Source organism: Meriones unguiculatus, chromosome 4 (genome assembly GCF_030254825.1).
Source record: "Meriones unguiculatus strain TT.TT164.6M chromosome 4, Bangor_MerUng_6.1, whole genome shotgun sequence".
Classification (NCBI taxonomy): Eukaryota; Metazoa; Chordata; class Mammalia; order Rodentia; family Muridae; genus Meriones; species Meriones unguiculatus.
In genome coordinates this window covers 22,850,549-23,138,906 of record NC_083352.1, presented here as the reverse complement: position 1 = coordinate 23,138,906, position 288,358 = coordinate 22,850,549, and the positions used below count along the sequence as shown (strand labels likewise).

The 288,358-nt window shown below is 42.7% G+C and overlaps 5 protein-coding genes, 2 non-coding genes and 1 pseudogene across 16 annotated transcripts; 4 read left to right on the top strand and 4 right to left on the bottom strand.

Moving 5' to 3' along the window:
* The first annotated feature begins 30,325 nt into the window (after positions 1 to 30,325).
* LOC132653873 (small nucleolar RNA SNORA17) lies at positions 30,326 to 30,444 on the top strand (annotated as a pseudogene).
* Positions 30,445 to 83,498: 53,054 nt separating this feature from the next.
* Fut10 (fucosyltransferase 10) lies at positions 83,499 to 176,574 on the bottom strand. Of its 6 annotated transcripts, none has more exons than XM_060381577.1 (7): positions 161,519 to 161,653; positions 160,679 to 160,830; positions 153,623 to 153,685; positions 153,001 to 153,336; positions 146,555 to 146,846; positions 110,040 to 110,875; positions 83,499 to 94,426 (listed from the first exon to the last, which is right to left on the bottom strand). In XM_060381577.1, exons 4-7 carry the CDS (start codon positions 153,079 to 153,081, stop codon positions 94,193 to 94,195), a joined length of 1,443 nt encoding a protein of 480 aa, XP_060237560.1. In that variant the 5' UTR covers positions 153,082 to 153,336; positions 153,623 to 153,685; positions 160,679 to 160,830; positions 161,519 to 161,653; the 3' UTR covers positions 83,499 to 94,192. The 6 variants fall into 6 exon arrangements, with proteins under 6 accessions (XP_060237560.1, XP_060237561.1, XP_060237562.1 ...); XM_060381578.1 differs by having other exon boundaries at positions 153,627 to 153,685; XM_060381579.1 differs by lacking the exons at positions 160,679 to 160,830; positions 161,519 to 161,653 and adding an exon at positions 176,368 to 176,574.
* Positions 176,575 to 176,657: 83 nt separating this feature from the next.
* Positions 176,658 to 185,243, top strand: Mak16 (MAK16 homolog). Its single transcript, XM_021639219.2, has 10 exons — positions 176,658 to 176,804; positions 178,918 to 178,967; positions 179,049 to 179,158; positions 179,240 to 179,304; positions 179,486 to 179,637; positions 180,580 to 180,634; positions 182,110 to 182,184; positions 183,468 to 183,578; positions 183,889 to 183,951; positions 184,132 to 185,243. Exons 1-10 carry the CDS (start codon positions 176,790 to 176,792, stop codon positions 184,315 to 184,317), a joined length of 882 nt encoding a protein of 293 aa, XP_021494894.1. The 5' UTR covers positions 176,658 to 176,789; the 3' UTR covers positions 184,318 to 185,243.
* Positions 184,661 to 193,741, bottom strand: Tti2 (TELO2 interacting protein 2). The gene is made up of 7 exons (XM_021639218.2): positions 192,461 to 193,741; positions 190,475 to 190,661; positions 189,794 to 189,886; positions 188,168 to 188,355; positions 187,949 to 188,092; positions 186,005 to 186,167; positions 184,661 to 184,862 (listed from the first exon to the last, which is right to left on the bottom strand). Exons 1-7 carry the CDS (start codon positions 193,108 to 193,110, stop codon positions 184,758 to 184,760), a joined length of 1,530 nt encoding a protein of 509 aa, XP_021494893.1. The 5' UTR covers positions 193,111 to 193,741; the 3' UTR covers positions 184,661 to 184,757.
* A 60-nt stretch (positions 193,742 to 193,801) lies between these two features.
* Positions 193,802 to 193,906, top strand: LOC132653892 (small nucleolar RNA U13). The gene has a single exon (XR_009591717.1). It is a non-coding gene; the product is annotated as a small nucleolar RNA U13 (small nucleolar RNA).
* An 18,292-nt stretch (positions 193,907 to 212,198) lies between these two features.
* On the bottom strand, positions 212,199 to 229,787 carry Rnf122 (ring finger protein 122). Of its 2 annotated transcripts, none has more exons than XM_021639208.2 (6): positions 229,348 to 229,787; positions 223,161 to 223,317; positions 217,253 to 217,298; positions 216,961 to 217,002; positions 213,506 to 213,585; positions 212,199 to 213,252 (listed from the first exon to the last, which is right to left on the bottom strand). In XM_021639208.2, exons 1-6 carry the CDS (start codon positions 229,370 to 229,372, stop codon positions 213,138 to 213,140), a joined length of 465 nt encoding a protein of 154 aa, XP_021494883.1. In that variant the 5' UTR covers positions 229,373 to 229,787; the 3' UTR covers positions 212,199 to 213,137. The 2 variants fall into 2 exon arrangements, with proteins under 2 accessions (XP_021494883.1, XP_021494882.1); XM_021639207.2 differs by having other exon boundaries at positions 213,506 to 213,588; positions 229,348 to 229,783.
* Positions 229,788 to 245,411: 15,624 nt separating this feature from the next.
* On the bottom strand, positions 245,412 to 252,448 carry Dusp26 (dual specificity phosphatase 26). Of its 4 annotated transcripts, XM_060381575.1 has the most exons (6): positions 251,942 to 252,448; positions 251,543 to 251,669; positions 251,380 to 251,425; positions 249,757 to 250,052; positions 247,901 to 248,115; positions 245,412 to 246,268 (listed from the first exon to the last, which is right to left on the bottom strand). In XM_060381575.1, the coding sequence occupies exons 4-6, from the start codon at positions 249,975 to 249,977 to the stop codon at positions 246,069 to 246,071; spliced, it is 636 nt and encodes a 211-aa protein (XP_060237558.1). In that variant the 5' UTR covers positions 249,978 to 250,052; positions 251,380 to 251,425; positions 251,543 to 251,669; positions 251,942 to 252,448; the 3' UTR covers positions 245,412 to 246,068. The 4 variants fall into 4 exon arrangements, with proteins under 4 accessions (XP_060237558.1, XP_021494880.1, XP_060237559.1 ...); XM_021639205.2 differs by lacking the exon at positions 251,380 to 251,425 and having other exon boundaries at positions 251,942 to 252,447; XM_060381576.1 differs by lacking the exon at positions 251,380 to 251,425 and having other exon boundaries at positions 251,543 to 251,610; positions 251,942 to 252,447.
* A 22,614-nt stretch (positions 252,449 to 275,062) lies between these two features.
* LOC132653847 (small nucleolar RNA SNORA48) lies at positions 275,063 to 275,207 on the top strand. The gene has a single exon (XR_009591689.1). It is a non-coding gene; the product is annotated as a small nucleolar RNA SNORA48 (small nucleolar RNA).
* Positions 275,208 to 288,358: the final 13,151 nt, after the last annotated feature.

The window sequence follows — 288,358 nt, the reverse complement described above, 5'->3', positions numbered from 1 at the left end:
CCACGTTAGTGAGCAATCAAAGGACATTTTTGTCCCACTCAGTTGGGCTGCAAATGAATGGAGTGGCTCACGGAAGCCTAGAAGCACTTCACTTTGATCTTTAAGTAGCTCAAACTTAAAATACCCGCTGACTATATCGTGGACACTTTCTGTTTGACTGTCTGCTGAAGCAAGTTGGAGCAGGCGCTCTGGTCAGGCCCTGGCTACGAAAGCTGGCCTGACCAACTGACCTTCAGCATGTTCTCCTGTCTTTCCTCTCCTGCGGAAAATGCGATTTGCCTGAGGAAGACCGGCAAGCCTGTAACCCGCCTCCCAGACTCTAAACACTCGGAACAGGTCTGCTGCCAGTACAGCTATGCCTGAAATCTGGCCATTGGAGTGGGTGATCTCTCGTTAATTGTTGTCAAATAGCCCACTTATCACATTATAAGATGGCAATTATATGTCCTCCTTTGATGCATAGAATGACTTTTCAGAAATCCCAGCCACACTTCCTGTTTTGTTCAGCTCCTGCAACATTACTATAGGTAAACGTCTGCTTTCTTGTTCATTTGTATAAAAGCTGCTTTTATCTAGTGTTAGAAATCTAGACCGCTGGAAACTTCCAAGCAACATTTCTGGCTCATCATGATCAATGATCAGACCCGTCCCTGAAAGTGAGAGTCAGCAGAACTAGGGGCACAAAGGCTGCCAAAGTCCTAAAGGGATGAGAAGCGACTTCCTGCAAAGCAGGAAAGCAAAGTCCTTAGGGGACAAGAGAGGCTGAGACTGAGGCCCAACACAAGGGTTTGTTTGCTTTATCCAATTACACTCTCATTAAAGAATATTTTGCACACAGATCTGAGTTCATTCAAAAGAGTGACTTGTTAGTTTATATATTGACTGCTTGATCAACTAAAAATGTGTATAACAGAAAAGGAGAGGGAGGATTAAGGGAGGAAGAAACTGGAGAGAGGGAAAATGGAGAGAAAAGGGGAGGGAGGGATGGAGACAAATTAGTAGAGACCAGTATCTAAGCAGTATGGTTCAAGTTGACTCTCCAGTCACATGCCCAGCCCCACACAGCGAACAGGCCAAACAACCCAGCCAAATGATCGTTGTTTATCTTTTACATTAAAAAAATCTCTATAAATCACGGATGCACTAATAAAAGAGGATGCTGAAAAGCTATTAGAGAACAAAATATAATCTTATAATGCCAGATAATTAGCTTGAAATATGTCTGATACAGCAGTTTAGCTGAAGGATTAAATGTTATTGCAGAAAATTATGGCAAGCCACAGAGCTCACAGTTGCAAGATGAAATGACACAGCGGAGAGCAAGTTTCTTTCTCCCTCCATTACATTTGTCTCAGCATCTATTCTGAATGCCTAATGTGTTTGCTTATCCTAATGACCACACTGAGTTCCATTAGGAGGCATAGTTTGAAGATTTGCATTTTAAATCTAACTGACCCAGTCTCTTAATTGTTATCTGTGTTCAGAATGGAGATGTTCTCTCTGTGTACTGCGGGCTGAGGAGAACACAACATATACAGGCGTCTCACCCATGCAAAATCAAAGGCAGTGACTGCTTCTTGATTAGCATCTGGGTCAACACAGAAAACGAAAATGCCCAGAAAGCTGGAGCCAAGTGTTTCTAAACAAGGCTTGTAAAGTATTGCAAAAGATCTGTCATAGTGGTGCGAGTTTGTGGACTCAGAACCCCAGAGGCTGTGGAAGGACTATGTAAGTCCCCGGCTAGTCAGGCCAACACAGTAAGCTGCCACTGTCATTAAAAAAAAAAAAAAAAAAGACAAGCAAAAGTGATACCAGCAAAAGTGTCCATTGTTCTCTTTTAAATCCACTTAAACATGTAACTGTGGCTGAGGTAGGAAACAGTGTCAAGAATAAATATCAAATAACAGACTGAGGCCAATTATTAATTTTGTCATCCCAAGAGGTCTCTTTTATTTGCAGGGGCCATTCATCATTCATTCATTCATTCATTCATTCATTCAGACACATAGCTCACAGATTTTTATGGCCCACTACAATGAGGAGTCCCAAGACAGAGAATAACGACAATTCAGTGAGAAGTCTTTTATAATGCCTGGTGTGAGAAGTCAGTTCTAGCTGCTATCAGCAACAGGGTTGTGCATGTATGTGGGCAGGGGAGATGTTTTAACCATGTGACTAAACTCAAACCACATACTCACTCATGAATTTCCAGTCCGAGTCTGCAAGGCTTTCCTCCATGCCATTTGATTCCCCCAAGGATATTCCATTTAAGCTAACTCAAACTACATCTTAGACCAGAAGAATGAATGTGTTCAAGCCCTGCAAGACTTCTCCTTGACAGTTGCCACCCAATCACCTTCCGTAGCTGATAAGCATAAATTCCTGTTCAGTCTCCGTGACCACCCAACACAGGAAGAAACGCATGGAAGCTGCCTTCTAAGCAGAATGTTTTCAGCCATTTCCAGATTGCTAACCTGGCATGGCTGACAACGCTGGGAAGCCCGTGAGGTCTGGATCTCTAGGAGCTACTGGTAAATGAAACATTTGTTTGAGCTGTAAGCTCGGAGAGGAAAGTCTGTGATGTGGAGATGTTCGTTTAGGCTACAAGGAAGGAATCGAGGTTATTTTAACAAAACCTTAGTGAAAAGAGGAATTCATAAGCACTGCCCAGTTCTCAGTTGTCGCTGTGAGAGATGGTAGTAGATCTTTTCTTTTTAATTAATAAATTTATTTATTTATTTATTTATTTATTCGCTCTACATCCAGTCCTAGCCCCTCCCTCTTCCTCAGAAAGGGAACCCCCCATTTAACTAGGAACCCCAGCTCATCAAGTCCCATCAGGATTGAGCACATCCTCTCCAGGATGTGGCCTGGCACACTGTTGTCAGTGGAGAGTAATCAAAAAGCAGGCAACACAGAGTCCATGTCAAGACAGCCCCGGCTCCCTTACTAAGGAACCCAGTTGAAGCCTGAGCTGCCTATCTGCTCCATCTGTTTAGGGGCCTAGGTCCAGTCTATGCATAGTCCTTGGTTGGTTCTTCAGCGTCTGCAGCATTTTGAACTTGCCACTGGGGAGTATTTGAGTTCTTCATCCTCCACATTCTAGCAGATGAAAGCAAAGTTTCTCAGAGCAACAGGTGCTGCTCTCAATTGGCTGTCTATGAAATTCAGCTGCTCTGTTTTCATCTTAAAGATTTCTCTCTTGATAGTCTAAGCTGCCATTATGGCTTTTATTTGTTCTTTTTTTTTTTTTGGTATGTTTTCCATTTATTTATTTTCTTATTTACTTACCCTCCCTCCTCTCATCCCAGTCCCTCCCTCTCTTAGCTCTCCTCCCCACATTCCTTCCTCCCTTTCTCCTCAAAGAAGGAGAGGCATCCCACATATACATCACCTCCCTTTGGCATATCAAGATGCAGTAGGACTAGGCTCATCTTCTCCTCTTCTGGCTAGACACAGCAGCCCAGTTAAGGGAAAGGGATCCAAAGGCAGGTACCAGAGTCAGAGACAGCCCCAGCTCCAGTTGTTAGGAGACCCACAAGAAGTTTATCCTGAAAGTCAAACACTGTTTTCTCATATGTGCTCTCTCCCTAAACGATAAAGCTGTATCTGACCACTTGGAGTGACCCACCTACCTAATAATACCCGCAGTATTGTGGAGCACCAGACAGCTTTTCAGATCTATTGATGGTAAAGTAATGTGATAACAAAACTTCAGAAACAACCTCTTCCTGCTTACAGGGCCTGGCATGGCATTAACTTCCAGAGCTGTGACAGCTCTCAGCTTCTAGGAAACAACTTCCCAGGATTTACCAGAACATGATTGGTAAGGTGGAAATACAGTGAGCATTAAGACCAAAGCCATGTGTCTGAGTGTAAGTAGCTCTGTGGCACTTGCTCGTTCAGGAACATAACTATTATACAATTGTGGACTCGGTTCCCTACTATTAAGCCCAAGAACTGAAGGACTAAGAGGAAGAAGAGAACAGGTAAATGGAAGGAAGAGTGGGTTTCCACAGGCTTTCAGTACTGAAGGTGTCAGTTAACACTGTATGGTCAGCCCCTGACTGGACAACTATTTAATAGCACCTATTCCATGCCAGGTCCAGGGTGAGGTTCTTGAGATAAGACATGGCTGCCTATCTCCTGAAGTTCCTGGCAATCTAAGGAAGATAGAAATCAAATTGCTATAAATGGAAAGCTAAGTATTTGAAAGGAACCACATGGCCTTCGCCCTACCGAGAGGGGAAAACAAGTCATGTCCTCCTTGTGGAACTGTACTTGCAGCCTTTTAACACCATGGCGAAAGAGCTCACACTGGCCATTTATGAGGAAGAGTGTCTTAGTTAGAGTTACCATTGCTGTGATGAAACACCGTGACCAAAAGGGGGAAAGGGTTTATATAACTTACACTTTCACAGTGGTAGTCCATCACTGAAGGAAGTCAGGACAGGAACTCAAAACAGGGCAGGAACCTGGAGACAGGAGCTGATGCAGAGGCCATGGAGGGGTGCTGCTTACTGGCCAGCTTCCCATTTTAGCTTGCTCAGCCTGCTTTCTTACAGAACCCAGGACCACCAGCCCAGGGATGCACCACCCTCAGTGGGCTGGGCCTTCCCCCATCAATCACTAATTGAAATAATGTAACACAGGCTTACCTACAGGCTCACCTTAAGTAGGCATCTTTTAATTGAGTTCTCACCTCTCAGATGTCTTTAGCGTGTGTCAGGCTGACATAAACCTACCCAGCCCAAGAAGGCAGTTATTTTGTATACAGTTCTGAAGAATCTAGACCATGACATCTGTACCATCTCACTTTTGGTGAAATTTTCCTCATAAATTCGGGTGCAGGTGGCAAGAATTATTAAGCTCTTGAGTAAGAAAGAAGACACAGCTGACCAGGGTCAAACTCAGATTTTTAAAATAACCCTGATGTAAGAACCACCATGTCCCTCAAGAACCTTCTCAAGGCATCCCCAAATTGACCTAAAGACTTTTAACACACAGTGCTACCCTGGGTCCTATATTTTAGCCATGGTGGAGATTTGAAATATACAAATCATATTCAAACTACAGCATAGGATGTGGACAATAATAGTCTAAACAGACAAAGATCAAATTAAGTGACAGAAAAAGACAAAACACAGAAAGAGAGCAATTGCAGTTGACAAACTCAATCTGATCAGTGTCCAATTTTGCAAATAAATTTTTATGTAACTCCCATCCCGTAAATTCACTCACATATGGGGGTTTTTTTTTTTTTGACCATTTTCACAGAGCAGAAGTAGCTACTCAATAAAAGCTCTCCTCTTACAGCTGTTAGAGCAGTAGATTTGGGTAAACAATAGCGAGTTGTAAAAGCAAAGGCACACACCAGACCTGCTAATGCATCCCAGCTATTAAGAACACATAAGCTACCAATGCATCCCAAAATAAATTAGAGACAAACACTATCAAAATCATTTTGTGAATTCAGGATTACACCAAACTTGATAAACACACACAAAGAAAGAAAACTATATCTAACCTCCCTGATGAATATGGACAGAGAACTCTTAATAAAATGTGTGAATTCAGCAATACATTTCCTTAGATCATTCCCTTTATTGACTTGCTTTATTCCAGGGATATAAGAATAATATGATGTATGAAAAATCTATAAATGTAATGCATTACATTAATACATTTAAGCACAGAAATCACATGGCCACATCAATGGATGCAGAACATCGTCTTTTCATCATAAAAAAGAAAACCTCTAAAGAAACTAAGAATAACTGGAACGTAATTCACCATAATAATGGCTATATACCATAAAACTATAGCAAACATAATAAGTGGCAAAATAGTTCCATGAAAATCAGGAACAAGATAGTTGTGCCCTCTTCTCACCTCTTGTTCAATGGGGTGTCAATGTATATGCTATTGAAATAACACAAGAGAAGGAAATGAAAGAGGTACAAATAAGAATTCACGTTAAATTAACCCTATTTGTACACAATAAGCTTCTATGTATAAATGACCATATAAAATCTTCTGAAAAATTCTCAGACCAAATAAACAATTTCAGTAAAGTGTAAGCATACAAAGTTAGTCTACAAAAAACAGCAGCATCCCTATATAACCATTAAAACATGCTCAGAAAGAAATTGTGGAAAAATCAATTTATAAAAACTTTAAAAATATCAAAACCTCAATATGAACTTAAGAAAAATAGTGAAAAAACACTACAGTGAAATTTTTAAAATACTAAAGAAATTTGAGAAGATACTACAAGATAGACAAACTTCCCAATCACAGATTGACAAAATTAATATTGAGAAAATTGCTATTATTACTGAAAGCAATCTACAGATTCAGTGAAATTGCATAAAGATTTCTATACTATTCAATACAAATGCAAAAAAAATAGAATTTAGCTTGAGTTCAGGGTAACACTTTTAAAGCCAATGTAACAAAGAATACTGTGGATAAATATCTTTAAAAAACACACACACAAGAAGTGATGAGATACGCAGTTATTAAGAGCTGGTAGAGATTTAACATGGTACATGCCCAAACATAGATATTAGTGGAATAAAGCCTTTTTAATACTAATATCTGTGAGACTGAGCAGATAGCTCCATTGGTTTAAAAAAAAAAAAAGTGTTTGTTATGTAAACATGATGACCTGAGTTTGAGTTTCAAAACTGTAGAAGGATTTTAATCCAGCAACATAGCTACTCCAGCTGGAATAATAGACATGCCATTGGTACTCACTTTTAATCTCAAACAACATAAGTAAAGTTAGTTTGTAGAAAGAAGCACTGATTTTGAAGTGATGTCTGATTGAGAGGCAGAAAGAGTGACAAGTGAGAGAAAATTTTGACAGAATGAGTCAGAGATAGGAGACACCCAACTTGCACCAGAAGAGACAAGAAAAAGAGGACTTAGGGGAGCAGTGCATAGGGAGAGAGGGGGGAGGCAGTTTTACTGAGAAAGGTTTACAGAGAGAGGTTAACAAGAGAACAAGCTAGACCTAAGTGAAGACAGAATGAGCTGGAGATTGAGAAGGAGCTGGAAGATTAGAACAGATTTAGTTTGAGGCCAAGTAGAGCAATGCAGTGAGAAGCTGAGAGAAGCCAGTTTGAATCAGTCAACACGCAGAGGAATTTGAGCCAGAACAACTGAGTTGAACAAGCCAGCCAGAGTTCAGAAAGTGCTAGAAAGGGTGAGCTTATTCAGGAGTAAGTCCCAGAGGTTGAAAACAATCTCAGCCTAGATTAGATTGTATGGAGGATAGAAGCTTCCAGGACTAAGCCTAGGTCAGCAGACAGAGGCAGTAAGCTTCAGAGATGACAATTACAATAGAAGAATAGAAGTTACTTTTATACAGAATAAATAAAAGTAGCAGGGATTGTGGTGCATATGTATATTCCAGTGCTAATGGATTCACTCTCCAGGAGAGATCCTGCCTCAAAGGAGGTAGACAGCATTCCTGAGGATGACACCTGAGGCCTTCACATACACCCATATACACATGCAGTACATTCCGTACCCATATGCACCTGCACACACACAAACATGCACAACAAAATGTGTGGATACAACAAAACATAGGTACTTAAATAAAATTAGGACTTATAATATAATTCAATGAAAAGTATAAGACATTAAAATAAATTATAATAGCACAAAATATTAGCAATTTGAAGAAAAATACACCCTCGCCATACCATACATACACATTCATGTGTGCAGGGGAGAAATGAGAGTTGGGAGACCATCATGATTAAGGTTGTAGCATTTACAACTTAGCACAGTTAGCACACAACTCAATCCTACTCTATAACTTACTTAGCTGTATCATTTAATTTCGGGAAGTTATAGAATATCTTTGTGTCTATTTTTCTTTTTTCGTATTTTTCCTTTTATTTATTCATTTATTATAATTTATTCATTTTATAACCCGATTTTAGCCTCTGCCATCGTCTCCTCCTAGTTCCACCTTCCTTCCCTCTTCCCCCCATCCCACTCCCCTAGACCACAGAAAGGGGAGGCCTCCTCTCCTACCATCTGACCCCAGCCTATCAAGTCTCATCAGGGCTGCCTGGATCCTCTTCCTCTGTGGCCCGACAAGGCTAACCCACCATGGGGAAGTGATCAAAGAGTGGGCAACTGAGACCATGTCAGAGATAACCCCTGCTTCCCTTACTAGGGAATCCACATGGAGACTGAGCTGCCTCTGAGCAACCAACATCTGAGCAGGGGGTCTAAGTCCTCCCCATGCACATATTTGGTGGTAACTAATGTCTTTTCCTATTGCGTATGCTATGAGGCTTTGATGAACTAATGCTCATAAAACATTTCCCAGCATGTTAACTAACACCTAATACATGTTAATCTCTGTGATGGGGGAAAATCCTAATTAAAAAACATCACTTTCATTCAAACACCTTCCACACTGTGTTTATTTCATTGTGTCGCATGAATGGGATACTGAGAGATTTAAAAGCGAGAAAGGTGTGACCTGTCCTTAGAGAGCAGGGTTTGCACTTGCATACAAGTTAGCAACGTACCTACCCAATATTATGCTGCAAAAGTACATTCTGGAGCAGAATAGCAGTTGCTCAGCATGGCTTGAACATACTGCAGACCTAATTATTGTTTGTGTGGTTTCTGTAATAGATTCACTCTGCTCCATACATAAGCTGTCATTCATCATTGCAATACTATTCTGTCGGGAAAACTGATTATGAATAGTGTAGTAACTATGACCAATAATAAACAAGGTTATTTTCTGCTTGCTCTGGGGGAAATAAATCAGCCCAAAGGTAGTTGCATTTTCTAATGTACCACCCCCACCTCTCAAAAGAGCTATCTATCACTGAAAAGTATCTGCGATTTCAAATATTTGGCTGGCCAGCTCAAAATCAAGACAACTCACATCAGTACTGAAAAAAAAATTCCAAATATTTCAGGATCGTTGCAAAGAATTTAGGGTATGTTCCAATTCCTAACTTCATAATTCAAACCTATTCCTAGCACTTTACATTTTGAAATGAATTCTTTCTAGCTTGGGGTATCTGTTTGTTTAGTTTGGGTAGTTTCAGGCACACAGTAACTAGACCAGACCAGTCCTTCTACAAGCATTTAGCTCTTCCAACACTTGTGAATTTTGAAGAATGTGAAACCATTCCATCTGTCTTTTGGTCTTGTTCTCCCTTAGACATACTGCTCTTGCTAACAGCAAGTGTCCAGTTAGGTAGAAAGAGCACTAGGCTACGAGTCATTTACCCATATAGTAATTCTCTGGGTCTTGGTATCCACGTGGTAAAAGGAAAGAAGGCATGAGAACGGCCTTTAAAGTCATTTTCAAATATGACCCACTATGAATCTTCTGCAGTTTTATTACTGACCCTCTGCTTGGAACCAGTTGCTCACCTATTTATTTTGGAAGACTTCTCCTTGCCTAAGACTTCACAGTCTACTTTGATTAAAAAATCTGCCATGAAATTACCACTCCCAGCCTCAGTACGTTCCCATTCTGTGTGTGGCTAACTCTCCATCTACTATGGAGCAGCTGTCAACCAACCGCTTAACAACTCTTCTAGGACCCTGTTTTCCCACCTAGGAGATAAAAATAATACAAGTTATTCTTAGTTCACTGCAACATTGGGACTTGGGGGAAGTGGAGACAAATGTGGAATACGCTGCATAAACAGAATGAAATGCGGATCATTCCAGTCTTGCATTCCCCGAAAACTGAAAAGCGCCGCGGTCACAGGGGGATATCTCTAACATCGCCGTTACTGTTATCACCCAATGTGTAACATTTAAATCTTGTAGACCTCAGGTTTGAGGACTTGTTTTACATTTCGACTGAGCATTGTAAATCTGGCCTGACGTTGATGAAATGTGCCCAATTGCTTTCTATACACCAATCTTCTGAGTGGGTGGCCGCGCTCAGGAGAAAATTGCCTCTGCCTTTTAATGTAATTATGGTGCAATTACGAAGTGCATATCATCTTGCTAAGGCTGACTGTGTAAGTTAAACATATCAATTTTTCATCACAGCCAAGAAACTAAACAGAGCATACACCCCAAAAAAATTTACATGATTCTGATGTTGGTGAAATGTTGATGGAAATTCCATCTTTTATGATCCTAGGGGTCATACCACTCCAACACCTACATCTCTTTCATGATGCTTTCACCCTCTTCCTTTCCTTCAATATCTTATCATACTCTTCACAGGGAAGATGAGGTTTTCCTCCTCTCAATCTAAGAAGGAGCTGGCACTCACTTTATAATGAAATAGGCCAAACGGGTTCTGGATTGCAAGCTTTATGAAATGATTTAACATTTGAGTGGTAGCTTTTGTTTTAATTTTGTCGAGCTTTGTTTTCAGGCAGGTCTGCTCACACAGTCCAGGCTGGTTTTGAATTCATATGTGACAGCATATCCAGCTCACTACATAGCCCTGGAGGTCCTGGGACTCACTATGTACTAGACTAGCATCAAATTCAGCAGACTCCTGGGTGCTGAAATTAAAGGTGTGCACCACCATCTCCAGCCACAGCTCTGATGTGGCATTCAAGAATGCTCTGCAAAAGCCATCCAGGCACTTCTGTGAAAACTTTCACCAAAACTTACCACTGACCACATGAACTGATGATTGACAAAGTTAGTGACCCCTTTTTAACAGCCATGTCTCTCAAAAGTTTAAAACTGAACCCAGCACCCGAAAGGGGGCATTTCTTCATACTAAAGACATCATAAAGCAATGCTTTGGTTTTTAATGCTTTAGGTCTTATTGCATGATATGAAACAGAGCAAATGCTCAAAACTTAATTTTGAATGGAAGAAAAAAATCACAGGATTAATGGTTAACTATAGTGATATCTCTTTGGACTCAGTTTCCCAATCCGTAAAATGAGACAAGATGTCATGAATTTGTGTGTTCCTTTCTGATTTAAAACATTTCTTGCTCTTATAAAAATATTACTGGAACAATCTAATGATTCTTTCCTAATATAGAAACAGAAATTCCGTAGACTCCTCTTTGGTCAAAGAATATTAAATCAAAGATGGAAAGAAATTTTCTTTTCTTTAAAAATGTTCTCCTATTGCTGGATGAAAAGTGTTAGTTCTGGAGAGAAGCCAATACAAGGCTTAGAATATAGTTAAGAGCCAATAGAGACATTGCATTTAATTATATTAAAAGCATATTGTAAATTTCCCATCAGTTACATTATAATTTCTCTTCATTAATCATGAAGGACTAATGTTTCTAGCTTGGTCTCTTGTGTATAAAATTTGGATATATGTCTAACTCTCCTCAAGGCCTTGTCAACCTAAGGTATACACACTTACGTGAGTGCGCATGTGAGTACGTGGGTGTCCTTAGGTCCTCCCTCCACTCCCTACCTCTCCCTCCCCTGGAGAAGAGTTGAGTTCCAAGTTTTAAAATGTAGCTTGGTACACAAATGAATGTAGATGACAGATACCTGTAGAGTGTGTGGAGAAAGAGATCCAAGCTGGTGGTGGGTGGAGCTGAAAGAATTACTGGTGTTCTTCTGGCGCAGGGCTGAAAAATCAAGTCTCAGAGGCTGAGTCTTGCTCTGCCATTAGCACGTGCTGTAACCTTGGAACCGATGACTCTGTACAATCCCTTACATCAAGAGAGCCGCTTCAACCTCCCTCTTTATTGTATCAGGGCTCCTGCCAGGGTTAAGCTCCATTGACTTCACTTTTAATGCTATGCCCTTGTTTTTTATGGAAGGCCATCACAAGAAGCAACAACATGAACCATAGGGCTAATGGAAGCATAAATCTGTGTTGGTAGCTACACTGGAAAGAGCATTTATGAAAAGCTATGTGAAATAACCACAGATAAATTAATCCTAAGAAAACTGCCTGGACTTGGGGAGGGACATGAGTGGAGAAGGGGGAGGGATGAGTGGGATTGGGAGGGGAAGAGAGAGGAGCTACAGGGGAGATACAAAGTGAATAAACTGTAATTAATAAAAAGAAAAAAAAAAGAAAACTGCTTCTTCCAGGACCTTAGCACAATAAGTATATATTAATACAAGTAATACTTTCTGTGCAACCAAAATGCCCATAATTCACTTTTTCATTTTTATTTCTAAATTTTATTTAGCAGAGTAAAAGATATATATATATATATATATGGTATATAGTATATATTATATATATTTATATGATAAATAATATATATTATATATTTCTATGATATATATTATATATATATCATATATCATATATATCATATATCATATAAATATATCATATAAACTATATATTATATATTAATGTTATGTTAATATATTAATAATATATATTAATATGGCATATAGTATATATTTATATAATTGAGCATTATATATTGCTCAATCCAAAGTTAATCACATTAAAATGTTAATATACTCCACCCAAGTTTTCTTCAAGTTTGTTTCCCAAAGTTGAGATTATTATACTCATGCATTTGTGTGTTCCTTTTTTATACTATTACACTATAATATTGTCTGTGTAGTTAAAAACCTTAAATCACTTTTGTCATTCTAAATAGCCAGTCCAAATTAAGTCTGGAGCAGTAGCATCAGCCTCCATCATTAGTAGCATCATTTTCCTTTCCAGGGTTCTTTTGGAATAATAGACACTTTATGTTATAAAAGATTAAAAGCCTTCGCTATGGGAACCTGTGAAGACACTAACTGCCAGGTTAAGGTGTCACGATATAAAACAAAGGTTTCTATGCAAAAGGCTTGTCCCCCAAGTTGTGCAACCCTGAAGGGTTTGAGCCTCATGGGAGGTCATTAGAGCTCAGCTGGAGATAGTGTCCCTGGGAAGAACGAATGGTGACATTCTGGAGTGAGTTATTTTCAGAAGACTGAGTTGTTACAAAAGACAACTTCAGCCTTGGATCTCTCTTGCTTGCCCCTCACTCACCACATAGTAGTCTTTCTCCCTTCCCCACCTCTCTCTCTTACACACACACACACACACACACACACACACACACACACACACTTGAAAGATTGGAACATAGCCACCTCCCAATCTTAGACTTTTAGACTTCAGATCTGTGGATTGAATAAACCTCTTTTCCTTATAAAGTACTTGGCCTCTAATCTTTTTGATATGTTATTTTGCTTAAAAACATAAAACAGTCTGAGACATATACTTTTTATTTTAATAGATAATAAACAACCGGGCAAGTAAGGACTCTGACAACTCATAATAAAAGAAAGTTTTTAATTAATTAATTTATTTATTTATTATTCACTTTACCTCCTGGTTATAGCCTCATGCCTTTTCTCCCTCCCAATCCCACCCACCCTTCCTCCCTACTTCCTCCTGGCCTATTCCTCAGAGAAGCAGAACTCCTTTTAACATCCACCCCAGCTCATCAGAAAGTCTCTCTCTCTCTCTCTCTCTCTCTCTCTCTCTCTCTCTCTCTGTCTGTCTGTCTCCCTTAATCACTCAGCTTCTAAAGAACTCAGAGGCTTCTCAGTGACTAGCTTTTCCAAGTAAAGGAACTATGGTCTTACTGTCCCATCTTGGGTGTTTTTTATGTCTGACTTCTGGAAACTTTTTTTTCTCTATCTTTACTTTTATGACACATGTCCATTTAAACATCCCCCCAATGATCACAATCACTAAGAGTGATGATACAATCACAAATTCAAGTCCTTTCCCTTTTGGAGCAATGAGATATGCCAATAAAAAGACAAACAAGCTCACATAGCTCAACAAAACTTACTCTCACTCATTAGGCAGAAAATTAGTTACAGAATATTTACCAAGAGAAGTCATTAAAAGAAGATTTCAGAATCTTCATATGGGTCAGAAAAAAAATGGGCTTAAGGGCTGAGCAATTGGCCCCAGGATGATGACAGCTTGAGATAGTAAGAGAAAATATACTGTGTAGTTAACAGGTTCTCTGCTGACAGTTTCTAACACTGCAGGTCTTATTTCCCTCATTAGAAATTTGAATTCTATTCATATATCTAGGTTCCTTTCCCACCCTTCAAGGCTTTCCATTCAGACATACACAGATGCTTTATAGAGTTATATACACATGAGTTATGTACTCACAATCTAATATACATTTATTATTATACATGTGGCATTTATTATTTATTTGCATGGTCATTCTTTTAAAACAGTATGTTTTTAGGCAGCCCATGCTGGCCTTGATTACGGGATCTTCTTTTCTCTATCCCTTGAGTGCTGAGATTGCTGTAGTGTACCATCACATCTGGCAACATCTATTATTTATTTTCTGCTACAGCAGTGGTTCTCAACCTGTGGGTCAGGACCTTTTTGAGGGTCAAATGACCCTTTCACAGGAGTCATCATAGACCACTGGAAATATCAGATATTTACAGTGGGATCCACAATGGTAACAAAATTACAGTTATCGAGTAAAAACTAAAATGATTTTATGGTTGGGGTTATCACAACATGAAAAACTGTGTATGATAGGGTCATAGCATTAGGCATTGAGAACCACAGGGCTATAGTTACATGTTTTGCTAGTGCCACACATTTTACATGTACAGGTAATAAATGAAGCCATTTTGGCATTTAAGTCATTTCCCTACTGGTTTGTGGTCAAAGCCAGAATGTCAAGGCATTGTAAAATTAACTAGATTGTCAAGACACAAAGCAGGGACTCAGTACTGGTGAAGTTGACATGAACCAATCAGTTAAAAAAAAATAACAGGTATAAAAGGAGAGGCAAAAAAAAAAAGTTTAGGCAACAGAAGATGGCCTAGGACCCAAAGTTGACCACAGTCTCAGGCAGGTTCTAACAGAGTTGCCTTGCAGGCTTATGTAAGCTCCCAAAAGAAACCTACAAGGTCAAACTTCTCTTTGTGCCTAAATAATATCAAGAACTTTAACTGAAAGGTGGGCAGCATACACTTGAGATTAAGGCAAAAGGTAGGCAGCATGTCCTTTTGACGTTACAACAGAACATCAGGCATACCAAGGCTCCTAGGGGATATATTTATCTCCTCTGTTTTTGCTATACATTACTATTTACATGTCATATGAAATTTCTTGCTAACTGTAGCTTTTTGTCGACTTGCAGTGCAAATAATTTCAGCATAGTAGGAAAGACATTATACAGTTCTATTTCATTCAACAGTCTTACCCTAGTATTTTCTTCTGAAATTGCACATAAATATGCTCGTTTCTTAAATGCTCTTCAAGGCAATCACAATATTTGCATTATTATTAATCAGGTTCTTTAACAATGACTGAATTCCAAGTCCTTTCCATGTTTATGGCAGTCCATAAACTTTTATTTTCAATTTGGATCTGTCACCCCTGTCTTTGCGGCCTCTGATCATCTCTGAGCAACTTTCCCCAGGTAACATTTGATCTCCTGTCATATGTTGTCCTATAAGGCCAACCACTAAATCTAAAACAAGACGGAGACCAGATTATAGCAAGCACCATAAGCTTTCACTGAAAGCTCAGGTAATTAGTGGATGTGAACACGCTACTGGTTGGCATCTGAAAAACAGCAGAAGGTAAATCATCACCACAGCCTTCCCCTGCCCTTCTCTGAGGCAGGTTTAGAGACCTAGAAAGAATTTTCTAAGAGAGGTCCTAAGGGCTTCATTCAAGAAGAGACCTTCTAATATCCACAAGAAATGAAATGAAGACACTGAAATGTTACAAGAGTCTGAATATGCAGGGATGTGCAGATCTCTGCCCTGTCTCTCATCACACACACATGCATGGTCCAACCGTGCTTCGCCATGACTGCCCGTCTCCAAACTGCTGTCCTTCCGTCACGAAGGCCAACAAAGTTCTCCCTGAGCATTTGTGTGACGTGTATAAGTGACTCCATCTGATTTAGTCTGGTCTACTGAAGCCTAGTACAGGAACCTAGTTCAAAACAATGGCCTCTCATGAATTTTGTCTGGAATATTTTCCCTTTTCAATCTGCCTTTTATCATAAAGTCGCACAGGTACACACATACTCACACAAAGGTATACATATACATAGACATGTACACATGAATACACACGAACATGCACATCCATTCATGTTTGACAGATACTCAAAGGCACACGTGTGTGCACACACAGACACACACATGTGCTGACACTGGCAAACATACACTCAAGTACCTGTACGCAAACTCATGTGTGCATCGGTGTACACGTTAAAAGGCAGGTACACAAGTGTGCATAGGCACGCATGCATAATCATACATATAAATGCATATATGCATATGTATGGTATATACATTCACACACATACACACAGATACACAAAAGTATGTGTACATGCTTTGTGAATAAACATACATGCGCACATATATGTGTTCATGCTGTCATGCTCCTGACCATAGTCATAGACATACACAGGCATGTACAGGATCTCATAGATGCACACACTCATGCATGCTCATGAACAGTCACATGCACACACGTATATGTGTATACATGCATGCTCACACACACAGGCACACAGCAATGCACACACACACATGTTGCTTCATTTGGTTGCTGCCCCTGGGAAACCGTTTTTTAGTTACATAACTAGTAACTTAACATCCTAATTACTGAAATTCTATGCACCTGTGTAACTGGCATGGGTCTTTCCTGCCTGGACTGTGACTGATAGGACAGCAGCACTAGGGCTCAAGCCGGACAGGTGACCTTCATCACCTCTTCTATAGCCCAGGGCAGGACAAATGGAAGTCAAGCCCGAGTTTCCCCCTACTCTGCAACACAGCCAGCCTCTCTCACACCTAATCTCAGACACCATTTTACCCCGCGGGAGAGCAAGCCTGCACACAGCCATGCAGAGCGGCTTAGCTTCTCGTTGTCTCCTTTCCAGCTTGGGATCTGGGCTTTAACTTGGTAAGCACCATGCGGTGTTTTTTCTAAAATAAAAAAAGCTGTTGGTCCCCAAAGGTACAATCAGCTCCAGCAATGAGGGAAAACTGACATTTTTTAAAAAAAATAAAAACCAAAAAGTCATTGTTTGTCTTAGGTTTCACAAATCTCAGAGCCGATTCCCCACGAGAACTCCAGGTCAGAGGGTTCTCCTCTCAAAAGTCTATTCGAAGCTGTAGGTACCGCAGCCTGATATGAAACAGCAGAGAGCTGTCTCCGGGCCTGATTACTCCCACCCAAGTAATCACAGGGGACCCCAGTTGTGTTACTTGAAATGTTTATTTAATTCATTAAGGATAATTTAAAAGCAAATGCAAAAAGTACAATTAGCAATTCAGGCTAGTTGCAATAGAGAATATGATCTGGCTGCTTGTACTACTCAGTCATGTATTGGAAAACCTAAGGGTGGATTTTCATGGTGTCCCTATCTCTGCTCTACTTTTTGTCTCTAACTTTTTTGGGAGTGGGGTTAGTTTTTTGAGACAGAGTTTCTCTATGTAGCCTTGGCTGTCCTGGACTCACTTTGTAGACCAGGCTGGCCTCAAACTCACAGAAATCCACCTGCCTCTGCCTCCCCCAGTGCTGGGATTCCAAAAGTGTGCCACCACACCTGATGTCTCTGTAGCTTTTTAATTGCCTTTTCTTTTCAGTCTACCTCTGCTCCTAATTAACTAATATGAGCAAGACTTCTGACTCAACTGCCGTGTCTCTGAGTTCCCATTTCAGGGACTACTATTGTTAGCTATTGTTAACTACTGTTTCCGTCCTAAGGCCCTGTGTGCTGATTACCAGCTGATGGCCTGGCATTGGCTGGAGATTCTGGAATCTTTGGGATGGAGAGCCTAGTGAAGGGAGTTAAGTCATTGTGGGCATTCGCCCGAAGGGGATGCAGACACCTTAACCCTCTTCTCTTGGCTTCCCATTAGATAACCAGCCCTCATTCCATCATAAACTCCCTGCCATGGTTTTCTATTTCATGTTTCCACAAACAGTGGGCTATCAGATAGTTACTGGAAGTTCTGAAACCATGAATCAAGTCTTTTTCACCTTTTAAGTTGTTTATATCAGGCATCTTGTCACAGCGATGGAACACTAAGTTCTTCGCTATTAGGGGTAGTAAGAAGAGAAGGAGCCATCAGTCTTCAGTAGTGGAGCCAGGCCATGTCAGGTGTCAGGGCCACTTGTGGTTTCTCTCTCAGCTGTTATCTAGTACTCAAACCTATGGCAGATACTAATTGAAAGAATAAAATAAAATCATCAGCTATAATCTTCTATGTGCATTGGTATTTTTGCCTGCATGTATGCCTGTGTGAGGGTGTCAGATTAGTTGGAGCTGGATTACAGTTGTGAACTGCCATGTGGGTGCTGGGAATTGAACTCAGGACCTCTGGAAGAGCAGCCAGTGCTTTTAACCACTGAGCCATCTCTTGAGCACTGTAATCTTCTAAATGATAAAAGAAATGCAAATGTTTATCAAAGATTTGAGGTTGTTGTTTTGTTTTGAGATTGTATTTTAATAACAGCATAGCTCTTCCTCTTCTTTCCCCCCACCAAGCTCTCCTATATAGTCCTCCCTGGTCTCCTACAAATGCATGGCCTCTTTTTTTATTAACTGTTATCGTATGCACATGTTTGTATATATCGTAACTATAACCTGTTGAGTCCATATACTATTATTTCTAAGTATGTTTTTAGCGCCGACCACTCCGTACTACTTTTCCATGGGGAGAGCCACCTTGCTTGCTCTGTGCTTTGCTCAGTTGTCTGTAGTTCTTTGCGTAGGGTTGGGACCTTCTGAGCTTTTCCCTATCCGGTTTGGCTTGGTTGTTGTTCAGTTCACGTTTGGGTGATCATGTTGTTAAGACTTAACAGGTATAGCTTCTGATATCGCTAGGAGGCTCGATCTCACAGAAAACTCCCTGATCCTCTGGCTCTTACAGTCTGGCCACCTCCTCTTCCACAATGTTTCCTGAGCCGTAGGTGTGGGCTGGTATCCACTCGGGCTGGGCTCCATGCTCTGTATTTTAGTTGGTTGTGGTTTTCTGTAGTGGTCTCCATCTGTTGGAAAGAGACGTTTCTCTATTTGAGTGGTAAAGACTATGTACTTAGTGGTGGGTTTAGGACAAATGTTTATAGATTGTTGTTTGGGTTTATGCTGGCTTAGCAAATTAGTGATTGTAGATTCTCCTCCAATAACCATTTTTCACTCACACAAATTAGTTAGCTATGTCCCCAGTACCGGGTATGATTTCTCTGATGTTGAGCACGTCTTCAGTCCAACTAGAGAGCAATTGGTTACTGCTAAGATATGAGTATCACTACTGAACCCATAAAGTTATTGTGTCATTCTGGTCATTGATGTGGTTCATAAGCATTGTAACTGGCTGAGTAGGACTGTTGGATGCCTCCCTCCTTTGGAAACTTGCATGGTAATTTCTGGCACCGCGGCAGTTAGACCTCAAGAAGAGGGCATTCAGGTCAGTTCCAATGCTGGAGTTCTTGACACAGCCACCTTGTTTTGAAAATTAGGAAAGGGTAAATAGAAAGTATAGTAGAAGAGGAAAGATTTGCCAAGGTAATAAATCCTCTAGGGGCATAATAGGTAGTAGGACATATTTATTAACATTATCATTATTGCTATATACAATATATAACCCCCCAAGGAAAATACTTAATATGACTATAATGTTTCAAGCAAATGATATGATAAAAAACCTTTCAGTAGTGGGACAGGGAGAGAGATGTGGGGTCTGTGCTATGCTGATAAACTCATGAAGGGCTCACATGGCTAAGCACATAGTTTCAGCTCCTACAAGTTATTACCACGGCCAAAGGTACAGAGCATTTGCATGACTGACCATTTAATCCTGGGCATTGCTAGGGGTCTAGGTGGCAGACAGGGCACAACTTTGATCTCTGCTCCTAGGATGTTGTGTCATTTAAACCTTTCACTGTCTCTCTGTCTCTGTCTCCATGTCTCTCTCTGTCTCCCTCCGACTTTCTCTGTCTCTGTCTCTCACTCTGTCTCTATTTCTCTCTGTGTCTGTCTGTCTCTGTTTCTCTCTCTCTCTCTCTCTCTCTCTCTCTCTCTCTCTCTCTCTCCTCTACTTCTCATAATGGCACAGCCTTGAAGCTATGTTTATTCGCCACTGAGCATGACTTGGGATGCTCCAGTCAATATTTCTTAATTACCACAAATCAAGCCCATCTCAGTAAGGAACTGTGGCAGCTCCTTCTGTGTTCCCAGGACCACCTAAGACCACTAGCCCTAATATGTCCTATCCCAAGAAGCATCTGTTCAGAACCTAACTCAGCTTGCCTTACTACTCACTGTCTCATTTTGGGAGACCACAGGAACTGTCTTCCTTATCTCTGAAGTATGAAAAGGGGATATTGAGAATAATAATATGAACACAAGTAAGGCTGGCAGGGGTCCTCAAGTGCCTAAATCTGAACCTATCCCAGTAGCGGATGTTTGTTCCAGCTTGCCAAGTCTGCAATGAAGAAGAGCAGACCCAAAAATTACTACAAACAAGAAGTTGGGTGAGGAATAGATAGATGAGTATAGGCTGGTAAAAATGTAGAAACAGAATGGACATTAAATCTCCATATATACAAACATATACGCACATATTCATACAAGTATTCACATACGCATATACATAATATATATATGTATGTATGTGTATGTGTGTGTGTGTATGCGTGTACTTCTTAAAGAGGTCTGCAAACTTCTGAAACTGTGAACCCCATTATTTCCAATGAAAGATCTGTCTCTACTCACTTTAAAATAAACAGCACAGGATCATATTAATAAAAGCACAGGTCCTCACCCACAAGCAGCAAAGAGATAGAAAGTCCTAATTAAACAGTAAAAACTTCTGTTGTGAATTCTCACTGAAGAGCAGATTCCGTGCTAAAGCCCCACTGAGTTCTTTCACTTGGTCCTCACAACGACCTTGAGAGTTGGTTCTATCAGTGTATGCATTTTATAGAGGAGGGAATGAAAGTGTGACGTTCAAGTGACTTTCTGGACTAGAGAATGGCAGACTTGGGCTCTCGGGTTCATTTCACGCGTTGAAGAAGTCTGCTTTTCTTCCTCCCCAGCTTTCCTGAAAGCAACTTGCCTATCATAGCCAGGTAAGTATGGCGTCAGCACAATGCTTGTCCCACACACACCCCAGCCTTTGGAAAGGTAAATAGCCACTGTGCCTCCATTTTGAAATATGGAAACGCACCTGAGGAGAGGATTTGGGTAGAGCTCAGATAACTATCTGAGATAGGCATGTCAGAAAACTGCGACCTGGGGTCAGGGGACAGTGACTATTAAATTCTGGAATGCTCTGCTTTACATGGCTTCCATGTCCTCTTGATGTAGTTTCTAACAATTATAGTAGAGATTACCTTTGCTAAACATCAATTAACCTTGGTGAAAATGAATACGCCGTCAATGTGAATCCTTTAAACTCTTGAAATCCAAGTTCTTATCAATCCATTAAAAAAAAGAATCTTGCTAACTCTGACCATGACTTTGCGATAAAACACATTCACTTTCAGAAATATCACCTAATATTGCAGCTCAGCTAGAGTTGAGGTGAATCCACAGTGGAAATTTAGAGTATTTACCAGGACGCTGACCTCTTTATCTTCTTATAGTACTTTGGGCAGGGTCTGGGAATAAATTCATGGTTGATTATAATAAATCTTTGAAAGTTTCATTTAGAAAAATTCTTCGGTTTGACATTCATATCAATTTCAAATATATTTCATTACTTAATGGTGTTATCTATTTTAAAATTCTATGACACTAAGAAGTATCCTACATTTATTAAGATGATACAAAATAGAAATATGAAAGCTCTTCATCATTTTTATACATTTGACCACAAGAGACAGAATAATGTCTGCATCCTGGGTTGTGTGAGGAATTACCCCACTGTTGATCACCTTCTAAACTCAGTGATAGACCATGTTACTCACCCTGGAAAATCATGAATGATAAAGAGAAAAGTATGCCTAATAGAGCACTCTCTCAGCTCAGATTGTCCTATTCGATTCTTTTCTCAGAGAACTGCACAGACAGAGAAGCATTCTGCCATGACAGACTCATAAACAAAACAATTTCCCAATAATATTGAATCGCCAAAGGGTGAAAACCTGATTATACTCTGATCACAGAAAATAAGTAATGGTCTGTGAGTGAATGGAAACAAAATGATTAAAGTATAATCAACTATTTTTCTTTTATGGAGGGAGGAAGATCATAGGATGACTTGAATGGTACCAGAAAATGAGAATACGCTGTGAGCTTAAAGAAAGAGCAGATGCTGGGGGAGAATAATATATAATAATGGAAGACAAGCAAGCATGCACATGAATACACTCAGACAAACTAAGTTGTTCAAGTCATGAAACAGCGAACACTTATGCCTAGGAAACTAAAATCTAAACAAATACCATAACACATTAGACAAATGGAGAGAAGAGTTATTACGCACGGATTAAAGGAAAGGAGTTAACGAGGAAGAATGAGTTCACAACAGATGTTTACCACACTCTCTGTGTATTTTCCAAGAGGGGCTTCCTAGAATGCGGCTGTTTACCTGCCTTGTCCAAATGGAGTCCAGAAGCTTCCAACAGTATTTAAAGTATAGCATGGTTAATTAGAAAACAAAAACAAAATGCGAAAGTAAAGATAAAGATCATGTGAAACCAAAAATAAAAGCATGACTTATGACATGACATCAGTTGCCATGACTACTAGCAACAGTGATAATAAGTATTATTATCATTTTGCTGAACTACCCAAGACAGTACAAAATGTGGTTAAGGTCAACTACAAAAAAAAAAAAAAAAGTAGCAACTTGTAGACCTAAGTTTATGCAATTCATGTTCTTTCTTAATTTACAATTATGTATGGAAACTGCCTCTAAAATCCTGCATACTAAAAAAAAAAAAAATAGATTTTGAGGTGTTTGCAGATTTACATCTGAACACATTTTTCTGTAATCACTTCATGAGAGTCCCCCTAAGTCAGTGCAATATCTGATGGAGAGATTATCCTGTACAACTGGATGGGTCTGTGAGGAGACTCCTCTTTCTGAGCACTCCTCCCTGGACCGTCAATGATTTTTCTATCTTAGGACTGGAGATAACTCTATATAAGATGCTGTGGTGTCCAGGGAGAAGGTAACTAAATAATAATGCCTGATAAATGTTGCTACGGGACAGGAGCTAAAGTAGGAGGCAGCGATGGGGTTTGTGAGCCTCAAGGACAGTGTGTCAAGCAAGGAAACCCAAGGCGAGGAGGGCTCAGAATGAAAATGCCATAGGCAAAGCCCTATTCTGTCGCTCAGGGTGTGACTGCCAAAGTTGCTTTTAGTCTCTGCAAGTATCCTTCACTATGTGTCAAACCCCGAATTGGCAAACGCTGCCCATTCAGCAAATGTAACTGTTAAACGGAAGCTCATATGAAACCTTGTAGCCAAGAGCTCCATACCTAAGAAGCACTGCAAAGGAAGCCCTGGCATTATTCCACAAGTCTTAGAAGATTCTGTCTGACAAAGGGGCTTTAAATTGCTCATCTTGTCACCTCAACCTGCTGACACAAGGTAATCATAAGAGACCTCCGGGCAGATGGAGGCTCTCACATCAGAAACATCTGCCAGCAAAAAAAGGGAGGATATGTTTCTCAAAGAACACTGGCAGGAAGTACAGACTTCCAAACAAGTGAAATGATCAAAACATAATATGGAAAGACTCCATTTTGAACATATGTAAAAGCAAAATCCAGAGAGGGTTACAATTGAAAGACTGACCACATCTGTCAAGAAGAGCGAAGTCATCTTTTGAACAGACCACTCATTCTGCCCAACAACTGTCTGAGCAAAGGAGAAGCTCCAAAAAGCCCCCAGGGACTCCACACAATACCAGTCTTGCTGGCACGACCCCACAGCTAAAGCAGGGTCACAGCGCTCACCTCCCAGAACAGGGCCAGGGTTTGCACATCCAGGACATGAGGGAGGAGTGTGCCTTTCCCAATCCTGGTTTGCTCCCTGCCCTGCTGATTGCCCCTCACACCCATGTGCCCTCACAAAAAGTCCTTCCTATAAGAAAGCTAAAGAAAAACCACAGGATTAGTGTTTAATCAACTTTTTACTGCTTTTTATAAGTTTTATATATATATATATATATATATATATATATATCCTTCTATTTGGTCTTTCCTTCTTATTTATTTATATATTTAAGCATAAAAGCTTTAGAAATAAATTTGCCCAGGGTGAATTTTCAGTCCCTTAATCCTTTCCCCGTAAACTCTCCAACCTTGATTTATTCTCCAGTTAAGTGCAGTCACAATTGTGTGGTGATTGAGCTTTCTGCACTTTCAACCTATTACTTTCTTAGGCCGAGAAGAAAACCATGAAATACAATTTGAGCTGAAAATGGACTTCGCCTCACCTCCCAAGATAGAAAACAGTTTGTGACACTTCGGATCAGGGAAGCTATCCAGGTGGCGTAGCCAAGGTGGATCTGTGCTCCTGTGTTCTCATCTGAATAGGATATGTGTGTACGCTGCCTACAGAGCAAAAAAAACCCGAGACAGTCCTCTGAGATCACTTTGATTCTGTCTTCTCTGGGCCAGGGCAGAGCAGTCTTACGATGTAAATAACACCATAGGAAGCTTGTAAGGATTTCTGCTAATGACCACCACTACCTGACACTTTCAGCGTAGGGGCCAGCAAGATGGCTCAGCAACTAAGAGCGCTTGCTGCCAAGCATGACCGCCTGGTGTTCACGTGGTAAAAGGAGGGAACCAACTCCCAGATACAAATAAATAAATGTAAAAAAAAAAAATCTTAAGGAGCTTTATTTAGTAGATCACACCACAGCTCCTGAGGAGCCCCTGCATATATCACGGCTTTTGTCCTGAGACAATCCATGGCTAGATAGAAATCTCTTCTCGATTGATTAGTCAACTATGACGATTGCCACAAGCAGCGATTCTAATTCTAAATTCTAACCTGAGTTACAGGTTTGGGTTGCTTGTGCTATAACAAAATAACATGGTGAGGACGAACTTTACACTGGTATAAGCTGGGCTAACTGCTCAACACCTACACCCTAATATTATTTGTTTCCTTGCTAAAAACTGAAAGGTGACTTCAGTGTTAATGGTCTATAGATATTATGTAGGGTCTAAAGCAGGGGTAGTGATAAGACAGACATTGAAAGGGACATGAGAATACTCTGGGGAAAATAGCTGTGTTTATTCTCTTCACTGTGGTCATGGTGGGTAGACAGGCATACATATGTCAGTTACCAAATCATATTGATAAGTATTAAAACCATGATCACTAAGGTATTATTTTTACAATTTATTAAAATTTGAGAGACAAAAGATATGGTAGAGCAAGAGGCATCTCCTTCTCCAATGCCAAGGTCCCAGTGTACTGTCTTTTCATGGACTTGGAAAGAGAGGCTCCTAAAGGTTAAGTGCTTAGGCTAAGGATGATCATAAAACAGTGACGTCATACCCACTCTCAAGTTCTCAACCCCTGGTCCTTTCAGGAACCCCTGGTTCTTACGATCCAGAAAACCTCTTATAAAGAACTCAACTGACTTTGGTCAAGGAGTAGCCCTGGTTCAAATTAAAGTAATTAAGTAATTAACTTAATTACTCAAATTGAGTAATTAAAGGCCGATCCACAATGCATAGCAAATCTCTGCACCTGTGTGTTTTGTTCTTACTGTGCTCAGATTTCTCTTCCATTACCTAAACACCAGCAGCTAGATATCTGACTCCACCCTATCTTCTTTGGTAATGCTTTTTCTTAATTATTTCACTGTTTCCTTCAAGGAACTTTCATGTACATTGTCTACTTCCTGTTTGGTGCCTAAATCTCAGGTGAGAATGTGACCTACCAAAAATAGTTTAAAAAGCATAAAGTGGAGCCCACTCTTCTCTTGAAGATATTTATTCACACTATTAAATACACTCACAGAGAATTAGTATGCCAGCCCAGGCGAGTGAACTTTTCTTTTTCTTGCAGGTAGGGATTTAGACTACTAGATGAGTGATTTGGGATTTTGTGTGTTTGTTGTTGTTGTCGAGCAATGAGTTCCTGTTAATGGGTTTAAAAAAATGACCTTAATCACCATGGAAATGTAGATTATTCCCAGTTCTTGAAGCAGCCTGCCATTCCCCGGTAAACCTCCCTTTACCATGAAGGATGGTCCTCTCATGGACTCTACCAGACATCCACATCCCACAGAAGTAACGGTATTCGTGTTATTGGTCACAATCCTAGTGACTAATATGCATTCCACAAATACCAGGGAAGCTGAAAGGTGGCTTTTTTGGTGAAAACGTAATGTCAGAAAACATGGCTTCTTTTCATTTCCTTTGTTCTTATTTGAGCTCACAATAAATTTCGGCATTTTGTAAATAAGTGCTTAAAGACAAAGCGTCATGCTGGCGTATCGCTTGCATCACAGAGGCATTGAAAGACATTGTGTGATAGGAAGTTCAAATCGTAGGTATTTTATTCCCTTCTGAGTAGTAGACCACCCATGTCTACAACTGGTTGTTTCCATGCTTTTGACTTAGCATACATTAGTAGCATCAGTGAAGGTCCTTAACTATAGTGGAAGCCCTGATCTTTTGCTCTAGGTAAATAGGTACTTTCCTGGGCCATTCAGGACAAGGTGTTCAACTGGTCTCCTTACCGTGTGTGAAACAGGCTGTCCCATCTATGTGAAAGGGCTGAGACCCAGAACGCTCTCTACCACCAATCTTGATATTAGCACATGATTCAAACAACAAAGCTGAAAACACTAAAGAAATTGCCACCAGGTAATTCCTGATTATCTGTTTTAACAAATTTTTAAAATTTTGAAAGTTGGGTTTTTTTTTTAATTTTGTTGACTGTTGGTGCAATAGAGATTAGTCATGACTAGTCAACAAATGTATTTGCTGCAGTGACTCGCTTAGAAAATATGATTTTCATTTGTTTTAGGGGAAGTCTTTTGTAACCTAAAATGTTTCCATTTTTCTTCTGTTTAAGTCTATATAAAACCTAAATAAGTAAATAAATAAATAAATAAATAAATAAATAGAAATAGAAATTTTATGTTAAATTTAAGATTGGCTTAAAAGAGCGATGGAGAAAAAGAGTTAACCATTGTCCGATTTGGAAATGGATGAAAATGATGCTAATGAAGTTATTTATTCATACCTACAATATCAGTTCCTTGAAATCTAATTGTTTGTATAATTAAAAATCTAATTGTAATGTACAATTAAAAAAACTATATAAAACAATTCTATTGTAGTACTATCTTTGATATGTAAACTATATTGCTATATATACAACAACCCATTCTATTACAGTGCTATCTAATTTGTGAAATATATTGTCATATCTACAATAAAGTATACTTTTTAAATTAAGCAAAATGTTGGTAAAAATATTAGAAGAGCAATACATACAGTTTATAACTATGCCTTTATCCCCAGGTATATGCTGACATCTTTCTATTACAGCAATCTGCTAGCATAATTTCACTAACTCCCAAAAGCAAGTAGTACTTGAGAACCACCTGCTTTCTCTAGAATAGATTGGAGTGGGCTTTCCTCATGATACCAAATCTGCAGAGACTACTGTGTGTCTTACTCAAAATCAAGCATTTGGAGAATCATAATGGAGAGGTTCTGGCTTATTAGGTTAATATCACAAGAGGTAAATAGTGAGCAAACATCCTAGCCTCATATGCTGTTTTCACTACATTCCCCTGACTCTTTTTTTCTCCTAGAGGCCTTAGAGAGTCCAAAAATGGAAAATAAAACTAAATTTAAGAAACCTGCAGGTGGGAGAGCATTTTCATTTCACGCTGTAATGGCTGGAGTGCGGTTTACTTATCTCTAAAATCCACCAGGCAGGCCACAGCCAGGATGCTACCTATCACAGAATGACATCTTCCCAGGACTATAGATACCCCTGCCCCTGTTTCTGTCTCGGTTAGACAGTCTGTCAGTCTCTCTTCTCCCTCAGTCTCTCTTCTCCCTCAGTCTCTCTTCTCGCTCAGTCTCTCTTCTCCCTCAGTCTCTCTTTCTGCAGTCTCTGTCTCTCATCTCTCTCTGTGTGGTCTGTCTATGTAGTCTATTTCTCTGGTCTCTAGTATCTTTCTGATCTCTCTCTCCCTGCTCTCTTTCTCTCTGTTGTTCTCTCTCTGGACTCTCTCTTCCTCTGTCTGATCTCTCTCTTGTCTCTCTCTGCCTTTCTCTCTTTCTTTCTCTCTAGTATATCTCTCATCTCTCTTTCTCTGTCTGGTCTCTTTCTCTGTCTGCTATCTCCCCTGTCTCTCCCTCTAGTGTATCCCTATGGTCTCTTCCTCACTCTTTCACTTCAGTCTATCTGTCTCTTCCTCTCCCTCCTCAGGTCCTCCTGATTAATCACTTATTAGAAGTGTAATTAAGGGGATAAGTTACCTTCCCTTTTTAATAATTGATTTCTAGTTTTGGCTCGGCCCTTGAAAATCTGTCTCTTTTCTTCCTTGCCAACAGCCCCAACCTGGACAGAATTTGACAGATCAAACAAGAAAGTTAGCATAATTCATCCCATAAAGAAAAAAGGTAACTTTTCTCCTGTGTCGCTCTGGTTGATCTGTAGCACAGAATTGCAGCTGCTGATGTGGGTCTGTACTCTTTAGGATGAAATTTGTTGACATTGGTGAGTATAAAGCCTGTTTTAAGAGATATCAATTTAGTAGTTGAGAGAGTAAAAATGACTGCAATGCTTGGAAGGGCTTGGTGATCCAAGACATTAATAAGTATAACACAGCCTTTTCCACTCTAGGAGGGAATGTTTCAGCAGTGCCCTCCAGGAGTGCAATCCCAGTGATCTGCTTCTTAGTCGCACCTTTGCTGTTTCCACCACCACACAGCCTACGAAGCCATGCACCCTTCAATGCATCTACAGTGAGATTACATCCTTTCCTCCAATCCCCTTGAACACCAGTGCATGCAAAACAAAGCTTTCAGCGTCTTACTTTTTGGGAGATGATTAGGATACAGACCATCATTTGTAAGAAAAAAATAAGGTAAAGTCCAAGTGAGCTAAAAGGAGTCAAACCCAGTTTCATAACAAATCCACTTTATGATAAAGATGTTGATCCATCCATGAAGGCAGAGACCTCATGAGCAAAAACCACCTTTTAGGAGGTACACTTCCTGACACACTTACCATTGAGGTTATTTCTAATATATGATGTTTGGTGGAAAGATTCAAACATACCAAAACCTCTGCATCCACTTCTGCCAGCCACCATGACACTCTACCCAAACCACTCTTTATCAAAGTTGGGAATCAGCTGCACATGCTCAAATACAACCGTGAGTGCTCTGGCGTGTTCCTCCACTCTTTCCTGCCTAGCACTTTCCTGACTTGGATTTCAGGACACCACATTCACTGCTCTACGTGTCTATCACCCACCATGTCTCCAGGTCTGCCTCTGGGCTGTGCTCTCACACGTGAGACACTGATGTTTGAATTCTCCACCGTCCGGACTTGGGTGCTCTGTTCTTCCCTTCATGATCTTAATAATTTTAATGAGTCTTGTCACTTTAAATATTATCTATATTCACTATTCTCATATGAAGAAATCAACAGATTGTGGAGAGCCCAGGCCCAACAAATACATTTCTATCACAGTTCCTACACCTACAGCTCAGGAAACATCGTGAAAGAAGGGTCAGAAAGAGGATTAAGGGCCAGAATATCAGGAAGTCTCTCTTAGAAATGGTTGTTCAAACAAGACTGGAACAATGAACAGGCTAATGTGGAAGGAGGAAATTTTGAGAAGCCCTACCCCTAGAAAAAGAACTACAGGCAACTAATGACTGCTTAGAGAAGAAAAATTAGCTCCCCCCAGAGATAAGCCCCTATATGGGGTGTCTAATAAAGAATGGTCAGTCCAGAAACCATATACATACCAACCCTGAAAACAGACTCAAGAGTTTGTATTTATGTTAGTGTGTACACATACATAATTATACACATATGTATAACAATAAGAAAGAAAAAGGGGCTATCTATGTGAGTTGGAGGGGACATTGGAGGTTGGAAGGAAGGTACCTCAGAGGGGTTAAACATATGAAGGGGAAGAGAGATATAACTCTGTTCAGTTTAAAAGCACATTTTAAAAATAAAATATAAAATAAACATAAATTTTAAATCCAGAAGTCCATGGTAAACATTAACTCATATGATTATCGTGATAAATGCTTCCTCTGCATTTCTGCCTGCATGCCTACTTTTGTATCAATCCAATGTAAACCAAGTTTGTTCTTCTTTATATTCCAAGGAAATGGCCAATATCATGTGCCATCTCCATGGTAACTACAACCTGTGAAGAGTCAATCTTGAAATTCTCTTTGTCAGCAGGTGCAGAGGAGAGGGTATGTCTACACTCAGTGTTCTGACCTATGAACATCTAAATGATTAGTAACCTAGCATTCCCTGAAAAAAGTGGACCTGATCTGACCACCAATTCTGCGCCAACAGCTCTTCCATCCCCCATGAATGCCAGGATCAGGAGCAAGCTGGAGACTAGAAGAACTTCCACCTGGGATGGAAGGCCCCCGGTGGGAGTGAGATCAAGACAGATGACCCTCACATGAGGCCACTCAGGTCTGGCAAGGAGCAAGCCCGAGATGACCACCAGACAGGTGCCAGGCAGCCTGGAAAGGGAGAGCAAGGCCTGCACACTGCAGGAGTTGTGGGTGAGCTAACACTCAGGGTACATGCCAGGAAAACCTGGCTCTACCACTGAAATACCTTCAGTGGTATTTCTCTCCCATCATCTCTTACCATTGGTTGCAGCAGGCTGAAGACCTCGTCCTGGGGTCATGAGAGCAGGAGAGATGGTCATGCTTCTAACCAGCTGCAGCACCTGAGAGAGCAGGTCCTGCACCTTGCCTGGGCAGGCCAGCAGAGCTGGCCTTGGGGGTATGGGTAGAGGTAAGCTAGCCTCAAGGGTGTCAGGGAGAGGCAGCCCTGCCTCTTTTCTTCTCTGTGGTGACTTCAGGCAAGGGAGAGATTCCCTCCCTTTCCTAATCCAAAGTCCCAAAATGTATATTCCTCCAAACAAAAGCATGGTCAGGCCATTCACAGAAATGCCCCAGTCCCTATTCAACCACCACACTGCTCTTTTAGGGGCGCCAGGTTTGAGTTCCAGCACCCACGTGGCAGCCCTCAACAGTCTTTAACTCCAGTCCCAAAGCATCTGATGCTTTCTTCTGGCCTCCAAGATCATCAAATATACATATGGTACACATAAATACACATAAGCAAAACACTCATGCATATAAAATAATCTAAAATTTTTAATCCTCAGCAATATGTCCACCCGGTATAAACTTAAAAAAAAATATGATCTATAATTCTTACAAATACTGTTCTATTTGTATCAACCCCATTCTATTTCTTTCTCTCTCTCATCTCATTCTTCTCCAACCATCCTAGCTTTTTCCCCCTCACCTGTACCAGCCAAAAGAGGCTACTGTCTTTCTCTAGCAATACTGCTGGTTTCTTTATTCTACCCTAATTTTTTTCCATATACGTTATCACCTTCTAAGAACCTTTACACTGTATTTGTTATGTTCATTGCCCTCTCCCCCAGCTATGTAAGTCTCATGAGAGAATGGGTCTTTGCTCTTGTTTTCATTAACTGGTTTCTAAGTGTCATAAACAATGCCTAGCACATAGTAGACACTCAGGAAAAAAAAATGTTAGTGAATGGATGACTGACCAAATGGACTTAGTGACATAATAAGTCTTGCTGTTATATATGATGGGGATCATGGGAATTTGTAATGTTTTTGATAGCAGCCAAATAGTGATGGATTTTGTTCCAAACGTAGCTAGACTTAAGGTTGGCAGAAACATCTCCCTACTAGAACCAGTCTTCTTGGAATGTAGCAGACTCAACCAAACCAGCTGCCTATGGATCACAACCAGAATATAAATCATAGACAACACCATACACAGGAGCCAAGTCAGACATATGCTGAGAGAAGGCAGCTAGCTAGTCAAAGTCATAAGCAAACAAACATCACAAAAGTGTCAGTCTATAGTAGATTAAAAAAGAGACAAAGGAATGTAGGAGGTAAGAGTGGCTGCCTGAGAGGTCTGTCTTGCGCTGTCGTGGGTCACCCCGTGACAGAAATAGTTTCTGAGAAATGTGCTGCTTTGTTAACATTTGTGCAAATACCACAGAAAATACTTACACAGAGCTAGACTGAACAGCTGTACCTCAGCCTCTGAGTGTAGCAGATTGATCTCATTGACCCTGCTAGACCACACTAACCAGATCTGTTCTGGCAGGTAATTCCATCCACAAACAGCTTGGATGGGGCTTCCAGAAATTCAGCTGCATTCACCTCAGCAACTACAGAATCAGTACGCACTTTTCATAATGTATAAAAGTGATTCTCAAGTTGTTTTAAACACCCAGAAATAGCAGTAATGTCACATCCTGTTTAACCTGTCATTCATCTGTGCAGGCAAACTTTTCCCATTGGTGGCAATGGGGACAATACTGAGAGCATGTAGTCTTCCATGTGTGGTCTTCAGTCCAAGCATTAGAAATTTTACCCCATGTCTAACATACATTGCTTTAACAAACCAGATCCCTTAGCAGTTTCTGTGGCTCTCTCCTTGTCATTCAAGATCATGGCTGCGACAGAACAGAACATGCTGACTGGTAAGCAATAACCCCCACTGATCCTCCACCTCTGTAGGCCTTCCTTAACTCATATAATCCTACTTCCAGTCAGTCACTCAACATAGCCTCTTACTGGCAACAGTGAATATTTTGTACATGTATGTTTAGGGGTATGATTAAAACAACATGAAGAGTAAATCAAGGAGAGAAATCTTGCAATAAGATGCAACAAACAAACAGCAACTGTATAGGCTACTGCACACAGCAAAAGGCATACTGCTTCACAACCAAGAAAAAAAAAAAAAAACTTCTGAAGATAGTCTCATTCTGCAGCCTAGCCTGGTCTTGATTCCCTTTGTTCTTCTCCCTCTTTTTCCCCAGTGTATGGTTATAGGCATGTACCACCAAGCCTTCCTAGTAAACAATTTCTTATAGATAGAGGTACGGTTTAAAATATTAATAAAATGTAGCATAATAAATACGTAAGCTTTGTGTGTTTTTGTGTGTGTGTGCAAGTGTTAGGGTATGTGTGTGTGCATGTTCATGTGTGTGCGGGTACATGTGTGTATGCAGCTGCACTACAGGTATGTGTGTGGAGACTAGAAGACAACCTCAGATTCATTCAACTTCAGGTGCTAACCACCCTGTTCTTTTGAAACCGGGTCTTTCAATGGGATGGGGTCTCACTGATTAGGCTAAGCTGGATGGACAGCAAGCACCAAATATCTGGCTCACTGTCTCTCCCATGTCAGGGACTACATGCACATACAACCATACCTGACTTTTTATGTGAATGCTAGAGACAGAACTCTGGCCCTCGTGCTCGGTCCTAAATATTTTACTGAGATCTCTCTCCAGGCCCCCAGTTATATGATATATATCATTATCAAGCATTATGTGTGTAACTATGTATGTTGTAGTTTATATCACTGCAGCACAGTAGGTCTGATTACACTAGCAGCCCCACAAACACGGGTAATGTATTGTGCTGTGATTGTCTAGGAGCTGGGAACATCACTAGGAAATTAGAATTGTTCCTATGATCCACAGGACTGTGACAGAATGAAAACAATTCCTGTGATGCCTGTAAGTGGTGTGTGCCTGTAACCCCAGCACTCAGTGAAGCATAGGCTGGCGGATCTCTGTGAGTTTGAAGCCAGCCTGGTCTACAAAGTGAGTCCAGGACAGCCAAGGCAACACAGAGAAGTATGTCTGAAACAAACAAACAAAAAAACAAACAAAGACAGGCAGGCAGGCAAGCAGGCAGGAAGACAAACAGAGAAAGAGAAAGAAAGAGAGAAAGAAAAAGAAAGAAACAAAGAAAAACAGAAACAAAGAAACAAAGAAAGAAGAGAAAGAAAGAAAAAAGCTAGCAAGTGTTTACAAGAGAGGAATTCTATGGGGAGTTGCCTACACCCTCTTTTGTCTGGAATCAAAAATTCTGGAATCAAAAATCTAGACTATGATCGGCCCTTATAATACATTCCATTTTCATTAGAACTAAAGTAAAAGATCCAAGGTTCAAGCCACCACCAGTGTCAAAATCTAAAATCCAGTAAGGACACTGAATTTATAAAATCTTAAACCTACTCTCTTCAAGTGAATCATGCAATCATTCCTTTTCTCAAGACATTATCTATTTCTTCATCAGAAGGCAAACTCGTGCTGGCCTTCTGCCATCTACTATTCTTCATAAACATGTTCGCCTCTCCGATTCGTGTTCTAATTCTTAATGTTAATTTACACTTCCAATCTTTTCTCTTAATTTTCTCATCATCATCAATTTGGGAGATGAGACATGGGATCAGATGTCATCTAAGCACAAAGGAATCGGGCAGGAGAACTAAAGAAATGGTTTTGTAAGCAACGGGAGTAAAGGGAATTCAGTAGTTGTATTGTGAGCTAATGGTGTGGGGTCTAGAGCATGAAAAAAGGGTGTAAAATCCATCAGTGTCTCCCCATCTTTACTACCATTCCTTAATGGGGTCACCACCCTCCTCCATTAAATCCAGCAACATACCCTCTGACCAGAATAATAGGGACCATGCATTACCTGCTACTGTGATGAGCATCATTATCTAAAGCAAGTTGGGGAAGAAAGGGTTTATTTCACCTTACAGCATGATGAAGGAAGTTAGGACAGGAACCTGAGGCAGGAACAAGGGCAGAGACCACAAAGGAATTCTCCTTACTGATGTGCTTCATGGTTTGCTCCATGTTCTCTCTTATATAACCCAGGACCATCCACAGTGGCCTGGGCCCTCCCACATCAATCATTAATCAAGAAGATGCCCCCATAGACTTGCCTACAAGCCAATCTGATGGAGCGATTTTCTCAATTAAGGTTCCTTCTTCAGATGAGTCTACACTGTGTCAAACTGACCAAAAGTTAAGTAGCATAGACACCAAGGCTGAATTTTTGGCTCTCTTGTTTAGCTCAGTACAAAGTTACAATCGATTTAAGTGCTTGTGAGATACCTGGAGAAGGAGAAAAGATACAACAAGAGGAATGAAAGAGAAAGAGGGAGAAGACAGAGAGTTTTGCTCTCTCATAACCACTTCAACCCACTTTCCACTTCCTCCGTGGTCATTCTCAAACTCAATACCATAGGCAGAAAGCTTGTGCTTGATTTTGCCCCTTTCTCATCATCCCCTACTTATTTTGACTCACCCCCACCCCAGGCTCACACCCATCACAGCACCCTAACCTAACTTCCTCTTTTCAGTTGCTGGGATTAGCTGAAACTATCCCTGCCTTACACCTTTATTTTGCCCACTCTCTTTGTTAGGAATTCTTTCAGTAACTTCCCCCTTGTCCTTGAAGTTTCACCTTTAATTTTACATATTAAGACATGCATTCTTCGATCCTCCCCCATCATTCCTTATAATAGTAAGTGTTTTCCTTTGTAGGATATCATCATCCTGTAATTGAGTATTGATGGATTTGTTTACCTTCTTATTAGCCATTCTGACCCTACCTAACAATGAGTCTCTCAGAGGGCCAGCTCCTTGTCTATTTCATTCATTTCTGTACATCAGCACCCGGTACAGTGTCTGAGGTATATTAGAAGTTCAACCTATAAGGCATGGATCTACTAAAGGGTCCCTTGACATAAAATTGTTTCTCTGAGCTAACTTATCTTACCATTCCCTATAACTTTTAGCCTTTTAGCTCCACATGTAAAAATTTGGAGCATATGAAGAGGTCTGGATATCCCATTTGGCTGCAGTCGGTATCAGCTGCAATTCCACTATCAAGAGTGCTGGCTCAGCATGCTATAGTCTAACTCTGGTGTGTCGTTTCGCTAACTACAGAGAAAATTTCAATGGTGCAATTCAATCCTCCAAATGGGGCACCTTGAAGCACAAACAGACAGAGTTCTGGGAGAATCACCCCTTTAAAGACAACAAGGAACCTGGTGTTTGGGAAAACACTGACTCTGGATATTCTAGAAGAGAAATAATGAAGATACAGATTAGATAAGGCATATCACCACCTTCTTTTTAATTCACCAAATGGTTTGCTGCTTAATAATATAATGATTTTAAAGCTGACAACAGTGTCCCAGTCATTCTGATAACACCTTCACATACTCAGTTTCATTTAACCCTATAAAGCTCACAACAATCCTATAATCTCAGAATTATAATTGTATCCAATTTACAAATGTTAAAAAAAAAACATTCACAGACTGGCTTCATACTTTACATACAAACACTCAGATATTAAACTGCAGAGATAGTATTTGAGTACAGGTCTGATGGCTCCAGGGTTGATGGATTTGTTCCATCAATCCTGTATACTGGGGTTAGCAGCAATAGACAGAAGAATAGATTGAATCATGCTATGGTTTTGATGCAGTTTTGCCCCAGGTTATATATCAAAGCCTTTCTCCTCAGTGTGGCAGTATGACAAAAGATGATGCCTTGAGGAGTGGGGCCTGGTGAGAGGTCTTTGGGTCATTGGGGCATACTCCTGGAAATGACTGTGGGATTCTCAGAAACTCCATGGCTTCCTGTCAAGATCAGATGCTCTGCCAGGCAGTGGTGGCACATGCCTTTAATCCCAGAAGAGGCAGAGGTAGGTGGATCTCCTTGTTCCAGGCCAGCCTGGTCTCCAGATTAAGTTCCAGGACAGCCAGGGCTGCACCAAAAAAAAAACCATCTTAAAAACAAAAATCAGAAATCAGATTCCTCACTGCTGCTCTACGTGCTCCTACAGCTAAACATGGTCTTGTCATTTGTCATGATACCCATTAGAGCCTCACCAGAAACCAAATCGGGGGGGGGGGGGGCACTGATTGCTGGACTTGAAACCTCCAGAACTATTAATTAACTTCCTTTTCCTTTAAAAGTCAGTCTCCATCATGCATTTTAACTTAACAATGGAAAGAGGAGTAATACACAGGGTAATTCCTCCTCTGACCCCGAATGATGCAGACCTCGAGAGGAGTGAGGTAACCCCTTGGGTAGCACACTGTGGGTGTTGAGAAGGTGGAGCTGCTTTCTCCTGGGAGCATGAGGGCAAGGGGAGCACACTCGAGTGGCTGACGGGACCTGGGGTCGTGAAACATGTTACATCACACAGCTTTCAGTGCTGACTCACATGCCCCTTCCCACCCAGACTCTGTACCTCTCTCACAGATCCTCCTTCCATTTTTCTGTTTCTACTCTCCCACCTACCAACACTTGGGGGGGGGGGGGTACTTCCAAATAAAAAAAGGAAAGAAAGAAAGAAAAAGCAGAACAAAGTTTCACAGCAGCAAATCATCAGAAGGGTACTGAACTTCACATTGCTGTGAAAGCAATGTGAGATTGGTTTGTGGTCTGGATTATTATATTATTCATGGTTTTCTCTATCTTCGTGAATACGCTGATGATGACATTAATACTTTCCAATGTACATAATTCACCAAAAACAGAAGAATAAACTGAAAGCGACCTCCCATAAGTGCACACAAGCCTACTGCTCAGAATGGCGGGGAAGCTGTGATTGTATTGCTGTCTGCGGACCAGGGCCTTTGAGAAAGAATGCAGATCTGAAAAGGAAGCACAGCATACTCACATCCTGGATATGCCTGACAAGGCTGGACCAAACACAGCTGAAAACAAAACAAAACAAAACAAACAAACAAACACAAAAAAATCAGCAGACCGAAGAGATGGTTCAACCATTAACCTCTGGGCTTAACGAGCAAACATCAAAATCGCATGGACTATTATTTTCTATTCATCAACAAATAGGCAACATATTCAAAAGGCTCCAAAATCAATACTGTAGTTTTAAAAAACCAATTAATGTCAAGTTGTCTCACTTCAACTCAGCCTCCAGCACTCTGTCTCACTAGAGACAGCTACTCTGTTTTACTGTAGCCTTGAGGACCTATGTCATCGCAGACATGTGAGTATGCTTTCATGTTTTTCTGCCCCAAGTATATTTTGAATGAAAGCTCTGTTCACAGCTTCTCAGGTGTTCTCCACACCTTTTTGTCACCTTATCAGCGGGATCACTGCGCTCTGAGCTATATCATGGGAACTGAGTAACATAGCCTTGCTAGAGTTGATTAGGATAAAGCAGTGAATATACTCTCTACCTGGCTTTCTTGCTCAAATTGTGATTATTTTATCTTTGGACTGTCACCATACCCAAACTTCTCAACAACACAGAAAGTCACCAAGAGTATGGGGGGAAAATATATTTCCCTACTTTAAGAAACAGATTTCAAATGTTGTCTGGTGCCTGTTGTTGAGAGCTGAACTGATCACCTGAGGCTTTCCTTGAGGCTTTGATAAATGGAGAGGGAACAGCTCTTTCTCTAAAACCAGGAATATGCTTGGCAGAGCCAGTAACAGCCTGGGGCCAGTCTTCCTACCTCGCACCACACAGGGTATGGTTGTCAGGCCAAAGGCCACTGTATGCTCCATCTGTAATGCTCTTGAGATACTCTGTGCTCCCCTTGGGAAACATTGCTTTACTAGCTTTTTGCTAACTTAGTCCCATTGCATGACAGTTTGATGACTCTGTCCTATTCCACCTCCCTGAAAATAGTATTTATGATACTATCATTCTTAATAAGCTTGCTTGAAATAAGGCATAGCTTGTGTAAGGACTTCCTCCCCCAAACCCCACTCCAATCCCAAACTTTCTCCTCATCATCTGATCTCCTGGCTCTCTCTCTCTCTCTCTCAGAGCCAGTCTCTAAAGAATGACCTGCTGGTCCAGATCAGTTTATGCCTATAATCCCAGACCTTGAGAGGCTGAGGGAGATGTGAGGATTGTGAGTTCAAGGTCTCATTGAGCTATATAATGACCCTATGTTTAAAAAAAATAAAAATGAATGAACATTTTAACCTTATGTTAAATACTAGGATATAAAGATTGAAAAATATGATTATGTAAGTTAATATAAGTATGAGAGTTGAGGCTCATATTGTTTGTTATCGCTGTGGTATGATCTGACCTATTTTTCCTAATATTGCCTATTTATAAGGAGACAGGTGCTTTGTAATAGTGTTGCCTAAAAGCCCAATGTTGAAAGAACTTTTGAAAAACAACATGTTCAATATCTGCAAAATTAGGATAAAGGCTGTTGCCTCCGAGGTGATAAATATAAATATTTTAAATCATTTATTTCATTTTTCAAGCTCATAATAGTATAGATCTCACCCCTCATCAAGAAAACTTCTCTTGGCAACAGACAGAAACCATTACAGAGAACCACAACCAACCAAAATGCAGAGTGTGGAGCCCTTTCCAAAGGAACACATCTACAAAACACTCGCTCACTGAAGGCTCGGAAATCACTGTGGGAGTGGGGTGCAAAGATTGTAAGAGCCAGAGGACCAGGGAGTGTGCTGCAAGATTTTGTCTCCTGCTCATATCAGAAGCCTCACCCATAAAGTCTCACCAACATGACTGCCTGAACAAGGGCTGAACAAAGATGAAATGACACCAATAAACATGCTGAAGTGGGGGGGGGCATAAAGAATTTTAAAAGACCATACAGAACTTCCATAACATATAAGTAGATACAAAGAAACTAGAAGCACCCATCTATGAATGCTATTCTGTCCAGAGCCATATTTTTAATGGCTAGTAAAAATCAGATGCATTTGCGTCATCTGTTTTGAATCTACCCTTTTATCAAAAATATCAATAATTCAAAAATAAGTCCTTATAGAATTTTTTCTTAAGGGTAAATATGGCAAGACCGTTGGTAAGGAATTCCATATGAACCTGGTGGGTGCTAGAATAGGGCTTGTATAAATACAAATACTCCCTAATGTGATCCTCATAAGGAGTTGGAATCTGAGGCTGAGACAGGTTTATTAAGATGAAAACCCAGAGTTAAACTCAGAATGTCATAGCTCTAAATCTCACTTTCTTTTCTGCCACTCGGTGCCAAGTTCTCTCAGCGAGGAGTCTTGTCTTGTTAACTGCTGGCTGTTTTAAAAAGATCCTCTGTCTTTTTACAAGTGACAGAGGCAAACTCGCATCTAAGAGGACCATCGCCAGGGGGCTGATCACACTGGTACACTGAAAGAAGACAACACACAGCCTGAGACTGGTGCTTGTCACTATATCTGGCCTCAGAGTCTCTTCAAACGTGTGACAAGGGATGGCTAAGGGAATACTGAATTCTTCTCATACAAGAAGACAATGTCTTTGGGATCAAAGATGGTGCCAGTGACTTATTTTCAACAAGATGCATGTGCAACTGATTTTTACTATAATTATGTACAATATCATAATGATGTGTGATCTATAATATCTTGTTCAAAAAAAATCCAGAAAGACTTCAGAATAGACCAGGCAGGAAAACCTAAATCTTTGCACAGTGCCCAACAAATACACAGAGCTTTAAACTGGGGCATCTAAAAATCAGACATGCAGAAATCAAGGTGAGGTGACATAAGTTATGCTGGAAAAGGCTGCTTGTACGTGGAAGGGCTCATTCTTGGGAAAGGAGCAACAACTAATCTGATGCTGACAAAAGGCTATCACCAGAAGTAGGACACAGAAACTGTCTGTGTCACGGAAGCAAAGTGTAGCCCAGTTTATTAATCTGTAGCACAGGGTCACGAAACCCAGGAGGTACTTGGAAGTCCATCCGCAGTGTGGGTATGTAAGTGTAGGGTCTGCCTATTTTGTTCCAGAGACTAGGACAAAAACTAGTAGAGCCATTCAGTGTTCTTTGGCTGCAGTTGTGGGAAAGGAGAGTGAAGAAGGTGGAAGCCAAGCCATGTCAAATACCACTGAGTCCCATAATTGCATAATTAAGCATCTTAAGTATTACAACAAAATTTACTGGATAAAAATTATCTATAGAAACTAAGACTTGTGGATACATCAAGAAAATAGTAAGGTTACTTTGGGTGTGCATGGCAAAGAAAACTAAAGAGAAGTAATAACATCTTTATTCAGGATGTTGTTAAAGCATGTTGTGTAGAAAATACTAGTTAATGTGGCCAAAAAATTATATACCCTAAATGTGCCTTACATATTCTATTCACATATGAGAATACTAAAATAATAATAAAGAAGTAAATAAAATGATCTTCTGTTTAGCACACTCTCTCTTTTAAACAAAGTACTGCCTTTTAAAATACTATAAATGGATAATTGTAAGGCACACATAATAGCAGAAGGAAGAGTAATTTTTATTTCATTTCTAATTATTTATTCTTCTCTCATATATTATATCTGGGCAGCAGTTTCCCCTCCCTCCACTGCTCCTGGTACCCCCATCTCCTCTCCTCTCCCACACATCCACTCCTTCTCTGTTTCCCTTCAGAAACGGGCAGACCTCCCAGGGATACCAACCAAACACAGCATAACAAGTTACAAAAAGATGAGGCACAAACCCTCATATCAAGGCTGAATGAGGCAACACAGTAGGAGAAAAAGGGTCTGAAGAGCAGGCAAAAGAGTCAGAGACACCCCCATTCCCCTTGTTAGGAGGCCCACAAGAACAAGAAACTACACAACCATAACACATATGCAGAGTCCCTAGCTCAAACCCATGCAGGCTCTGTGATTGTTGCTTCAGTCTCTGTGAGCCCCTGTGAGTCCGGGTTAGTTGATTCTATGGGCTGTGTTTCCAGGGTGTCCTCAAATCCTCTGGCTCCTACAATCCTTCCTCCCCCTCTCCACAAACTCCACCTTATGTTTGGCTGTGGGTCTCTGCATCTGCTCCCATCAGTAGTTGGATGAAAACTCTCTGATGATAACTGGGTGATATCATTTCTTTTCATACTTTTTTTTTCTTTTTAATCATGGCATTTTCCTTTTTTTCACACTCCTTCTAAAAAGTGGTCAGCTTAAGGGTTGGGGAGATGAGCCAATGGATAAAATACATTTTTGTTAAAGAAGTGGAGAGAGCTTCAAAAACCACAAAAAATAAAATAAAAATGCTGGGTGAACATAGCAGCCTACCTATAACTCCAGCAGAAATACTCTTTGGGAAGGGAAATGGAATGAAGATCTTCCTATGTGCAAATATTTTAAAACAAGTAGATGCATCACCAAGAGAAAAACACATACCAGGTTAACTGCTAGTACCATGAGGGGCTTACGTGTCCCCACACTTGAACCCAGACTAACACAAGATCTGATTTGTCGGCTTCTGCTACACAGAATGGCAAATAAAAAGCATTCCTGTGCATGGGTGAGAACAAGTCTGTAAGTTGAGGAAATGTTATAAACTATCAACTCCTTGAGGACCCAAGACTGTCATATTTATCAGTACACTCCTAACACTTATTAGACTATTTGACAGCCATCAAAAGGGGGGTTAAAGGAAAAAAGAACACCAGGTATAAATATGAATCTATGCAAAACAACAAATATCTCAAGAGATGGTGGTTCACGTATAAATGTGTTATATTGATGCGCATTCATCTTTAAAATATAAACGCTCTGGATCAGAGAAGTTTCTACATGAAGCAGATTGTGGTTAGCAATCAAGAAGAGGGACAACTGAAAAAAGTGCAGAAAATAGGTGCCACAAATGTACTATTTCTATCACCCCACATCTGCACCTCAAGGCTCAGAAACCATCGCAGGACGGGTTGGTGGAAGGATAAGAGCCAGAGGATGAAGACCAGAATGAAACAGTATTTTACTGACATGATTGGATTATTGCATTCATAACCTTACAGTAGCTCTGGTTGCCTGCATAAGGTTAAGCCAGTCATTAGTCCAGAATAGAGTGGGGAGGGGCTCAGGAGCTGAGATACTATTGACAATTGATGGTTACTGGAAAAGGGGAGAAACCTTTGGCTTTAAGGGTATGTCCTCTGGTAGGTAGACCAGGCTCCACTGAAAGGTCCCATACGCATGAGTATAAGGATAACACTGTTAAGATTTGTGCAGCAGAATAAATCACACCACAGGTTCCACGTGGGAGGTTTTATTGGGGGGCGGGGTTTACAGAGACAGTCTCTGGGTGAGGGGGGAAAGAGAGAGAGAAGGAGAGAGTCCTCTTATGAGGTGACCCAGTGCATGCACAGAGGCGTTTGTGCCTCAGGTGATCCTATCTCTGCTGAATTTCTGGAGGTGGCCTCATAGATGACTGATGTCTGCTTGTCAGGTCCCCTGAGGGCTGGCTGTAGAGATGCCTGTTTACCAATTCCAACAAGCAGAAGCTGCAATCTAAGGGACATTTTAAAAAGTGAAGAGCGGTGGGAAAGCTGGAGGGTGCGGTACGGTGAGTGTGGGGAGGTAGGGGTTGGATCTGGGAGGACTCATGGCAAGGAGTGTGGCGTAAATATGATCAAATACATGGGCAAGAGATAGCTCAGCTGTTAAAGGCTAGGCTCGCAATCAAAAAGGTAAAACACACTGTATGCATGTGGGAGAGTCTCAAAAAGAGAGTAAGAATGAGGATAATTTATAAAGTTAAAATGACTTATAACTCTGACCACAGCGTTGAACATATATTAACTCATAAATGATTGAGGATGAAATCTCAGTCAAGCCCTTGGTGAATGAAATGATTGAAACCAATCAATGACTTGGCTTCCTTCTTCACGTCACCATAAGTAACCACAAAAACAAGGGATATCCTCTAGCCCAACATCTGTTTACTTGCCAGCCCCAGATGGCATAAGAGTTTTACTCTCATTATTAATTACTTCTGTATGACCAAGCAGAACAAAATTATGAAGGATAAAACTTTGGCCCCAAGAACATACTTCTTTGACCATTTGAGAATTTCTACTTCCTATGAGTATTGCTTTGACCAACAATCTCAAATTCCTCTTATCTCCTTGTGCTTCAAGAGTCTAAGGCACCCTCAAATATTTTGAAATAACACCAATTTATTGGACTAGATTGTTATAAAGGAAGAGAGGTTTCCAAAGTGTGTGTGGTACCCCCTGAAATAAACTATGCAGGTTTTAGCCTTGCTTTTTGGTCAAGATGTTCTCTTCTCACATAAAACGTCTCTTTAGAATATACTGAAGAAAGGCAATTCCACAGCAATCTACAAAGACAGACCATTCCAGGTCTATCTATGTAATGGCTATGGTTTTATGTCAACTTAGCACAAGCTGAAGACATTGGGGAGGAGGGACTATCAGCTGAGAATATGCCTGTGTAAGACTGGCCTAAAGATAAGAATACTGAACATTTTCTTGATTAATGATTGATGTGGAATGGCCAAGAGTACTGTGGGTGATGCCAACCCTAGGCTGGTAGTCAAGTGGTTTAAGAAAGTGGACTGAGCAAACAATAGGGACAAAGCTAGTAAACAATTTTCCTTTATGTCCAGTTTCAGTTCCTGCCTCCAGGTTCCTGCTTGGGTTTCTTCCTTGGCTTTCTTTAATGATGGAACTATGATGTGGAAGTACAAGCAAAATAAGCCTTTTTATTTCACAAGTTGCTTTGGTCATAGTGTTTTATGACAGCAATAGGGACAGTGGTATATATCTATATTCCTGGCATGTGAGAAAAGTAAAGCAAGAAAGGTGTGTATTTAAGAACAGTTGTTTGGGGGGGGGGGTTGTTCTGTTTTTAAGACAAAACACCATGACTCCACATCTTTTATTCACCTGTGGCTTTGGAATTCTTACACAACTGAAACATAAAAGTCTCCCCTTACGCCACAGTGGTAAACACAAATGTAGGACAAGCTGTTGCATGAATGTCTGTGACCCTGGGCAGTACCTAACTCTATAGAGATATTATGGTTGATCCCAGACAGACACATACACACAGATACCTACACTGAAGTTTAACTTAGGGCTTAGGCACGGTAGAGAGTAGTAAGCACAAAATATAACAATGACAGCAAAATATTACAATCAAAGCTGTTTATGCTCTATGAATTATTTCTGCAATTTCCATGTAGCATTTTGAAGTTAAAGGTAACCGAAGCCATTGATAACAAAACTAGGATGGAGAGGTATAATTCAAAACAAATACATCCAGTCCTTTAACATTCAAGAGACTGACACTCAGTTCAAACCCAATTCAGTATTTATTTTCAAAATTTATTTAAAACATTTGTAAGCTTTGTCTAGTTTAGATCATCAGCATTGTCATGGAGTCCAGCTGACTCCTCTTGGCTCCACTGAACACAGTTATAGTTTATCTAGGAGGTAGGTGTCCTTACAATCAACAGCAGGGATATTATGTCCTTGTTCAGATCTGTTGGATTTTCTTTGCAGAAACCTCCAGTAAATCTGATCTCCTCCTTGTTCAATGTGTTACTCTGTGTTCAGAGTCTTCAGAGTAGCCTTAAAGAGTAATATGCACGAGCTAGGAGTCCTTTGCATATTCAAAGTTCTAAAATTTATTTTTCTTTCATTTGCATATTCACACGTTCTGGACATAGTTCATTTTCTCCCATTCAATTTCTCTCTCTCTCTCTCTCTCTCTCTCTCTCTCTCTCTCTCTCTCTCAGCAAGTACTCTATCAATGAACTAAATCTTTTATTTTTGAGACAGGGTCTCATTTTACAAGTTCAGTCTGGCCTGGAACTTACAACTATGTGATTATGGGTAGCTGCTGCTACACCCATACTTTTTATGTCTTTTATTATTAATAAGCTTCAAAAAGTTAGCAACAGAGGTTGAATTGCAAAACCTGGCATAGAATAGAAAGAGAGTGCTACTTGAGAGAAGGAACAAATGAGTCATGTTGCCCTAGTCACCTTAAACCTGAACTGTTCCCTAGCAAGGGGAAGGGAACAGCTATCACCAGTTCCCATTCTCACCCCAAGGCAACAACCACATTGAGGACAGCCCTAGTACAAAGAACTCTGTCCCTAAAGAGCCTTACTTCGTGGAACAAAAACCCAAACAAAAGCTCTGCTACTGAGTTGTTTTACTTCTGCTTATGTTACTTTTCCATATTTAACATTTGAGAGAACGAACCCTCCTGAAACTCAGAATGTGGGTGCTAGTAGGATCCCTCTCCTGCTACACAGTTAATTCCCCAAAGCCAGGGTTGGAGGTAAGTTGACTGTCCTGAAAATGTGTTGCATTCAGGCCTCAGAGGCCCTATCTTGAGGGTTATTTTATGCATTTTAATCGTGGGTGGAAGTATGCCATCTGTAAAAATGATAAAAGATATGTTCATGAGTTAATTATGAATGTACAGTACTAGATGCACATAAAACATAACAAAACCCTCTGAATATCCATGAATGTGACCTGTCTGGAAACAGGGTTCTTACATGTATCAAATTAAAATATTGAGTTGGAGTCTACCTAATTCATTGACTAGAGTTCTAATTTAAAAAGTAAAATGTAAACATAGATAGACTCAAGAAAAGACTTAATTTATCTACAATCTAGGGGATTTTAAGGCTTGTCAGCATCAACAGTTTTAACAGAAGTCAAGGCTTCAGAGAGAATGGGCTTTCTTGCCTTCCATACTAACATCTTCCATCATGAGCCTTCAATTCTGATTGGTTAGCCCTAAGAGCAACTTCCATGGGATTTTTATGTTCCAATAATAATATCTGAAATATCTGGATATTTGGTGGCACCGAAGTCCACCAAAATTATGTTTGAAGTAATGTAGAATGTCTTTCCACAAACAGAAAAGCAGAAATCTTCCAATTTTCATTTTAGGGTTCTGTCTACCTAGTTCATGGCCAAAGCTCAGACCTACAATGTCTATCAAATCCTCAGAGCTAGAAAGCCATTTTGATCCTTTCTCTTCATCTCTTGGAGTTCATAAAGCTAAAACTGGTCATGCAACCCAGCCTCCACCTGACAGCCATTCAGTCTCCTGGATCAGATTTCTGAAACACAAATACCGCCCTCTCTCCTCAACCTTCCTACATCTGCTGCTGATGTTGCACCAATCCATTCATTCAGCCAGTGCTATCTATTATTAATTCCTATGAAGAATGTGCTTTGTGTAATAAACTATTTTAAGCACTGGGAAAATAAAAAAGTTGAAACTGGATAACAAGTACCCTTGAAAAGGATTGCTCATAGGTGAAGAGTCTAAATGAGACTATTCAAATATTGGTAAAGACTCTAAGGGAGAATCAAGTAGGGAGATTTGAGAGTTCAGGACAAGGTGCCATTTTGAAGTGGTATCCAGTATAAGCCAATTTCTGGTTACCAAAACAAAACTACCAACAGCACTTGGTCCCACAAATTCAGTTTATTACTTTGAATGGCTGTGTTTCCCCTTGGTTGTCTAAGACATATCATCCCTCAGTGCCATGAGCATCACCTCTGCTCTCATCTCTTGGGGGAGGCTTCTCTCCCAACCCTCACAACCCACCTAGCTGTAACACTCTCCTCCCTTTGGGGCCAGTGTCTGGAAGCTTGCTGTTGGCCCTGCTCCAGATGTGCCCTCTCTGAGCCTGGTGCACAGAACTGATATCCCTTAATCTACATTAACTGGAACACACAGTGAAAGGAATCCATCACCTTTGCTATTCCTTCTTCTGCATACTTTATGTCTGATGGTGCAAATGTCACCATGCACATTCTTCTTCGTTCTCTTTTTTGTATATATTGCTAAGAAATTTATTTTACTTCCCAGTTCCTCAACCCGGGGACCTTTCTACCCTGTGGAGTCTCCTCCCCCTCATGATTTCATTAGCTTTAGGAAAAATTAAGTGAGTTAGGACAGTGGCTGTGGCTGTTGAAGCACAGCACAAAATGACCTCTAGGTATCCTCTTTGTTCCCTATAATTCTGTCAAGTTCATTTAGAGTTTTGATTAATGCCATCCTAAATCTTCAAAACCCTGGATTTTCATCTGCCTATTGCCTTCTACTCTTTAAGAAGAAATCAATTGATAGCAGATCATGTTTCTGCCCTTTGTTTCCCTTGCCAGAGGTGAATCTTGCTGTCCCTGAGCAAGAGCAGGCTGTGTGTCTCCCTGAAGCCTCTCCAGTTACAGGTGAAGTCACAGAAAACAATCTAAATTCTCCTCCCTGCTTGGCCCTGCTTGGCCCTCCCCCTCCTAAAATTGTGACATCTAAACCACATGGTCCAGAGGCTAAATCTCTCGTGCTCAAGACCACAGTATTCTTTTGTAGTGTTTCATAAATAAAAAGGCACTCAGAGAGCCTACTGCAGCTGTCTTGCTGGTTTAAGCCCACTAGTGAGTAGCTGTGGATTATTGGGCAAGCTACAGAGTTTCTCCCTAACTGTTTACTCCCAATAAAATGAAGTTAATAACAATAGCTGCTTTCAGATCACAAGGTACTCTACAGTCCCAGAACCTGACTTATGTTTTCTAACAAGGGGCCATCCTCTTCTGCTGATCCAAGCCATACTATATCTCAGCAATTAAAAAAAAAGAAAGTGTCCTCAGTCCCAATCCTTATATGCTTTGCCTTCTGGACCCATGATTCCACAAGGCTATTCTCACCCAAATTGGCTCTCTTTGTCAATATCTCATTCATTATTCAAAACTGTCTTCTAAAAATGGCTCCAACTATCGAAACCATAAAAACTTTCCTAATGATTATGGACTTTGTAGGTTACTCTTTGTGGTTTGTTAATATTAAGGGCTTTCCTTGAACAAGACCAATAGAAAAATCAGCAAGAAAATAAGATGGGCACACTGGAAAATGAAGCAGTCCTGACAAGAGTGAGAAGCACAGCATTTCAGAGCTAATTCATCAAAGTAAGTGGCCAAGTAGCCTGAGTGTGCAGAATTTTTTGTCAGAGAAAACTCAGATAATGCCAACAGAGCATCCTTTCCGATTGTATCAAATTTTCCCTCCCTGAAACAATGATACCAACCACAGTTCTACTCAGAAAACAGTAAACCTCAAAGTACATTCAGGATTATTTCTTGCACATGTCACACTTTACATGAATAAACTTCTGAGTGGCTTATCCATGATCACAAAGGGAAGTAGTAATCACAAAGGGAAGCTATGCCTAGAGTCCTGGTCCTGACTTCTGTTTTGTCTGAGACAGGATTTTTACTAGAGCCTTGTAAATACAAGCCCAACCTCGCCATGAACTCACAGCCTTTCTGCCTTGGCTTTTCTAGTGTTGTTTGGATAGGCTCATATTTTGTTCTATCATTCTTTCCACCGCTTTATGCCTTATTCCTTCTGACCCTTGGGTTCTGGCCCACAATGAGGGTTCTAAGTAGTTCAGACTTTCCTCATTCAACTTCTCCAACCCAGATTGTTCACTTAAAGAAAAAAGAGACAGAGACCCCAACTGTATTTCACATCAAGGCCAAAATGCTCCAAATATTTATCCTTAAAGCAAACCATGCCTAGAGGGTGCCCACCATCCTTGTCCAACCACTTTGAAGGCATTTGGGCCTTGTCCATCTAATGTTCCCAGTAAATATCATCAGCCACCCTGAAGCAGATCATTTCCTGCTGATAAACAGACCTTAGCAAGGATAAGGGCCGTCAGTGTTTCCACCTGGTCAGTAACTGCTGGAAATGCCCTAGCTCCACATTACTAATTGCTTAAACAAATGGTTTTCATGGGTGATTACGCACCAGAGTGAGCCTAGTGCCTGCTGATAACTAAAATGTATCCCCACATGGAGTGCAGAACATGGAGCAAGAAGTTAAGAGAACAGTGATGGTCCTGAAGTGGGGTGTGAAGGTCAGATCATTCTGGAAGCAGGGGAAACTAAAGAGTGTGAGTAAGTGTGACAGGCAGGTCTGGCAAGAACACTTCAGTGTTAATGGGATTTTAAATCTCAGGTATAATTATTGTCCTGAAGCACTTGACAACGGGATCCCTAAATGGGAATTGGGGAGCCCTGAATTTTTGTGAAATGGTCACATAGTATCACAATATACCGACTTAAGCATCTTTCTCTTGCACATGCCTTAACACCCAAGCTCTTCAGCACTGTTTCCTGGCTTGAGTCCAGGAGACACAGAGAAAGGCTATCTTAAAGATAAAATGAGGGGCTAGAGACATGGGTCAGTGGTGAAGAGTGCTGGCTGCTCTTCCAAAGGACCTGAGTTTAATTCCCAGCACCCATATGGCAGCTCACAACTGAAGGTAACTCCAGTTCTAGAGGATCTGGCACTCCCACACAGACATGCAGACAGAGCACCAGTGCACATAAAAATGAATAAATCTTTTTTAAAACTTTTTTTAAAGATATATTGAGAACAAAACTGACTAATAAATAAGATGCATCAGAGATGGCTTCCTCCTCTCAAAGAGCCTTGGGTGTTTCCAGTCTGACTTCTCTGTTCTTGATACACCCCTGTCTTAAGGTTACAATTGCTATGATGAAACACTATGGCTAAAAGCAAGTTAGGGAGGAAAGAGTTTATTTGGCTTATGCTTTCACATTACAGTCCATCACTGAAGCAAGTCAGGACAGGAACTCAAACAGGGTAGGAACCTGGAGGCAGGAGCTGATGCAGAGGCCATGGAGTACTTTTGCTTACTGGCTTCCTCCCCATGGCTTTCTCAGTCTGCTTTCTTCTAGAACCCAGCACCACCAGCCCAGGGATGGCCCCACCCACAGTGGGCTAGGCCCTCCCACATCAATCACTAAGAAAATGCTCTACAGGCTTGCCTCCAGCCTGATCTTGTGGAGGCATTTTCTAAGCCATAACTTTTCCCTTTTGGGGGGGTGGGGGTGGAGAGGAGTGTTCATACCCAAAATCTCATATTAATAAACATCACAAATATAAAACATAGTACAAACTTAAATGCCCCACAGTCTTTACCAATTCAAATACTTTTCAAGTCCAGTCACTGTTTAAAAATAATATTTTCTTTTAAAATCCAAAACTTCTTAAAAGTTCAGTCTCCCAACTGTGGGTTTCTATAAAATCAATCATAACTTACTCTCTTACTTCAAGAGTGTGAATCAGGGCATAGTCACAATCTTAACACAGCAAGACCACACTCCAACAGTGTAAATAATTCAACATTCAATATCTGGGCTTTACTCACGAGATTCTGGGCTCTCCCAAGGGGCTTGGGTCATGTCTCCAGATCCACCCTGTACAGCACACACAGTTTGTCTTCCAAGCTTGGGTCATCTCCACTCCACTGCTGCTGCTGTTCGCAGTAGTCTCATGGTACCGGTATCTCCAAAATGCTGGGGTCTCCTATTGCAACTGGGCTGCACTTTTACCAGTGGAGCTTTTCCCGGGCTCTCTTCATGGTTCAAATCCTCGGCTGCTTTCCATGACCCCTTCATACAGTCAAAACCAGTATCACCTGGGAGACTTTTACACATGACAAAGCCTGGCTGCCAGTACAAGGTGCAACATTGGCCATCTGTGAGCACAGCTTTTATGTGATGACTCTGAGGAGACACTTCTCAGAAGATTTCACCTCAATGATGCTGGTCTCTTCTTAATCATGGCTGCCTCTTTAGACCAACATCCATTGCCCCAGCAAAACAAAGGTTTTACCCTAGTTGTTCTGATCTCCTGTTTATCACAGCTAATTCTTCAGCTCCAGCTGACAAGAAACCCCAGAGTATTCACATAAATGGTCCAGCGGAGTCTTTAATCTTCCCCCTGAAATGTCACAAACCAAACCATACACCGCTCTCAACATTCTTATCTTCCAAGCTACTACAGAACAGTCCACAGAGCTCTCAACACTCAATGGCTTTTCTAGCCCAAAGTTCCAACGTTCTTCCACAATCCCCCAAAAGCAGCATGGTCAGGTGTGTCACAGCAATACCCCACTGTATGTGTATCAATTTGCTTCAGTTTGAGTTACTATTACTATGATCAAACAGCGTATCCAAAAGCCAATGCAGAGGAAAAAGTTTATTTGGCTTATAGTTACACATACAGAGTCCATCACGGAAAGAATTTAGGACAGGAACTCAAACCTGGAGGTGGGAGCTGATTATTGGCTTGCTCTCTGTGGCTTGCTCAGATTCTCATAGAACCCAGGACCACCAGCCCAGGGATGGCCCCATGCTCAATGGGCTGGGCCCTCCAACATTAATCACTCATTAAGAAAAGCTCAAAAGGCTTGCCTCCAGCCTGATTTATGAAGGCATTTTCTCAGTTTTGGTTTCCTCCTCTCAGATGATTACAGCCTGTGTCAAATTGACATAAAATTAGCCAGCACATCTCTTGAGTTTCCTCCCATATCACCATGCTCTTGTTCTTGCAGTCTTGTTCTCTGCTTCTTTATTAGTAGCCAGTTAATCATCTCTTTAATATATTTGCAAGCAATGAGCCACGATCAATATACCAATCTCCAAGAAAGTGGAAAAATGGTGGAGCTGGAGGAAAGGTGTTGAACAAGCTGGGTGCTGGATCTTTTGAAGCTGTAGGCACAAACAACCTGTTACCTGTTCTCTCTCTCTCTCTCTCTCTCTCTCTCTCTCTCTCTCTCCCCACAACCTGCTTTTCCATGACACCTCAAATATTTTACATATCTCCATATGACATCTTCTGATAGCATCTTTAGTATCTGTGCTCTTACCTGATGTCTTGTTTTCCCAAAAGATGTTCTAGAACATCTCAGCATATCACTCTTACCACTACTAAACCAAGCTATGCTCAGACTTCAGGGAAAGAAAACAGACTCCTCTACGTGGAGACAAGAAATGCATGCAGGAAATGAATTGAAGGTAGCCATCCTAGAGTCAAGCTACTAGGAATATCGTCCACCCAAAGCCTGGAACTCTCCTGGGAACATGTTTCTGTCTTCCAAGACTCATCCTAATGCTACTGACCTTGATCATGCTAGAACAATTAGGTGCCTCTCCTGATTGTGCCTGTAATAAGCACACCTGTCACATCCTTTCCTATCCCACTTACTAAAGCACTTTAATGCTGTGTCTCCTTGACTACTTGCTGCTCTGAGAATCTGTCTGGCTCCCCTTTGCATCACAACACCTAGGATGATACACTGCCCGTGGTGGACCTTCAGTAAATGCTTCATGGATAGGAAGTTGAAGCTGTCTGTGTCCGCAACCAACTTGGAGCTATGCTTTGGCATTCAAGGCAGGACTGAATCCTTCATCTTTATGTCACCTTTCTATTTCCCCCTGAGCATAGAGAAGCAACTGTCTTACATTAAGAACACTATCAAGAATTTGTCCTGCCTTAACATCTGTGGACTAGAGAAATGATTGTCATTCACAAGACCAAAAGGGAGGAACCTTGGTTGCTTCTGGAAATTAATTAACCATAATGCACCAAGCAGCAGCTGACTTAATGAAGAGCATGCTCTTTGATTTGCTGAGCATAGCTCTGTAAGGAGCCCCAAGTGAGGCTTGTGACAGGCAACTTCCCAGAGGGTTCCAGAGGCAACTGCCGCTTAAAAGGGAGGGTTGATGACACAGAAAAGGATTTGAACACAGTCCTCCTATAAAACCCAGGGCTAAGCCTATCAGGCTAATTGGCAAGGCAGGCATGTTCCTTGCCATGAGTGTATGCATAATGAGGCATATAGATTACACATGCAGCCTAGTGAAAGGGTAGAATCTTTAAGCAAAAGCCAGAAGGACAAAGGCAACAGGCAATCTAATCCACTTAATGGGGCAAGAAGCTCAGAGAGGAGACACAAATGCATCATTTGATAATGGTAATGAAAAAGACAGCAATCTATACGTACAAATAGCATTAAGGTAGATTTGGTTTAGAGGCCAAACTAAGTTGATGCGAAATTTACGAGACTGGCTGTCTCTCAGATATGTTTGGTGAGGGGGTGGGGTGCATTCAATTCCTTTATTTTCCTTTGGAGAACACTGGAAATTAGATTTTCTTTCCAAGGTGGGCTTTCCTAATATATGGGACCTTGTTTTTGTTTTGTTTACAGCAACTAAACATTTGTTTCCCAAGCTTGTGTTAGTAATGAGAATGCCAATTTTACGAGTGAGGTCTATTTAAGAATGCTTTAGAGCATTTTATTTCCTTCCAGTTTCTGTGGCTCTTGTAGGGCAACACAACACACGAGAGAGAGAGAGAGAGAGAGAGAGAGAGAGAGACAGAGACAGAGACAGAGACAGAGAGACAGAGAGAGACAGAGAGACAGAGAGAAAGGGGAGAAAGTTATAATTAAAAGTTAAAGATCAGGGTGATGTCTTGGTGAAAATTATTGTCTTGGAAATTGTCTTGGAAAATTATTCTGCACAAGCATAAAGATCTGATTTCAGATCCCCAGTGCCCATGTAAAAGCCAGGCATGACAGTTGAACACCTATATCTCCAGGAGCAGATATAAATGGGTCCCAAGCTAACCAGCCAGCAGAACTGGTGAGCTCTAGGTTCAGGGAGAAGAGACCCCATCTCAAGAAATGAGGTGGAGAAGCAATTAAGAAAGACATCCCTATGTCAACCTTTGACCTCTGCATGCACCCATGGGAATTTATGCTTGCATGTGTGAGTGTATAGAGAGAGAGGAGAGTTACAGGTGACAGCAACTGTAGTTTAACTAGGACACATGTCTGAATACTGACTTAGAGGCTGATCCAAGAAAATATTTGAAGTGTTTCTTGGTGATTTGGAGTGTGTGCCTCACAACTGCAAATCCCATTATAATATTTCTGTGCAAGATGCTATTGGCTTCCCTTTCAAGCAAGGTTCTCAGACATTCTCCACGGGAATGACAGCCCACCACACTACACACATGCAGTGCACATTAAGCTTCTTTCTGCTTATGATGCCTTAGTTGATATCAGGTGGCAGTCACAAAGGGTAATGAGATCTGCTTTCAACACAACTGTGCACCCATTGACCTTCACCTCCCGCTGCACCTGGACTGAAAGGAGACCCTAACCTATCGTGCAGTGCCGAGCACGTGCAAGTCAGATGCCTTGGAGGGAGCTGTGAGCTTGTCCCAGCTGCATGAAATGAGAGGTTTTGTTTCATATCTGCTCCTAATTCAAGAAGAAGGAAGGCAGGTGCGTGACAAGGGAAGGGGATTGGGTGAACATAGGTAAAGTATGAGATGTATGTATGAAAATGTCATCATGAAACATACTGTTTTCTGTGCTTAAGAAATTAAAGATTAAAAAGTATATATGTCTACTAACTCAGTTTGGAAAGATGCCTGAGAAAAGCAGTCATTCCTAATGTCTCCCAAAGATCTAAATTGCTTTCTGAGCAATCTTGTAATGAGCAGTGACCTCATGACTTACTCCACAACACTGATCATTCCTCCTTCCTTTGCAATTTTCTCCTTTCCACCATTTTCACACATGTGTGCGCGCACACACATACACACACACACACACAAAGGAAATAATGTCCTTTAAATACTGATCTTTCTGGACTGTGTTTCTGTTACCTTCCTCTCAACAAGGTTGCCAGAGTAGACACCTCTACGAGGCATCTCGTACACGTCTATAAATTCCACGCTCCTTGAAGCTGAGAACGCAGGTCAATTCAGATTGGGGAAAGCCACTCCCTTTCTCTATTCCAACCACAGATGACTTCTTACACATCCTACTCTCTGTATCTTCCTGATTCTGGTCCTTGCACCTATAAACCCATCTCATTAAGTGTGCGAGTAGTAGTCCCAATCAGAATTCACTGAGCCGCCAGTTTTAACTCAAGCGTTTTATTCAACTCCTGATTCCTGTATTGGGTCACATAGACAAAGTGCATCTCTGGGGCTGCTGACCAGCCAGGCTAGTCAACATGGCTCCAGATTCTCCAGAGAGATCACAAGTCAATAAATAAGATGGAGAGCAGCTGAGGAAGACATCTGCCATCTGTCTCTGGCCTATCATTTGTCCTGTGGTCATTTGTCATGAGGAACCTGTCTCTATTTGACAATGACTCTCTGAATGCATCTGAGCAGTTAGTCATCCACACATGGTATCTACCACTTTTTTGTTTTGTTTTGTTCTTTTGGTTTTTTATGTTTCTCCGATCACTGAGGCATAAAGCAATGAGACTTTCATTTTTGCCCAGGAAACTGCCTTGAACAGGACTAAATCAATTCCTTCTTTCCAACTGATCAGAGGCTTCCTAACAACAACACAGCTGATTTGGGAATTTTTAGTAGCTATTAGATATCATATATTTTTTGTGATGTAAGATGTATATCACAAACTTTCTAGATGTAAGAGAGCTCAGATCCTTGCTTTTCTAACTGAGAAATCTTCTGCATTACGAGGGGGGAAATAGTGAGGAAGCAGAACCTGTTTGAGTAGTTTTCTATTGCTACAGCAAAATACCCAAGGCTGGGTCCTTTACAAAGAAATTTATTTCATTCAGAGTCTTGAAGGCTAAGTCTGAGACCAGATGGCCTCATCAATTTGGCCTTAGGTAAGGGCACTTTTGGCTACATCACAAACATGGCAGATGGCACCACGGCAATAGCATATGTGAGAATGAGATCATCTACTGAGGCAAATAGCCAAGGAGAGCAAGAAGGGATCGCTCTTGATCGTGTTGCTACAATCTGCTTTCTTAATAACTAAACAGGATCCTGAAAAAAAAAACTGGGTTAAATCAGTAAAAAGACAGTTTGCTCATAACCTAGTCATTTCCCTCCAGGCTCCACCCAAGCTTCAGTGCCAGCCTACCGACCTCAAGCTCAAAGCATATGAACCTTCGAGGGACAAACCAATTATAGCCATAGCAGGCTATTCCTGGACTCATTGTGGTTCCTTCCAGTTCCACCAAAGGCTGCTGGCTTCCAATTAATAGTGTGAAGAGTGTATTTTCAGAGAAGATCAGCTCCAAGCCATTAGCTTCTCCAAGTGAAAGCCTCTCCCAGAAGGGCTCCGCCACCTGTTCACACTGCAAACACACCTCTAGGACCTAGAGTATAGGTTAAGCAGTGTGCTGTTATGTACAGTATCTTACAAGCTAGGCCCACAGTAGCTGCCTCCCTGGCAGCCTGGTGATGTCCATGAACTTCGGAGAGTAATGGGTCCTTCCTTACCCCTTCTACATGTGGCTTCTTGGGAACTACAGTGAGATAAGCTGAATCTATTGCCCACTTTGTACTTTAAAGCTAGCCCAAACCCGATACTGTGCTTAAACAGTCTTTTTTCCTTCAAATATACCTCCAGACCCCAGAGAGCATGTGAGAACATGGGTCTTGAAGGACAGTGCACACTGCTCCAGGACTCCAGTGCATTCCTCCAGCACCCCTTAGGACACCTGTGTGATTGTAGAAGGTTGACAACTTACTAGTCACTCACTCAAGGCCTCGGACACCATTTTCCAAACCCTGAAGCAGCCCTGGGCTTTCAAAGTCATTCTCTCAGATCCCCTCCAGCTTTGGGGATGAGAAAAATAACACCTACCCTGGAGCACTACACTGCTCACTCAGCCAAGACTTCTCTTCTTTCTATGGCCCTTCTTCTGAAAGAAGACGTGAGGAGTGGTAACAGCCACAGCACATACCCTGCTCTACCTTCTCTAGGCATTCGCAGAAAAGGGCTCCTGGCCTTCTATAATGAAGAATATGTGTAATATGATGTGTTTTGGGCCTTCCTTCTTCAGCTTTGTATCTTGTATACTGTCATAGACAGTAGAAAGACTTTTGGCAACTATTTTAAATGTCTTACCATTGAGATGTAGACATAAGTGTACCATATATATATATATATATATATATATTCTAAGTATGTGGCTCCCTGCTTATACTGGATACTCTTTAAAGGAATACATTTACCTCCTTTTCTATCTCCACTTCTCGGCACGGTACGGATCATTTCGTGGGCGTGCAATCATTGTCTGCTAGACTCTTTCCCAATCCTCAACAAAGCTAAAGGAAAGCCCCGGCATCATGAGATGCCAAGCCCCTCGTTTTTCAGAAGAACTCCAGGCCCAGAAAGATGAGGTCATTTATCCAAGGGCACACAGCTAGCTGGGATTCCATTTCTCATACAAATTCATACACTTAATGGTGCTGCAGAAGCAGAAGCAAGCCAAGCATATTTGATGACTGGCCTTTGGAGAGTCGAGAGTGGGTAATGGAAAACACTCTACAAATTCCAAAAGTTAATTTTTGCAGATGAAGCACATTTCTCATTCCCTGATCTGGTAGAGTTTGCCAGTGTGTACCGTGACTAATGTTGGCTCAGCCCAGACTTCCTGTTTTCAGGGCAGCATGACAGATTTGTTGGTATAATTTGGCTTTAATTCATTTCAGGCCAATCCTGGAAATGAGAGGCTATGTCATGTCTCATTGCAACATTAACTCCATTTCTCTGCCTTCACTTCTTCTATTAATAAGCAGAGGCCACTCGATAGGGCAATCTTAACGGCCTGCTGCAGGTGACAGCCAGAAGTATAAATAACTTCTCAGTTAGTCTTTTATTCCTTTCCAGGAAAGCTGATGGGTTTGCTCTCGTATCTCTCCAGCTGATCCAAGGCTGATAGACTCATTCAAGGCAGTTCACATGTTTCTTGGTGAAATGGATTTCCAGGACAGACTGTTAGAGCAGGGGTTGCTCTTGTGGTGATAGCTGATGACCTTACAGTTACTCAGGGTTAAAAAAAATCTTTCCTCTGGGCCCCGGTGTGTCCCATTTAGCTCCATATACTTGGAGCATGGAGTAGGTGGAATCTTTTCTCCTGCATTTCCTAAAGATCATCTAGTCTGAATTCTAGATTGAGGAAGAAAATAAGAGAAGTGGGAAGCAGATGTCTGCACATGTGCAAGGAGTTCTCAAATGAAGGTGGCTTCAGATATAAGCGATGGAGAGTGGCCTTAAGACATAGACCCATGGAGGAAATATTGGGTGAGTTGATGTTATCTTTCATGGCATGAATACCTAGGTGTATTGTCACCTTCAGATATTGAAAAAATTCCTGATTTAAAAAAAAAGAAAAAAGAAAAATCATGTATGACCCCAAATTCTCCTTTGTAGAGAAATAGAAGCCACGATTCTTCATTCCCTGGTGAGCTTTGTACCCACCAGTCACCATAGCAGACCAGTGCATAGGCTGGCCAGACTGTTGTGGCCATGTCAGATCCCAGTAAGTGACAAATCAGCAGCTGCAGAGACTTGAGGGGAAGGAAGGGGGATCTCCTGAAGAATGAATGGCTACTGGGCAGACATCTGTTCATCAGCAAAGAGCTCCATGCACTTTTGAATTTATATTTAAAAATCCACTCACTCAGATTATGTCGAGGCAGTCCCTCTTCCCACTACTATGTAACCCACTTGGACACTGAACTGCCATGAGCCACATCTCTGCAGGGGTTCTAGGTTCTCTCCATGCATGGTACTTGGTTGGAGCATGAGTCTCTGGGAAGACCCCTGTGTTCAAACTTTCTGGTTCTGTTGCTCTCCCTGTGGAGTTCCCGTCCCGCTCTTTGATCACCTCCCCCTGATGGGGGAGCAGCCTTGCCAGGCCACAAAGGATGACAATGCAGCCACTCCTGATGAGATCTGATAAACTAGGATTGGAGGGAGGGAGAGGAGGACTGCTCCTGTCAGTGGACTTGGGGAGGGGCATGAGTGAAGAAGGGGGAGGGAGGTTGGAATTAGGAGGGGAGGAGGGAGGGGCTTATGGGGGGATACAAAGTGAATAAAGTGTGATTAATAAAAGTTTAAAAAAATCCACTCATTCGCACATTATTTATTCTGGTATTCCATGTGACTTCTGTGTATTTTATGGAATCCTTAATAAATCACTTGGACAAAACACCAAAATATATTCTCCATAGGCTATTAAACTGTGTATTTCATACCTAGGAATTATATACAGAACTGTCTTCTGTTTAAAAAAAAAAAAAATACCACACAGGGTTAGAGGCAGACTTTGAGCCAGGTTGGATGCAGTATAAAACTTTGAATATATATTCCAACTGATTAATTTATTTTCCTATTTTGACGAATCATGAGGGGGGGATGTAGAAGTAAGAATGAAAAGGATAGAGGAGCTGCTGTATCCCCCTTGACTCACCAAAACTTCCTACTAAAAATGTGGGGAGAAGAGAACCCTGAAGTGTTCCGACGCTTACAGAGTCCAAAGGGGACGGATGATTTTCCATCACATTTTTTGAGAAAGCAAAGTAACAACAAAATTTTCTACGGCCCCTTGTAAGAAACTCTGCTAGCTTTATTTAGGGCTGGAAAATTAAGATTCTTCCCTCCATCATGCTGCTCCTCTCATTATATAATACTGGACTCACAACTATTTCTTCTGAGATAAATTACCTAACGCTGCAAAGGGAAACCAGCCTTGTTTTCCCATCCATCACATAATGTGACTTGCTGTCCCCAGGGTTCCAAACAATGCCACAGAAAGGAGAGGCGGCTCCCTGGACTTGCATTTCACTCTTACGCAAACGTGGACAGCCATGAGTTATGAGAACTCACAATGAAGCGTTCTGGCAAGATTTACTGTTTCTAGGTGGCCATCGGTGCAATAATAGGTCGTGGATATTTTCATAAATGGATCGTTCCTCTTTAGAGTGGTTTTAGTTGCTTTCCATCCAAAGAATCACTTAGGCAAATGCCCAGCTGAGGGGGGAACGAAAGAATAATGATTCTTTTCCCCTTCTCATTCACCCCTGCCTGAAGATGCTTTACTCTGGGGAGGAGGGAGAGACGATGAGGGAAGGGTCTAGAGGAGGAAGATGCTTTGGGTAAGGCAAGATGAAAACGGGGAGAGGAAATTACAGTTCCTTAGATGTTCACTGTATTCCAAATGCTCTTGCAAATACCAGGATGGTGAAGATAAGTGTAGGGCTAAGAGATGGCTCTGTGCGGAAAGCGCTTCACATGACCCCCATGTCAAGGCAGATATGGTAGCACCCGACTACAACCCCAGCACACTCATGTCTGAAAATGGGGAACAGAGACAGGAGAATCCCCAGAGGGGAATAAGGAAGCCACACATTTATTATCTAAGCAACAAATTTGTTTTGTGGAAGGGAAAAAAAAAAAAAAACAGTTGACACGTTGGGCCTTATTTTAGCTTCTCCCTTGCATCAATAATATTGATGCATGAGCACTGATGAAGGAAGGGGTCTGAGCTGTTTCTTGGACTTTGACAGCTAAGCCAGCAAGTTACAAACACTCATTAAATCCCTCTTCTTTTGTCCAAGCACCCTTTGCCCCTGACCGTTATTTCCCACAGCCTGCAGGGACACCACTCCAGGAAACAACCATCTCTGACTCTGCTCATGGTGTGAATTCATGTAAACATCAATCCAGAAAGCTACACTTCAGAGAGAGGAGGCTTTTTACCAGAATTGCATCTTTGTACTATGTTGATAACAGATAGGCTGTTTTCTACTTAAGAGGGCAAGAAAACAGTCCACTGAAAAGTGGGGATAAATAGACGTAAACCGAGGCTAATCGCTCTACATATATGACAGGGGATTGGCCCTGAGAGTGAGGAAAGGGTCCACAGAGAACAGTTGGCTAAGCCCTGCACAGGATGTACTTACATAAAGTGTTGAGAGACAACAAGACATACAAAGTGAATGAAAAAAGGTGAGGACAGGAGCAGTCAGAAGAGATGGAAGCAGGGAGAGCCAAACAGAGAGCAGTTTGATTTTCTGAATGCAATTTGAAAAGCTTAAAGTACACGTCTGTTCTTTAAAGTTTGAGTAAAGTTCCAAAAGCATGGAACTGTAACCCTAGATACTAGTGAGGTAGAGGTCAGAGAATCAGAAGTTCAATACCATCCTGGGCAACTTTTTGAGATGGTTATCAACCCCCTTGCCCAGCATGTGTAAAGCCCAGTGTCCAAAACCCTAGCATCGCCAAACAAAACCAATTACTCCTTTGTCACTTTGCTGTCCATTTTCACAGGACATGAGTGTGACATGTTTTCCACCGAGTGAATTTAGGAGACTGTTAACTTATTTTGAAGCAATTCAAATGCTAGTCTTTTTTCCAGAAAGCACCAGCCTGTGGTTGTGACCCTACACCACAGTGACACCTGCTGGTCAACTGCTGAGTTACATGTAAAAGCTAAGATACAGGAAGAGCTTTGGAGCAAAACTGCATCAAGTCACACCTGAAGTGCATCTTTTGGGTGGAGGCTGGAGGAGTTATGCATACATTACAACTTTTATTGATATAACGTTTCAAAGCATGTAATCCACAAATAATAATATGTGCAACACATTCTATAACCTCTGTACAAAACTGGACACTCACAGAACGCCTTAGCTTTAATTTTATCAAATTCGTGTATTGGTTCCTAACCTACAATTCCAATTCAACCATTGTCTGACAGAGATAAAAACTACATGCCTGATTCACATGTAATTTAGCCAAGAAACCACCTAAGTCATTGACATCACAAACACAGCCCCTGATACAAAAGTGAACTGGTGTTTTTGTTTGCCTTTAAAACACAACAGGAAAAACATCACAGATAGACACAAGAATTTCACCCATCTGCCAGCACAATCCTGACGTTTTCACAGAGCTTGATGACAGTTTTGAATAATGGAAGACTCTCTTATATTTAGTAGCTATTTACAATGTAACAGCTTCAGATGTGACAAGACTTTAAATTTGAATCCCTGTTTAACATTTTCCCATCTTTTACTGAGTAGATAATCAGCAAAGCAATGGATCCAACCTAAGTGTCCAACTTCTTTAGCAGAAATAATTATGTGTAAACTGTTTAAAAAACAGTTTTGTTTTAAAAAAAACAGTTTTTCTTTTAAAAAAAATCATGAAATAATTCTTAATATGTCCCTTAGGACACTGCCAGCCAATCTATGAGGTACCATTTCACATCCATTATCATGGTTTCTATTAGGAGAAGTGTGTGTGTGTGTGTGTGTGTGTGTGAGAGAGAGAGAGAGAGAGAGAGAGAGAGAGAGAGAGGAGGAGGAATGGAGGGAGGAAGACAGAGGGGCAAGGGAGGCAGGGGAAAGAGGGAGGAAGGGAGAGGGAGAGACAGAGAGAGAGTTTGTAAGATTGGAGAGAAATTGCAATCTTTATTCTTTGCTGGGGACAATGTAAATTAGTTTCCACATTGTGAAAGCAGTACCTCAGTTCATGAGAAAATTAAAAATAGATCCAGCCATTCGAATTGTAGGTGTGTATATATGAAAGAAAGAAGCAAACAAACAAAGAAAGAAACAAAGAAAGAAGTTAAAAAGATTCTTTTCCACCAAGTTGCTAACAGTAGTATTATTCACATTAGTCAATAGATACAGGCAAATAGCCAGAGAAACATAATATACACATCTGGTGGTATATGTCAGCTTTAAAACAAATGAAAATTCTGACCCATGCCACTATCTGGATGGAACTCGTAAACACCCTGCTTAGTGAATAAGCCACACACACACACACACACACACACACATATATATATCCGTTTTTATAAAGTACCCCGATTTGTCACACTCAAAGGGCAGAGTACAAAATCACAGTTCCCTAGTGGTGGGAGGAGGAGAAAATGCAGTTCTCATTCAGGTTTACTGTTGAAAGATGAAATTTTCTGGAGGAAGATGGTGGTAAGTTGCATAGTCCTATGGATGTTTTTAATGTCACTGAACTCTACACTTAAGAGAGTAAATGTATATGTTACCCTATTCATTAACACAACAAAAATTTAAGGAGCTTAGATTTCCACTCTTACAAGACTACATGAGGCAGTGTCTGAACATCCATGCCTGAACGTTGTCACAGAAGGCAAAATAGGGAACTGGGTCCATCGTCCTCATTATTCAGAGAATCAGAGGCCATCAGACAGACAGCATAGACTTCTTCATTGCTAGGCAAAACCAGGATGTCCCACTTTTCCTTACCATGATGGCTACAGAGAAGGTCTATTGAATACTCACAGCGTCCACTATTGCCCAGCAATAAGGAAGCTGCCCCCACTTCAGTATTAGTGGATACAACATGGAAAGTTGGGCTTCCACACCTACCTGTCTGTAATGAATGCCATAAAAAGCCAAGTAAGATGCCAAGGTTTTCTCCCTAACAGTAGCAACGAAGTCGTATATGGCATCCCTTCCACTGCTGGAAAGGTGTTAGAAAGTCAGCTAAACCAACTTACCGCCTCAGGCCTGCAGCACCACAGGAGATTTGTGTTTATCTTTGCAGTTCTGAAAGGATAACAAGGAGTGAAGCTGGAAATGTACACACAAAAAAAAGTAAAAAAAATCTCTTAAGCTCAGGGAAAGACAAACCCACAGGTTCAAGAAAAGGAAAACACAAAAACACACATAGAATAGACACAAGAGTCCACATCAAAATTTATCATAGTTAAAAACCTTAAAATTAGGGCTGGAAAGTCAAAAACCTTAAAATCAGTGGCTATGAGCATCCCTCAGTGGATTCTCGTTCATTTCCCAGCACCTCTACCAGGTGGCTCAAAAATGCCAACAATTGCAATTATCACTGCTATGGGAACCTTCACACATGTGCTACATACCTATAACACATAAATAAAAAGCAAACAAATAAGTCTCTCTTTTTTAATCCTAGTATTAAATGTAAAAAAGGAATACTTCAAAGCACCATGGAATAATGATGGCTTCCTTACCTAACAGGGCAAAAGAGAACTAATTTTTTTTTTCATCAAAAAACTATGACAGCCAGAAGAAATTTCCAAGAACTGAAAAGAAACTCATACTCTCCCAGCAGAAACTCATACTCTCCCAGCAGAAACATCCTTGAGAAGTGAAGAGATGAAGATAGACTCAGATGAAGGAAACCTTGTGTTTTGACATGAACCCACCTCTAAAAAAAAAAAAAGCTTAACAACTACTCTGAAAAGAAAGCAAATAATCAAGGAACATCAGGAAGAAAGGGCACACTGAATAAATATTTTCAAATCTTTTTAAGTTATCTAACTTAGTGTTAGTTATGACAGTGTCTGATAAGTCTTTAAAAGCCTAGCAGATGTTTAAAGCAACTATAAGTTAAGATGTTTAAAGGAGACTCAGAAGCAGATTCTGTTTCTTTACCTCATGCAAACTGGCAAACTGACAACCATGGCACTCACTGTCAATCCTTCACTGTTTTGGGGGGGTTGGATTTTGTTAGTTGGTAGGTTGGTTGATTGTTTTCTGATACAGGGATTCTCACTGGCTTGAAACTTGCCAACTATAACATCTGTTGTGAGATCTTGTCTCCTAGAAATGACAGGGAAGCTAAACTCACGATACTTTAACAATACGGCTGCCTAGACAGGATCTGAAAATGACATTAGTAGACATGCTATCATGGAAGGAGGAAATTTCACAGGGCCCCACCCCAAAAAGAACAGATAAATAACAAGGGCTGACTCATTCACAGGAATGAGCCCCCAAATTGATTATCCAATTCCTTGTGGTACTGTTATGGGCTCAGAAATAGCCACACATTGACCACTCGAACACCCAAATAGATTGGATTAGAAAAGAAAATCACCTTGGCACATAATAATCAAAACACTAAATGTATGGGACATAAAATATTAAAAGCTACAATAGGAAAAGACCACATAACATAAAGGCAGACCTATTAGAATAAAACCAGACTTCTCAATGGAAGAACATCCCAGTAAGACTACAAGAGATTACAGATGTCAGCCCAGACTACTATACCCAGCAAAAGTGTCAGTCACAATAGATGGAGAAAATAAGACATTCCATGCTAAAATAAAATTTAAGTAGTATCTATCTGCAAACCCAGCCCTATGAAAGTGCTATAAGGGAAACTCTAATCTAATGAGATTAACCACACCTAAGTAAACACCAGGAATAAATAATCCCAGATATGTATATCAAAAAGGGGGGAAAACACACAGGGAAATAAAAGAAATCAACAAGCACTGCTCATTGACTTGTCTCAACAAAGGTCTCAACTCCCCCAATAAAAGGACACAGAGTAATAGCAGAATGGATGCAAAAACAGAATCAATCACTCGACTGCATCCAAGAAACACACCTTAACATCAAGGATAGATATTATTTCAGGGTAATAGGACGTAAAAAAAATATTCCAAGAAAAAGGACCTAAAAAGCAGTTCCCCTAAAAACAGGAAGAAGACAAGTTAGCGCACTCTCTACACACCTATTCAATATAGTACTTGAAGTCTCAGCTAGAGCAGTAAAACAGCTAAAGGAGATTAAGAGCATGCAAATTGGAAAAAAAATAAGTCAAATTATCTTTATTTGCAGATGCTACATAAGTGACCCTAAAAATTCCCCTGGGAAACTTCTTTAGCTGAAAACAGGGAGAAGTCTTGTGAAATACTGTCACCTGGGCCCAGGGTAGCCATTGCAATCATGAGATCACGGTGGTATGGTCACTAGCAGCAAGCCTACACAAGACTGGCCCTACTAGGGCCAGACAAGGATGGTAAAGGGGCTCATAGGGCCCATCCCATACTGCTCAGCTACTGACTTCTGAGGGACACTTGGGAGAAGGAGCCATTATCTTCAGTTATTTATCTACTTGGTGACCCCAGCAAGTTCCAGTGGATAATCCCCAAACCAGGGTCACACAGATGGCTCAGGTTAAACCCAACAGGTCACAAAACCACGCCTCTTGATTACAGAAGAGATTAGTTGACAAAAAAAGGAACTTAACAAGGTAGAAAAAGGATAGAAATGGAGTAGGGAGAATCATCATAATGCAATGTTCCTTTTGTTTCTATTTTGTGGAATAATTTAAGGAGTATTAGCATTAATACTCTTCTTTGAAACTCTGGCAGAACTTTTCAATAAAATCTCTGGCTCTGGGTGCTTTTTTTGGTTGAGAGACTTTTAATTATTGCTTCTCTTTCATTAAGGGTTATGAGTCTGTTTAAAGTTGCTTATCTGGTCTCTATTTAACTTTAGTAAGTTATATGTATCAAGAAAATTATCCATTTCTTTTAGATTTTTTTTTATTTGGTAGAGCACAGGTTTTTAAACTATATCTTTATGATATTTTTTTATTTCCTCAACTGTTATGTCCCTCTTTCCATTTCTAATTTTATGAATTTGAATATTCTTTCCGGATTTTAGTTGATTTGGATAAGGATTTGTCAATATTGCTTTTTCAAAGAACGAACTCTTTGTTATATTGCTTCTTCTTCTTCTTCTTCTTCTTCTTCTTCTTCTTCTTCTTCTTCTTCCTCTTCTCCTCCTTCTTCATGTATGTATATATGTATGTATGTTTTGTTGATTGATTTCAGACCCACATTTGATTATTTCTTGACATCTGCTTCTCTTGGATGTGATTTTTTGTTTTGTTCTAGAGTTTTCAGGTGTGCTGTTAAGTTACTAGTATGAGATCTCCCCAGTTTTTTGTTTGTTTGTTTGTTGTTTTTGTTTTTTATGTAGGCCCCTAGTGCTGTAAACTTGCCTTTTAAAACTGCCTACTAACATCAACGGACTCAATACTCCAATAAAAAGACACAGACTAACAGAATGGTTGCAGAAACAGGATCCAACATTCTTCTGCATCCAAGAAACACACCTGTGCAAAAAAGATAAACACAGATGAATTCAGATAAACTCAGAGTAAAAAGATAGAAAATTGTTTTTCAAGCAAACAGACCAAGAAAACAAGCTTGGGTAACTATCCTAATATCTAAGAAAATATAATTTTTTTGTTCACCTAGACACTTTATTTTTATTTTTATTTTTTTTAATTTTTTTATCAGTTACATTTTATTAACTCTGTATCCCAGCCATGTCCCGATCCCTCATTCCCTCCCAGTCCCTCCCTCCCTCCCTCATCTCAAAGAAAATATAATTTTAAACCAGAATTAATCAAAAAAGATGAGGAGGGCACTTCATTCTCATCAAAGGAAAAAATCCACCAGGAGGACATCACAATCTTGAACATCTATGCCCCAAATATAAGAGCACCTGCATTTGTAAATGAAACATTATTAAAGCTGAAATCACACATCGATCCCAACACCTTAACAATGGGAGACTTCAACACTCCACTCTCACCAAGGGATAGATCATCTAGACAGAAGCTAAATAGGGAAATAATGACACCTACAGAGGTCCTAAATCAAATGGACCTAATAGATATCTACAGAACTTTTTATCCAAACACAAAATAGTATAACTTCTTTTCAGCTCTTCAGGAACCTTCTCAAAAATTGACCATATACTCAGGAACAAAGCAAGCCTCAACAGATGCAAGAAGATCAAAATAATCCCTTGTATTCTATCAGACTAACATGGCCTAAAAGTAGAAATAACAAAAAGCCTACATACACATGGAAAATAAACAACTCTCTACTCAATGAGTGGTCAGGGAAGAAATGAAAATTAGAAACTTCCTAAAATTCAATGAAAATGAAGGCACAACTTACCCAAACTTATAAGACACTAAGAAAGCAGTGCTAAGAGGAAAGTTCATAGCACTAAGTGCCTCCAGAAAGAAGTTTGAGACATCTCCTACAAGCAACTTAACAACACCTAAAAGCCTTAGGGAAAAAAAAAGAAACAGTCATACCCAAGAGGGGTAGATGATGGGAAATAATCAAAATCGGAGCTGAAATCAATGAATTAGAAACAAAGAACACAATTCAAAGAATCAATGAGATTAAGAGCTGGTTCTTTGAGAAAATCAACAAGACAGACAAACCCTTAGCCAAACTAACTAAAAGGCAGAGAGAAACTATCCAAATCAGCACACTCAAAAACAAAAAGGGGGACATAATGACAGACACTGAGGAAATCCAAACACTCATTAGGTCTTACTGCCACAAAATTTGAAAACCTAAATAAAATGGACAATTTTTTTGATAGATTCCACTTACCAAAATTAAATCAAGATCAGGTAAATAGCTTAAATAGTCCTCTATCCCCCAAGGAAATAGAAGCAGTCATCAAAAGTCTCCCTTCCAAATAAAGCCCAGGGCCAGATGGTCTCAGTGCAGAATTCTATCATAACTTCAAAGAACAGCTAACTCCAATTCTCTTCAAACTATTCCACAAAACAGAAACAGAAGGAACATCACCAAACTTCTTCTATGAGACCACAGTCACCTTGATACCTAAACCATAGAAAGACCCAACAAAAGAAGAGAACTTAAGACCTATCTCTCTTATGAACATTGATGCAAAAATACTCAATAAAATATTCACACACTAAATCCAAGAACACATAAAAGATATCATCTACCATGACCAAGTGGGCTGCATCCCAGGCATGCAGGGGTGGTTCAATATACAGAAATCCATCAATGTAATCCACCATATAAACAAGCTGAAGAAGAAAATAAACATGAACATCTCCTTAGATGCTGAAGAAGCATTTGACAATTTCCAACGCCCATTCATGTTTAAAGTCTTGGAGAGATCAGGGATACAAGGCACATACCTAAACATAGTAAAGACAATATACAGCAAGCCTACAGCCAACATCAAACTAAACGGAGAGAAACTTAAATCAATCCAACTGAAATCAGACAAAGGCAAAGCTGCCCACTCTCTCCATATCTCTTCAACATCGTACTTAAAGTCCTTGCTTGCAATAAGACAACTAAAGGAGATCAAGAAGATACTAATCAGAAAAGAAGAAGTCAAAGTATCACTATTTGCAGATGATATGATAATATACATGAGTGTCCCCAAAAACTCAACCAGAGAACTCCTTCAGCTGATAAATACCTTCAGCAAAGCGGTTGGATACAAAATTAACTCAAAAAAAAAAATGAGTAGCCCTCCTGTATAAGAAAAAGGGCTGAGAAAGAAATTAGGGAAACCACATCCTTCACAATAGCCACTATTAACATAAAGTACCTTGATATGACTCTAACCAAGCAAGTGGAAGACCTGTTTGAAAAAAAAAACTTCAGGTCTCTGAAGAAAGAAATTGAAGAAGATATCAGAATATGGAAAAATCTCCCATGCTCATGGATCGGTAGGATTAACATAGTGAAAATGGCAATCCGCCAAAAGCAATCTATAGATTCAATGTAACTACTATCAAAATACCAACACAATTCTTTACAGAACTTCAAAGAACAATTCTCAATTTCATATGGAAAAATAAAAAATCCAGAATTGCTAAAACAATCCTGTACAACAACAGATTATCTGGAGGTATCGCTGTTCCTGATCTCAAGCTGTACTACAGAGCAATAGTAATAAAAACTGCATGGTACTGGTGGATCAATGGAATCAAATAGAAGACCCAGAAATAAACCCACACACCTACAGATACTTGATTTTTTACAAATATGCCAAAACCGTAAAATGGAAAAAAGGTAGCATATTCAACAAATGGTGCTGGTCTAACTGGATGTCTACATGTAGAAAATTGCAAATGGATTCATATTTATCACCCTGCACAAACTAAAGCCCAAGTGGATCAAAGACCTCAACATAAAACCAGACACACTAAATCTGTTAGAAGAAAAAGTGAGGAAGAGCCATGAACTCATTGGCACAGGAAACAACTTCCTGCACAGAACACCAACAGCACAGGCTCTAAAATCAACAATCAATAAAAGGGACCTCATGAAACTGAAAAGCTTCTGTAAAGCAAAGGATACCATCATCAAAATAAAACAAATGCCTGCAGATTGGGAAAGAATCTTCACCAGCCCTCTATCTGACAGGGGGCTAATATCCAGTATATATAAAGAACTAAAAAAGTTGAAAAGCAGCAAATCAAGTAATCCAATTAAGAAATGGGGAACAGAGCTAAACAGAGAATTCTCAATAGAGGAATATTGAATGGCCGAGAAACACTTAAAGAAATGCTCATCCTCATTAGCCATCAGGGAAATGCAAATCAAAACGACCCTGAGATTTCACCTTATACCCATCCGAATGGCCAAGATGAAAAACTCAAGTGACAACACATGCTGGAGAGGTTGTGGAGAAAGGGGAACCCTCCTCCATTGCTGGTGGGAATGTAAACTTGTACAACCACTTTGGAAATCAGTCTGGCACTTTCTCAGAATATTAGGAACAGTGCTACCTCAAGATCCATCTATACCACTCCTAGGCATATATCCAAATGATGTTCAAGTATACAACAAGGACATTTGCTCAACCATGTTCTTAGCAGCTTTATTTGTAATAGCCAGAAGCTGGAAATAACCTAGATGCCCCTCTACTGAGGAATGGATAAAGAAAATGTGGTACATTTACACAATGGAATACTACTCAGCAATTTAAAACAAGGAAATCGTGAAATTTGCAGGCAAATTGTGAGAACTAGAAAATATGATCCTAAGTGATGTATCCCAGAAGCAGAAAGACACACATGGTATATACTCACTTAGAAGTGGATGTTAGACATATAATATAGGATAAACCTACAAAAATCTGTACACCTAAAGAAGCTAAGCAAGAAGGTAGACCCTGGGTAAGATGCTCAATCCTCATTCAGAAAGGCAAATGTAATGGACATCAGAAGAGGGAGAAATCAGGGAACAGGACAAGAGCCTACCATAGAGGGCCTCTCAAAGACTCTACCCAGCAGGGTATCAAAGCAGAAGCTCAGACTCATAGCCAAACTTTGGGCAGAGTGCAGGGAATCTTATGAAAGAAAGGGGAGATAGAAAGACCTGGAGGGTACATGAGCTCCACAAGGATAGCAACAGAACCAAAAATCTGGGCACAGGGGTCTTTTCTGAGACTAATACTTCAACCAAGGGCTATGCATGGAGATAACCTAGAACACTTGCACAGATGTAGCCCATGACAGCTCAGTCTCCAAGAGGGTACCCTAGTAAGGGGAACAGGGATTGTCTCTGACATGAACTCAGTGGCTGGCTCTTTGATCACCAATCCCTGAGGAGTTTGGGGGAGCCTTACCAGGCCACAGAGGAAGATAATGCAGCTAGTCCTGATGAGACCTGATAGGCTAGGGTCAGAGGGAAGGTGAAGAGGACCTCCCCTATCAGTAGACTTGGAGAGTGGCATGGGAGGAGAAGGAGGGAGGGTGAGATTGGGAATGGATGTGGGAGGGGGCTGCAGCTGGGAAACAAAGTGAATAAATTGTAATTAATAAAAAATTAATATAAATAAATAAATAAATAGAGCTGCCTTTTATGTCATGTAAGTTTGGATATGTTGTGTATTATTTTCATTCAGTTCTAGAAAGTCTTTAATTTCATTGTTTCATTTTTCATTCAGTAGCGAGTTCATCAGTTTCCATGAGTTTGTAAGCTTTCTGTTATTGTTTACTCTGTAGTGGTCAAATTCTTTGTATGAGGGTACAGTTCCTCTGATACCCAAATGATTTAAAAGCCAAACAAAGAAAGAGAATTGCAGACCAATTTCCTTTCTGAACATAGATTCAAAAATTCTCAATAAAATGTTCACAAACCAAATCAAAGAACACATCAAAGATACCATCCACCATGATCAAGTAGGCTTCATGCCAGAGATGTAGGCATGGTCTAACATATGTAATTTGATAAGTGTAATACACCATATAAACAGAAAGACAAAATAACACATGATCATCTCATTAGGTGCAGAAAAGGACTTTAATAAAATCTAACATCCCTTCATGATTAAAGTCCTAGAGAGAATAGTGTTATAAGGGACATACCTCAACATAATAAAGTGTTAGACCACAGCCAACATCAATTTAAATGGCAAGAAACTCAAATGCTTCAGAGACATGGTTGCTCTGTGTAGCCTTGGCTGTCCTGGAATTCACTCTGTAGACCAGGCTGGCCTCAAACTCATAGAAATGTGTCTGACTCTGCACATCTCTATGTTGGGATTATAGATGTGTGCCATCTCCACCTGGCTTAAATAGGGTACTATTAAAGTCAGGTATATACGTTACTTTTTTATTCAGAATTGTACTATGCATTCTATAGGCTATAATATTATTTAATCATAAAGTTTGTATGTATTAGGAACCTGAAACATTAGTGTAATTCACTTCATTGTGGCATTTGCTTTACTGCTGTGATCTAGAATTGAAGACCATACCGCCAGGCAAAGTCTGGTTAATGTCTTGCTAAAACTCATACCACAGTAGCAATTACAGAGTAAGTCCCTTTACTATACCAATAAGAAAACCGAAAACGTAAATGAGGAAACAAGCTGTACCCTGAGCTTACCATCTCTGTGATCGCACAGCCATCATTACTTTCAGAACTGAGAATAAGCCGGGTGTGGTAATGCCTGCAACGTTAGCACTGGGAATGCAGAAGCAAGGAGACCATGAGTTGAAAGTCAGCCTGGGATATATCTAGAGACAGACTGACTCAAAAACAAAAAAGTAACTTCCTATTTGAGATCAACATGTTTTCCTATGGAGTAAAAGTATCGTTCATTTCAATCATCTCAATTTGGGTGGTGTCCAGAAAAAAAAAATGGAGATGATCATTCTAGAAAATGGGCAACTCAAAAAAGAAACCTTTCTGCCACTGTCATTAGTCAAACAAAAGCGTCCCAGGGTAAGAAGTGTCTGTGTTACCTCATCTGCAAAGTGGTAAAGAGGCAAAATGGGGTGACAAGCCCTTCCAGCCCTAGCCCCATCATCCTTCCGCCTACATTAATTGCATCACACAGGGCTGGGAATTCATAAGCTTTTCAGGCTGCAAGACTTAAGAGGTTTTCTTTTTCTCTGTTAGTTCCTTTACTCTAAGATGAAAGGGATCACTAAGAATAAATAAACTGAGTTGAATTAAACTGTCCAAGTCGTGATGAGCTTAAGCTTTTCAAATAGGGAAAGAAGCCAGCTTCCTGAATCCTTCGTGACAAAGAGCAAGCTGTGCTCAGGGATTTGAATTCAACATTGGCTACTTCAGTCCTGTGTACCTGGACCCCTGTTAGCCTGACACCTCTCTGTAAGGTCCCTTAGCAACCATGTATCTATGATAAATGGATACTCACAGATGGGAGGACCAAGCTTCTGGGATGGCCTGACACTTGATCTCTGGAGTGAAACTCATGCTAACAGCTCACTGTGCCCTCCAAAAGCCTTCCTTGCCCTTAATTGCTGCCAGTCTCCCACCTTATCTCAGTTGGCATTGAAAGCTTCAAATTAAAACAGCTAATTGGATGAAGACAGAAATGCATCCTTCTAACAGAGGGAAGAATTATGCCTGTGTTTTCTCTTTTGTTTGCTGAAGCAAAGCAAAAACACACAGGAAGGTTGTGGTTCAGAGAAGTAAATTAGATCACTCTAGAGCTGTATGGTGTATGCCTCAGCTAAAACCTAAGGTGCTTCAGAGACTACTGATACACATCCAAAACAACCCAGGGTAGCAGCTGCCAAATTATCCAAGAGGCAACCCAGTAATCCCTTGCTCCATATACATTTTAATGGTGCAATTTACCTCTACACACGGGCAAGCTTTTTGTACCTAAAGATAATTGTATTATGGCCTGGTTTTATGACAGTTTTACAACTGTGGCACCTTATGTCGGTGCCAGGAAAAAACAGAGCAGAATAATGAGACATCAAAATGGGGGTTGACATAAAAAGCTAAAATGATACGCTCAGGATGCGAGGCTAAGCACTGCACTCAGGGTCAGCCGCTTTGGACCCAGAGAAGAGCATGTCTGATTGCATGCGGGTTGATGCCCCAGGTCCCGCCTCTGAGAAAAAGGTATCGGACGGGTCCGATGCTCTTTGGGTGGATGACACCTAAATGAACATCTGTACAAAGTCCCAATTTATTTCTAATATCAGAGATCAGACCTCTACTCTTGCCTGATGCGTCTAAAACAAAAAGGGGGAACTGTAGAGAGCTGCAGAATGCTATGCCTTAAAGATGGAGCTGGTTTCCGCCTTCCACCTTCCCGATGGTGAGTGCTCTCTGTCAGGAACAACTCCACATTTGGCTAAGGCCGAGGATCTGGCTTGCTTCCATGTATGTGGACCTATCTGCATTGCCCCCGTGGCATGCCTGGGTTGGCTACCCAGAGGCTATTTAAGCTGTGGGCTGGCTTTCCCCGGGGTCCGAGGATTGTTCAATGTTCCTGAATAAACTGCATTGAAAAAAAAAAAAAAAATGGGGGTTGAATGTGAAAATTGCCTAATGCAATTGAGAGTCACAATGAAGCCAAATGGACATCTCTTTTTGTGTGTGATCACTATGTTGTTTCAGTAATTTCTTATGGACTAATATGGTCTGCATTAAAAGCAAAGCTACACTTGATTCAGGAGAGAAGACTATCTTACATCAACCTTATGTAAAGATGTAATTAAAATATACATGGAACAATTTCATCTTTTTTTGATTAAATTACCCTGAAGAAAAGGCAGTATTGCCAGAGTGATTAAGACACTCAAAGGAGTTTGAGAGTGAGTGAGACAAGTTAACTGGATTCAAAACGATTAAAAGCCGGGTCCAAGATTAAGGCTATGGTAATTTTCTTCTGACAGTTCACGTCCACCTGTGATATTTTTTAATACGTTTTTATACTCTGTCCTTGCGGGACAGAATTAGTAAGTGCAGCGAGGCAGTGCTAACATGATGGCGGGGGGTGGGGGGGCCAGTGAGGAGGTACTGCCACAGTGACAAGGGTCAGGCTGTAAGGAAGTACTGTCGTGACAGCAAGTGGGGGAGGGGTAGTGCAGAGGTGATAGCATGACAGCAAGTGAAAACACAGAGGTTGAGGGTGTAGGGATGAGATGCTATCATGATGGAGACAGGCAGTGAGGAAGAAAAAGAAAGAAGTTGCTCGACAGGAAATAACAGAATCCTGTGTCCAACTTTTTAAAAGTTGTGCAATGCTTAGCTCAGGAGGAAAGACAATTCTGGGAGAAAGGATCAAAAAGCATAAGGAATTATATTGTAAATTTCCTTTAGTTCTTATTGTACAGTTTTTTTAATCACTGGTGTGTATTCATTGTATGTGGTAATGGATTTTGCAAGAACATTTTCATACGTGTATGTAACATACTTTGAGCATGTTCCTCTCCACGCCCTCTTCTCTTTCTCCTCCCACTAATCTCCTTCATTTCCATTTGCTTCTATTTTCATGTTATACATACATACATGAGTTTAATCTGCCCATATAAAATCTAGACTCCACAGCTGATAGAAACTTTTATCTTTCTGAATATAGTTTAATTTGCTTAATATAAGAATCTCCTCTGCATCCATTTTCTTGTATATGAAATAATGTTTTTATTATTTTGGCAGTTTTTTAGATATTCCATAGTTTAAGTGATCTTTTTATTATTCTTTGGTAATTTCATACATGTCTAGGGTATATCATGGTCCTTTTTTTGTTTTTTTTTTAGAAAAAAATTTATTCTTTTATAGTTCTTTTTTTTTTTTTTTTTCACAATCCAGCCCCAGATCTATTACACACTTAACAAATGCAGCAGCAACAGGGACTACAAATGCAAATGGCATACAGAATTAGGGACGAGTAGTCAGTCTGGTTACAGGGTTTTGTCTGCATGAGAGAGAGAGGGGTCCAGGAAGGAACTGAAGGAGGCTCATAGGGATGTGCAGGGTTCTTGGAGTAGTAGCCATGGAAACTCACCATCAGGTGGCATGGGTGGGAAGCACACACAGTAAACAGACCACATAAGTCATTTAAACGCAAAAGGAGAAAAGCAAGATTCTATAGGCCCCTTTTGGGTCAGACTCTATTGGGTGCTATACGTACAGGTGTTCTTGGAGAACTTTTGCAGGTTCCGTATGCTATCCATTGCTCATCGGAGCCACCTTTGAAATAACTCTAAATCAGCACACAAAATAATGGATTCTAATATATCTTCATATACACTAGATGAAGAAGCATTATATTCTGCTCATGTGTATTACTTTCCTATTATGCATCCTCATTCCTCCTCCTCCACTCCGGCTGGCTTGGTCTCCTTCCTACCTATAGACAACTCCTCCCGTCCCGTTATGTTTTCTTTTTTTTTTTTTAATTTTTCATCAATTACACTTTATTCATTCTGCATCCCCCATAAGCCCCTCCCTCCTCCCCTCCCAATCCCACCCTCCCTCCTCCCTCTGCTTGCATGCCACTCCCCAAGTTATCATGGTCCTTTTTATCCCTCATAAGCCTATCACCCCCTCATCTCCCACTAAATTTTTTCCTCTTCGAAGATTACCCCCTCCTGTACTTTGATGGAATTGGTTTGGTGTGGTGATTCAATAATGGTTGCTTGTATGAACATGCAAGGAAGTTTCTTTGCTAGAACATGGGCAAATAATCAGTGCTTACAGCAACGAATAACTTCATCTCCCACCCCAGCATTTTCACCTTGGAAGAAAGCATGATAATCTACCATCAAACCTAGAATTAGAATGCATTGTGGGTGCTTGCCAGGCATCTAGCTCTCCAGAGAGAATTCTGAGTTCTGGTACTTAGCAACGCGACCTATTCTTCAAATCATTTATCAAAACCCAAAGGACTTCCAGGTGTTCATTCTCCTGGGCCTGTCACAGGTGTACAAGAACAAGAGAACTCTCTGGGTTCTTTCAATCACAGAGGAAAAATACGTGGCCCCACCCCTTTTTCTGCCATCCACATGTTGTGCAGAGTTTCCTCCTCTCAAAGTGCCTATGAGGAAAAAAAAATCGTTCATATCTTGCTTGTTTGCATCTTCTGTGATAATTTTCTTCCCCCCTGATGTCTACATGCTCTATGAACATATATATTATGTCTATAAGCTGACCTCCAGCCCTAAGATTTGGAAAGTGATCAATTGAATTATCCAAGCTTGGCTTGAATTTCTGCCATAAAATGTAATGTGATGATTTAAAGGCATCCGCATTAGAAAGTATTACCCAGGCTTGCTCCTAATTTTAAATGGGAAGGTAATCAGAATGAAAATATACTTGTGTATATTCAAGCACATTTTCTCATGGTTATACGCAGGTTTTTAGTGAAGTTAGAGCACGGTACTTAACAAGTCATTAACTTTGGTAACAGAAGTACAGGTAGGATTCAAGTCCATAAACTCATTCATTGATCTGTCAGGCACTGTGCACCTGATCTCCAAGGAACTTCATCTGCAGGAGACAAATAGCTAAACAGCTTCTTACAATAATATGAATCCTTCTCTAGGTGCCAAGATCATACTAGATGAGCATATGGGACAGTAACAGAAAAGGCATGAGACAATTCAGCAGGAGACGCTGTGGACCATTTATACGGCATTATAGATGCTACACAATCCAAACACTGGGGCCAGTGAACACACTGACCCACTTCCAATCCACCATGGGAACTTAAAGAACTGGAAGATAGAATTCTGCCCAAAAGTTAGTGCATGTGTCATTCCAGCTCACGGGTATATGGATACGCACACAAGTGAATACGTAAATACTGACTTGCCCCATTTGGGAAATGGGCTACACTGATTCCTCCATTCCATGCTGGAGTATAACCTGGTGGTTGCCCAAGAAACACACATACACACAATGTGTAATGAAGGGAGCAGGAACTGAGCACCCTTAATCCCAGCACTCAGGGGAGCTGGGGGCAGGGAGATCAGAAGCTTCAGGGCAGCCTCAGCTACATAACGAGTGAAAGTTCTGCCTCTATATGAGATCCCGCCAAGTGATGGAGGTGGGGTTGGGGGAGAAACTCACCACATCTGAGACTCTTAGAACAGACTTCACTGAGAACGTGGTTAGATCTGAGTCTTGCAGGATACCACTGAGAATCATTTAGCTAATATTCCCAGAAGAGGAAATAAAACAGTGTGCATGAAATGCAGATATATGAAGACAATAGGCAGAGTCCAGACAGCATGTAATCACTTTGCATAGCCAGGACCCGGAGACATACTGAGAAGATACACACTTGGAAAAAGTCAAGGAAAGGTGATATGTGACAGATAGTAAAGGGTGTTTGACTTGGGATGGGGAGGGGGTTGCTGAAGACAGAATACCTGAAGTGAGCAGGACAGAGTTTACTCACGTTTGGAGGAAAAACTAGATAGGAAATTAATCTGAGCAAGAAACCAGAGCTGTGTGGACATGACCTTGGAAGAGTGAGCCTAAGCTTCCTAGACACAACTAGGGAAACCGCATAGGAAGGTGTGATCAGGGTCAAAAGTCTAAAGACCCTTAATGACAGACAAGTACAAGGACTGTAATGGCCACAGGCAATTACCAGGCAAATAGTCCTGCCAGCTGCTCTTCCTCTGGCTTTTTAACAAGGGGCCTGCATATTATCTGTGGCACATGGTAAGTATGAGATTCGTCTGTATCTGTTAAGTCCAACAGAAATGACCCAATATGACCACATCCATTTTCAGGATCCTGTGTTCTCAGATGCTCCTTGAAACACAGGGTGGGATCCTTGATGACAAAAGGGACAAAGTATGTGGTGTGGAGATGGGAATGTCCCTGCTCTGTGATGATACATCTCTGTACATTGCACAAGAACTTTCTGACAAAGAAAACAAGGGTCCTTGTACATATGTCAGTGACGAATTAAGAAAGAGGAGCCAAGAGTGGTGACCTAGTAATCCCAGAATTTGGAGGTGGCAGCAGGAAGGTCAAGGCTACCTCCTGCTATACAGTGAGTTCAAGGTTAGCCTAGGCTGCATAAAACAACGAAACAACCTCTCAAAGAATTAATAAAAGTACTAAGATGCTAGATAAATTGTATATATAAAACACCACATGCATTTGTGTGGGGTGTGTGAGTGTGTGTGTATGTGTGCATTCATGTGACAGAGCACAAGTGTGGATGTCAGAAGACAGCTTGTAGAAATTAGTTCTCTTCCTCCACCATTTGGGGTACTGGGAATTGAACTCAGCTCATCAGACTTGGCAGCAAATTCCTTTACCCATTGAGCCATCTCTCTGGCTCCCTATTTACTAATTTACCAAGCCAAGTACATTTGAGTTTTAATTTTTTAAAGTAACTCATAACTCTACTCCTGTTTACAATGAAAAGAGGAGAAAGAAAAATAGATTTTATCAGTGAATAGCTAACAGATGGAACCAGAAACATTCAGGGGAGAGGACAGAGACAACCATGGTTGTCATGGTTTCTTTGAAATTCAGTAAACACGGGGACCCAAATGGACAGTGAAATCCCCCACTGGGAAGAGCAGCTTGTTGCTGTTTTTTCTCAAATAATTGCCAGGGCAGACTTTGAATGATGGGAGTTCATGCAAGATGACTAGAGAAACTGTCACTCGCCTGTAGCTATTCTCATTTTAGATTAGCCTAGACTGTGCTATCCTCCTACATAACAGTCATAAACAAGTAACGGCTATTTGAAATTAATCAGTTATCCCAGTGGGCAGTGCCTGAAGGAAATAATGTGAACTCAAGAGAAGGTGGGTATGGCCCGAACCCAAGCTCTGCTCCCCTGCAAAGCAGAATGTAACAGCATATTTCAAACTACTCGTCAACTCCGGCCCCCGGTCCTTACCATCACTTTCCAGTCATCGAGAAATTTGTTCAGACCCCGGACTGCCATATCACAGCGTATCATGCTTACACTGTCAAATGTTTCCCCCAAATACGTTTGTGCAGACAACAGAAAGAGGGAGAATGAGGATAGGTAGGGCACTTTTGAGGTTTCCCAGTGCAGGGAAGACAGGGCCTGAATGCTGTCAAACAAACATTGAACACATGGTTTGGCTGAGCTTGTGTGTTTTGTCTAGAGGTTCTGATCAAGTCGACACAGAGTAAGAAGTCTTTTCCAAGGTCACTTCAGAGGCTGCCAGAGATGAGATCACCGTTTAACAAGAGTCCTACAACAAGGCCCTCCTCACCGCAGCCAAAACAGATCCTAGTCCACACCGGATCACCACGGGTCATTTGCTTTTTGTTTTCATCTCCCACGAATGGCCCTCTAGTTCACTGGAGGATTGTGCAACCTCACTGGGGGCTGTGTGAGGCTGTAGGAGTGATGGTTGTGTCGTCCGAACACTAGTCTGCAGTGATAGGTGGCAATGCTGAGGGCATCTGAGCCTCCCACACTGAGAGCCAGGTATGGTAGCTTGGCTCAGTAACATTGTCTCCAGAAGCCAAAAATGTCACAGAGCACTTTTTAGAGCATTGAAACTTGTGTCTCTTATGAGTCTGTCTCCAAAGCCCAAAACTTGCAACATCACATTTCCTGTTTGGGGATTTCTTGCAAATGAAGTGTAGGCTTTGTGAAACATAAACGCACAAACACATGAAGTCTTTCTATCTGGAACTGTCTGTGTATCTGCTCCATTGAACAATCTACCCCAGCAGTTTCTCACTCTTTCTGTCTCCTCCAAACTGTCTTCTGTAACTCTTTCTCTCTGTTTTCCATACTTGTCTGTTCCATGTCTTCCAGAGTTTGGGAAAATTTAAGTCTTTTTATTTATTTATTTTTTAACAGATGGTCCCAGACATATGATGGCTCAACTTACAGTGTTCTCAACCTCATGATGTTATGAAAGTAATACACATTTATGGGACTGTAGTTCCAATTTTGAATTTTAATCTCTTCCCACACTGGGGTCATGCAATCTGAGACTCTCTAGTGAGGTCGGGTGGCAGCAGCAGGTCAGACTACAATGAGGCGCAGAACCCTGGGGGAAAACAACAGGACTCCACAGACCGCTCTTTGGCTGAGATGGAATTCAGCACTCTAGCTGGACTGAAGGCATTTTTAACTTACAAGTGTTATTAAGAAACCACTTTCTAAGTCAAGGAACATCTGTTTAGTAAAGTTGACTTGGTGATATTTGTCTTTCCAAAATGGATGAGAATATGAATTTTAGAAAGAACCAATAAGAGATAAACATAGATGATATTGATGTAGCTATAGAGGAAGACAGGCATATAGATAGACAAATGTCATGATATTTACTGAGGGATTTGTTTCATGTGATTATAATTGCCAAGAAGCCCCTCTTCCCACCAGCTGCAGCTGGAGAACTAGGGGAGATCTGAGTATAACTCCTGGCCCATGAATGATACAAGAACTAAAAAAAAAAAAAAAAGACAGGTTGTAGAGGTGGCAGGGGAATTCCAAGGCTGAGTGCAAAGAACCCCCCAAACCAAGAACATCATTACTTGGGGAGGAGAAGGTAAATGTTTGGACTCAGGAAGGCTGAGAGTTTGGACCCTACTAGGCTTCACTTCATTATGGAAAATAATAAAGTCCCATCTTTTAATATGAACATCTATCTTTTCTATACCAAAATCTTCTTCTCTCAACTCAGTTTCTGATGAATCTAATGAATTAAAGTGACCATTAGCTCATGGTTACTATTGCTCTACAGAGTGAAAATTGGAAAGTAACTTGTTCACTGGAAAGCACCATTTTCATTTGCCATTATTCATTTACCATCACAGGTACTAATATGTGTCTCTATGAACTTTAGTTTTCTCTTTCTTCTCCTGACTTTTTCCTCTTCTTTTTCTTTAAACCTTCCTGTAATGGTCTGAAATAGTCTATACTGGCTATTTGTAAATGAGTTGGTCCCTTGGTCCCTGGCAAGTGGTATTGTGTGAAAGGGTGGAAACATCAAAAAGTAGAACAAGTTACAGGAAATTAGATTACTGGGACTAATTCCTTGGGCTGTGTGTGTGTGTGTGTGTGTGTGTGTGTGTGTGCGTTTGTGTGTCTGTGTGATATAGTGTCTTCATGTGTATGTTTATTAACATTAAGTGTCTTCCTTTATCATCTTATGTCTTTTTTTTTTTAAACATGATATAGACACCTAGTGGCCAATTCCTGTGGAGCAGAACATGACTGTTGTATCCCTCTGATCTTCACCTTGGTTCAGTAATGTGGTAGGCATGATAGAGACACCTCATGGTCAACTTCTGTAGAGACAGGACATGCCTGTTGTATCCTCTTGACCTGTGCCTTGGAAGAGAAACATCTGCCCAAATAAAAAGGAGATCAGCTTTGCCTCAGACATTGGAAGGAGGCACAACAGTTGCTGCACCCAGCAGTACTGCTCTACAAATAAGATATTAAGCCTGTCAGGTGTTCTGTTTTCCACATTCATGCTATGGTTTCCAGCCATAGAGAGCTTGTCAAGACCGGGCAGCTGACATAGATGGCCCAGCACATGGCATAGCTCATCACAGTCCTCAGTGGTATAGTGTAGAGAAAGGTACAGGTGAACCTCTTTGATGAAGTTACCAAGTGATTGATAGAAGTGTCTGGTGTCTGCAGATCCTTAAAATGACAGACCTCTGGTGATAAGACTTGTAGTTGGCTCTTGGGTAAACAATGATGAAGTGAATCTCTCAGACACCCAATTTCTGAACAAAATTTCTAAGGCAGTTCTAAGATTCCATCACTGGAGATTTACAAGGGACCCAGTGACTGCTAATGGAGTGATGGTACCAAGGCTGTAAGGGTGTTCCTTTCCATGTAGAGCCTCTTTAAGTGTTGCAGCCCTTCATCTTTCAGTAACTCCTATGGAGGGTAGTGATTGAATGCAGCCTGTAAGGTCAAACTTTGGATCTGCTCTGGCTAAGGAAAAACTGACTCACCTAGACCTCCCTACAGATGTACACAGGCTGGACAACTGCTTGCTTCTATGGGCTCACCAATGCTATTTCCACCACCACCACCCCAAAATCTCAGTTCTTGTTGGAAACAATGCAACTTCTGGACAACAGGAATAAACAATGGACTAAAGAGTGAAAAAAACACACAAATGATTGCTTCTAGACATGCCAACTGCAGAACTGAACTTTTATTGAAAGCAGCTTTATTTTTTTTCTCACATAACCGATCCTGGTTACATTTTCTCCTCCCTCTACAACTCACATCCCATATGGATCCACTCTCTATGGATCTATCTCTCTTTAGAAAACAGGCAGGTTTCTATGGTATAATAATAAATATAATAAAAACTAATACAAACAAACAGAGAAAAAGAGTACCCCTCCCAAAGGGGCACATGAAACTTATATAAACACAGAGACCCATTTTATTCACACTCTCAGGAATCCCATAAAAACTAAACCGGAAGCCATAACATAGATGGAAAGGACCTGTAGGGGAAAACAAAGAGAGAGAGAGGGAGAGAAAATATATATAGTCAAAATAAAATAAAATAAATTCCTGATGTGACTTGAAGTGCTGGGGTGGGTTAATGGCGAGAGACTCCTCCTTCTTGGGGTGGGGGAAGGAGGAGGAAGAGAGAGGGAGGGTGGAACCAGGAGGAGAGGTGGATGGGGACTACAATTGAGAAGTAGAGTGAACAGCAAAATAAATAAGTTAAAAGGTTTTTTTTTTTTTAATTAAAAAGGAAAACATTCTTGACATGAGACAAGTAACTTTCAATGATGCTGTTGAGTTCATTTGTTGGCCATCTACCACTGGGCATGTAGCCTACCCTTTAGAATATATTTTCCCCTTCCTCCTCTCCTCCTAGTCACTCCCCACAACCTCCCTCTCCCCACCCCCACTGCCACCCTCACCCTCATCCCCCTCCACTCCTCCTCCATTTATCTTCAAAACAGGGCAGACCTCCCATGGATATCAACCAGTCATGGCACATCAATCTACAGTAAGACTAGACACCTCCTCTCTAATTAAGGCTGGATGAGGCAACCCATTAGGAGGAAAAGGTCCCACAGGCAGGCAAGCGAATCAGAGACAGCCCCTGCTCCCACTGTTATGAGTCCCACAAGAAGCTACACAACTGAAACATATGTGCAGGGGGCCTAGGTCAGTCTCATGCAGGCTCCCTGGTTGGCACAGAACTGAACTCTTAGTGCTCTGAACGAATCTTGCTATGAAGACAGCCCATTTAATATACTCCATAAATATTGCACACTTATATCACATTTCACATGAAGTAGTAGGGGCCCAGAAGTAAATTCCATCTCACCAGGCTCTTATGAAAAGAAATAAAAGCTTCCTTGAATGTTTTATATTCTGCTGAAGCATTTTAATTTTTCATCCCCTACTAGAATTAAGAACTCCATGGTAACATGGTTTGTATCCATTAGACTCACTCTTGTATGCTCAGTAACATTTTATTAAATATGTTAATAAGTTGTAGGCTGTTTGATCAAAACAATAATTATTCTTAATTGTTTTAATACAGATACTTATTTTTCTTGTTCCCCAAATAAAAACTAAAAGCCTTATTTTCCTTGTTGATAACTATAATTGTCACTTATCTTACTCTCATTTTCAAAATAATCACTATTTGGCTTTATTACTTGTTTGTGTCTAGAGAACAGGATCTTGTGTTGTAACCTCAGTTGGTCTTGAACTTGTGATCCTCCTGCCTCTCGGTACACGGAGCAGTGCAATTAGAGTGGTGTACTCTCATGTCACACTTCCATCAATAGTGTCAACACCTCACTGAAGTAATGCTTCAAGTAAAACACAGAACTAAAATAAACAATTCTCTCCCTACCACATTCTCTCTCCCTTCTTTAGAATTTTAAAAACCAGCACTGAAGAACAACGCCCCCCCATGCCATAATCTTACCTTCATTCTGTGTCAAACATAGCATTTTTTAATACTCATTCCCTTGTTTCCTCAGAAAAGTCTGCACTGGGCAGTTAGCAGGTTCAATGCAAGTAGATATCGCTCCCCAAATTTTCAATTTTCACTTGTAGTTTTATTTTTAATCACTGACAACCAATTCTATTAGTTTTTCTTTAAGTGACACACTTGCTTTGCTTTCAAGAAAGTAACTGACAAGAACTCAACATTGCCTTGGCGTAGTTTTTCAGATGCTCCGTTTTAAGTAAACATGACGTTCTCTGGGAAGTATGCACACCCAGTTCACAGCCCACCACACAAGACTTTTCCCTCCAGCTTGCGCAGAAGCGTATTTATGTGAAGTCTGTGGATGTGTGTGCACCTGCCCATGTGGGCCTATGAATGTGTGTATGCACATATGTCCACGTGGATGAGGAGGCCTGAGGTTTTCATTGGGAGGGAACAGTGCCTCTCAGTGAACCTGGAGCTCACTCATGTGACCGCACTGGCTGCCCAGCAAGCCCAGAGGTCCCCCATCTCTACCTCCCAGCTCTGAGATTATAGACCCCTGACATAGTGTCTCTAATATACAAACTCAGGTCCTCATGTTTATGATGTTAAGTGCAGGCTCGTGTGCATTCCCAATTTTGCCACTATCGTCGGTTCTAATGTCAGCGTGCCACACATTAAAGTCACCTGGGTAGGAAGCCTCAACTGAAGAACTGCCTTGAATGCCTTAATCGGGGGAGTGGAAACCCACCTGATTGTGAGAGGAACCTTCTGGAGGCAGTCAGAAAGAAGGGGGCAGCAGACCATTCCTCACCTTTTGTTCACCTGGCTTTCACTCTTGCCACTGAGTTGATTTCAGTTGCTGCTGCTGCTTCCTCCACTGATACCAAAGCCAGGGTGGCCAGGCATCCATCATGGACTAAAGACCAGGAACCTCCCAGGTTTTAGGTGCAGCTTGCGACTGCTGAGGTACCAGCCTTGTGGCCTACGCAAGTGCTGGATGGTCAGCCTCTCGTCGGAAAATACAGCTGCTATGGGACCACTCTCATGGCTGAGGCCCCCCAGCCTCAGGGTCAAGAAACTACACAATTATCAGCCTCTCCAGTGTTATTTTTATTTTAAGGTAACCTAACCTAATAAATTCCTTATATATTAAATATTAACATATATACACATCCCATGATTTCTGTTTAACTAATCATTTTTATTGCTTTACGATGGGCATTCTTTCATAAACTGTCCTTTCTCCCTTCCTTTGAGGAGACTCATCAAAGGAGTTTACTCTGTATGTTTGAAAAACAGCTTAAGTTCATCTCAAAGGCTCTTGGAATATGGCCAGCCTCAAACCATTAATACCCCCATCACCTACAATAATGATCTTTAAGTCTCCTAATCAGCTCAGTCATTGTAAAAAAAATTAAGTCCATGGTAGTAAAATTTTGAATATTCCTAAGAGCCTTCGTAGACTCTATCTTCTCAGGCTCTAGATTGGATGATGTGGGGATCTTCAGTAACATAGGGGACGTATTGTTGGCCTAATACCCAAATGTCCTCAGAAGCATTCCTCACTGTCCAATCCTGACTCATTTCAGAAGCTTCAATGGCACAGACTGAAGGACGCTTCTAGATCACTGTCCCAAGGAGTATAAAGGAATAAGGGACAGTCAAGAAGCCCATGAAGATGGACAAAGATCTCTCTTGTTATGACTGGTCAGATATGGCTTCACCTCGGACTTAGAATAATTAAGGCTGCTCAGCCCCATGAGTTGAGAGAATAAAATCCTAGAGAGTTCCCTTCACTCCTCCCCACACCATGGCCCTTTGCCCAGGTCCTCAGTGAGCCCTATCTCCAGCCCGGTTAGGTTCCATGTTAACATGTGAAAGCCTGGGAAAGTGGTGGAGCAACATCACTAGGGTGTAAAAGCTCTCTCCAGTGTTGTACCTGTCATTTTACATCCACAACACATGAAGCAGAGGAAAGGGCTTCCTCTTCTTTTCTTCCTCCTCATTGATCTCCTTTGAGTGAACAACTAGAGCTACAGATCTGGTCACTTCTATGCCCTCCCTCTAAGCTCAGGTACATTAAATGGTCCGGGTTCCAAGAATCAGAAAAGGGTATTAGGAAGGCAAGAAAAGAGCCTCCTTGGGTTCCAGGTCTAAACTGTACTCATCAATCAGACAGAAAGGTTTATAGGGTTTGTCCACTACTGTCACAGGACCATTTCAGAGTCATCACGCTGTTTGAAGCTGTGTGCAAAAAGCATCAAAAATCCTAAGGAGTTAACCAGGAATACTCTGGGCATTCCTTTGTACCTGTTTGGGTTTTTTATTTTGGATTTGTTTTTTGTTTGGTTTTGTTTGTTTGTTTGTTTTTTGTTTTGTTTGGTTTTGTTTTTCATTTTTTTGTTTCTCAAAACAGGGTTTCTCTGTAGCCTTAGTTGTCCTGGACTTGCTTTGTAGACCAGGCTGGCCTGGAACTCGAAGTGATCCACCTACCTCTGCTTCCCTGAGTGCTGGAATTGAAGGAGTGCACAACCACGACCGCAGCTGTTTGTTTTGTTTATGATTTGTTTTATGATCCCAGGAAGGAGGAATGGAGAAAGGAAAGGAGAGAGAGAGAGAATGTGTGAGGATGTTTTGGAGTCCAGGAGAGGTCATTAGGTCCCCTGGAGCTGGAGATATTAGCTGCCAACATGGATTCTATGAAGTGAACTTGGGTCCTCTGCACAACCAGTACTCTCATGGAGCCATCGCTCCAGTATCCTAGTCCCTGGTTTTAATAAAATTGCAAAGCCCTGGAGAGCAGACCCTTTGCTCTCTCTCTCTCTCTCTCTTTCTCCTCTCTCTCTCTCCCTCTCTCTCTCTCCCTCTCTCTCTCTCTCTCTCATCTTACATCAATACATTGCCTGTCACAATGACTATTTTTAGGTGGAAAGGCAAAGACTATTGGTGAACATTAGTAATCCTCTTCATAAAAATTCTGGTAGCTTTTCTGTCCATGTTTTCAAACTGTTTTGAAACTTATTTCTTGTGAATAATCCAAGTGAAATATACTGAGGCACTAAAGTGAGTATTGCACTGACATTCCTCATGGCAGCCCCTTGAAGCAGTTCACAGAGAGGGAGGTAAAGAGAAGTGTGGCATGACAGGACAAACACAGGGAAAGCACACTAAGGCATTCAGAGGGCAGCTTTTCTATTTGCAGATAAGAGGCCTGTTAGATTAGGAGACACTCCTCACCCTGTAACAATCATTGTCAGAAGTAGGAAGGCATCTTATTAAGGAAAACCTAATGAAAGAGGAAGCAAATGCTAAGTAACAAAAATAAGTCTCAAAGCATGTAAGCCTCAAATCTGTGGGTACGCAGTCTTATAATGCCTCACTTATTTTCACTGAAAGGTACTTCATTAAAATATTTTTATTAACTGCCCCTCTGCCCTTCGCCCACAGGGTCATGAGCTGAAAAAAAACTAGCCCTGCCCCTCATAAGCAGCAGCTCTTGGAATAGCATGCTCTTCACCTGGCCTGGGCAGCACAGTAGTGCTGGCCCTCACTCCAGCCTTGATTCCTACAGCTTCTGGAAGCCAGATTTGAATGCACACATGAGCGAGTGAGCCAGCTCTGAGGAAAGAGTGAGGGAGAGCTGACCCTGCCCCCTCATGGCTGTAGCATTCAGTGGGCCCTCACCTGGGCAATACAATTGGAGCTGGCTCTGCTAGCAAAGGCACAGGTGAGCCAGCTCTGAGGGTGAGAGAGCATGAGAGTTGGCCCAGACCCTAGCAAGCTGCAGCATGTGGGAGAGTGGGCTCTGAACCTTGCCTGGGCAGCACACTGGAGCTGGCTCTGGAGGCATGGGTGCTGGTGAGCCACCCTGAGTGCCGGAGAGTAGGAGAGTTGACCCTACCTCCTGCCAGTGGCAGCACCGGGTGGCAGAGCTGGAGCAGTGCTAAGGATCTTGACCTAGTGGTGCAGATGAGAGAGAGCCAGTGGGATGACCAACTCAGCTTCTACCCAGGCCCAGATCCAGGGCTCTGAATTGGCCCACTCCAAAACCTATATCATCTGCAAATGGTTTGGACCTGTGGAAGGGCCAGTCCTGCTGATCCAAACCTGCAGGATCTCCATGACACAGGGCAACCAGAAGGAGTCTCGTTGAGGAGACTCAGTATTGAAGGGGTCACAGAAGGCAGAGATCTCAAACTAGACCCATGACTCATTGTAATGAACATTTGCAAGTGAAGATATGTGCACAGAGGGACATACTGCGGGACACACTGTGACGGTCTAAAGGTTCCAGGATGTTTTCTATGCTTTCGTTGTTGTTTTTGTTGTTGGTGGTGTTGGTGGTGGTGGTGGTGGTGGTAGTAGTGGTGTGTGTGTGTGTGTGTGTGTGTGTTTTACTTTGGGGAGTAGGTTGCAAGAGCAGATATGAGGTGGTGGGGAGATTAGTGGGCCTGGGGTGCATGATATGAAACTCACAAAGAATCAATGAAAAAGCTAAAAAAGTTTTTAATAATTTTTTAAGAACCTCATATAATATATTTTGATCGTATTCACCCCTAGACACACCTGACCTCACAGACCTCACAATGTCATGTCCTTTTTATTTTATTTTTTTAATAACCGCAGGGTCTAACTAGTGCCGTCCATACACTCCTGGGTGTTGGATAATCTCCACAAACAATGCCAACCTACCAGGAACAACATCCTTAAGGAAAAGTGACTCTCTCTTCCCTAGAAAACAACAACCATCAACCGTCCACAGTTCCTTAGTTACAGGCCAGGGTTCAAAACTCATTTCCCACTCCAGGGTAGAACGACTAGCTTGATCCTGGGCAGGCAAGCTCAGCCTCTGTGAGTTCAAGAGCGCAGCAGTCCTGTCATGTCCAGAAGACACTGTTTCACTGCAGTGTCGCCCCCCCCCCCCCCGACCTCTCCCTCTTACGGTCTTTCTGCCTTCTCCTCCTCCGTGGTCCCCAGCCTTGGGGAATGGCATGATATATATATATATATATATATATATATATATATCCCATTTGTAGTTGAGCCTTCCACTGACCCTCATTCTCTGCACTTTGACCAGCTGATCAGTTGTGAGTGTCTGTGTTTGCTACCAACCACTGCACAAAGCCACATCTCTTTGCAGGGAGTCAAGGGCGGGGGGAGGATCCAATAGGCAGGCCAATCACCAGGTACAGAGATCTGAGTTCAGAAGCAAGTTGTATATGAGTGAACATACTACTATTATTTTGCTTAATGGGTGGAGTATCAAACTTTTGTTTTCTGTACTGCATTTTTTAGTCCCAAGCAATCCCCTCTTCTCTATCCTCTACAGTTGAAGAAGGGGTAATCACATAATCAAAGATTTTATTTCCCATACAAATTTTTAGAGATATACTCCAATGAAGTTTAGACAAGATTTTATTGTGGAACTCTTTTAAAAAAAAGAACATGATGGAACAAGGTGACGTGAAATGTGCACTGGTGACACTTGTATCTCGATGGAAACTAATTGGACTTAAGGAACTCCTGCCAACTACCCATGGCCGGAAAGGTCACAGAACCAAGAGGAGAAGTTACAATTACCATCTTCCTAAGTCAATATAGTTTCTAGCTGTATTCTAACATTTATTCTTATACTCACAGATAATGGTAGCTCTCATCAATATGGTGAACCTCATCATAGAAGGCTACTTAAGAGATCCACCAGTGGTCAAAATGCAAAAAGTAAGTGAGCAAGAGGTGTCCAGCCCAAAAAAGTATATGTTTAACATAATACCTACACCTCTGGCTCAGGGAATATCACAGAAGAAGAAGCACATGATTTTCAGAGCCATGAGAGAGAGAATATGGAGAGAGTCAACTAAAACTAAGGCCTAATTGAGGAGCCATATGGAAATCTGCTATTATAGAAGCTTCCTAAAATACACACATATACAAAAGAAATCTAAATGGAGTCATAAAATAGTAAGAGAGACAATGCTGCAACTGAGTATCTTTTGCCACTAAATGAAACCTTCAGTGTCAGGAATAGGTTACATATTATTGAGTCATTGGCCAAAAGGCCCCAACAAACACCCCCAGATAACCCAAGCTACTGTCAAGGCTATTTGTTTTTCTCTATAAACTGATGGTAAAGCCCCAATGCTCAAGACAACACCTATATATCGCACTGAAAACAGCAAAGTCAAGCTGGTGCCTAACTAGAGGCTTCAACCCTACTGACTAGCATTCATGCTATGGGAAGGTACTCTACATGCTACCAGAGGAGTAAGGAAATCTTCAACCAAGGCATAAACCTTGCAACCGCTTGCAAGATATGCTAGTGCATATCTGGTGCAATTGTGGCACAAATGCTATGGAGATAACCAACTATCATCTGGTTAGATTTAAGGCTCACTTCCTTTTTCAGTGGGTAGCAGACACTGCCCCCAGTCAAAGCTCAGGCAACACTGAGGAAAAAGGGGGTGAAACGAATTTAATTAAGAGCCAGAAGACAGGAACGGGTGTTGTGAAATGGCATCTTCTAGACATGGCATTGCTATCACACAGCTGAACTCAGAGCCGCTGGGGTTTCCTATACAAGAACTGCACAAAATAGTCAGTCACAGTCCCTGCAAAAATGGGACAGATTATCTCCAGGCTCCAAGCCTTACAAAGGAGCTATTTACAACTGAGAATGTAGCCCCTGAAAGTGTTCCTGTGTTCCAGGGTATGGCCCCTCCCCCATGCACATATGAGTGGTACTAACAGGATTTAGTGTGTTCATTCATATATATATTCACATACTACATATATATGTGTGTGTGTTCATTCATATATATATTCATATACATATATGTGTGTGTGTGTGTTCTGAGACAGGGTTTCTCTTTTCTCCGTGTAGCCTTAGCTATCCTGGACTTGCTTTGTAGCTCAGGCTGGCCTTGAACTCACAGAGATCTGCCTGCTACTACCTCCCCAGGTGCTGGGATTACAGGTGTGTGCCACTACGCCAATCTTCTATTATACTATTAATGTCCAGCCTCAATATTAGGGCTTTTGCCTTCTCTTATTCTATCTTGTTTTGTCCTGTTTGGCTGTTGTCTATCCAGCTGCTCTTCTCTGAAGAAGAAATGGAGGGGAAGAGGATTTGCAGGAGAAGGTAGGTAGAAGAGAGCTAGGAATGGAGGGAAAAAAACTGTGTTGGAATGTATTGTATGAGAGAAGAATCAATTTTCAATTAAAAAAAGACAAAGAAGGAGTGGACAGTGCAAGGATATTGGGAAAGGTGGGGGAAAGTCATTATCATTACTCATTTGAAGTTCTCAAAAAATGTTACAAAATGCCTAAAACACTAACATTGAAGACACATGTAAGCACTGAATATTTTTTTTAGACATTTATGGAAAGAGAAGCTGCTACATTATTTTGTCAAAGATACAAATCCTTTTGCAGACCGTTTTTGAGGATTCAGAAAGAATTCCACTTCATTCAGTACACAGTTTAAAGCCTAACTTTACATCAACAATCATTTTCAAACATTTGCTGCTTGGATGTTAGATCAACTGGTATGGCATTTCTTCCATTCTCAATACTATGTAAAATACATATGTTTCTTTCTCCAAAGAATGTATTTCTCTTGAAAAACACAAATCTAAGCCTGTTTATTCCCGCTTTAGTAAGAGCTCCTATAAAATTAATCATCTTAAATATTGATGAGTGGTTAAAGAATATTACAACTTCAAAGACCAGATCAATCACTTCTTCTTAAGATACAAAACCCAAGGTCCAGGGAAGTTAAGGGATTTGTTTAAGATAATGCTTAGTCCATGACAGATGTGGGATTGAGGAGAAACTGCCCACAGACAAACAAGATGAAAAAATAAAGAATATGTGTCTTTAACTCTCATTTCTTACAGGCTGGCTGCAATGGCTTGTCTTCCGACATAGAGAACACAAAAGCCATCACACCAGTTATCACGAGGTTTCTGTGCTGACTAGAAGTCTCCTTACCTAATGGAATGAAAGCCAGTTTTGCTCCTCTTTATTTTCTGTGAGCTCCAGTGGGTAACCAGATAATACGGCTGATGCCTTTTCCAGCAGCATTAGAAACTTGGAAATGCTCCTCAGCAGAATGTCTGCCTACCTTGACAGGTGGTATCCATCATCCTAATGACAATCAGCTCCAACCCAAAGGAGAGACAGGCATTCACTGCCCTCACCTTGTTCAAAACAAATGGCTCTTATGCCATGAATCTGACATTTTTTTCCTCTCCTGCTCTATAGTATAAGAAACAATTAGTGATATCTCACTCGTGGAAAAATGAGGAGGAGTAATGTCTTTATAGAAAATTCCACTTGGGAGGGAAATGGGAGGAGGGCCCAGGTGAAATGAATATAGACCTGACTAGGAGGTGGCAGGAAGATGTGCGTCTATCCTTTGAACTGGGAGGGCAGGGAAGCCTGACACAGGTTTTCTTACTCACTCACATCCCTGAGAACAACAGATGGAATCTCTCACTGCCAAGTTCTAACTCGTTTCATTCACTCTCAGCATCAAGAAACGGGGCTTGCCAAATACCAATGAGCTGCTGGCAGGGAGGTGAGCATCACACACTCACAGCTAGACATGGAGCAAGGAAGGCACTTGACCTTGGGTCAGGCTCCAAAGAAGACGGTGAGTACACGGGCCCAAATACATACACTGAAGGCAACCATTTTTAAATGTCCATTTTTAAATGTCTGCTTTTTTTAGTATAAAAATATAGAGGCAACCCCTAAAAGTAATTCATGGCTGTTATTTGACAGGACTCTTTGTGAGAACTGCTGTAACTAACTCTTATCCTAAAGGATACTTGGTGGAATAGCTATTACCTTCAAATATTAAGGCATCCAAGAAAATTAGCCTTATTCTGTCATTCTAGTACCTGTTAAAATTAGTCCTTAAATACCAAGGCCCAAAACTCTCCAGATGAAAAGTTCTGATTCCTATCCACCAGCCACCTCAGTGCCTCGGCTTCTTTCTTAGACTGCCGAAAGCTAGGTAGCCACAGCTCCCTCAAGGACCTCCCACGTAGGGCTGGAGAAGCTGGAGATGAGAAGGCGAACAGGGTCGGCTCCGGGCAGCTCAGGTGGCTAACTTCTGCCTTCCACTGTTTGGGTGGTAAGCCCTGCATTGAGAGAAGGAGAAAGAGAATTTGAAACATGCTATAAGGAAAGGCAGACCCCACGTTCCTGCCACTCAACGATGGGACACTGCACGTTTTTCATAAAGCAAATGGTTTTTCTTTTCCCCTCCATAGTCTCAGCAGTTACACGGTTGAAGAGTCACAGGAAACGTATCAACACTTATTGAGACTATTCTATGCACTGGACACTCCACCAGGCAAAAGATAAGACAGTTTCGCTTAATTCTCCTGGCAATCAAATGAAATAAACACAGCAACCATATTTTACAGAGGTGGGAAGCACTAAATACTGTCTCAGTACTTAGTTCTAAGTTCTCTCCCCAAACAATGTATCAGCCCAGCTGAGACTGAGCCTAGGTTTCTCCAGGTTGCTTCCCCTCTTTTGTTGCCTTGCTTAATTACTTTTCTCTAGTTTCACCTATGCCCATATACTCCTCTGCACAGAAAAGTATTATAATGTGAGTAATATAGCTCTTGATATTTTGATGTAATGTTAGTTATTTTTCTACTGCTGTGACAAATCACCATGGCGAAGGCTATTTATATTTTTAAAAGAATTTAATTAATTTTTTAGTTTCAGAGGGTTTGATAGTGTTTGATAGTGGAGCAAAGGATTAGCAACAGGAAAGAGTTCACATCCTCATCTACAAGTGTGAGGCAGAAAGGACCTACTGGAAATGGGAGTCTTTCCACCCCTCAAAGCTTGCCTCCCCATAACACACCTCTTCAAATAAGACCACACCTCCTAATCCATCCCCAAAAGTTCCACCAACTGGGAACCCAGTAATCCTGTGCTTTCCCCTCCTCAATACTCCCCTCAAACCCATGGAACTTCATGCTCTTTTTCTCTTAAAAAAAAATCCCCAAATAAATAAATAAATCCAATCAGAGCCAGAAGAACTCAGTTATCTCTAAGGAGCTAGTGGCTGGGAGTTTGACCATGCATACTCCAATGAGTAGATGGGCAACACAAATTGGAGTTGACATATTTTTTTCTTTTTTGGGAGGAAAGGACCCAATGGTGGGAGGGTGGCCCTGGGAGGAACGGGAAGCAAGTGTGATTGGGGTGCATTATATGAAATTCACAAATAGTCAACAAAAATATTTGTTTGAAAAAAACAAAATAGAGCCTGATTTGTGTTGGCCAACTCCTTCTGGGCATGGGATCTGTCCTGGAGTATGTCTGACATGCCTAGCATCGTTCCATTAAAGAAAACTGATTTCCTCTCGTCCAGCAGCTATCCATTGCAAATAGCTGGAGAAATACAAAAAAAGTTTCTCTGAAGTGAAACATACTAAAATCTGTAATTCAATTAGTAGCAATGTATCAATAATAATGTCTTAGTAATAACAAATATATAGTGGCTATGAAGAGAAGCCAGGCAAAGGGTGTACAGAAATCAGCTTTTCACTGTAACTCTTCCATTAATAAAATTTGTTCAAGAGAAACACTTTAAATGGCAATGGCAAGATGTTATAAAATTCCAAGGAAAGCTGGTGTTTTCACAGTTTTTATTACGCTAGGCTATGTCATAACAGTAGAGTAGAACGAAGATACCACACACACTTGTCAGGAAGCTACTGGGGGCTCTGATCAACCAAAACAGATCGCAAACTGAGATAACCACAAACCAGTGTCAACATGAGAAAGCCAGAATCCCTAGAAGGCTATGGAAGGCTACCTCCAGCTGACATGCCACACGCAGTGCAGAGAACAACAGCGCCCATAAGCATGGTCACAAGCTCAGAAAAAATCTGTGTGGATAGACTCCGTCCTTACTATGAGCAAACTCTTCAGAGAACAACTTCAGGAAGGTTTAGTTAGCTCATGGTTTGAGAGGTTTCTCTTCATCATGACAGGGCGTGTGCTGCAACCAAACTCAAAGTTGCTCAGAAGCCGAATGAAGACAGGAAGAAGCCAAGCAAGAGATGCCCTTTCTCTTTAGATTACATCTCATTTATTTATCAAAGCATTTGTATAAAAGTCAGAGGATAACTTGCAGATATCAACATGTTCCTTCTATCATGTGGATTCCACATTGGGCTCGGGTTGTCAGGCATAAAAGCACCTTTCTATACCAAGCTGTCTTGCTGGCTCAAGTTATGTCCTCTAAGACACTGGTTCTCAAACTTCCTAATGCTGTGACCCTTTAATACAGGTCCTCATGTTGTGGTGATCCCCAACAATACAATTATTTTTGTCCCTACTTCATAGCTGTAATTTTGCTACTCTTATAAATTGTAGTGTAAATATCTGATATGTGACCCTGGAGGGGTCATGACCCACAGGTTGACAACTGCTGCTCTCAGCTGTGACCTATGCTCTCTCTTTCCACCACTTTACAATAGTTTATTCAAGTCTGACTCCATAAATAGGTCAAGCTATTGATCATATGAGAGCCCTCACGATCTAACCGTCTCTGGAAATGTCCCCATAAATGCACCCACATGAGCTTTACTAATCTCCTAGGCATCTCAGGACTTCCAGGCTGACAATCAAGATTGATCATTACACCTGAAGTGCATGAACTCTTCAGAGAACACTTAAGCAATGACTAACTCAGTGAGACATCCACAGAAAAAGTAATCCAACAATAAAAATTATTAATTAGAAGAAAACAACAAGCTGTATAGATAAGAAACAAGACAGCGTATATGGCTAATTTCTAAGTAAGTTATACAACACAGATACACAAACTTCTAGCTATCAAAAAGATAGTATATAAATATTGTTTTAGAAATATCAAAAAATGTCAAGACAATGATATAACTATTGTGGTTGCTGTCATCTATATGCATATGTATTTTTTACTAAAAATAAATCACTTGGTATAAAAATAACACTTAATGTACCAGGTTTATAATTATTACAACCTAATCTATCTCAAATTTAAAAAGCAGAGCAGTAAACAAAATTCGGAAATCTAATCACAATTTTGATGCCACCATGGGTAAGTCAATATACTTTCTTTTCCTTAAAATGCACATTGGCAACAGATAAGAAGACACTGCAGTGTTTACTCTGAGGGAGAGAGGACTATGGGGGAACAGCTGAAGGGGCTGTCAAGGGAACTGTGATCAGTTAGGAAGGCAGTCCTTCCCCCACCCCTGTTAGTCTGGTTTCCAAGAGCCGGACCTTGTCACTGGAGAGCCATCTCTGAACTCAGTGAGGCTTGGCCCAACGTTAGTGCTATCCCTGTACATCATTTTACACAAAGGGCTAGAGACCAGAAGGGAAAGTGGGGCTTTCAATAAAACCAGAGATCAGGGGAGGAGAGCAGAGCTTTGAAATAAGGGGCAAAGGCAGATAAGGGGGAGGGGAACGTGGAGGAGGGTGGTGACAATGTGTCTTTCAGTCTGTCCTGAGACTTTATTGCAGTGGTCACAGAAACTGCATTTTACTCTCTTGAACCACTGGAGGAAGAAACACATAACCACTTTATTTCTGATTGTTTTTAACTTTTGGTCTGTTAAAGGCTGCTTATGGGACCTGAGATTCAAGATAGGTGTTCTAGCTGAATTTACTAGCTGGGGTTACCTATTAATTTGTGTCAGCTGTGTGGCAAGACAGGAGCACACAGCACCTATTGCTTTCAGCTTCCCTTTTAGCTTTTGTGGCAAGTTTAAGAGCCCAAGCTTCTCTTCTGATTTCTTTTTAACTGAGCAATGACAAGTAGTGTGAAGACTGCTTTCCGCAATGTTAACAAATCAGAGTTGTTATGTTGCCTTTTTGACAACTGGCCCCCACTCCCAGTTTCCTAACTCTTAGCCTACCATAACAATACCACAAGAATTCTTTGCCAAGGCACTTCTGAAGAGAGAAAACTAAACTGCAGACCAGAAAGAAATGCTCGCACTTAAAATCTGGGAGGTAGAAAGGCAATAATGAAGCTCAAAAGACCAGAAGTAGATCCAGATTAGTGTTGCTTTGGCCAGGCACTGTGTTCCGGTACACCTGGGGTCTCTTTGGCCAGGCACTATGTTGGGGTACTTTTGGAGCAAGAGCTAGTAGATGCCATTAAAGGGATGCCAGGGCGATAACCACAAACACTGGTTCAAGTTCTCAGGAATGGAGGAACCAGAGGCAGGAGGCTAAGAATGGACCACAGAAGGGAATCTTGGAATGCATGTTAACACCACACAACTGTCAAAACTGATGAAAAAGTAAGCTGTCTTTAAAAAGTAATGAAATCACCCATGCTGGAAATGTGATAGTGACAACCTGTACAGTTTGAATCATCAGCCAGCTATTAACTATACTCCCACACAACTCTGGGAGTCCTCCTCAACCACGGCCCTGCAGAGATGTTTATATGAGGTCATCAGTAATGAGAGCACTTTTCTGCCACTCAGGAGAAGGGTCCACTGAACGGTGTAAGGTTAAGTTCCATCTGAGGTTGACACTACAGAGAAAAGAGACGTATGAGATTCATTGTTCTCAGTCTAAGGTTCTACCAGAAATATTTCACAACATGATCCAAAGTGTGTTTGATTAAACGGTTATGGCATTTTTAAAAATAACTAAGTTTCTGCATCTCCTTCCAGCTGAGGACTTGAGTAGAAAAACCAGCTGTTTTTAAAATATGGTTTTAAAAGATTATGCTTCCAAAGAGAATGGGGCTCCTGGGCCAACAAAGAGTAAAGATTCGGAGAGGCCTAAGATTCCTTTTTCTTAATTTTATTTATATATTTATTTATTATAGTTTATTCACTTTGTATCCCCACTGCAGTCCCCTCCCTCATCTTCTCCCAGGACCACCTACCCTCCCTTCTTCTCCCCCTATGCCCTTTCCCTAGTCCCCTGATAGGGGAGGTCCTCCTCCCCTTCTATCTGACCCCAGCTTATCAGGTCTCATCAAGGCTAGCTGCATCATCTTCCTCTGTGGCCTGGTAAGCCTGCAACCCCCAAGGGAAGGTGATCAAAGAACCGGACACTGAAAGACCCTACCCACCAGGGTATCAAAGGAGATACTAAGATTCATAGCCAAAATTTGGACAGAGTTCCAGAATCCTTGTGGAAGAAGAGGGAGATAGAAAGATCTGGAGGGGACAGGAATTCCATAAGGAGAACAACAAAGCTAAAATACCTGGGCCGAGGGGTTCCTGCAGAGACCAGTACTCTAACTAAGGACCATGCATGGAGAGGACCCAGATCCCGTGTTCAAAGGAAGCCCATTGGCTGCTCAGTTTCCAAGTGGGTGCCCTAGTAAGGGGTACAGGGACTGTCTCTAAAGTTTGTTTTTAAGAGAGGCCTAAGATTCTTAACTCTTCCACAGTCTATTAGGCAACTGAACTGCAAAGAATGAGAATATTGTGAGCTGTAACTTCAGGCATTAAACAAAAGAGAGATGGCTGTCACACAAACAGGTAACAGGGAATCAGCAAAAACGTTTCCTCAAATTCCTAAAGGTCAAAAATTGTCTACTTTATCAGTGTGGAACATCTGGGAGGCCCAAGTGCACATGAAGTTCAAATACTCTTCTCTATGGGCTTCCGGTAAATATCCAAGAAGCAACATAAAAACAGAAGAGAAAACTCAAGGGGTCCCCCTCTTTGGTAGAATGTAAGGGTAAGACATTCAAGAACCCTACATTCTTTTCTTATAAAACCATCTTGAGCCACTAAGGGATCAGAAGAAAATCCTTTCACCCCCCGGATCTACTTCCATGGGACAAACAAAACAAAAATCATCTAATGGATGAGGGAAATCTAGAAATGATTTTGTGACTAGCAGACTACAGTGATTGTAGAAGTCACCTGCCATTGTGAGGGACCTGGAATTCTCACATCAAAATCACCCAGAAATACAAGGTATAGTCTGACTCCCATGGGAAACAGAATTGGGAAAATCTACAAAGCTTTAGCCCTAGATCCAGGAAATCAGAGCCTGCCTCAGTCTGAGGCTTCCAAGACAAAGGACCTAGCACACCTCACCATGAGCATACATCATAATCCACAACAACAGCTTACAGTAAAGTAAGAGGGAAAACGTTGAAGCTTATGGAGAGGGGCAGGAGGAAGCAAGCAACAAAGGTCCAGGGCAACAGCTCAGTAGCAGAGTACTTGTTTGAAATGTTCAAAGCCCAAAGGGTGATCTATAGCACTGGGGGGAGGGGAGAGTAAACACAAAATCAAAATCCAGCTCCACTCATAACTAAACTGACTAGAGCTGGTTAGGGACAGAAGCATATCCATCCACTTTTAAACACAGTCGTTAGACTTCCTCCACATCTGTCCCTCTGTCACTTGCAGCATAGCAATCAAAAAAGATCGTGGGGCACATACAAAACAAGACATTAAAAAAAAAAGTAAGCACCGTCAAGAGAAGAAGAAATGAATGGAACCAGAATCAGAGATGACTCAGACGTTGGCACTACCAATTGCCAGGAACACGCCAAAAACTACACAGTGGCTAATGTATAAAATAGGCACAGCAGGGTGATTTCATTGAGAAACATAAAATGGATCAAATGGAAAGTTTCTGTAGCTGAAGGGATGCTGGATCTGGCGATGCCTAAGCCTGCTTTCCATTGATGTCCTACGGTTTTAATGTTTTCTTAAACATTCATTTGTTTGCTGGGGGCAGGGCATGCCATAGCGCACATGGGCATGTCATAAGACCGCTTTTGGAAGTCAGGCCACTCCTTCCCCCACTTTAAGTCCTAGGGACTCCAACTCTTGTCAGTGGGCTTAGGGACAAGCACATTAATCTGCTGAGCCATCTCACCAGCCCACCTGTCTATGATTTTAAAACTACCACTTCAGGAGATTTGAGAAAGAAAAACAAAACAAGGACCAGTGTGGTTTCTATGTGGGAACTCTGAGGCGACCGGCACCCTCCAACTTGGAACTGTCTCCCCGCATCCTCTATCTATAGAATTAAAAGCTGAGGAATTGCCAGGCAACTCTCATTACAGTAAACTCTATTAACCTGAAGTCACATTGCTTAGCTTTACGTAAGTAGAAATAGGAAATGTTTAAATTCTCCTGTAAAGTCAATCTAGAAATCCCCTGTCTTTATATACTGTTTATCACTCTAATACCTCCAAAGTCATCCCAAATACGTAAAATACTGTTTAACATTTAAGAAGCATTTTGACTCGAGGAATGTTCACTGGATGGCTTTTAACAGCTACTATCTGGGATACAGGAAATACTAGTTTGTGCAGCCAGTAGACATTAGTTTGTTCATAGAAAGATTAAGGGCTAAATGCTGGGGAGAGGGCTCAGTGAGCAAAAGCTCTTGACTTTAGGACCTGAGTTAGCATCTGTGAAGCCACAGAAAGCTGGGTCCGTGGTGGCTTACACATGCAATCCTAGTGCTGCTGAGGTGAGATGGGAGGTCAAAGTGGGACACCCCAGAAGCTCATAGGCAGCTAGCTTGCTGTACACAACAGTACCACACAACACAGAAGTGAGAGGACCAACCTGAGGTTGTCATCTGACCTCCATAGTTACTCTGTAGCACACAGGACCATACTCACACATGAAAATGCACGCACATACGTGCTGCAAAAAAAAAGAATAACGCAATTCATTCTCTCCTGGCAAGCACCCAGTTAATAACTTATGTTTGTGATGGGGATGCTTCTTTAGTACCAATAGCTGTATCTTGCCAAAGAATTCTGAAATGTGGCTCTGACTCCATTTAATTCTATCTTATGTTACTAGAGTGTGCACTCTTTGGTGGTTAATAGAACCACTGTTAACATCTGGTGCCTTCAGGACTGTGACAGTTATACTAAAAAGTTCCTTCTAATAATGAAGATGGCCCTTTGGAAGATTCTAGTAGAATCTGTACTGTAAATACTCATGTTCCCCATCAAAGAATCTTTCCTTTGCAGAGCCCATCCAAGTTTATTTCCGTAATCATTCAATGTTGTCTGTTCAAACTGCAAGCATTGTGACAAAGGCAACCTCTTTAATGATGGCTATTATCTAAGTAAGTCATTCCAGAATGAGGGAACTGCCTTAATAAAACGGTTTTACAGCATTTTGTGTTTTGTTTTGTTTTGTTTTGTTTTTTTCAGTAAATAAAATAGAGATGTCCAAGTAAAACAGTATTGGCTGGACACATATTTAATTCCATTCTCTCCTAAATTCCCACACAAGATGAAAATAATATATTTTGTGGCATGGTATAGATTAATAAAGAAAAATTAAAACGATGAAAAAAACAAAAACCAAGTTTTGGAAATCATGAAGTTAATAGATAGGCAGCAAATAGATGGCCGGAGAAAGCCCGGTTCCAGCAAGCAGAAGTACACTGAGATACTCTGGAGCCTGGTGACAGATCGAATCCCTGGGCATGGCTGTAGAGATGGATATCAGCAAAGCTAAGGCTACCTATTGTTTGGGCAAGAAGCAGATTAAGCCCCCACATCATCATTCTGTACACAGAAAAATAATGTTCACCACTCATGGCAAAGATGGGTCTGCTTTCTAAGAATTTGAGGGGTGAGATTTGATTCTCTTAATAATGAGTTAAACCACACTTTATGGGCAAGACGGGAAGGATGTGCAAACAGAAGTTAGAGAGCAACCTTACCAGTCAGTTCTCCCCTTCCATCATGTGGATTCTAGGAATGAAACTCCCATTGTCAGCCTTAGCATCAAACATGACTACTGAGCCATCTCACTGGCTTCACAGTAGATTCCCAGGATTAAGGGAGAGTACTTAGTTGAGGGTAAGGGCATCGTGTTCCAGCAGGTACCTTATTATAATTTAGATACAAAGTATCTCCCCAAAAGGCTCATGTATTAAAACCTTGGTGTTCAGCTGATGGTACTGTTCTGAGAGGTTCTGGGAATTTAGGATACAGGATGTAACTGGATGGAGTAGGTCGCTGGTCACTGAAGACCCCTCAGGGTATCCTCCTTGACCTTAGCCCTGCTCCTATCTTCCACTTCCATTCTGCCCAGAGGTGAATAACTGGCCACATTCCTGCTACCACAGTGTTCTCCTGTTATTAAAAGAAGAAGAAGGAGGAGGAGGAGGAGGAGGAGGAGGAGGAGAAGGAGGAGGAGAAGGAGGAGGATAAGGAGGAGGAGAAGGAGGAGAAGAAGGAGAAGAAGGAGAAGAAGAAGACAAGCTCAAGGACTGTGGACTGAAACCATGAGCTAAAATAACCCTTTGCCCTACACAGTCTGCATCAGGGATTCATCACAGTGATATGACAGATGTGCTCAAAGAGCTCAGCTGTCTCTCCTTGCCAGTGAGCAGGGCTGTGACCAAATGCATATCTAACCTCCCTCTGTGTGACTCTCCTGTCCTCTGGCAAAGTTAACCACAGAAGTCTTGGAACGCCTTATAACCATATCCCAACCCAATACAAAAGAAGAGTTGGGATCTGCGGGCCACTTATTCTTAACAAAAGAACAAAATATATTCCCTTCCTACTCTGAAGAAACGGTCCTGAGTTGTTGGGTATGTGTCTCCATGGATAAGGCATAGCCAGTGAAGCAAATAGAAAAACCCTGTCACCTCCTTGTAACTACTCCCCCTTCCTTCTCTGTTTCATTCACTTCTTCCTCTCCTGCTCTCTGGGGTTGGACTCCCTAGTAAAACCAGAGTCCTTTAGACTCTGCTTTCATTTTTGCTTTCTGTGCAGACCCGATGAAATAGTCCTACAGAGCATTCTTCACCTGATGACAGCAAATGCTCCCTCTGCATCTGTGATCAAGAGCCCCCAATATTAATACAGGTAGCACCCACCCATCACCAGCTCTGAGAAGAGAGAGCCTGTGTAATCCTCAAGAATTCTCGAACAGACCTGAGTAGGCTGTGCTGGCAAGAACAGGGAAAACATATGGAGCCTGTCTTGAGGTGTGTGGGCTGAGGTGAAAGATACATAGACTAGCTTTCACAGACCTGGAGGGACACACTCATGAAATTCAATGCTGTAGCAAGAATAACTGAAGCAGTTTCTTGTGACATGTTGAATGGCTCCTTGAAAGTTGGACGTGATGACAACCTACTGTAAATAGAGATGTCAAAGCTTCCTTGGAGTAATATTGAGCATGGTGGTCCAAAAGCTATGGGAGCTGGAAGAGCCAGGATAGGCTTTTACCCGGTGATTATGATCCTTGTGACAGAAGACATTCCATTTATGATGTCAGTTTGGAAAGCACTCCCTAGTCCTTTCCCAACTTCTTCCAGATCCACCCCTACTACCCATATCCCCCACTTCATGTTTTCTTTTATTTATTTTTTTTAAATAATCCATCCAGATCAATATGGGCCTCCCAATCACCGTTGGGTGAGTGGCCATCCACTGAGGTATGGCCCCACCTACCAGGAGCCACACCCTCATTTAAAAAAAAAAAAACACCTTACTCTTCTCTCATAGCAACTAATTGTCCATAGAGCATCAGCTAGCAGTGAGACTTACTGACCACTACCCTACTCCATGCTGAAATCTGTCTCTCTTGAGCTGGCACAAGTCATATATGCTTGTATCTGTCAGTCCATACATGTAACTGCCCTCCTGTGCCCAGAAAACACTATTTCAATCCTAACCCCAAGCCTAACCACTGCCTCTGGTTCTGACTGTCCTTCTCTTCCCTCTTCTACAACGCTCCCTGCGCCTTGGGAGGAAAGTGTGATATATGCGTCCCATTCATAGTTTTGAATAGGCTCCTAGTCTCCACACCTTGAGCAGGTATGTGTCTCTGTGTGAATTGCCAGAAACTACAAAACGAAGCTTCTCTAATAAGGTAGAGAGATACACTAATCATACGGGCATAATGGTAAGTCATTAGGACTAGGGTTTAATACTATGGCATTTAGCAAAACAACAACAGGTTCTGCCCTAGGCCTGGGCGCTATATAGTCATATTACAGGTTCTTGGCCCTTTTAATGGTACCAGGTATGAGTGCTTTCTTATGAAGAAGGCCTTAAATATAATTTAAAAAGTGGTTGGCTAAGTGGGTTCCCTAGTAAGGGGAAGAGGGACTGTCTCTGACATGAACTCAGTGGCTGGTTCTTTGACCACCACCACCACCACCACCACCACCACCACCACCACCACCACCACCCCCGAGGGAGAAACAGCCTTGCCAGGCCACAGAGGAGGACATTGCAACCAGTCCTGATGAGACCTGATGAGGTAGGGTCATATGGAAGAGGAGGTGGACCTCTCCTATCAGTGGACTTAGAGAAGGGCATGGGAGGAGATGAGGGAGGAAGGACGGGAGTGGGACAGAATGAGGGAGGGGGCTACAACTGGGATACAAAGTGAATAAAATGTAATTAATGTAAAAAAAATAAAAATTTAATTAAAAATAAATGAATAAATAAAAAGTGGTTGGCTACTCCCATAACATTCTTACCACTGTTGCCCCAGTGGACATACCTTGCCAGGCCAGTCAATTCTGAAGCCCACATAATTCACAGCTAGCTAAGACTGATAACTATTTTTCTCCTCAAGTAGCATGCACAGCATGTGCCAATACAAATGAAGCTTCAAGGTCAGAACTAGCTTGGCTTCTTCATATTCTATGGCTTTCTTACATGGTGCCTTCAGCAAGATACTTACCCAAGATCTGGAGAATAGCCTATAACATTATGTGGCAGAGTCCATGGGACCAATAACTCCAAAGGTAATTCAATTCTGGCATTGGCTTTTGGTTGCCTAAGGGGTCTAGGAGGGGACTGTCTTCTCATTAAAGAGTATATCATATATACATATATGTATGTATATATATATATATGTACATATATATTCTATAGTACGTTTCCATATAACTTTTTCAAAGGTCTTTAGTGTTCATTATCCTTCCCCATAATCCCTCTTCTACCCTTCCTATCCCACTTACTCCTTCTTGCCCCCTCTTACTTCCCATCCCCTTCATATTGCCTGCATCCTATGTCCCTTCCCTTAAAGCCCTCTCCCCAAGCTTCTTACCAGTTTATTGGCCTCTATGGATATTCCAAAAATATCTAGAGATTCAAAGCTAACTCCACCAGTGTAAGAAAACATGCCATGTTTGTCCTTCTGAGTCTGGGTCATCTCACTAAGAATGATTATTTCCAGCTCCGCCCATTCACCTGCAAGTTTCATGTCAGTTTAGGTCGCCTATTTTCCATGTATGCTTTTTATATTCACTTGTCAGCTGCTACAAAAATACCTAATGGGCTTTCTACTGAGATGATGTTAAATCCCTATCAATTTTAGAACTGACAACAATATTGACAAAATTCTTGGGCATCATTGTTCTCGTCATTGATTTGTCTGCACAGCTTCTCTGAACAGTATTTTTCACTTCTGGTATGTGTTATTTTTAACTGGCCAAACAACTCTAATTAGTTAATATTTTATGGTATTATAGTGGCATAACAATTTTAAACAATTTGTTTTTCTAGTAGTTTATTGCTAGAATACGGAAAAACTAATTTTATCAATTTCGTATACTTCAATTTTATTCAGTTCACAAATTAGTGCTGCCGTTTTTCTTGCACATAGTCCTTGTTTAATATCCTACCTTGTGCCTTAGTGTATTTAGGCTGCTGTAGCAGAATACTATAAATTAGGTATTTCTCATGATTCTAGAGTCTGGGTAGTACAAGATTAAAGAGCTAGAAATTTCAGTGTTTGATGGCACAAGCCTGGGCATCTGTGTGTGTGTGTGTGTGTGTGTGTGTGTGTGTGTGTGTGTGTTGTCCCCATGTTAGATGCAAATGCCCACCAGGAGATTGTGGTATGGGTCCAGGCATGAGGATGTGAAGAGCCAAGTGGGGGGGGTGGCCAGTATCCCATCTGTCACTTTCAGCTTTATTCCTTTGAGACAGGGTCTCTCATGAACCTGGACCCATGCTAGCAGTCAGCAAGCCCCAGCAAGAATCTCGTCTGCACTTTCTCCATCAATAGAAATACAGGCATGTGCATGGCCATGACAAGCTTTTTATGTGAGTTCATGAATCCCCTACCCCTAACTAAGGTTCTATGGACAACTGATGGCTTCTGGGGGAGAGGGGTGGCATGGTATCAACTTTATTTAATGGTGTGGCTTTAGGTAGGTTGACCATGCTCAGATAGATGGCTGTATACTCATAAGCACATGGGCTGTGCAAATTAGACTCAATAAGTTAAAAAAAAAAAAAGGAGAGAATGTGAAGTTGGAGGGTAGGAAGGCAGGGGAATTAAGGGAAGGGGTGGATATTAGACATATAATATAGGATAAACATAATAAAATCAGTACTCCTAAAGAAGCTAAACAAGAAGGAGGGCCCTGGGTAAGATGATCAATCTTCACTCAGACAGGCAAATGGGATGGACATCAGAAGAGGGAGAAAACAGGGAACAGGACAGGAGCCTGCCACAGAGGGCCTCTGAAAGACTCCTCCCATCAGGGTATCAAAGCAGATGCTGAGGCTCATAGCCAAACTTTTTGCAGAATGCAGGGAATTTTATGAAAAATGGGGAGATAGAAATACCCAGAGGGGACAGGAGTTCCACAAGGAGAGCAACAGAATGAAAAAAATCTGGCCACTGGGGTCTTTTCTGAGACTGATATTCCAACCAAGGACCATGCATAGAGATAACCTAGAACCCATGCACAGATGTAGCCCATGGCAGCTCAGTCTCCAAGTGGGTACCCTAGTAAGGGGAAGAGGGACTGTCTCTGACATGAACTCAGTGGCTGGCTCTTTGATCACCTCCCCCTAAGGGGGAAGCAGCCTTACCAGGCCACAGAGGAAGACAATACAGCCAGTCTTGAGGAGACCTGATAGGCTAGGGTCAGCTGGAAGAGGAGAAAGATGCCCCCTTCAGTAGACTTGGGAGGGGCCACAGCTGGGATACAAAGTAAATAAACTGTCATTAATAAAAATAAATAAATTTTAAAAGGGGGAAGGGATGGGCGAGTATGATCAAAATACATGGATGAAATTCTCAGAAAAATTAATAAAATATTATAAAATAGATGCTTTTTAATAATAATAATAATAATAATAATAATAATAATTGGATATATCTCATATCTAATCCTCAATAATCTTGCTAGTATAGTTTCTGTGGCACAGAGGAACAGTCAGGGTTTTAAAAATTCCTTCTGTTTTCTGTGACTATGATCTATGTCTTAAAAGGCAAATTTTTACCTCTGTAAATTCTGTTTTCTGACTTCTTGTATTCTGAGAAAAAAAAAATTGTCACAGCAAGGGCAATTATTGTAGTCAGTGCTCCCATGTGTTTCTACATTGTGTGTGTGAATGAGTGTGTGTGTGTGTGTGTGTGTGTGCTGTATCTTGCTTTTTCTGTGATGTGGCCCTATAAATTGATCATAAAGGAAGTCATTAGAGAGTAAGATACAGTCTCTAAGAATGATGTAATATTTAGTGTTTTGTTGCTGACAAGGATGCTCAGAATAAAGCAAATGATTTTATGACTTAAAATTTAGTATATAAAAATCAGGTAATATTCTAAATTTCTAATTATTAAAATTAAGAAAATGATACCTCAATTTTTTTTAAATTTCTCTAAACACATGTATGTATGTACATGTATACATATTTAGTATATGAAAGTCCCACATAGTACCCAAATAATACATAAAAGTAATTCTATATGTGATAGGTAAAACAAAAATTTAAATAAATCATTTGCCTTTGTGGAATTTAGATAAGATGTCAGGAAAAGTTATAATGGGTTACAGAAAGTAGTATGTGAGGTTCTAGGTTATATCCATGAATGGTCCTTGGTTGGGGTGTCAGTCTCAGAAAAGACCCCTGGGCCCAGATATTTTGGTTCTGTTGCTCTCATTGTGGAGCTCCTGTCCTCTCCCAATCTTACTATCTCCCCCTTCTTTCACAAGATTCCCTGCACTCTGCCCAAAGTTTGGCTCTGAGTCTCAGCATCTGCTTTTATACACTGCTGGGTAGAGTCTTTCAGAGGCCCTCTTTGGTAAGCTCCTGTCCTGTTTCCTGTTTTCTTTCTTGAGAAACAAACTGACGTTCAAAACTTTCTAAGTTTAGAGCATTTCAGGTTTGGGATTTGGGGATTAGAAATGTCCAACTTGTAAAGTCTATGTAAATAATTTAAATTTTGAAAAACTTCAAATCTGAAATACCTCTAACGCCAAGTATTAAGAAGTAGGATAATTAAATTATATTAGTAAGCATAAGTACATGTCAGAAAGAATAAGACCAAGAATGGAGACAGAGATAGCTAACTGCACATGCAAAATGAGCCTTCTGGCAGCAGGCTGTGGGCTTGAGTAAATGGGGTTGGCAAAAATCACAGGCTCCTTAATGACAGTACTGATGGAGAGGTCACAGGGCTGCTCATGCACATGGTAGGCAGACCTGTTAAGTTTTAGATTTGGGGACCTTCTCCCTTTTACTGCAGCCCCCTGTGCCAATGCCCAACACCTGTAGGAAAAGCATCCATTAGAAGAAACGAGAGCCGAAAAGCTTCCGAGGTCCTTGAATTGTAAGCCTGCCAGTGTCCTCAAATAGTAAAGGGAGCCTCCACCTTCTTGTGTGGCCTGCTTCTGTGCTAGGAATGGAGAATGGTGGCCAGCAACAGCCACAGAAGGCCAGCGCCACACAGAATCGCAGACAACCTTCTCCCCGACGCCAAACTCCCATTCACTCACCTGCTCCCGTAGCCTACTATTTGCCCACGCCCTGCGGCAGACCATACACTCAAAGGTATCGATGTAGTTGTCTTGGCTAATGTCCTGCACGCCCCACTTCCGTTCCCGGAGAGCTGTCAGGAGTCGCTGGTTAGAGATCTCACCCTTCAGCTTCCATTCTACATAGGCCTCATACAAGCTGTCGTCATCATCCAGTTGTCTAATGAAACTGGCCAGTTGTTTGGGGTGAGAAAACTCGGATACCAGAATGATACTTCTGTTACTTGGAAGCCAGTCTGCGATGGTGGGGGATCCATAATACACAGGCACCACCCCCAGTTTCAGTGGTCTCCAGAACTTCTCTGTGATGTAGTCATCACAGACTGCATTCTCAAAAGCAAGCATGAACTTGTACTGGGCGATGATCCTGTAGAAGCCATCAGCATCCATGGAGGCAGAATTTTTCAGCCCCTGGGGAAGGGCTTTGTTTTGTAAACACTCGCCATAGGAGTCAACTTCAATGTAAGCCATCAGCTCACGAACATAGCTGTCCCGGTCTGATGGTGGATCGCAGTCAGACTGTACATACACCAGGGGAGCAAGCTTTTGTCTTAGCTTGTTTTTAGACTGCAAAGGAACGAGGTACCTGAGTGACGTCAGGGCTTCCACACCTTCCAAGTACTGAGTGGTCAGTGGCAGGTGGGAATGCCTACTGAATGTGGCTGTGTGGTTGAATAAGGTGATGACTGGCTCGTGGAAGAGCTTGTAATTGTTCTTAGGAGATTCTTCGTGGAAAAGCGCCCAGTCATGATGGGCTTTCCGAGGCAGGGGTAGGCTGTCTATGTTAAAGTCAGTACCTAGAAGGAGAAAATAAAATGTGAATGAATATATCCGATATCTGATAAGACATTGGTGTCTCAGAAGATGATCATAATACAGAGGAGTCTGATACTGTAAGTACGTGTGTCAGTGCCCCTCCAAAGTACCCAGAAGCCAATTGTGAAGCCTGCACCCAAAACTTTAACCAAGCAAAGAATCACCAAATATATGATCGTCTTTTTCATTCTATAATAAAGTTATGGGAAATGGGATGGAACGCTCAGGCAGATTTAAAAAGAGACATTATTCTACTGACTTCTGTTCTCCATTCCAGAACTGTTGTCTACAAGATAGCAGGAGAAATAAAGACATCAAGATAGACAGACAGTTCCTTAAGAAAGAGAGAGAGAACAAGAAGAAGGAAGCCACAATGGAGAAATGCAACTGGGCTGTCAGACTGATTGATCAGGTTAAGCGGGGAGGAGTCGTGCAAGAGCAGCCTTAAGAAATATGCAGAATAGATTTTTTTTTAATCCAAAATGATTGATTTCAACAGAGTGCAGTTGATCAATCTTCGTCACAATGGCAGACAGGAGGTTTTTAAAGACAAAAGCACTGATAATAGCCCCAGCTTACAGACTGCAGCAGAGATAGGCACGAATTAACAAGTACATCGAAAACTACAGAGGCATAAGAAGCCAATAATTAGGACTGACTCTGCCTTCCACAGGATTAATTGGAAAATCTTTGATATATGGTAATATGTAGATAGACATGATGGATGTGGTCAGCAGTTATTTCCTGACCACATGGGTAGAGATCCACTCAGGAAAAACTAATTTCTGTGACTAAGGATGAAAAATTAATACTTTATCACAATATAGAATTTCCGAATGCTCCTGACAATGATACTGTGAACAGTGGCCTGAAGTTTTTAAACATTAATGTAAGGAAATAACAAAACCAAACTACAGACACACACAAAGGGAAAAAAAAAAAAAAAAACTCCCTCTTCTATCTCCTACTGGGGTATGAAAATGTACCAAAGTAACTATAGCAGTATGAAACATAGTATCTGGTGGGCTCATAAAAACTAGTTACATACCATAAGTGCAAATGCCCTCAAATAAATACAAATTCTTTGATGTCAACAGCACATCAGTGAGAAATCAGGTAATCAGAAAGGCTTTTAGTCCTAACTGGTGAGACCGGATGTGGCAACCTGGAACAGCTTAGTCACAACCTACCTAGCTCATATGGAGGCAGGATGGGAGTCCTGTGGGTCACACTGTACCTCCAAGCCACCAGTCCAAGGTCCCCATTAACTCTGTGGGGTGCAAACCCAACTTCACTGCTAGATAAAACCCAAAGTGGAGGAGCCAGTGTTTGTTGAGGCAGCAGATATCTCGTACCCAGGTGACTGAGAAGTACGAGCATGGTGAAGCCTTCCTGAGAAGAGGCACCACATGCTGTTGGCGTGGACACGCAAGAAGGTCCCTGTAACACCCAGAATCTGGTGGGTCTGCTCGCCATCGAGTGCAGAATCTCCTACATGCTGCAGACTAATGAGAGAACTGAGACAGAACCAGCTCTGCATTCTGTGACTACTGTAGCAATGTTGCTCCCTCATTCTTTCCTGGTCACTGGTTCTGCAGCGTGTGATCCCCAACTCAACCCAGTGACGCCCTGAGCAGTGCTACTGAGCTCTGTGGCACATACATTTTTCTCACTAGTGACTCAAACCAGAGAAGGATGAGAAGAGAAGGAGGAGGAGGAGGAAGAAAAATGTTCAAACTTTTATAGGCGACATTAGATTAAGTCAGAGGATACATGCTGAACACAGAGAATTTGTCAAAAAGATACCTCTCTCTTGGTAATGGGCTTGTGTTCCCAGTCATCAGCAAGAGCGACCCTTGGTTGGCATTAGCTATATTTGATATTAAGGATCAAGAAGCATGGTCACCCACACACTTGAAATGTAACACACAGGGTCTAGAAAAAGAGTGTGATGTGATTGTTCACAGAGGTTAATAACTATGTACACAGAAAAAGAAACAGGAGGACATGAATTAAAATCTGGGAATAAAGGCAACTCACCATAATAAAGCTGCTGCTGCTGGCTGGTGGCAGCCAATGACAGGAACATGAGCCAATGACAATTGATTTGGAACATCAAGTTTCCACCTACGCTATAACAGGAGATGGAGGCCATGCATCTCAGAGAAAAATGCTAAACTCCTGTGCCCACCCATATTGGCCACTCTGTGTCCACACGTGTTGGCCACACTTGGACTCCCAGCATTTGTAGGGCTGGTGGATCCTATCTAATACTTGAAAGGCTGACGACTCCTAGTATCTGGAAAGTCGAAGAACCTTACAGAGCACATGAGAGGCGATCCACGGACAACTGGCTGTCCACTGCTGAAAGATTCTTACTCCAGGTCACAGCGGGACAACACAACAGAAACTCTAAACTATAGAGCAGTGTGGGAAGTGGAGGAAGTCCTGAGTTTCTGAGGTCCTGAGTGAATGTGTATTTTTGGCATTGGCTTGGCCATATTATGGACCTCAGCCTCAGGCCCATGGGAAAATGGCAGTCTTCCCTTCTCGTCCACGTGTGCATGTTGATGTCTGCAGAAAATGTCCTCCGGAGCTTTCTCTCCTCAGATATTTGCAACCTGGTAACTGCTCCCCCCAACAGAGCCTGCTCCTACTGAGACTGGCTAAACCTGTCTCCTTGATCCCAGGAGCACCACGCCTTTGTTTCTCTGTATGTAATAATCCCCCCTCCTTGTTCAGCTGTATGCAATAACCCCGCCTCTCTGTTCAACTCATAAACCCACTGAGCTGGGCTGCTGTGGTTTCTTTAACAAAGAGCCAAGACTACCCGATCCCAGAAAATCCATGTGTCCATCTATCTATTTTTTTTTCATTTCCTTACCACCTAGTCTAATCTATCCCTGGAGTCTTGCTGTGTGCAGCCAAGCAGGGACACTAAATCCCAAAGCCTCCACCAGTGTTCACAGAGTGAAGAGAGCTTGAGCTACCTCTGCTTGTCTACATCAGTGAACTGCAGCCAGAAGTAAAAACAGCTGCGCCAAGATTTCTGCGAACACTATGAAGGTCCGCAGGTGTCGTGCTGGCGATGTGAAAGAGACTGAAACAAGCCTGTTACTCGTTACAAGTGTACTCAGCCTCTCGGAGAGCTGCCACAGGATCCTGATGTTAGAGAGGACACGGGATCATGAACCCCTCGTCATCAGTAGGTTCTCCAAAACCAAGTGCTAAGAATTTACCTCACTGGTAAGAACATTGTGCCGAGCATGCACAAGAATGTAGGTTCAACACCTAGGACCTCCCCACCAAAAATAAAGAAAAAAAAAAGAAAGAAAAGAAAAGAAAAAAGCTAACTGTGAAAGTGTAGGGTCTCGATTCTCTCCTTTTAATTCTGTGGCATCTGCAGGGATAGGAAAACACCTCTCTGAGTGAGAGATGTCACTTTAATAGAGAGAAAAGTTAAAGGATCTAACTTACCAAAAAAACTTTACGTATTTGCTATTTTAGAAAGCATTTCCCATTAACTTTCCTGATTCACACCCAAAACCCAGCACAACCCCAAGTCCCTAAGCACAAACATCATCACACTAAGTAAGTCTTCTGTTGATTGTTCCAAGCAAAATTCTCAAGAGAACTATTTTTTAAATGTCACTTTGTCCCCATAAGCTACTGTTCCTAGGCCTAAGCTTAAGACAGAAAACACTCAGAAATAGTAAAAATCATAACCACTGCAGAAAACAAAAATCAAATCCCTGGGGACAACACAACTTACAGCAGGGTCAATGCTAAACCATTTGCTAAACCATTCTAAAAGGGAGCAGCTAACAACAACCAAAAAAAGGCGAATGATTCAACTTCAACACCAAGGTAATGTCTATTACAAGAGTACAGTTGCAATCTTCATTCAGAAAGGCAAATGGGATATGCATCAGAAGAAGGTGAAAACAAGGAACAGGACAGGAGCCTGCCACAGAGGGCCTCTGAAAGACTCTACCCAGCAGGGTATTAAAGCAGATGCTGAGGCTCACAGCCAAACTATGGGCAGAATGCAGGGAATCTTATGAAAGAAGGCAGAGATAGAAAGACCTGGAGGGGACAGGAGCTCCCCAAGGAGAACAACAGCACCAAAAAATCTGGGCCCAGGGGTCTTTTCTAAGACTGATACTCCAACCATGGTCCATTCATGGAGATAACATGGACCCCCTACACAGAGGTAGCCTTTGGCAGCTCAGTCTCCAAATGGGCTCCCTAATAAGGGGAGCAGGGGCTTTCTCTGACATGAGCTCAGTGGCTAACTCTTTGATCGCCTCCCCTTGAGGGGGAGCAACCTGACCAGGCCACAGAGGAAGACTATGAGAGACACTCCTGAGGAGACCTGATAGGCTAGGGTCTGAGGGAAGGGGAGGAGGTTTTCCACTATCAGTGGACTGGGGAAGGGGCATGGGAGGAGATGAGGGAGAGAAGAAGAGCAGGATTGGGAGGGGATGAGGGAGGGGCTATGGCTGAGATAAAAAGCGAATATATTAAAAATTGTATTAAGAAAAAAAAAAAGAGTGGGGCTGAGTACAGCAATGCAAAGAAACCTATGGCCGGCCACAAAAATGGGACTAACTTTACATGTTCACTCGCTTATATAGTCACTTTTGCTGCCTCTGACAGTTAACAGCTTTGGGTTCAAGAATTTGTTTCTCTGGGTTATTTTGTGTTTACTGAATATTGACACATTTATTAGCTCCTTTAAACAGCTGCTGATGAACAGAACTTATGCACTTAGAAAGAAAAAGCCCATCGTAAAGGAAATTATGATTAGTGATAAAGTTGCTGCTGGCAAATGATGCCAGATTGCTGACTACGTGTTTACGTGTTATGTACCCTCCCTCCTCCTCAGGGTGCGTGGGCATCTTTCATCATCCCCACACAAACTGGAGAAAAGAGAAGGCACTTGGATCATTCACCCCACTTCAGCCACAAAGATCGCCTTACTTAGCTAGAACTAAACAGCCAGAAGAGGAGCAGGAATCAGATTGGCCAATGGCTGAAGACCAGAATGATCACTGGCCACACTACAGACCTGAATCCAGCGAGTAAATAAATGAATGAGTATGAACGAATGAGTAGATAGTGGGGCACACTCAAGCACTCCCACAAAAATATGCGAAAACTTTAGCGTTTTGGTAATATGGCAAATCCAGCCTGCTTAGAAAGACGGCACAGCTTAACCTGAAAGAGGGGCATGCTTCCCAAAGCACCTTCCAAACTAGAGGCCTATTTAACAACAACAAAACATCCCTACCATAAAGCAGCATGGCCTATAAAAACTCAGCCCTACCAAAAACACTCTAGAATGAGAACTAAAACGTTCTAAGAGAGGCAGTGAAGAACGAAGAGCAGCCTGTGACATCGTCCCATGTGTACATCTGTTGCTACTTTTAAGCACTTTTCCTGCGAGTTTTCTTGCCTTATCCACACCACTCTATCGGGTTCTTTCATTTTCCCAGCATTGTAAGCAGTATCTGACAGTTTGAAGAGACATCGTGGTAAGAATCCTGCTACCTGAAGCTAAACTCAGAACACTACAACTAGCCATATGCACCTCGGTATGCACCCCGTCTCTCTAGCCAGCTCAGAGGCAACTCTGACAGGACACTTTACAAAAACAGTCCTTCAAATAACTGCTGGGCCCACATTCCCTGTCCTCGCCCCTTAATCAATCCCCATCACACAGCCACCCTCTCTCCAGTATATCCACTCAGTAGGCATGTCTATTCAATCCCCAGAAACAGAAATTTCTCAAACGCCTCCCTGAGCTTCCGCTGAGGGTCAGTCAATAACTTTGCAACCCCCTTCCTAATATGTACAGGGCTTGAGGCACTAAATATTTTAAAGGCTAAAAATCAATCTAACAAACTACTCAGTGTTCTCTCCTTTCACCTCTGAGTATGTAACTTCTTGATTACTAATGTGCCCACATTCACATGTGTAAAGCAGTGCATGACACATATTTAAAACAACCATTTTTCTTTTCAAGTATTGCAGTGCATGCCCCTCGTCCTAGCCTACTGTCTTAGCTAGGGATTCTAGCCATGCAACAAAACACCATGACCCAAGAGCAGCTTATACTTCCCCACAAGTCAGGACAGGAACACAAGCAAGGCAGGAACCTGCTGGCAGGAACTGAGGCTGAGGCCAGGGAGGAGTGCTACGTACTGGCTTGCTTCCCATAGCTTGCTCTGCCTGTGTTCTTACAGAACTTTGTGCACCAGCCCAAAGATGGCACCACCCACCACGGGCTGGGCCCTCCCCCACTGATCTCTAATTGAGAAAATGCCTTACAGCTGGATCTCATGGAGGCATTTCCTCAATTGAGGCTCCTCCCTTCCTGATGACTCCAGCTTGTGTCAAGGTGACATGCAAACCAGCCAGTACACACACTAAAGGCTGAGACAGGAAGATCAAAAGTTCAAGGCCATCCTACTTTACATAGAAAGTGAGAACAGCTTAGGATATACATAATGGGACTTGCCTTGAAAAAAAAATGGTTAGGCATACCTATCATCTCAGCATTCAGGAGGCAGGGAAGAACCAAAAGTAGAAGAGTAGCCTGGGCTGCATAGTGAGATCCTGTCTCAAAAAGCTAAAAGCAAAAATATCCTTTTGCCAAAGCTGGTGATTCTCTTTAACGCAGTGGTTCTCAACCTTCCTAATACTTCCTCTCTTTAATACAGTTCCTCATGTTGTGGTGACCCCCCCCATCCATAAAATTAATTTCATTGCTGTTTCATAACTATAATTTTGCTACTGTCATGAAGCGTAATGTAAATATTTGTGTTTTCCGATGGTCTTAGGTGACCCCTGTGAAGGAGTTGTTCAACCCCTGATGGGGTCGCCAGTTGAGAACCACTGCTTTAGAGGCCTATTGCCATGAAGTGAAGACAACAGAAGGGAGAGTGTGGTGGTTTGGATGAAAATTGCCCCCATAGGTCCACAAGGTATTAGGAGGTATGGCCTTGTTGGAATAGGTATGGTTTTGTTGGAGAAATTGTGTCACTAGGAACTGAGCTTTGAGGTCTCAGATGCTCAAGCCACAGCCAATGTGGCATTCACTGGCTGCTAATCTGGAGATGAAACTCTCAGCTCCTTCTCCAACACAATGTCTGCCTGCATGCTGCCATGCCTCCCGCCATGCTAAACTTCTGAAATGACAAGCTTAATGCTTTCTTTGAAAAAGAGTCGCCATGGTTGTGTTGTCTCTTCACAGCAATAGAAACCCTAACTAAGACAGAGAGCATTCTGGGTAATACTGTCAACTTGACCGAATTCAGAATCACCTAGAAGACAAACCCCTGGTTGCGTCCATGAAGGAGTTTCTAGGATGGGCTAACTGGGGTGGATGGCTGCGGGCAGCACCAATCCTGGGGCTGGAGTCCAAAGTGGAATAAAAAGGACAGAGGGGCCTGAGCACCAGTGTCCCCCTCTCTGCCCTGACTGTGGAGGCAGTGTGGCCAGCTGTCTGGAGTTCCTGCCACTACTGTGGCAGCTGTAGCCTTCAACTGCGAGCACATAACCCTCCCTTCCTTAAGCCGCTTCTGGGAGATGCTCTGATGTAGCAATGGAGACAGCGACTAATACACTGGCTCGCCTTTCATTACCCTGGGCTGCCACAGCTGAACATCCATCTTCTCTTCCTCCTGCTGCTCACACGACTCCAGAATTACCTCAGCTTGTGCAAGATGAGCACTGGTTCATCTGCTCTTTCCTGTTAGCACTCGTGCTCACTCTCCATGTATCCCGCCCTGCAATGAGGCTACTTGCCATGTTTGGTCGAACTACAGTCACTCTTTATATCATCATCATCATCACGTAGATTATGTTCATAGATAAACCAGAAGATACAATAATTGCTTTTCTTGTTTGCCTTGAGCTAGTAATTGAGCCTAATTTTTTGATTACTAGGCTTTCTGTGTACTTGTCAGTAGTTCAGCACCAACCTCTTTAGACGAGTCAGAAATAATTACTCCTTCCTTTCTTCTGCAGTGACTGCGGGCATGCATCATACTCTAATTTGAATTTCAGCTAGTGGCTTAACATTTACATCATCATCATAAGCTCCCCTGAGGCTCATTTTGTTCCTCTCTGAGCTGCAGAGTTTTAGTTTAATGTCCAAGCAGCATCAGAAAAGTTGATGTCTTTGGCAATAGTTGTACCTCTCTGAGTTTAGTACAGCTCTCTCCATATCTGTTGACTGCAGCTGAGTAAGAAGGATGTGTTTCATGGGAGGGTGTTAACATGACATTAATTTTGTATACATTTATTTCTTTATTTGATGTGTGTGTCCATGTGCATGTGTGCACATGGGAGAAGGCATGATCATGCCATGACCACATACATGTAAATTAGAGAGGACAATGCACAGGAGCCAGTCTTGCACCAGGTGGGACTAGGGGATTGAACTTAGGTCCTCAGGCTCAGTGGCAAGCACCCTCACCTGCTGAGCTATCTTTCTGACTCTACTCTGATAAATTTTTCTTTGATTTTTTTTTTTAATCTATCTGTGTGGTACATGGATCACAGTGTCCTGTATTCACATCTCAAAGAATTATAATAGCATATAGGATTAAAACTAAGGGGTTTTTTTTTTTATTTTAAGTAATTTGATGGTCCTTTCTTTAAAACTTTTTTTTATATTTCTTATGCAAAAAGGAAGCATGCATTTTTTATGTTTCCATGTTTCACCAGACAGACTAAGGGAGATAAGCTGGTAAGTGAATCTCAGCAGGGAAAATAGAAGTCTAATATGTTACTGACAAGGGTTAGATGCGTAACAAATAAACACTTTTATGAAAGTGAGGGAAGCAGGAGAACAAGAGGAAATTTACAATACATTTTGGAATAAGTCGTTTGCAGAAGTAAAGTAGAAACAGCCCCTGTGTCACTCGTACGCTGATGAGAAAGCAGAAGTTTGTCTAGGTATGACAGGCCATGGAGCTTTAGTTAAGGTACAGTTGCATAGGGCTTGAAGAACTGACTGAGCAAAAGGAGGAGGTGGCTATAAAAAGAAAGGACTATAGCAAACCACTGTGGGCTGTTGAAGCGCAAGGGCCATGGTTTCTTGAAGACTGACAACCTAGTGCTCCTCTGGGACAGGTTCCTTTTCACTTCCCAACCCCTAATGCTCCTATTGGCCAGACTTAGTTGCAGGCCAGTTGTTTAGGGATCATAGGAGAACAGGTTTGCAGGATAAAGTTCCATATAGTACAAAACATTGATGCAACATCATACTCACAAACAGAATTTCCTTCCCCAAAGGCCTAGAGTGAATCCACGTGCAGAATCCATCCTGGCATTCCCTCTGATCTGTAGTCTCCAGGGGAGGCTGGACAGCTAGTGTGTTCTCAAAGTTCAGTGTTTAGGCAAAAGGTAATAGCCAATTATGGGCCATAAAATTTCTGAACCAAATAATTTTTAAAAACAGAAAAACATTTTCTTTGCATCACTCCAGTAGAGAATAGACACTTCACTGTAAAACTGAGCTCAACTATGAATGTAGGAAAGATAACTAGGGCTTACAATCAACCATAGTAAGCCAGGGAGAGTGGAAAGAAAATCTCAGAGAATAAATCGAGAATATGGAGGATACTACTAAAGCAGGCAGTGATCTTAGACATCAAGTGCTGGAGATTAGGATACCCAGGCAGAAGGGTCTTGTTCACCTGATATGGCAGGATTCTTTGAAAACTCTGGACTCATCAGGCTGAGGAGAGGATAGAGTTGTAAAGGGCTCTGTGGGGATTTTGACCTAAAGTTTGAGGAGGAAGACTTTGGTCCTATGAGACTTGGGATTTTAGATGAGGATAGCCATGTGTGTATTCGCAGGTTGATAGTTCATGATGTGGGCCAGGTCCAGGCACAGAAGTTCTTGCTTATACCTTTGAGGATCTAAGCATTCTAAGCGTGAACCCCATCTTCCTGCTTCTGCTGCTTTCTTTGAAGACCTTAGCCCACTGGCGGCTAGCAGGGATGTAGGGCTGAGGTTGTCCATGAAGGAGAAGCTGTGGAGAAACCTCAGAGACAGGAAGAGAAGATGGACGTTTAGCTGTGGTAAACCAGGGGAATAAAAAGCGAGCCAGCATATTAGTCGCTGTCTCCATTGCTAAATCAGAGCATCTCCCAGAAGCGGCTTAAGGAAGGGAGGGTTATGTGCTCGCAGTTGAAGGCTACAGTTGCCACAGTGGTGAAGTCGTAGTGGCAGGAACTCCAGACAGCTGGCCACACTGCCTCCACAGTCAGGGCAGAGAGGGGGACACTGGTGCTCAGGCCCCTCTGTCCTTTTTATTCTACTTTGGACTCCAGCCCCAGGAATGGTGCTGCCCGCATCCTAGAAACACCTTCATGGAAGCAACCAGGGGTTTGTCTTCTAGGTGATTCTGAATTCGGTCAAATTGACAGTATTACCCAGACAGTATTACACCCTCCTTTCTGTTTTCTTCACCTGCCAACTAACACAGCTAGTTGTTAGATTCTGTGGCCAGCATTTCCACCCAATGGGGTCAACAGAAACATGTAGCCATAAAAACAAATATCAAATCAGAGAGGAACTGGTGGGACAAATCATTTGTCTTATGAAGTGTTCATTGCCTTATTTTCTGGCATATGTTTCATTTTAATTTCTCATGATACTATTTCATGGCAAATGGGTATGGCTCATAATACTACCTCATTAAAATAATGCAGTACAATAAAGTATAAACAATGCTTTGGCACTCAGCTATTCTTTGCAAAGATGTATAAAGTCGGTGATTTGAGAAAGAATTAAGGAGTTATAGGTATGGAAAACGAGACTAAAAAACGATAGACTCTTAACTTGAGCTTTGGAACGAAAGATCTTTCATTTGGCTGTAACTCCTTGGTTAGGTCAGCCAAGATAAGATACTAAATTTCACTTTCAACCCATGTGAAATCCTGAAGTTAAAACTGGCAAATAAACCAACTACCCACCCATATTAAGTTTGCCTGAGATGCTTTATAAAGGCCAAATGTACAAGTAAACAAATAAAATTTTTGTTTACAGTAGAAAAAAAGTCTGACTTGCTGATACTTGAAATTTTTCATTATCCAATATTTTTGTTCAAAATATTCAACTGTTAAAATATTCAAATTTTGATTGGTAACTGGGTACTTTTCAGAGGCCAAATCAATATTACATATCAACATTTTGATGTATAAACTGACCTAACAATCCAGAGAACTAATAACACATATAAGCAAGGAACAGTAAATACGTTCATAGTTACTGTTACAGTTGGATCTGAGGCACCCCACAAAGACTTGTGTGCTAAAGGCTTGGCAATCAGCCTGTCATTAGACTGCAACCTTTAAGATATGGGTCTTAGTAAAAGGCAGTTGGGACATTGGTGAGGACAGCCCTGGAGTGTGGCAGAAGCCTGGCCCTTCTCTCCTCTTTGCTTCCTGGCTGTCACGAGGTCAGGAAGTTTGCTCCGTCACAGGCTCCCCCCCAATTTCCTGTGCTATGTCACTACAGCTGAGAAAGAAACGATGCAACAGCCATGTTCTGAAACTGTGAGATACTGTCTCCTCTTGCTTACCTCGAGTATTTTGTCAAAAGCGTAGACGTCTGACTAAGACAAGAAGGGAAGACGGGAAGTAAAGTTAAGTGGGTGTACACTAAGGAATCAACACAGTATTGAAACAATAAAGTGTAAAAATGCTTAAATATACGTACATGCGCATTCACACATGTATGCATATATGTATAAATAGTACGTGTGTGAATCAGTTCCATAAAACAGACAAATATACAGGCCAAACGATTTTACATTAAAACTCTAAAAGCCCTTAATACAACTGGAATGTGGCTTGTAAAAGATAAAATTTCATTGTTTCCTGGGAGACTGCTTTTACTGTTTAAATTTTTCTACAGTGATATATTTTTGTACTATTTGTCTAATTTTTTCAAAAGCATAAGTTTATAAAGAGAGACAAAGAAAAGCATAAGAAAGCCTCAGAAACTTAGTAGCCTATGGAGGGGCTCAGATACATTTCTAAAACTGCCACCTGGTCCCCACTCTGCTTAAGAAATACTGCCTCTGGCATCCTGCCTGCTGGCAAGACTATCGAGAGCATAATTTACTTAGAAAATTATGTGGTACAGTAAACTGCCAGGGGCCTCATCTACCATGGGGGGAGGGGGTGTCAAACTTGGCCATCAGCAGGTGGAGCACTCTGCTAATTCCTAGCTAGGGAATTATTTCAGCTGCACATGAAGGTCCACACACATCTTCTGAGAAGTCCTGTTAGAAAAATGCCTTGCAGTTCAGCTTAAACACAATCTAGATCTTTTTAAATTAAGCTAACATCAAAATAATCAAGATGAGCTGGGTAGTGGTTGCACATGCCTTTAATCCCAGCACTTGGATGGCAGAGACAGGTGGATCTCTATGATTCGAGGCCAGCCTGGTCTACAGAGCGAATTCCAGAACAGCCAGGGCTACAAAGAGAAACCCTGTCTCTAAAGAAAAAAAAAAAAAAAGAAAGAAAAAAGGAAAGCAAAGAAAAACAAAAAAAAAAATCAAGCTGGAACCTATCAAACCAGGCACTTTACCTTGAAATAATAACACCTCAAAGTTTAATGTATTAATCACAATGCTTTTGATTGGGCACTTCTTTTCAACTAAATGTTGGTGCTCTTCAAATATCATGGTGGAAGACAGAAAAAGAATAAAACATACTGTGTACATAATTTTAAAAAACTAAGTTATAAAAGTTTAAAAACAGAAAAGTAACCAATCGAAGCCAGGTGATGCTTATACATCCAGCAAATGCTCTAATACTCTGGCTTCCAAACAGAGCCTCTCCATGTGCCTATCCCTGGTCACCTGGTACTCCTTGTAGTATGTCCCAAAGAAGAGTACAGTGGCTAATGCATTCCAGTTTACCCAGAATGCAGATGTTTCCCTGGAATTCCAGTAAAGAAGAGCCTTTCTGATTCTGGGCAAGTTAAGATAGACACACACTCCCATTTAAAAACCCCTCTGATAGCCTCGGCACGAGCAGGAAAGACATGTAACTGTACTCAGCTATGCCTACCTCTGTCACAAAAGTTTGCAAGCTAAAGATGAGAATTTAGTTCCTTGATTGGGAAAAGGAGGACTGTCAAAAACACACTGTCCAAAAGGATGCCAAACGTAAGAGGCAAGGGTACGATGCACAATCCAATTCACAGGAAATCTTCACACTGACAAGGTGAAACTCTAGTGATAGAAGTCAGATCAGTGTGGGCCTGGTTCCTAGGGAGATGGCAGGATGGAAACAGACTTTACAGAGGGAACTTTCTGAAGTTTGGGATTTTTTTTTTTAGTATCTTGTCTAAGGTAATGAGTAAAAGATGTGTTGGTCCATGGTCACCTAATGGAGGCTTAAAACTCTGTATTTCTTGTGCATAATCTTCTCCTTTAAACAGTTTTAGCTGAAGCGATACCTGCTTGTACATTACTGAGTGCCATTTACAAGAGCAGAGATAAGGAGCAGCCGAGGCGCTCATCTGCAGGAGCCTGCACATAATATCTATGTCCATTGAGTATTACCCAACCACGTGAAGAATGGAATTCTGGTATCTGTAGCAAAATGGATGGAACTGGAAAATGTGAGAAGGGTGGGAATAGAAAGGATAAAGAAAGGGATGTTGGATTAGATCCACTGCTGCTATAAGAAAACATGACTGTAAACCCATTAACATAAACAGGTAATCCGTGCTTAGAAACATGTGACATAAACATGTAATAGACATTAACAATAACCCACTAACATGAATGGGTAAGACATGTAAAAAAGATTTTTTAAAAAAGTCAAAGTGGATCAAGGACCTCAACATAAAACCAGATACCCTAAATCAATTGGAAAAAAAAGTGGGGAACAGCCTAGAACTCATTGGCACAGGAGACAACTTCCTGAACAGAACACCAACAGCACAGGCTCTAAGAGCAACAATCAATAAATGGGACCTCATGAAACTGAAAAGCTTCTGTAAAGCAAAGGATACCGTCATCAAAACAAAACGACTGCCTACAGATTGGGAAAGAATCTTCACTAACCCTTTATCTGACAGAGGACTAATATCCAGTATATACAAAGAACTAAAGAAGCTGAAAAGCAGCAATCCAAGTAATCCAATTAAAAAATGGGGAACAGAGCTAAACAGAGAATTCTCAATAGAGGAATATCGAATGGCAGAAAAACACTTAAAGAAATGCTCATCCTCATTAGCCATCAGGGAAATGCAAATCAAAACGACCCTGAGATATCACCTTACACCCATCAGAATGGCCAAGATGAAAAACTCAAGCGATAACACATGCTGGAGAGGTTGTGGAGAAAGGGGAACCCTCCTCCACTGCTGGTGGGAATGTAAACTGGTACAACCACTCTGGAAAGCTATCTGGCGCTTCCTAAGACAAATAGGAATAGTGCTTCCTCCAGACCCAGCTATACCACTGCTAGGTATATACCCAAAGTTTGTTCAAGTACACAAAAAGGACACTTGCTCAACCATGTTTATAGCAGCTCTATTTGTAATAGCCAGAACCTGGAAACAACCCAGATGTCCATCAACAGTGGAATGGGTACAGAAATTGTGGTATTTTTATACAATGGAATACTACTCAGCAATCAAAAAGGAGGAAATCATGAAATTTGCAGGCAAATGGTGGGATCTAGAAAAGATCATTCTGAGTGAAATATCCCAGAAGGAGAAAGACAAACATGGGATATACTCACTTATATAGACCTATAAGATATGATAAACATAATGAAATCTATACACCTAAAAAAGATAATCAATTGAGCGGACATGGGGTAAGATGATCAATCCTCGTTTAGAAAGACAGATGGGATGTGCATTGAACGTATGACAGGAGTCTACTGAGCGCATCTTAAAGACTCTAACTAGCAGTGTTTTCAAAGCAAAGACTCATGACCAAACCTTTGGCAGAGTACAGGGAATCATAAGAAAGCAGGGGAGTTAGTCTGATGGGGAAAGGATAGGAGCTCCATAAGGACCAAATATATCTGGGCACAGGGTCTTTTCTGAGACTGACATTCAACCAAGGACCATGTATGGATATAACCTAGAACCTCCACTCAGATGTAGCCTGTGGTAGCTCAGTAACCAATTGTTTTCCCAAAGTGAGGGGAACAGGGACTATTTCTAACAGGAACTCAATGACTAGCTCTTTGGTCTCCCCACCCCCGAAGGGAGGAGCAGTCCTGTTAGGCCACAGAGGAGGGCTTTGCAGCTAGTCCTGAAGATACCTGATAAAACAGGATCAGATGAATGGGGAGGAGGTCCCCCCATCAGTGGACTTGGAAAGGGGCACGGTGGAGATGAGGGAGGGAGGGAGGGACTGGGAGGGAATGAGGGATCGGGACACGGCTGGGATACAGAGTTAATAAAATGTAATTGATAAAATAAAAAAAATAAAGAAAATAATTAAAAAAAAAGAAAGTCTAACAAACAACACGGGGCAAAGACTTTAGGGTCAGAAGATAATATATTGTAAAGTATGCGTTTTGTTTCTTGTTTTTAACGTTAAAATACTATAAAAGAAATAATTACAGTGTAAGAACAAAAATTCCCATAATGAATAATTCATTATGATGTCACCTATGACAATTATTTTCTGGCTGATCTCCTAAATGTTAGAACGACGAATATTTTGAGAATTAAATAAAGTAAGAGTAATGTGAGTTTGAGAAAAAAAAAGTGTGGTAATGAGTGTTAGTAAACGCTGTATTTTAGAGGCTGAAACAGGGGGATAGTGAGTTTGAGGACAACCTGGGCCACACAGCAAGACCCTGTCTAAAAACGAGTTGCTTAAAAGAAAAAGTAAACTAAAATCGCAGCTACCATGTGATCTGGCCATTCCCCACATACCCAACAGAAATGAAAATGAAATCAGTTTGTTGACGTGACATCCACACTTCCTTGTCTACTGCAGCACTCTTCACAGTTGCCAGGGAATGGAAACAACCCGAGTGTGTACAGGCTGACTGTAAAGGATGCCATCCTCTCATGGGTAGCATGAGTGAAACTGAAGCTCATTTTGCCAAATGACATAAGCCAGGCCCAGAAAGAGCTCACTCACTCATGTGCAGAAACTTGGAATCTCGTAGATGTTTCGAGTAACCTAGCGGCTACTGGGGAAAATAGAGCGGGTGGAGAGAGAAATGGGAGGAGCTAATGGACGGGGTATCCCCCCACAGAAGTAAGAAGCCCTGCTGTACCAGGCCACAGAAGTAAGAAGCCCTGCTGTGAGGTGGGGGAAGGAAGATAAGTAGGGGGGACACATTGTTGACATGTTATTGTCATGTTATTGTTATATTGTTATTGTCATGACATTGTTATATGTTTGGTGGTGTGTTTTAAGGAGATAGATTTTTCATTGTTTATGGTTAAACAGTAAGTTAGAGATGACCATCGGTGCACAGACGCAGCCTTTGGACATCTGAGTTTTAGAGTGTTCGCCTGCCGCATCTGAGGAAACCATGATTCCATTGCACCCCCCGAGGACTGGTAAGCACCGCACACAGCTGCCATGTGGGGCTGGAACTGACAGAATCCACCTTGAAGCTATGCAGCCAGAGAGAGCATGCAGCAACCTGGGGAGGGGAGGGGCTGCCTGCCGATGGTAATGGTGGAGGAGGAACGCAACTCAAGCCTCAAAATGGCCCAGAAGGACCCTTCTCTGAACTTACTGAAAACGTCTCAAGTAAAACAGCCAGAAGTCTCTGACTTGATACATATTTGGCAAGGGCTTGGGAGCATGTGGGTGGGTGTGCACGCACATACAATTCTCAGTGCCAAAAGTCTTGCCGGGTCCTGTTAGCCAACAAGGCGGCTCTTTGCACTGCACCAACAGAGCCAAACATTTTCCCGGAATTATTCCCCGACTGGGAAATAGAAAGCCATTGGAGGGCCTCTTCCATCTAACGGTATGCTATAAAGTCTAGTACACAGTGGAGATTCTAGCCCAGTAAAACATCAGCGCCAATTTGATCTTCTGCAACCTGAGAGTCCAACTGGCACTCAGGGGCCCAACACAGTGCCGTGTGCCCAAGGCAGATCCTTTGGGCCAGCAGCCTGTTCCTGATGACCACTGCTAATGGCCACCACGCTCAAGTTTCCTACCACACCGCTGGTCCCCTCTGCCTAATAATGTGCAGAGGACAGCCGCTGGGTGTTTCGGGCTGAGCCATTCGGTGAAAATAAATCCTCCCCCAGTACCTCGCAGCTAGTGCTCAGGAAAATAATGGCACTACAGAGGTATCATTGTGTCTGCACAAAAAGGAATTAGAGGATTAGAACGGGATGAATGACGTTATGAGAAAAGTACCTCGTGCACTGATCCAAGGTGAGAAAAATAAGATAGGATAACATAGTCAGAAGGAGCAGGCGACAAGCAGGGCCGGACCATTTTCATCTCCAGCATGGCTAGACCTGGGCCAAAATGAACTATGGAATCATAGTTTTACATCTTACAAGCCTGCTCCCTGACAGAGAGAGGACAGAGAGCGTGTTGATTTAAATTTATTAAATGACTCTGTCTCCAAGAGGATAATCTACAGTTAACAAAAAAAAAAAAGTAAAAGTCACACATGGCTGCACACACCTATACTCGGAAAACGATACTCATTTTGGATTTAAAGGAGTTGTGTGAGGAACCGAGAGGGTGTCCTCTAGAACGCTACAAACAAAGTGTGGCGAGTGGTACCGGGTGACACTGGAGAGCCCTGCAACTCAGACACTCATGACAGCTGGCCAAGCATCCAGCACTCACAGCTCTCCATGCTCACGAACTTGCTGGTTCCTGAGTCCACTGCCCGGACACTAAAAATCAAGTCACCGTCACCATGCAATAACAGGAGACGTTTGACGGCGTTAACTCATGAACACTAGGAAACAACCCATCCTGACTAAATACACACTTCCACCTTCTTCTCTTCTCTTTAGAGATGGATGGAAAATCTTCAACCGCCATGAAACACAGCCCCTTTGAAATCAGCCAATACAAAGTGAGGTGGTTTTTTTTGTTTTGTTTGTTGTTGTTTTGAACGATGCCTCAACATTCTATAAAGACATTAGATATAAGGCCAAAGGAAATAAAAGTGGTACCTTGAGAATTAAGAATCAACTATGAACTAGTGAAAAGGCCTCAGAGACAGACAGGGATTGCATGGACACACAGGCTGCTCCCGCTTCTGTCCCTTTCTCTCGCGCTGCATAGCCACAGAGGAAGGCAGGAGTTGGAACGTCTGTCACTCACAGGCCACTATGTCACAGTGGAGGTTCCGCTAGGGAGATGCTCAGCTGCCCCGTTAGTGTCACTCTGGGTCTGAGCAGAACCATGGTGCAAACCCTGCCCAGGTATTGGAAAGATGTATTCTCCACCTAAACCTTTCCTAGAAATGGTTGCATCTCTGCTTTTACTGTGTTTACTGAGGCAAGGGGGTCCATGAATTAGAGAATGAAAAGGTACACTTCTGGGGGCTGGAGAGATGGCACATCAGTTGGGAGTGCATTGGCTGCTCTTCCAGAGGACCTGGGTTCAATTCCCAGCACCTACATGGTGGCTCACAACTGTCTGTATAGTTTCAGGGCAGCCAACACCTCACACAAATGTACATGCAGGCAAAACACCAATGTACATAAAATGAAAATAAATAAGTTTTAAAAAATTAAAAAAAGAAAAAGTATACTTCCTAGGTATACAATGACACAATTGTTTAATCTTTTCATTTCTTTATACCTATCTTCAAAAATGAAAATGCTGACTATGTGCTACAGACTGAGAGTGTTCCCCAAAACTTAATTGTTAAAACCGTAATCTGTTGCTATTTTAAGGAGTTTCCTCTAAAAGGTAGCTGGGGTCATATGAGGTCATGAGAGGCGTGGGACTAGCGTTCCTCTAAGAGGATGAGGAACCACACCCTCGTTCTCTCCATCACGTGTGGACATAGCAAGGAAACAGATATGCACAATCCAGGAAGAGGACCTTACCCAATGTGCACTGCACAAGTGTTCTGAACTGCCCAGCTCGGGAGCTGTGAGTATTGCTTAAGCGTTTGGTAACAGCAGCCTGCTACTAAGACACGCTGCCACCCTGGAGCACTGTTACGTCGGCCTTCCTTTCCTGTTCTCAAGTAACTCCACGCAATGTCAGTGCCACATTTCACCAGATAAGCCAGCAAGAGATTCGGTGAGCACTGTAAGGATGATGCCGGAAGCATGGATTAATGTACAGCACCGTAATATCTCATCTAAAAGGCAAGCAGATTCCAACACATACAATGCAAGCACACCTCAAGCTCTACACTGAGCTGAAACAGCTGGGTCTTTGAACATGTACATGTCTTGGGTTCAAATCCCACTGCTTACAAATATATACATAGTTCTATACACACACCTAAGCAGGAGAATTTGATACAAAGGTGAACATGACTTGTACTTAAAATTCAGTAAGTATACATCCTAATTTTGGCACTGTAAGAAACACCTGAGTGAACTAACTTGTAATGAATGAGCTAACGTTACAGTGTAATGACACGTGAAGCTCACAGGCAGAGCAAGGGAAGTACTGAGCTTGGCTCACTGGGTTCCATGCTTTTCAGTCTCCATTTAACATAAGCTGGCTCTTTCCCCACTCCCAAACCACCACTGAAATGGGGGAAATAGAAACCGACAACACAGAGGTGGAGAAAAATCTCTGAATCAGGTAAGGGATTTAAATGCATAGGTTCCGATGAAGGCTCCAAGGAGGAAGGTGATATGGACGGCGGGGAGGGGTTGTGGTTCTACTGGATCTTAAAAGGTGCAGGACCACACAAAGACAGAAAGGCCTTGAAGGATAGGATTATGGGTAAAAGGATTGGTATTGACAGGAGGTCTAATAATTACAGATAAATCAAGCACCACTCAGCAGATGACGCGTGTGCTCCATCCCAGAAAAACAGGGTTCTCTCTAGGTTTGAAATGAAACTCATCAGTCTTGGTTGCGCATGGTGTGATAAGGGGCAGGTGAGACAGAGAACTGAAAACAAGAGGCTCAAGAACAAACGTGGAGACTGAAAACAGCCTAGCAACTACCCCTACCACCCTGAGGTCTCAGAATCTTGGCAGTCAGGTTTACAGGGTAGAACACTTTCCTTCAGAACCCAAACAGCTCAATAAAATGACCCACATTACAAGTGATACTTAATAATCCCCTGAGAGGAAATCAAGTTTAGTCAGTTTCCCCCTAAAACCCACCAGAGAGAATAAGCAGACAGCAAAAAAAATGGAACAGAAGGAGAAAAAAAATTAAGTGTTAAGAGCTTATCACCAAGATATTGTGTGGTGGCAACCACTCAAAAAAAAAAAAAGAAAGAAAGAAAAGAAAAAAAGTTAAAAGCAGTATAAGAAAATGTTGTAAACTATGATTTTTTTTTCAATGCAGTTTATTCAGGAACCTTGAACAATCATCTGACCCTGGGGAAAGCCAGCCCACAGCTTAAATATGATTTTTTTTTTTAAAAAGTTGAAAATAAAACAGAAATGTCCATGAAAGCTAAACAAGGGCTAATGAGATGGCTCAGCCAAAGATGAAAGCTGATGGCGTGTGCCATCCCCAGGACGAATGTGGAGAAATGAGAGAGTTGACTCCCACAAGCTGTCCTCAGACCTCCACATGTGTGCCTGTGACACTAGCACATCACATACAAACACTTAAATCTCAAGAGTAACTAAAACAAAATGGCAACATAATGTAAAAGAAAAAAATTAAAAATAGAGAAAAGTGAAAATTTCATTATCTGTTTCACTATTGCTCCAAAAGTTTCCATCAGAGAGGGGCTGCTATTAAGAAAACACAATGGCACACATTTTCAGACATGAGTAACAGCCTCAAGACTTCAAGGTTTGCTGAGTACTTGTTCTGAAGAAGCCCCATCTCAAGGTATGTCACCCCAAGTTCTTGAGATTTTATTTATTAAAAAAAAAGAATCTGGAGTTGGAGAAATGGTTCAGCAGTTATGAACACTGCTGCTCTTCCAGAGAACCTGGGTTCAATTTCCAACACCCACAGGGCAGCTCATGACACTCTGTAACCCCAGTCACAGGGGACCTGACATCCTCACAGAAACATTCATGCAGCCAAAAAACACCAGTGTACAGAGATTGAGGTAGGGAGGGAATGAGGGAGAGAGAGAATCCAAACATTTCCAGATACACAGAGGACTAATCTTATGTAAAAAGTCAACCCAATTCTAGACACCAACATTTTTTAGTTAGAACACACAGTACCTTTCCGTCAAAGATACATCATGGGATAGTAACTCACACGGAGATTAACTACCTGATGGACCATACTGAAACTGCCCTGTGTGCTGTACTAGGGTCAGTGACAAGGGTCAGTTAGGGAAGGAGGATCAGAACTACAGCCAGTTCTAAGAGACAGAAGAGCAAATCCTTCAGTTCTGGTCTTGACCACACACTTCCTCCACACCCTTCCTAGAAGACGAGAAGGAAATGGGCTATAGCTACTCAGGAAGGAACAAAACAGTACCTAGGCAATGGGACTCCATCATAAATCAGAAAAATCGGGGGGGGGGGGGGCGGAAACCTCAGGGTATCTGAAAGTCCAGAAGGAGGATATATGAGCATAATCAGCAGTATTAAAAAATAGAATAAATCAAATTAATAGGAGACTGTTTACTTCAATTTTATTCATTTAAAACATTTATAGGAGCCTGACACAGAGGACCTCTGAAAGGCTCTGCCCTGCAGACTATCAATGCAGATGCTGACACTTATGGGCAACCTTTGGGCAGAGTGCAGGGAGGGAATCTTAGGAAAGAAGTGGGAAATAGTAAGATCTGGAGAGGACAGGAACTCCACAAGGAGAGCAACAGAACCAAAAAATCTGAGCACAGGGGTCTTTCCTGAGACTGATACTCCACGCAAGGACTATGCATGGAGATAACCTAAGACCCCTGCACAGATGTAGCCCATGGCAGTTCAGTATCCAAGTGGGTTCCATTGTAATAGGAACAGGGACTGTCTCTGACATGAACTGATTAGCCTGCTCTTTAATTACCTCCCCCTGAGGGGGAAGTAGCATTACCAGGCCACAGAAGAAGACAAGGCAGCCACTCCTGATGAGACCTAATTGACTAGGATCAAAAGGAAGGAAAAGAAGACTTCCCCTATCAGTGGACTTGGGGAAGGGCATGCATGCAGAGGGTGGAGGAAGGGAGGGATTGGGATGGGAGGAGGGAGGGAACCACAGGGGGATACAAAGTGAATAAGGTGTAATTAATAAAGAAAAAAAAACATTTATAGATAATTATACGTGTGTTTTATCTGTCTAATGGAACACAAAATTAACTGTACATAATTAATAAAGTTTCAGAAACTTTAAAGATATAGTTCAAGGTAAATGAAATATACAGAAAATAAATAAAAAGCAATGGAGTTATTGAAGCTAAGTGAGGCAAGGTTTCCATGGTGACAGTGATGTAAACAATGCTGGTGAATGAGGACCTGGGATCTCTGTGAAAGAGTAAATGATTTGGGAGTAATCAAACCCAAAGAGGAAACTGACAGCTACCTCGGAGGGTGAGGGACGAGAGATATTTTTCATTGGATCTGCTCTGATTCTCATGTGAAGTGTGCCATGAGGAAAAGTTATATTACATTATATTGTAATCGATTCCTGATGTGATATAATGTAACTATATTAGATTTGGGGTAGAGAAATATTTGCCTTTGGGGAAATGTATTAAAAACAAAACTATCAGGGCCCGAGAGATGATTCTACTTGCTGCATAACCTAATGACATGAGTTCAAACCCCAGGACTGACACAAAGGTGGGAGGGGGAAAGCAACTCCACAGTTGTCCTCTGACCTCCTCGCATGCACCGTGTCACATATGCATCCATATGTACATACCACACATAATAATAGCGAAAGGTTTTTTACTAGGTAAAGCTAATAGTCCTCTCTACGGGAGAAGAGAATAAAGAGAAGTCTCCATGGTTTAGAGGGCTTGCGGCTTTTCCAGAAGCCCATGTTCAGTTTCTAGCCACCGTGGCAGGCAACTCAACTCATAACCGCCTGTAATTCCATCCTTTAGCCTCACACAAATGCACCTAACACACACACACACACACACACATGTACACAAACATAAAATCAATCATAAAAGAATGAACATGTTATTTAGAAGTGGTATGGGTTGCTCTCCTGGCAGGACCTGGAGAAATCGAGCGAGCAGGAAGCTTTCTCCCTGCTGGGTAGCCCTCATGACGACAGGAGGTACGCAGGCTGCTAAGGGGGAACTGTCATGCGCACACTTACTCAGCTTCGTGCTACACCACTGACCAGCCAGACAAGATATTCTCAGTGGCTCAAGCATAGCAAATAACTTATGGGGGTAACCAAATGCTCTGATTCCCTCCTCAAGAAGAAATTCACATTTCTTCTTAAAACCTGGTCAAAAGCCCATGGCTGGGAAGTCTATATGGTCTTGTAGCCAAACTATAGCTGTTGTTTTTCTAAGTGAGCAGGATGTGCCTTCTAAATAATTATATTTATATTTGTAAATTAGTGCTATTGTCAGCTTCATTCAAGGAAGATTTTTGTTTTTTTTGTTTTGTGTGTGTGTGTGTGTTCTTTTCTGCAGAAAGTAATGAGAACAAGTCATGGTTGGTTGCTCTGCCCTAAAGGAGATGTTCCCTCAAGTCTTGGGGAACATCCAGGAGGCAGAGGCGGAAGGCATGTAGAAGCTTGAGTTTGTGGTGTTATGCTATGCTATCTGATGGGCATCACATGGTCACTGCACTTCTAAAGCCACAGCCGCTGAGCTCACCAGCAGAAGACCTGCACAACACTGAACCCATCAACACCGGGCATGGCAGGCAAGATGCCCGGGTGGGTAAACATGACCGCTGCCAAGCCTGACAACCTGAGTTTCAGCCCCAATGGCCCATGCGGTGGGAGGAGAGAACCAATGGCTGAAATCTGCCCTCTGACTTCATCTGTGCAACATAGAATAACACACACACACACACACACACACACACACACACACACACAGGCATGCACTCCCAATAAGTAAATTAAATAATTTTTAATGATATCCTGTCATGGAGGGGGAAGAGAAGGAAAAGGTCCTATCCTTCCCATTGTATTTATAGACAGTAGCCGAGGGGGAGGAGCTCCCAATACTCAAAGCCTTTCTGAAGAGTACTGGGAGTTAAAAGCTGCAGAGGTAGAGGAAGGCATTTTCACCCTGGTAAGGCGGCCATGCTCCTACAAATAACCTCACTTGCGATTCTGTAAGCGGCCCTCATGACGCTCTTCGGTCACACCCTCATCCAACGCGGAAGAGGAAGGAGGAGGGTAGCAGTGGTGCATGGTGGCTCACAACCTCAACCCCAGCATTTGGGAGATGGAGGCAGGAGAATCCCAAAGCCAAGATCATCCTTGGTTGTATGGGGAATTTGAGGCAGCCTGAATACATGAGACCTTGTCTAAAAATGAAAGAGGAAAAGACAAGAGAGAGACCAATTACAAATGGAAGCTCCAGAGGAAAACTTAAGGACAAGTAATTAAGGAGGAAAAGAACTGCCATTTTTATTTTTATTGTTTCAAAGACAGGACCTTCCTTCCTACATTGCCCTGAACTGATCTTCCATTACAACCCTGCTGATTTGGCCACCTGCGTCCTGGGGTTAGAGATGAGGCCCACCAGACTGAGAACACTTTTTTTATTGTTTTAATTTTTTCTCAAGTTTAACTTTGAACATTAAATTTAAATATAAACTTGATAGAAATTATCAAAATTTTTCATCCTAAGATTTTCTTTTGTTCTACTAGTATATAACTCTAAACCCTTTTTCCCTTTGTGTAATAAAATGAAGCGTTAAAGGGTGGTATGAACATTTGGAAACATAATTGGAAGAGTAAAAATCCTATCTCAATCCTTTACCATCTTTAACTGCATATACTGCCCTCTAGTGTCCTTCACGGCAAACCACCCTGAAATTTGTAAGTGAAGTTTACTTACCCAATACCCTCTTGAATCCTCCATTATCTTCGTGAACTCAGTCTCCTAATTCTAAGTCCCAGAATTTGTCTAGAACAAATACTTTTATAGTATGGCTTCACTGGTGTCTTTTTCAAAAGGTTTCAGAATATCGTGGAAACTAGTGAATGGTAAATTTAGAGAGAAACATGTTCTGAGTTCCAGAACATGTTTCTTTAGTTGGAGAAAGGAACCCTTTTACTGTTCCCAGCTCCTTGCGAATCTCCAGGTGCTTTCCAAACCAGCAGCAGAGTTGGACAGAAGCTTGACATGAGTGGCAGTGTGTACACAGGGAACTGTAAATGTTTGTGGAGTAGACGTTTCCACGACTATACTAACATCCGCTGCCATCTGAAGAGCAGCTATACTGTCGCCATTAGTGACTGCTTGAGCAAAATTACCTAATAAGAACGAGGCAACACATTTAATATACGTGCAGGTGAAAATGGGAAGGGTCACAGATAAACCATTCCTGTGGGTGAAAATGAGACCCATCAATAGTAACAGGCCACACTGATGCCTCCCATCTCTTCTAGAAAGGAAGAAGTACAAATTCAATGATAACAACTGCTTTTCCCACTCGCTTCTGCACAATGACAAGAATTCATTTTCTTCCTGAGCATCATTTAGTACTTGATAAAGTCGCACATTTCTCCCTGCCAAAACACTGGCTCGTGTACATTTCTCTGTTGCTAGGTCACAAGGCAGGGTCATGCACTGCCCTCCTGGACTCTGTTGGCTTTTGGTCTCCTGACGTGATGCTCTTCTACCCACACCATAGACCTCCTAGCCACACTGGCTTTGCTGACCATGTAGTCAGGGACCTTGGCTGAGGCACTTAGGCATAACAAATCAAAGCCTATAATGCAGGTAGTGCGGGCAGTTAAGGGGCAATCCTATAAGACTATAAGACTATGCTGTGTCTTTAACAAGTGTACTTTGGAAATGTTAGTTCCTACCATCTTCCTTCACTTGTCTCAAGGTCCAGCCAGTTAGTCCTGGCTCCCGTGGAGGGACAGAACTGCAACCATCTATGTGGCGAGAGCTCCCAAGGGAGAGAAGCCACTGGCCAGAAGAAAGTGTCCTGTCCCCCCACCACCCCTCACCCCACTCCTGTCACAAGCACTAGCCAGTCTGCAACATGGCTTCCTGATCTGACTGGGACAGGATCCTTTTCCAGCCTTGGAAAGGACCCTCTCATGAGGACATCCAGCCACAGACTGAAGCATGCTCACAAACCCCGCCGTCCTCCTCTCCTTCACTCCAGCTATAAGCTTCTCACTCTCACCCCATTTTTCTTTTGAACAAATTGTTCTCTGGCTTCTCGGTTTCCAAACTGACATTTCTCCCTCCCCTAGCCTGTTCCTAATTAAGCAGCCTGACAAGCCTGGATTGCTAACCTCACGGAGTCTTCTACTCCGACAGCTCTCGGCTGCCCCCTATCGTCAGCACGCGGAGCAGCTGACTCTGGCCACAAAAACACACTGATTATTTTGGCCAAGGCAGCTCTTTCGAGGGTGTTTGGCGTGCCAGGCACTGTGCTCAGTAGTAGAAATGCAAGAGGGAGCAAAATGGGAAATGTGTGGAGCTCTCAATACAGTAGGAGGCACACAGTGACAGGTCACATAGAAATATTTCATCAGAACTCAGAGGACTTACGAGCTGGTGTGAGAGCAGGCAAGACCTCGTCAGGAGCTTAGAAATGGCCCCTTAGGGTAGTAATATAGGCTGAGATAGAAGAATGACAAAGAGAATTAGGGGGTAGGAGGAACATTTCCGACGAGGAAGCAGCACTGTGGTCTCAGATAGCAAGTGACATAGTAATTACATGAGAAGAAAACCAGCATGGTTAGTCTTCAGAATAGAAGGTGAAGCGGCAGAAGAGGCCGGCAGCTGTACTTGGGGCCAATAGAAACTGCTGGGAGTGGGCAGCGCCCAAGGAGGAGGTTATACACTTCAACATCGAGAAGGTAAGGGAGACCTTGGGAGAAGGGAAGCAGTTTGGTAAGGGAGAGGGGCAAGAAAACATTGTCCATATTTGGGAAATACTGTGGAGGCAAAGGGGCTTTATGATGGACCAGTTACCTATAGGAGGAAAAGGAAGACTTTCGGTTTCTAGATTGCATGACAGGTAGACACTCGGGCCATTCCCTGAGTTTGGAGGTGACTACGCAGCCCTTAACGATGGATAGCAAGCGCAGGATGGGTGCTTGGAAGCCATCTGCTGTAAGGGGGGTTATATGTGGGCCATCAGCCTGGGTCGTGTATGAGTGCAGGAGAGAGGGGAGGGAGAACCCACTTTCGTTAACAATCCCACTTCTCAAATACGCCCTCCCACCCCACCCCACAGTAAGGACATTGCTACAGGCACGCAGACTCCTCATGCTCCAAGTAGGGCTTGTTTAAACCTCAGCACACAACGCTGCCACACTGGGGACTAACGTCTCAGCACTGAATTTCAGGGGGCCCTTTCAAACCACTGGGAGCCCCTTGGAAGCCGGGAGAATAAGACTCCTCAGGAGCTTTTGGGAATTTCTTTCAGAGTACTGAAATGGGAGCGTGTTTCTTACAGTGATTTGGGGCTGCTTCTTGTCCTCAGTGGTCCAGAGAGAGCAGCCCTCTCGCAACGCTCAGCACAACCCAGAGAAAAAATGTCCCACGCCCCACATGTGAAGGGTGTTTAAAAGGCTTGTGTTTAAATATCTGAGCCTGGAATCTAACCCAATCTGTCCTATCAACAGCCATGCTAGTTCTCCTTGCCTACTTTCAGTTTATAGTCAGTTTTCCAGGAATGTAGGATGAGAGAAATTATAGAGAGTGTGGTCTGCTGTCGAGTATCTACCAGCACTGCTCCCCATATCAGTGCTCCTGGGAATTCAGTGTTTATCATCTACGCTATAGACTCTATAAAGGACACATGGTCAACATCAGTGACTCCACACATCCATACAAGTATCCGCCACACCTTTCACATGCCCAAACACACAAAGATTGAAACACTTATTAAATTCAGTTTATCCCTCTTCCTATGACAGAAGCGTATAATATACATTGTAAATTGCTGTTTGTTGTACCAAGTGGGCATTTAGGCTGATGAGACCATAAACCACTCTCCCAAGGAGGAGAACTAGAATGAGCAAGCAGGCCTTGTAGTGAGCAGTGATGAATTCCAGCATTGAGTCCCAGCTAGACAAGGGGTGGCCTTGCAAGTCAGACAGACAAATCCACTCATCCTTGTCAACCACGCCAGAATGAGGACTGGAGACACCTTCATACTTTCGTAGAACTTCGAGTATAAAAGAGAAATTGCTATGGCCTTGGGGAGATGAACTAGAAGATGTGTTGTTGTTGTTGTTCTCCTCCTCCTCTTCCTCTGAGACACGAGTTTCTCTGTGTAGCCCTGAATGTCCTGTAGGCCAGGCCGGCCTCAAACTCAGAGATATACCTGTCTCAGCCTCCCGAGGGCTGGGATTCAAGGCGTGCTCACCGCAGCTTGGCTGGAGTTAGTGTTTTCAAAAGATTATAAAGACTGTGCACAGCATTCGCTAGTGTGATCTTTCCTTTCTCAGTGTGAGCCGATTCTCTGGGCAAGTGAGGAAAAGAGGCTGGGATCTCAGGTGCACAAAAATGTGGAGTCCAGATGAGATTGGGTCTGGTCCCCAATTAGTATGTGGCACTTCACAGTGCCAATCAGACTGGCCTTACTGCATTTCATGAAATAAGTTCAAATCTATCATCTAGAAATCAGTCCTTCACATTTTAGCATATCAAGAGCAAATCCTCAGCTAAGAAATGGCAACTAACCCACTTGGCCTGTTATCAAGAGAAAAAATAAAAATTGCTTTGAAAAAGCCATGTTGAGTGACTCCACTCCCAGTTCCCGGGTCAATGTGAATTCACCCCTAAGTTGGAGCCCTGGAATCTGTTATTTGCAAACAATTTTTATGCTATTTAGAGAGATGCACACTACCGAAGTTCTGTCTGTTAAAAAAAAAAAAAAAAAAAAAACTATCCACCTACAGAAAGTCACCTTGACAAAACAGTCCCTGTTTGATCAGTAATTCTTAAGCAAGTATGCAAGGTGGATCCTGGCTGAGCCAACACTGCACTGTGGATATATATCTGTGTTTATGCGCTATAGACAGAAGGCACCATACATAGGAGTGTTGCTCTCAAGCAATATTTGCAAAACATGAAAACTTCTATGTCTGGAAAAAATAAAACAGGTTCTTGTCGCTATATGTCAGTCACATAAAAAAAAACAACAACAACAACACAAAAACACCATGTAGAAATGCATCACGTCAGGATGAATGTGGTTACAAATACAGTCTATAAATTTGCTAAGAATTAAAAAAAAAATAGTTTAAGTGTGGCTAGTTTTATTTTGCACTTTCTGGGAATTTACACTGAATTTTCCAGGAATGCAGGGCTGTGTAATTTAATTCAAGGGAAAGTGGTCTGTTGCTGAGCATCTACCCAAAGTGCTCCTCGGTTGAGAAAACTGCATCGGTGTTCGTGGAACTCTGCAAATACAGCGTTCCTCTGTAGTCTACACTGCGGACTGTGTAAAGGACCCGTGGCCACCATCAGTGACTTCACACAGCCACACAGGGTTTATTGTGCCTTCCACATGCCCTAAAAGACTTACAGATACAAGAAAAGGATCCTGACCATAAACTATCACATTTACGTGTGAACAGTACTGAGTAGGAAAATGGAAAGGAGCACACAGTGAGGAGCGTCTCTTTCCATTTGCCGCTGGACATTTTTTTTTAATTTTTTATTTAACTTTTATTAATTACACTTTATTCATTTTGTATCCCCCCATAAGCCCCTCCTTTTTCCCCTCCCCGATCCCACCCTCCCTCCCCTTTCTGCATGCATGCCCCTCCCCAAGTCCACTGATAGGGGACGTCCTCCTCTCCTTCCTTCTGATCTTAGTCTATCAGTTCTCATCAAAAGTGGTTGCATTGTCATCTTCTGTGGCCTGCTAAGGCTGCTCCCCCCCTCAGGGGGAGGTGATCAAAGAGCAGGCCAATCAGATTATGTCAGAGGCAGTCCCTCTTCCCATTACTATGGAACCCACTTGGACACTGAGCTGCCAAGGGCTACATCTCTGCAGGGGTTCTAGGTTATCTCCATGCATGGTACTTGGTTGGAGTATCAGTCTCAGAAAAGACCACTGTGCCCAGGTTTTTTGGTTCTGTTGCTCTCCTTGTGGAGCTCCTGTCCTCTCTGCTGCTGGACATTTTTATGAGCAGTATTGCCCATGAGCCGTGAGGCTTAGCAATGGACTTGCCTAAACAGCCTGAGACACCTTTGGAAACACAACATAGCAAGGATGCAGAGGAAGCCATAGAAAAGGACAACACTGTTAGGGACAACACCGCCAGATTTGCTCACAGAGTACTCAACTCTCAGAAGAATGGACATGTATTTTGTGGAACCAGTCAGTTTCTCTCAAGAATTCCTCTCCACTGGGCATAAAAGAAAACATCAGATGAAAGCAATCTTAAACCAAAACCTTGAAACCATTCTCCTCTTTCTCTCTTTCTCTCTCTCTCTTTCTCTCTAGGTAAGAAGGTCTGCCTTCCAGATTTCTTAGATTAAATGTGGACAGGCATGTAGAAGCATAATGCTTAGGGGTTAATGCTTGCCTGCCACAAAGGAGGTGAGTACTGAATTTACAGTTTTAGACATCACAATTACGGTACATTGGTAAGATAACAATGATAAGATGAGACTGAAACTCAGTGTTGGAATTCATCACTGTTCACTACAAGTCTGCTTTCTCATTCTAGTTCTCTTTGGGAAAGTGGTTTATGGTCTCATCTAGCAAGCCAAGGAGTTAAATGAACATTAGTTAGTTTTTCTCTTTCTACACAGATAACTCACCATCAAGACATAAATCCTATCTCCAACTCACATTTTCAAACTTCCCAGTATTTATTTCTCCACTGATGCCCATTCTCGCCTAAGGAAGGATCACCAACACTTACTCCTCCCACCCTTGTCTAGGGCACTGACATTGGCACTTATTTTGAGCCACATTTCAGTTTGTTTCCCAGGAAGCAGCATTGGAGAATTTTTGAAACGTAAGTCAGAGCCAGTCAAAATAAAAAGCTGGGTGTGGTGCTGTTCATCCACAATCTCAACACTTAGGTGATGATGCCAGGAAGATCATGAGTTTCAGGCTAGCCCGGGCTACCCAATGAGACCCTGTCTCAAAAACTAAAGAATCATGTCACCCCTGCTTAAAATGTTTTCATTTGGGGCTGGAGAGATGGCTCAGATGATAAGAACACTGGCTATTCTTCCAGAGGTCCTGAGTTCAATTCCCAGTGTCTCAAAACCATCTAGAATGAGATCTGGTGCCCTTCTGGCATGCAGACAGAACACTGTATACATGATAAATAAATTAAAAAGAAAAAAGTGTCTGTTTTCCCACAGCATCTACAACATATCAGACTTCTAAGAAGTAGCTCTGAAGCACTTGGCTACCACACACAGCCTGGGCTCTATGCCACCTGGCAGCACCCTACTTGCATGTTTCATAAGCGCCACCTTATGTGCCGACCACCTGACTCAAATGTCACTGTCTGTTATTTCCTTTAGAACTCCGTGGACTAGCACACTCATCAGACCACCATGGAATATAGGTCAGTGTCCTACTCTTTATTATCCTTAGGTGGCTACTGTCTGCCTCATAACTACTCTTTGTGTTTTCTTTATGTGTATGGATGTTTTGGCTGCCTGTATGTCTGGGCACTGAGTGTGTGACTGGTGCCCACAGAGGCCAGAAGAGAGAGTCAGATCCCCCAGAACTAACGTCAGACAGTTGCAAACTGTCTTATGGCTGATGCTAATTGAACCTGGGTCTCTGGAAGAGCAGCCAAATGATCTTAAACTGCTGAGTCACGTCTCCATTCCCATACTACCATTTCTTAAGACGTTTGACCTTTGTCTTCACTTCCGGGACCAGCACTCATAGTTGGCTTGCATGGGAGGGGTAGTAAGTTTTGGTTTTGGTGGTGGTTGGTTGGTTGGTCGGTTGGTTGGTTGGTTTGGGTTTTGGGTTTTGTTTTGTTTTTATTGGTAATCAAAATTTTCAGCATTTCAAGGGAGTTCCAGCACGTGCCAAAATATATGACAGAAGCTGCTGTGACAAATGCTGGCCTGCAAGGCAGCAACTCCACTTCTAGGCACTGTCATTTCTCAAAGGCCCCTGGAATCTATGCTGTAGAATCATCAAGGCAGGGCAAATCAGACCACAAATATACACCTGCGAACACAAGATCTTGTTCTTACTCTGCAGTCTAGGTCGACTTTTGTTTTTCAATTTATTTGCTTTGCTTTACGTATATTAGTATTTTGTCTACATACGTGTATATGCACGAGGGGGGGCCAGTGAAGGGTACTGGATCCCCTGAAACTAGAGTTACAGATGGCTGTGAGCCACCATATCCAAGCTGGGACCTGAACCCAGGTCCTCAAGAACAGAAAGATCTCTTAACAATGAGTCATCTCTCCCGAGTTCTAATTTCATTTTTTAATTTATTTTTATTTTATGTGCATTGCTATTTTGACCTCAAGTGTGTCCGTGTGAGGGTGTCTGATCCCCCTGAAAAAGGAGTTACAGACAGTTGTGAGCAGTCACATGAGTGCTGGGAATTGAACCCAGGTCCCCTGGAAGAGCAGCCAGTGCTCTTCACCACTGAGCCATCCTCCCAATTTGATCTTTTTAAGAAGAAAAGAAACATACTAAAGCTGCAGTGACAGTCTGCGTTACCAATCCACACTGTCTGTGCTGATGGCAGAACCCCAGCTTCTCTCAGGGGGACTTCTGGGTGTCAGAGAATCTGCCCAGAACTGAAGAGAAGCCAGACTTTCCATCCACCCAGATCACTGACCTGCAGTCTCCGACCTGTCCACTGCCTCCTGCTGCCACTGGAAAGGAAGAGCCTGGAACTGGTGCTGTCTCTGCTTTCTTTCAGAATTTTAAAGTTAACTTGAGAAACGTGGTCAGTTCTCACGTGCCACACCAGAGCAGAGCACTTAGGAGGAAGGCCCGAGAGCTCCTGACTATTAGCCCTTATCACAGTGCTATGTCTGTGTATCACACTACTGGGACCTTTTTAAGTAGACAGATTAAAATTCAAGTAACACTAACACAGTCTTTTTCACAAAAAGGGAAGAACTCTTTTAGCTATAAGAAATAATAAATTCTGCACACGTTACACTTTTCCTAAAAGCCATCTTACAAAGCAAAAAAGAAAGGAAAAAAGCCAGCGGTCTGTTAATTGGTTCATAACTTTTGTCAATGCTTTTGTACAGAGCTATCTCTGAAGACAAAATGGCTTTGTCGATTATACTTTTATTTAAGCCAAATTAGAATCTGTACGGACCTTTAAGTCTGAAATGCTGGCTTTATCAGGCAGTTCACAGATATCAGTGTCTTCCCCACTCCTTACGGCCTCATGCCAGAGATCACTACCCCTTCAAGACTTGGGGTGCCAACTCCTATTTTTTTGTCAGACAGATCATGCAGACGGAAGTAAAAGCACACTATGGATAATGGATGTGTGTGTGTGTGTGTGTGTGTGTGTGTGTGTGTGTGTGTGTTGGAGAGCATAGGTGCTCAACTTGTTTCCCTGGGGCAGAAGCCACTCATGTGCTTTAAAAGTGTCCACTAGAGATTCTTAAGAACATCCACAGAGCTCAGCATTATTTTGCATGTTTCAAGAACTGTAGGCTAGGACAGAGCTCAGAGATAAAGCACTTAGTAATCGTATATGAGGCTCTGGGTTCAATACTCAGTACAAATAAGTAAATATTCAATGTGAGGGGCTAACGAGCTAGTTCAATCAATAAAGTGCTACCCCATGAGCAAGAGGACCCGAGTTCAATCCCCGGCACCCATGTGAAAAAACCTGTCATTTTCAATGCTAGGTGTAGAGGCTGGAGAGGTAAAAGGATGAATCAGTGCAGCCAGATCAAGTGTGAGGGTACACTCTACTAAGAAGAAATGCTGCACACGCATGCACACGCTCACACATACACTCTCACGTGTGTACACACGTGCACAGGCACACGTACGCACACACACAAGCACAAACACACACAAATGCTCATGCCTGGCCACATTCAAGCTCGCTCTGAAGAAAAGCCCCTTTCGCTGACATCTTAACCCATCTGAGGAGCTTTGCCTTCAGTTGGTCAGTTCATTTGTGGGCCTGTGCTCTCTGCAGCATTTGCCACCGCAGACACTTGCCCTGGGTCAAGATGCCAACTACTGCTGCCGTCCTGATAGGTCACCTACCTACACGTGGTGGCCCTTCAGTTGCAGCATGACGGCTTCAGGAACTAATATTTTTTTAATAATAATAATGAGATATCTCTCTCTCCCCCACTCTCCCTCCCACTCTCTCTCCCCTTTCCTCCCTCCCACCCTTTCGTCCTCAGTCCCTCCCTGCCTCCCTTCCTCCCTGCCCTGTAAGTGGTTTTTGGTTTTGGTTTTTAGGTTTCTTGGTTTGGATTGGTTTATTGTTGGTGGTGATGGTAGTGGTGGTGTATGTGTGTGTGTGTGTGTGTGTGTGTGTGTGTGTGTGTGTGTATACACGTGGATGTACATCTGTCTGTGTGTCTGCAGTGTGCATGCACATGTGAATGTGGAGGCCAGCAGACAACTAAAGCTCATTATGCAGGTGCCATCCACATTGGCTTTTTTTTTTCTAAGTCTCTCGCTGGCCTGGAGACCACAAGCAGACTAGACTAGGTGTCCATGAGGCCCGTAGACACTCCTGGCTCTGCCTTCCCGGCCACGGGGTAACACCATGTATCTGATGTGTTACGTGGTTCTGGGGACTGAATGCAGGTCCCCATGTGTCATGCTTAGAATAAAATTACCCCCAGATGCTCTATGTTTGAATGCTTACTTAGTCCCCAGTTTGTGGAACTGTTTGGGAAGGATTAGGGGGTGTGGCCTTGTTAGAGAGGTCTGTCCTTGGGGATGGGCTTTGAGATGTCAAAAGCCCTCACCGTTCCAGTTGGTTTTCTTTCTTTACCCCTGTCTCCAACTTTTAGATAATATATAAACTATCAGCTACTTCCCCTGTGCCATGCCTGCCTCTCTGCTGCATGCTCCCAACCACCACCCATGGTGTTTATGCATTCTGCTACTCTCTGGATGTGCAGGCAGCAGGCAGAGACAGGCTTCTGAAACCTCAAAGCCCCAATTACATACTTCCTCTAACAAGGCCATGCCTCCTTCCTAAACAGTCCACCAACAGAGGACGAGCCATTCAAACATATGAGCCTATAGGGGCCATTCTCCTTCAAACCAGCATCATTGGCCAGAACTGTTTGACATCTGCTAAATGCCTCAGGCCTTCCACAGAGCCAACACTGAAGAAATCAGGTGTACCAACACAAGCTCAAGATGAGCTCTCCCTCCTCAGATGATCAGTAGCTCAGCATTGAACAGTCATTAACAAATGAAAGGAGGAAGGAAAATCCCAACTCACCATAGAAGAGGAAGGCCTTGGTCATGTGATGATGCTGGAAGGTCCGGTTAATGGTGAAGAAGCAAGCATCAGCCCCACACTGGCCAAGCCTGCCAGTCTCTCCGGTCAGTGGGGACCACCACAGCATGATGGGGTAGCTACCAACATCCACCATGTTCTTCCCATCCAAGGGCAACGCTTCCTTTTTAGGAAACAGGTGGAGATGTTGAGGCTCTTCCACTTTTTTATGTCCATCGTGAAAGTTGGAATTCTTAAACTTCTTCCTTTCAAATTTCCCCAGCTCAACCACTACCTGAAAGTGAAGAGAACCGGTTTACAGAAGCTGATTCTTCCGTTTTGTTTTGGCACATCTCCCATCCGTCTTGATGATTTTGCTTCCTGTCATTTTTCTGTAACAACAAACCAGCCCTCCTTTAAAATAACACACTTACTACTATACAGTTCTAGAGGTCAGGAGCTGGACATGGGTGTAGAGCCCAAAACTAAAGGGCCAGCAATCTACATTCTCTACAGACTCTGAGGAAAGGCCCAATTCCTCTTGTATTTTCTATCCTTTAGAAACAGCTCACAATACTTACTTGGCTGATGACGCCACTGTCAATCTTTAGATCTATCGATACCTCTTCCCCCACCCCTGATACTGCTCTTCTTCCTTGTACCCATATCCAGGAAAGGTTTTCTACTTTTAATGACTTGTGTGATTGCCTTCAACCTCTGTGGATAATTCAGGATAATCTCCTTTCTTGCTCCAGTGGGTACTGCTATCATAGAACACCAGAGGTTGATAGTCTCTAAAGAATAAAGATTTGTTTCTCATAGTTCTGGAGACTCTGTTATCCAACACTGAGGAGTCCAGGAGAAAGAAAGACTGGAAGGTCCAGGGTGTAGCTTAGTGCTGGAATGCTTTCCCACTAGCTCAAAGCTGTAGGCTTCTTGCTGGCACTCGCCCTCCCCCACAGAAATTATTTTGGAGCCAGAAGTGATGCTATATACATGTGATCCTAGAACTTAAGAGGCTGAGGCAACAAGATACCAAGTTCAGGGTCAACATGGGATACATAGTGAGACCTTGTCTCAAAAACATAAAAAAAAAAAAGAAAGAAAGAAAAACAAGAGAGAGAGAAAGAATCAAATTCATCAGCAACCTACCCCTAAGATAGCCCGGCTCCATGATAATTGCATTAAGTCCACAGCACTTAAGAGTCCACCTCTCATGACACCTAAATGAACATCTGTACAAAGTCCCAATTTATTTCTAATATCAGAGATCAGACCTCTACTCTTGCCTGATGCGTCTAAAACAAAAAGGGGGAACTGTAGAGAGCTGCGGAATGCTATGCCTTAAAGATGGAGCTGGTTTCCGCCTTCCACCTTCCCGATGGTGAGTGCTCTCTGTCACGAACAACTCCACATTTGGCTAAGGCCGAGGATCTGGCTTGCTTCCATGTATGTGGACCTATCTGCATTGCCCCCGTGGCACGCCTGGGTTGGCTACCCAGAGGCTATTTAAGCTGTGGGCTGGCTTTCCCCGGGGTCCGAGGATTGTTCAATGTTCCTGAATAAACTGCATTGAAAAAAAAAAAAAAAAGAGTCCACCTCTCATCTCTGTTACAGTGAGGACTGAATTTCCAACATATGACATCTAAGGGACACACTCACACCAAAGCAAGGCACATTGCATTAATCACACCTGCAAAGTCCCTTCTGCCATGTGAAGTGACATCTTCACAGGCTCCAGCTTAGAATGTGGACATAGCTCCCAAATTATCTGCCAACCAGGGTTAGCCATTCTAATGGACACTCAGACACAGAGGATCCTGAAAGCTATCCCAGAGCCCCAAGGGATGATTTACTAACTCCTTCACAGTGACCCACAGAGGGTCTGCACCCTGTGTGGGAGAGGATACACACTCGGTAACCAGTGGCAGGTCCCCCCTTCTCCCTCCCTGTCTCTCTCCCTCTCCCTCTTTCTCTCTCTTGCCCTAGCTGTCCTGGAACTCACTCTGTAGATCAGGCTGGCCTCGAACTCAGAGATCTGCCTGGTTCTTCCTCCTGCGTGCTATGCTTGAAAGGTGTGCACTACCACTGCCCACCTGGGGCAGCTCCTTTATAATGGGCTTGCTATGCCTGGTGTGAGAAAAGAGCCACTGACCACCGTGCACCATATAGAATCTGTAACTGTCCGTGGAAAGGGTAAAACTTCCTCAAAAGTACCCATGCCAACTAAAATGTTAAGACCTTCTCTCTGAAAGCCAAGCACTGTTCCAAAAGAGTAAAGCAATTATATTAGCTTTAAGTAACCAAAACTGAGTCAGCCCTTGCCAAGAGCTTTCTCAGCTCTTTCATAATGTAATAATGTGGCTCTTCCCCAAAAGCTTGAGGGAAGCAAGTCAATTCTCAGCCCCAGACCCTCTCTATATTTGACCTTCCTTGCTAATGTACAGCCAATAACTTAAAGAGAAAAAAGAAAAGGCTGTCAAAACTCCATGAAATGGAACTTCAAATACAAAATTTGTTCCCCATGTCTCCTGTGTGAGCCGTAAGTTCATTTACAAATAACAGAGGCAGTTTTAAGGAGAGCTGTTTCTACAAAACAGCACTTAACGTGTATGTATCCCTAGATGTCATTGTCAGGTTGTAGAAAATACAGGAGACAGAGGGTATTAAAACAAAATCCTAAGGATGTCAACCAAATCCACAATCCAAAGGACAAATAAACCAGTTTCTTCAACAAACACAAGACACAAAATAAAATGTGGAACAAAAGAAACCTGCCAAACAAACAAACAAAAAAAAATACAAATGCAAAACTTCAGACTCACCAGACAAATGCAGTATGAGGGGATGTGTTTACTGAAGATTCAGTATCCCATTACGAAAGTGCTTTTTTGCTGGGAGCAATCTAACATGCTGACTATATATAGAGTGTACTGAGAAACTACTATTTACTGTGGTAGGCGAGATAGCTGTTACATGTTATGTTTTTAAAGTCTCTGTGCTGGAGAGACAGCTCAGTGACTAAGTGAAGTAACTGCTCTCCTAGATCTGAGTCTGGTTCCCATCACCCACATTAAGCAGCTCAAAACTTCCTGTAACTAGCTTACATAGGATCTGACACCCTCTTTTAGTCCTGGGATGCTCTCAACATTCGTCAGAGAAGCATCTTTTTGCAATAACTAGCTTTCAATGCAGAGATGTGTAAGTGGTCAAAGTGCTGAGAACAGGAGACTTGGTTCTTTATGATAAGCTTTCTTTCTCCACTTCCCAAACCCCAAGGCTCAGAGAACATCTTGGAGGAAGAGGTGAAGAATGAAAGAGCTGGAGGATGGCGACGAGTGCTGTGAAATGTTCTTTTCTAGCCATGATAAGGCTATCACACTCACAACCTCACGGGGGCTTGTTTACATATAGGACATCTGCACGAGACAAAGCAAAACTCAGGCATAGATGGGGCAGGTGCTCTTCAGGCCCCACCCATTATTGAGATGCTATTGGCAGCTTGTAGCTGCTAGGGAGGAAGAATCATTCTTCTCTGTGGCTGCAACCACTTGCAGTTTCTCAGGCTCCAGTACATGGTCCTACACCCATGCTCTCATGACCAGCACTAATTACTTAGTAGATTATAAAGAAGAAAGAAAGGGAGGATGACAATGACATCAAGTTGAGTGTTGCTAGGGTTTAAATCATCAATGTTTCCCATAGTCTCCAGTGTTTGAACATTCAGTCTCCAGTAGTGGCACTGTTTGGGGAGGTTTAGGAGGTACAGTCTTCCTGTGGATGTCACAGGGAATGGGTTGTTCGTAGTTCGAGATGTGAGCTCCCAGCTGTTCATCCATGTTCAATGCTGCTCTACTCATAATAGTGAAAGATTGGAAATAGCATAGTTGTCCATCAACTGATAAAATAGATAAAGAAAATGTGATCCATTTTACAATGGAATAATATTTAGCTTTTCAGATGTAGCCCATGGCAGCTCAGTATCCAGGTGGGTTCCCTTGGGGAACAGGGACTGTCTCTGACATGAACTCATTGGCTGGCTCTTTGACTACCCACCCTTAAGGGGGAGCAGCCTTGCCACACCACAGAGGAGGACAAGGCAGCCAGTCCTGATGAGACTGATAAGCTAGAGTCAGATGGAAGGGGAGGAGGACCTCCCCTATCATTGGACTTGGAGAGGGGAATGGGAGGAAATGAGGGAGGGAGGGTGGGTTGTGAGGAGATGAAGGAGGGGGCTACAGCTGGGATACAAAGTGAATAAACTGTAATTAATATACAAAAATAAAAATTTAATTTAAAAAATATTTAGCTAGTAATAAAAATGAAATTATTAAATTTGCAAGCAAATGATAAAGCTAGAAAAAAAATCATCCTGTGTTTAGTAACCAGACCCAAAAAGACAAACATATGTTTTCTGTTATTTGTAGAAGTTACCTTTTAAGCTTTTTATATGTGTGCCATAATTTGAATAACCACAGAGGTTAGGTACCTAGTAAGAGATCAGAGAGGAGAAGATCTCCCCAAAAAAGGGAAGATACAACATAGTGTTATAGAGAGATAACAGGTAAACTAGAGGATTAAAGAGGAAGAGAGAATAAACGAGAGAGTATGGGGAGAGACAATGAACATTAAAGACCCTTGAGAAACTGTATGAAAACCTACCTCTTGAAGAAGCTTCAAAAATACATACATATATTAAAGAAATACAAATGAAGTCACCCCATACAACAGGAGGGAGAATAATCCAATTAGACATCTTATGCCACCAAGTAAACCTCCTGTGCCAGGAAATAGTTGTCTTGTTGAGTCATTGTCCAAAGGGGTCCCATAGAAACCCCAAAACACCACAGGCAGTTATCAAGTTTATTGTCTGCTCTTCAAACTAATGGGTGAGGCCCTATTACTGAAGATATTACTTACTCACGTCACTGAACACTGAGACATTATTTGGTGATCAACTAGAAGCTCTGCCTCTATTGACTCACAGTCATGGTGCTGAAAGGTACTCTACACACTACCAAAAGACAAATGTAAGGGTCAATGTCGGCCAGTTACAAACCCTGTAACTTACAACAGCAACCTCCCACATAATATAATGGCGCAACAGTGGCACAAATGTTGTGGGAGTAACCACCCACTTTTTAATTGGATTTAAGGCCCACTCCGTGAAACAGAATTCATGCCTGAGACTGGTGGGGTGTCCAAACATTAGACTGGGTGGGATATGGGCCTATGGGGAAAACTATAAATGCTGTTGTCCTACTAAAGGAACATAATAATAAAATGATTCCTAATGACATTATCAGCACCTCTCTCAGCCCTCATTAGGGAAGCTTCTTCTGACAGTATATGGGGAGCAACACAGAGAACTACAACTGAACCATGTGGAAAGAAGAGTGGTTCATCAAAATCCTCTTCTCAGGAACCAGGGAGCCATGTGGAAGAGGAGGCAGAAAGACTATAAGAGCCAGAGGTAACAGAGAACTCCAAGCAAACAGTGTCTTCCAGAGAAGAAAAATACTGATGCACGTATTGACTGAAGCAGATGGGGACACAGCACCGAGACAGGAAAGTACACACAAGCTCCCAACCCTAAGCAAGAAGTTATCTGCAGTTGATGCCAGCTGGCAATGGGAAGATCAGATTTCTCCAATGGATTGTCACTAGTTCTATCACCCACATTCCATGGCAGGCTCCGTGCCAGCACACACCAAACCAAGTTCCATTGGGGGAGAGGGTTTGCTTCATTTGTGGCTTTTTTTTTCTTTTTTTTGTCTTATTGGGGTTTTTTTTTGTTTTTTTTTTTCTTTGTTTGATTTTGGTTTTGTGTTTTTAGGCCATTTTTTGAAAGAGAAGATAAAGTTGAATGGGTAGAACGGTGGGAGGCCCTGGAAGAGGGGAAAACATGATCAAAATATATTATATGAAATTATTTTAATTTCTTTTTAATTTAAAAAAAATTAAATGACTTAACACAGTGGCATATGCCTGCAGTCACAAGACTTGGGAGGTTAGGATCAGGAAGATCCAGTGCTCATGGTTATCCTTGTATACCAAATCTGAGGCCCATGTGGGCTGTATGTGACAATGCTAGAAAGAGAAAGAAAAAGAAATCATTCTCTCTCTCAACTGGCTATGGTGGTTCCTGCAATTACAATGCTTAGGACCAGAAATAGAAGTATCTGGAGTTCCAGACCACACTGGACTATGTAAAAGAAACCTATAAACCTAAATACACAGAGAGACAGACAGACACACACACACAGAGAGAGAGAGGAAGAAAGGCAGAGTTACAGTGTTCTCCTTGCATTGTGCAGTATGAGCTCATGATTCTGGAAAGTTAAGCAAACATCAATTACTCAGAGTTCTGGGGGAAAGGGAACTGGGGAGGAAGGAGACGGTAAAGGCCCAGCAATGAATCTGCTCTACACAACCCAGATTCCTGGTACCTGGAGTGTGACCATCAGAAAGACAGCAGCTGTCACGCACAGGCAAGGTGCCAGAAGCCTCCTCCTCTGAATCCGCACCATGCTGCCCGGACCCAGATGATTGATAAAGGGCTGGCCTGGCCACCAGGTGTCCTCCAGTCTGCCCACAGCCACAGACAACTTCACGTGGAGGAACCATCTGGGTGCCAATTTCCTGCTGAGAGCTGGTCTCCATGAAGGACTGAGATCCGAGGTTCTGAATGGGCCTGGCTTGGCGCTGACAGGGAACAGCGTGCAGCCTTCTTAGGCTATCATCAAAGCAGCTGGAGTCCTCAGACAAGGCGCCATCAAAAAACGCTGCAACGAATGAACAGTCTTTTAGCCATAGTGAAGGGTTGATGAACATAGCCTCACTGAGTAAAAAAAAAAAAAATCAGAGAAGTCTTAAGCTAAAAGGAACCCTGTAGATCATATACCTCATCCCTAATTATATACATATACCTAATACCTCATCAGGAATAAGGTAACCGAAACCAGAATGTTACCTAACTTGCTCAAGGTCGCACAGCCCCATCAACTCCCAAACCTCAAACCTCTCTGTAATTCCTCTGCCACCAGAAGATTAGATTCCAGGGATACTTACTTACATGAAGTTACTTCCTAGCCAGGTCTCCAAGGAAGAAAGAAATAGATCACATATTCGATTCTGAAAAAGTGAGGGGAAAAAAAATAATAAAGGTTCAGGTTTTGATTAAAAGTGGGATAGTGGTCAACTAAAGAAACCAACCAGGCTCATCAAGGCATTCTGTTTACCGCATTCTGCTTGCTGAGTCTTTTGTGAAAAGTACAGCAAAGCAGTGGGTTATGTGGCCAATATGAGTTTCTGGAAGTTTCATGTAAGATTTTCATCTATCTGAACTGACTGATCTTTTTGGTGTTTCTGAAACAGGTTCATGAAGCCAGGCTGACCTCAAATTAACAGTTAGGGCCAAAGATAGCCTTGAACCTCCTATTCCACCTCCTAAATGCTAGAATAGGCACCCACAAGCATGCCCAAATTTCTGAGGTATTAGGAATGAAACCCAAGGCCTTGTGTATTCAAGGTAAAGCTGCCTATCAGCTGAGTTACACTCCCACCCTCCTTAGAAAACATAAATAAATTAATGAATAACTTTAAAAGGCACAGAATAGGCACACTGAACGTCTTTTATTCCTAAGATGCCATAACTCCAATATCCTGGGCAAACAGTCCTGTGGAGGCAAAACTAGTAGAGCTGAACAGTATATCAAGGGCTGGATTCCAAGTCTGAGTCACATGTCTCCAGGATGCAGTATTAGAGATAAACTAGAAATACAATGATGGGACAGAGTTCAGGAGAAAGGCCTGTATCTTAACAGTATCTTAACAGCATACCCCTCTCTTATGACTCTCTTCTTTTTTTTTTTTTGTGCATGTGTTTGTTGTGTCTCTGTGAAGTCATGTGTATGTGTGTGTGTGTATTTACATCAACAGAGACCATAGGAAACATTGGATATTCTGGAGCTAGAATTATAGGGAGGCTGTGAGCCACCCAGTGAGGGAGCTCAGAACTGAACTCCAATCCACTGCAAGACCATCTCTGCAAGCCCTCTATTGATTGACTTCTAAATTTAGGATATTTTTCTTCCTCAATGGCACAGTGATTCTTGGCTTCAGAGAAAAAAAAAAAAAAGCATTTTTCCTCTTTCACCCATGGAATTCCCAAAATAAAATATCTAAATGGACAGGCTCTGGTGCCACCCTTCCAGAGTCCTGTCTCAACATCCCAGCTGGCTTCACCTAAGCTCTCAACACTCCAACTTCTGAAAGCACGCAATGGCAACTAGCCAGAGTTCCTGTGGCGTGACATGAGACTGATAAAGCTTACTCATCAAAACAGGACACAGAGCCCATGCTCAGTAACTATTTTTCTTCTTTTATTTAAATAGTAGTCATGTTATTAAAACTTCATAGAGAAAGCAAAGCTCAATTCATATAACATGCAGCTGCTTCATCAATTTGGAACTGCAAAAGAGAAGAGGAAAGGCAAAGCACCCCCTAACATTTGAAGAAGAAAAAAAAAGGCCTCAGGAATGGGACCATTGCCAGACACATAACATGCATGAGGAGATTCAGTCCTCCCCCAGTTCCAGGAGGTCCCAGCTACCATCCTCATCTTCAAAGGAGAGAGAGCTGAGTGTGAAGGCAGCAGAGTAACTGGCTCAAGACTATATCCCACCTATCATCAAAGAAACAGCTCTTTTGCAACAGACCATTGGCGGGGTGGGGGCAGCACAGCCAATCAAAATGCAGAGTTGTAGAGCCCAGTCAGACCCAACATTGTTCCATCCACAACACAACTCCTGCACTAAGGCTCAGGATCTTTGCAGAAGAGGGTGCCAAAGGATGGTTAAGAACCAGAACAGGAAGCTAGCTGTGAGGCTGTATCTCTTAGAAATATGACAAACTACACCCATCAAGTCTCACCAACGTGGCTGCCTAAACATGACCTGAACAAAGATGACAGCAGACATGCTAACATGGAAGGAGAAATTTCATGGGTCCCCAACCCTAGACAAAGAACCACAGGCAAGTAAGGAATGCCAGGAACAGGAAAAATAGTCCTCCCCATGGATGGGCCCTCAGGTTGGTTATACAACATCAAGTGGTCATCCCTATACATGCTAGTAACAGGATACAGACCGAGAACATGGTATTTACATGTGTGTATAAAATGTAGGTGTGTAACAGCAATTTAAAAAGGAGTCCATGAATTTGAGAGAGAGCAAGGTGGTACATGGGAGGGGTTGGAGGAATGAAAGGGAATAAGAGAAATACTGTAATTATAATCTCGAAAAAAACAATTCTCTTGCAAAATCATATGTTTGAGAAGTACTACAAACAGAAGAGAGTTTAGCTCTGAAAATCAGGTAATCTTTCTTAGTTTTTAACATTAATACAGTAAAATTCACAACTAAATGATGCTAACACAGAGAACAACCAGCCTGTGTAGAACAGCTGTCAGCTGGTGGGTCAAAGAGTAAGGGAACAGCAGGCTCTAAGAACCTCAAAAGTGCCCTGCAGGATTCTATTCAGTGCATATTAATAGCTATTAACTACGTGAAATGTGCAGCTAGCATTTAGAATTCAGGTTCAGGTTCTATCATTCAAACACAATATAAATTAGGAATAAACTTCATCCTTTCCCTTGCATGACAGAAATATTATTACATTTTCATTTTATTGGCAAAAGGGCAATTTACCAGATTAATATGACCCAGATTATGAGTGAAATATTGTCATCTTACATGGGAACAAAACTACATCATTTTCAGGGCAGCAAGGTGGGTCAACCTATGTTGGATCCCCGGGACTCATGGTAAAAGATTACAAACCACTTCCAGAAAGCTGTCCTCTGACTCTTCTATGTGATTACTGGCACACACACAGCCACATTCGTCCCACACCAAACACACTTACAATCGTATAAATCATTCTAAGTAAAATGAAGACTATATCATTTTCCAAACAGTTTCAAATCTGTCACTTCACTCAATCTTATTTATAAACACTTTGAAAAATAAGACAAGGTAGGTATTGCTAATTCCCTTATTACAAAAATAAAACTAACCCTTGCTAAATTTGAGCAACTGGCTTGGGATCATATTTTTAGAAATAGGTCTAGAAATCAGGTCATGTGCTTCTAAGATCAATAGAAAGGAGAGAGACACCAGAAACATTGGTAGCTACTAGAGGGCTGAAAGTGTCAAGAATAAAGGGAAACAAAAGCTGAAGAGAGATTTGGAAACTAGTTTGGGGGATTTTTTTTTTTTTTTGGCAATTTTTATATAGTCAAATCAACTGCCAAAGAAGAATTCAAGAACACAAATTCACTTGCATGTTGAGAACAGCAAGTTAGGTCACTGCTAAAGCCAGGGGTGTAGTAAGGAGTCAGGAACCTGGCTGTGATTAAATATTCACCACCAAAGAGCGGATTCCAGTATATGACTTATACTCTGTAGCGACCTGCCAGGCTTCAGGGTATATTTACAGTAATAGCTGTCAATTTAACCCATGCTAGTAACCAGCCTGGAGCATGCCATCAAGTTAGAAGTCCTCCAGCTGGGGAGGACAGATGGACCCACAGAAAGTGCCATAAAGGCCCTCGAGCTCCAATGAAATGGCACTCCAGGAGGGAGGCTCCCCTCTGTTTCATCATTATGGGGTGACCCTCAGAGTCCTTCAGGGCAATGCCCCATATTATCCTTTTCCAGGACACAGGGATGCATCCGTTCATAGGCCGTGGTATGTAACATAGGAAATGCACTCTGACTAACCAACCAACCACATCAGTGAATTGTCCGTGTTTGGAATTGCTACCTTTCTGGTTGCTGCACCAGAGTATGTGGCAAAATCAACTTGAGGGAGGATTCCCTTTGCCTCACCGCACAGGAGTGGCTTTGTGACGTAGCCACTTCCTCCTTTCATCCAACACCCAGGATGCTGCTGGCCTCATGCAGGGCAAAGGCAAGTCTTCTCTTCGTAACTAAACCTTTCTGGAAACACCCTCAGAGACGTTTCCAGTGACACGCTTCCATGAACCTGACAAGCAAGATGAACTCTCACAAACCTGTGTTCCTCTCCTCTTCCCTGGCCCCACTGACAGGAAGGAAGTGAGGCAAAATGACCCTTCTGATTGGTTCGCCATTAACAGCTGGGGAGTCAACAGCAATTGTCTTTACTGGGCTACAGCTTACACCCGGGAGGGGTTTCAGAAGTGTCTAATTAACAAACCTAAATCGTAATGCTTAATTTCTCAGGTAAACTTGGTTCCTAAGAGCTACTGTCACTTCATGATGCATAAATCTCCAGCATACCCCTTAAACCGTGGCTGTCCTCAGAAAGAAGTGACACAGTAGACTGGCGGGAATGTGGCTTTTCAAGCACCTTTTACTGCCTCCTTTCAACTATGCCACATCAAGACTCCTCATTTACCCCCACCGTGGTTGTTCTCAAATCCCCCCAAAACTCATGTTCTTCCCACAATCATCCATGGTTTGGTTTGGATTCTCCCCTCAGCTAGCTATAAATTGATATCTCGAGAATGAAAATTTAATATCTTGCCTGTGACTGATGTCTGCCCACACCTTCACAAAGGTTCCAGTTCCAAATGTCAGCTAAAAAGAGGCTCAGGTAAACCAGGTGGCACATGACTGTAATCCCAGCACTGGAAGGCAGAGGCAGGTGGATCTCTGTGAGTTCGAGACCAGCCTGGTCTGCAGCACATGTTCCAGTACTGCCAAGGCTACACAGGGAAACCCTGTCTCTAAAAACAAAACAAAACCTGAAAAAGGCTAGGTCTGAGCTCTAGCTCAGTGGTAGGTGCTTGCCTACCATGCAAAGGCCATTCCATGCCCAACACTGAAAAAGAATCACAGATGTGAATGTCACTCTATTTCTCCAGCTTCCTTCCATGGTCTCTTCCTCGGGGTCCTACTCCTGTCGCTCCCAGGATGTAACTTGCCTTTTCTGTACTGCTCAGCCCTCTTTGAACACCGCAGTAAAACATCTCTTTCACTGTCCTACAGGTTCCCCAAGACTTTGGGGCGGGGGTGAGGCTGGAAAATGAACAAGGGGCTTCAAATACACTAACCAGGCTAATGATCTACCGCTGAGCTACATGATTAACCCGGTTTGCTTTTTTGTTGTTGTTTTATTTTGTTTTGTTTTTGTGTTTGTTTGGGTGGTTTGTTTTTGAGATAAATTTTCTTTGTGTAGCCCTGGCTGTTCTGGAACTCACTTTGTAAACCAGGCTGACCTCATACTCCGAGAACCTCTTGCCTCTCCCTCCCAAGTTCAGGGATTGAAACCGTGAGCCACCAAGCCCGGCTCCTTGCTCCTTTTTAGTAACTCAGTATTATTTTTTTTCAGAAAACTGAAGTTTTACATAGCCTTTAAAAATTTATTTAGAAAGCATGTAAAATAAACTTATTTAATTTTTCAAAAGCCCATTTTAGGAAATTATATATATATATATATATATATTCATTCATTAATACTTGTCACTGTAACCTAAATAAAAAAACAAATAAACAAAATTCAGAAGCAACTTAGGGGAGGGAAAGAACTTATTCTGGCTTTCCATTTCAAAGAATTTCAGTTCATCGTGGTGAGGAAGGGATCAGGGACAAAACAGCTCCCTCCATGGTGGTAGGAGCACCAGGTGGTGGGTATGCCCACAAACCAGAACCAGTGCTAACATCACCTTCAAAGCCCATCCCTAGTCGCCACCTTCCATCACCAAGCCCCACCCCCCAAAACAGTGCCAGCAGCTAAGGACTAAGTGTGCCAACGTGAGCTTGTGGGAGAGGGCATCTGTGTAGAATGATGAAACTGAGTAAAATGGTAGGTTTCTCAGGACTATCAACTCTATATATGTATAAAAGCACTTAAATACAGGCTGGGAAGGTTTTTGTACTATGCCCGATTTATGCATACATGAGTAACATTGGCCAAATTATAATCTTTCCCTTGTTTCCTACAGAGGGCTTTCTGAATAGAAGAAGAAGAAGAAGAGGAGGAGGAGGAGGAGGAGGAGGAGGAGGAGGAGGAGCAGGAGGAGGAGGAGGAGGAGGAAGAAGAAGCTTGAAAACTGCTTTATTTTTGTCCTTGAAGAACGCAAGAGAAGCAGTGACAATGGAGGCTTTGATTTGCTATTAGACACTGCCATCTAGCAGGAAGCCGGCAGAAGAATTATCACAATTTCAGAATTGTAACACCTCATTGGTCATTTGATGCATTGCCTTTGGCTTAGAGGCAAGAGACAGGTTTTGGTTTTCTATTTTGTTTTGAGTTTTCTTTTCCAAGACAGTGTCTGGCTCCATAGGCCTAGGCTGGCCTCTAAATCACCTTCTCTTGCTTTGACCTCCAGAATGAGTGCTAGGGGTACAGCCTGTTGAATGAAAAAGAAAGAAGGACATGACTTCTAGGCACAGTGGAGATGAATGCTTGTAATAGATATGAAGGATAATATAGTAGATATGGGAGAGAACACAGACCCAGGCAGGGTCATCTGGGAAAGTCCAGAGTGGACATGACCGGCAGACTGAAACGGGCCACGTGAGAAGATGGGGGAAGAGAAAAGGGAGCGCCAGGACACCAAGACACCAAAATGGCAAAATATGAGTCATAGCCAAAACGTCTTTGTTATATAGGGAAGAGCAGTCCAGTATCTGGAGTTTAAGGTAGGGGGCGGGGTTTGCCAGCCAGGTAGAACCTGTACCAGGCAGGGACTGAGGCATGCTTGGCTGGCCAGGCTCAGCTTTGATAGGCCACTCAGGTAGCCTTTTGTCCCGGGATTTAGACCTCACAGCCTCGGAGAAGTACGCACGTCTTAGAAAGCTGTCTGAGAGACAGCTAACAGAGAGAGTAGGGCATTGTCTGTATAGGTAGGTGGGAACTTTGGTTTGCAAACACCGCTTATTCAATGCAGAAACCAATTCAGGCCCTCCCTGAAAGAACTCCACCTGAGAGTACGGCGGAACAAAGAGAAGCAAGAGTCTAGTTTGTGTGTGACAAAGAGAAGCAAGAGTCTAGTTTGTGTGTGACATCTCCAGCAGGCCCAAGAAGGGTCCTGAGCATGTGAGGAGTGCTGCGTCTCATCTGCAAAAGGAAGGCTACCTTTGAAGACACGGAGGTCCTGAATTCAAAACTGGACCTATCCGGGTTGCATGCAGCATGCACTGCACAACGCAAAGTCACTTCCTTCATTCATCAACCGTTCTGCCAGCTGTTTCAGGGCCTGTCAGTGCTTAGAAGGTCCTCTGTAGGGGCTGTTGTGTCAAGAAAAAAAATAATTTTGTGTAAGATTTGCTAGAAATTAACGAATCATGGGGGGGGGGGGGGCATCCAATGGCATTAAAAATCACAAGCTCTGTTTCTAACGAAGTAAGTCTTACATTGAGCGTCCTAGCTGGATACAAAAACCCTAAGAAGTGACTAAGGGTACTCAAAGCCTGCTCTTGTGGCAGCTCTTCCAAAGGTATTTACTAAATGCACAATGTATCCACTTCAGGAAAGTAAAAAATGCTACTCGCTGGGCACAAGTTCTATCAACAAGTGTTTCTAAGAGAGGACCCAGGTGCCAGCAGCAGCTCTCAACAATGCAGGCACTGAGACTTTTGCTGGGGGCCTTGGGAAGAAAACTGAGCTGCAGAAGGTTTCAGCCCCGGCTAAATCATACCCTCGGGATACCACGATCCCACGATCTTCTTTCCTGCACCCCATCCAAAGGCTCAGGGGTCACCTGCTCCCAGCTGTGCTCTCAGCAACCAGATCGGGATTGCGCCCCAGTTTCTGGCTCCGGAAAGCAGTGGCCAGGGTTTCTAGGCACTAGACGCGGGTGCTTTACCAGGGCCCAGCAAACTGTCCTCTCTTACTCTCGGCTTCCGCACAGAGCAGCGTTGTCCTTCAGCTAGCTCTAGCTGGCGCCCTAGCCTTCACCCGCCGCAAAAGACTCACCTTAGGCGTCTGGGCACCAAAACAAGTTCCCCATTACTGTACTTCGAGCAGCCTCAGGGGATGCAAGAGGTCTACCTTCTCCCCAAAGCCCTCACTTTCTATTTACGCGCCGTAGCTGTCGCGGAGACCCGGAGAAGGCTCGATGGAATGGCAGGCGCAACTCCGGGCTCATCCCTCCGCAGTCAGCCCGCGAGATCCGGGATCCAGGTTTTCATGGATGCGGAGTTTAAAAGCTAGCGGTCGCAGCTTCCAAACACTTTGGACCGCCCCTCAGCGCAGCTGGCTCTGGAACGCAGCAGGTCCTGGAAATTCTGAAAAGTTCTCTATTAAAAGCCCCTCTTGAAAGGAAAGCTCCTGGTGTCCTTTTCTTAAGTCACAAGAGACTGCTCTCACTCTCTATTAGGACTGAAGCATAAAGTCAATTTCCAGTTACATGAAAACCCAAGGTCCCCAGCAGGGGTTTGTTGTGGTCTCAGTGACTTGATCCCCGTGTTTGTCCCAAGTTCCTGTTGCCCCTAGTATTGGGACTTGAATACTTTGGTGACTAACTCAGCCCTCACTAATGAGATTCGACCCCTTCTCAAAAGATAGGGGTGCCCTCTTCCAAATACTAATCTTTGAATGCTTGATCATAACAGGTATGATTTAACACAGCCTCGGCTAGTAGAAAGAAACCAGCATCTGAAGTAGTACGGTTTTCCGTGGTGGTGTTAGTAGTGGTTGAACTCACTCTATAGACCAGGCTGGCCTTGAACACGGAGATCGCCTGATTCTGCCTCCGAGTGCTGGAACTAAACGCATGCCCTGCCCAGCTTGAAGTGGTCTGCTTTTGTTTTTGTTTTTTTTAACAATACCACTGTGGCACTGGCCTTGGGATGATGTGGTATGCAAATGCTGGGGGACCCAGTAATACTGCATTTATTGGCCCAATTTACTTACTGTATGCCATATCCCAATGCAGACACAAAGAGCATTGTGTGCCTTCTGATCTATCTTTCCTGAGGCTGAACGATGGGAGGGGACAAGACACGACCTTCAGGAGACACGTGGCTGATCATCCTGAGGAACATAGAAACTTTGCGGCTGAGAAATAACCTTATAAAAAATTAAAAATGTATTTTGCTGTCTGTGGTGCTGGGTGTTAAATCCACGGCCATTGTGCTAAGCAGTTTATGTACCCAGACCTAAAAATCTTGCTTTATTCCAAAAGGAATGGAAAATTTGGAGGACTTTTTACTCATTAAAGTAATAAATTGTACCTAGTTGTTGGGGAACACACCTATAATCCCAGCATTCATGAGACTTGGATAGAAAGATGAGTTCAAGGCCAGCCTGGGCTGCATTTTGAGACACTAGCTAAAATATGTATTTTTTTCTTAAGTGTGCTGGTTGTTTTGTTGTTCTTGTTGTTTTGTTTTGTTTTGTTTTGTTTTGTCAACGTGGCACACACTAGAGTGAGTTGGTTGAAAGGAGGAACCTTAAATTGGCCTGTAAGCAGGTAAAGAGGCGTTTTCTTGATTAATGACTGCTGTGGAAGGGCCCAGTCCATTGTGGAAGGTGTCACCCCTGGACAGATAGTCCTGGGAAGTGTAAGAAAGGTTATCTGAGCTGGACATTGGTGGTCCACACCTTTAATCCCAGCACTCACTCAGACGCAGAACCAAGTGGATCTCTAAGTTTGAGGCCAGCCGGAGTCTACAGAGTTCCAGGACAGGCAGGGCTATACAGGAAACCCTGTCTTGAAAAAAGAAAACGAAAGAAGGAAGGAAGGAAAGAGAGATACAGGAAGAAAGGGGGGAAGAGAAAGAAGAAAAGCGAAAGAAGAAAGAGAATAGGAGGGAAGCAAGGGGAAGGTAGGGGAGGGGAGGGGAGGTCCCAGATGCCAAAAGGAGGCCGAACTTCAAAAATAACTGGAGAATGAAGAAAGAAGAGTGTTTCCTAGGGTCAAGGTCAGAAGGCTGATGGACAGGCTAGCAATGAGCATGTGTAGAAAGCAGAACCCAGTACCACTCAGGGAACACAGCCCCCGAGGGAAGGGGAGGTATCATCATTTGTAGATGGGGTTCACTGCTGAGGACTGACAACTGTGATTGACATCTGCTGCACAAATAAAAATTAGTATCCCCAGAACTCAGCTCTCCTCTTCAGCTCTCACTCTCTTCATAAGACACTGTATTCTTCCAAACATAAAAGATCCTCAAGGAAAGCGCCATACAATCTCCTGCTTGGAGTCTTCCTTTACTGTTCCTTCTCCCACTTCTGCCACCAACAGATTAGGGGCCCTCGGCTCTGTGTTCCAAACAGGTCCAGAATTTCACCACCCTTCACAGTTTCCACTGTCACCGCCCTTCCTCAGCCTGTGCACCTCTATAAGAGCTCTCCCTGACCAAACGTTCCTCCCCACTACACTGAGCCTTTTAAGTCTCAGAAGAAACAAGGCCACCATTCCATTCAAAATACCCAGGGGACCTGCACAGGGGTCAGTCAGTGCTAACAGGGGAAGTGGACACAAGCCCCATCCCTAAGCCAGAAAAGTACTACTCACAAAGGAAAACTTATCCTTCTCCAGCTGAGTTGCACTGTTTACAAAAACCACACTTAAGGGCAGGCCCGTGCACACAGTAAATGGCCAAAACAAACTGAACTCAGTGGAATTTTTGGAGGTTTGGGGGCTTTTATTTTTAACTTTATAAAGTTTTTGCTTATATTATGGTTTCTCCTTTTACTTTTGTTTGTTTTCTGTGCGTGCAGATGTGTGTGTCTCAGCCTTAAAGTCCTGAACTTGCAGGATTTTAATGTCCAGCTACTATTTATATGTTTGAAGTTTTGGTTGTTAAGTATTTAGCCTTTAACACCTGAGCTATCTCTCTAGTCCTATTATTCATATTTTAAAGGAAATGAAATTCCAATATATGCTACAAAAGAAATACTTGAAAACACAAATAAAAGATATTTAGTAATTCTATGGAATACATATTACATAATTCTATGGAATTCTACAAAATTCATAGGAACACAAAGTAAAATAAAATGTGCTGCTGTGTGGAGCCAGAGGGGACTGGATATGTTTGGGCTGATGAGAAAATTCCCAAGACTGATGGATAGTGGTGACTGTTGTTCAACAATGGATATATACTTAATGACAATAAACTACACACTTTAAGTGGGTAAAATAAAAAGCCTTCTATATGATGTATCACAATGAAAAATCTCTTAAAATTTAGCCCCCAGTGTTCAGAGATCAACTTTGCCTTATTTATCAGTACCTGATACTTAATGGCAGTGACACAAAGACCTTGATGGAGCTTGTTTTGGCATAACTGTATCTCTATGCATTTTGTACAGATTTTCATTATTTAAATTGCATTTGCCTCTATTACTTTGAGCACTTTTAGAGATCTGTCATAAATAGTGGGGAAAAAGAAAGAACCTCTTCTCTTATTTCCATTTCCAGGGCTTTCTGCCTCCTCCCTTAATGATAAGCCAGGAAGATTCAAGCACTTGGACTCAATTTATTGCAGATCATTATTTTGCCAAGGAATGAGGAAACCATCCTGGTAATGGATTGTTCCAATAACCTTGTTAGGACATAGATTTAAATAAGAGAGAGTGCTCCAGTGCCCACACATCCAGGGTTTCTATTTCTATTCTTTCCAGAACCTGGTGTCATAAGCAAGTCCATCGAGCGAGTCCTTCCAGCTCCTCAGTAATCCATTTCCTGCTTCACCATCTGCTAAGACAAAGCTCTGTCTATGATTGTCTTTCTAGAGTCTGTGATTGAGTGTGGATGAGGACCTGGAGAAAAACAAGCAAGCATCTCTGCCAGGCAATTCCTAGGGGAAATGGTCAGGATCTCCTAGCAGGGTGAGCCAGATTCCTGGACAGGTAAAACACGCTCCATGACTCAGCATTTTCAAACCTGTCCTAGTTCCTCAGCCCTCAAATTTATCCTATCAGGTGCTCAGCTTTAGAAGAGGATGCCTGCTTTGGCTTTCCATGCTCTCTTCTTTATAGCGGTCATTGGACGGTTATTGGATGGCTTGATTTTCAAGACAGTATCCCTTGTACCTGTGAGAGACAGTGCTTTCAACATTGCCTTGGAGAACTTGTTAAGTCCCGTTGTGTTTGAGTTGTTAGTTAGCTAGCCTGACCCTGTCATTTCCTTTTTCAAAGATTTTCCAAAGCAATTCACAAGGCCAGTGAGTTCCCGACCCCTTATGTTGTGATTAGCAGCACCGTCTTGTTGGAACACCACAGCTACCATGTGACCTGGAGTTTCTCCTTCCACCAGCACTTTGTCTCTGTCCTCCGCAGAGCGAGCATCACCAGAGAAGCTTCCTCCTTCGGTGGATGAGAACTAACACAAAGACCCACAATGAACAACAGTCAGAGAGTCAGAGACATTGGAATATGTACTCAATTCTAAATGGGATTTCTTGGTCAAACCTCTCTCCTCAGAACTCAGGGATCTATGGAGAAGAGGGGGCAGAAAGTTTGTAAGAGCCATAGGCGATGGAGGACTCCAAGAAAACTGTCCTCCATGCACAACTGGGCCAATATTCATATGACCACACAGAGGCAGTGACAAACCACACAGGGCCTGCCATATAGAGGTTCAAACCAGATGGGGGAGGCAGTTCTAAGAGGCAGAAGTAGAGATGCACTCCCACCCCTAACCAAGAAGCTATCTGCAACGTATACCTGCTGGCAAAGGGAAGATTCGTTTTCTGCAATGGGGTCTCACTAGCTATATTAATCAATTTTTAGGATAGGCCCCATGTGTAGCAGGAGTTGGCCAACATAAAACAAGTCAATGATATTGTTTATAGACTTTTGGCTTCATTTTGTTTCCTTTGGCCATTTTTGTCTTGTTAATGTTTTGCTTGTATATTTTGGTTTCCCTTTTTTGTGTTTTGGAGGGGTGGTTTGTATATGTTTCATTGTCAGTTTTTTTAATTTAGCAAGAGAGAGAGAAAGGGCATGCATGGTTTTGGGTGGTGGGAGGTAGGAAGGATAGAGGAGGAGTTGGGGAAGGGGAAAATGTGATCAGATGTATAGTATAACAAAAATTTTTCAATTAAAAATTTTAAAAAGAAAAAAATGCCCATAGAGATTAAGGAAACAAAGAAGTATAACACCATAAGTTATCTGAATTTCTCTGACTTTATTTTGCATAGCCCTCCATTCGTACTATTTCCACCCACACCTACATAGAATCTTTGCTGGTAAATGCTAGAGATTTCCCCCAGATACTTGCACAGATCACTCTCAATTTCTTGCCACATCCATATTAAATTTACCTCCTGAGGAAGACTTTATTTCATGACTTATTTCAAACAACCTTTCTACCACTTCTCCGCCTTCCTATTTTGCTTTCCTCACTCGGTATGACGCTGTTGTTTGTTCATTTTTTTCTGTTTGCCCCATCAGAATCCTAAGTTTTCTGAGGGCAAGATGAAAAAAAGGTTATTCTTTCAAAATTCAGACACATTTAAGAAATGCAGCATATTTTCACTGAATCAAATGTTGCAGAACATGTAATGCCTAATGGATAGTATAATGCATAAAATAGAAATTTATGCATTATGAAAAATATGTACAGAGGCAGAAGCAGGCAGATCTCTGTGAGTTTGAGGCCAGCCTGGTCTACAGAGCGAGTTACAGTACAATCAGGGCTGCATAGAAAAACCAATATATATATATATATGTGTGTGTGTGTATGTGTGTGTGTGTGTGTGCAAATACATAAATGCATATATATATGCATGCAGTTTTCTTTAGAATTTTAAAGTTTTTATTCTTGTTGACAGAGGTTACAAAAATATACTTTTCTTTCTTTCTTTCTTAAAGCTCAGAAGCACTTAAAGAATGCCTCAAAAAGACTCTGTTGAAGAATGCTTTCAATCCCAGAGATCAAGAATAGAAGATCAAACTTTCAATTGAAAAGGACTCTTAGCCCTGCTATTTCACAACCACTCCACAGCTGGGTGAAGGCTATCAGCCAGGCTTTGAAAGTACCTTAAGTGAATTCAAGGCCTCTTATCTAAGATTTCTCTGTGCTAAACCTAGAGAAATATAAGTGGGAAGTACTCAGGGTTACTTTCCTGAAAAATGAAGCTCTTGGTAGCATCGTTGTCCTACCTTCCACTCGATCCCACTTTGCTTCAAGTGGTATACCTGAATTTCAAAGCAAATATTCCTTCATTCTTGTCACTGGAATCCTTCCACTTCACCAATCCAGAAGCACAGACTAAGATCCTTCTTAAAGACAAGGAAAAACATAAGTATATTTCTCCATTTCAAATAATAATGTTCTAACAAGTCTTATTTAAATATATGCCCAGTATTAATCAAAGTCACTAATACAAAAGCCAAAAAACAAACCAAATATATATATATGCGAAAAGACCTTTTATGCCAGAATATTTGCTATTTCCCCTTGGAAAGAATATGCCCACTGTTTCTGACTGACCAACAGATGTGGCTTCTACACCTCAGAGCAGGTGGTCCATTCAGACGGATGATGTTCTAGTTCTCACACAGAGTGCCCATCTCTCCAGAAAACACACCCAACATCAGTCAGCAGGGACCAGATCACTGAATTAAAAGGATATGTGATGTGCACTCAGGTGTAGAAAACACACTGTGATTTGTGAATTAAATTATTCACAAACTGGATTTGGGGGGACTGTGTTCTTTGGTTTATTGGGTTTTATAGTTGTGGGGAACAAGGCTTAAAAAGGACAAGTTAATTACTGCGAAGCACTTCAACAGTTGAGCCTTGGGTTAGTGGTAAAAGGTATCTAACCCTGGCTACTCAGGAAACTAAGGCAAGAGGAATGAACATTCAAAGCCTGTGAGGACTACAGAACAAGTTACAAGTCAGCACTCTGGACAACTTGGTGAGTTCCTGTTTTTCGTGTGTGTGTGTGTGTGTGTGTGTGTGTGTGTGTGTGTGTCTGTGTGTAGGCTGAAAACATAGCTTTGTCAAGTCAGCCCTAAGGAAACCCTCATGTGCTCCAAAGTACTTAAACACACATTTTGATATACATAAACACTGTTCTAGGCTTTTGGACAGCAAGAAGAGCAACATGGTAATACTTATCTATGTGACCAGAATTCCGATTTGGTCTTCCATTTTAAATAATAATAGTATCTATCACAGGTATGTTCAAATATTAACTATGTGTCAGACAATTCTGATAAATGTTTCATAAAGACCATATCATTCAATGTTCACCTCAAAACTTTGAAGAAGTTTTTCATACTTCTTTGGCAGATGAGAAATGCAGATAATAAAGAGGCTAAGGCTAATCCTGTCCCAGGATTGCTGTCTTGCTTAATTTTCTATTGCTGTGATAAAACACCAATGGGCCAGGCAACCTGTAGAAGAAAGACTTTATTTGGGGATATGGTTCTGCAGGGTTAGAGTCTATGATGGTAGACAGAGGCAGAAGGCGGCAGGCAGGTGGTTAGAGCGGAAGCTGAGAGCTTGAACAAGAGCAGGAAGTAGAGAGAATTAATTGGAAGTGATATGTAACATTTGAAACCTCAAAACCTGCCCATTCTCCTTCAAAGCACCTATGTTCTACTACCCTCTCTCTAGTGCTCCTTTTCCCCTCCCTACTGTCATCCCTTTTACTTTCCTAGTTTTTGTTGTGATTTAAGGTTATATATTCACATGTAAAGCTTCAGAGCTAGGATCCACAAAGAAGAGAGACCGTGCAGTGCTTTTCTTTCTGGGTCTGGGTTACCTCACTCAATATAATATTTATTAGTCCATTTATCTGCAAAGTTTACGTTTTAATTTTTTTTTTACAACTGAATAGGATTCCACGGTGTATATGTACCAAATATTCTTTATCTGTTCATCAACTGAAGAACATCTAGGTTGTTTCCATTTCCTTGCTATTGTAAATAGAGCAGCAATGAACATGGCTGAGCAAGGATCTGTGGAGTAAGATGTTGAGTCCTTTGGGCATAGACCAAGGAGTGTTATAGGTAGGGCATATGGTAGATCTAATTTAGCTTTTGGAAAATTATCTACATTGATTTCAGGAGTGTCAACACAAATTTATATTCCCATCAACAGAAAATAAGGGTTCCTCTTTGCATGACTTTAAAAAGTCAAGGCCAAGATGGATTCACAGCAAAATTCTATCCAATCTTTGAAAAAGAACTACAACCAGTACTTTACAAATTATCCTACACAAAATAGAAATAGAAAAACACTTCATCTGTGTAGACAACACCAAAACCAGATAAAGATACAACAAAATAGAACTATAGGCCAATATCCCTGATAAACAAAGATGCAAAATTTCTCAACAATCCACATACAGTCATATATCATAAAGATAATTCACATGGTCAACTTGGCTTTATCTCAGAGATTCGGGGATTGATCAACATAAGCAAATTGATAAGGGTAATAAACTATATAAATGGACTCAAAGACAAAAATGAAATGGTTATATCAAGGGAAGCAGAAAAGGTATTTGAGAAAAACCAACATGCCTTCATGATAAAACTTATAGAGAGAATAGGAAAGAGAAAATATACCTCAACACCATAAAGGCTATACATGGCAATCCTATAGTCAATATCATCCTAAGTGTAGAAAGATTCAAAGCAATCTCATCGAAATAATAAGACAGCGCTATCCACTATCTGAACTCCTGTCCAATATAGACTCAAAGTCTTAGCTAGAGAATAACCCTAAAAAGAAACAAACAAAACAAACAAGAATAACAATAAAAAACAGGTGGCTAGGGAGTGGTGGCACACACCTTTAATCTCAGCAGAGGCAGACAGATCTCTGTGAATCCTAGGCTACCCTGGCCTACAGAGTGAGTTCCGGGACAGCCATGGCTACACATAGAAATGTTGTCTTGAAAAACAAAATAAACAATCAAAACATTGGCCAGGCATGGTGGTGCACACCTCTAATCCCAGCACTTGGGAAGCAGAGACAGGTGGATCTCTGTGAGTTTGGTTCCAGCCTGGTCTACAAAGTGAGTCCAGGACAGCTAAGGCTACACACAGAAACCGTGTCTCAAAAAGCAAACAAAAAAATCAAAAACCAAACCAAACCAAAAAAAAGTGAAATCATGAAATTCACAGGTGAATAGGTAGAACTAGAAAAAAATAATCCTGAGTGAAGTAACACAGACTCAAAAAGACAAATATGATATGTACTTTTTTGTTTGTTTGTTTGTTTGTTGTTTGTTTTTGTTTTGTTCTCTGTGTAACAGACCTGGTTATCCTAGATTCACTTTGTAAACCAGGCTGGCCTTGTACTCACGAAGATCTGTCTGACTCTGCCTTCCCAGTGCAGAGATTAAAGGTACATGCCACCACACCTGGTTGATATGTATTCTTTTATATGTGGATGGTAGCTTTTAAGCCTTCAGCAGGCGTGCTACAATCCATGTAGCCACAGAGGTTAGGAACCTAGTAAGGATCCAGAAGGACGGTGGGAGGTGAGGCTCTCCCAAGGAAGCAGAAAGAGAATATATAGTTATTGAGACACAGGGAAATGATTGCAACTAGAGGATTAAATAAAGAAGGAGAGAGAAGAGGGGGATCAGGAAGAGGCAACAAAGGACCATTTGAGGGGGTCACAAGGAAACCTACTACAGTAGAAGCTTCTTATATACATATATACATGTATGAAAGAAATCTAAATGGAGTAACCAAATAATGAGAGAGACAAAGCCCCAACAAAACAGCTTTCACCCCTACGTGAAACCTTCAGGGTCAGGAATGAGTTACAGCTAATTGCATTGTTAGAGCCACTTGAAAACCTTAAACAACCCAGGCTACTGCCAAAGCTATTGGTTGCTCTCTACAAAATCTGATTGAGTTCAAGGCCCACTCCAGGAGGTAGCCAAGAACCAGAGACTAGATAGGTCATAAACCCAGGGGGAAACCAAATACTACTGTTCTGCTAAAGGAGCAATAAAATGACTCCTAATTACTTTCTGGTATACGCATAGATCAGTGTCTCACTCAGCCCGCATCAGAGAAGCTTCTCCCTGAAGCAGATGAACTGACACAAAGGCCCACAACAGAACAAAGTGCAGAGAGTGAAAGAACTTAGAACACTTAGTCCTGAATGGAATGTCTTCATCACACCCCTCACCACAGGGCTCAGGGAACTCTCGGGAAGTGGAAAGATTATAAGAGACATAGGGAAACAGTCTCATACTCATACGAGATTGATGAACATATGAATTCATGGAGACTGTGGCAGCATGCTCAGGGCTTCCAGAGGGCCAACCTAGACGATTCCATTGATTCACCAGTCAGCTTCTATGATAGTACCATGCCAATTTTTTTAAATTATTGTTGTTTTATAGTCTATCTTGAGATTAGGGATGGAGATACAATAAAAGATTGTCTAGATCAGATTAAAACAGGATTGTTCTAGCTATTCTGTGTTCTTTGCTTTTCCAAAATCAACAATCAATATATGAGACCTCATGAAAGTGAAAAGCTTCTGTAAAGCAAAGGACACTATCAATAGAACAAAATGACAGCCTACTGACTGGGAAAAGATCTTCACCAACCCTACATCTGACAGAGGGCTAATATCCAGATATATAAAGAACCTAAGAAATCAAACACCAACAAGCCAAATAATCCAATTTTAAAAATGGAGTACAGAGCTAAACAGAAATTTCTCAACAGAGGAATAGCGAATGGTGGAGAAACACTTAAATGCTCAACGTCCTTAGTCATCAGGGAAATGCAATCAAAATGACTATGAGATTTCATCTTACACCCATCAGAATGGCTAAGATCAAAAACTCAAGTGACAACACATGCTGGAGAGGATGTGGGAAAAAGGGGAACCCTCCTCCATTGCTGGTGGGAATGTAATTTTGTACAACCACTTTGGAAAGCAATCTGGTGCTTTCTCAGACAACTAGCGCTACCTCAAGACCTAGCTATACCACTCCTGGGCATATATATGAAAGACACTCCACCACACAACAAAGAAGTTTGCTCAACTCTGTTCATAGGAGCTTTATTCATAACAGCCAGAATCTGGAAACAACCTGGATGTCACTCAGTCAAAAAATAGATACAGAAATTGTGGTACCTACACAATGGAATACTACTCAGATATTAAAAATGAGGAAATCATGAAATTTGCAGGCAAATGGTGGGAACTAGAAAAATCATCCTGAGTGATGTAACCCAGAAGCAGAAAGACACACATGGTATATACTCACTTATAAACAGATATTAGACATATTATATAGGATAAACATACTAAAATCTACAGACCTAAAGAAGCTAAACAACAAGGAGGACCCTAGGGAAGATGTTTAATTCTCATTCAGAAGGGCAAACAGGATAGACATCGGAAGCAGTTGAAGAGAGGTAACAGGACTGGAGCCTAAAGATGTCCTCTGAAAGACTCCACCCAGCAGAGGATCGAAGCAGATGCAGAGACTCACAGCCAAACTTTGGGCAGAGTGCAGGGAGGCTTGTGGAGGAAGAGGAAGATAGAAAGACCTGGAGGGGACAGGAGTTCCACAAGTGCAACAAGAAACTAAAAAAATTGTGGACCCAGGACCCCCTGCAGAGACTGCTGCTGAGATGTAACCCATAGGCAGCTCAGTGTCCAGGTGGGGTTCCTAGTAAGGGGAGCAGGGGCAGTCTCTGACATGAACTCAGTTGCCTGTTAATTGATCACCTCCCCAGGCCACAGAGGAAGAGGATCCAAGTAATCCTGATGAGACCTGATAGGCTAGGGTCAGACAGTAGGGAAGGAAGACTTTCCCCTAGCAGTGGACTATGGGAGGGACATAGTGGGGAAGAAGGATGGAGGGTGGGACATGGGAGGAGATGAGGGAGGGAGCTACAACTGGAATACAAAGTGAACAAATTGTAAAATAATAATAATAATAATAAAAGAAAAAGAAGAAAAGGACTAATAGCTATCTGTGGTATAATGGAGACCAAAGCACATGCTGGTCTCCATGCTCACTCAGTGCTTGTACCTCTTTTTACCTCACCCCTATCCTAAATTTCTCTGTAGTAAGAATTTTGGTTTCTTTAAAAACATAGGGATGTTAGGTGAATATATTTTTTATTTAATCCCAGGTGTGGAATATGGAGCTGCTTTAGACTGATTTGTCTCGTGCTCTGACGGTAGTGCGATTTCGCCAGTTGAAGATAATTTAAATTTGGAATTCTGGGGACTCTTGAGAGCCCCGAGGGAGCCTGTGGTGTTCCTCCAGTTGCTGCTGCCCTTGCTTGCTCCTGCTGCAGTTGCTGTTTGCTGGATTGCTGGTTGGAGATGTCTTGACAACAAAGCTCAAACTTGCCCCAAGGAGCTTGATGTCCCTAATCAGAAGGGAGTCGTCTAACAAGATTGATGCCCTCTTTCTCTCCATCCTTCTTTCTCTCTTACGTAGTGTTGAGGGGTTGAAGAAATAGGGGTGGTGTAGGGAGGTAGGCAAAGAACCCAACAGAGTAGCCAAAAGCCCGGCTACACTTTTTCATCCCATGGCCTTTCCTTCCCTGAGCTGTTCATTCCCATATAACCCTGGTATTTTGGCTGTGATATCTCTTTTTTGTCTTCCTGTCTTGCCCCCTTCTTTCTTTGTCTCTCTGTTCCTTTTTTATTTTCCCTCTCCTCTCATAGCTTAGTCCAGTCTCCTCGTCATGTGCAATCTACTTCTTTATCTCTTTGTTCTGGACTCTTCCAGATGTCTCTTGTTGTACTCTCCCTCATATCTACAATAACCTTTTCCTCAATCATACCTCAGAGCAGTCATGCCCTCAGCTTATACACCAAACACAAACTAAAGCTTCAGAGGTGAAGAAATTCCCAAGTGCTACCCATTGTCATCATCATCCATTGAGATGTGGCCGTTCTGTATTACTGAGGCTGGTGTTAAGCTCCTGGACAGAAACAATCCTCCCACCACAGCTTTCTGACCATGGTCTTGCTTTCCTCCAGGTATTCCAAAATTTCTTTGATCATTTCATTTGGAGAACTTTTAAAACCCATTCTTGTAGGTTTTCTGGTGCCAGGGTCTCTTGGTTTCTCTTTATCAGAACATTTCATGTGATTTCTCCTTCATTCCTAAGGAACATTTTAGGTGTGCATAAGTTTCTAAGTGAATTAACTATGCCCACTTCCCTTTGGCTATTACAATGCCTGATGGAAACCCACTCTCATTTGAGTTCATTTTCTCTGTAACTAAAGTATCATCTTCTCTGATGTTTTCAGTTTTTCTGACTCCAGTTTTCCTATCATTTGTTAGGAAGATTGTAGCTTTCTGTGAGTTTTGCCATGTAAGTGACCTATTGTCCCATTAATAGTGTAGTCACATCCTATCATCCCTAACCAGCAATGCAACTTCTGATATGTCTACTCTTCTCATGGGTATGGAAATGTCCTCGGTGTCCTATTTTGTCCCCCCCCTTTTTTTTAATGTACCTTGGTGTCAAAACACATTGCTTCCTGAAATTTATAATCTTGTAAGGAAATTGTATCACTTCATTCACCTCTTTGGACAACGAAATTAGGCACTTTGTAGAAGGGTACCTTTCTCCTTGAAGGGCATGGTACCACCTTTTAAAATTATTCAGAGCTCAGTAGTGGGGCTCACATCTGTAATCCCAATGGAGAAGGTGGGAGACAGGAGGATTGCTCACAAGTTTGAGGCCAGCCAGGGCTGCCACACAGTGAGTGCCAGAGACTGGCCTGTGTTACAGTGACACTCTGTCTCAAATAAAAAAGAAACAAAAAGACATATATAAATTAAGACTGGGGCTACAGGTGTAGGTCACTGGGATCCCTACAACACAAGGCTATTTACACACACAAGGCTAATCGTTCATTGGCTTTACACACATTTACTTTGATCGCAGTGAAACAATACCATGCTGCAATGTTATCATTGCTTGATGGGATATGCAATCTAGACACCAGGATTTTTTAAAAGGCCCCTGAAGTTTACTGTGAGGATCCAGTGCAAGGTTGCATATACATTGGGCCTGATTTCATTTCCTCTTGCTCTCCATTCTCCAGCCCACACTTTTCCCTTGCTCGTCTTTACTCCAAGCGTCTCCTTACCTGTGGGACTCCCCATTTGCCCTTTAGCCTTCCTTAAAAGGAACGCGTGTTGTCCTGATTTACTGCATCACCTCATTGAGATTCTCTATTTAATGATCACTTCTACGGAGTTCTCCCTTTCTAAAAAATATCTGTCTCCACTAATTTACTCTGCTCTATCATCATTGTAATCATCATCGAGATACAGCCTCCCTGCATTACTCAAGCTGGTCTCAAGCTTCTGGACAAAAGGAATCCGCCTACCTCAGCCTCCCAAAAAGCTGAGTGTTGTAAATGGTACATAGCTGCTTTGTTGCTTTTACACTTACCAGTACTTAAACATTACATTATACAGTATATAATTCTCTGAACCCCTTTGAGGCCATAGAAAAATTTCTGTCTTCACTGTTGTATCCCTAGACCCTGGGACTGTTATTTGGCACCTGGGAGTTAACTTCAAAATTACTTGAACTTAGTGGCTTTCAAGAGTAAAAACGGGGGAAGCAAACCTCATTTTATTATTTCTCCTTTTAGAAAGCATTTCCCCCCCAAACCCCCTCCCTCGGGCCTGGATGGTGAGATTGTGTGATCCTAGTAACCTGAGTTTGATCCCCAACAGTCCAAAGCAGGGACAGGAAAACGTGTCAGTTTTAGGGTCACAGGCACACAAGTCTGTTTGTTGTTTCAACGATACCACAGTGTGTACTTCAGAGAGGATGGAAACAGCGGTTAGAAGTTATCGCAGGTTAGTAACAAGGCTGACACGTACAGGCCTTACAGGCTGGCGGTCACAGCCCAGACGTGATCGAGTCAGCGCGCCTGCACAAAGGGGCCCCGGGAGCGCGTCCTGAATTAGAGAGAACGAAGGAGCCCCGCTTCTCAGAGGCCTGGGGCGAGTCCACATGGGAAGACAGCACGGCCTGCCGATCCTAAGCGCGAGCGCTCCAAAGAGAGACACATGGAGCAGAACCCGCGCGGGCCGCCGGCCGCGTTCCTACGGCGGAGGGGGCGGAAGCACGCCAGGAAGTAGGCAAGCGCGCAAGCTCAGTCCGCCAGCAGACGTCACGGGCTTCCGCGAGATTGAGACTTTCTCGCGATAGGTTAGCCCAGGCTCTCCGGAAGCGGCTCTCCGGAAAGAGCCTGTCTGCGTCCCTGGTCGTGTGTAACGCGGCGTGCTGACCGGCCGTCACCATGCAGTCGGACGATGTGAGTTGCCTCTTGTTGCTCTGGCGTCCCCGGGGTTTGTGCAGCATTTCGCTCATGTAGGATCAGGGCCGCATACTCAGCTGGCAGATTGCGAGACGTCCAGGAACCCCGATTTCAAAAAGTGGGTTCCAATGGAGTTTATTCCAGCGCCCCAGTGCAGTTAAGAGGCCAGGACACCCCAGCTCAGTCCACCGGATCGGCTTTTTTAGTTCCTGGTGCCAATTGCCTTCTGAACGGCAATTGTCCCGGGTCTTGGAAGGCGGGAGAGGTGTGAAGTTTAGAATTCATGTTTAAGGATCCGGCTCATCCGTGAACGATACTTTTCAGTCTACTTTTCCTCTGTTACGCTTTTCTTTACCTTGCTGTACTGTCAGCTTGAGTCGTCATTTCGAAAGTATCGTTTGTCAGTTTACAGGAGTTGTAAGTACTTAACAATTCAACAGTGTGTAGGCACTGTGGTAATTGGTAGTTAACGAGTCAAGACAAGAAAACAAAACACCTTGTGCTCTCATCAGCACTCTAGAGATAGAGGATAAACAGACAAAGCGTTTGCACGGTAAACAGTACTAGGAAAGAGGAGTAGTGGAGAAAAAAAGATTGAAGTGGAACCACTGCAGATAGGCCATTCAAACATTTGAATAATGACCAAAAAAAAAAAAAAATCAGGAATGAGCCAGCCACTTGAAGGAAGGTAGGAATAGTAAAAGTACAGAGATTGGAGATGGTAAAGGAGGAGACTAGAGGGCACCAATGGGACTTGTTACAGGAATCAAGAGGGAGGAAGGAGAGATGATGAATTTGATATGCTTGCCAGGGCAAGGTAAGATAGGCTCTTGCGGTTTTTAGTGGGTAATGGGGAGAATCTTGTATCTTTTTTAGAGGGGTGTGAGGCTGAGGGCTGCATTTGGGATCATTTTATAGAGATGCAAATGGGCAACTAGATGCACAGACAAATCCGGTGACCAGGAAAGAGCTCTGACCAAATGTTTAAAAGCCACAAGCCTGAATGATAACCCTACTTAACCGTTTCATTTCTTCTTGTCTCCTATCACCCCCACCAGATACCCATATTAAATCCCCAACATGTGTTTTAAGTCTTTGATCCTTCTTCATTTTTTTTTCCTTCAGTTGCTCTAGAGTAGTCAGTCCAGCTAAAGAACTTTATGTACTCATATATTCCTAAATAGCTCTTAAAGAGACTACAACTTGTCGATGCCTCATTTATATACTTTCCTCCTAACTAGATACAGTGCTCCAAGGACTGTACTTTCATCCAACAAACACCTGAGTCTTTATGATGTCAGGGCTTAGAGATGCTAGTGCCTTTGCTTTAGTGTAAAGAACACATTAATTGGTGAGAGGTAGTAGAATGTAATACAGTTGTGGTATGTCTGTCTAAGTATCTGGTACTGTGCAGTCTTTGACAGTGGATAATGAACACCTGTGAAAAAGAAAAGTTACTTGGTAACACTGCACCCAAGGGCATACTGCAAACGTTAGAATGGATGTGTGTATTGGAAAAAATCTGGGAAAACATTTATCAACTATTAATTATATTCTATTGCTGAGTAATAGGTATGGTCATTACCTTTGCATTTAGTATTTTGTTTTTTAAGATTTTTTTTATTTACTATTTATACAATGTTCTGCCTGCACACCAGAAGAGGGACCATATCTCACTGCAGATGGTTATGAGCCACCATGTGGTTGCTGGGAATTGAACTGAGGACCTTTGGAAGAACAGTCAGTGTTCTTAACCTTTGAGCCATCTCTCCAGCCCTTTTGGTTTTTTGTTTTGTTTTGTTTTTGTTTTTGTTTTTGTTTGTTTGTTTGTTTTAACAAGAGTATGTTACTGTGTAAAGGAAACAAATCAGGCCTATTAAAAGACAGCTACTTTTTTTTGATTCTAAAGGCCCTTTCCTCATTGAGGCACTGCTATGCTATGATGTACTCATTATTATTTGTGTTGGTATTTTGGTGGCGCTGGAGACTAAAGTGAGGGCTTTGCAGGTGCTGGACAAGAATTCATCCATTGGCAGCAGGAGATTATCTCTTTTTCTATTAAACAGCATCTTTGAGACCAGAGCAAAAGGACTTTCCCTTTGTCTTGCAGGTTATCTGGAATACACTAGGAAACAGACAATTTTGTTCTTTCAAAATAAGGTGAGTATATTGCAGCCTAGACTAAAATGTGTTTAGTTAGTTGCCCCATTGTTTGTAAACATTTCTTTCCTTGCATCCTAGAACAAAGACTCAGGGCTTTTGCAGAAATGAATATAGTCTGACTGGGCTGTGTAATCGGTCATCTTGTCCCCTGGCAAATAGTCAGTATGCTACCATTAAAGAAGAGAAAGGTACGAAAACTCCACAATGGTTGATAAAAGAATGTTTCTAGTCTCTGTAAATAATGATAAAGATGTTCAACTTCTCTTCAGGACAGTGCTACCTGTACATGAAGGTTATAGAGCGAGCAGCTTTCCCTCGGCGCCTCTGGGAACGGGTAAGACTCAGTGAGAAAACTGCAGTGCCCATTGGTCAAGAACAAAAAATGCCATATGCTTCCCCCTTCTTAGGCCACCTCTAGAGTTGGAAGCCATCTTTATTAGGCACAATAGGTACTGACAATGATGACCTAACGTGATTTACCCTTCACCATCAAGTTTCTCTTTTCTGTTCCACAGGTTCGGCTTAGTAAAAACTATGAGAAAGCACTGGAACAAATAGATGAAAACTTAATTTACTGGCCCCGCTTCATTCGACACAAATGTAAGCAGAGATTTACCAAGATAACCCAGTACCTGATTCGAGTTAGGAAGCTTACGTTGAAGCGACGGTAAGGACTGGTGTCATTCTTTTACTCACTTTCAGTCTATTTCTTTTCCTAGACCGTGGTACAGTATTTTCTATTAAATTCAACTGGGACTAATCTTTTGTGACATGCCAAGAAAAAACTTAGGGTTACAGACATGTCCAGTGGTTTTGCAGGATTTTAAAGCAGAATATGTGATGACCTTGCCTAACTGGAAATTTATCTGTGTAGGTTCCTGAGAAAAGCTGAAATTAAAGATTTCAAAATGATCTGAAAATGTGATTAACAGGATTATGAACTACACTCTGAGTAATTGAAAAGTACCTTAATAATGTGAAATCCACAGGCCTACTAGAATACCTTCCAAAGGAGTGTGAGGATAAAGGCTTTTTCATTGAGATCAGCAGGGAATGTTAAAGATAATGTGAACTTTTTTTTTCTTAGCTCATTGAAGCATTAATCTTATTGTAATGAACCTAAACAAAAAGTGGCTCACAGCCATTTGTAATGGGATCTGATGCCCTCATACTCATATACATAAAACACATAAACTAATAAATTAGAAAAATACACATCAAAATATCTGACTTTTGGTACAGGGTTAAGACAGCATCTCACCGTGTAGTCCAGGCTGGCCTGGAACTGACTATGTAGCTTCCAGCTCACTGATCCTTCTGCCTCAGCCTCAATGCTGAGTTACTGATGTGAGCTATTACCTGGGCTTCTGACTTTTCATACCGTCAAAGTGTAGTAAAGTGTGTGAGCCATCGTGCACATGTGCACCTGCTGATCAGACCTAGAGCCTTGCATATGCCGGGCAAATGTTCTGTCACTGAGCTACACTAACAGCCTCAATATCTAGAAATGGATATACTCTATGGAGCTAAGCTGCACAAAGTCAATTCTCATTCCTATCTCTTGAAAAGTAAACTTGAGTTTTCTAATAATGTAACTGATTTCTGCTAGGAAGAAACTTGTTCCTTTGAGTAAGAAGGTTGAACGGCGGGAAAAACGAAGAGAGGTAACATACTGTTCTAATATTTACATAGCTTCTATGTTTTCATGTGAGAAAGGAGTTGTATGCATGAGATTCATAACAGTGAGTCATCAATGGTATGTCCAGTGATAGGTGATCTCTTTTGTATCTTCAGATTATTATGATTTTCATTGAAGGCTAAAAATAGATACTCTAATGTGTTCGGGTATAATAAAAAGAAAGTATCTTAGACAACTCTGCATCTAAAATTCTTCAGGGCAGACCATAGCAGATTTTTTGACATTGCCTGTCTCATACGTTACCTTCAGCAGAATTTAGACAGTTTAAGTAGTCTGTGCTTATTTTGGTTATGCTATTTAGAAAATTTTATGGTTTTGATTGTGACATTGTTTAAAAAAAAAAAATAGACACACCTTGATCTCTAAGCCACCGTGAAGGAAAGTGGTGAATTTGTTACTAAAGTAAAGGATTGTGGTAGTGATGTGTGTGACAAAAATGACCTGTTCCAGAATTTTCAATTTCTGTCCTGAGGGTAGTCTGTCTTTCTGTCTGAGAGTTGACTTTCAGAGTTGACCCAAGTTTCTCTGGTCCTCAAGACCCACACTTGAGAATCACCTGTTCCTGACAAGTTCCAGTTTTCCTTCATTCTTGGCATTTGCTTTTCCCTCCCTTTCACCATATGGAGTTTACCTCCTTTTGTCATACACAGGCTGTTTGATTAGAGACCCCATTCACTAAATTTTTGTTCTACTTGAATTATGCACCCATTTTTGTTTAATAAGCCCGGCTAGTGAGTTTCCATATTCCCTAACTATTAAACAGGTGTTCCTGCAAACATTTCAGAATAAGAACAGTTTTCCTTGTGAATTCAGAGGCTTCCTCTTCTCGCCTAAAGTACTTTCTGAAACTTCTGCGTTTATTTAGTGTGTATCTGGTACACACTAAATGGCATAGTGTGCATGTGGAAGCCGGAGGACAGCCTTGGATGACAGTCCTCAGGCTCCTCCTACTTTTTATTTGAGAGAAGATCTTTTAGTGGGCTTGAATTCTGTAGGCCAGTCTTTCCCACAAGCTTGCAAGGAACTACCTATCTCTGCCTCCTCTTTTGCTACTGGCATGGTAACAGGTGTGTCCACCATGCCTGGTGTTCTGCATAGGTTCTGGAAATCCAGACTCGGGTCTTTATATTTGCAAGTCAAGCATTTCACCAACTGAGCCATCTCCCTCAGCCCATCTGTTATTCTTAAATGTAGGCAGGTATGTATAGTATATCAAGGGCTTGTTTGAAATTCAGAATGCTGTTGCTAAAACTGTAAGAAAAGGTTCCCAAGAGGTTTTGCAAGAGAAAGAAGAAATATATCTGGATAGAAAGGTAAAAAGCCTCAGTGGAAGCAAGCAGGAAATAACCACATCATACTGTTATTAAAAATTGGTAATTACATTAGTACAGGCTAGAAATGAGTCCTAATGGAGTAATGGATTTGCTCTTTTTCTTATAGGAAAAAGCATTAATAGCTGCCCAGCTGGACAATGCTATTGAGAAGGAATTACTGGAGAGACTGAAACAAGATACGGTAAGAAAGCTAGTAGTTTTGGGACGTCTTTTCTTAAGTAGCAGAGCAGCTAAGAAATATGGAAAATGTATTTATTTTTAAACATGTCACAAATAGCCTTTCCACCCCAATTTGTCTATGGTCTAAAACAAATTTATGTAGGGCTATCTTCCTGATGAGACTTTCCCCATTTACTATTATTTCCATTTGATGTTTCCAAGTTCAACAGTTCTGTATAAAAACATCATCAAAGTCATAGAAGTTTTTTGTTTTTGTTTTTCTCCTGTCTCTGCACAGCCTCCAGGGACAGACCTGACTCAGGACTGTAAGGGACTAAAAAGACAGTAGTACCTTAGAAGTTCAGCATGTTTATTATATGGAGTTGAATGGGGAGGCAGATTATTGCATACAGCTGAAAAAGGGAGTAGGGTTATAGGTACATGGAAGGCAGGATTTATGGTATACAGCTGGATCAAGGAGACAGCTAGCTAATCTCAGTAGCTATAAATATTATAGCCTCCCCATAAATACTGAGGGAGGCAGAGGTATGCTAGACATTTTCTGCACAGAGTCAACATTTGCACTCAGACCTGGGGGTGGCTTTGCCATACCTCTCTGAGCCACACCCTGGGGAGAGGGCCTTGCCATTTCTCCATGGATTTAAGGCTCTGGGGTCCTTGGCATGGCCGTGCCCATGTCAACAGTAAACATTCACTTAGCACTTCACTTTGGCACCATCTCCTCTCCCTCTGGTTTTGAGACCACATCTCATGATATCCCAGAGTGGCCTCATTCACTGTGTAGCAAAATATGAGTGAATTCTTGATCCTCCTGTCTCCAACCTCCCATGTATTGGTTTATAGGTTTCTGTCAACATGGCAGGTTATTGCTTCTTTGTATTTCTCTAATTTTTTAAGCCTTCTTTAAAATGAGCGGGTTTTTTTTTTTAGGTCTACTTTTTAAAAATGTTACTATTGCTTCTCAGCTTTTTGTCATTTAGATAGAAAGGTGATTAAAATGTGTTATTTCCCCTTCTAAGCAAAATTAGATTTGCCCCAATTCATGTGGTTTCATAAACTAGTAATTTTGTAATGACTTCTCTCTGTAGAAGCTACCTACTTAATATCAACTACTGTCTGTTAAATGTCAAAAACATTGTACCTAGGCTGGAAAACTGTATGGAAATACTGTTCCTCAGTTTTCGTATTTGTTTCCCAATAATAAATAATGTGCTTGTAGAGCAGAGGGACTTTGAAAAGTGTGATCTCAAGTACAGCTAAAGGTGGTCTATGTTTGTTCTTCAGTATGGCGATATCTACAACTTCCCCATCCATGCCTTCGACAAGGCCCTAGAGAAACAGGAAGCAGAGAGTGACTCTGAAGATGAAGAAGAGGATGAGGAGGAAGATGAAGAGGTGAGTGTGGTTTGTTCTGTTTGGAAACACAGTAACCTACAGGATGACACGTTCTCATGGTATTTCATACCCCTTTTATATAATGTGATGATTGATTTTGGTGTAGCAGGGCTCCGTCAACAAACTTTGTGTTGACTTTTATATCCCTAATTTTTTCTTTTTGATTTATAAATGTTAAACTTGAGAGTAGAAGATTTTGGTGGCTGTGTATATTGACTGATTCATTTATGAAAAAAGGTAAAACCAGATGTCTAAGCTGGATCTTGTCTTTTGTCTTTTTTTCTAACCCAGTAGCTTTGTTTTATTTTAGGATGTGGGAAAAAGAGAGTTTGTAGAAGATGACATAGAGGAGAGTGACCTGAGTGACTTTGAGGTGAGCTGTGGGATAAAGAATGTCTTGTGGCCTGCAACAAAGGGTGATAGTGGAGCAGGGAAGATCTGAACACAGCAAGCACACAGACTCTATGGTCTGTTCTGAACTGCCTGAGCAGTGAAGGGAGTTTGGAGAAGCCTTCGCAATTTCCCTATCTGACCTTCTGTCTCCACATATTAGGATATGGATAAACTGGATGCCGACAGTGACGAAGACCAGGATGCTGAATCCTCCAGTGAAGAAGAAGTTAAGGCCAAACACAAAGGCAAAGCACCCTTGAAAGGACCTTTACGGAAAAAACGGGCCTATGTGGAAATAGAGTATGAGCAAGAGACAGAGCCCATGGCCAAAGCCAAAACAACATGAGTTCCCATCACATGTTTATCCTGAAACAGTCAACACTTCCAACTGTGCTCTCCTGTGTTATATTTCATACAGTATTTATATTGTTAATATTTATGTCACTTCAGTGGAGCAAAAAATCTGGAGTGGAAATTGTAAAGAGTATTTTTATAACATGTGCTGGAAGAGCTTGAGCCCAAGGAACCTAACAGATGAGTTCCTGGAGCTGGGAATGACACTGTGGCTCTAAATATTTCTAAATTACAAATACCAAATTGTCCCCTTCCAATTTCTAATTAGAAAGGCATTTCAATTTTTTTTTTCTTGTTCAGTTTCTCTTATGAGGATAAACTGGAGGAGACAAAAGTTCCAACTTAAAATGTTTAGTACAAAAATAGATTTTTATGTATATATCTCCATCATGATCTGGGATAGAAAGCATCCTTTCCTGCTGGCCAGTCATCTTAAGTGACATGGCAGGGAGCATCTGCAGAGCCCTGCTGCACTTGCCTAATGCAGCTCACCACTGTGCTGTCTTCACAGGACAGGACAATCTTAGCCAGAAGAACCTGAAACACAAAACCAAACAGGCATTGATTTTTTTGTAAAACCTACTGCCTTACTCTTTTTTCATATACTCAAAAAATGAGAGACTGCATGGCACTAGGAGAGAGTGCCGCATTAGAACAGGTGTTACTTAAAAACCCCTGTAAGTCATGCCCACAAGTCCCCTGGCTCTGAAGAACCTGCCCAGCTGGAAAACTGCCCAAGCAAAAGGAGCCACAGTGTTTGAATAAACTGAAAAAGAACAAATAATACTTTAGTTCTATTATGTTTTGGGGCATAAATTTCTTCTACTGCTCCTTTAAACTTTACATTGATGATTTCTTACTGTAAAAATGAGATGGTCTAATTACATGTAAATATACCATAAGCTATGGTCTTGAGAATTTTGTGGACTATGAAACTAAAGAAAAACTTTCCTGTTGGTTAATGGAAACTGGGGGGATAGCTCAGTGGGATGAGCATGAGGACCTGAGTTTAATCCCATGTTTTAAAAACTCATGTCATCAGTGAGAACCTATGCCAGTAATCTCAGTACAGGGGAGAAGGAGATCCTCAGGGTTTTTTTGGCCTGCTACTAGCCAGCCAGCCAAGCCTGCTTGAAGAGTTCCTTGCCAGTGACAGATCTATGTATCTAAAAGAAAAAGTGGGGACCATGCTTAAGGAATGACATCCTCCATTGCCCTTACTTGTACAAGCACACACAAGAATATAGACAAACTTCTAAGCGGTGCCCCTTATACCATAGGCAAACTCGGGTATCTCAGTTACCATATTACTCCATGGTAGTTAGTGTTCAGCCTCATTATTTCTAAGTCTAGAACTTTGAGGTGCCTCACTGACAGAAGGTGTCCTGTCCATCTCAACAGAAGTTAATTTTTTATTGGTGGCATTTTCTGAAAGCCAGTAACATCTGATCCTCTTTGTTCTACATGGTTTTGAATAGCATTAAAAGAGTTCAGCCTGAGCACCAAAAATGGGTAGGATAAGGCACTGAACAAACAATCCAAGACTACAGAGAACCAAGGTAGGGACCTAAAACCCTCCACGTTCATGTCCAAACTTGGCTGGGCATACGTGTAGTCAACTCACTGGTGTTACCTAGGAACAAGGCCACCTGAAACCAACTTGCAGATTCTTGCCTTACCTTAACTCGCCCCTGAGAACAGTGATCCAGGAGAATCAGACAGTCTGTGGCTTCCTGGAGCAAGGCACTCTTAGTGGCCTCAGTTGTAAGGCTTGTGTCCCGTGCAACATCACATATCAGTTTCAGGAGAGCTTTCAATAACACCACAACTCTGCAGGAAATTCTGGAATTGGAAAGAAAAACTTCATGTCCCAAACTGTACTATTAAACTTGGTCCAGACATGGGAAAACTTAAGTCAGATGTTTGCTATGGCAGAGCTGAAAACGGGACGGAAGATAAACTAGATTATAGCCTCAAAGTTTCTGTTATTTCTATAGCACTCTGTATACACACTGGGTTGTTCAAGAACACTTTGCAAGTCAGGAAGCAGAGACAGGTGCATATCTGTGAGCAGCAAGATCCTGTCTCAAAAACAACAAAAGCCCAGAAAACCCACCTTGGTTTCCTGCCAAAGCTTAATCCTGTTCAAGTAAACTTCCTCAGCATGGGCTGAGAATGAGGTGAGCCAAGATCTTTCCTGTTTAAGGCAGAAATCTGTTCTGAGCAGAAATTTGTAGCTGGCCCACAGTCAGGTAAATGTATGCCTAGACATTAAGAATAAAGTGAGGCTGCAGGTGATGGGTAGTGCTTATAATCCCCTCAGTTAGGGCATGGAGGCAGGAGGATCTACAACTTGAGCTTACTGTACAGCACAAGGAGAAATAAGGTTGAGTGGTAGTGCTTAAGAGTCAGTAAGAATTCAGTCACAGGCTCTGCTTCATTTCCATCCCACCACCGCAAAAGTGTTGAGTGTTTTTCCCTGTGGCTTCTCTAACCATTTACTACAGTCTGCTGTGTTCACCACTTCCCATGCTCTGCCTCTTCAGAGAAATCACATACAGGCTTCTGCCCTAACCTCCCTACATTCTCTTCTTGGAATCTTTACCCTGTAAAGGCCCAATATAGAATTAGTTTGACCTAATTTAATTCTCTAAATACCTATGTATCTAACTGCAGGTACTCAGTGATTCAGGAGTACATAATAGATGTGGTCTTCTGTAGTTTAGTGGGGACATACAATAGGTATAGAAATGCAATTACAAATATGAGTATGATTGTCATTGGAGAGTTTCTTGCTTCCTGGTATATTTATAAGAATACATTCCAAAATAGACTGTTGGGACTCTGGATTTTCTGGCTAAATTAACCCTTCCATTCATGTAAGAAAGCTGTTAGGTGACTAGGCAGTTCAGGTTCTAGTTTACTCCTGACACCTTCAAGCCATATATGGAGTATCTTCTAAATAAGATATCTAATCTTCTGCAAATGTTGAATGATGTGGCTTGAAGCACTCCATTCTCAACTAGACTGAGGACCTAGGATGAACACAGGCAAACATGCCTATTGAAACACTTCTAAGTAGCCTTTCTGGGGAGGAGCAGTGATAAGGCTCAACTCTATACCCTGTCAAGGCATCTTATCACAACAATAGAAAAGCAAGACAATCTGCAAGGTTTCACAACTTACATGACCATGCAATCTGTTCTGTGTAGGTTTTTGCTTGCCTAACTTCACCTTCCCACCTCTCCCTCCCGCCCCTCCTGTCTCTGTTTCTCTTTCTGAGACAAGGTCCAGGTAGCCATGACTGGCACAGACTGGCCTCAAACCTACAAAGATCGGCCTGACTGTCTCCTGAGTGCTGGAATTAAAGGGTTGTACCACAGTGCCCAGCCTTAAAACTTTTAAGAAAGAAAGTGATTTAATCATGACAGAACCTAAAACAACTGGCTGATGAAAAGGGTTCAAATATGAACATCTGAAGTAGCTGTATATCCTAGAAATGAAGAAAGTGAAAAGGATTATATGTCCTGAATATTTTTATCTAGGCAAGTTCTAAAGAGAAAGTTACCCTTTTTTGTTTTGTTTTTGTTTTCTTAGCACATCTGTCCGCTTGGATGCTATACCTGGGCCAAGTATACTGCATGACAAGTTTCAGGGTTTCCAGTATCTTCAACCTAGTTTCCTCTTCTGGTCCATCATAAACCTCCAGATAACCTAGGATAACTCGTTCCAGCTTCTTCAAGTGCCGGACAGTAAGGATCCCCAACCTAAAAACAGGAGAAAATGTGATGCTAAGAAGTTGACCATGGGCATATGATCAGTGCAGGAGCCCAGCCACTCACTTCTTCACAAAAGCTGGCAGGTTGCTGGCATAAGTCCTACGTAAAAGAAGCCGGTGCTCTGGCTCCATGTGAGTGAGGATCAGTTGGAGTACCTCGTGACAGTGTGTAGTGGCTCGAGCAGCATCTCCCTTCCAGTGCAGGGCTTTCTCTAGGACAGGGAATAAATCTAGGAGGCATAGGAGCACAGCCTAGGGAAAAAATAAATGAAAAGAAACCATAGTTCATTCATTTGCAGTCACAAAATTCCTGACTTCTAAGATCTTCATTAATCCACTGTCCCCAAGGCACATCACAGAAATCTAACAAGGTATCTGTAAGTAACTACAGAGTATATGTTGTTGCAAATTTTCAAACTTCCTCTCCTGAACTGTTATACTAACTTGTGAAATGGAGAGAATGGCCAAGCTTAGATATTAACCAAAGTTTAGGAATCTAGGTCTATCCCTTAGACACATTAGACACATGACAGTTATGGGCACTTTACATGAAACTAACTGCTCCACAGAATCTAAGATGCTAAGATGGTCCAAACCTTTTTTTTTTTTAATTTTGGTTTTTCGAGACAGGATTGTTCTGTGTAGCCTTGGCTGTCCTAGAATCTCTTTGTAGACCAGGCTCGCCTCAAACTTGCAGCAATACACCTGTCTCTGCCTCTCTGAGTGTTGGGATTACAGGCATACACAAACTGTGCCTGGCATGGTCCAAACTTCTTTACCTGAAGTTACAGTGTCTAAGCATTCCCATTTAGAACTCTGGGTATTTCAGGCTTTTCTGGATGTTTGATTTTTAAAATCCTTTCTCTACCAAGTTAATATATTTTCTATCTCATAATAACTGATTCTCAGTACCCAAAATATTACAGGTACTGAAAGCACAAAAGAGAAAGAGGAGCTGCTGGACATAGTGCCATGCATCCTCCATCCCAGCACTTGGTAGCTAGGATCACTGCAAGTTCCAGGTCAGACCAGGCTAGAATTAGACCCTGTCACAAAAAACAAAACCACTGTATGCACTGTATGCATTTGCCTTGCGTGTATGAGGGATGGTATTCAATACAGCACAAAGAAAAGCAAAATGTGTCTACTTAGAGCTTTCTAAGCATTCATCCTATCACTCCCTCAGCTTCCTAAAGCCACCCTCCACCTCACTAGTTTCCTATTACTGCTGGTTATGCACTACACCTCTTGTGATACAGCTATTGGTGTGTTGTATACAGAGATATATATGTCCAGTCATATTTACATTAACATCTTCCAAGGAGCTTCACAGACACGTATGATTAGTTACTGCCTGTTGGCTGGGGGAATGACAATAAGTATCTATATACAAAGGATTTTAAATACGTGTGTTGATGTGGAGCATCACAGAGGAAGAACATTTAATCTAATAAAAACAGACCAACCCCCAAGTGGTATGAAATTGACACACATGCAGATAAAACCTGGGCTACTCTGTGGATGCTCAGGAGTGGATACCTGCTTCACACGTGACACTTTCAGCTGGGCAGCAGCTTTCAGGTACTCATTTTCCATGGGGAAAACTGCTCTAAACTGCTCCTGCTGACACGATACCACCTCCTACTCCTCACACCAGAGCCCAGACACTTGGGAGTAAATCTGACCATACCTGAATGAGGTGGTGCTCTGGCATATACAGGTGATTGAAGAGGGCGTGGTATAAGACCTGGGCTCTGTTGTACTGCACCAAATCAGCAGCTGGCTGCAAACACAGATTAGCCCATTAGAAGTTTCTCAAAAGTGGCAAAATGTCAACAATTTTTAATTAGATATGAGCACACAAATATTCAGTAAACCACTCTACTTCTGCAAGCATTTAAAAATGTCCATAATACAAAAGTTAACACTTTGTACATTTTGGTAATACCTCTTCTGGGTTCTGCTTTTTTTTTTTTTAAACTTGAAAGTTACCTGCCACTATACATACATACATACACACACACACACACACATATATATATGTGATATATATGTTATAGATTATGTATATGTGTGGATAATTACATAGGTTTGTTTTTGCTTTGTTCAGATTTTTTTTTTGTAATAAAGCATGATCTTGTTTCTTCTAAAATTTCCCTTTTATTTATTAAATTACCAATAGGATACCATTTATACCATGTTGGGACAGAAAAATATATATGTGGAGAAAAAATATAAATAAGTGAATTAAATGAAAATAAAGTCTACTTATAAAGACATAAGCATAAAGCAGAAATAGATCAGAAATGAAGATCAGCCATGAGTGACTTAGTCTACCCTGTCAATACAGGCCAGAGCTAAGGCTGCTTACCACATTAATCACAATGTGATGGAGGCACTGTACACCCAGGATTTTATTCTCAGTTTGATAGTCATCTGAGATGAGCAAAGATGGAGGAAGTATCTTTTCTAGATGTTGGTTCAGCCAGGGCTGAGTGACTTGTTGGAGAGTCCATGAGAAAATATGTTTGATAGCAGGATTATTCTTCCAGGATTCCCTGAAAGAACACATGAAAACCACACTAAGTAAAATGACATGGCATTAGCAAAGAAAACCATTCAAGCTTAACAAGATTTTTTTAACAGATTTTATACATATATATGCATGAATGTATGTTTATCTCCTATGTGACTCTTGATTTTTTTCCAAATAATGTTTTAAGATTTAAATTAAAATAATTTACATAACTTATACTATACACATGTAGCAATTGCCCCAGCTCTGGGTACTATAGCAGCCATTCATAACTACAGCTATGTAAAAGACCTGTGGGGTCAGTGGTGGCCATGTTGGTGGATGATGTAAAATATTATGAGAAGAGAGTAAAGGTGCCTTATCACTACAGTGTCAGAGGAATAAATAAATCAGCACATGAGCAGAAACTTATAGTTTATAAAAGGACTTAAACATCTGACTCAACATCATCAAAATAATAACTGTGTAATAAGTATACTGCCTTTAATTGCAAATGATTAAACAAGATCTATAGATGCTATCTGACCTGGTCCTACTCAGAACAATAGAGACAATAAACTCGGCACAGTGCCGCACCTCTGTAATCTAAGCTTTGAGGAAGCTGAGGCAGGAGATCTCTCATGGTTGAGGCCAGAATATGGATTACATAGTTCAAAGCCAGCCTAAAACATAAGTGTGTCTTTAAAAAAAGAAAGAGGCACTAGTTTCAAAGCCTTTTAACTCCGGGATTATTTCATCTCATCATCCGGTGCCAGAAGACTGGCGTCTAGCTCAGTCGGAAAGGTGCTTGCCTAACATGCACAACACCCTGCCTGGCTCAAGCCACGGCACTGCATACACCAGGCACAGTGAGGCATGCCTGTGGGGCACAAGTGTAAGCTCAGCACTTGGATGCAATTCAGGGCCATCATCCTTGGCTACATGAAAACCTTCCTGAAGGGATTGGAGAGAAGAATGGTGAAGAGCACTCCTGTGCTCCTCCAAAGGATCCACACTGAGATTGTAACAACCGTGTCAAGTAGCTCACAATCATATGTAAGGCCAGCTCCAAGGGATCAGATGCCTCTAGCCTCTTCAGGCTTCTGCACCCTCATGCAGACCTATACATAATTAACAATAATATAGTCTGTTTAAAAAACTGCCTGGGACAGGCAAACCTCTGTTAGTTCCAGGCAACTAAGGTTGTATATCTCAAAAATAAATAAATAAAATAAAAACAGATAAATAAAAATTAAAACCTGGCTGAAAACAAAACACTGAAAGTAGCAAGTTAAAACTTTGATCTCAGCATTTGGGAGGCAGAGGCAGGCAGATCTCTTGAGTTCCTGGCTAGCCTTGTCTACAAACTGATATCCAGGGCAGCCAGGGCTATACACAGAGAAATCCTGTTTTGAAAATAATCAAAACAAACTCTCAACAAGTGCTTTAGCTGATAGCAATCTAGTTTAATCTACTTATTACAAAGCATTTTCATTATTTTATGCCAAGTATTACTTCCTTATAGGATAATCACCCTTACCTAATAATTATGAACAAGTTAGAAGTCCCTGTATTTAAACACAAGCTGAAAAATTGGACCCTTGCCTAATACCAATGGGTAATTAGCATAGGCTACTTGATTCCATACAAGTTGGACAGAATTTACAATTTCCCAAGGCAGTCGTTCAGTGCAGAAAATGGAGTTTGACTTCAGTTCTAATCTCGAATTTGCTTCTATCTGGTTACCTCATTTCTAGCAAACCACACCCTATCTGGGCCTTAAGAGATCTGTTATAATGACAGCCTTACCCCCTTAATAATAGTGAAAACTGCAGTACTCACTTATTCAAATGGGGCTTAAGAAGCCCCAAAACCATAGCAAATCTCCCTCGATCATCTTCATTTTCTCCGCAAAGGAATCCTGCCACAGAGCTGCACTCTGTAACTCGAAGCAGTAAAGACAGCACTTCACCGGCAACACGCTGAGATCCTGGACTGGTCCATGGCTGCTTCAGTCTGTGTGTGATGGCAAAAACATACATGGGTCCTGCCAAGTGGTGGAGGCCTGTCTTCCATGCAGAGCAGTCGGGAGAACTCTTAGCAGTTTCAACCTTCCCCAACAGCTTAAGAAATAATACCCCAACTTCTTTTGCCTTCTCAGGCACCTCGGAATGCCCATCGCCTCCGTCTACCTTCTCCTTGGGTGGGGCTGCGAACTTCTCCAAGGCTTTCGCCACCTGTCCCAGGATCTCGGGCATCCCCCGGAGTGCTTCTCCACTCCCACCCCCCTCAAATAATGTGTCACATTCGGCGGCTTCTATTAAAACACTGAGGTCTTCAAGAATTGCATTTCTTGTATTGCTCTGTCCTGATTCTTGGCGGCTGAGACCGTGCAGAATCTTGGAGAAGGCCTGTTCCAGGGTAGGGGGAGAACCCTCTGCGGGCGGGGAAGGAGCGTCCCGCGGCTTCTCTTCAGCGCTGTCAAGCTTCATTCCTAATCGTACCCGGGTGTGCTGGGCTCCTCCAGGGGACGGTGACCAATCAGAGAGGGGTCTGGAGTCTCAGAAGGAAGATCGCCCCGGCCCTGGGAGTCCCCCGACAAACGGAACTAAAACCATACACAGTGAAAAGAGCGAACTGTGCAGAGAAATATCGAGTGGGATCCGATTAAACGGGTGTAAGAAGGGACCTTGCTATGGCGAGAGCTTCAAACTCCTAACATGTGGAGAAATTTGTCTTTCCGAAGATCCAAAAACAAAATAAATTAATTTTAAAGATATACTACTGAGCCGTGACATCAACAGCGTTCCCGGTACCTGCAGCTTTTCACATTTCAGCAGCAACTTCCGGCCCTTGCCGTAAAGTGCCTAACTAACTTCCGCCGGTGGAGCCGCAACGCTTCTTTTCACGACTTACAGCCGAAAAGCAACAAAGAGCCCTGCAGAAGGAGAAAGGTGGAGCTGTGGAGAATATATTTGCATAATCAAGCGTCCGCGCAATAATTTTGTTTCTCATTTCGTTTCCTAGGGCAGAAACAAGAGGAAGCTTACAAAATCTCAGCAACAGTGTTAAATCGTAAGATATTTTCTGTATAAAAACTAAATCGAGCTGCATTACGATAGTCACCCTTTCTGAAAGTCTAGGACGACTTACTTGACTCTCCCCTATGTAATCACCCATCCGATCCTTTTTTGGTTCATAAGCGTGATGATTGGGTACTCTCGCTTTTGCGTGACATGTGCCGCCCATTAAACCTTGTTACGACGTGGGCACATTACCCGTCTGACGTGAGCCTTAAAGGATCCGTTTTTGTCGATTTGAATCCTACTTTTCTTGAGTTGGTATTCAGAAAGGCTGAATACGTTATTGCTCGAGGTGATTGTGAATGAGTGTTTTGTCCACGCGCCTATCTGTGTACCTGGTGAGCGCCTGGTCCCTGTAGAAGCCAGACCTTTGGAGATCTGTTGGCCATGATACGCTCTGCACTGCTGAGCCATCCTTCAGCTCCGTGGCATGCTCTTCTTAGTACTCTGTTGGCAACTACCTTATCCGTGATGCCTGTCTGACTTTTTTTTTTTTTTTTCTGTGACCTTTTGCAAAAGTGCAGTGGCTCAGATTTCTGTCTCGGAAAAGACATGTAAATAATAACAGTCCCCCCCATCTTTTAAGACTGTTGGAAGATTTTTTTTTTAAGTTTGATGTACATAAATGCTGAGAAGAGTATCTAATCAGCACAAAGTTCACACAGATGTTAGCTCCTATTATGCAACCGAACCAGCATTAACTTAGATTTCTTCCTTCCCAAGAAATTTGGTCATTAGAATCCTAAGACTTTTTTTTTTTTTTTTTTTGCTTTCCCTTCTCTGACCAATTGGTGGCACTCCTGATCAATCACTGTTAACCACTTCCAAGGGAACCCTCCCATACAAAGGCCCAAGATGCAGCTTGAGGCCAGGCAATAAGAGGTTATTGTGTCCATTCTGTGTGGGACGTTTCTTCTCTGTAACATGTGCCCCTTGTGTCCAGTGGAGCCAGACGTGCTTAGGACTTAAGGAATGCTCTTTATTGTAAGATCTTTTGCTGGGTTTCGTGAAGCCAGAGCCAGCCGTGCCTTTACTCCTAGTGCCTGGCACAATTTAGTCAGGCAACAAATGTATCCTGAACCCCTGTGTCCACACACAGAGGACAGGCTGAATTTTCATGGTCCATGCGCACGATGCAGCTGTATGGAACTGCATCCACAAAATGGGGCTTGGTGCAGCTGCACTGAGGACCAAGACAGCAATCTCTGTGTGAGGCCATGGGAGTCTGGGACATACAGATAGGTAAAGAGAGCAGAGGGTAGCTGTCCTGTAAGAAAGATGGGAAAATAGAGAGCAAGATATATGCGTTTCTTTGTATGTTAACAAAGTAGAAATGGAGTCTAGACAACAAATGAATGAAAAATACCTATAGGGGAATATCAGAATGAAAGGAATAGGAATGAAAGCAAGACCTCTCTATACATACTTTCCTACTTTCATAGTTTTGACTTGGGAATCATGTGAAACTCTTAAATAATTATTTTCAAGAGAAAACAATCAGGCATGGTGGCACATGAGTATAATACCAACATTTGGGAGGCTAAGGCAAGAAGATCCAGGCCAGGCTGGGCTAAATAGTAATGTAGCTCAGTTGAGGCTGTACTAACCTCGCATACACAAGGCAATGGACTAGATCCCCCAGTACCACACGAAACTGGGTGTGGTGGCACAGACCTGTACTCGTAGCACCGGGAAGGTGGAGGCAGCAGGGTCAGAAGTTCAAGGCTAGTTTGGTCTATATGAGGCCTGACTCAAAATACACAAAGATTGAATAAATGAATGAATTATGAAGTCACATTCACTAGAATGGCTAGAAACAAAAAGACTGAATTTTTTTTTGGCAAGGATTTGGGGGAAACTGGGAAAAAAATAGGAAATGCCTACATGGTGCTGCATGAAGTAGTGCAGCTGCCATGGACAGTTTTCTCTGAGAACCAAACAGAGTTAACACAGAGTCGAACAGGACTCAACAATTCTCTTCCGAGATATATAGCCAAGAAAACTAAATTCTTGTCGCGATATAAGCACTTGGACAGGATAATGTTCCCAGCTACAGTCTTCTTAGGCAGTGCAATCCGTTCAAAAGAAACACGGATAAATGCTACAGCTTACAAACCGAATGTTACCCTAAGGCCCATTTCGAAGGCTTGGTCCCCTGGGTGGTCCTGCTGGGAGATAGTGAAACTGCACGAGATGCAGGTTTTGCCAACCAGTGATGCTTTGCTGGGATAAAGAGGCCCATGGTCTCAGATGTTCTCTGCCTTTGGGGCTGTGGTGACAATAGATCATGGTGAGAGAAAACAGAAAAAGCTGCATCTGGGAAGAAAGAGAGCCATGGATAGACAGATATATACATAAACACACACACACAGACTCACAAAAGCAGAGGAGCAGGAGATATGACTACAACCAGATTTCCAATGTCTCTGAATGCAGGCCTCTGTTGATCTAAACACTTTATACTAAGGCCTTACTTCTAAAGGTTCAATCACCTTCTAGCCACAAGTTAGAGTCCACACCTTTAACACGTGGGCCTTTGCGGTTACAGTTCATATCAAAACAAGCCTATGAGGTAAGCGGTTGCTCTGCCATGAACTCCCTGGGTGATGTGCCATAGGCCCAATGCAATGTGGCCAGTAGATCATACACTAAAATCTGCAAAACTATGAAACAGACCTTTTTTTCTTTATCAGTTAATTGGCCCAGCTATTTTGTTATGATGGCAAAAACTACCCCAGTAAATAATGTGTGATAGATTCACACAATGGGATTTTACTCAGCCATAATTAAAGTTTTTCATTAGTTCTGTCTTGCTTTCTGAGAATGTTTAGTGCTGGGAATTGAACCTGTGGCCTTAACCAGGCTAAACATATACTGAGCTATACCCTCAGCCATAAGTGAGATTCTGATGCACACTACAAAATGGATGAACCTTCAAGATGTTATACAAAGTAAAATAAGACAGTGACAAAGGCACATGTTATATAATTCCCCTGAGATAAAATGCCCAGAATATGCATACCAATAAAGTCATCACTGGGATATGGGAGGGAGGGAGTAGAGAATGACTGCTAACAGTTACGGAGTTATGTTTCAGGAGGCTAAAAATGTCCTGGATGTGGCTAATGGTAGTGATTCCCCAATCTTGCAAAATTTTAGTGAGCTGTCTACTCTAAAGTAGAATATTATGGCTTATATCTTAAATTTTAGTTAAAAAGTGGTAAGGGCCAGTGAGATGTCTTCATGGGTGTAGAACATGCTAGAACCCATGTAAACTTGAAAAGAGAGTCAAAACAACCATCATATGCAAACAGCTATAGGTAAAGATACGGACTCTGGACGACAAGTAAGTAGCTTCTAGCTCATACAGCAAAAATCCAAGGACAAAATCAGGCTCTTCGGGAGAGCATCCACACTGGCCGGAGCATTCGTCAGCCATATTTTTCTTTAAAGGGATATGGTGCTAAACCAAGTAACATTGCTAAATGGTGCATGGACAACGTGCAAGATAACCACTTACCTCATAGGCTTGTTTGGATATGAACTGTTGTAATGCCTCATGTATAAGACAGTGCTTAAAAAAAATCAGTGCAGATTCATGCAAAAGTGAAAGGAGCAGCCCAACTTCCAGCACAGGTAGAGGACCTTGTGGGGCAGAGTGGACAGTGTTGATGTAAGCAAAGGAGGGCTGAGAAGATGAAGACAATCAAGCCAGGAAAAAGATGACCTCACCTTTTCCATGTCATGTATATGCCATATTTATGTACTTATCTTGTATAAAGTACATATTTATGTATCTATCTTGTATAAAGATGTAAATTTTAGATCTTTCCTTTGACAGGAAATAAAACTGCAATCACTTTCAGGATTAACTTCAGCAAGATTTCTCAGCTTCTCAAGGATGACATCGTGACAGTTTAGGGCTGTGGTAGAACATATGTGTCCTCTCAGTGCTTGAGGGGTTGACAAAAAATGATCAGTTCAAAGCCAACTTTGACTACATTCTGTCACCAAGCCTGTCTCTAAAAATGAAAAATAAAAAATGTAAAACAAATGCTAAAACCATTTTGGGTGACAAAAAAAATCATGAAGAAAAACAAAAAAATAAATAAATAAAAGAAAGTGAAAAAGATCAATCCAGTGTCTTTGTTTTACTGAGAATAACAACTACAATGATTGAAGCACAAAATTATTCCTGCTTTGCCTGTCAAGGTGTCTGTGGCCCTCACAGGGTTTGTCACAGATTTCAAAACACCGTAAGACAATTACTACAGAATAAATCCTCTAGTCATACTTGTTTTGAGTTATTTGTCATTATCTCAGTTTTAGAGGTTGTACATTTCCATTAGCTGTGCTCTGGACATCACCTGACACAGGGTCATAATGGTGACAACTGTTATTTTAGGAAATCAGAGGAAATTCACGGGCCCTTCACTTGTGCCAGTACTTCAACCTGAGGGAGCTCATGCCACCAAGTTCACTTTCCTTCTTGTCACATTTTTTTTCTAGGGTAGGGAAACCAGACACTAAGGCTTTCTGTCAGGATGAAGCTTTTTTTTTTTTTTTTTTTTTTTTTTTAATCAGAGCCATCTCTGGACCTGTAGTGATGTAGTGAAAACTTCAAGTTGAGCCATTTCATGGTACTTGAGCTTTGAAGTTCCTGTCTACTTGTTTTGTGCTGCCCGTGAGTAAACTTTATTTCAGTGCTATGCTGTGTAGCTGGAGAAACTAGTCTTGTCTGATAACAGGAAAAAACAGCCACTATATCACCTTTGCATATGGGACTGTGAATGTTTTAAGTTCGTCTTAGTTAGGGTGAGAGACACATAACGATTGTAACTCTTAAGAAGGAACACATTTAATTATGGCTGGCTTACAGTTCAAAGATTTAGTCTATGAGCATCTCGGCAGGAAGGAAAGCGCTGCACAGGCAGACAAGGTACTGAGGAGGTTAGCTGAGAGTTCTTCATCCAGATCTGGAAGCAGCTGGAGGATAGAGTGATATGGGGCCTGGCTTGAGCATTTGAAACCTCAAAGCCCACCCTCAGTGACACACTTCCTCCAACAAGGCCCACACCTCCTAACAGTGACACTATGAGTCTATGGAGGCAAGTTCCACTCAAACCAACGCAAACATTAATTGTACAGACAGTTTTGGGCTCAACGACATACTAATTATATAAAGGGCTTGGCTTTGTCCTTTATATAGAAGGGGATGGAACCCATAGTGAAAACTGCAAGTTGGGCCAGTACTTTTATTCATATGACCCACTGTCACTCTCCACAGTGCATTGAGATTAGTAAGTTTGTTCATATATGTCACAAGACAAAGGCAAGTTAAGAGTTGAAATGGCAAGGTCTGGAGCACCAAGAAAGATGAATAAGAGGGCTTGTAGCCAAAAATAATAAGCAGATAAGAAGGACAGACTCTGGACCAGTGATGTCAAGACAATAGGACCCCTTCAGGAAGGTACAAATCCTGGATTCTTCTTTTTGTTTTTGTTTTTAGACAGGATTTCTCTGCCTTGGCTGTACTGGTACTCAATTTGTAGACCAGGCTGGCCTTGAACTCACAGAAATCCACCTGCCTCTACCTTCCACTGACAGGATTAAGGGCGCTTGACACACCATGTCCAGCTCACATCCTGGCTTCTACCACAGTTGATTATAACAAACTAAGTAAAAGTAGCTTCTAAAATAAACAAACAAACAAACAAACCCTCCACCTGTTTCAAGAAACAAACTGCAGACCATCCCATAGACAAAAAGTTAACTAAGAGTAATTGTAGCCACTTTTTGGTCATCATAAGGAACAAAGAGAGCCTAAAATAATTAACAGTGTTTGACACGCTTGCAACATTGAGCAATACCAGCCAAGTGATGAGCATAGAGCCAAGGTCAATAAATAACAACATTGGAGTCAAAGTTGCACAGAAGGGGACTTCCACCACCCTTCACTTGGTGACAGCACACAAATAGTGTGTGATTATCTCCCTCCTCAGGCCAGGGTTAGGTGCCTAGAGTATATGGGCCTGCCATTGTGTCCACCCAAGATAGCCAGAGCCCATCAGTTTTTACAGCAATTACCGCTATAACTTTATAAAAATTCTAGACATGAAATGACTTTTTTTTTTTCATTTTTTGGAAACCCCATCCACTACTAAGATATTGTTTCTTTCATTTTCCCCTAATTTCTCACTTTTCCTCTAATCCTCATATTTTTCTGGAATTCTCCTTAAAAAGTTTGCACTTTGAGTACACCCACTGTAGTCTACAGCTTTAATCTTCACTGGTGTAAGAAAAACAAGCTCAGCGTCGCTATCTGTGGTTGTTATTTAATGACTGTGTCTGGCACCCTGGACCCTTGGGTAATTCAGAACTAGACTGGTGTTCTGTCGGAATGCAAAAGCCCTTCATCACTAATATCCTAAAATGTGTAAAGTTTACAGAAGCTCATCAGAATCACTGAAACAACATGTTTGAAAAAGTGAGGATAGAACTGTAAACAAAACCCCTAATTAAAAACAAAAACACACAATGTACATGACTCACGTGACCAGTGTCCCACCTGTCATTCCCCATCACTAAACGTGCTCTTGAATTAGAGCAAATTAGCATTTGGTTATGTCTTTCAAATATTTAAAACTTTTACAACGAATTATTTTGTCTTATTTTTCTTTCAGCCTCATCTCCATACTCCATATAGTATTTTTTTTAATGCCATTTTAAGAGGTAAAACTCATGGTTAGTATGCACAAGGAAAATAATCAGGGCCATTTGTCCTATAAAGTGTCCAGAAGCTTCATTTAGCAGATTGCTTGTTCTTCTTATTTTGTAAGTTTTGGGGGATCAAACTCAGGCCTGACAGTGCTACTACTGAGCTATGTCCTCAGCCCAATTTCTTCCACTTGTATCATTTAATTTATTACTCTATGTTCTCCTTTCCCAGCTTGGGTGTAACTTTTTTTTTTTTTTTTAAGGCTGATTTGTTATAAATTTCCCCATTTTCTTTGCCCTGGTGGCTTTCACAGAACTATCTCATGATCGTTGCTTAATTTCATTAAGATTATGAAATGGCAGTTTTCTAATTTTATTTCCTTCTGCATTCTTCTACTGGGAACTAACTGCTCTTTAAATAGGAATTTCCATCTGCAGCTGGTTATTTGATCACCCTGAATATGACTTGCACAGGGAAAGCAAGAGAGAGAGAGAACGAGTAAAAGCTTGATTCTTTCCCTTTATTTACAGCAATGAGTATAATGCCCCAATGGCCTTCAATCACCACGCAGCATTTGCTCATTCCTGTTCCTGTCAGTCTCATCTGGTCTCAAGGAACTCTGTAAATGTAATGAGTTTTCCCCAAAAGTTATATTCAGATTGCCCGGACTATTACCAACATGAGTCTTCATTTTGGCTTCTGTGTCCCTCTCACGTAATCTTGGAATACTTCCTGGATTTCCAGAAATGGCAAGATTGCATCAGCTCTTTCTCCAAAGAGCCCTGGTACTTCTTGAGAGGAATTATTTAAAAGCTACAGCTGAACATTGAAATGACATTTCCACGAATCTGTCAATTGCTTTTCTTCTTCGGCTTCAGTCAGGTTTTTGTGGACACATCTAGGAAATACACACTCTTTAGAAAAATTTTTAAATTTGAGTCTATATTGACATTTTCACTGTGTGTATGTATGCATGTGTGTATACATGTATGATGTCTGTGAATGTGTGCATATGTACGTGTTTCTGTGTGTATGTCTGTGTGTCTGTGTATATTTGTCTGTGTGTCTGCGTGTGTACATATGCGAGTGTGCACATGCATGTGTGTGGGGGGGGTGTATGCTAGGAATTAAATCCAGGACCTTGTGCATGATAGGCAACCATCTGCCACTGAATTACCTCCTTAGCTCTTCCAAAGTAATTTAGGTTTCCTGGCTTATGAGTCTTTAGCCATGAGACTTATCTTTTGCTTGAGACAGGGTGTCACATATTCTAGACTGACTTTTAATTTACTCCGGTGTAGAAAATGACCTTGAACTCTTGATCATCCTGTCTCTATCTCCTAAGTACTGTGATTGCAGGCATGTAGCACCTGTAACTGCTCTTTTCAAAGTTACTCTTAGGAGGTATGTTGACACCAAGTTACATTAGTTTGTCCTTACATTATGTTACATTACCTGTTTGCCTTCTTCCTGATTTCTCCAATCCCAATGTTTCAAATGACTAATACACAGTTTAGTTTTGTCTGGGTGAGGTACAACTTTAGCATCAGTCACTCCATTTTGATTTATCTCTGGGAGCTGGGGCCTCTGTAGAAGCTTAGCCCCTGGAACTTGCTCTGGACTTCACAGCTGTGTTTCTCTGGAGAGTCCTGAAGAACATCATTCCTCTAGAGTAAATGTAGGGCTTCACAATGAGTACTAGGCAAGTGTCCTACTACAGAGCTTTTATTAGGGAGTCTAGAAAAACCCAACAAGTGCTCTTCCACTCAGCCACAGCCCTAGTCTCTCTCTGTCTCTCTCTGTCTCTCTCTGTCTCTCTCTGTCTCTCTCTGTCTCTCGCTGTCTCTCTCTGTCTCTGCCTCTGTCTCTCTCTCTCTCTCTCTCTCTCTCTCACACACACACACACACACACACACACACACACACGCACAGACACGCACAGATGACCTCTGACCTTGCTCCTTCAACTGTCCTGTCGGTCAGTGAGGAAATTCTCCTCTCATGACTGCTGTTCTTTCAGACCCTCTGCTTCCTTATGGTCTCGATGGGGTGGATCATTTCCACTTGTCCTTGCTTCCTCCTCTCAGCACCGGGTCTTCTCCTTCGTGGTGAATCCGTGCTTCTAAGTTTTCAGCGCCGTGCTCGGTGACTGCTGCAGACCCCTAGCCAGTCAACACTGCCAATCTTCATCCACTCTGCACCCGAGTTCTTCTAGGAGCTCCGTCTGTATACCTCGGGAGTGAACTCATTATCTCTCAACCGACATTCGAATCTTCCGCTGTGATTCTTGTCTTCACCAAGCTTCCCGTGCCTGCCAAATACTCCTATTTATCAGAAGCCAGCCTGAGTTTAATTCCTTTCCTTCCCACATGAAACCTATCAGGAAATTCTCTTGATTTTTTTTTTTTTTACCTCCAAAATATTGCTTACGTTCTCTTTGTCTGTGGGACACATGCAGTGTGCCACCAGGGAAACCAGCATGGAGTTAGATTGAGGTCGAGAAGTGTCCAAACCCCAAAAACGTCAATCTTGAGACCAGCAGGACTAGGGATCTCTTCTTCCTTGTTCTGTGCCTACATGCCCCGGCACATAGTCTCACCTTCAGCTCCTCCTTCTCTTCCTCCTCCTCCTTCTGCTCCTCCTCCTCCTTATTTTCCTCTTCCAGTGCTATAGACTGAACCCAGGGCTTCATCATGCTGAACAATTATTCTACCATTAAGCTACAGCCCCAGTCCCCTCTCCCATTTGATACCATCCCTGTCTTATGCCAAGCCCACTTACCTCACCACTCTTTTCATTCATGTCTAAAATTTCATTTCTATTAGAATTTCAGACAGTATCACTTTTCTGTTTGAGTCTCACTGCCATAATTAAAGCTCATTAATATCACTGCTGCTCAATCCTACATGGCCTTCCCCGTGTCCCTTGGCTCTATCTTATCTTGTACCTCCTTTTCCCTGTCTTCTCCTTCACTCTAAGCTCTGCTTGGCTTCCAATTTTTTTGTTTGTTTGTTTGGTTGGTTTTTGGTTTTGTTCTGTTTTTTCAAGACAGGGTTTCTCTGTGTAGCCTTGGCTGTCCTGGATTCACTTTGTAAACTAGGCTGGCCTCGAACTCACAGAGATTCACCTGCCTCTTTCTCCCCAAGTGCTGGGGTTACAGGCAGGTGCCACCATGCCTGGCTAAATTCCAAATTATTATTGTTATTATTATTATTTTATTATCACCTGGTCTCTATCTCCTGCCATTCTGTTCTTAGATGAAACACCTCCTGCTCAGAAAGGACTTATCCTGTCCTGAGCTCAGTTTAGTGTAGGTAGACACCATACCTGATCGTGTGAGTGTGCGCGTGTGTGTGTGTGTTGTGTGTGTGTGTGTGTGTGTGTGTGTACTTGTAAATGTGCATGTCTGTTTAATATCCTTGTCTCTCATGATTCAAACCTTGGGTGGTAGGAATTATTTAGGTCTTGATTACTGGAATGATATTTGTGTCTGCAAGGCACACAAAGATGCTACATTTGAAAACATTGATGGAGTAAGATGACCTACACCAGACTTCTTTACAAATGGCATAGTGACTGGACGACAGCTCTTTCCACTGAAGTAGAGCAAGTCCTGAGTGGAGTGCTGTGGCACAGCTTTGGTCAGTTAGGAACACAGCAGCTGCATTCATTCAGATCGATGTTTTGATGTTTGATTGTTTTTGTCTCTTGAGGCTGGATCTCGCTGTGTAGTCCTGGTTGGCCTGGACTTTCACTATGTAGACCAGGTTAGCCTCCATCATGCAGCAGTCCTCCGGTCTCTGCCTCCTGACTGTTGGGATTGCATTCCCAGCTATGCTTTATGGTTTCTTTCTTTCTTTCTTTCTTTCTTTCTTTCTTTCTTTCTTTCTTTCTTTCTTTCTTTCTTTTTTTCCTCATGTGTATGTGTGTGGGTGAAGATATGTTTACAGGTGTGGGTGCATTTGCATGTACTCATGTGGAGGCCAGAGGCTCATATCAGTTCATCTATCTCTCCTCACCTTATATACTGAGGCACGCTCTCTGACTTTTACCCAGAAATCATGAATTTTGCTCCCTTGCTAACTTGCCCTGAAGGCCTCCTATCTCTGCTGCCTAAGTATCAGGATTACACAGTGGGATGGGAAACCACACCCTCCTGGCATTTATGTGGGTGCTGAGGATCAAAATTCTGGTCTCCACACTTGTGTGAAAAGCATTTTACCCACTGAGTCACCATGCCAGCCCATTTTGTCACGTTTTGCAATCTTTTTATCCAGTTGCATAGTTCCCTGAGCTCTGAGATGTGAAAATAGCTCATATCTGTTATGACTTTGAGACTTTCATGAATATTCTTGAATATGCTCTCCTTAACCTCATCCTGAGGCAGTTCCTATTACCTCCACTTATAGAAGAAGAGCAATGTGTCCAGGACAGTGTAGGACTTGACCCAGGCAATGACAAAATAAAGGACAGACACATATCCAGAGGAGCTGGAATCAGATGGGTCTTGCTCACTTCAACTATACAGATCCATGCAGTACTTCATTCTCTCCTTACACATTCACTCAGGCATCCTTGACTCCCAACAGGGGAAACTGGGCTTAGAAAGACTGAGGAACTAGTTGGGCATGATGACACACATTTAACGTCAGCCTTGGATACATACTGAGTTCCAGACCAGATTTGGGGTACATGAGACATTGTTCTCTCTCTCTCTCTCTCTCTCTCTCTCTCTCTCTCTCTCTCTCATACACACACACACACACACACACACACACATAAGTACAGTCAATAATATTCTTTAAAGGAAAAAATTGAGGAGCTAGATTGGGAGCTCCCAGTTAATGTGAGGAAAGGCTGGCTTTAAATTCATTCCTTGGATTCCAATTTTAGCTTTGTTTACTCCACTACAGCTCATAATGAGGAGAGAAAAGTATCCATATTTTCCTAAAACACAGCCAGATGTCACCAATGGTTCTTGGCAGCAGACTTTTTGTTTATAAAATATTGGGAACTTGGGGGTTATAGAGATGGCTCAGCAGTTGAGAGCACTTGCTATTCTTCTAGAAGGACCCCAAGTTCAGTGCCTAGGGCTCATAATGGGTGGCTCACAACTACTTGTAAATTCAGCTCCAGGGGCTCTGACACCCTCTCCTGTTAACTACATGCATAGCATAAATAAACACATGCCCATAAATAAAATATTTTTATTTTAAACTTTTTTATTAAAAATAAAATGTTGTGCCAGGTGGTGGTGGCACACACCTTTAATCCCAGCACTCGGGAGTCAGAGGCAGGCTAATCTCTGTGAGTTCAAGGCCAGCCTGGTCTACAGAATGAGTTCTAGAAAAGCCAAGGGCCACACAGAGAAACCAAGTCTTTAAAAAGCAATAGATAGATGATAGATAGATAGATAGATAGATAGATAGATAGATAGATAGGCAGATAGACAGATAGATAAAATGTTGCAGATAAAAAAAAATTACACATGGAAATAAGACAGATCCCAGGACTATACAACTCAATGAACCTCATTACAGTTGGAATAAAATATAAAAATAAAATACTGAGAACCAACTGTCTTGTGTTTGCTAATGAGGCAAGAGGACCACCCGTTCAAGATTAATGGGGACTACACATAGTGAGATACTGTCTCTATCAAGCAGGCAAAGCTAATTTCTACCTTGAGATTCCCAGTGTAATTGAGACCACACATCTTAGGTTGTGTGACAATCCCTTGCCCTGACAGCCCCTTGCCCTCAAAGACAGGGAGAGAGGGCCAAGCTAGAGGTAGCCTGGAGTGCAGCCTTCCCCTGCCTATGGCCAGCAGAAGGCCTTCTGTGGGAAGGGTGTATCCAAGATGCTACACCCATGGAATATGGCAGGGGTCAGTGTTTCATGTGTATGTTCAATAGCACTCTGTTTTTTGCTGGGAAGCAGGAGGAAAGAGGGCAGCTTTGAGAAAGTTTCAACACAGGGCTGGGAATCTCTCTGCTTTGGTAAAGAGCTGTTTTATTTTTTTTTATTTCCTTCATCTGTGTTCACTTCATGATTTTCTCTTCGTAAGTTAAGACATTAAGGAAATTCTAATTGTTTTATATACATGCCCCATTTTAAAATAAACTTACTTTTTTGTATGCAGATTTAAAAGTTTCAAGTTATATATATCCAAGAAGTCCTTGAATCTCATTTTAAATAATGCTTTAGGGCCAGGATGTAGGTAGTTAATGGTCCAGTGCTTGCCTAGCACAGCCTAGGTTCTGGCTTTGACTCGCAGCACTGTTTTGTTGTTCTTGTTTTTTGTTTTGTTTTGAGACAGGGTTTCTCTGTAGAGCCCTGTCCATCCTAGACTTGATCTGTAGACCGGGCTGGCCTTGAACTCAGAGATCCACTGGCGTCTGCCTCCCAAGTGCTGAGATTAAAGTCTATGCCCTGCTACAGCACTGTTTTTAAAAATGCCATTTTAGCTATCAAAAGATTCGATTCAAAATTCCTTTAAATATTAAGAAAAACTCCCTGTCACGTGGAGCGCTATTATTCAATTCTGTGTGCACAATTTTCCAAACATGCAAAGATGTAATTCATGGTCTGGGAGTGGAGTCTGTTTTTCATGTGTCTCCATCTGAATGTGTAACTTTTGACTCTATAAACCAGTGATGGGTTTTCTGGATTTCTGTCTTTCCTGGGTTGTCCGTTCCTTGGCTGAATGACCAAGTTAGGGATTGCATTTAAAACATGAGGAAACACAGATTTATTTCCCCCTTGTCGGCATTCTTTTTCAAGAAAAGGTTGCTCAAAGTGGTGCTTAAAAGATAATTCTAGCTTGCTAAATTTAGGGTGTGGATAAAGTCCAAAAGTGAGAATACTCCCACTGGTAATTGTGCAAGAAATTCTAGTATGTACAGCAAGGGAGAGTGTCTTCAAATAATGATCTCTCTAGCCTCCTTCCCTGACACAAAGCATATAATTTAACAGGATACAAAGCAACTGGGTTGGTGACAAACTCTTTACCACCGTGACTGAATTTTCAATATAAAATGAGGGATGCTTTATGTACAAAAATGAATAAAGAACATGCTTAGTATGTGCTAAGTCCTGCTTCAATTCCTAACACTCACTATAAAATAAATAAATATAAATAAATGATTTCATGTTTATTCTTAAAAAAAAATACACCTTGAAGTCAGAGATAGTGTTTAAAATCTGCAAGATATCCCGTTCTTTTCATAGTTCTAGGGGGTCAAGTGCAAGGCATTGGGTATGCTTGGGAAAGGGCCTTTGAGATTTTGGTTCAGGATCTCACTTTGTGGCTCAGGCTGGCCTTGAAATCCTGATCCTCTTGCATGAGTCTCCCAGAGTGTTGGCTTTGCAGAGGTGTGCTCCCATGCCTGGCTTGCTTACTTTTGTATTTAAGAAACAATGAGATGTGTGCCTGTAGCCTGCTTTGAAGCGCATTAAAACACATTGATGATAAAAAGATAGGTGATGAAGTAGATGTAGCAAAATGTTCTTGGGATAATTCAAGTGGATCACTCTACAACCTTTCTGCTATAAAAGGACAAAGGTGACAGGTACCACACATAGAGCAGCCTTTACATCCTAGGACTACAGAGCTGGTGCCAGACAAGGCAGCCATGGAGCCTAGATATACTCAGCTCTGGACATGTCATTCAACCCCCCACCTTCCAACCTGGCCCCAGATGACAGGTTGGTGGTAGTATCTTGTGGCCCAAAAGACAGTGCAGGGTTAAGAAATACAGAAAGATGGAGTAGAGCGTATTGATCCATGGTGCCTGGCTACTTCTGGAAGGGTCATGTTGCAGTTTCAAAGTGAAATGTCCCCCATGGGTTCACGTGTTGAACGATTTATTCCCCAGCTCATATTGTTGTTTGAGGAGGTTATAAGACCTTTAGATGGGGGCTTTGGAGGTAGGGTGCAGTAGATGACTAAGGTGGTAGGCATTGAGTTTTTATAGCTTGCTTCCTGTCTTATCTCTGCTTCCTGCCTGATGACTTCATGTAACCAGCGGATCCCACCGCCATGCAGCCTTTGAGCACCATGCCTTCTTTCCCTGCCAGGAAGGACTGCATCTCCTCAAAACACAAGGTAGAATTAATCTTCCCTCTTTTGTGAGCTGTCTTGTCAGGCTTCTGGTCACAGCAATGAGACCGAGCTAGAAATGCAGACAGAATGTGTTTCTATTATGTCAGAAAGGAAATGGGCATGGCTGAAAGCAAAAGCAGCTTGCTAAAGGCCACAAGTGCCTTGCTAGTTCTTCAGTCTTTATTCCTCCAGATACAGTCCTTTAGTTTCTTGCTCTCTGGGTTTTTTATCTAGGGGGCATTGAAGACAGACTCTACAGACACTCATAAGCCCTCCATGAGATTAATTTTAAGGTCACCTCTTTGACATTAAACTTGAGTCAAAATAACCCAGAAGAAATTTAAATGTTGAAACTAGCAAAGAAAGCAATCCCCTGGCAAGTTATAACCACTGCATTTTGAATTTGAGTTCCAGAAATTTTCTTCTGGTCTTATCAGCCTCTTCTCGATACATCATCTCTTTGATATTCCCGTCATCAAAAATGTTATTCATGTCTTTGAGGATATCAGTGCCTTCTTGAGACACAATGCTTGTTTATTGAACATTTAGAACTCAGAGGAAGTCTCTATGGGGACCCAAACCATCATTTAGGCATAAACACTTAACATCTTTTTGGTGTTTTTGAGACAGGGTGTCCCCGTGCGTAGCCCTGGAACTCACAGAGATCCTACTGCTTCTGCCTCCCAGGTGCTAGGATTAAAGATGTGCACCCCCTGGACACATAGGGGTTCTTGATGAGCCATAGGGAAAGAATCAAAGCACTAAGATGACATTTGATGTCTTTCCATCAGAAAGGAAATGGACATGACTTCTATTTTCTTAACTTGCATCAGTTCTAATCCAATGCCATCAATCGGGATAACAAATAGGTTAACATGTTCCATGAGGTTGTATAATAAAGGTTTTTGTCTCCAATTTGATCACATTTGTCCCTCTGGACCCATGCACAAGGCTTCCACAGAAGACTGAAGTTTGAGTTACAAGGTCAGAGACAGGAAGATAGCCTGATGCTGAAAGAGATAAGAGACCATGGAATGGAGGGTAGACACTGGAAAGGGGGAAAACATGACAAATCTGAGGAATAAAAGACTACTAAAAATATGGAAAGCCCTGGCTGAGTCAGAACTATCAGAAGGAAAGGTGGTACGCCTCCCTCCTGACTCCCTTCCTTTCTCTCCATAGCCCTGGCTATCCTATAACTCACTATGTAGACCAGACCAGGCTGGCCTCGAGTTCAGAGATCCATCTAACGCTGCCTCCCAGGTCCTGGGATTCCAGGCCCAAGTTTAGATAGAAGTGTGCACTGTGAAACTCACCCATGGTTATCTGTTCGAATCTATCACTGGATTTCAAATTCTACCCCCAAACAGGTCTTAGCTCCTCATTTCAGTTACCCATTTTGTAAGTGGTGGTTCTACTTAAGGCTAAGTCATCCACTGTGGAAATAAAACACAAAAGCCATCCAATTAAGCAAGGAAGCAAAGAGCTTGAACTGCAAGACCCTACCCTGTTAATAATAACGGTTCAGGTGCAGATCACTGAGTGGAGGGTTGTCTTCCCTGACTGCATCAGGCTCAACAGCAAGCCAGAATCTGCTTTCAAAACTGTGGGGCAGTGAATCTGACATTGAACTTGGATCCACTGTATGGGACTGTGGGTTAGCCTTGACAATGTTTAAGTAAGATTAAAAAAAAAAAAGACAAAAACAAAACAACAACAACAACAACAACAAAAAAAAAAAACCCAAGGTAATCCTAAATTCAGTGTATTCAGAAAAGCAAGCAAAATTTCTTGTCTAGGGGAAAACAAAATAAAGCCCTGAAGCTGGTATGTATAGTTACAACATAACTTTCTTTGATCCTTTTCACTTTTAATACACGCAGGGTATAAACTCTTTGTTGTAGCTGCCGATGGCTATGTAGGACCCAGAAGTGGAAATAATTAGCTTAGTATAATTAGCTTAGTTCTCAAATGGCTCTTAAGTGGTTTTTTTTTTTTTAAGTTTTATGTAAACTTCAGGATGATTACTCTATCAAATCCTCCATTCTTGGCCTCCACCCTGTACTATTTTTCCCCACCTCAGCTTCATACAGAATGGTTTGAACTCTATAGTTCTCAACTGTCTTGTTATCACAGAAAATGGCCACATTACTATTTTCAAGACCAGGCGTCGTGTCCTGGCACCCACCGCTGCTGTTGCTGTCATCTGTGTAAAGCTTTCTACCCAAACACAGCACTCACACCATTTCCACAAGGTAAGGACTCGCCTGTCAAGCAGACAGAGCAGGCAGCAGGTGTTCCAGGCTGAACTAAGTCACAAGACTTCACCAATGACTGTGTGAACTGGGGACCTAAGTGTGCTCAGCTGCTGCCAATTTAGCTGATCAGCTAAACAGTATCACTTTCCCATGTGTGTACTCTGTAACACACACTACCCTAGTTGCAACAGAACTGAATGGAAGCACTGGGAATAAAAATCAATGCCCGCCCCCCCCCCATCTTTTTGACCTTTCGATACTGATTTGGAATCTGTGAAACTGGTGTTTTTGTGCTAACACTGATGAATTCTCCTAACCGCAAGCAGCGGTGATGAGGTGGGAGATTCAAGGCCAACCAAATTACCCTTCCCACCATGTTCTGGCCATGCATCCATCCGTGGCAGGAACTGGAGGTGAGTCTGAATGCGCTGGGAAAATGCATCTTATTCTTGACAGTGCTAGAAGAGTACAGTGACCCGCCAGAGAGAGACCAGGTCCTTGGCAACAGCAAGCAGGGGTTACTTAAGTGTCAACGGTTAGGGCACCTTCGTGCAGAAAACCCTATAGTCTTCAGGTACATCACGATATTATTGTCCAGTCTTCACAAGCCAATGGCCAGCTAACAGGGGACCGTGCTTCCTCTAGGTGCCTGGTGAATACCGGCTTCTGCACAGCTGTTAGCAAATACCCCATACCAGGCTCAGTAAACAGCTTTCCTGACCTCACCACCTAAGGCATGTTGTCTGCTTGCCTGGGCAAGGACCTGTGCTACTGAGCAGGAGGGAGCTAGGGTCTGGCTACTTTATGCTTAAGAAAGGTGTTTCCGTCATCATCCCATTTTTGTATGTACTCACTGTTGATACAGCAGTCCCTTGGGAACCTGGCAAAGCTAAGATGGAGGATGTAGGGCAACCTGGATGCCCACAGGTCCACACGTTGCCACCATGTGGAAATTGAGATGGGGGTGAGGAGGCTAGGTGCCAGATGGGGACTGCCAGTGACATAGAAGTAGTAAAGAGATGGGCACCAGGGAAGCCTTTGAGGCTGCAAGGTCACACTGATGATCAGCTTGCAGGTAGAATCATATCGGTTCCTCCAAGTCTTAGCTGGTTGAGTGCTGTGTTTGAACACACTTTTAAACATTCCTACAACTTCTGATGATCGATCCTGGCTTCATTAGATCTTATTTCACATGGTGATCAACAGGTAGCCCCCCCCCCCACTTTTTTATTGCTGGAAACTGAACCCAGGTCCTTTATCATCTTATTGTAACCAAGCATTCTGAGCTACATGCCCAGGTGTCAATTCTTGTTAATGATTAGAAACCTCAAGTACGGTCTGACTTGGGAAAATGGAAGAGGCATCTCCCTCACCTGGCACAGGCTGCAACCACAAGCAAAAAAAAAAAAAAAATTCATTAGAGAAACATGTTATTAAATTTAATTTTCTTTAAATACATAACCTTTTCCCACTCTCAGCCACTTGGGGGGAGGAGAGGGAGACTTCACACCCTCCATCTTGGGGACTACATGTGTAAAGCCTGAGATGGTGAAGATGAAGTATAAAAATACTATTTACAGAGGGGAAGCAGACACCTGCCCTACTGTAACCTCCCAACACCCCCACATGCCAGAGTCCTTATGCTTCTAAAAAAAAAAAAAAAAGCCCCAGGAAATGGGCTGAGAATTAGATGGCCCCTCCTACAGAATGGGGTATCTTCAAAACCAACAAGGCATAGGAATCTCTGAGATTAACCAGGGCCAGAAAGAGAACAAATAGCACCTCAGATCCTAACAGGGGAGGATTGGTCCCATCACCCTGCAGTTGGCCAGGAAGACGCTGGCCTTTGTTTTCCTACATCTCATGTAAACATCGACTTTTCCCTTTTCTAGGTCCCTGCCCTCTCCTTTGCTTCATAGAGAGCCTTTCCTCTTGGGTTCTCAATCTTTCCTTCCTTCCCTTCAAACCATCCCATGGGGAAGGTTCCAGCAGGAATGAGAGATGTGGGTGGGCCAGAACCACTTCATCCTCAAGGTCAGAGTCGCTTGTTCTCCAAAGGGAAGTGTCCATGTTCACAGTCACAGGGTTTGACTCCTTCCCAGGGCAAGGATGAGGCAGGTGGATGGTCAGTCCAGTACCAGGAGAGAGTAGTCTGCCTGAATGAGTCCCCCAGAAGCGGGTAACAAACAGAAAGAGAAGCTCCAGGAGGGAGGCAGAGTCTGGGCAAGTCCCACAGTTCTGGCAATTCTGGTAGAAGCCCAGCCCTGTCACCCTTGCCTTTAGGTGAGCTCGAATGATACCACCCAGGTGCCCATGAAGTGAGCCGTCTTCTCCAGGGTCCATGTGCGAGGAGCACTCACACCAGCTCGTCCAAAAGGATCCCGATGCTCTGCGAGGTCTCCGTGGGGCCTGCAATGGGCTTGTTGCACATGGGGCAGACACAACGCACTTCTAGCCACTTCACCAGACACCTGTGGACAAGGGGAAGTGTTATCTCTGAGAGGACACTCCAGAGGGTTTCAGCTGTCTGAGTCCAGCTGCTACCGGGAACAAAGTTCCCCTGTTCCTGCCCCGAGCTAACCCCCTGGCATGCTGAATTTGAACTGTTGAACACCCGTCACTGTTGAACAGCATTGACAGGGATTAGAAAGTTCTTGAAGATACCCCCTTCCCCTAATTATCCCTCCTCTACGGGACCACCCAACCCATCACATCCCCACATACTTGCGGTGAAAGGCATGCTGGCATGGAAGCACACCGAGCTCATCCTTCCCCTTGAAGTCTTCGAGACAAACTGCACAGGTCTGCTATGGGGGGGTGGAGGGGTAGAAGGGAGGAAAGAGGGAGGGAGAGAGAGAGAGATTGATTCTGTGAGCTAGGGGCCTGGAGACCTTTTTCACCCATCCATCCTGAATATCCATCCCATTCCCAGACAAGGAAACCCAGCTCCAGCCATCTCCTGTGTCAGCCAGACCAAGCTCAAGCTGTATTTATAAGACTGCACTGAGAGGATAGCAACCAACATGGCTGCTTAAACCCAGCTCCAGCCATCTCCTGTGTCAGCCAGACCAAGCTCAAGCTGTATTTATAAGACTGCACTGAGAGGATAGCAACCAACATGGCTGCTTAAACCCAGCTCCAGCCATCTCCTGTGTCAGCCAGACCAAGCTCAAGCTGTATTTATAAGACTGCACTGAGAGGATAGCAACCAACATGGCTGCTTAAACTGAAACCAACCAAATGAAGAAATTATAAATACAGCTGCTCAGAAGCTCTAGCCACTTTTCTTCAAATGTTTATTCCAATATGAAAATGTGGGCTGGGGTGTGGGTCGGTGGTAGAGTTTATGTTTATAGTTTATGAGATCCTGCACCATAATTAAAACCACTAAAGAGCACACACTGATTTCTGCTGTACAGTGATACAGGCCCTTCAGAGAGGGCACAAATCTCTCTGCTCAATGTCCTGGTTTTGGTTTTGGGGGGACAAACTCACTATATAACCAAGGCTGCCCCTTGAATTGCTGATCTTCTGTTCTCCACCTCCTTAGGACTGTGACTATGGATTTGTGCTAACACATCCAGTTTACTGTTGACAATCATGGAAATTCTCCCCCATAATGCACTGTTTCCTCAAGCTACCACCCTTCCAGGTTGTCCTGGTGTTCAGTAGTTGTCATTTTCTTTAGCATGTATCTAATAGTCCATAACAGGCTATGATCTCCCCAGTACTCCTTAGAAATGGATTATTTCACTGATAACTCCTCAGGTATTCAAATTATAAATGTCTGCAGCTCAGGACAGTGAATTTCATTCATGGTGCCTACTTTGGTGGGTGCAGGCTGCTTCCATATAAATTCTAAGTCTCCCTCAAACCCCGGAGGTGGCTGTCCATATTTCCAACACTCAGCAGCTACTCATGGTCAGACTCAGAACATCCCTGTTAACACAATTTTCTAGCTGACAGTGATGGTCTCAAACAGTTTTGTCTGCTCAAGCCTATAGAGTAGGCTAAGGAGGTACACAGTAATAAAAAGTAAGATGGTTGTGATGGCTATTCTGGTTTGTAAAGTTGACTATATCCAGAATTTACTAAAACCCAAATGGCTGGGCACACCTGAGAGGTTATTGTTCTTTGTTCTGTTTTGTTTTGGTTTGGTTTTTTTAGTACAGGGTTTCTCTGCATAGCCCTGTCTGTCCTAGAACTTCTTTATAGATCAGGCTGGCTTCAAACTCTGAGATCTGCCTGCTTCTGCTTCCCAAGAACTGAGAGTAAAGTCATATTCCACTATGCTTGGCTTTTTTTTTTTTTTAGATAAGAGTTCTCTGTGTAGCCCTCGATGTCCTGAAACTCAGTCTGTATACCAACACCACCTGACTCTGAGGAATTTTTTTCTTAACTAATTAAATTGTTTGAAGTGAGAAGACCTACTTCTAATCTGGATCTCTGAGGTGATAATTATCCACCTCAGACTTCTTGAGCTGGCAAGATCCCCCTTCAATCTGAGCCATACCTTCTGCTGTCAGCTTATATAGAGGACATAGAGGAAATTGAATTCTGTTTGCCTGCTTGTTCTCATTCTCAACTGGCCAGTCTATTCCTTCACCGGCTTTAGAGCCTACTTCTTTAGGATTCCAGTGTATATTGAAGGCCAGCTAAGACATCCAGCCTCATGTACTGAGAAGCTACTGGATTCCTGGACATTCTTTTGGTAGGCAGCCATTGTTGAACTGGCTGGACCACAGCCCATAAGCAATTCTAATAAATCCCTTAACTATATTCATTTTGTAAGTTAATGTTCCTCTAGAAGACCCTGACTAATACAGATAAGTGCTTGGTTACATTCTTTAAAACTAGACTTTTATACCTGGTTTATGAAACTCCAAGATCTCAGCCAAACTACTACAGAAGGCTTAGGAGTGTACTTTTTAAAGAACCTGAGGTATAACAGCAACGTGAAAAACAAGGGTAAAATGAGACCATGTCTACGAAGTCTTGTGTTTGGCTATGCTTGAGTCCTATTTGTTTTCAGACAACCACAAATGGCTCACTCTCTGGGTTAGGAATGTCTGTGGTTACGGATGGAAGTGTTGGGAGATGAGTTATGTAACCTCAAAGGTTGAGGAGACTGATCAGGAAATTGCCCTGTACTGCCTGGTTTTATGTTGTCTTGACACAGGCTAGAGTCAGAGAGAAAGGAACCTCCATGAGAGGCTGTAGAGCATTTTCTCAATTAGTTACAAAGTGAGGAAGGGCCCAGCCCATTGTAGGTGGTGCTATTCCTAGGCTGGCTGTCCTGGTTCTAAAAGAAAGCAGGCTGAGCAAGCCAGGGGGAGCAAGCAAGTCGGCAGCATCCCTTTATGGCTTCTGTATCAGCTTCTACATCCAGGTTCCTGTCTTGTTTTGAGTTTCTGTTCTAACTTCCTTTAGCGATAAACAGCAATGTGGAAGGATAAGCTGAATAAACACTTTCCTTCCAAACTTGCTTTTGGATCATGGTATTTTATCGCAATAATAACCCTATAAACAGGCCCATTTAAAGATGGGGTGGAAGGAAAAGGAAGAAAGAGGAATGATACAATTATTTCAGTTAAAAAAAAAAAAGATCAAAGTTGAGACCCTATGATATGAGCCTTGCTTATTGGGGATGGGTGCTGGGGTGGACAGACAGGCCACAATTACACCAAGGTATACAAGTCACTGATCTGTTAGGACAATGTAATACACATAAGTAAAAGGACCTTTTTTTTTTTTTTTTCCATCACAGCCCAGAGCACAGGTATCAAATACAGGGAAAGTTAGGAGCACATTGCATTGCCTACAGCACAAAGCCTGTGGCACCCTTACTGATTCTGCTCAGCACACTGCCTATGGCATAAAATACAGATTCAGCACAACATACTACACATGGCGTAGAGCCTGTGACACCCTTACAGAAGCTACACAGCACACTCCCAATCGTGTAGAGCCTGTCACACGCTGAACAGATTCTGTGCAATTCCTGTTCCCACTTACCTTTTTGGATCCACTTTTTTTTCTAGACAAAATGCATTACCTGAGGGGATGAATTCCTTCTGTTTGGACACAGGTTATCTGAATGCAGGGACTAAAAAGTCTAGAAAATGTTGGAGATAAAGAAGGATGCTCTAAGCAGGATCTTCCCATTCCAAGATACTTACCCCATAGAGCTGCAACTTCTTAGCATCACCTTTAAGCACCACCTGAAGAGGAAAGAGAAAGTTGATGTCTGAAGATACCAACCACAGAGGCCAGGGAGAATCACCCAGTGATGTGTACATCTCTCTCCATGAAGGTAGAGTGCAAACTCAGTTTGAGGACAGTGTCAGGAGTGGTTAAGTCTCTGGGATGCCCAAGAGGCCACAGAATGCAGACTACAGGAGCTTAAGCTTGCTTTCTCTATCAGGGCAAATAATGAAAGGGGAAGTTTAATGCAAAGAGATGGTACGGTACCTCCTTGTAGCCATATCGCTCACTCTGTGCCTGGTTCCGGAGTTTGCTAAGTGGAGAAAAAGAGAAGAGGGCAGATTACCATGGTGTTTTAGGTAAGCAAGACAATGATAATGTCAAGTGGGCTGGCTGCTTGGACATTTTTCTGGAGGCAAAAAGGGAACTTGTTTCATAGATACCAATGAGGCACAGTTCAGATGTATACAGGCCATCCTGGGCTGATTAAGGGTTAAGGGTTTATAAGCAGATATCAGCCACATTCTGGGCTCCAGCAGATGTTCTGGGGCATCCTAAATGGCTTATCTGCTTTCTTTGCCCTTTTTCGATAGGTATTTCTCCAGGTATCTAAACCGCATAGATCAACAGTATGCTTACTGTGTGTGGAAGGAGTTAGATATTTGAACTGGTTGACTGCACAAAGCCACTCTCAATAGCCAAAACACAGCGTGTTGTTACACACAGCAGTGGTATAAGAAATAGTCCATCCAGGCTATGTTATGGGTTTCTTGGAGACTGACATTGTCTCACTGAATATAATCAACTCCAGGAGGGAGAAACCTTCTATTTTATAGATGGGGAAAATGGACCCCAAAGTAGCTAAGCAATTTGCCCAAACTTTGCAAAGAGGATGGGGGCAGTTTTGGGGTTAAAAGTCAGTCTATGTATGTGATTTCAGAGCCTGCCCTCTCAGCCACAGAACATGATCCAACCCCACACCTCCATAATTAGGTAGATTGCATTCTGAGTCCTGAGTTCTCATTTGATCTTGAGATATACTGCATGCCTTATTAAGCCTTTGACTTTGAGTAACCTACTGTGCAGATGGCTAGAACCGAAAGCATACACTGATTCTTACAACCGTGGGAGAAATTGTTACTTTGAGCTCTCCACATAGCTTTCTGATCTTGCTACACAGCCCAGATTTGATTTCAAACTCATGATCTTCGTGAAGGATTGGGAGCTAGGCTTGCGGTACTGTGCCCAACTGTAGCGAGACACAGATGCTTCCAATATTTGGTCACAGAACTTCCTCTCGCCTTTCTGTTGTTGCTGAATGCTAGAAATGTATCCTGGTGCCTCAAGCATGCTATAATAATCAACTCAATTTGATTAAGAAATACTAGATAAGTAAAGAATATTTCAGGGTGTGTGTATGATGACATTTCTGAACACAATATTATCATGAGAGTTTTGGCCTGGTCTCTCAATGGATTCATGGTAAAATGGCTTTATGGAAAGTTATAGAAAGAGGAATTCTGCCCTGGCCCCACTTTTCTTCTTTCCGTTTTGTCTCTTGTCCGGTAAGAATTGATGAATAGCTTCTATCACAAGCTCCTTGCACCATAATTTTCTGCTCAAGCATTTGAGGCAAAGTGACCACAGATGAAACTCTCCAAAACCACAAATCAAAAACAAATAAGGTGTCTTTCAAAGCAATGACAAAAGTAACTAATCTGTACGCTCCACACATGCCTCATCACTGAGCTGTTCACCCAGCACTTTCTAACGTAGGTCTGAGTTTTCATGTGGCTATACTCACAGGGTAGACATGCTAAGAACAGATTTTATTCTTTATTGAGTAAATACACACACACACACACACACACACACACACGACTTTCATGACCTGAAACTTTAGGGCTTGGTGGTGTAGCTCAGTGGTACAGTACTTGTTCCCTATGCATTAAATCCTGGTTTGATCCCCAGGACTTAATTTTTTTTTTTCACTTTTAAAACTGTATCATTAGCACATCAGTTTATGTATTATGTCTGACTGCCTTTGGAATCAGCTAGAACAATGGCACAATGGAATTGCTAGCCTCAGGTTGCTGGCCTGAGTTACAAATACAGAACACCTCATTTCAGCAGCCGAATCCCTTCCCTGGGTGGTGAAGAAGTAGACTGTAAAACCACGCCTGAGAGGTAGGTTGGGACAGATAAGATCTGGCTACCAGCCTCCTCCATCCTTCCTGACAGGAAGTCATGTGGTCTGGCAAGCCTGACTGTTCCTGGAGCCTCTGGGAAAGTCCCAGCAACCTGGGTTCCTGCCAGGGCTTGGGGCTGAGGCAGCACTGCCCCCTCCCATTCTCTCTACCATGAGCTTTCAGACCTGGGCCAACCAGAGATTCCCAACTGTCCCATCTTTGATGTGCAGAACTCGCTAGGCCTAAGAAAGGTTTTCATATATAATGCAAGCATCTTTTTCGCAGCATTCCAAAGGAGACGGGACACCAGGTATGGTGGCACACTCCCGTAATCCCAGCACTCTAGGAGGCAGAAGCAGGTGGATCACTGTGAGTTTGAGGCCAGCCTGGTTTACAAAGCGAATTCAAGACAGCCAAGGCTACACAGAGAAACCTTGTCTTGAAAAACAAAACAAAACAAAACGGAAACTTTTATTTTCTTTCCTGTTTGAGAGTCCCATGTAACCCAGGCTAGCCTTAAACTGGCTATGTAGCCAAAGATGACCTTGACCTCATGCCAGGATTATGGGAGCTCCGCTCATGCTCTGATTTAGCTCTAACTCCAGTTCACCTGCACTCCGGTGTTCATACTGCCCTACCCTCTAGGTCTAAGGACTGAATGCTTGCTAGACAAGCTCAGGGTCACTGAGCTACATTCCAACCCTGTCTGGGAGTAGAAGTTTAAAGGAGAGAATGCCACACTTTTTTTTTTAAAGGTTCAACTGCCTCGCCAACAATACTGATATACTTGTGCTCTGCTTGTTTTACTGCTGGGTCCTAGTGCCTGACATTCTCTCACTATCATGCATGGCAGGCTCCCTTTAATAGAGATCCAGAACCCTCAAAGTTCCATCCTTGTTGGTGTTGTTTCTTAGACAGGGTTTCTCTGTGTAGCCTTGGCTATCCCAGACTCGCTTAGGTCCTGAGGGGATGGTGCTCAAAGGGTTGCAAAGAACACAGCAAAAAGCGGACTCTGGGCTCTCCCAGCTGGGGCTGGGAGAGCCAAGAACTCTGGACAGGTGGCTCTCTCAGCTGTTGGCTGAGCAAAGCAACTAAAAATACCACAGTTTCAATGAGACCATTTCAAGCCCCTGCCAGCAGGCTCTCCCTTCCCTCTCTTCCCTTTTAGAACAAACAATGCAGCCAGCTCCTGAAAATAATCGTTCCTTTCCTGTCTATTTGTATTCCACTGGCCCCTCCATCCTGTGTAAGCAGAGGTCAACTCTGAAGGGAAGGAGGGGACACAAGGGGCAGCTGGCAGTTGAGGCGTCCTTGGCTCACGAGCTCACCGGGTCAGGGGTGGCAGCCATGGGCCTATTTTGGCTGAGGTGGAAACTGAGAAGCAAGGAGAGGAAGTGGCTTATGTGCCTGTGAGTCTTTCTATATATAGACACATGTACCACATACCAGTGAGCCTTTGGAACCAAGGGACCCAGGGGACAGCTGGCTCTGGACGGGCTACAGGACACAGGCTGGGTGATAAAGGAGCAGAATACTGCAAAAGGACAGATGGCACTGTGCTTCACCACAGTGGGGACAGCTTTCAGTGTCACATGGTCACTACTCTCCATTCTGCTACAACCAAAACAAAACCGATTAGCAACAGACAGTGCTGCAGGACGCTGACACCCAGCTGATAGGGGAGGCCATGGAGGTCACTTCCCAAGCACGACACACAAGGTGAGCATGGGGGTCTGCAAGAAAGGTCAGCTTAATGCACTTCAGCACATCCCTGGAGGTAGGACCTTGAACAATCCCTAAACCGTCTGGGCATGAAAGCCTTCATTTACACAGCTCGCTAACCCTTACATTGGAAGGTTGTTCATAGACTTAAAGTGAGCTGTATGGTTTACCACAATGGCTGGCACAAGAAAGCCCTTAGCAAAGACTAGCGCCAAACCTAAGGTAATGCCTATTAGTGGCAAATTAGGAAAGGAACCTCAGTCATGTACTTGGTTAGAATGCTGTCTCCCGGTTTTCTTTTGAGAGAGAGAGTGTGTGTGTATAGAAAGGAACCAAATTAAAGAAATAGAGTTTTTTTTTCTATCAGCCTTATTCTAAATAAATCTGTTTTTTTTTTTCTTTTCTTTTCTTTTCTTTCTTCCATTTTCCCCCTGAAACAGGATTTCTTTATGTAGCCTTCACTGTCCTGGAACTCAGTCTGTAGAGCAGGCTGGCTTCGTACTCACAAAGATCCACCTGCCTCTGCTTGCCAAAGAGCGCTGGAATTACAGGCGACCAGCCTGCCTCCCAGGAAATCTGTGATATTTGAACATGCTTACCTTTCCCCTTCAGGAGAACTGAGTTAATTACTTGATAAGGGGGTTGAGGGAAAGATCAGTGAATAAGAATAGTTTGGGAAGGGAAATCAGTTATTATAAGACAGAAAAGGGAAACCTACATTCACTCCCACTTGGTAGTTAAATGTGAAATTTGCACTAATTATACCAAAGGAAAAATAGAGCACTATTTTCCCTGCACACTTAGGTAGAAAAATTCAAGTTTTAAAGACTTGCGTGAGGTTATGGAGAGCCCCATAGCAGCCATGGGATGTAGGAGCAATGCTTGCCTCCTATACATTCAAGAATCTCCCTTCTAGATAGAAGCCAGCCCCCAGCGGGCAATCCCAAAAAGATACCAAGACTCCTAGCTCTAAATTTTCTAAATGTATTTGATTAGACCCCAGACCATGCTCCCCAGGCATTTGGAAATGTGTGTGGCAAGGAAGGGGACAGCTGGGCGGCGGTGGCACACAACTCTAATCCCACCACTTGGGATGCAGAGGCAGGTGGAGTTCAAGGCCAGCCCGTTCTACAGAGTTAGTTCCAGGAGGGTCAGGGCTACAAAGAGAAACCCTGTCTTGAGAAACCAAAACCAAAACGACGTCAAGGATTATTAACTTGTTCTATTGGCCAAAGACAGACTACTCTTTCCTATGTACAGGGCACGGGACAATGAACCATCAGTTCTAACAGAACACCCCAGCAGAACTCCGCTTTGGTTTCTGCTTTAAGTACCTAGCATGTCCAACACTTTTTCCTCCACACACAAGTGTCTATGTATTCACATTCCTATGTGTATAAGCACACACATGTGTATGTAGGAGACTGATACTGGCAGTCTTCCTCAGAGCCTCTCTGCCTTATTCACTGAGGCAGCTTCATTCTTTTGAACTCAGAGCTCACTGATCTGCTAGTCTAGATAGCCAGCCTGCTAGAGGGATCCACCCCATCTCCACATTCCAGAGCTGGAACCACTTCAGGTCCCGTGCTCACCCGTCATTAGCATAGGTTCTGGTATGCAAATTCCACTGCTGATATAGGCACTTTATCCACTGAACCATTTCCCCAGATTTTTAGTACAAAACAAGCCATAAATTCCAAAATCCTTCACCATAAGGAGAACTAGTTCCTGGAGCTTAGCTACCCCTGCGAAGCTGAAGTCCTTCCCACGGATCCATAAGCAACAAATAGGTGTCATCCTTCCTTTCCACTCTTAACACTAAAAGCTTACAGGACAGAACAAATGAGTTTTTCTAGCATGAGCTTGCTAGCATTGGGAGAACTGGCAATTTCACAGGAGGGCAAAAGAACCGATGTCTCCCACCCTATCCCTAGCTGTGAATGGGAAGCACAGGGCAGGTGGGGGGGGGGGCGGCTATAAGCTCAGTCAACAGTCATTCTAGGCAACCTTAGAATAACTGGCTAAGAGGAGGGATGCAGTCCAACCCTTGGTGACCTTATGTGCTCTGGGATAACTTGATAGCTATAAATAGAAACACCAGACTTAGGAGTCCAGAGAAGGGCTAGCTAACATATACCCTCCCACCAGAACTCCAGCACAAGCCTCTGATGTGTGTGTGTTGCCTTGTTCAATATCCTTTATGTCCTAGTCCCCTTCCTTCTTGATTCTTTCCCCCCGCCCCCATCAGCCAGCAACCAACCAACCTGATGAAGTAGCAGCAGAAGATGAGGCTGAGCATGAAGACGAAGATGCCTGTACCGAAGATGACCATGTAGATGTTGAGAGGAAGGTCTTGGAAACTGATAGGTGGCATTGAGCAGGACTTGTTGTTACTAACCAGTCCCAGGCCACAGAAACACCCTGCAAAACAAGAGAATAAAAAACTAAAATTAGACACTTAACCACTGGGGCCCACTGTACATCGTGTTAGCTGAAACCTCAGCCTCTAGCTTAAGTTTATATCCCAGCACTAACTGCTAGCTACATGGTCCTGAGTAAATTACTTAGTCAACCTATGAAATGGACTGTTATGCAAAGTACTTAAGAGGATTAAGAATTTAGAAGCAAGGTGGTGGTGGTGATGATAGTGGCTGTGGTGGCGCATGCTTTTAACCCCAGCACTGAGGAGGCGGTGGCAGATGGAACTCTTAAATTTGAGGCCAGTCTTGTCTACAGATTAAGTTCTAGGACAGACAGCGCTACACAGAGAAACTCTGTCTTGCAAAACAAACAAACAAAAGAGAATGTTGGCAAGGGCAGAAATTATAAACAGAAAACAAGAACAACAAAATTGTCTCCAAGTAGGAGACACTCATTGAGTACAGTAGCAAAAAGAGCCTTAAGGTGAGAAAATACATTCAGTCTAAACCCACATGACCTTCAAGAAACTCTTGCCCTAGAATTCACCTCATCATAGGAAAACTGGCAAAACAGAGGAATAGGAATGACGGTTTAAGTAAGCTTCAAGCCTGGCGTGATGGCACACGCCTTTAATCCCAGCACTTGGGAGGCAGCGGCAGGTGGGTCTCTGTGAGTGAGGCCAGCCTGGTCTACAAACTTGAGTCCAGGACAGCCAGGTCTACACAGGGAAATTCTGTCTTGAAAAACCAAAAGAAAGAGAGAGAGACAGAGAGAGGCTTCATAAACTGTAAAACGCAGTTGCAAAGGTCATTTGTCACAACTAACCACCTGCAGAAAACAAGCTGTGCCAGAACTGGAATAAAAATTGTTTACTACAAGTCCAGGCCAGTATTCCAGAAGTTAGGGGACTGGTGTCAGGGAATCTAGGCTTCTTTGAGTGGTCACCTTTCTGCCCATGACAAGGTCCTGTTCTTGAGCCAATCCCATAAGAGCTTGTGAGATAGGTGCAGTCTTGGGTCTATACTGCACTAAACGAACTGGTTTCATTGTTTAAGAATCCTCTGAACACTTATTCCTTCTCATTGGCCCTCCCATGTGGCAATCATCTTCCCCTTGCCCATGCTTGGTGTCAGACTCTGGGCAGTAAACCAAAGAAGTCTTCAGAAAAAGGAAAGATTTTCCTAACTGAGCACAGTAACGCACATTATAATCCCAGTTGTTTGGGAAGCGTCTTGATACTCAAGAGGCTGGTACAAAAGTATCAAGCGTTCCAGGCTACTCTGAGTTATGCAGTGATAGCCCTGCCCTTCCCCCACCAAAACACAACACAACAAAACAAAAATACCACAAACAACAAAGAACTAAATTCCTTAAGGAAATATTTTTCTCTCTATCACCTCAGACATAGAGGAAGGTATTACTAAGACAGCTGGAAAGAGAATACAGCCAAAGGCATTAAGGAACGATGTCCCTATATTATATTATATATATTATATAGATCTACAATATAACCACATTCTACACTGCTAGCCTTTCTACTTTCCCAGGAAAGGCCAGACCTTAGGGTCTAGGCTGTTTCCTGGCTTTTTGGTTAGGAGCCAGGATTCTACCTGGTAATTATCACAGTGGAGTGAAACCACAACCCTGCAGTAGACCAGTTACAGAGACTGCAATCAACTGTGACATGGTGTTATGGTTTGGACTTGAAGCTTCCCTACAGCAGGCTTAGCTGCTGACCTCTCTTCCTCTCTGCTTCTTAGATTCCCAGGAACTAAAGCTTTATCTTTCCTGCTTGATAGCCTGAAACCTCTAAAAAAAAAAAAAAGTGCTAACATTTTCTAAGTTATGTACGATTCTGATTCTGTGACAGTGAGGACAAAAAACTAAGCGTCACATATAGTACATGCCATTTTTCTGTGTCCCCTCTATCATTTCATCCAAAAATCTAAGACCATGTCCACTCTACTGCCATATCCCTATTTTATACTTATTACCTACGCCTCCCCTGTTGATGTCACTGTTTTTGTTTCTAATTATCCTACATGCCTGGCAACTCCACTTACCAGGTCATTTCCAAACTCTTGTCTGGTTTCAAGTCCACATGAACATGCAGCCTGTCCCCTTGCAATATCCTATGTGCTTTCAGCACCTGGGCAAGTCTTTCCATATCTTGCCCTGCCACGTCCTAGTCTGTCTTCACACCTTTGTCTATGTAGTCTTCTCTGCCTAGACTTCTTCCCTAGACCAAGTCTAGTCTTGGTCTTTGTGATAATTCTTCCTTTACGATGCCAGGGCTTGGGTGTTAAACTAGGACCTTGCATAGGCTTGGCAGTGCTCTCTCTACTACCGTGCTGAATGCTCAGAACCTTGCCTGGTCCTTGCGATATTCCAGTGACCCTTCTGTCATGGAATTCTACAATGCTAAGGACTTGTATCACTTGCCATGGTTTCTGCTCAGAATATCTTGTTACCCTGCTGATATCAATTTAATTTGACTCATGGTATACTCTGCATTGATTATATGGTAAGCACAGTCGTTGACATGAAGGATAAAAGAACATAGAGGAATGACTGGATGACCTTCCATGTAGGAAAGTGACAGACTCAAACACCTTCCCTAACAAAGGTCGATGTGATAGCAGAGGTGAGTCTAAAATTCTGACAGCGGAAGACAGAGCCCAAAAGAATGTGTAGTCTTCCTGACACAACTCTAGACACACACACACACACCTGCCCAGGCCTGAGGACACCAACTTGGATTCCTGGATACTCTGGAGTGCCCTTAGCTAATGTTTGGTCTGTCTACATAGCTGGTTAACAGACAAATAACTTTCTGCTTTCTCAAAACAATCTAGTCTCCTTGGCAAAAGCTCCAGTTTCAAAGTAGGAAGACTGATGTTTGGGAAAACTGCCCAGAAACTGCCCTCAGCTAATAAATTACCAGTCAGCCAACAGGTATTGTTGCGGGTCTGCTTTATACACTGACCTAGACCTTGTGGGAAAACAGAAAGTGAAAGAAGTTCTTGTTCTGAAGGAATTTTCAATTAGGGGAAATTAAAGAAGCAATTAGCTATTAAAATCTGCTTTGCTCAATAGGACATTTCTTGCTTCTAGCTTCCACTGGAGATGGGTTAGAAAGAATGCCTTTTTCATCACTGGTTCCCACTTGCAGATTTGTTCTCTGTGGGCCTTCCTCAAAGCAACTCTCTACAAAGGCATCACACTAGACCAGCATCCTTCACTATGTACCTCTAAAGGGCCTCAGAAACTCTCCTCCAGACAATTGTATCTTCAGGACCAACAGGACCTTCTACTGCCAGTAGCCTCTTCATCCTGCCACAGACTTATTTGAAGGTGTAAGAGGGCCAAACATTTGCCATGGTTCTTTTATGTACCTTATATAAGCAGGATCCTGGTATCTACTGGGTCCTAAACAACCTCATATTTCTATTCTGTAAAGGTAGAACTGTGGAAGCTACTATTATGGGCCTATTTGCACCCCACAGGTATTTTGGTTCCAGCAGTCCAAGATCACTTTATCTCCATCTTTTCCCATCTCCTAAAAGGCTTTCCCTAGGGATCTAGGACTAAACCAGTGAATTTGGGATTCTATGGAATAAATAAGGAGGCAACTTCAAGAGTAGACTGTAACAGTAACTCTAATGGTAGCCTGTGTCCTGTAACAGTTTCCTCTGAGATTAAGATTTCATCCTGCAGAAAGCTCCTTAAAGCAGGAAGGTAAACAACCCAAATAGCTTCAGGAGGTTCCTGAAACTGACCAGATTCACTTAGGCCCCTCCAAACCAAAGTAAGCAAGAAAAGCAGAGAATCTACCATCAAAAAGGAAGCCAAGCTACAAATATTCTGATACCAGACCAGGTTCCTCAAAGAAGCAAGCTGCCTGGAAGACACTGAGGCTAACTGAAGCACCTGAAAACTTCGCTCTTGCCAACCTGTTGGCTGCTGCTGTGCATTGTGCTTCAGGTTTCCCATAGTGGGGCAGACCTAGTGATGGAGCTATCAAACCCCCTTTGTAAGCAGCCTGAAAAAAGCCATTGGTTCAGGAAGTTGGATTTTGGCGGTATCTGTTTTGGTCTGCTGTGGGCTTCGTGTCTGGGTTGAATAGACATGTGAGTTACATTTATTTGTACATACATGATGTCTCTAGGATAGGACACGTCTCAAGCCTAAACATGAAATTCATCCTGTTTCATATACATACACCTCATTCACACAGCCTGAAGGTAACTTTATACATTTTAAATAATTTTGTGCGTGAAGCAAAATTTAATGGTGTGAAATCTGTTCATGTGACACCATAGTTGACTTCTATAAAATTTGAACTTTACAAGAAAGCAGCCTGCCATAATAAAAAAAATTTTACAATTAAAACTTTTACTTTTTATTGTCCAAATTGGACAGTAGAATTTTCCTTAAAACTTCATAGTCAAAGAATATTCAGTCCAGGATTTGGGGTTTCTAGAGGTTCTTCAAGGAAGCAAAAGTGGAGTGACATTCCCTCTGGAGTCAAGAGACAGGGCCTGCCAATCACTTTAAAAAGTACAAGATAAAGGTACTTTTGCAGGTCTGTTTAGTAGGAGCAAAGCTCTGGGTTCTAATGAGGGAGGAGGCAGGAACAGTGTTAAGATGGAACACTTTCCAGAGGAGGCTGCCCAGAAGGTGGGGGTGGGGGTTGCTGACAGCTTAGCCCTTGCTAAGTCTCTGGTCCATTGTCTTCAGACCTGACACCAGAATGTCTCATCTCAGCTGGCAGACTGCAAGCAGGAATGACGTCAGAGCAGGTCTGGCCAAGACCATGGGATCTGGGAACTGCTGCTTTCCAGCCAAAGGCAATCTTTCCCAGATGCTGGGACACACCGTCATGCCTCAACCCCCATTCTCCCGCCACCCCCGCCTATCACACACAGCTTGATTCATTTTCAGGAAATTAGATCCGACTAGCAAAGGGAGGAGGGGGAGGGGTGGAGGGGGGCCACTCATACACATTCGGCCGAAACCCTGCTGTAAAACAAAAGACTCTTGAAATAATTAATCCAAGATCTTGCAGAAGTCTACTTAAGAATAGATTCACACACATTCACACACATACGCACACACACACAAAGTAAGCAGCCTGCCATACCAAAAAAAAAAAAAAACAAAAAACCAATAAAATGCCACCCACATCGCCCAACTCTTCATGCTTAGAAAAAGTGGTCAAGATTCTAGGCACTTCTGGGGAAAGAGTGGGTGGTATTAACATCTAAGGGCTTAAATGACTGCCTCAGAAAGATCCATTAGGTAGCTTAACAAAACCCAGACCCGCTTCTTATCCTTTAACACCTGAACCTCCCAAACGCCCCAGGTGAACTAATTTAGCATCATCACCCCCTGCTGGGGTGTAGGAAAGGGTTGGTGCCTGGAGGTGCTGTCATCACCTAGGATGAAAGCAGACACCAAGGTCTAGCCTTGCTGGCCAGCTCAGCGAAGGTTTTGCTGATTGCTGAGCTGGGGGCCCAGCATTCCGCAAGGCTTTTTATCTATTCCGTAAAGCGTCGCTCTTTAATTCAGCGTCTGGCCCCTAGGAGCCAGTGGGAACCAACAAAGAGAAAGTAAGTCACCCCTCGCCTTGTCCCGCATGCTGCACTGTATACATATTTAAAATAGCCTGCAAAGTTTCAGAACCGGAACTTGAGCTCCCTCTAGGAGATCCCAGCCCGAGCGCGGATTTAATTCTGCAACCACCACAACAAAGAACAGAGTTTGAGAGCGCACAAAGGCAGGCGAAGGGGTAGGAAGAGCCAGATCGCCACACAAAGCTTGCGAAGCCCTGGGCTCACACGGCCCCGGGCCCCCACTCGCTTCCAGACCCCTTTTGTCCCCGACACTGAGAATGGGTCCTTTCAAACTGCGCGCTGTGCAGAGCACTGCGGGGCGCCAGGACCTTCAGGGCCGTCCCAGAGACCGGGAAACTTGGCACAGGACCTGGACCTGCGCGGTCTCCGCTCACCCACCTGTCCAGGGACTCACCGTTACACCACTGGAATGGGTGCATCAATGAAGTCAAGGTCGGCTTCCCCGAACGAACGCAGACAGGGTGAGGGGGCCGGCGGGGCTGTGCACGGAGATGGCCCGGCTGGAGATGCAACTACCGGAGGAGTAGGGGCTGCAGAGAGGCCGGTTTGTAGAGCAACAAAGAGGAAAGAGGAGGAAAGAAAGTCTTCCGGAGCGGAGCTCTGCCCACGGGAATCGCGAACGGCCCGGGCAGGGAGGGCAGCGAGAGGGCCAGGGCACGGAGCGGGGTTTGGGTCCCACCGCGCCAAGCAGTGCGCGCTGGGATTCCGAAAACTGACACCAAGCGGTGCACACCCCCTCCCTATGAATGCCCCCTCCCGGGAGCCCGCCCCCTGCTCGTCACCTGCTCTCTGGCCAATGGGAGCCTTACTCCTGCCCCTGGTATTATTTACAGGCCTGTTCCCTCTCTGGAAGGGGGAGCTTTTTTGCTGGGTAGACTTCTACGCGGCCTCCCAGACAGACCTGGGGAATCCCCAGTCTGCTGAAAAGCGAGCGGGGCAACGCCCGCAGGGGGCGGGGACCGCCACCTCCCAGAACTAGGGAGGCGGGGAGGGGGGTTGTGTGATGGAGGAACTACAGGACGATTTAATGCCACTTTTGTTTTCCGCCTACAGACCGTGCCTATCTCGGATTTCTATAGCGCTCTAGCAGCCAGTCCTGGGGTTTGGTTCCACTTGTCCTTTGGACGTGTTTATGCGTGGCAGCTAGAGCATTCCCAGACCCACTGAGAAAGGAGGGAACCGAGGCAAGAGGGCAAAGCAGATGAAACTCAAAACTCGGATCTTCATAGAGCTATTGTTCTCACCTAACTTCAGGAACCGAGCCTTTAAAAAAAACAAAACAAAACAAAACAAAAACAAAAAAACCCGCAAGTATTTAAGGCCTAAAGGACGGCCATAGCTTGCCAGCATTCCAGTCTCCTAGATTGTGACTGAAAACCAAGAACTTGCTTTGTTAGTGCCTTAAGGGGTAAGGGGTTTTGCCTCGGTGTTGAATAAACCGAATGTAGAAAAGACAACTCTCCCTGTAGTGTTATTCATTTTGCATGACACTGCATCGTTCATTTATGTTTATTTCACATGTTTGTTATTGTCCCAACTCTGCCTCCAGATTGCTGGGATTAAAGGCATGTACCACCACACCCAGCTCTTTTATTTCTGCTTTTATCTTTCCTCTTAAAAGGAATTATCATCAAGGTCATAGTTTCATTCAAAGTACCTCGGTACGGAAGCCATATCCTTTGTCAGAGGCAGTGGGTGAGGAGACCCGCAAATGAGCAAACACCATGCCCTGCTCCTCCTGTGACACTTTTTCATGCACTATTGATCTGTCCATTGGAACGGAGTACTTTCCCCTAACTCTGGGGAGCTTCTGGCACCTAAGTAATCTAATGCATGTGAGTGCTTTGCTGTCTCAGAGTATAGTCGTTAAAGTATCAAATGTCCTGGCTAGCATCACAGAGCTGCTGGAACAAACGCAGTCTTCCTGTCGCTGGCGATGGTCAGATGCTCTCCAAATTCAGAAGGCCCTTGTGGACAGCGACACAGTATTTGCTTGTAATCCCTTAAAGTCAAACTGTGCCCCTCAGTATTTGAATAATTTGGCAATATGGAGGGCTCACTGTGGTTTATCAATTGCTTAGTTAACAATTTGGTCCTTTCAGAGCAAGTGGGGGCATGCAATGTACAGATGGAGCTGCCTTCTCTTGTTTTTGTTCTTGGTCTGGTTTTTGAGACAGGGTTTAATTGTGTAACTCTCTAGCTGACCTAGAAATTACTATATGGTGGTAGCCCATGTGTTTAATCCCAGCACTTTGAGAAGCTGAGGCAGGCGGAACTCTGTGAGCGAGCCTGGTCTACAAAGTGAGTCCAGGACAGCCAGGACACAGAGAAGCCCGGTCTTGAGAAAAAAAAAAAAAGACTAGACTAGCCTGGGATGAAAGATGTGGGGAATCACACCAAGCTTCCTCTTTTTCTTTATTCCTTTTTTTTTTTTTTGTCTTATTTTGGTTTGGTTTCTTCAGAGATAGGATTTCTCTGTGTAGCCCTAGCTGTCCTGGAATTCACATATAGTCCAGGCTGTCCTTGAACTCAGAGATTTGCCTGTCTCTGCCTCCTGAGAGCTGGGATTAAAGACATATGCCACCAGGCCTGACCACCTCTTGATTCTTAATGAGGTCACTACAGAGACTTCTAATCTCTGATCCTCCTCCGTCTCAGACTTCAGAGCCAGAGGAATGGCTGTGACGGGAGACATTTACTAATTGCCAAGCCTGAGCACAGAACTCTTAAAAAGTGCACCAGAAATCCTTCTGCTGTGCCTTGTTCCCTGTAATAACCCTGCCGTTGTTGCGGGTAGTACTCTGATGTGATACTGACCAAGAGTTATTTTTCTAGTGTGTACATCTGATTCTTTCCTTTGCTTCATAATTTTTACTGGCTTTCGATGCTTACAGGTTTGGTTGGCATTCATAGCCCTATATAGCCTTTGCTTGCCTTCCTGATGCTTACCTTTCCTGGGTGCTAGTCATCGGTCAGGAAGCCCCCAGTTTTTCTTGTACAGAAGGTTTTTGTTTTTTAATTGAGGGATGCCGTTCATGCCACTGCTTGAAGTCAGAGGAAGTCACTTCTCTTCTTCCACCATTTGAGTCCTGGGGATCACACTCAGTTTGTGAGACATGGCAGCAAGCACCTTCACTCATACCCCCTGAACCATCTCAATGCCTTCTTTTCTGACTGATTTTTTTTTCCTGTGTGAGTGTTGGGTTGGTCTGGTGTGCAGTGTGTTCAGTGTGGAGCTGAATTCTGTGCCCCGAGATCTGGTTGCAGTTCAGACATGGACATTGTCATGATCATTGCTCAATCTTGTGTAAATATTACTCCTCAGTTATCTCTGATTGGTTGATAAAGAAGCTGAGCAGCCTGTGACTGGGCAGAGGAGGTAGGAAAGCTGGACTCCTTTCCCCAGTCTTGGGGTCTCAGGTAGGGACCACAAGGTTGAGAGAGAGAAGAGGTAGAGAAAGAACATAGTAGAAGCAGCCCAGGCAAGACCAATGTGGCAAGTAATTCTGGTCTTGTGGCTGGGAAGTTGCCAGACTTGCATAGAGGGTTAGAATAAATATCTGCCCAGCTCTAGTGCTTCAAAGCTTGTTGAATAAAGCTAACAGTTCTGTCTCATTATTTGGGAACTAGACCAGATGATTAGAAAAGGTCCTCCAAATTATACCATAATTTTATATCTTTGTGTGTGTGTGTGTGTGTGTGTGAGGGGAGGGGGGAGAGATGAACAAAGCGGGAGAGAGGGAGGGAGGAAGGGAGAAAGAGAGAGACTGTGTATCTAGTTAGGGCTATATAAGCCCAGGTTGGCTTCCTCCTCACAGAGATCCACCTACCTCTGCCTCCTGAGTTGGGATCAAAAGCTGAGCCCACCATGTCTGAGTAGGTTAAACAGTTGTAACACATTTACCATTTTGGTTGGGGAATATTGGTAATAGGGGAGATTGTGCGTGGGTTGAGACCAGAAGTATGTGAGAATTTTCTGTCACTTCTTGTTTGTTTTTCTGTGATCTAAGACTACAAAGGGAGAAAAAAAAAAAAACAACACTTAAGTGAAAAACAAACTCCATGTGTGCAGTTACTAGATAGATGGTAATTCGTATTCACTGGTTCCAGGTCAGGTGTGATAGGGAATCCTCCTCTGACAAAATTGTGAAAGAGGGAGAGCCTTTGAAGAGTAAAGCGACAAGAAGAGAGAAATTCCTTCAAACCTGTTTCCCTTCTGGCTAAATTGAGCTTCTTTGGGAAAACACCCAGAAGGCGGGCCAGTGGAGGCGTTCATGCGTACAGCTGGTACAGATGAGCTGTGAGCATCCCAGGTGGTACTCACAGGAACTGTGCTAGAGTGGGGACCACGTGTTCTATAATTTGTACTGCCCCCCCCCCCCTTTTCTTTTCTGTGTAGCCCTGGCCGTCCTGAAACTCTATCTGTAGACTGGGCTGGCCTTGACCTCACAGATCTGTGTTCCTTTGCCTCCAGAGTGCTGGGATTACAGGTGTGCAAAATCACCACCCAGATTATAGTTTCTACCTTTATGCATGTCATTTCGAGCTCCCAGCAAGTTCTCCTGAGTCAAGTTGCCTCATCCCTCCTGGCAGTGTGGCTACAGTTCAGTGCCTCCAGTGATGGCTCACAGTGGACACAGCAGGTTGGAAGCCCTTTGCTTGGACACTGTAATAGTTTGGTTCGTCAGAAATCAATCTGTACTCACATAGCCAACCGCCTTCTGTCAGAAGTGCCAGAACAAAAGTGGAGAAAAGACCATCAATGAAGAGTGTAGGGAAAACTGTGTATGCAGAAGGATGGAACTAAATCTTTATCGTTACCGCCAAACCCAATCTCACCAAACCCAATCTCAACTCCAAGTGAATCAAACATCAAATCTTAAACCTGAAATAAACAAAACAAAACTAGCTGTGGCAGTTCAACACTTATGAACCTAGTGTTTAAGCCACACATTTGGGAGGCTGAGGTGGGAAAATCACTGTGAATGCTAGGCCAGCCTGGGCTACTGGGTGGGACCCCTGTCAGAAAAACAAAACCAAACTAACAACAAAACAAAAACCCCACAACACAGCACAAATCCTAGAACTATACTAGTCCTGCTGCTGCTACTATTACCACAGGAAAACACAAGCGGAACACTTCAAGACATTGGTAAAGACAGTTCTTCTTTAGATGAAACCTCAAAGGCACAGACCACAGAAGCAAAATCACACCTCTGGATTATATCAAACTAAGAGGTTTTTGCAGAGCAAAGGAAACAGTAGATTTAAAAGATAGCCCAGTCCACAGCCAGTTAGTTCCAGGATAGTCAGGAACTACACAGAGAGACAGTCTCCAAAACAAACAACAGAAGATCATCTACTACATTTTCTGGGATATAAACCGCCCTGCCCTATGGCCTAATGCCTTACCCAGAAACACGAGATCCCTGGTCCCTTGATCCTTAACTGTCCCCATCAGCCTACCTTCCCAATGTTCTCTTATTGCCGGTCTACATTTGCTGTGTCTTAGTTTGTTGCCAGTGGTTTGTAGCCTTTATGTAGCCTGGGGTTTCACCTCTGGTTTGACAGACAAATCTCCAAGCAAATTCCCTGTCACCCTCTGAAGCCAACTGGGAGAAGGTGGCTGGCACTATGAGTTTCTTCGTTTGAGAGCTTGGAGAGAAGCCCAGCCCTGTCCCAGGGAAGCAGGGCTCCCAAGCCAGTCTGGCGTTTTGCTGACAGGCAAAGCCTGAGCCTCCACCCTGCCCAGGTAACTTTCCCTGGCACAGTCTGTAGTTGATAGACACAGAGATTAAATCTAGCCCCTCCCCCTGACTCCTAGAGTTTATTCACAAACTAGGTCAAAGCTAGGTGAGTTCACAGTCTCGGTACATTACCTTGAAAGAGTTTGACGGAAGTTTTTAATCCTGGGTGAGGCCGATGATCAATCCTAGCCTTGAGAGGGTGCATCCAGAGGGTGAACAAAAATATTAACCTTGAGAGGAAGCACAGTTAGCTCCTGGAATATCTCAGTCCAGGCCAGGAGGGTCCTTCGAGGGACACTAATCTTCACCCCTGCTAGGCTTCTTGACCATCGAACCCAGGGAGAGAAGGGGTCCCAAGATTTGTCACCTAGGGAATAAGAGGAAGTGAAGCTAAACTGGATACTCAGGCATTGGCTCATTCCATTTTCCTTTGGTAACACCTGCCTGGTATAAAAATCTCCTGGCTACCAAGCCAGAAGAGGTTTGGTAGGTTTCACACAGGTGAATAATCACCTCAAAAATACCACAGCTGTAAGGAAGCCAGGAGAATGTCAAGGTTAGTGACTTTCTCACCGCCTCTTTTTGTTTCCTTCTTCCTTTTTCTTTCTTTTTCAGATGTAGGAGACAAAGAGCTTTATTAAGGATTCCACAAAATTTTGGCAAACGTTTTAAAACGTATTTGTAAGCATTATGCTTCCCTTCTCAGCTGGCAGCACTTTTTAAAAATACAATACAAGACAACAACCATCTGGAACTAACATTAGTTTGAGATCCTTACATATCTGACTGCAAAATGTATGTTCCCATATGCTAAAATTAGTGATAGCTCTAGTTCTCGGATAAATTCCATGGCAGGAAGTTCCTGCTGTTGGATGAGTTATGGTATGTTGTAGGTAAATACATCTACTCTTTTTCAAGACATATTTTTGTTATTTTCATTTGTGTGTGTGTGTGTGTGTGTGTGTGTGTGTGTGTGTGTGTAAACATATCTGTGTGTGCCTGTGGAGGCCAGACAAGAGCACCAGGTACCCTGGAGCTAGAGTTGCAGGAGGTTGTGAGTAATCTGATGTGTGCTGGGAACCAAACTGGAATCCTCTGGCAAAGCAGCAAGAACTTTGAATTGCTGTATTGTCTCTCTAGCCCCAATATCCGTTCCTTTTTATATTCATGGCGCCTGCAATTCAGAAGAAAATAATATTTCAGCACACATATGTAGAACAATTTTAATTCAGAATAGGGCTGCTCTGGCAAGACATTACATCCAAAGATTTAGGTTTGTGTGATCCATCTGGAATACAGACACACCTTTAATCCCAGGAGACAGAGGCAAACAAGACTCTGAGTTTAAGGCCAGCCTGGTACAGAGCAAGCTTCAGGTAAAGAAAAGCTTAGGTCCAGTCATGGTAGTACATGCCTTTAATTCTAGCACTCAGGAGACAGAAGCATGCAGATCTTTGAGTTCTAGTCAGTTCTGCTCAGGCATTTGGTTGGGTCAGTGAGTTGAAAGGCATTGCGGCAGAGTTGAGTTCCTGTCAGTTCAGTTCATGGAATTCAGAGGCGGTTTTACCGGGTGAGTTTTATTAAGACAAGTGAAAGAGAGATCAAGCTAGATACAGGTGAAGACAGATGAGCCAGAGAATGAGAAGGAACCAGAAAATTAGAACAGATTGTTAAAGTTAGTTTGAAGCCAAGAAGAACAAGTCAGTCAGAAGCTGAGAGAAGCCATTTTGAATCTGTGAACATGGAGCGAAGTTTGAGCCAGAACAGCTGAATTAAACCTGGCACCCAAAGTTCAGGAAGAACAAGAAAGGCTGAGCTTATTCAGCAGTAAGTCTCAGAGGCTAAAAACATACTAGGCCTAGATTAGATTACACAGAGGCTAGAAGCTTTCAGGATCATGCCTAGGTTAGTAGACAGAGGCAGTGAGCCTCTGAAATGACATTAAATCAGGTGAATAAAAGTAACTTTAACATTCATGTCAAGTAGATATTAGCCTCTTCGTTATTTGCACAGTTCTATAATGCATTTTTTGAAGAGAGATGTGCGGATATGCTAAGTCAATGATTTTGTTTCCCTTTGTTGAGGTAGGGATTGAACCCAGAATTTGGCACATGTGAGGTAAGTGTCTTACCAGGAAGATGTACCCTTACCCCGAGCCCTCGTATTTCAAACAGCTTTTACTATGAGAACAGATAAGGGAGTCCATTGTGATTCAAGGAAATAGTTCTGCTTTTGTCTTATACATGCAGGTTTTGTTTTGATATTTTTATTATAAGAGACTGAAAACTCATGTCTGCTAAGGACACATGCTGCCACCACTGAGGTATATCAGCCCTTGCCATTTATTTTCAAACACAAGATTCTGTGCTAAAGGTAAACTTGTAAACTAGCAATCATATCCAGTCCTTCCCTTAAAAAAAAAAAAAAAACAGAAGAAATAAGTAACTAGAAGGCAAAGATATATATATATATATATATGAAAGCCAGATGTGGTACAGGCCAGATGGCAGAGTGGGCAGAGCCCCTTGCACATGGGCCCGACAATCTTAGTTCAGTCCTAGGATTCAACAGAGAGCCAAAGCCTAAGACTTACCCTTTCGCTTTTTCTTCCATGCACACACACACCAAAAGCCACATGTTGTCGCCCTCCGCTGTCATTCTCCACTCATTGGGAGGTTGGATCTTGGCAACCCCAGGTTCTGGGTTCCGTTTCTCTGTTTCTCTTAGGAGGGCTTAGGGTGCTTGAAGGCGAGGCCCATGTGTTCTAGGCCTGGGTGTGGAACAGGTTTTCCACAGAGTGTTGCAGTTTAGCTCCTTTAGAAGGAGATTGCCAGTGGCAATGGAAACTTGGGCGTTCCAAAGACGCAGGCCTGGGTGAGGCCCAGGCGCTGCGGATGGGAGGGCAGGACCGGGCGGGGGATAAATGACAAATCTCAGGTGGCCTTGGTGGAAGGCTGATGGTATCACAGAGCACACAACCAGCAAGCATGTTTATTTGAAATCAGGGATTTATAAATCTTTGGGTAGTGGAAGGGATTTTTGAGGGTGAATGTGTTTGATTCTCCAGGGTTAAGGGGTCAGAAATACTTGATTTGCTTGTAGTAGTACCATGCCTCATTTTTCCATGTAGTAGCATGGTCCTATCACCAGAAGGAGAACACAACACTTAATTATCCTTTGGGTGGGATAATCTCCAAGTACAATTGAAAGTCACTGCTTAAAACTAATATCTCCTTAGCAGGGTGGGGAATTTCTAGGAATTCCCAGATGCTTGCTGGATGTTTTTGTTTGTTTTATTGTTGTTTTGTTTGTTTGTTTTTAATTGGGAAAGGGTCCTGCCTGTAATCTGGGGGCCATGTGACACTCCTTACAAAATCTGGGGTCACTCAGAACAGGAGAGACTTTCAGAACCTCGCTGAGAAAAGGGAGTCTACCATCATAGACCAGGTGCAAACAAACATTTATCTAGAGTTTTCAGACTTCAACCTAATCTAGCAAAGCTCCACAAAGTGTGTTGTTTCAATACTTGGAAAGTGATGGCAAGAGGATCCGTGATTCGGTGCCAACCTTGGCTCTATACAAGGAAAAGTCTCTCCCTTCCCTCTTGGTTTCCTTTTCCTTGGGTTAGAACACAGGACATGTGACTGGCATGTATCTGTTGCAACAAACCAACAAACAAAACCAATCTATTGCAAGAAAGATTGAAATGACTGAGGACACAACCAAGGAACAAGAGATCTGTTTATCTATGTAGCTTCACCAAGCAAAGCTACCTCCATGCCCTGCACCTTCCTCCTTCTTTGCAATTGTTTATGAGACAAAAATAAAGTGCATTGTTTGAGCTCCCTAATAATTCCACATGTCTGTGCTGCAGTAGCTGTATCATTTAGTTACTGCTAAGCAGCAAATGACTCCAAAATTTAGTGGCTTAAAACAAATATTTGAGGCTGGTGAGGTGGCTCAGTGAATAAGGGCACTCGTGGCTAAGCCTATGACCTAAATTTGATCCCTGGAACCCACAAGGTGGAAGCAAGAACCAAGTCCACTGTTTGTCTTCTGAGCTCCTGGCCCCACCGACAACAAATTATCTATCTATCTATCTATCTATCTATCTATCTATCTATCTATCTACCTACCTATCTATCTATCTATCTATCTATCTATCTATCTATCTATAATTTTAAGTGCTAAGCATGGTGTCACATGCTTAATTCTTTAATAGAGGCCATGATGACATTCTAAGAAACTGTCTCAAAAGTAACTGAATAATTACTTACGGTCTCATGATTTTCATAGGTCATCTGCAGAGCATGCTTCTGTGACAGCCTCGGGATCTCTCAGGAGGTGGGAGCCAGCACCATGGTCATCACAGTAGTCAGCAACATCCACTCTCAAGCTCCCACTCAGGCTGTTGTCAGAGAGCCAAACCTAGCTCCTAACCATGTGGTTTCCCGACAGGTCTTTATGGCTCGGTGCTGACGTCACTCAGAGAAAATTTGACTCCAGAACCAGACGGTTGTTGTTTATTTGTTTGTTTTTAAACACAGTTTCTCTCTGTAGCCCTGGCTGCCCTGGAATTCAACATGTAGATCAGGCTGACCTCTAACTCAGAGATCAGCACTCCTGAGTGCTGGGATTAAAGTCATGCTCCATGTCATTTGCTTTGAAACCTTCTGATTTTTTGAGACAGGGTTTCTCAAGGTAGCTCTGGCTGTCCTGGAACTCACTATGCAGAACAGGCTGGTCTCAGACTCCCAGGGACCTGCCTGCCTCCCGAATGCTGGGATTAAAGGTGTGAGCCAAGCAGGTGCTCTTAAGGAGTAAAGCAAAGTGTCAAGTAAAGCATGAAAAGTCTTGTGGTAGAAGCTCGGTCTAGAGGGAGAGTGCAGCAGGGGAGCAGGTAGTCTCTGCTCTCTCCACGAGACAATGGCTCCACCCATAGCTGTACGTGCAAAGTTGGGCTCATCTTCTCCAACAGTTCAGCAGAAGCCAGAAGCCCAAATGCTCTGAAATTTTCTAATTATTGAAGTACAGGGCAATGAATAGAACACCCCCAGCTGTTGAGGTATGTGTCTACTCTCCAGTTCCCCTCCCTCTGCCTTTCCTCGGTGAATTTTTTTTTGTTTGTTAGTTTTTGTTTTCTTTTGTTTTTAAAAGAAGATTTATTTATTTATTATGTATACAATGTTCTGTCTGCATGTATAAAAGAGGGCACCAGCTCTCATTATAGATGGTTGTGAGCCATCCTGTGGTTTCTGGGAGCTGAGCTCAGGACTTTTGGAAGAGCCCTTAACCTTTGAGACATCTCTCCAGCCCATTTTTGTTGTTGTTGTTTTTCAAGACAGTGTTTCTCTGTGTAGCCTTGACTGTCCTGGAGCTCACTTTGTAGACATGGCTGGCCTCGAACTCGGAGATCCTCCTGTCTCTGCTTCTGAAGGTCTGTACCACCACCACCACCGGCCTGATTCTTACTCTATGCTTCTGCATCTCTGCCTTTCTACTTTACTGAACATTTCAGATCAGTCCTTATTGTTTATTTATTTTCATTACTGTTTTATGCTATGAGTGTTTGACCTGCAAATATGTCTGTGCAGCATGTGTGTGCCTGGTACCCAAAGAGGTCAGAAGAGGGCATTTGATCCCCTGGAACTGTAGGTACAGATGGTTATAAAATTACATATAATCTGGGCATGGTGGCACTCTCCTGAAATCCAAACACTCTGGTGAGGCAGCCTGGTTTACAAAGCGAGTACAGTACAGCAAAGGCCACACAGAAACCTTGTCTTAAAAAACAAAAACAAACAAACAAAAATTATATGTAAGTGCTGAGAATTGAACCAGCCAGTGCTCTTAACTGCTGAGCCTTCTCTCAGGCCCCTGGTTTTTCTTTTTGAGATAAGGTCTCTCTTTCCACATAACACAATCTGCCTTTAACGTAAGATCTTTCTGCTTCAGCCTTCAAAATACTGGTATTACACACATTCACCATCACACCTTGTTAGCATTTTAGAAATATATGTGTGCAATGTTGATTAGTTTTCTTCCTTGATAGTTTTATATCTGTATATAATACATTCTGGTTATTCTCACTCCCACCCTGTGAATTCCCGTTCCTCCTTAAAATCTCTTTCTCACAGTCATGTCTTTGTGTTTGTCACCCTTTGCTCCACCCATTGGAGCCTTGAGGGCTCACCTGTGGGCACACAAGTGAAAACAAGGATTGCATCTACCCCAGAATCCATTAGCATGCAATAGTTGAGCAGAGTAGGGTATGGTTCTAGCTTTGTGCAACCCAGCTGATCTTCTGGCTCATATTATTTCTGACCCCTTTTCTTCCACTCTTCCTTTGAAGAGCTCTTATAGGTACCATGCTTAGGGCTGACCACTGAACTGACGTTTACTCTCAGTACCTTGAGCAGCCATGAGTTCATTGCAAAGGCAAGCTGGCTGAAAACTGAAAACTGGGTGTAGCATTTGTCTATGGATATAAACACAAATATTTAGAAGGCAGTTTGGCCTCATGTCTCTTTAGCTAAATAGCTGTGGTATGTTTCCTCGTAGGGCTCAAGACCAACACACAGAAGCACACACACAAAATTTTTTTAGATCTAGATTGTGCATATGAAGAAGCACATAATGTTTGTTTTTCCGAGTCTGGCTTATTTCATTTAGGATGTTGGTCTATAGTTCTTTTCATCTTCCAACAAGTGTTACAATTTTATTTTTCTTTGTGGCTGAAAAAAAATTTCCATTGTGTATGTGTACTGGCATTGTCATTTTTCAGTGCTGGCTATGCATGGGGAAAGGTCTTCGTGGTGAGTTCAAAGGCTTATATTAATTTCTTATCAACACTATAAAGTTACCACTCTCATGATGGATTAACCTGTGCCCATGGATTATTTTACAGCCACGTGAGTCCTATTGGATCTGGTTCTAGCAGAGGCCCACGGGTGCAGCAATGTGCAGCCCTCTGGGGGCCAGCGTAATTGTTCCAGATACACCTTCCTCCTTGGGTTCACAAGCAGCAGTTTCCTCTGAGCTGAGCTGCCCATGGCACCTCCCAGCTGGGATTAGTTACAGGGGTGAAGAATTGGGCAAACATTCCTCCCCTTCCCCAGAGACCAATAAGCCTCTGAGGTCTGCTTCAAGGGCTTGAGTCAGTACTGCAGAGGAGGAGTCTGGAGACAAGAGAAGGAGCAGAAGGACTAGACAGACTGGAACCAGAGGATTCCAGAGGCTTCCAGAGACCTGTGTGGCTCAGTCAGCTAGGAGGCCTTTGCTGCTGTGTCTAGCACAATTTTCTGAGGTCAAAAATGGTCAACTTCCCAAGAAGAGGCAGAGGAAACTAGATATTAAACCTGTTTTTCTGGCAGGAGCCAGATCGCCTATGACAGGTGTCAAATAACTGGTTTGGAGGATGGAGCCGTGTGATGATTAGGTTTGCAGCCCCTCTCATCCTCTTTGAACCAGATAGGGCCTTTTCAGAGAGTGGTAATCTTTAGAAAAGATAGGGAGCTCCCTAGATGCACAACCAAGTCAGTAAGAACGGGCTGCTGGTTCTCTCTCTCTCTCTCTCTCTCTCTCTCTCTCACATACACCCCCCCCTTTAATACAGTTGCTTACGTTGTGGTGTCTCCCAAAGATAAGATTATTTGCCTTGCTATTTCGTAAATGTAATTTTGCTACCATTATGATGTATAGAACTGGTTTTCTGAATCTGTGTTTTCTGATAGTCTTAGGTGACCCCTGCCTATAAAAAGGTCATTTGACTCCAAAGGGGTCGTAACCCACAGGTTGAGAACCACTGCTCTAGCTCCAGAGACCCTCCCCAGATTTAAATTATAGTTCTTCCGTTTTCCATTTGCATGACCTTGGGCAGACTGGTTAACCCCAGCTTCCCTGTTTCTAAGAGTGACAAGCTTACTTTTAAAGGGTTAGTGTCTGTAAACACAGATTTATGCTTCAAAGAGCCATCCTATGTCTTTAATAACTATGCTGGTTAGTTTAAAAATTTTATTTATGGGTTCATGTGTGTCTGTATATGTTCACATGCTAGAGGAGGTCACAGTGACGATGGATCCCTTGGAGCTAGAGTTACACATGATTGTCAATTGCCTGTGGTGGGTGTTGGGAATCAAACTCAAGTCACGTGCTAAAACAATATACATTCTTAACTGCCAACCCGTCCTCCAGCCCTGTGTCTGTTAGTTTTAACTGTCAACTCGACACAACTAGACTCCCCTCAAAAGTCTTAAAGAAGGATTATTTAGACCAGATTGGCCTGTGGACATGCTGTGGGTTGTGGTGAGAGCTTTTGATTGTCTGTCACTGTTCCCTATGCTGGGCCCTGAACCTAGAGCAAACAGACAATGAACCATGTGTTGATTCTCTCTCTGCTCTTGGCGGTGGACATGAGGACTTAAGTCCCTGCCTTGCCCGTGAGATAATGGGCCTTGACTTGGAATGGCAAGCCAAACAAGCCCCTCTTCTCTAAGTAGTCTTTTATCAACATGTTTTTTAAAGCAAAAGAAATAAAAGTAGGACCTTAACTGATGACACTATATAATCAATCCATTCTGGAGGATAATCTTGCTCTTTATTCATAAATATTCTACAAAAGCTATGCTTTTCTACTAGAAGTTAAAGCCAAATTCTCAAGTTATTCATCATGAAAAAAATTCTAGGCTACAGTCAGACTGCATACATATGGTGGTGGCCACTAGGAGACGTTATAAGTAACATACATTTCAGATTTTAAAGAAAGAGGACTATTCTATTGCATGCCAAGCTGCTGGAATTATAGTGAGACCTTCTATGAGCTTGAGTTATTTATTATATTATTATGAGTTATTAATTATGATGATGATTATTTTTGACTTTTTGAGAGAGGGTTTCTCTGTGTAGCCTTGGCTATGCTGGACTCACTTTGTAGACCAGGCTGGCTTCAAACTCACAGCGTCTCTGTCAAACTCACCTGCCTCTGTCTCCCAGAGTGGTGGGATTACAGGCTTGAGCCACCATGCCTGGCTTGAGTTACTCTTATAGTCATCATCATCATCATCATCATCATCATCATCATCATCATCATCATCTGTGGTGCTGGGGGTAAAATACAGGCCCTCTTTCAAAAAAACTTTAGGCAAGTGTTCTATTAAGTCATTTCCCTATCCCTTGAGTTATTTTTAACTATATATTTTTTGACACTGTTTTGAAATTGACTGTGGCAAGTTCTATGCACTGATGCCCTGTCTCAATGCCCCTGTTTTCATTCCTGAAGAGCTGGGGTTACACATATGTGCTACCACACCTGGCTTTGGCTCATGGTTTCCATAGGAAACCAACCTGTTTTGATTAGAATCAGCATTGCTAATGAAGGCTTCTCTCTGTCCCTTTATTAATGTGTCCTCAGAGGGGTCCACATTTTTAGTTCCCAGCTCATGAGCCTGCTTTCCCCTCATCTCATAGGTCTCTCTGGAGATTCAAGATCTGTGAATTCTGAGATGAGATTTTTGCTTCCTACAAGCATGGAGGAATGCCCGTTTCAGCAAGGCTTGTGGGAGTAAGGAGAAATATGACAGATGATTGAGAAGTGACAGCTGTTGGTCTGAAAGTACCAGGTCAGAAGAGAACCATGTGAGCTAGGTTCAAACCAGAGAACTCCTTCTTTGTCTCAGGAGATGGAATAAGTGTGAATAAAAGACGGAGACAGAGTCCGTGGTCTTTTAGATGCTAAGTATAACTCTTACCCATTAAGTGACCACACTAATCCCACAAAAGTAGCCAGAACTGCTGCCTATAAGCAGGACTCGGGGATGGTGAAGCCCAGTGGGAATGGTGCAGGGGTTCCCAGTCAGCAGAGGCATTCAAGCAAATGCTTGGCACTCTGTGGAAAAGGTGAGACATCTGTGCTTCTTTAACAGTAGAAACCCAGTCTGTGAAGGCGCCTCCCAAATCTCGAATTTTATGGTACGGAGTGGAATGTACTCTTCATATATGTGACTTGGAAAATTTTAGTACATATATTTATTTGTGTGTGTGTGTGTGTGTATGTGTGTGCAGCTACAGAGGACAGCTGGTGGGACTCAGTTCCTTTTTTCTGTGAGTCCTGGGATCAAAGTCAGATGACAGATGCTTGGTGGTGACCACCTTTACCAGCTGAGCTACCTTGCTGGCCCATTTCCCCTCCCCCTCTGTTTTTCACCTGCACTTCTCTCTATGCTCTTTTCCCAGTGTGAAAGATGCTACCATAATAAAAGAGAGCACGATTTTTACTTTCTTGCAAGAGTTGTGGTGGCCGCCTGGTAGTTAAGACAGCATGCAATTCTTCCTGGTTATGTTCTCTGAGGGAAACCTGGGAGAATTAGAAGAGAATGCAACTGTCTGTTAATACTTTGGAACCTAATATAGGACACTTAGCGGTGATCTTGATTTAAGATTAACATTCTGTTATCTCATGAGCCTGAGGGGGCAGAGAGACCCGTCCTTGGAAGATTTAAGAAGGCTCTTCTGGACAACATTGACAAGTGGCTGCAGACCCTGAGTTTTTTGGTCCTCTGCTGCCTCCTCGTGGAAAACTTGGAAATAACAGCACAAGATTTCTAGGTGCCACTTACGTAAGAATTGCTGTAGGGTTAGTGAGTTGGAAAGTGAGCGTGGCGGACCCGGAAGAGAGGGCGGGGGTCAAACTGTTAATGACACCAAGACGCTCTGCTCTTTTTCACCTCTTTATTGTTACTCCAGACACATGGTTTTCGGTGAGAATATGACCGCCTGAAGACTCCCAGTCATTCACTGGTGTCACTCCCTTGACCCTGAGCAGCTCCCCTAGGGGGTCATGTCAGTCCTCACACACTTCCTCCTCTTCCTGGAGATGCACACCTGTAGGTGTCTCCCTCTGGCTCTGCAGCGTTTACACCACCCCATCACCGACTCTGTGGTTTTCTGCCACCTGCACATCTTCTTTCGCATCTGTGCTGCTGCATTCCTGACACCCCCCTCCCCCCACGCTGCTCAGACACTACACAGCACTGGTCCTCTGGTTTGGGAAGTGAGAGAAGGGAACACTTGAACACAATGAGAGGAAGGGATTCCGAGCCGTTGAGCGCCCCCTCTGGAATCTGGTGCTTTTCTAATCACAGTGTCATCTTCTACTTAAGCCCAGCTGCTTTCTTCCCCCACTCACCACACTGCCCAGCCTGGCTGTCCATCCCCATCCACAAAAAGCCACAGTGGCCTCGGGGGCCCTTCACTCTCCTGTCACTGTGAGAAGATGGATTGTCTGGCCTTCCTACCACCTGCCCCCTGGGCTTCCTCTTCCCAGCCGGGAGCCAGGAAACCACCCAGGGACCTGGCCCTGATCTCCTTCTCCTCATGCCTCTAGACCCTGCCGCAGCCTCCGGTCCAGGGCTAGGAGCTGCCTCAAGAAGCCCCGGTTGGGGATGATGCCTCGGTGGTCCTTGACTTTCTTGATGGCCTCCACCAGGGTGAAGCGGTGATACAGCATGAGGTAGGCCAGCACCAGGGTGGCAGATCTGCTCACTCCCACAGCACAGTGCACCAGGATCTTCCCTGTGGAGAGGCAGACGCATCTGAGGGACTGCTTGAGGGATGTGAGCACCACACACACACACACACGCACACACGCACACGCACACGCACACGCACACACACACACACACACACACACACACACACACACACTCAGTAGGAAATCAGGTGCTTAGGATGAGCAAGTTTGGGTTCGATTTTCCAGCACTTCAAAACAAATAATGAAGGTTCTTGGCAAAGGGCAGAGGACTGGGCAGGATAGAATGGAGAGGGTGTTCAAGCAGAGGTCAGGAGTAGAATCTCATTCCTGAAGTAAGTCGGAGCTTTGAACAGGGCAGGGACACTGGCCAAGTGCATCGGCAGGAATCCTGCTATGTTGAACATAGCCTCTCTCAGGTCTCCCTCACTCTTCCTTTGTGTGCATGCACATTGTGGATGTGTGTGTTCATGTGTGTGTTTGCATATGTGTGTGGGTATGTGTGTGTGTGTGTAAGTGTAAGTGTGCACAAGGAGGCCAGAAGCCAATGTTAGGTGTCTTCTTTAGTTGTCCCCCCCTTTTATGGGGAGGGGGGAGACAGGTTCTCCCACTGAACCTGGAGTTCATAGAATAGGGTAGACAGGCTGGCCAGAAAGCCCTGGGGAGCTTTCTGTCTTTGCCTCTCCAGGAGTAGGAGACAATGCACATCACACAAACACACACACACACACACACACACACACACACACACACACACACACACTCAGTAGGAGAACATGTGTTTAGGATGAGCAAGAGTTTGGGTTTGATCCCAGCACTTCAAAACAAACAATGGAAGTCCCCCGCAAGTTCTTCACCGACTGAGCCATCCCCCTCCCTCTTCCTTAACACCTCTTTTGTTGCTTGACTCTTTCACTCTACATCGCACTTGGAGTCATCTGGACTATGGGCACATGACACTACACCCGACTTTCCCATCCTTCCACCTTGTTGTTTCTCGAAACCACTGACTCTATTTTTATCTACATATATGGTTGTTTATTGACATTCAGCGTGGAATGATTTGAGGACAACCTTCTCATTGCTAACACCCGTGGATGCTCAAATCCTGCATGTAAAATGATATAGTATTTGCATAAGACCTACACACACCCTCTTGTGGACTTTTGATCATCTCTAGATTACGTCTGTCCACTAATAGAATGCAAAGTCTCTGTAAATAGGTGCTATGGTATACTGTCCATGGCATACTAAAAAGAAATGAAGAGGCTGAGCCACGTTCCATATGTACTTCTGCCCCAAAATAGTCTCACCCTGCGGTTGCTTGAATCCAGTGATTCAGAACTCAGCAACACAGAGGGACAACTGTAGTTTTCCCCTGATCACTAAAGCATTTAAAAGCCCTGTTTAAGGTGTTTTTGTTTTTTAATGACAGAAAAGTATGGAAATATGTAAAGAAAAAGCACAAAAGCTACGATACTCTAGGAGCTGCTCACTACCCTCAAGGATACCCTTCTCATCTTTTAACACACTACCTTAAAAAAGATGATTGCCAGGTCATTTTTCTTTCCTTAGTGCTAGGTACTGTGCATCTTGTCTTATCTCCAAAATCCTGCTCCATCCTCAAACCCTGGGGCCAATTGTCCTCTCCCTCCCCTTTGTGCTTTCTCTCCTACCTCCTGGCTGGCTCAGAGCCCGATGGATGAAGTCCGCAGCGGTCTGAAAATGGATGCTCATGTCAAAGGCTGGCGAGTCGTGGGCCTCGACACCCAGGTAGCGAATGCCCAGTCCCTCGTAGGCCTCAGGGGTGCCTCGCCACCTGCTGTGCGAGGCATTGAGGACATGGGTAATGCCCAGGCGCCGGAGCTCACGGCGGTTGTTGGCCATGTCCCTGTGTTAAATAGAAGATAGAAGGGGTGTGGGGGAGACAAGATGCCAGGAACCTTTGGTCTAGGTGCTATTGTTTGCTGCGTAGCTCTGCTATACGTACTAACACTATGCAAGAGAGGATGACGGGCAGTGACTTGGGGTCTCATCCTGCGAGCAATGCTTAGGAGGTCTGGGAATGATTGGGGTAGGGGAGAGAAGTCTAAAGGGATGGATGAAGATGACTGTAATCAAATATTGGGTGTGCTCCAAGGAAGTGGAATTTTCCTTGGTCTGTAGGGCTCTAGAGGGTGGATCTAGGATCAAAGGAGTCAAGATTCAGAAAACCAGTTTCGATTTCATGGGCGGACGACGGGCACAGCAAGAGAGGACTCTAGCTGAAGAGCTGGCTAGAGCACTTCAAGAAAGAGTGATTTTCCTGATACCAGTGTGTTCAAGCAGAGAAGAGTCCTTGGTCGACAGATCTGGGATACTGTGGAGGGATCAGGCTTGCTCATATGTCATGCCTGTGCCATGACTGTAATTTGGGGGGAAGGTGTGTGCTTAGCTTGTGCAGCACCCTGGATTCAGTCCCCAGAACTAATACATGAATGCAGGGGCTGGAGAGATGGCTCAGTGGTTAAGAGCACTGGCTGATCTTCCAGAGGTTCTAAGTTCAATTCCTAGCTCCCACAGAGCAGCTCACAACCATCTATAACATGTCCCATGGGATCGAGTGCCTTCCTCAGATATGCAGACAGACTTGCAGACAGAAAACTCATAAAATGCACAAATAAATAAACACATATGTACACACACACACACACACACATATATATACATACATACATACATATATACGTACATCCCTGATAATCTGTAGGTTATAGTCTCCTTGACACCTAGAAGCCTCTTCTGTTTGGTGGCTACTCTGGGGCTCTTGTATATATTGATCTATAGTCACTTTCTTTCATCTGGTCCATACCCTAGCAGCTTAGTGGTAGATAGCCCTTAGGCAAGATGGCAGATACTAGCAAAGACAGGCCATCTAGTGAAAACTTTCACTCTTGACCTAGAAAGCCCGCTGAAGCTGCTCCACAAACTCCTGCTTCTAGCCTGTGTGACCTTGGTCCAGTCACAACTTCCCAGGGCTCCCTTTCCCTCTTCTGTAACCCAGGGAGAGTGATCTTCACAAAGCTGTTGTGAAGATCAAGAGTGAAAATGCATGAGCGAAAAAAAAAAATTCTCACATATTGGAGAAGGAAATGGTCGCCCTTTGATGGCTGTCTCTTCATGACCCTGAACTGTGGCAGCTTCACGTGGTCTGTACTTCAGCTTTCCACCTACTGTTTACATTTTACTGTCTGCCTTTCCCCAAAGTGATGGCACAATAGCTGGAAGGTCAGAACAGCGTGCCTGGTGTGTGGTATTGCTACATCATATGAGACCTTCCCTAAATGAGTAACGGTGTTTCCTAAACAGAGTTTCTCTGTCCAGAGTCGAGTATTTTAATATTTCCTTCAAACCCTTAAGCTTCTACTGTTTGCCTGTATATCTTCTGTCTTTAAAGAACATTAAGTCAGTGTCTGCCTGCCACCTTTCTCTCCTTTCTCCTTACACACACATGCACACACTCACGCGTGGTCCCCGGCCTTCCATTACATACTGGTCTCCGAGGTAGAGGCCAGGCCAGACCTCATCGGCATGGTTACAGGCTGTCTTGCCCGTGTAGAGGAGCCTCTCCAACTCAAAGACGTTGAGGAAGGGATGGTGAACAGCTGGCATCTCCTCCAGGCTTCCTCGGGCACGAACAGGGGACCTTGAGCTGCCTCGGGAGAATCGGGCCATAAAAGTCATGGAGGCCCACAGCCCGTTACCGGGGCACATCTTCAAGGTGGCAGGAACTAGGGCTGCTGTGGGGTGGCTTCAGCGATGATGGCCTCGGTGGCCAGGTAGCTGTTGCTGGAAGGAAAAGGGTGCCAGGCACACTTGAGTGAGTTCAGAACAGCTGTTTTCTTTCCCTCCCACAGGGCTGGACCCTTAGGGGGTTTGGGGCGCTTCGGGGTGGCTTGGGGTGGGCACATTCTTAACTGAGAGAAGGCAAGGCTAGCCCAGGAGCTCAATTGCCTCTTTTCTCAAGTTGCTGTGGGTCCTTCCAGTAAGCTCTGGCACACAAGGAGGTGGGAGTCACATGTTCTTGTTTACGGGAAGAAGCTGCTCAGCTGATGGGTTTCTCCTCCGTCGCCCCACCCCCCACTGCCAGCAAATCCCGAATCGCACAGACACACACACACATACACACACACCGGACACTTTGGTGTGTCTACACCATACCAGGACACTTGCCAGCCTAAATCTGGGTCTCATCTGCCTGGGGTTATAGGGGGGAGAGTCTAGGGAGCTGGGGTGGGGATGGAGGCGGCTGGAGAGCCATCCAGAGAGAATCATCAGGACGATAACAGTAGCTGGGACCATGACATATGCCAGATATGTCTCCTGGGTGCCAGAGAGATGAAGTACCTTAACCCATGCCTGCCCTGCCTGTCTCAAAGATAAGCTTGTCATGGGGAAAGGTATTGGGAGGGTGAGAGAGAGGAATGGTTAAAAAGAGGAAAAAGCGAGTTTGGGAAGGTATTTGCCGAATGTAAGAGCCGATGGAAGAAGGCTTCAATCTATGCACTCAAGTCCATGAGTGGGAGGAGCACCTCCCCTGACTGAACCTCAGCTCGAAGGAGAGAATTCTGAGTCAAAGCAGGGTTGGAGCTTTGTGTCTGTGTCTGGTGGGGGGTGGGGTAGAAGTGGGAGACGAAAGGGGAGAAAGTGGGGGTGGGGGTAAGAGGGATCCTGCAGGCCCAGGCACAGCCTGGAGGTTCAGAATTGTCGTCTTTTGTTGCTGCTGGAATCCACTGATCCTGCACGGCACACGGAGCAGGCTCAGCTCTAAGGGGCCTAGCAGGTGTGCCTCAGACAGAGTACCTGTGGAGAGCAGGAGCTTGGGGAACTGGGCTCCTGCTTCGACTCTCACAGCTGGAAGAGATTGCCTTTGAGGCTAGGGCATTTGGGCAGGCAGACAACTGTGGAAGACACCGTGTCTTCCCTTCCAGTTATGGTCCTGCAGCATTCCCTCCCATTCCCTCGGCTGCTGTCTCTCTTAGGGGCCTCAACTGAATGTCTAGCCATAAGAAGCCATCTTGGCCCACAGTCACACAGTGATCCCAACCCACCCTCCCAGCCAGGGACAGCTCTCCCGTCTCCCAGGGGCGAGAGACACCAGTGTCTCAGAACATACCACAAACAGGGGCAGTGGGATCGCGACTAGCAAACGACGAGTCCTTCTTCAGGAGTTCAGGGACAGAAAGGGTTTCAACGGTTTGTTTAGAAGAAGCACAGAAATCTAGCACTACAGCCGATCACCACCTCCACCACCACCATCACTACCCCTCAGCACCTACCTCTCCTCCTGGGGCTCAGAGACCCATCCTCTCCGCCCAGCAACCGTTTCCAGAATAGATTCTCCTGCCTAAGGGATGATGGAGGAAGAGCAGAAGCAGGGAGCTGCTGTCCTCGGGACTGTTCCTCCTGGCGTAGAGGAGCTTGGCTCAGTCAGGAATACACCTCTGGGCCTTTTCCAACGCCGTTAACCCGCCACCAGAGGCCCCGACCGCGGCCCCCCTCCCTCTGTCTGCTGTCGCGGTAGTAACAGGTTCGTGGCTGTCGCCTTAGCCCTGTGCCAACCCAGACAGCCTGGCGCAGCGGGGAAGCGAGGCGCAGCGAGGCGCCGCCAGGCGCGCGGCAATGCCCTTAGGCTCTTGCGGGTCCCGACTCCCGTCCCCTCGCCCACACGTCCCTACCTCTTTGTCGTGAGGGTCTCAGATCCCGAGGTGGTCTGCGGGCTCCCGCAGCCCGCTGCCCATGGCTTCCTCGCGGCCCCCGCCGCTGCGCCGCCGCCCTGGCGCGCAGGTGGATCGCAGCTATTTTTAAGCCATGACACGCACACGCACTTCGAAGCAGGTCCCTATCTGTGCGGGCGCTGGTGACATCCAGGAACACAGTCTCTCGCAGCGGTGGGAGCCGACACAGCACAGCGACAACAGCCCGCCCCTGTTTACAGCCCCCGCGCAGGCCCTCGGCCCTCCCTTGTGTGCACGCCTTCCCAGGCAGGGTCTTCACACTGCTCGCTCTTCCCAGACAGAATTAATGAATTTCAGACGGCCTGCCCCACTCATCTCTACACTCTAGAGAACAATCCTCAGCTACCTTTACTATGAAAAGCGTTTACCGTATGCCAAACGCTTCACCTGTCTTCGGGAGTTCTATACTCATCAGGGATGTACACGGCAGACATCTTCATCTCCATTTTACAAAAGGAAGAGAGCCTAAGCCCGGGTCACCAGCTGGGTATTGGTAGAGCAGAGCTTCCCACACAAGGAGTACGCACCTTGGGGTTCCTTCAGAAAGCCATTTCTGCATATTTAGGACTCCACTTAGCCCCCAAAGAAGTGTCTTTATTTCTTTCTCACACGCTGACTTTTAGTGATATTTACTGTCACCTGCTTCTTTATGATCAGCGCCAAGATTTTAAGCATTCTGAGTCAAGGTTGGTTCTATCGCTCTTAAGTGCTTCTTCCTTCACTGTCTTAGGGTTTCTATTGCTTCGATGGAACACCATGAACAAAAAGCGAGTTGGAGAGGAAAGGACTTACTTGGCTTACATTTTTTTTTTCAATGCAGTTTATTCAGGAACCTTGAACAATCCTCGGACCCTGGGGAAAGCCAGCCCACAGCTTAAATAGCCTCTGGGTAGCCAACCCAGGTGTGCCACGTGGCTTGCCACAGGCACTCCAACAGGACATGGACCAGAAGGCAGGAGACGATGCAGAGGCCATGGAGGGGTGCTCTTTACTGTATTGTTCATTATGGCTTGCTCAGCCTGCTTTCTTACCAAATCCAGCACCACCAGCCCAGGAATGGTACCACCCACCGTGGGCTGGGCCTGTCCCATTAATCACGAAATAAGAAAATGCTCCACAGGCTTGCCTAGAGGCATCTTCTCAGTCAAGGTTCCTTCCTTTCAGATGACTTTAGGCTATGCCAAGTTGACGCAAAACCAGCCAGCACACTGCATGGAGGGAAGGCAGGAGGCAAGAAAGCAGAGGCATGGCAGTACTGATATAAAGGTGATGTTGACTGTGGTTGAGATTGGGAGCTTGGACATCCCCAGCTGTGACAATGGATGAGGCTGTAGTCTATGGGCCAAGGGAAGCATCATCAGCCACACCACCAACCACCCCAAGTCCTGGGGACAGTCAGGCACCTCCATAGGCTTCCCCTTGACCTGGCAGTAAAGTAAAGCAGACTTCCATTCCAACTCCATCCATCTCTCCTAGTCCCTTTTTGGCATGTCATTTTCCATAGAGATGAGATCCTCATTGTCTGAAATAATTGACCTGAGAAGTCTGAGGGTTTGGTTATTAGATCTAGGAGAACATTTCAACTGTCATCAAGAAATAAGCTGAGAAAGGGCACTTAATTTCAGAGGTGGAGGGGGAAGATCAGGAGTTCAAGGCTAGCCTCTGTTATATTGTGATTTTGAGGTCAGCCTGGCCTACAAGAGACCTTGCTTTAACAAAACAGACAAACAAACAAACAAGCCTAGGCATATGGCTCAGGAGGTGGAGAGTTTGCCTGGCATACATGGAATCCAAACATTCAGTAGGATCAGAAGTTTAAGGGGTTCTTTTGGCTCCTTAGGAAGTTAGAGGCTAGCAGCTGGAGAGGTTGTTGTGGGTGAAGTTGTCCTCAATTTTGTTGTTGTTGCTTGTTCTGATACTGGCTCTTGCTTTGTAGCCTAGGCTACAAAGATTTCGAACCTGACAGTTTCCGGTCCCATCCTCCAAGTGCTGGAGTTACAGGTATGTACCATCATGCCCAGCTCCCCCTGACTCCTGGTTTTTAATTTGTTTTACAAATTAATTTATTAATTTGTTCATTATGGCTTGCTCAGCCTGCTTTCTTACCAAATCCAGCACCACCAGCCCAGGAATGGTACCACCCGCTGTGGGCTGGGCCTGTCCCATTAATCACGAAATAAGAAAATGCTCCACAGGCTTGCCTAGAGGCATCTTCTGTTTCAACCTTACATTGCACTTTTCTCTACAATATGCTTCAAGGCACATCACAGATAATCTGGGATCTGGTGCTCCAAGCCACCAGAGAAGCTCTTCATGGACCAGCATCTCCATGAAGGTGATTTTCATGAGTCAACCCAAATGGGTTGGTGATTTTCCGTGTAAGTGGAAGGTCTGTGATACTCGGGGGTAACACCAAACTATGCAAAGAGTGGAGAGGAGGAAGGAAATGGGGGAGGCGGGATTAGCAAGGAAAGATAATGGAGAAGGTAGGATGAAGAAAGAGAGGCAGGAAAGAGAAGCAACATGAGTCATGTGTCAGTTCCTTGGGCTCCACATGCAGCAGCTCATTTAATCCCACCGCCATTTTAAGCTGTTCTAACCCTTGGTGGATTCTCCAGGAGACTGACAGAAATCCGTTGTAACCCATTCTCACAAAGTTGGTCCCAGACACAGGTTCAAACCTACAACCATCTTACTCTAAACTATCTCTTTTCAAGACTAGACAGAAGAACCAATTTATTTTTGGGGAGGGGGGAGCTTTTCTGGATCTGCTCTATTCATGATTTCCTTGGTTCATATATATTTCTATTAAAGAATATAGGTTTAATGTGCCTAAGCCCCTGTCCATCGTAGCAGAGGTTATGAAAGAGTATATGAACAGAATAAAGGTGAAATAGGGACAGTTGAAAGAGGGGTGTTGGCTCAGCCAGGAGTGGTGGCACTCATTTGTAAGGTGGAGGTAGGAGCATGAGGCAGTCAAAATCACCCTCAGCTACACAGTAAGTCTTATGCTAGCTTGACAAAGAGACCTTGTGCTCAAAAATCCCCAGCCCTGGGACGGATAGAGAACATAATTTTAAAAGCGAATTGAAATAAAGATTTCTCCTGCCTGCATGCTGAAATATTATATATAGAATGAGTAGACTTAAAATAAGAGTAGACTTAAAAAACAACAACACTCACATAAAGGCACATGATCAAATGTATGTTAAATAGTAACTATTGCTGCAATTGTTTGACTATAGGTGTAGCTTAACATACACTAGCGAAGTTAAGCCTTTAAATGATATTAAATGATATTAATTCTGTTTTGCAATTGAGGAAAGGGGTCCTTAGGGTCATAAGGGGTCCTTGTGGTCATAAGTATACTCTGAAAGCACGAGCTGAGTGCGGTTTGAGCATAGACTTAATAAACGCAGGGCCGTTTTAAACTAAAGTTGGCCTCAAACAATTGTATCAATAGAAAACAGAACAGCAGTAGTTAACTGTGTCGTGCTCATAATGCTTTCAGCAAACTTCGAATTTCTGTTAAGAACCTGGCGGCTTTCCCGTGTAAGGGACATACAGCTTGGTTCTCTTGTGGGGCCTCTACCAGCAGGAACAGGGCTTGTCTTGGACTCTGTTGCTTGCTTTTGGATCCCTTTTGCCTTGTCTAGCCTCAATAGAGGATGCTCCCAGTTCTACTACAACTTAATATGCCAAGGCAGGTTGATATTCGTGGGAGATCTCCCCTTCCCTGAGGGGGAAACGGGGGTGTGGGGGAGGGTAGGTGAGAGGGAGGGACTGCGAGGCAAGGAGGGAGGGGAAGTTCCGACTGGGATGTAAAAGAAAGAAATAACTTCATGGGAGAAAAAAGTAAACACAAGAAAAAAGAATAAAAGAAAGGAAGGTGGAGGGATGTCTTCAGTCATTTTCTAGGTTCCAGTTTAGTCTAGTCTTGGGTGTGGCTGCATCTGTGGGGCGTGGAGGAGGCCCCTAAGTCTCTGAGTTCCGAGAAAACTCTCTGGCCCGCCCCTCTCCAAACCACGCCCTAACCACGCCCCGCCCATCTTTTTCCTGTGATGCCAGGAATCGCTGCAGCTTCGAAGGGCTCTTTCACCTAAAAAAGTCAAAGCCGGTTTTGCATCACCCCTCTTTCCTTCTTTCTCAGCCTCTCCCCGTCTTTTCTTCCTTCTCAACCTCGCCTGTGCATTCCTTCTCCTCCTCCAGCTGATCCCCCAGCTTACCACTGGGGATATTGACTTTCTAAAGACCAAACATTTGTTCAAAGAGCGTTTTCCTATTAGCATGCCTTTGCGAGAAAGATTCCCGTGCTTCCAGCAGAAATCAACCAGGGGTATCGTTTGCAAACACAACAGCGTCAAAGGCTATGAAGCAAACCGACCCCAGCATTAAGAAAAAGGAAAAACACGTATAATAAGCATTGTGGAAAATACGGAAAGGAAGTAAGCCAAATACAGAAAGAGTTAAGGTCTAACCAGATTGGAGTTACAGAATTAATCTTATTTTGTGTCTTTGAACTACAATCCCAAAATTCAATCCCCAAAAATTGTACTCAGTTTTAATTGTCAGTTTTATGAAATTGCTTGAGACTGCCGTGGTAACTTCATGCGTGATCAATATTAACAAATGCTTGAAAAGAATATGTGTGTATATACACAAAAAATACAATTTAATTGTGGATCTCTATCAGATCTCCCTTCTATGTGAGAATTCAAAGTACTATGAATCTTTTTATTTTTTGTTTGGGAGAGCGTTACCATCTAGAGGTCTTGGTCAGGCTGGTTTTCTCTGCCAATTAAATAATCAAGATACAGAAAGTAGTAGCTGCCAATAAGCTAGTGATTCTCAACCTGTGGGTCGTGACCCCCTTTAGAAGTTGGAAGATCCTTTTACAGGGGTGGGTGAAGACCACCAGAAATATCAAATGTCCACAGTATGGTTGGTAACAGTAGCAAAATTATAGTTATGAAGTAGCAATGAAAATAATTTTATGGTTGGGGGTCACCACAACATAAGGAACTGTATTAAAGGGTGTGTGTGTGTCTGTGTGTGTGTGTGTGTGTGTGTGTGTGAGAGAGTGCTTTGTCTGCATGTTTGTATGTGCACTGTATGTATGCAGTGCCCTTGGAGGCCAGAAGAATGTATTATGTGGGTTGTAGGAAGTAAACCTCGATCTTCTACAAGAACAGCAAGTGCTCTTTATCAGTGAGCTGTTGCTCCATCCCTTAGAATTAGATTAAACCTTTTCATTTCAGGTGTGTGTTTTGCTGGTGTGAGTATTTGTATACAGTGTTCATGCATGGTGCCAGTGGAGGCCAAAAGGGGGTGTTGAAAACGCTGGAACTGGAGTTATGATGAAGATTAAGATGAAATGAGTTAGCATGTGGGTGTTGGAAACTGAACCTGGTCCTTTGGAAAAGCAGTCAGCGCTCTTAACTGCTTAGTCATCCCTAGAATTAGATGGTAAAAACAAACCTTAGTTCCTCAGTGTCTGTGGCAGTTGACTTTACCAGTAGCAATGTAACAGTGGTATTTGTCTTGGCCTTTTCTCATTCAACCTTTACAGATAAGTTCACGGGGGGAATACTATGGGTCCTAAAATAAACCCAAACTAGCCCAGGAGGCTGAGTTGTTTAGCTTTCTTCCCAGACCAAGAGTTTGAGGAGAAGTTTTGCTCCAAGTTACTTCTGTTATAAAACTTTTAAGAAGAATGCCCCTCCATGTCTTGCTTATTTTCTGAGAATCTAGTCTAGAAACTTTTCCTTCCTCTGATTTCTGTTTGACTCCTGACCCCAGAAACCTTGTCAGTCAGAAAGAGTACCCGTGTCTAAGAGGCAAAGCGGCATTTGGGGCTGTACGTTCCTGGATTTGAGGGATTGTTTGAACCTGAGTGTGTCTCCTCCATGACTGATTTCTGTTGATTTCATATACTTACATTATAACTCGAATTTGGATGCTTATCTTTTTAAATGGCATAGTTTCAAAAAGGATAATTTAAAAAATAATGCAATACTGTGTAGACAAGTCAATATCAAGGTACATAAGACATACATGACAGCAAACATATCTAGCACTCAATGGTCTACATTCTTACACAGGTGTGAAGAATCATCTGAAAGAAATTCAGATTCCAAATCTTTTCCTCAAATCAAAGTTAAAAGAAAAGGTAAAAGAAAAAAAAAATCACAAAGCAATCTCTTAACCAAAAAGCTACACCCAGGACTCCACAACATCTCTTTTAGATCTCCCCAATCCTTAACCACCAACCTGATAGCCTTTACTCTAATGTCATCACCCCATACCCTGTGTTCCTCAACTTTTCATCTCTCCTCCTTTAATCTGTTCCCTTTCCTTCCTGCATGGATGGAAACCCTCAAAGATCACTTGCTCTTAAAATTAAACTGCTCCTTCATCAAGGAAAAGTCCTGTGGTTGACTTTAGGTGCTTGTCTCACTCTTAGTGGAGAGCTAGTGTCAAAAGCTTTAGAAAATCTACACAGGATGGAGAGAAATTTGCAGAGAAGAAAACTGCTTGAAATGGTGTCTCTAATGTGGAAAATTACAACCCACCTTTCCAGTGTCTGGGGCACTCATTTTACTGGGACTGGTATTAAAGATCTTTTCAAAGCCTGCAATGCTTAGATACTCAGTGTCCAATATTCAGAAATATGAAATTCAAAGCACCAAAATTCTTTGAGATTCTAGCTTCAATGACCTATGGTATTGGTTTTAATAATAAGACAACTACTTCTATGGCCTACTCACTTGGAGCATGAGTTAATAACTGGCTGGCACACAGGTCTAGAACTAGCATTTCCAAGTCAAGACTTTACTTTTTTATTATGAGAAGAGAAGGACAAATATTTTAAGAGACTCCTGTGATATATACTCAGTCTTTCATCAACAGGTAAGAAGAGTCTTTCTTCAGGATCTTTCCAGACAACAACCGTAGGATTAAAAATCAGGACACCTGCTTTTTTAGAAGTAGCGGCATGATAGCCCCAGAACTGTGATGGACAAGACCGCAAACACATTAGCACCATTGTAAACTGTAAAGGCAGATTTTCAATTTGACAAGAGGCAAAATCCCCTGGGCACAGCTGTGAGATACGACCTAGATCAGATTAGCCCCTGTCTGTGAGGAATTTTCTTGATTACATTAGTTGAAATGGGAAGACCTACCCTAAATGTAGACCACACTTTCTCTGCTATGGAAAAGAGATCATTAGATGATTTAAATCAAATACAGGAAAAAGTGAGCCTGACTGTTGTAAAATCTCTATCTTACTCAGCCGGGTGATAGTGGTGCACACCTGTAATTCCAGCACTGAAGGCAGGGGCTGGGGTGGAAGTGGGGGTGGGGGTAGGGGCGGCGGTGGGGGCAGGGACTGGGGTCAAGAGAGTTCCAGAATAGCCAAGTCTACAAAAGAAATTGTCACAAGCAAACAAACAGCCTGTCTTACTCACAGGAAGAGAATTGTGGCTTGCTTTCTTTCCTCTCTAAATGCTTTAAAGAAACCCTAGGAGGCAAACCTAGTTAGCTCATGCCCACTAGCTGTGGGATTTTCCACTGGGAGGTGCAGGGATTTGGACAGACAGTGCTACAGCATGCAAAACTTTGGATTTAATATCCTCTCCTTCAGAGGAGACACTTTTAAAAGGGAAGAATGTGAACTCATGTTCCGGCAGTCCTCTTTTGTATTACTCTTGGTAATACTGAGAGGCAAATAAAACATAAGGAAATTAGATGTCAGCTCTGAACACTAAATTTTATTTTGTAGGTTCTTCAGATTAGTAATATGACCTAGGCTTAACTTGATTTCAGTGTACTTGATTTCTATGCAAGTGTGTATATTTATGACGAGAGCCATAAACATAGTTCCTCTCTTAGTATGTCTCCATAGTTTCTCTCTTAGATCATCCAAGTTCAACTGGATGATCTCTATAGTTAGTTTAGTGTTAAGGCACAAAACTATGCCATCAGGGGATGGAGAGATGGTTCAGTGGGTAAGAGCACTGGCTGCTCTTGCAGAGGACCAAGGTTTGATTCTCAGCACCTACATGGTGGCTCATAATGACTTATTGCTCCAGTTCCAGGGGATCCAATACCCTCTCCTGACTTCCACAAGCACCGGGCACACATGTGGCAAACAGATACACATGAGAGCAAAACATTCAATTACAGAAAATAAAACAAATAAAATATTAAAATAATAAATAAGAGCAATGGTATCAAACAGTGCAACAGATAGCCCAAACAGGAAGAATAAGAAATTCTAATACTTAGGAAAGTTAGAGCAGACATCAGATCACTGAAGGTTAAATAGTTATTTTAGGAACTTCCTTTCTGTAAGGTTGTTTTTATTTCCTCAGATGATGGGATAAGATGAGAGCTATAACCAAGCTTTATGAATACATGGCTTGGGCTGAGCCCAGAATGTTTCTATCTAACTATCTCTAGTTCTAGGCCTGGAAACTTCTAGCCTCTTCACAATCTAATCTTCTATAGGCCCAGACCTTGAAACCTTCAGCTTCCAGCCCCTCTACCTGCTAACCTAGGCCTAGAATGTTTTCAGCATCTGAGACTTCCTTCTGAATTAAGCTCGCCCTTTCTAGTTCTTTCTGACTTCTGAATGACTGGTTCAGCTTAGCTGTTCTGGCTCAAAACTCCTCTCCAAGCTGACTGATTCAAACTGGCTTGTCTTTGCTTCTCACCAGATTGCTCTGCTTGGAAAAACTGCCTCTGAACTCCGTTAATTGAACTGCATCCAACTGAATTGCACCAAACTGCACTGTACTCCTCAACTCTACTGTAGCCTCCATGAACTCTTCTGTGTTCCTGTATTGTAGGCTACTCCTCACTCTGCACAGCCTTAAGTAGCCTCTCTTTCTGGTCCTCCTGAGAGCTGGGTATATCCTATCTCTGATTCATTCTGTCAAATCTTTCTCTGATTCCTCACTTTGTCTGCCCCTCAATTAGACTTTATTATTTTGGATTAAAGGTGTGTACTTAGGGTGTGTCTGCATTCCAGTCCAATCAGAAAGATCTAGAAGGTCTTTGGATGTGATCCCTTGCTAGAGCAGCCATATTGCTGAATTAAAAATTCCTCTACCCCTTTTGAGTTTGTGATGCTGGAAATTAAACCTGGGAGCCCAGGTTTGCTAGACAGGCGCTCTACCTCTGAGCTATATCTCTAGCCTCTCCCCATGTTAAAAAAAGATTATGTTTGAGACAGGAGCTTATGAAATTGCGCACACTGGGCTCAAGCTTACTTTGCAGCCCAGTCAGCCTTGAACTTTCTCAGCTACCTGTGTGATTGGGATTACATACCTGTGCCACTAGGCCAGGCTCTGGGAACTTGACATGTGCCTCTGATAGCTCAACTTGCAGCAAAGATGTGTGTGGATCATAACCTGAATATTAATGGCCTGTCATTTAGTTCAGGGTAACGAATGGCCGGAAGGGAACAACAGAACCCAAAGCTGCTTACTGCACAGCTTGCTGTGTGTACTGACACACACTCATCACTCCACTGTCCCCAGAGGCTTGTCCAGGAAGGTACACTTACTTCCTCATAGCTTCGTTGTTTACTCTAAGAAGTCACCAAAGCCACAGTGGCTGCACAATGCATCACTTTATAGCTTATGCCCAACTTTTTGAATGTCTCATCTCCATGTCCTTACTTTGCCTTTTCCACGAAATTTATACTATGATGACTACTGGATTCTAGTCAACTCCCTGCACTGCTCCACTTTAACCAAATCTGAAAGTCTCAGTAAGTCAGGCCTGGTACTGCCTTTTTGAGACACTGTCTGCCACGTTAGTATTTTTGCTCACTGTGGCAAGGAATAAACTGAACATTGTGTTTTCATAATTTTTTTTTTCTGGTGACATCTGGGAAGGCAGCATTCTACAAGCACTAAGAAGAAAGTGTTAAACCAAGAAAGAGAGAAAGCAGATTTCATTTCTTAAAAAAAAAAAAACAAACCTCATCAGCAAAATAAATGCCAGAAGACAGTAAGATAATTTCTTTCATGTGCTGAAGAAACATAAATGGGAACCCAAATTCTAAACTCACGCAAAATGTCATTTACAAGTCAAGAAAAATTATACTTTTTTAAAGACACCCAAACACTTAGAAATTTTCTATCAATAGCGTCTTCCGAAAAGAACTACTAAATAAAGAAAAAAATAAGTTCGAGGGAACTAACAGAATAGAGAAGCAACGGTATGCAAGAAGATTGTTTAAAGATGCTGGTAAAGTTAAACAAATATTGAGTCTAAAAATTAGAATAGCAATGACTCTCATATGTTTTTAAAAACCAGCTGGCATGCTTAAAGATAGTAGATTAAAAATAAGCATGTTAATTCTACTTCTTTTCAAAACTCTACAAAAATGAGAATAGGCTGAAAAATAATAAAACCTAAGACTTGCCCAACGAAAAACATGGAAAATGCTTATAATAGGAACAAAAACTGTTGGGTACTAAAAAGCAGGAGGCAAATAAGTTGGATATATTGGCCATCTGATTCTTTCCACGGAACATCGAAAAGGCCACTCAAAAGACCCCTGAGAGTAAGCTTGAGGATGAACTAAAGAGACAAGCCTGACTGGGAGTCTCCTCAAGTTGTGAGCTCTGCCATCACTACCCTTCCTTCCCCCACCAGCATCTCCCCCAGGGAGGACAAGGGCAAGGCTAGGGATATTTGAGCACCTCATGTCCCTCTAAAAATAGAGCATGTTAGTCATTGCTGTGACCAACAACCCGAATAAACAACTTGGGATGGGAAAGATGATTCCAACTTGAAGATTAAGAGACATCAGTTTGGAGTTCCTGGCAATGCTGATTCCAGGTCTATGGTGGTAGGACACATCAAGGATGTAAGGCCTTTGGAGGGGAGGATGTTTGCCTCATGATTGGTGGGAAAAATATAAAGATGAAGGGAACCAGATTTAACCTTTGAAGGCATGTCCCCAAGAACCTATTTCCTTCAGTTTAACCCTTGTGTCCCAAAATAGCACTAGTTGGGGATCAATCATCCATTCATAATATGAGGCCATTTAGGGGTAGGCAGTTTGGAAATCCCAACAAGGCCCCACTGTGTAAGTCTCCAGCACCTGTCGGCCATAGCATTGGATTATGAAGCCATCGAGAAATTACTCCATTGATTAGGCCAGAGCCCAGAGCCCCTAATCACTTCCTGAACATGTTCCAGCTAAAACCCAAACTTTCAAAGTGTAAGTCTGTTTGTGAGCTCTTCAAATTTAAGTGAAAACACGAAGGTTATTGTTGCTAACTTAATTACTTAATATGATAAACTATTAATATAAACTTTTTAATTTTGTTTTTAAAATTTTACATGCATTGGTGTTTGTCCTGCACATACGCCCGTGTAAGGTTGTTGGATCCCCTAGAACTTGATTTGCAGACAGGTGTGAGCTGCCATGTGGGTGCTGGGAATTGAACCTGGAAGAGCAGTCGGTCTCTCCAGCCTCGATAACCCAATAATAAAAATAAAGCTAAAGGGTATCCAGTAAAAGGACATCCAAAAGGAAAAGGAATCTCTAACTTGAGACCCAAGAAGTCCCTGGGTGATATCCCTGCACACCATTCTCTTACTTAAAAAATTAATAAAAATAATATCGAGAAATAACTGTGTTGAGCAGGTGGAAACACAGGCAGCCGGAAAAGAGTGTGAGGTCTGAGTTGCTGAGCTATTCCCTGAAAATAAAGAAAACTAAACAAAAAACAATGAAGGGAAACAGAGAAGAGGGAAAATTAACCGCAGGATCTGATTCAACTCTGAATAGTGACTCAACCTTTTAATATCCTAAACCCTAGAGACCATACTGTGATGTGGCTATAAAATAAAACAGAGAAAGACAGATGCTTGCACTTACTCTAAAATTTTATTTTACTTGGGCTGGAGAAAGGGCTCATCGGCTAGGAGCACTTTCTGCTTTTACAAGACCTGAGTTTGGTTCACAGCACCTACCTGGCAGCGAACAACCATTTTTAACCTATATATCCAAAGGATCTGACTCTGTCTAGTGGCAAGCAAGCCTGACTGTATCTTTTCTGGCTTCTGTGGTCACTGCAGGCGTATGATGCACACACATACATACAGGCAAAACATCCACACATATAAAAGTAAAAATAAATACATTAAAAAATTAATTGATGATGATGATGTTTACGATATGTGTAAGAGATGCAAATGTGCCTCAGTATGTAAGTGGAGGTCAGAGGACAAGTTTGTTTTCTCCTTTTACAAGGAATCGAACTCAGATAGTCAGGCTTGCTTCCAAGTGCTTTTACTCACTGAGGCATCTCCCTGGGTTTGCTTGCATCTTGAACCAAAGCAAGCTGGGCATGGTGGTGCACGCCTTGGAAAGGCAGAGGCAGGCAGATCTCGGTGAGTTCGAGGCCAGCCTTGTCTACAAAGCCAGTCCAGGACAGCCAATGCTACACAGAGAAACCCTGTCTAAAAAACAAACAAACAAATAAAAACAAGAAGTACTCAGTTTTTATCTGTAAAAAAGGTGTATTTTCAGATTATGTCAGAGGCAGTCCCTCTTCCCATTACTATGTAACCCAATTGGACTCTGAACTGCCCTGGGCTACATCTGTGCAGGGGTTCTGGGTTATCTCCATGAATAGTCCTTGGTTGGAGTATGAGTCTCTTGGAAGTTCCCTGTGTTCAAATTTTCTTGTTCTGTTGCTCTCCTTGTGGAGACCCTGTCCTCTCCAGCTCTTACTATTTGTGAACTGACAGACTAAGATCAGAAAGGAGAGGAGAACCTCCCCTATTAGTGGACTTGGGGAGTGGCATGCAAGCAGAGGGAGGAGGGAGGGTGGGATTGGGAGGGGAGGAGGGAGGGGCTTATGGGGGGATGCAGAATGAATAAAGTGTAATTGATGAAAAATTAAAAAAAAAAGGTGTATTTTCATTTTTCTGTATATATGCTTGTCCGTGTCCATGTGCATGTTTGTACCTAGGGAAGCTAGGAGATAGAGCTGGATCACCTGGAGTTTCACGTGCATGGGGTCCTGAGTCACTGATGGCAGCAGGTGGGTGCTGGGAACTGAATCCCTGGCCTCTGCAAGAGCAGCGAGTGCTTCAAACCGCTGAGCCATGTTGCCAATCCTCAGCTCAGAAAAGCTCACTCTAAGGTGAGAAATTAACAATATTTAAACACGAAAAATCAAGAAAGAGCAATATGATCATATGGAGAGACACGATACTAAACAAACATGGAAAGAACACCTACAATTCATCAATATGTCTGCTTCCAGGTGGTGGGAAAACAGGAAAAGCAGCCAGGAGGCTGCTCTTTTGGACAATAAGTGTTGTAGAATCCTTTGCATCTTTAAACTGTGGCTGATGGAAGAGTGCTTTATACTATATTCAAGTTATGATGACTAATAAAAATAATAATAACAATAAAAGAAGGTATAATAAGCCTTGTGTGTTCTTTTGCCTGTTTAAAAACAATGAGACGTACGTAATCTTGCACACCTGGAAGGCCAGCATTTGGGAGGCCGAGCAAAAAGATTATGTATTGGAACCTGGCCATGACTACATAGCAAAACCCCATATCAAAAATAAAATACAATAAAAGCAAGAAATGAAAATCCCTTTCTTGTTCGGAGAGGGAGTAAAAATGCCATTGAAATTTAGACTTTAACTTTCAAATCAACAGAGCTTAATGTAGGGAATAAAGAATACTAGATAAATTCAAGCAAAGACAGGAGAAGATAGCACATAAATAGAAAAGATAAAATAGGATGGAACAAGGTATTTTTTAAATGTAGTGTATATACCATATAATATACACAGACTAAAACGTCTTTATAACGGCTGCATTCTTTACCAGTGACCCTGAAACGTTGTGCCTTGTGGAGACCGTTGGGATACTCACAGCCGGGTTATTGCGCTGTGGGAGGGTATATGGAAACACTTGCATCTTTGCTGTAAATTTGAACTTATTTCAACATAGATAGTTAGAAATAAAGCCTCTGGCGCCCCAGAGCAATGAACCCAATCCATAGAGCACATTTTTATCTGAAAGCCACATGTGGATTATTGCGGCGCTCATATCCTTATCAGAGCATTTCACCTTTTAGCAGATAACATCCCAACGCGATGGGCTTATCCTTCTAAATCTGTGGGAGATGAAAGGGAAGCGAATCAGAAGTTGGGAGCGGTGATGTTTAGCAGCCTAACAGCGATGGAAGGAGCCCGAAAAGAGAAAGACTTAAACCAGAAAGAAGATATCTTTAATTCGAAAATCTTCGGGATCCCCCAGGCATCATTGTTCTATGGTGTTGCAAAGTAATTGAACGCATGACTTAATGCAGGCTAATGCATGTATCTCTGTAAAGCAATTGGGATGAGACAATTATTTCATCTTAGGCTTATCACTATATTGTTATATATAAATCATAACATCACATAATTAGTGATATCATATATATTACACTAAGGATAAATTTTGGCTCTATTATTCCCAGTAAAGGAAGATAGTTTGTAACATGTAGGGTGAAGTTACAGGGAGATAGATAGGTAAGTCTGATCCCTCCCTGTATCCATGAGAAATGTAGACTCAGCTGCCTGCTGCTTGGTGCCCTTTGAGTTGAGTTGCTGATGCTCATAGATAATTGAGGAAGCTAGAGGAGACAGGAGGTGAAGAAAGCAGAAGGAAAGAATATTTTCTACAGTGAGGCATCGTCTTAAATTCCAGCTGGCATCCAGGGCTTCTTTCTAATCATGGGGTTGAAAGAAAGGCTGTATATCCAAAAGATGCTCAAGTATACAACAAGGACATTTGCTCAACCATGTTTGTAGTAGCTTTATTTGTAATAGCTAGAAGCTAGAAAGAACCCAGATGTCCCGTAGTTGAGGAATGAATACAGAAACTGTGGTACATTTACACGATGGAATACTACCTCAGCAATTAAAAACAAGGAAATCATGAAATTTGTAGGCAAATGGTGGGAATTGGAAAAGATCATCCTGAGTGAGGTGTCCCCAAAGCAGAAAGACACACATGGTATATACTCACTTATAAGTGGATATTAGATGTATAACATAGGATAAACATACAAAAATCTGTACAATGGAAATTGTACAAAGAAGTTAAGCAAGAAGGAGGACCCTGGGTAAGATGATCAATCCTCATTTAGAAAGGCAAATGGGATGGACACCGGAAGAGGAAGAAAACAAGGAACAGAACAGAAACCTACCATAGAGGGACTCTTAAAGACTCTACCCTGCAGGATATCAAAGTAAAGGCTGAGATTCATAGCCAAACTTTGGGCAGAGTGCAGGGAATCTTATGAAAGAAGGTAGAGATAGAAAGGTCAGGAGAAGAAAGGAGCTCCACAAGGAGAGCAAAAAGAAAATCTGGGCGCAGGGGTCCTTTCTGAGACTAAATACTCCAACCAAGAACCATTCATGGATATAACCTAGAACCCCTGTACAAATGTAGCCCGTGGCAGCTCAGTGTCCAAGTAGGTTCCATAGTAATGGGAACAGGGACTATCTATGACATGAACTCAGTGGCCTGCTCTTTGATCACCTCCCCCTGAGGGGCATGCAACCTTACCAGGCCACAGAAAAAGACAATGCAGCCAGTCCTGATGAGAACTGATAGACTAGGATCAGAGGAAAGGAGAGGAGGACTTCCCTTATCAGTGGACTTGGGGAGGGACATAGGAGGAGTTAAAGGAGGGAGGGTAGGATTGGGAGTGGACTAAGGAGGGGCTATAGCTTGGTATAAAGGGAATAAACTGTAATTAATAAAACAATAAATAAAATTTAAAAAAATAAAAGAAATTAAAAAAAAAGAAAAGCTGTATTTTTGGCAAAGGGTCAGTAGAGACTAAGATATTTGGAGTACATAAAGGAAAACAGGGTTAGCATCAGCCTTATTTTCCCTGCCTGAGATGAACCACTAACTTCATTGAGTATCTTCTTCTTAAAGAGGATTACTATTCTTCCCTGTCTTGACCTGACAAGGCTATTATGAGACTCACAGAGTATACACACACACACACACACACACACACACACACACACACTCCATACACCACACCACACCATACCACACATACATGAACCTGTTCTTTGAAATGCTGTGTAAGTAGAATAGTTATTTTGGAGCTGAGTGGTGTGGCCCCAGGAGTCTTCTGTAGGCTCCTACAGTATTGCAGAGAATACGTTTGATGCCAAAGCATGGACTTTTGAAGTTAGACAGCAGAGTGTGGTGGCTGGTTCTTTGCCTGAATGCCTTTAAATCTTTATTTGTTTATCTATATTGTGATGTGATTTTCCTTTCTTTTTTTTTTAATGAGAAATAAGGATAAGGTATGCAAATCCTGTCATAGCACCGGGTTCATAGCGAGGCTCTATTGCTGCACCATGTGTAAAGATTTGCATGCTAGCTTCCGATGAAAACCTTTCTTCATTCATCCCTTTGTATTCTGTGTGCTTTCACGTGTTCTGCGTATAGAGCATTTGTCACCCTTTTCCTGATTTATTTTTATTTTTATTTTTTTGCTGTTGGTGACTGAATCCACACTTTCATGAATGCTGAGCAGACAATTCCCCACTGAGCTGCACCCTAGCCCTGGGTACAATTTGAGTTTTCTCTCATTCAAGTTGGCACAAAAGAACCCAGAGAAGTTAAGCATAATTTGAGCATGTCAGGTATGCTGGCTACATTTCTGAAACAGGAGTCAGAATGTCTGATGTAAGAAAGGCAGAAGTGTAAAAACAGGGTTGTTGGGACAGGGCGCCTGACACAGAGATGCCTCAGAAAAATCCCTGCCTTGTAGCATGATTAGATGGGAAGTAAAGGGTAAAATGCTGGCCGTGGGTTAGGAGAGTGAGAAAAGAGTGAGAAAAGGGAATTCACTTTGCAGCCACTGGAGGTTGCTCTGGTTTTTCGTATAAGTAGCTATGCACAGCAAGTGAGCTTTACCAGACACAAAGAGCCAACATAGGCTGGGCCTGTGCTGTGGAGGAAGGAGAGGCCAGCCTGGTCTTGTCAGGATAAGGATGGGATGGGAAGAGTTTTGAAAACAAAACTGCTATTTCTGGATGGGGAAGTAGGTGGGCTTCCCCGGGTGAAGTGTGGACTTTCTAGAAGTTCATTTTCTTTCTAATTAATGAGCATAAAGGAAAGGTGAAAGCCTCTGGGGAAGACCTGTCAAATTCACACTGAGGTGCAAATGACTCACACCTGGGCTTTTCCTGAGAGCAAACTTTGATGGGGCAGAGGAAGGAAACAGAAAAAGTCTGATTCCTCCTGAAAACCTGTCTCTAATTACTCACATTTCTATTAAAAGAGAAATGTAAAAGATTATGGGGAAAATATATTCCTATAATCCAAAGATGAATTATGCCAAATCGGTGAATTTATTTTCTGTTTTACTGAGAGTGTGGAATAAATTCCTTTCTGTTTGACACTGGGATTGTAGAATAAATTCGTAAGACAAAATATTTGGAGACAATATTAATTTTTAAACTCTAGCCTATCAAATATTTATTGTTAAGACCTTAGCAAATATGTAGAGATGGCGAAGGGTACTTCACTGTTTTACCTTCCATCCCTTCTGTGTGTATAAATGTTGGGCTAGAGAGATAGCTCAGTGGTTAAGAGCACTGGCTGCTCTTTCAGAGGTCCCAAGTTCAATTCCCAGCAAGCACATGATGGCTCAGAGCCATCTGTAATGGAATCTGATTCCCTCTTCTGGTGTGCATTAAAAACAGCACTCACATACATAAATAAATATTTAAAATGTTTGTTGTCTATCTCAAAACAACTGTGACTCATAATCTTTATTATAGAAAGTATGTTAAGATACAAAATCTTGAATTATCAGAAGTTTTGGGAAAGTGCTACATTAGTTCATTGATTTCTCTATTTTACATATATTGATTATCCACGTTTCCATTGATGTATTTGCCTTTGAGTCACCCATGCTATTGTAAACCAAGTTTATTTATTTTTATGTTAAGTATTTTGCTTGCAAACATTTGTGTGTGCAAAACATTCATGCCTGATGCTGGGGAGTCTAGAAGAGGGCATTGGAGTTCCTGGAGTTGGAATTACAAATGATTGTGAACCGTCATGTAGTTGCTGGGGAATGAAGCTGGATCCTCTGTGATGGTTAGGTGCCACCTTTCCAGCCCCAGCCCCAGCCCACATTTTAAAAGGAAGATTAAAATCATTGTCCACCATGGTTTGTAACTTGCCCCTATTTTTGTGTAGGAGTATTTTCATCAGTAACTCTCCATTCACTAAATACTTTTGAACGCGGAACAATTTAAATGGTTGCAAATTACTTAGTTGTGTGAATGCACCATCACGTAACCAATTAGAAAGGGGATTTGTAGCTCAGTTGTTGCAGTACTTGCCTGCCATAAAGGAGGCCTTATACCCACCAAGTCCAACAGGAGATAACGAACCAAAACAAAACACAAAATAGAAAAAGCAAAAAGAAAGTGCAACACAATCTTAGAACTTCATGAAAAGTATATAATTTAGGCTTTTTTTTTTTTTTTTTTTTTCTAATTCAAAGTAGTCTCTGGCTTATGGGTCCAAACCAATGGGAAGTTTTTATATTAGCATCTTTCTCACAAGTACTCAAGCTCAGTACCTCTAAGCCAGAGCAGGTGGCTGCTGTATGTTTGCTGCTCTTCCTATTCTGTTTTCATCCCATTGGGCTTCCTTTCCTTCTGTGACTTTTCTTTTTGTCATCCTGTGTGAGTAGGCCAAGCTTGCTTTGAATTCCTGATCTTCCCGTCTTTACCTCCCAAAAGCTCAGTGTAACACCCTGCTGAGTTTCCCAGTCTTGAAGCTTATGTTTGAGCTCCCCTCTGTTTCTTCCTTTCCGTCATCATATTCGGCATGTCACTAGTTCTGGTGACACTATGTCTACTCTTCCAGGGCACATTTCTTCTCTGATGTCATTGTGGGTTCTTGAGAGAAGCCTCTTTATTTTATTCTTCTGGTTGTCCTGCTGGGGACCAAACTTGCATCTGCTAGACAAGCCCTCGTTGGCTGAGCCACACAGGGCTGAATCTGCTGTCCTGGAACTTACTTTGAGCAGAAACTGGCCTCTGACTTAGAGATCCGCTGCCTCTGCCTCCTGAGTACTGGGATTAAAGGCAACCACTGTCCCTTGAGCCTGGTTATTTTTCATGTGGATTATCCCAGAGACTTCCACACTGGTCTCTCACTCCCAATTTCCCATTTACTCAACCCCCCCCCTTTTTTTTTTAATATTAAGGAGCAACACCTTTTGAAAGTTTGTGTTTGTCCCATTTGTTAGGATTTTGGAACCACACCTGCTTCTGGGTTGCCTAGCAACTTATGATGTCATCATGTGTCGCTGGCCAGGTGGCCAGACGTGGAAGGTGGAAGGCGTGGTTACCTTGCCCCTTAAGAGCTCTCTTGCTCTTGCTTTCTTGGTTCCTTTCTCTATCGGGGCACCCTCCCCCCTTCTCCCCATCATGTCCTGCTCTCCCTCTCTTCATATCCACCTAATAAACCTCTTGCATAGAAGATCTGTTGTCAGCCTTATCATATATTAATTGGTCCCAATGCTTACTACTGCTTAAAGTAGTCTGATTGTTCCCCACCCACTTTAGAGAAAGTGGAAACTCTGTAGTTTGTGGCCCTGGTTAACTCCATTCCTAGCTTCTTCCCATCCCAAATGCACACCTGTTCTAGCAGTCAGTGTACAAGTTATAAGAAATGCATTCTCTTCCCTGTTTTCACACCTTCCTTTGGGACCAGGCTCAGTCAACCCTGTCTTGATTTTAAGTGTTCCTTTCCTTTTCTTTCTTTTTTTTTAATTAAATTTTTTTTTTCCAAGACAGGGCTTCTCTGTGTAGCCCTAGCTGTCCTGGATTTTCTCTGTGTCTCCCCAGCTGTCCCTCTGTAGACCAGGCTGGCCTCAAACTCACAGATTCACCTGCCTCTGCTTCTTGAGTGCTGGGATTAAAGGCATGTATCAACACTGCCCCTGGAAGACTTGTTTGTCTTCTTCTTCTTCTTCTTCTTCTTCTTCTTCTTCTTCTTCTTCTTCTTCTTCTTCTTCTTCTTCTTCTTCTTCTTCTTCTTCTTCTTCTCTTCTTCCTCCTCCTCCTCCTCCTCTTCCTCCTCTTTTGGGGTATGTGTGCATACATGCACGTCTGTGTGTATGTGTATGTGTGTAAATGTACCCATAACTTTAAACTCATTTCTGAAGTTCTTTTTTGGCATTTCCTTCTTCCCATTCTCTAGTCTAGTACAGTTATATTTTTAATTGCTTTTCCGGCCCCGAGAAGCTGGTGTTTCTTTCATAGTGTTCATATTGCATTGTAATACCTGTTCAATGTTTTTTTTTTTTTTTTTTTTTTTTTTTACCTACTTTAAATCATGAGCCATCTGGGTTAAGGACTGTGTGTGTGGGTGTGTGTGTGTGTACTGAGGATTGAACCCAGGAATTCATGGATACTAAGTAACATGTTGCTGGTGACTTTGTGGTGGTTTGAATGGCCTCTATAGGCTCTTACAGTTTGAATTCTTGACTCTGCTTGGGAAGAATTAGGAGATGTATCCTTGGGGGCAATGCTTTTGAAGGCCCACACCATTCTCAGGTAGCTCTCTCTGTCCTCTGGTTGTCATGCCTGCCTGTCTGGTGCCTGCCTGCTGCCATACATCTCACCATGATGGTCATGGACTCTAACCTGTCGAAACTGTAAGCTCCAATATTCTTGTTCATCTATAAGTAACTGTAGTTGTGGTAGCTTCCCCCAGAAACAGAAAGGTAACTAAGACAGGGATGGACTTTCAGGAAGGAGCAACTTAAAAACAAAAAACAAAAAACTCTGCATCTCTTTTTTTTTGCTAAGTGCTTGAGACATTGATGACACTGATTGGACATATTACTTTGTGAGGACTGACTTTTAACCGAGGTCTCACACCATTAAAAAGTAGTAAAGCATTAATATGGGACTTCTCAGGGTTTCAGAGTCTTAGGAGCACCTCACAGATCTATGTCTGCCTTGAGAAATGTTTGTATTTGTTTGTTTGTTTTTAAATTAATCCTGGGTCTCCTGCTATAACACAGTCTGTCTGCAAACTTTTGGTGATCCTCTGCCTCCATCTCTGAGAGCTAGAATTACAATAGTGAGCTACCACCTCAGCTTTATGAATCAATTCTTTTATAAGTGGAAGGGTGTGATCTTTTGTAATATGTTCACAGATTCTTTGAAAAAGTGGAAATAAAGTCTTCTCCCCTTGTATGTATGCTACACTTCCCGGTTTTTATTTTATTTAAAAAAACATTTATCTATCTATTTATCTATCTATATATTTATCTATTTATTTATTTATTTACAGTGTCCTGCCTGCTTGTATTCCTGCAGGCCAGAACAGGGCACCAGATCTCATTATAGATGGTTGTGAGCCACCATGTAGTTGCTGGAAATTGAACTCAGGACAAGTGCTCTTAACCTCTGAGCCATCTCTCCAGCCCTACTTCCTGGTGTTTAAAAAATATATAGGATGTGACAGAAATGATATGGCGTGTGGCTTCCAAAATGAGTTAGTAATATGATTGTGGACTCTCTCTCTGTCACGCACACACACACTCACACACACTTTAAGAAAACCAGGTACTATGTTATGAGTATGCTCAAGAATTCAACAAAGATACAGAAATACCTAGAAGACAAGAAATTGAGGTCTCCAGTCACAAGTTAGTAAGATTTGAGCTGTCTGGACCACAGCCTGGGGGTGAATCCTTGAAGTAGTGGCATACTAGCCTGTATCAGGCTTCACCTCCCTCTCCTCTCTGCACTCCTCTTTCTTCCACTTCCCCGCTCTCTTCCTTTTATTCCTTCCTGTCCTTCATCCCTTTCTCCTTATATCCGTTTTTCTTTGTTCTCTTCCCTTCTCTCCTCTCTCTCCTCTCTTCCCTCTTCCTTCCTTTCCCCCCTTTCTTCTTTAACCAATTCTGCTTGAGTTTTCAGATGACTGCAGCCTCAGCCAGCAGTCACCCTTACCACAACATCAGAAAAGGTGCTAATACAGAACCATGTAGACAAGCCATTGCTTGGATTCCTGACCTGTGACATAACTGTGACATAATGAAAGTCTGCTGGCCCAATTACCTAGCTGGAGAGTGTCTGAGAAGACAGTAGATGTCAACACAAATGGAAGGCAAAAGTGACTTTGGGCTACATCTGGGAGCATGGCTGGTTCCTGGCAGGCAACACTAAGAACTCAGAACTCGATACTCTTCTGGTTCTAATGCAGACACAGTGGCCCAGAAGTATAACTGTTTTTCAACACCAGAAAAAGGGATGTTTCCAGCAAAGTTTCTGCTCTGTTATTTGACATTAAATCTCAAAATATAGTTTTTCTGTGTGTGTGTGTGGGGGGGGCATCCATTACTTAGAGCATATTATTTTCCAAAAGTTTTTTATTTTATTAAAAACACTTCATGCAATATATCCTGATTACAGTTTCCCTTCCCCCAACTCTTCCCACTTTTTCCCCTTCTCCCCTCCCATCCAGATCTATACTCTTTTTCTCTAGAAAACAAACAGGCTTCTATGAGGTAATATGAAAACAGTTTGAAGAGGGAGGCAAACTATTGAAAAGCAAGATGTTTTTCCTTTTCTTTTTAAGATTTATTTTGTATTACGTGTATAAGCGTTTTTCCTGCATGTGTACCACAGGTGTGCCCGGTGCCCAAAGAAGTCAGAGGAGGAAACCTGATTCCTTGGAACGGGAGTTACAGATGGCTGGGAGCCAACAAGTCATTGCTGGGAACTGAACTCAGGTCCTCTGCAAGAGCAATATGTGCTATTAACCGCTGAACCATCTCTCCATCTCGTCATGCTTTTTTCTCCCACTTCATTATATAGACCCAGCCTTTGAGTTGCATATATGCATGTGACCTAGAGGGATTGGCAGTGGCTAGTGAGGGAAAATTCTGATGGAACATTATGATCATACAAGAAAGGATGACACCACTCCACCCCACCCCCACTCGCCCTCCGGCAATGAGAAAAGAGACACTTTGCTGGTGGTATTTCTCTTATATCAGTCAGGGACAGAGCAGATGGAAGTCCTTTGTTCACCCTAGCTTGACGCCTGGCTTGGTGGTCAAAGCCGTCTTACGTCCAGGATTCGTAAAAATCAAATCAAATCCAGGCGGCAGCACAGGAGGAAGAAGACAGACAGAGACCTGCGCACCGCCATGTTTACGCACACACCTGCCCTCCAGCACGTGGCACAGGCAGGCCATAGACACCCAGTTGCCATCCTGTCACACAGCTTGGATGGAGGATGTCACCCAGAGGCCCGCCAGCTGCATGGCCAGCCTGCAATGGTAGCCACCGCAATGTGCAAGTATGTGGTAGTCAGAGGGGAGAGAAAGAGAGGTGGAGCAGCTTGAGCATTTATGAAGAGAGATGGAACTGTAGACTGGAGGGTGGAGAGGAGTAGCCTGTTGTGAATGGCCAGCCCTGACACCCGGGTCCGTGGTGAGGTCCCAGCCTGAACTGCCGTTGAGGGACATGTTTAAATCGGTGGCTATGCAGTGGCAGGGGTCGGTGTTGATATCCGTGGCTCATATTACCACTGGAGAACATGGGCATCTTCCTCATCAGGGCAGCCACCAGGGACCACATGGATGTCCAGGGGCTGTGCATAACTGGCCCTACCCCTCATTGGATGTGGTGTTCTGGAGAGCTGACCCCATTTCCCACTGGCAACACCACGTGGGAGAGCCGGTCCTATGCTTTGCCCAGGCAGCATAGTGGAGACGGCCCTGGCTGCAAGGGTTTGGGTGAGTGTACCCCAGGGACTGAGCATGGGAGAGCTGACCCCACTACTCATCTGCCAGGGACTGGCATGGGCTCAGAGGTGATGCCCCACCTTGCCACCTGCAAAAGTCAGGAAAGTTGCCCACCAGTTCATGAGCTCCAGAGAGCTAGCCCTGTCCCTCACCAACTGAAACACTCTGGAGAGAGGCCCTGAACCTCACCTGAACAGCACAGCAGAGCTGACCATGGTGGCAGGGGTGTGGGTGAGCCAGCTCCAAGCGCAAGAGCACCAATGAGCTGGTCCCACCACTTGTCTGCCATGAGGTGGCCTGGGAGGGGGTGGGGGAAGATGCCTTCCCCCACCATCTGCAGAAGAAGGGAAAGCTGACCCCTAGGACGTGAGAGTGGGTGAGCTGGTCCTTCCCCTCACTGGCTTCAGTACTCAGGAGAGCAGGCTGGGCAGCACAGTAGGTCTGGCCCTAGTCAAGAGGGTAACAGCCCTGAGGGTGAAAGCATGAGAGACGCAGCCCTGGAGCCCCAAGGTGTGAGAGCAGGAGAGCTGTCCCAAGTCCTCACAGGCTGTAGTACTTGGGAGAGTGGTCCCAGAACATTCACTGGGCAGCACAATGGAGCTGGCTCTGGAGGCATGAATGTTAGTGAGGGCATGAGAGCAGGAGAGCTGACCCTGCCGGCTGCCAACGGCAGCACTGAGTCGCCACCGAAGAGCTTGCTCTGGTGGTTGCAGATAAGGAGGTGTCAGTGTGCTGACCAGCTCAGCTGCCACCCAGACCCAGATCCAGTGCTCTGAGATGGCACACCCCCAAATCTATATCATCTGTGAATGGTTGGGACATGTGAAAGGGACAGTTCTGCTGATCCAAAGCTGCAGGATCTCCATGACACAGGGCAACAATAGGAAAACGGGGGAAGAATTCTGATGAGGATCCAATATTGATGGTGTCACAGAAGCCAGAGATCTCAGACCAATGACTCATGGCTATGAACATTTGCAAGTAAAGATGTGTGCTCAGAGAGATATACTGTGGGACACGCTGTGACACATTACAGCTTCCACAACGGGATGTTTTCCTTGCTTTGGTTGTTGTTGTTGTTGGTGGTGGTGGTGGTATGTGTGTGTGTATGTTTTACTTTGGGAAGTAGGTTGCAAGGGCAGATATGAGGTGGTGGGGAGATTAGTGGGCCTTGGGTGCATGATGTGAAACTCACAAAGAATCAATAAAAAGTTAAGGAAAAAAAAAAGAAATCAAACAAGGAAGAAAGGATCACTGCAATGGGACATTCTGAAGAGCCCTCTGTTAATGTGAACTCCCAAACACTGGTCAAGGATTTACTTGTAGTGCAGACTGTGGAGTTGAAAGGGTCTGGGCTCAAATCCAGGTGTTCTGTTCTTAAGCTCAGTGTCTCAGGAGACATTTCTTAACTTCATAGCTTTAGCTCCTTTCTGTCGAAAAACATATTATTGTAAGTGAGGCCCTGGCTATGTTAGTGGCTTAGGTTCCTTTGGACCTCTCAGCTTAGTAGAGAAAGCAGTGAAGTCAGCACATGTTGTAATTTAAGCATTTACTTGGCATCTTTGATGGATATTTTTTTCATTGTTAGATCGATGGGCAGAATAGATGTAGAATCACCATGGAAACACACTTGTGGGTGTGTCTGTCTAAGAGGGCTTTCCCAGAAAGGTTTTACTGAGGAGGGAAGACTCTGAATGCTATGGGCTGGGTTTCTGAATTGGACTGAAGAAATGGAGAAATAAATGAATACTCAGCAACAGTATCACACCACTTTCTGCTTCCCAGCTGTGGATGAAATGTGACTATCTGCCTCATGCTTTCGCTATCCTCTCAATGATGGACTGTATCTTTTTTTAATCCATGAGACAAAACAAATCTTTCATCCCTCAGCTGCTTATGTCAGGTATTTTATCAGATCAATAAGATAATTAATATGGTACCATCACAGGGGGAAATAGCTGGTCCTACGGGATCCTGGAGAAAGGGAGGCTACCTCAGTCTTGGAGAGAGGAGACACTATGGAAAGTTTTCAGGATGAAGCTGTCTGTGATAAATCCTGAAAGATGAACAGACCTTAGCTAGAAGAATGCTGGGGGAGGTGGTGATGGTACTGGGTCAAGCATTAGATCATTATAGTCATGAAACATTGCATCAAGTATAAGGGTCAGGCTCAGGATATTCAGGGTCCTCTCTGTGGGTGGAAAACAGTGTTAGGTGTAGATTTTTCAAGAGAGACTAAGAGAAGGGAAAAGAAGAAGCCAGATTAAAGACCACTCACAGTTGATATAAAGTTAAATGAAATGACATACAGAATGCCTACCTATTATCACTCCTTTCTCCTTTACCCTTGTGCAGTGAGAAAGACATTTTGCAGTTGGGAGCTTTTTATAGAGAAAGATTCTTCTTCTTCTTATTTATTATTTGAGACAGGGTTTCTCTGTGTAGTTCTGGCTGTCCTGGAACTCGCTCTGTATACCAGGCTGGCCTTTAACCCAGCAATCTGCTGATCTGCTGGCCTCTGCCTCCCAAGTGCTGAGATTAAAGGTGTGCACCAACACCTCCCCCCCTGGGTAAGCAAAGGATTCTTGCTCCTTTGTTCCTGGAGGGACACAGTACCAGCGTTAGTAGTCTAGGATTTTCTGTTGTGCGACACCAGGAAAACATCATTCCTGATGTTTTCAGAACGCCTTCTTTTCAGCAGCCTCCTTTTGTTACAGTTTGTCTTTTTCAGGCCTTGTCAGTGGGTTTCTGTTGTGGATTTGCATAGTGATGTATGGGTGTGTTGGGCAGGTGTAGGCGTTGATAACAGCTGAGATTACAGTAAATAAAGTGGATCAAAAGCAACTATTTGTAAAGAAGAATACTTGGCAAAAATACTCCACTGTCAGATTTGATAAAGCTTGGGCAGGCAGGCAGCATGGTGGATTTGCCCTAAGCCTACTGCTGATGCGAAGGGAAGGGGGAAGGCTTTGCCAATAGAGCCTCATAATATACTAACTGGGATGCAAGAACGTAACCAGATTTTTGGTATTTTACAGGGTTATTTTTCCTACCACACTTCCCTGACCTTATCCCTTTCCACCCCCACAGACACCCCCGTGTCTGTGGTGTCCGCATGTGTGTGGGGTCCGAATCCTCTGATTTGAGCAACCATAGGTCAAAGATGTTCAGAAAAAGACATGCCTCTGTGCTAAACTTGTGCAAGCCTATTTTTGTTTATTGTTCTCCAAACAATATGGTATAATAACTATTTAGATGGTATAAACATTGCCCTTGGCTGTTGTAAGAAGTCTTGACATGATTAGAAGTATGTGGACAGAGGTGGTTGGTTACGCCAAATCCAGAAAGACAAAGACCACATGTTTTCTTTCTATGAGGCATTTAGATTAAAAAAAAAAAAAAGGACAGGGCTGGGGAGATGGTTCTGTTATCAAACATTTGCTGCACAAGCAAATTTAATCTCTAGCACTCATGTATAAGCTGGGCACAGTGGAAAGCATCTGTGACACAATTCCACAGACTAGGAAGTTTATAAACAAAACATTTTTCCCACTCCTGGACACTGGGAAACTCAAGGTCAAGGTGGTGGCATATTTGATATCTGGTGAGAGCCAGTCCTTTCCTGGTTTGCTGATGGTCACCGTGTTGTATCTTCACACAGCAGAGAGCTCTGGTTTCTTTTATTTCTTTCTTTCTTTCCTTTTTTCTTTCTCACTCTCTCTCTCTTTCTAATAAAGGCATTAATTCTGTTATGGGAATCCTACCGTATTGATCTCATCAAACCTTAATTAACTTCTGTCCTAGTTTGCTGCTCTCTGTCGCTACATTAAAACCCTGATCAAACCAGCGAAGGGTTGGGAAAGGGTTTTTTTCTAGCTTAGAATTCCTATTACAGTCCTATTATACTGAGCGAAGTCAGGGCAGCAACTCCAGGTAGAAACCTGGAGGCGGGAAGTGAAACTGAGATCATGGAGGAACACCGCTAAACGTTCTAGGACTAGCGCCAGGAGACCAGTGTGCCCCAAATGGGGGCTGATCTTTCTTTCTAGAAGACACACCACAAGGAGCAGAGCCCCCGCTGACTACATGGACATATAGTGAGAGCAATGTCTGGCTCTCAGCTCTCGATTCTGGGACTGCTGGCTCCCTGCTAGCTGTATAATTAAGTGGAGGTGCAGGAGAGGAAGGAAGGGAGCCACCTCCATCACGTCCTGGCTATCTTTAGGGAAAGCAAGAATGATAGTAGTGTTGTGAGCGAATTTCTCGGAAATGACGCATGCGGGGGACTAGAGGGATGCACTGGAGGAAGGAAAGCCATTTTGGTCAAAGAGGTTTTACACGAGCGAACTTTGTAATTAGAAGAAAATGAAGGCGTTAGTGACGTGGAAAAGAGGGAATCATCCTGGCAGGAAGAAATGCCTGACTAAGGTATGGAAGTATGAAAGAGAATGTCTTCTATAAAAAGAGCATTAGGTGGTGCAGTGCTGAGTCTTGGAGGGATTTGGATTTAATCTTAAACTCTCTAGGGAGTTAATGGAGAGTGGGAGTGATGGGATCGCGTTTAGATTTTAGATTGGAGGGAGTGGTTTATCATTTAGGCAATAGGATGCATGGAAAAACCTCTTTTTCTGTGGCTGAAAGGAAGTACCAAGAGCCTCTACTCGGGAAGGATCTTTGGTAAGTTGTTTGCAAATGTGTTCCGGGCCCAGAGCATCAAAGACAGTGGCAGCAGGTTCTGCTTTCTACTGAAAAATACATAGGCTGGTAGCTGAATATTTTTAGCCTTTTAAAAGAGAGCAACATGAGACCTTCTGAGTGTGTTTTAAACAAGTGCCTTGCAATTCCGCGACGGTGGAATTACCACACAGCTGAGCAGCATTAGCTGCCATGGTGATCTTTATAAACTTGTGATTTTTCTACTCTTAATGATGCTTTAATATAGTCATAAATGGACCACCTGTTGGAGGGAGGAAGTGTAAGGGGCACACAGATGTTTAACCATAGCCGATTAGGATATGTTGAGACTGAAAATTCACGTCAACTAGGTGTGAGTGATCTGCCAAACTAGAAACATTTCTGGTCAGAAGGAGGAAAATCAGGGTTGTTACATTAGCTTCCTCTTGCTTAAATGCAAGTAAACTCTATCTACATCCCAGTGTGTGTTTGCAGAGAATCGTGTGCAAACGCCAGCTTGAAATCTCTCTTCTCGTCTATTAAAAATTCAGCAGTCAGATGTTAAAGTAAGCCAATTTTATTTTAGGTAAAACACAATATTTTAGTACAGAATATTTGCACCCTGATGTTCAGGCATTAAAGGTAGGTTTTGCCTAGGCTTACTGGCTGAATGGGTTACAGTCGATCTGACACATATTTTGACGTAAATTCTGAGTTCAAATGGTATGCTATGTGAGGCTGCTTTGGAATTTATTTCAACAGCAAAAATATCTTCATGCCTAAATAAGACATCAAGATAAAACTTTTTAATTAAAAAAAAAAAGATAAATTATGTTTATCCAGTAAATAAGTATCGACCGTCAACAGAAACCCAAACCCAACCCCCAGCCCTGGGTGACTTCCTCCAGGGTGTTCGTCAGGAAGGGCATGGTGGCACTGGAGCAACACACCCAGCAGCGGCCAGCCGCTTTGTGCTCAGTGCAGGGGATAACAGGGTCGTAGCTGGTGGCCTGTGGGAAGAGGGAGCGAAGTGGGTATCACAATGGGACCTCAGTCAGTAGAGCTCTCCCCTTCTGCAGCAGAATTAAGGGCCCTAACATATAATTTATTAAATGGGAATACGTTAAACTATGCCTATGTAGTATTTCAATGTTGAAATAATTTTAAGAAAAACTTTTATTTTTTATTTTTTAATTTTTTGAGATAGGATCTCACTATGTAGCTCTAGCTGGTCCGGAACTTACTGTGTAGACTGGGCTAGCCTTAAACTCAAATACCCCTGCCTGCCTCTGCCTTTTGAGTGCAGGGATTAAAGGCATGTGCCACGATGGCCGAGCAATTTTAAGTTATCTTAAGAAAGCTTATGGAATTCCGTGTAGGTGTGGCACTACAGGGAATGGAGTTTCACTCACTCCAGGCACTAAGCGCTCCAACACTGAACTACGTCCCCAGCTCTGAGGTGTCATTAAGGGACAAAGGCCATTGGTCATTTTGTTCTGGAGGAGGAGCTGACTCCAGAAGCCAGATGGGATTAATAATCTCTTTATTGCCTCATCAAACCCTTATACTTCCCTTTTTGAGAACAGACTAGTACCAAACTTACTGTGTAGCTATGGCTACCTTGGACCTCCCGATCCTCCAGCTAAGGTTCCTAATGGCCAGGGGAGCTATGCATATGACAGACCTATGCCACTGTGCTGGACTTCCTCAAGCCATCATTTGAAGGTGGTGTGGTAGATGTGAGGAAACTGAGGCTGAGGAGTTTGTGGCTCTTTTCAGAATAACTGTGCAAATCACCTGTCCTATTTCTTTCCAATCTTCTTTCAGTGGATTGTTACTCTGATCTAAAAGGGCAACCGGGAAGGCCTGGGAGAGGTGGTAGAATGGAGAGGGGAGTCCATTGGAAACTCTGAATCGGACGGCCGTTGTGTGTGAGGGTGGGAGGCAGGTACTTGCACACTGGGTGGATGTGTGATGTGAGTCAGTATAGTTTTGAATGCCTGTGCTACGTACGGGGATGCTGAGATGATACTGTCTGCTTGGAGCTTCAGATCATTGCCTGAGCCCCTATGATAATCCTGAACAAAGGGGATGAGAAAGCACCAAAGACAGATAGGTCAGCACCTAGACCTGATAGAAGATTCTCAAATGCTTCATGCAGGAATTCCTGGGGAATGGATTCAGATGAGGAGATTTACATTACATTGCCGTGATAATGCACCCTGACCAGGGCTACTTAGAGAAGAAAGCGTTTACTTGGGCTTACAGTTTCTGAGTGATCACAGCATTATGGCAGAAACAACTGAGAGCTCACATCTCAAACTGCAAACATGAAACAGAGAGAGAATTGGGAATGTTGCATGGTTTTGTGGCCTGAAAATCTGGCCTCAGCAAGGCCACACCTAAACCACCCACCACCACTGGGAACCAAGTATTCAAACATCTGAGTCCATGGGGTGGGTGGACCACTCTCACTGAAACCACCATAGGACTCTCCAAGGATCACCTCTCACCAAAGCCCCTGATTTAGTATTTAATGAATGTCAGCTTCTCATCTTTCAGTACAAGGCGTACCTTCTAGGCTTTGCTGTCCCTACAGCCTGACATAGTTGGGGGAGGGGGAAGGTTCAAGGTGCTTTCTTTTTTAAAGTAAAATGAAATTACTGTTGTATTTTATGTGTATGGATATTTTGTTTGCATGTATGTCTATACACCATATGCATGCCATGCCTGAGGGTGGCCAGAAGGGAATGTCAGATTCTCTGGGACTAGAGTTACAGACAGTTACAAGCTGCCATTTCGGGGCTAAGCATTGAAACAGGGTCCTCAGGAAGCAGACAGTGCCTTCAACCACTGGACCATCAAACTAGCCCCAAGCTGTCTGGGTATTGTACTAGGTCACGGAATATTTGTGACTATCACATGGTCATTGCCGAGTTGACCTCTCTATGGAGAAATCATGTGAAGAAGTTCTGTTGCTGCCATAGCAGAATCATGGCATCCTGTAATGCTGGGAAAAGGCTTAGTGCGGGAGGAAGTTATCTGTATTTGCCTTCTGCTTTGAGGCAGAGAGAGATTGGAGTGTTACACTTAGCTTATTACCTTCAATGGAAATGCAAAGCTGTTCATAGCACACCACCCCCTTCATACACACACACACACACACACACACACACACACACACACACACACTGAATAGTGGAGCTGAGCCTTTATAGGAAAGAGGTGAATAAGTATGAGAAGGTTGGAAAGAAGCAGGGGGTGGGTAGCAGAAAGGAGGAGGGCAGGGTTTTCAAGCAAATGAAAAGAATTAGGAGGACGAGAGAGAGAGAGAGAGACAGAGAAAGGGCTACAGCAAAGGTTCATCATATCTATAGGAACAATGAGCATTTGCCTTAGGAAAGGGCAGAGAGGTGTCAGCGGATACCTAACATTGTCTGACTGTGAAAGGAATAACCTTTCTAGGGAGCAAGGGATTTGACACAGGGAAGAGTAGTCAAGGCATTGCTCTTTGCAGGCCCAGATAGAATGTCACTTTTATTAAAATAAGAAAGGTCGAAAGAGACAGGTGTTGAAAGTGGGCAGAGTTCTAGTGGAGTCTGTCATGGAGTTCCAAGGAAGAGGCGCTTCCTTCCACGCTGGCTGCTAGAGCCACGTGCAACTGCCTCCTGAAGACCTGCCCGTGTTTCTCTCAGTAAGCTGTATGCCTCCCCACCAGCCTCCTCATGATGGATATCCAGCTACATTACTTTTAAGTTTAATGGAAACGCACAGCACTAAATCTATTTGAGTGCTATGTGAAGGTGTTAGGGTCCAGAAGATGCTGGAAGAATGACCCTAGACTCAAGTAGCATGCCAGCAACAAAAAGTGTTTATTCTGCAGAAGATGAGCATTCTGGGACCACCATCCAGGCAAAACGGCTACTCTAGACACAGGTGCACAGGCCTTTTTGTAGGATAGTAGGGGAATTTCAGGGACAGTTAGGTTATCTTTACTGTGATTGGTACAGGTCAAAAAGCAAGGGGTATGAATGCACTGATGATTGGCTAAGGCTGGCTAGGGCTTGATTAGAGGTTGGGGGCTCTCTAAACTGGTTCAAACTAGCCCCAAAACTGGTGGGTGCCAGGGAAGTTATAAAGGGTCAACTCCTGACTGGCTTGCATCCAGGTGGTCAGTGGGCTACATTCCTGAAGATAAGGGTGCCTAGCACAGGTGCCATACCATGAGATAAAGTACCTTGCCAATTTTTGTGGTTACCTCCAGGCTATTCCTTGGGTAGGGAATTCTATGGTCTTCTTCCTGGAATTGGTGACCTATGGCCTAGTTCCTGAGACTGATGACTTTATGTGTGTGTGTGTGTGTGTGTGTGTGTGTGTGTAGACAGGCCTGGTCCTCTCAAAGGTGCTTGGGTAAATCATAAATATTCAGGTTGGATGAGGAATTTAACATGATGAGCGACCCATATGGCATGGTTGTCTCTGTAGAATGCTGGGCACGGGTCTGATCAGTGGTCAAGGACTCCAGTTCCCAGTATAATGATGGTGGTAAGCTTCACAGTTTCTCCTTTGTCAGCTATTAAAACTCACTACTTGGTCTCTAGTTTGCTTTCTAACACTGTGATGGACCCAATGACAGAGCAACTAGGGGAGCATGGGGTGTATTTTGGCTTGCGGTTTACTGTCTATCACGCAGGGAGGGCAAGGCAGGAACCTGGAGGCAGTGACTGCCATGGAAGAATGCTTCTGACTGTCTTACCCTCCAGTGTCATGTTCAGCTAACTTTCTTATCACTGTCAGGACCACCTGTCCAGGGAGGACATCACCCAAAAGTGGACTGGGTGCTCTTCCATTAATCATTAATCAAGAAAGTACTCCACAGACTTGGCTCCAGGCTAATCTGATGGAGAAATATTTTCAGCTGAGGTTCCCCCTTCCTAGATGGTCTTAATATATATCAAGTTGACAAAAATTAACCAGCGCATTTGTAGTTCTTTTTCCAAGAAAATTTGCTGTAATGCTGAGTTCCCTACTACTTTGTAATTCTTTGATTATTCCTGCAAACAAGCAAGATATATTAGAGGTTTTTTTACTGTTGACTCTGTGGACTGAATTGTTTCTTGCTATAGCTGGATCTTTAATAGCCTCCAAGGGCACATGTACTCAAACCTTGGTCCCCAGGGTGGTGGTATTATTGAGTGGTGTTAGGGCTTTCAATAATGGGGGCTTTATGGAAGGACCTTAGGTCATAAAGGGAGTACATTGAAGGAGGTAGCAGACCTCCAGCATTTTCTGTGTGAGTGTGTGTGTGCAGATGACTGTTTATATATATGATATGTATCACATGTGATAGGCAGGCAGAGGTCAATGTTAGATACTGGATGTTCTCCTCTCCAACTTGTTTAAACAATCTTTTTACATTTGTTTATTTACTTATGTGTGTTTTCATGGGTGCCATGGTGAGCATGTGGAGGTCAGAGGAGAGCTTATGGGAGTTGATTTTCTCTTTCTACCATGTGTGTGTGTGGGGGGGGGCAGGGGAATGAGGCTTGTCAGCTTTTACTCACTCAATCATCTTTCTGGCCCTTCTTCACCTTATTTTTTTTGAGATGGAGTTTCTCACTAAATCTGGAGCTCGCCAATTGAACAGATTTCCTGGACACTGAGCTGTAGAGATCCCTGTGTCTCTGTCTCCCAAGTGCTGGGGTTAGAGGTATACACTGCTGTTCCTGCCTTTTTATGTGTGCATGGTGAATCTCAAGTCATATCCTCTAGCATTTACTAAGCCATCTCTCCAACCCATAGCACCTCTTTTTTCATTAATTAATTAATTAATTAATTTTAATGCTTGGACCACATGCTCACAAAATGATGAACCATTTCTCTACAGGTCTAACTGATTATGAACTGAAACCTCAAAACTGTGAGCCAAAGCAATGCTTTTTCTCTTTGCGATTTGGTTTTCGCTACACTCTAGATCTGGACCATCACCAGAGCTTCACGGTCCCCAGTGTAGCAATGTTCAGAATCGAAACCTTTAGAAGGTGATTACATTATGAGGGCTTTAACTTTATCAGATGATCCATCTGCTGATGAAGCCATGCCCTGATGACATCATGGGAGGCAGCAGAAGCCCCAGGAGTCCAGTGGGAGAAGTACCTCACTGGAATCATGGCCTGGAAGAGTGTATCTTGTCCTTGCTTGCAAATTTGTTCCCTTTCTTTGCTTCCTGGCTGCCATCTGGTGAGCAACCTCTTCTTCCACACTCTCCTACCACTGTGGCATTCTGCCACAACTCAAGTCTAAAGCAATAGAACTAGCCAGCCTTGGACTGAAACCTCTGAAACTATGCCCCAATAATAAATCTTTTCCCCTTATCATTTTTATTTTATCACAGTGAAGGAAAACTAGTACAGTTATTTTTGGCATTTGTCATCATGACTAGCTAACTAAAGTGTCCCTATATCCATCTCATAATGTGACCTTATGTGGAAACAGACCCATTGCCAATGCAATTAGATGTAGTCATACCGGATCCAGGCCCTAACATCATGTTATCGGTACTTTTGTATAAAGGTAATGTTTGGGATACAGATATTTGCACAAGAAGGATACCATGTAAATGTGACAAGACCACCCACAAACCCGGAAGAGATGCCCCGAAGATACCTTTCCCTAAGCCCTTCAGAGGAGCCAGCCTGTTTATATGTTTAGATGCCTAGCCTCTGTGTCCTTGAGATTTTTCTTCTCTGGTTGAAGCTGCCCTGTATGTGGTACTTTGTCATGGCCGTCCTGGCAAATGAAAAGTGACCACTGTAAGTAGAGATAACAGACATGTGGACATTGCAAAGGTAATTAAAAGTCCGGAGTTTGCAAAAGCCTCTTTCTTCTTCATCATGGACTGTTGGCTTTAGAACGCTTCTTAATTATATGTCTTCATCTCAAACAACACAGCAGGTCTCACTTGGAATTATCCAGAGTCATTATATTACATATTACATAATGAAATGTATTATTTGTCCATGTTGTTTTGTTTGTTTGTTTGTTTCTTATCCTGGATTGCTAGGTTTGAATCTGACCCCAGATTGAGTTGGACAGTGGAACATAGGTGGCCGTAACAAACACATGACACTCAGAAGCCTTGAATGTCATGGCTGTAAGTGGAGTCACCTTGTTCTCTAGCCTACTGACACAAGCAGATGGCATGCTACATCTTTGAGCACCTCTGTCAACTTGGTTTCCTACATAAGAAGACCTGTGAGGCCCAGCTCAGAATAATTGAAGAAACATGGGTTAAAAATGGTAATAGTTTATTTATTATTACAATATAATAGTTTATGCTGGAGTGTCAGATTCTGTGTTTGGCTCCCTCCCTCCCCCAAGACAGGGTTTCTTTGTGTAATAGCACTGACTGTCCTGGGCTTGCTTTGTAAACCATGCTGGCCTGGAAGTCACAGAGATCTGCCTACCTCTGCCTCCTGAGTGCACCACACCCAGCTCTGTGGTTCGAATTTTCATGTCTTGTTTCACATGGGTGGGGCCACCACACCTGCATCCATACTGATGAAATAAAATTAGAGAACTTAAGTAAAGTTTGATTTTCCTTGGGCTAGAAATAACAAACAGAGCCAGGAAATGAACCCAGATTATGTTGACTCTAAAATGAGTGTTCTTTCCCCTGTCAGGATGACTATCACCAGTCATTTCCATTCTTCTCTCTATAACAGAGAACCACCACTGTGTTCTCTCATGCTCCTCTAGTTTTGTCAGATTGGGTCCTCTGATGCCATGCTTGTGTCCAGAGCAGGAGTGCAGT

Excerpts from the sequence above, each read along its gene's own strand:
- Fut10 (XM_060381579.1), bottom strand. The coding sequence starts at position 153,081 with ATGGTGCGGATTCAGAGGAGGAGGCTTCTGGCACCTTGCCTGTGCGTG. Across the intron at positions 146,847-153,000 it reads TTCTGATGGTCACACTCCAG|GTAGTGGTTGAGCTGGGGAA; the intron begins GTACCAGGAATC and ends CTTCACTTTCAG. Across the intron at positions 94,427-110,039 it reads ATAGTAGGCTACGGGAGCAG|GGCTTACCACCCAAACAGTG; the intron begins GTGAGTGAATGG and ends CTCTCAATGCAG.
- Mak16 (XM_021639219.2), top strand. Across the intron at positions 179,638-180,579 it reads AAGCTTACGTTGAAGCGACG|GAAGAAACTTGTTCCTTTGA; the intron begins GTAAGGACTGGT and ends GATTTCTGCTAG. Across the intron at positions 183,952-184,131 it reads GTGACCTGAGTGACTTTGAG|GATATGGATAAACTGGATGC; the intron begins GTGAGCTGTGGG and ends TCCACATATTAG.
- Tti2 (XM_021639218.2), bottom strand. The coding sequence starts at position 193,110 with ATGAAGCTTGACAGCGCTGAAGAGAAGCCGCGGGACGCTCCTTCCCCG. Across the intron at positions 189,887-190,474 it reads ATCACATTGTGATTAATGTG|CCAGCTGCTGATTTGGTGCA; the intron begins GTAAGCAGCCTT and ends CTGTGTTTGCAG. Across the intron at positions 188,093-188,167 it reads CTGCCAGCTTTTGTGAAGAA|GTTGGGGATCCTTACTGTCC; the intron begins GTGAGTGGCTGG and ends TCCTGTTTTTAG.
- Rnf122 (XM_021639207.2), bottom strand. The coding sequence starts at position 229,372 with ATGCACCCATTCCAGTGGTGTAACG. Across the intron at positions 223,318-229,347 it reads CCCATTCCAGTGGTGTAACG|GGTGTTTCTGTGGCCTGGGA; the intron begins GTGAGTCCCTGG and ends CTTGTTTTGCAG. Across the intron at positions 217,299-223,160 it reads TTCTGCTGCTACTTCATCAG|CAAACTCCGGAACCAGGCAC; the intron begins GTTGGTTGGTTG and ends TTCTCCACTTAG.
- Dusp26 (XM_060381575.1), bottom strand. The coding sequence starts at position 249,977 with ATGTGCCCCGGTAACGGGCTGTGGGCCTCCATGACTTTTATGGCCCGA. Across the intron at positions 248,116-249,756 it reads GGCCTCTACCTCGGAGACCA|GGACATGGCCAACAACCGCC; the intron begins GTATGTAATGGA and ends TATTTAACACAG. Across the intron at positions 246,269-247,900 it reads GGCTCTGAGCCAGCCAGGAG|GGAAGATCCTGGTGCACTGT; the intron begins GTAGGAGAGAAA and ends GCCTCTCCACAG.